The sequence below is a fragment of the Zalophus californianus genome, chromosome 12, assembly GCF_009762305.2.
Source record: "Zalophus californianus isolate mZalCal1 chromosome 12, mZalCal1.pri.v2, whole genome shotgun sequence".
In the NCBI taxonomy this organism is placed as follows: domain Eukaryota; kingdom Metazoa; phylum Chordata; class Mammalia; order Carnivora; family Otariidae; genus Zalophus; species Zalophus californianus.
The window spans coordinates 83,359,608-83,641,295 of record NC_045606.1 but is presented as its reverse complement, the minus strand read 5'-3'; the positions used below and the strand labels follow the sequence as shown (position 1 = coordinate 83,641,295).

The 281,688-nt window shown below is 41.0% G+C and overlaps 5 protein-coding genes across 21 annotated transcripts; 1 reads left to right on the top strand and 4 right to left on the bottom strand.

The window, feature by feature from the left end:
* Positions 1-4,486: 4,486 nt before the first annotated feature.
* STRIP2 (striatin interacting protein 2) lies at positions 4,487-52,314 on the bottom strand. 8 transcript variants are annotated; one of them, XM_027573686.2, is made up of 21 exons: positions 52,155-52,314; positions 45,580-45,649; positions 42,710-42,784; positions 41,559-41,693; positions 40,064-40,184; positions 39,003-39,071; positions 38,699-38,805; positions 37,834-37,961; positions 36,507-36,710; positions 34,990-35,225; positions 34,661-34,726; positions 33,807-33,870; positions 32,807-32,878; positions 29,796-29,870; positions 28,803-28,900; positions 28,229-28,355; positions 25,135-25,235; positions 21,809-21,875; positions 11,308-11,412; positions 10,269-10,473; positions 4,487-7,146 (listed from the first exon to the last, which is right to left on the bottom strand). In XM_027573686.2, the coding sequence occupies exons 1-21, from the start codon at positions 52,281-52,283 to the stop codon at positions 6,896-6,898; spliced, it is 2,505 nt and encodes an 834-aa protein (XP_027429487.1). In that variant the 5' UTR covers positions 52,284-52,314; the 3' UTR covers positions 4,487-6,895. The 8 variants fall into 8 exon arrangements, with proteins under 8 accessions (XP_027429487.1, XP_027429489.1, XP_027429490.1 ...); XM_027573688.2 differs by lacking the exon at positions 29,796-29,870; XM_027573689.2 differs by lacking the exon at positions 36,507-36,710.
* A 4,564-nt stretch (positions 52,315-56,878) lies between these two features.
* AHCYL2 (adenosylhomocysteinase like 2) lies at positions 56,879-221,144 on the bottom strand. 6 transcript variants are annotated; one of them, XM_027573226.2, is made up of 18 exons: positions 220,885-221,144; positions 220,321-220,671; positions 102,524-102,635; positions 93,868-94,011; positions 93,315-93,415; positions 85,247-85,349; positions 83,734-83,828; positions 81,004-81,110; positions 79,081-79,197; positions 75,712-75,775; positions 75,140-75,228; positions 72,351-72,421; positions 70,065-70,159; positions 63,696-63,794; positions 61,936-62,004; positions 61,751-61,829; positions 60,351-60,471; positions 56,879-59,936 (listed from the first exon to the last, which is right to left on the bottom strand). In XM_027573226.2, exons 2-18 carry the CDS (start codon positions 220,561-220,563, stop codon positions 59,930-59,932), a joined length of 1,716 nt encoding a protein of 571 aa, XP_027429027.2. In that variant the 5' UTR covers positions 220,564-220,671; positions 220,885-221,144; the 3' UTR covers positions 56,879-59,929. The 6 variants fall into 6 exon arrangements, with proteins under 6 accessions (XP_027429027.2, XP_027429029.1, XP_027429028.1 ...); XM_027573228.1 differs by lacking the exons at positions 220,321-220,671; positions 220,885-221,144 and adding exons at positions 111,241-111,322; positions 111,587-111,648 and having other exon boundaries at positions 102,524-102,632; XM_027573227.1 differs by lacking the exons at positions 220,321-220,671; positions 220,885-221,144 and adding exons at positions 111,241-111,322; positions 111,587-111,636.
* Positions 90,383-91,091, top strand: LOC113911043 (60S ribosomal protein L10a-like). Its single transcript, XM_035723243.1, has one exon. It carries the CDS (start codon positions 90,400-90,402, stop codon positions 91,051-91,053), a length of 654 nt encoding a protein of 217 aa, XP_035579136.1. The 5' UTR covers positions 90,383-90,399; the 3' UTR covers positions 91,054-91,091.
* A 7,452-nt stretch (positions 221,145-228,596) lies between the features above and the next one.
* Positions 228,597-249,237, bottom strand: SMO (smoothened, frizzled class receptor). Of its 2 annotated transcripts, XM_027574681.2 has the most exons (13): positions 248,348-248,459; positions 237,491-237,607; positions 236,602-236,807; positions 235,644-235,853; positions 235,243-235,415; positions 234,681-234,900; positions 234,469-234,592; positions 233,155-233,247; positions 232,599-232,707; positions 231,585-231,770; positions 230,988-231,136; positions 230,356-230,490; positions 228,597-230,110 (listed from the first exon to the last, which is right to left on the bottom strand). In XM_027574681.2, exons 3-13 carry the CDS (start codon positions 236,746-236,748, stop codon positions 229,677-229,679), a joined length of 1,980 nt encoding a protein of 659 aa, XP_027430482.1. In that variant the 5' UTR covers positions 236,749-236,807; positions 237,491-237,607; positions 248,348-248,459; the 3' UTR covers positions 228,597-229,676. The 2 variants fall into 2 exon arrangements, with proteins under 2 accessions (XP_027430482.1, XP_027430481.1); XM_027574680.2 differs by lacking the exon at positions 237,491-237,607 and having other exon boundaries at positions 248,348-249,237.
* A 13,652-nt stretch (positions 249,238-262,889) lies between these two features.
* Positions 262,890-281,460, bottom strand: TSPAN33 (tetraspanin 33). 4 transcript variants are annotated; one of them, XM_027574716.2, is made up of 8 exons: positions 281,109-281,460; positions 268,592-268,676; positions 267,801-267,925; positions 267,373-267,447; positions 266,237-266,332; positions 264,792-264,920; positions 264,228-264,389; positions 262,890-264,017 (listed from the first exon to the last, which is right to left on the bottom strand). In XM_027574716.2, exons 1-8 carry the CDS (start codon positions 281,208-281,210, stop codon positions 263,916-263,918), a joined length of 876 nt encoding a protein of 291 aa, XP_027430517.1. In that variant the 5' UTR covers positions 281,211-281,460; the 3' UTR covers positions 262,890-263,915. The 4 variants fall into 4 exon arrangements, with proteins under 4 accessions (XP_027430517.1, XP_027430516.1, XP_027430519.1 ...); XM_027574715.2 differs by having other exon boundaries at positions 267,801-267,928; positions 281,109-281,459; XM_027574718.2 differs by having other exon boundaries at positions 268,592-268,649; positions 281,109-281,459.
* Positions 281,461-281,688: the final 228 nt, after the last annotated feature.

Sequence of the window (281,688 nt, the reverse complement as noted above, 5' to 3'; positions counted from 1 at the left end):
ACAAAATTATCTAGAGCAAGGGTCGGCAAACTCAGTAACTATTTTAGGCTTTTCAGGCCTTACGTCATCTTTTGCAATGACTCTGCTGATGTAGAATGAAAGCATGTATAGACAGCATGTAAACAAGTGAGCATGGCTGTGTTCCAATAAAACTATCATGGAAACTGAATTTGAATTTTATAGAATTTTCATGTGTCATAAAATATTTTTCTTTCATGGATTTTTTCCCCCCAGCCATTTAAGAATGTAAAAACCATTCTTACTGAGCTCATGGGCTGTATGTATAAAACCTGCCAGTGGGCCAGATTTAGCCCCTGGGCTGTAGTTTGCTGACTCCTGGACTAGAGAATTAAAATGCTATTAATTATTCTTGCTGGGTATTCTTTGATAGGGAGAGGAATGAGGTGGGAAATAAGAGTAATCAGCAATTATTGAACACTCGTGTTTAGCAAGCATTATTCTAAGCACTATATGCACATCGACTCATTTAATCCTTACAATTCTAGAAGGTAGGTAAGTAGTATTATCCTTATTTTACAGATGGGGAATCTGAGGCAGAGAGAGAGGAAAGAACTTGTCATTCTTCACACAGCTAATGCAGAGTCTGCATAGCATATCTCACCAAGTTGGGTTGAGCACCCTCAGTCTGAGCCGTTATGCTGTATGGCCTTTCTGGGTAAAATATCTCACATCTACCGTGAAGACATATTTTCACAGGCATCCACATGGAGGATCTTTGTCCTGCCAGCTCCATTAAGCATTTGAACAAAAAGTTACAGAATGTTCAAACTAATGTTTCCATTTGGAGGCAAGGGGACAGATGGTATTGTCATATTTAGTAAGGAAGTCACTGTCACTGAAGGTGTTTGAGCAGAGATGGGATGACTTTTGTACTCTTGTAGTTCCTTAGAAAGACTTTGGTTATTTTCTATAAAATATGTAAAAGTAAAAATTTAAAGTCCTTGCTTTTTGAAATTTAAATCTGGCTAATTGGTAAAGGAGCAAACAGCCTAAAAACCTCCCCATAGCCCACTCAGGGACAACCTCATTACTTTTACAGGATCTGGGAGTCTGAATGTCCACAGCTTCTGTTAGGAAATTATATTTCAAATCGCTTTGGCCTATTGCTATGAGAACTGAGTAAATCTCCCTTGACCTCATCCCCACCACCACACACACATATACAGGCATGTGTGGGCGTACATACACCATTCTTCCCACCTATACCCTTTCTTCTTAACTGAAACATACTTTAAAGCAGTGTTAGAGAAGAATGATTTAATTATTAAATATATTATTCAAGAAAATATTAATATGGAAAGATAGGTCTCTGGGATAAATATGATAAAAGCAAGTATAGGACAGAATATGTTGTGCTCCCATGTATGAAAAAAATATTGGGGGCACCTGGGTGGCTCAGTCGTTAAGTGTCTGCCTTCGGCTCAGGTCATGATCCCAGGGTTCTGGAATCGAGCCCCACATTGGGCTTCCTGCTTGGCAGGAAGCCTGCTTCTCCCTCTCCCACTCCCCCTGCTTGTGTTCCCTCTCTTGCTGTCTCTCTCTCTGTCAAATAAATAAATAAAATCTTAAAAAAAACAAAAAAACCAAAAATGCCAATACCTAAATGTATTCTTCAATTTTACACCTGCTTCCTTATGTCCAATCCTTTACCTAAGCCTGAAACTTTCTTTACTTGAATCTTCTTTGACTACATCAATAGCTGCAAGCATCTTCCAAATAAAAGTAACTTCCTTCAGGCCTTGCCTTACACCTCTAATAATGATATAAAAGTAAATTAATCAATTTTGCTACTACATGTCTGATGATTGTTAGTGGGTGTAGTGGGTTGAATGGTGGCCTCCCAAAAGATATGTCCATGTCCTTATCCTCAAAAACTGTGAATACTACCTTAATAGCAAAAGAGTGAATATTACCTTATATGGCAAAGATGTAATGAAGCCTCTTGAGAAAAGAAGCTTACCCGGGATTATCCTGACGGGTCTTCAAATCAATCAGAGGTATCCTTAGAAGAGAGAAGCAGAGGGACTTTTGAGAGAGAAGAGGAAGCCATGTGACCACGGAGGCAGAAACTGGAGTGACATGAAGCCAGAAGCTGCCAGAAGCTAGAAGAGGCAAGGAAATGATTAGAGACTTTGGAGGGAGTGAGTCCTGCTGACACCTTGATTTCAGACTTCTGGCCCCTGTAACTGTGAGAGAATATATTTTTCTTGTTTTAAGCCACCCAGTTTCTGGTGACTTGTTACAGCAGCCCTGGGAAACGAATACGTGGGGAAGAAAGTACAATTAATAGCTAATGTCCGTTGTTTGGATTCCATAAATGTATTCATGTTTCTTCTGGCTCAAATAATACTGTAAGTTGATTGTATTGAGGTAGTTAATTCTTTTGTAGACATTTCAGTTATTACTACTGAATCTATGACATAGTGAGATTACTGTCAGTGAAAAGATTAGAGGCTAGATAAACACGTAGCTGATACTAATTAAAGGAATTCTTGGTTGGATGGAGATTGTCTTAGATGATCTGATCCCTTCAACGCAAGAATACATTTCCGTGAAAAATCTTCCAAATATTGAGGTTTAACATTTTAAGGCTAACATTAGAATAGCCAAACATTTAGAAAGTGCATTCACCCGGAAAAGGTGTTTGAAAGTATAAAGTACTCAGGACTTACCTTCTATAAACTTTCCATACCAGGACTTCTGAAGGAATACCAGAGGCCACTGAAAATTCATTAGTGGAAAAAAATGAGTAAAATAACTCATGTGCTTTCCCCAAAACCACCAATTAGGACTTACCCATGCCAACATTTCCAGAAGTATTTGCATGTTGCTGTACAAAATGCTCTGCCAATATAGACAGAGCTTTGATCTAGCCCTTTGCTCTACCCTATTTTAGAGATTACACAATTCCTTATATTGTTAAACTGCCACCATATAAATAGCTCACTGTTGAGTGGTGGGATTATACGGGAGGCAATTTTCTTCACTATCACTATATTCTTGTTTTTTTTTTTTTGGTTGAGAGAAAATGAGAAAGCAGGAGGCCAAGAGGCAGACAAAAGTTTTATTTAATGTATAGAGAATAAAATCATGCTGTAGACATTTTTACTCTAAAATATATTTTATGTATGTATGTATGTATTTGATATCTCTCGTGTTGAAAAGCATCATATAAAATATCAATTAAAATATGTATTAGTATTGAATACATGTAAGAATAGCAGTAGCTGCTCTAAAACTGACTGGTGTTTCACAAAAGTTGTTTATAAATTCCATAATATTTTGTAAGACATTTTTATTACAGAAAACATTTTATCATACCATTACAGAAAAGTCTGGCCTGGAATTATAGTATACGTAGAGCAGATGTTAATTGACCATGCCCAGTATTTCTGAGATAGTGGCAGGACTTTCTTTGCTTCCACAAATTACCCTAAACATACTTAGCACCTTCGCAGAGTGCCAAAGAGTTGCCAAGTTCACACTTGACCTAGCCTGGATATTAAGGTGATTACTTAGCTCGTCAATAATAGCACTGATGAGATCAAAGTCACAAGTCTGATGGTTGTATGAACCAGTGTCATTTTTGTTCCAGAACTACAGCTGCATATTTAGTCTCAGCTAGTTTTATTGCAAATATAGGTCATCTCAAGAAGGCCTAGAGGAAAGACTTCAAACTCATCACAACTACTTGTGGGAGAAAAAGAGACCATCAAAACACTCATTCGTTTCTAGAATTGTCTTTATAGAACCAAGATTATTATTAGATGAAGAGCTGGGGGTACTATGTACACAAAAGTCAAGAAAGTCACAACTGAAAATATCAGCATAAAGCACTGAAAAATGGGTGGTTTCAAATGCAAACTGGAGAGCTGTGGAAATTCTCAAGAATCTCTAAGAAAGCCCTACCACCAATCTCAAAATCTCACTGAGAAGCTGCTGTGACTCACTGTCTACCCATATGCCTGGTTGCAACTGCCTTCCGTAGGTAGAATGTACTTCTCTGGCCCAGTGTTAGGTTTGCCCCATGTGAATGGCTTTTTGCCAATGGAGTATGAGCAAAAAGTATGTAAGTATGACTTATGCCACATCCAAGCAGGAGCTTTAAGCACCCTCCAGGTGCTTGCATGGTATGGTTTGGTGCTTGCTTCTGCCCTTTACCATGAGATTTTGTCCCAGGCAGGAGCTATTCCATCAGCCTCATGCCAGAATAAGATGATGTGTGGAGCAGAGCTAAATCTAGCAAGTTAACCTGAGTGGAGCAGAGCTGCAGCTGATCCCCAGACCCAGAAAGAAGAAATAAAGGTTTGTTATAAGCCATTGAGATTTTGTGGTTGTGTTTATATTAGTCTACCCCCAGGGAATACTACACAAGATTTTATATATTCATCTTCTTTATATATTATTCCTTTCTATATCTGTCTTTAAGACTCTTTTATGTTGAATTAAAGACCAAATTTCTAACTCCAGTTCAATTTCTTTTTATTAAAGTGCTTTCAGTAGATAAACAGTGTTATCAACAACACAAACTTTACTGAAGTATTCACAAATAAAAATCCTCTATAAATCACTCAAATAATGTCCTTCTAAGTAGTAACAGTAATCACCATTGGAGGTTGGTTAATCTGAATTTATTCCTAACCACACACATGGGTTCTCAAATTGGAAGATTCAAATCAGTTACTTTAACATATGGGGCTGGCTGTCAATACCTGAATGCTATCCCAGCAAGTCAGCAAAAAAAGGTTGTGATTTGAAACTAATCACTTTTCTTGGTATCTCAGTTTCTCCATCTGCACTGAGAATTAATCTTCCCTTAAGAGAAGACTTGTAAAAAAGTATGAAATGTTAAAGCTTAGCATACTTCTATGCCTCAGAAAGCATTCATGTGCATATTTTTAAAAGGGCAACTTATTTGTTCTTGACACAAACTAAATACTATATGGCTTTAAGAGAAATAGATTGATGACTGCTCTTTCCTTGAAAATTGTCTTTTCAGTTAAACCACATTAAAATAGATTAATAGGGTTCATAGATGATAGGCTCAGTGAATTACTTTGATTGCAGCGAGGACAGCTGTCCTACTCAGGTAAAATTTACAAATTATTTTAAGAAGTGTCATCCATTACATACTTACATTCTTCATTACCTTTCCATAAAAACAGAAGTCCTGCTATCTTAAAGCTCAAAAAGGTAAAATCCAAGCTTTAGTTAGAGTTCTGGTCTAGTTCCTTTAGATATCGTTAATAACTGTACCATGACTTCCAAATGAGACTGTGGTTGACAGAGTAAGCCATTTTTTACTAGACCTTCTGGCACAATTAAAGTGGCCTGGTGCTATCATAAAAAAGATTCAGTAGTGTCTGTATCAGGGGGGAGGGCACTTAAAATAAAAAAGCTTGAAAATATAGATGACATAATTGTGGTGACAGAAGAGAAATAAAATGATCCTGATCGAATCAGAAGCTTTTCTAAAAACCTTGTTTCTGTTGAGAAGTATGTGATTTTTTTTAAAGATTTATGTATTTATTAGAGAGAGACAGAGTATGTATGGAGTAGGGGGAGGGACAGAGGAAGAGAGAGAGAGAATCTCAAGCAGACTCCCCAGTGAGTGCGGAGCCCAGCAGGATGTGGGGATGCAGATCCAGCTCATGACCCTGAGATCATGACCCAAGTCAAAATCAAGAGTCAGACACTTAACTGACTGAGCCATCCAGGCGCCCTGACAAATATGTGATTCTGCTGTAAAAGAAGTTTAAAGAGGTTGATATTATCAACCCCTGTATTTTCAAAGAAGTGTGCAATACTTTTAGGTAGGAACAGTATATTGCTAAATCTCCATACGACACTTTGAAAGTACTCGCAGTAAAAAGGGAAAAAAAAAAATCATTGATCAACATAGAAAAATGGTAAGCTGTGATGCTGTTGCTATTCAATTAAAAAATAAATCGATCATGAGCACAAATGGACATAGCCATCTCAATAAATAAAACCTCCTGTAGTTACTTGTCATTTAAAAAATGAATTGGATGAAAAGGATAATTTTTTACAGTGTACTCAGTCATTTGAAGACTGAAGTAGTTTCAGAAAAGCATGAAACATCCTTAGAGGAGGCCTATTTCAGACTGGCTGTGGCAGAGCACTGCATGCCCTATACACAATACACAGAGAAATAATTTTCAGATTGAACATAGATCTCTTTAGGAGTAGAGAAAAAAACTTTACACAATATACCTTACTATAACATGCAGTATTTAGGTAATAGTAAATCATTATCTTTTACAAAGAAGGTGCAGGTGCTCTAAAATCATCTTTGAGCTAATAATTTTAGAAAGAGGTGTCAAAATTTTTAATTTAAAATACAGACTTAATTTCAAAGATGGCTTTGCCAAACCTCTTTTAAGTCCTAGGAATCCAGGGTAAGCAAGAAGGAAATGTTCTCCCTATTTTATGACTTGTCTCTCCCATTACCTATGATGAATGTCATGGGTCAAATGCCATTATAAACTTATTCTCACTCTTGGGGTCAGCAAAGGCTAGCCTGGTTCTGGACAAGACTAAAGCAGGGAGCAGTCCCACTAAAGAGCCTGTCCAGGACTGATCCAGTAGATTTTCAAGGCCAACTGGGCACCCAACTGACCCCAGTGCAAGTTGACCAATTTGTTGTGACTCAGGATCCTAGCCTTGCACTATCACCAGGCCCAAAGCCTCCAGAATGGCCCTGCAATACACTGGATGTCCTTGGACTAGCCCAGCTTTCCCCTGGACCAGCACTTCCAGACCTGGAAACAAAGGCTGAATGGGCAGGGTAGGCAGAGCCCCATTTATTGGAGCCTAAGCCCATCTATCAGATGTTTTGTTGTTAAGAGCTCAGTCAGTGATTCTGGAGCAGCTCCTCCCAACAGATGGGCTGTGAAAACACCTCTCTCTCCAGCCAGAGCTCATATGAATAGTGGAAATCCTCAGGCAGATCCAACCTCTGCCCTAGCACACTCTGCAAGCAGTTATCTACAGGTGAAAATTCAGAGTCCTGGGGTTTGTCATACCGGCGGCTGTTAAAAGCCTCAATGTTGGTCCTCAAGGTGCATTCTTCTGCTTGGAAGTCCCATGGCCTGGCATCGATGTCTGTGTGGGGAAGAGAGGAAGAAGAACATGTATACAACTCAGGACTCTGCTCCTCTTACCACAGAGTATGGTCTATGGGATAAGAACAGTGAAACTGCTCAGAATTTCCTTTTTGTGGAGGGCAATGTACAAAGTAAGTGTATAATATGCTGTCACTTCAGTTTAAAAAATACACTTGTATATGCAGAGACTATCTTTGGAAAGGTAGTCTAGAAACTGCTAACAGTGATTACCACTGAGAAGGAAATAAGGCCCCTGAGGGAGGTGGACTTTTTTTTTTTTACTGTACTTCCTTTTCATTATTTCACTTTCTTACTAGTTATATGTATTATATTTTTCAAAATGGCAACTCAATTCCTTTTACTGAGCTTTCCTAGGGTATGGGAGTTACCCATTTGAATGGAATCACGAGCTCTCAAGGAATGGAAAGAGGCAAGAAGAGGTCCAACAAGGAGAATCAGAATGGACCAATTACTGAAGACTTTACTGATTCCCTGTGACCTCTCCCAGCATATGATAAATGTATGTGTCAGCGTATGTTAAAATTATGAGGTGAAAGCTTCCATGAAGGTAAAAACAGAAAACAGATAATCTGCTTTCTTCTATTTATCCTACTCAGACACTTATTTCAGGGCTAGAGATACAGCTTTCCCAGATTTCTTATGTCCCACACTCAATGGTTTATCTTTTTTTTTTTTTTTAACGATTTTATTTTGGGGGTGCCTGAGTGGCTCAGTTGGCTAAGCATCTGTCTTCAACTCAGGCCCTGGGATTGGATTCCCTGCTCAGTGGGGAGCCTGCTTCTCCCTCTCCCTCTGCCTGCTGCTCCCCCTGCTTGTGAGCTCTCTCTGTCAAATAAAAAAATCTTTAAAAAAATAAAGATTTTATTTTTTTAAGTAATCTCTACATCCAATATGGGGCTTGAATTCATGACCCCAGGATCAAGGGTCACATGCTCTACTGACTGAGCCAGCCAGATGCCCCTTAATGGTTTATCTTAAGGAAGTGTAGATTGGGTTTGTCTTCATGATGGCAGCGACAATAGTTACGCCATTTGCAGGATAAAACATTTATATGTTTTAAAAATCTATAAGAATTTAAATAGTTAATTGGCTTTATGTCTCATAGAAGTTGCATCCTGGCTTGCTACCTGCCAATCATATATTTCCTTTACTTTTGTGGTTTTTTTACTTCAGCATTCTCTAAAATTTAGGCAGGTTACAAACCTCAGCAAAAACAAGTCTTTAGTTATCTTTACCAAAAACTCTTAAATACAGTTATGCAAATAATGGTCAAATCCCACTACAGCAAATGTCAGTACAATGAAAAAGTTCTCCAAAATAAATTCTTCCAAACTTGGTTAATCTATCATATCTTGGTAGTCAACCAGATATTATAATGTCTCCTAATGTGAGACAATATGCAATTCCCAATGGTACCTCAAACGTACTATAGCTGAAAATGTTTAAACTGAATCCATCGAACCTCTGGATCTAACTTTCAGTTTACTAGTAACACTAGAGATAGAGAGATAAGGCAAATGATGCCATTTCTAAATCCAGAAAGTGGATATTCAGCAGGACAACTGGCCTAGTTTTTCAATTAGTCAGCATTATGGAAAAAAAGTGAAAACAAAACACTGCTAGGTTTTACAAATTAAAGGATAGAACAACTAGATGAAATTTGTGGCCCTGGGTTGGATTATGACTTGAAAAAAATAGCTTTAAAGAACATTTTGGGGGGTGCCTGGCTGGCTCAGTCAGAAGAGTGTGACTCTTGGTCATGGGGTCATGAGACTGAACCCCACATTGGGTGTAGAGATTACTTAAATAAATAAAACTTACAAAAAGAGAACATTTTGGGACAACTGGGGAATTCTGAATATGGACTTACTAGATAAAATGAAAACATACTGATATAGAAAGATGTAGACAATGTTAACTGAAAAAAGATGATGAAATAGTATGTATAATTTGCTATCATTTAAGTAAAATGTGTATATATGCAAAGAAAAAGGTCTGGAAAAATATACAATAAGATGTTAACAGTGGCAATCTTCAGGTGGTACAAATAAGGCATAAATATGGTGATATAGTAAAAAGTTTTCTGACTTGTATTTTCTAATTGCCTTTTTTTTTTAAGTTTATTTATTTAAGTAATCTCTACATTCAACTTGGGGCTCGAACTCACAACCCTGAGATCAAGAGTCATGTGCTCTTCCGACTGAGCCAGCAGGGAAAGCTGTTTTTTATTTTTCTTTTTCTAACTGCTTTTTAATAATAAAAGGTTATTTTAATTTTAGAAATCTCTTGGAGAAACCTGTCATTTAAAGGAATGTTTTCAAAAGGAGGTAATTATCTCTTAATTTACCTGTTTTATAAAATGTAAATCTTTTTAAGCAAATTCTACCCCCAATGTGGGGCTCGAACTCACAACCCTGAGATCACTAGTTGCATGTTTTACTGAGTGAGCCAGACGGCCAGGCGCCCCTATAAAATGGATTCTTAAAAAAGATTTATTTATTTATTTTAAAGAGAGCCTACACATGCATGTGCAAGTGGGGGGAGGGGCAGAGGAAGAGAATCTCAAGTAGATTCTCTGCTGAGAGTGGAGTCCCACATGGGGCTTGATCCCATGGCCATTAGATCATGACCTGAGCCAAAACCAAGAGTTGGACGCTAAACCAACTGAGCCACCCTAAAATGGATTTTTATAGTTAATATAGGACCAGGGCACATGCTAGAATTTGGGGCAGTAACCCTAAAGTTTGTTATATCAGCACCTGACTATAATTACATACATATTTTCTCATCTAAACTGTGTAACCATTTATACCAAAAGAGTAAAGATAAATGTTTATTTAGTTTTATTTTTTTAAAGATTTTATTTATTTGAGAGAGAGCATGTGAGAGAAAGCACAAGAGGTGGGGAGGGAGGGGCAAAGGGAGAGGGAGAAGCAGACTCCCCACTGACCATGGAACCCAACAGAGGGGTGGGAGGGGCTTGATCCCAGGGCCCTGAGATCAGGACCTGAGCTGAAGGCAGCCACCCAGGTGCCTCTTATTTAGTTTTGTTTAAACCCTGGGCAACTCCTGGAGGTCAAGAGCTCTGAAAATACTCACCATTCCCATAAGCCCAGTCATCATTCATGCGGTGGCGTACTTTCTGATAGATGGCTGACATGGTTTTCATGTTACTTTTCCTCCACTGGCGCCCCAGGTACTTGGTCTGTATTTTTAGCAGCTTCAGAACATAAAGTTGCAGCATGGCCTGTTTGACCTTGAGGGCTCGCTTTAAGATTGGAGCTGATTTGAATACCACCAGCATCTACCCATTTAAAGAGGGGTGAGAGTGAAGAAAGGCAGATAAGGATCTAACGTTTCTTGGAACTTCCAACTCACAAACAAATTAAGCCAAACCTGACTGGTCTCAATACCCTGGGAATCTATGGTTCAGGTTCTATTTATATTTAGATGTCACAATTATATGTCACAATTCAAAGTTTCTAATATTCAAAGTATGTGATATAAAGAGAAAAATAATTTTGTCAGACACACATCCCATTTCTACTGTTATCAGTTTCTTATGTATCTTCTGGATACATAATTCTATATTCACATATTTTTATTAACAAAAACCACAGCCAACTACATATCCTGTCACATTGTTCCATACCTTGCTTTTTATATAACAATATATCTTTAAAAATTATTCCGTATCAATATAGAACTGCCTCATTCTTTTTTTTCCAGCCTCATTCTTTTTAATGGTTGTATAATATTCTATTATAAGGATGTACCAAAATTATTTAACCAGTTGGTCCTGTATTAATAGGCTTTAGATTGTTTCCAATCGTTCATGATTTATGCTGCAATGAATAATCTTAGACTTGCATCATTTGGGATGTGTGCTTGTAATCCAAACAACAATGCTAACTTTCCAACCAGAGCGGCCCTGGGGGAGGGTCCATATTTAGCTCCTTGTAAAGAAATGGACTGGTGAATAATTATCTCATATAGATTAAGTACCCAGAATTAGGTGTTCACCTTATGTAGCATTCATTGTCTATCTATAGAGCTCACAAAGCAGGAAGTCCATAAATATTTAAGATTTAAAAAAGTCAGTCAGATGGACACCTCTATGATCTGAAGCCCCACTCACCATGGTTCTGGAATGCTTCCATTTGGTCAGTTTATTGAGCAGCCTCAGAAGGTTAATGCAGGAAAAGAGGTTCCTCCAACAGAACTGGTTGTTGTCTCCAGCTTCCTGTAATAAGGCAGGCCCACCATTACCACACCTATAAGACTTTCATTCCCACAGAAGCCTGCAAGTCACCACTGGTCAGTTTAGGTGAGGCCTTCCTTATGAAATGCTACCTCCTCACCATTCTGCTCTTCACACACTAAGGTCTCAAAACATGCAATATTCTTCATATGAAAACACACAGCTGTCAATCCTGGATGGCTGCACCTAGAGCAAGTACTGATTAGAAAGAGGATACATGAACATAGGAACTTCACTCAAGCAAGCCTTCTTGTGTAAGTTCCTGCTTTAGAATCAGAAAAGAGGTGATAGAATTTTACCCCCATATAGCTTATACTTATATAAGCTGTGTTTGTAACTGCTAGGAGTTATTCTGGTAGATCCTTTCCCTTCCCTTCACTTCCCTTCCCTTTCCTTCCTTCCTTTCTTAAGTAGGCTCTACACCCAACGTGGGGCTTGAACTCACAACCCTGAGATCCAGTCACATGCTTTGCTGATTGAGCCAGCCAGATGCCCCTGTTCGGGTAGATTTCAAACTATGTTGGATGGATCTGATATTCATTATGATTGAATTTTTTAATCATCCTCCACCCTCCTTTATCAAACCCGATTGCAGTAAATTGCCTAATTCTCCAGCGTGGAAGCAAAAATGGCAGATGGTAAATTCTAACCAGGTGTTTTTCTTGTATGTTTATTGATAGCTTGTGAGCACCCAACCAGAGATAACAGATGGATGTCAGTTTAGAAACAGGTATCTACTCACAGAAACATCTTTCAGGGACAAAAATAAGAGCCCTTCTGGATTTGGGGGCCTGTAAATATACTGAAGTCAGAAGCTATATAAATCAATGAGCATGCATGGTGGCCAAATTAACATCTTGGAAATTCCTCATGCCTACAATTTGATAGGAGGATGTAAGAGTAGGAGACAATGTGTAGAAGTGAGCTGTTGTCTGAAGAATGGAAAATTACCCCTTCCTTTCCCAAATCAAATTAATCCAAAGCAAGCAAGACAGACATACATCTAATGTGGAATGAACATCCAGGATTTTTGAGAGTATTAGGCTCTACTAAGAAATAAATAAGACTAAAGGTCAAAAGGTTTCAGGGAAACTTTTTAGAAATATTATTAGAAAAAAATGTTCTCCTTTCTATAGTAAATGTTCAATATTGTGTTTAGAACTAGTCCCCGGAGAACCATCTGTTTCCTTCTAAGAGAAATTTTCATGAGAGTTTCCACTCTAGTGCATCAGCCAGTCGGCTTGCCCAAAAGAGATAGGTTCTACAGATAGGTTCTACAGATGTTCCATCTTGTGTGGCTAACAGAAGAATGGACTTTTAAATGTTTATTTTTTTTTTAAAGAAGCAGGGGAAACAGAGAACATATGGGGGAGGCTATGTATATCTCCACTGTGAGCTTCCTTTACCCTGATTTTTAATATAATAACAGCAGAGAGAGCCTTGCATTCCTTAGCACCTCAAAAAATAACATGGGAGGGGTGTCAGCTAGCTCAGTCAGTAGAGCATGCGACTCTTGATCTCAGGGTCTGAGTTCAAGCCGCATGTTGGGTGTAGAGCTCACCTTAAAACAAAACAAAACAAAACAAAACAAAAAACAAAAAAAAACACAAAAAAATGGGAGTAGGGGTGTGGCTTGTAGAAGCAGCACTGGAGTAGACACTAGGAAACCTGGATTATGGCTTTGACCCTGGTTGTATGATGGTAGATAAGTCATTTCCCTGTTTCTTGTAAGGGGTTGAATTAGATCATCTTTAAGATCCTTTCACCTCTGATCATTTAATAGTACTGTGATTTATCTCAACTTTCTCCAGTTGATTCAAAAGTGAAGTTTTAAGTGAATGTTAGCTGATCGTGGCGGCTTTTTCCTCAAAGCTCAGTCTCAGGAGTCCTAGGAAAGACACCCTAGTTCCCTCCTGAAGATAGTCTCATGTGCCCAGGGCCTTGCTCTCTTTTTTTTTTCTGATAATGTTTCCCCACCAACTAAAACTAGCCCCACTTCCCACATCACCAGATGTTGCCTGAAGTGGGCACTGATAGAACACATGCTTGTCCATGGCTGTCTCAGGATAGCGGATCCCAGGCTTGTTGTCAGTTTGCAGCAACATGCTCTACATGGAGCCCTGCTCAAGCCTTCTGCCTTCTTCCAACCCAACACATAATCATTTTCCAGCAGACCTTTATCTCCATGGGGTGCCTTTTCAGATTTGCCAGATTTGAGGGGTTTTTTGTTTATTCGTTTATGTTCATTTAAGGCAAATTGCCTGCTTTCTCTTTTTTTGGGAGGGCAGGACTCAGCATATTGAGTAAAATGTAAACTTCTGTGGGGGGATATATCTTGTGAACAGCAGCATTTGGCCATATTCTCTTGTGTCTGATACTTTACACTATCCAAAGCAAGACCTTTACTCACTTTCTACCAGTGCAAGTTGAAAGAAGAAAACATTTGCCTATGTTCCACTTGCATACATAAACATCTGTTTACAAAAACAATCCCATTTACAACTACACCAAAAATAATAAAATACCTATGAATAAACTTAACCAAAGGGATGAAAACTGTACTCTGAAAACTATAAAACAATGATGAAAGAATTAAAGAGGACACAAAGAAAGGGAAAGGCATTCCACGCTCATGGATTGAAAGAATATTATTAAAATGTCTATATTACCCAAAGCAGTCTACAAATTTAATGCAATCTGTATCAAAAAACCAACAGCATTTTTCACAGAACTAGAGCAAACAATATTAAAATTTACATGAAACCACAAAAGACACTGAATAGTAAAGACATTTTGAAAAAGAAAGACGAAACTGGGGGTATAACAATTCCAGACTTCAAGTTCTATTACAAAACTGTAGTAAGCAAAACAATATGGTTCTGGCACAAAACAGACATATAGATCAATAGAACAGAAGAGAAAACCCAGAAATAAATCCACAATTATATGGTCAATTAATCTTTGACAAAGGAGGAAAGAATATACATTGGGAAAAAGACCGTCTCCTCAACAAATGGTGTTGGGAAAACTGGACAGCTACATGCAAAAGAATGAAACTGGACCACCTTCTTTCACCATACACAAAAATAAACTCAAAATGGATAAAACACCTACATGTGAGACCTGAAACCATAAAAATCCTAGAAGAGAGCACAGGCAGTAATTTCTCTGACATCGGGCCATAGCAACTTCTTTCTAGATATGTCTCCTGAGGCAAGGGAAATAAAAGTAAAAATAAATTATTGGGACTACATCAAAATAAAATCTGCACAACAAAGGAAACAATCAAAACTAAAAGGCAACCTAGGAATGGGGAAGATATTTGCAAATGACATATCCCACAAAGGGTTAGTATCTAAAATATATAAAGAACTGATACAACACCCAAAAAACAAATAATCCAATTAAAAAATGGGCAGAAGACATGAACAGACATTTCTCCAAAGAAGATATGCAGATGACCAACAGACACATGAAAAGATGTTCGATGTCACTAATCACCAGGGAAATGCAAATCAAAACTACAATGAGATATTACCTCACACAAGTCAGAATGGCTAAAATAAAAAACACAGGAAATGACAAAGATTGGTGAGTGCTTGGAAAAAAAGGAACTCTCTTGCACTGTTGGTGGGAATGCAAACTGGTTCTTCAAAAAGTTAAAAATAGAACTACCCTATGATCCAGTAATTGCACTACTTGGCATTTACCTCCCAGAAATACAAAAACCCTAATTCAAAGGAATACATGCACCCCTATGTTCATTGCAGCATTATTTACAATAGCCAAGCTATGGAAGCTGCCCAAGTGTGCACTGATAGATGAATGGATAAAGAAGATGTGGTATATAGATACAACGGAGTATTTTTCAGTCATGATAAAGAATAAAATCTTGCCTTTTGCAACAACATGGATGGAGTTAGAGAGTATAATGCTAAGTGAAATAAGTCAGTCAGAGAAAGAGAAATACCATATGATTTCACTCATGTGGAATTTAAGAAACAAAACAAATGAACAAAGAAAAGAAAAGACAAACCAAGAAACAGACTCTTAACTACAGAGAACAAACTGATGGTTACCAGAGGGGCAGTGGATGGGGAAATAGACGATGGGGATTAAAGAGTACACTTATGGGTGCCTGGGTGGCTCAGTTGCTTAAGCGACTGCCTTCAGCTCAGGTCATGATCCTGGAGTCCCAGGATTGAGTCCCACATCGGGCTCTCTGCTCAGCAGGGAGTCTGCTTCTCCCTCTGACCCTGCCTCCTCTCATGTGCACACTCTCTCTCATTCTTTCTCTCTCAAATAAATAAAATCTTTAAAAAAAAAAGTACACTTCTGATTAGCACTGAGTAATGTATAGAATTGCTGAATCAGTATATTGTATACCTGAAATGAATATAACACGGCATGTTAACTATACTGGAATTAAAATTAAAAACTTAAAAAAATTCTTTACATACACCTTGTGTTTAAATATTCAGTTCAGGGATCACATCCTACCCGTTTATAGCATCTCTAAGGCACCACGAGGGTTCTGTTCTCAAGATCCATCTTAGCCCAGCTGAGTGAGCCAAGCCAAATAAAAACGGAGGCTTATGCCAGTTATGTGGATAATAACTCAAATGACTGCTGGAAGAACAGAGTGTTTCTTCCTTTTGTACAGAGGAAATCAGATTGGTTAGAATCTGAGCACTAGAAGAGCCTTAGCTTTTAGACTTGGCTAAGTCTAGTCCAATTCTGTCATCCACAGAAGCAAAACCTGAGGCTCAGGGAAAGGAAGGGCTTGCTTCAGGTCACATAAGTGCCCCAACCAGGGCCTGAACCTCTATCTCCAGTAATTCACTGATTTATAATACTCTGTCTTTATTTACTGTTCATCTTCTATTGCACTCTTGGAATCCTAACACAGAAGATGATTCTGAGAGAAAATTCGGTTTGATCCCCCGCTTTCTCAGCTTCTTCAAGACCTAATGGTAAAGAAGCTCTTTCTTATATGTCCTATTACAATTGTTATTTCAAACAAGCAGAAGATAACAGTTTCCAGAAACAACAACAAAAATAGTGAGGGTTCCTGTATTAAAGGGGAGCATCTGACTGAGTTTGGTCAGCCCATGATCAGACTGAGCTTTTAAAGAAGTGCTTCTAGGGGTGCCTGGCTGACTCAGTTGGAAAAGCATGCGATTCTTGATCTCAGGGTCCTGATTCCAGCCCCACGCTGGGGGTAGAGATTATTTAAATAAATAAAAACTTAAAAAAAATAAAGAAGTGCTGCTAAGTGTTAAGTCTAATACAACTCAAACCTTCTTGGCTTATTAAAGTTCCTAGTGATGATTATTATTTTCAGATTGAAAACCAGCTCTTCACTGAAAATCAGAATTACTAATATTAGCTTGGTTGTTATATAATGAATCCATGGGAGTTTTGGAAAAGTTTATGCTCATCTGATGGCCCAACCTCTTCCTTTTATATGTGGAACTCCTATAGCCTACAGGAAACTTGCTCAAGATAACTTAGAGCTGTAGTTCTGTCTGCTTTTCCTATACTTTTTTTTTTTTTAAGATTTTATTTATTTATTTGACAGAGAGAGAGAGATAGCGAGAGCAGGAACACAAGCAGGGGGAGCGGGAGAGGGAGAAGCAGGCTTCCCACCGAGCAGGGAGCCTGATGCGGGGCTCGATCCCAGGACCCTAGGACCATGACCTGAGCCGAAGGCAGATGCTTAATGACTGAGCCACCCAGGCGCCCCTGCTTTTTCTATACTTACAAACTAGTCTATTTCTTTGCTTTAGGCTTCAGATTTTCATGCCATGTCAGCCCTGCATTTATTTGAACCTATTTGAAAAAATATTTGCTAGGTTTTAACACTTACTGATTGAAAACTCACAATAATAACCACTTCTTGGTAAATGATTCTTTTGATTCATTCCATTATTATGGTTGACACAACTGAAAATTAATTCATATTTTTAGCTTAAACTTTCTTTTCCCAAATCATTATAGAATAATTCCCTTATCATATGGATTTCTGACAATTAAGTTACTGCTAGATTAAGGACCCAGATATCATAAAAGAGAGCTATAATTCTTAAGTGGTGTGAGTAAAAAAGAAGGAAAGAGAAGAGAAAATCTCAAAATCATTTGGGGAGTTTTGACAAACTATTTGTGCCCTGGAGAGGGATCTGGGCATGTGAGTTTGAAAAATCATTCCAGAGGGGCGACTGGGTGGGGCAGTCGGTTGAGTGGCTCCAACTCTTCGTTTCGGTTCAGGTAGTGATCTCAGTCTTGTGAGATAGAGCCCCGCATCAGGCTCTGTGCAGCATGGAGACTGCTTGAGATTCTCTCCGTCCCTCTCTGCTCTTCTTTTTACTTGCATGTGCCAGCGTGTGCACATGCGCTCTCTCTCTCAAATAAATAAATCTTAAAAAAAAAAAAAAGAAAAGAATTCCAGAGATTCTCATCTCCTCTAGTACAACCATTACAGAAATGGTGACTTAACAGGAAAACTGATAAAATGTTAAAAAACATTTATCCATGGTCCTTCCTCTATATAGACATGTCATAGAACATGGATAAATACCTTATGTGTTCACATTATATCTAGAACAGAGAAACAATAATGCTAAAGGCAATATTGGTTTTAAATAGTGATGGTGAATGTCAGAAGACTTTATTTAATAAGGTCATAAAATCATTGGTTAAATAATGCCTGAAATGAATGCTAGAGACCTTAATACTTGAACATGATTATATTCCAATAAGAAAACAAAAACCAAAACAAGAATGACAAAAGTTTTCTGGGATATCCAAAAATATCTGGATTAGGAAGTTATAAAAACAAAATTTAATAAGGAGAGATGAAAGGATCAGGTACATAAATTTAAGCGATATGTGTTTTTATAAGTCTTTCTGAATATAAATCAAACCCAAATTTGAGGAATTTTGCAATGAACTGCCTTTTAAAAATTAACTTAATAATTTCACTTGCATATATCTAAAAGGAAATGCCAAATGTTTCTTTGCAAATGGCTAGGTCATGCAAATTCTGACTCATTGTTTTCGCTCTACCTAGCTATTAAGGCCTTGGACAACACTTCAGCACTCTACCCATTTCCTCATCAGTAAAGGATGGGATTTGGCAAGATACTAAGAATCTTCTAGCTCTGATGCTCAGTGATTCCATAAATACTACTTTTTCTCATTCCTCCATTCTTAATTTATAGGCCTACTTGAGCATCTACATTGTTCAAAATATGCCCTTCTTTGTATGTGAAGCTACTGTTGCTAAATCACATTCTGTAGTAAAAAACAAGCATTTTGAACTCTGGGTTGGCTTTGCAGCAGTGACAATAGATTTACACAGAATTTTCCACATTTTTTTTGGCCCGAATCTCTGTAAGATAGGAGAGGAAAGGAGGATGGAGTGTAATCTGTATGATTTCTCTTTAGGACCAATAAGCCCACAAAGCAAGCAGACCTACAACCTTACCCTCATTTCAACATACTCTAAAGTAGTGGTTTCTAAAAAATTTTTTTTATTGCACATATCTCTCAGTAAATAATTTTTATTGTACGCCTAAATATACACATTTACTTCTAAGTTAGAAATGCATTATTGTAATGACATTACGTATGTTCTAATATACACATAAATATAGAAAGTAAAAAGGATATTGATACATACAAAAGATCAAAATATTCCATCCCCCAAAGCATTATCTTGCACACCCTACTTTTTATACCACTGCCCTAAAAAACCATCAAAATACTGAGCATTCTACAATATTTGTTGAAACCATATCCACTGCCTTTTCTAGCAACCTCCTTCCAAAGACCCTATCCATCTTCCACACAACCATACATTCACTATCCTTCCCTCATATTTGGAATTTAATGTTTTCCTACTTTAGTGGATTGAATTTGAATACAGACATTTGGAGATACAGAAATTGTAAGCCTTCCTATACTAGGGAAACTTCTCAGTACATGGGTAAGGATGGCCTATTGTAGAGCTAAGTATTTTGACAAAATGGGAAGACTTTAGAATTTGGAGTTACACAGAGAATATTGAAATAAATGCCCAACATTAGTAGAGAGCAATCATTTTTAAAAATTAAGGAGAATATTATGTGTAGCTATTAAAAATCAAGTTTTCAAATATGTTCAAAGTCACATTGTGAACATTTAAATTTTATTATGTGAATTGAAACATACAAAGTCCTTATTTTCTTAAATAATGTATGTGTGTACATATATGAATTAATATGTACATATATATGGTGATTATAGGAAAATATTAACATGTCGTTACATGTAGGTAGTATAATTAAGGTATTTTTGTTTTCTTCCCCATATTTTCCTGTATTTATCCAATTTTCTGCAATAGTATATAGTGATTTTATAACCAGGAAAAAAAAACTTGAAATATTATTTAAAGAAAATCCTCCACATTTATAAAAGCCAGTATATTTTCTGTTTACAATTAATTTACTGAGCCTGGAAAAGAGACGCATTTTACTCATATAAACATTAGTCTTCTCTGAGTACAGAAGCCATCAGTTTAGATAAACAAACCATTATATTGAGGACCTATGTGGAGTAAACTTGCTAGTTACTTAAGCCCGTGATTAGGCTCTGGGGAAGTACTTACACCATAAATTTAAGCCAACAAAAAATCTGTAGTTACCAAATGAAACCACCAGGTGCCACTGTTGCTTTGCAGAAAGGAGAAGAACACCTAACACCAATTGGTTTCTTATTTAGCATAGATTAGTGCTTTCACCTGCTCAAGGATAACAATAAAATCTTCTCAGAGGCATAACAATTATTTCAATAATGTTATATTCATATCCCCAAAGGTAAATCAGAAGAGATTTGAAGGTATAGTTCCCATCAATTTCCTACATATGGGATTGAGAAAAGAGAACGTACTGTATCAAGAAATAGATTTCAACCATAAAAGCTAACTTTATGTTTTGAAATACCCAACTAATAGGAGCATTTTAATGCTGTTCACCACTGTTTTCTGTGAGAAAGTGCATTCTTCATTCTAACTCTGAATGGCAGGGATGTAAGTCTCCACCCTGGCTCTGCTACTTTCAACTGTAAGGTTTTGGCAGTTAACTCTCCATCTATAAAACAGTAATATCAAGCTTATACAGTTATTTTAAAGATTGAATAACATCATGTGCATAAACAGGGTTATTAGACAACTTATTACTTCTCTCTGCAGGGATAAGAAGTTCCCAGCTTCCTTGGCCACTACATCTAAGTGAGACAGGAAATCTCTGCCCTGATGCTAAAAAGGGTGCTAGACTTAATATCTTAGAACATGGGTCTTTTTCTAATTCAGGATCTATCATTTATGAGGAGTGGACCATGACAAGTCACTTCATCCATTGGGCCTTCTGGTTTCTCATCTTTGAAATAGGGGATTGAGCTAAATGGCTCTCAGGACCCCTCCAGCCAAGAATCCCATGGTTCTATAAAACCTGTACCACAGAAGGTATCATTCTATTTGTGCCTAATACACTTTCCTGATGCAACATTTCACAGGTATTAAAGTTGGGGGGCAAAGGGCTGTGGGACACATGGGTGCTACCATCCAATCATTTAGTATTTGAGCTCCTTTCATGTACCAAACATAGTGCTAGACTCTGGGGATATAAAACTGAGGATGATACCATCTCTTCCTTCAAATAGTTTTTAGTCAAATGGAGGAACAGATAGATATCCAAGTACAATGCAACAGGGTGAGGGTATGGACTTGAGTATATATCTAAGGAGGCAGACAGTTGATCTTCAGTATGCTGTTGATCAGTTAGTTTCATGGAATTCAAAGTAATTCTGAGGGACTTTTCTGATTTGCCTAAAGTTGTTTCCAGGATGAAGAAATTTCTGGGGCATTCTTCTGTGGCTGTTACCAACTTCTGGCTTAAAGAGACCTAGGCAAGATATCTTCTGAAGTACACACTCCTGGGTTTTATAATCTATATGAAAATGAAAAGTGAATACCCTATAGCATAGCAGAAAGGAGACAGATCGTTGTTTGGAATAGACCAGTAGAGCTTCTTCTGCCATTTAGCACAGATGTTCACATTCAATTTCAGTCCCATTATCTTTCTAAATTCCCTCTCCTCCTTAGTGTTTGTCACTGACCCTTTTCTCTTCTCTGCAAATTGCTATGCTCAGTTTTCCCAAATTTTTCTCAACTGGGTCAGCAGCTCTAAACACCCACTGCCTCTGTGCTCTTGCCAATATGCCTTTATTGATCTGAGACTCCCAAACCAGGGCATTACAAGGCTGGAGAAGAAACAGAAGAGCAAATACCAGCTGCTGCCATCTGGCAATTTCAAAAGCTACCAAATCCCCCTCTGCTTACCAGACTCTCTGTAGTAAGCTCCGGCAAATCCTGGATGGTACAGCAAGGGTAATCCAGGACCGAGATGCTGCAAAATGCAAAGAAAGGGGCAAGCTTTAGGGAAATGGAAATGGCAGTACCTGGAATGACAGGAATTATTTCTCTCCAGCAGGCCCCATCTATTTCCCAAATTGCTTAGTGACCTCAGCTGAAACAGGGTTGTGGTGCCAGGCAACCATGGCACCACATGGTTCCTCATGAGAGGAACCCACAGAGTTCCTTCAGGCCAGCCCCCATCTAGCAGATGCAAAAGAAAGCAGCAAGAGAGCCTCTGGTATAGCCACCTCTCTCCTTTCTTCTGTAAAGAGTCCGGACACAGGTGCACTTCTGTTTGTGTACTTAAGTGTATGCTTGTGTATACGTGTGAACTGTGTTCCCAGAGATGCTGCCCAAACTTAACCCACTTAGTAACAGTCTGTGGACGTGAGGATGAAATGCAGACCATTCCTATGTCCTTTACCAAATGTTTCTGAAAGCCAGGAGCTCTGGGAAATGATCACGGAAGCCATTCTTGAAGGAAGCTTAAGACGGAGGCAGCTTCCTGCAGCAGGGCCAATCTAGTAGCTCAAGAATAGTAATAGCATTGGGGCATCTGGGTGGCTCTGTCAGTTAAGCGTCCAGTCCAACTCGATCTCGCCTCAGGTCATGATTTCAGGGTCATGAGATCAAGCCCCATGTTGGGCTCTGTGGTGGGCATGGAACCTGCTTAAGATTCTCTCTCTCTCTCCCTCTGCCCACCCCTCCTTGCCCCCGCTTGCACTCATGCATGTTCTCTCTCTCTCATAAAAAAAAAAAAAAAAAAGGAATGGTAACAGCATCTGCCCCCAGAACTGACAGTGGGGGACTATAAGGGAGCTGGAGGCTCTGTGGTGAGCCCAGGGAAGCAGGCAAGAGTAGGTAGGGGAAATGAGGCACTGCATTATGACAGGGACATAGTTACTCAAAATTACAGTTCTTCCTTTCCTTTTCTTTTTCATTGGTACAAGGCAGAATTTAGCTCATCTCTAATGCTCCTTCTGATTCTGACATTCTATAACGTTTATAACCTATCTGAACTGGATCAAGGATGTTGGCAAAGCAAGGGCCATAAAGAGGAGTATGGGGTTTCTTGGACCTGTCTCTACATTTCTAAAGTCAAAACTCTATCCAAGCAAAAGGCAACAATATATTTACCTAGAAATGTTTACCTTTGTCCAAGAAACCCACAATGATAACCAAGGTAGGAGAAGAGAGGGCAGTGGATCTACCTATAACATTGCTCATCATCTTAATTCACTCTACTGGATTCTCCCAGGGCTGCCAGTTCTGTACTTACTGCTCCATTAGTATAAACATTCTTGGCTGGCTTATCCACTTATCTACCCACCTCCCACAAAGCCCCATGGCAAAGTAGATGCTGGCAACCAGGAAATGGGGGCAGAAAATCAAAGATAGATTTGTTCCATCCTCTGTGAACTGAATTCTAGCCTAAGGGGGCAAAAAATAAAGTTACAAGTTTCTGGAATATCTCTATATTGTAAGAGCCATGAGCAAAGTGTGCAATAAGGGGCTATGGGTGTTCCAAGTTCTCAGGGATTATGCCGCAGTAAAGCTTGCAGGTGGTGCAGAAGAGAACCATCTTATCCAGGCTAAACTTAGTTAATGATGTAGTCTGGCACTACCATTCTTCCAATTCCAAATAGAACCTAATGGACACCTATCAGATTATTTGCTCCTCCCCTTCCAGGCCCATGGTGGAGGTTGGGTATTTAGTTCGTGAACCCCGGCCATACTTGATTGATCCAGGGGTGGATCTCTAACTGGAAATGTGGAACAGGACTCTCATATGTTTATCTTAACTGATACTTATATAAAAGCTCTATGATATAGTCAGGAAATGTATTATTTTAATTTTAAGATAAAAATAGTGTGGCTCAAAAAAACCAGAGAGTCCTTACTTGAGATTACATAGCTAGCAAATGGCAGGTCTCATGACTTCAAGTTCCATGTGTGTATGTGCACTTCATTTTATTTTTTAAAGATTATTTAGGGGCACCTGGGTGGCTCAGTCAGTTATACGTCTGCCTTCAGTTCAGGTCATGATCCTAGGGTCCTGGGATCAAGCCCCTCATGGGGCTCCTTGCTCAGTTGGGAGCCTGCTTCTCCCTCTCCCTCTGCTCCTTCCCCTGCTTGTGCTCTCTCTCTCAAATAAATGAATAAAAGCTTTAAAAAAATTTATTTGAGAGAGAGAGAGCAAGTGGAGGGAGAGGGAAAGAAAGAATCTCCAGCAGACTCCCTGCTGAGTGAGGAGCCCAATGCAGGGCTCCATCCCAGGACGCTGAGCTCATGACCTGAGCTGAAATCAAGAGTCGGACACTCAACTGACTGAGCCACCCAGGTGCCTCTGTGTATTTTAAACTACATATAAGTAGGCTGCCTCTCCATGGTGAACTTTTAGGCAGTTTAAGACTGGTGAGGCACCAGTCTCCCGGCCTTCTCTAGTCACCCCAAGTAATCAGATCAGCCTCCTTCTACTTTAGGAACTCTGCCTCTGGTAAACTCTAGTTAACATGCTTCTAGTTCTTGTGGAAGTAGCAAACTAAAAAACAAGGATTTACTCTGTAACTCCCAAGTCCCCAGTTGGCTGGAGGAGTGAAAAGCAATTTGTATTCATAGTAATTGTGACCAGAAAACAATCTGCGTTTTGATCCTGCCTCTGCTGCTTACTTAAGTCGTCTCACTAGCATGTTGAGCAAGTAATTAACCTCCCTGAATTTGTTTACTAATTGGTGAAGTGAGAATAAAATTTGTTGTAATGCCTCTTACCATTACTGAGGAGATTAAATAAAATACCATATATTTGTTTTATTACAAACTGATCTAAATAAGGGTCTGTTAATTACCTTGAGTTACAAATTCTACATAACACTACAGTTTACAAAGTAGTATAATTGTTACAACTTATGATTTATACTAAGATCAGGGCTGGCCAGATAAGAAGGCTGTTTCACAAAAAAACATCTTCTGGATCCTTCTGCCATAGGGCTAAAATTTCATTGTTGCAGTTTTATTTATTTGAGTTGTGACATTTTTTAGTTTTCAAAACTATTAAAATACAAATACCTCTGTGAAGAGGCCAAACCACACACCCCATCAATTAACACTTCAAGGAAATTAAATTTAACAGTGACAGCTCTAAGATAGAAAGGACTAGGGACACAAGGAGAACTGAAAGGCTCAGAGATGATGTATATTTCCCAACCCATCCCAAAACAGACCTTTGAAATAAACCTGTCCAGAGTCCATACCTGTTTTTGGCAGTGATGTAGGACAAGATATTTTGATTGAAGAACTTCAGGATCAATGGAATGCAGTTGGCAAATACCAAATGTTGTGATACATATTCAAACTGAATTAAAAGATCAAAGCAGAAAGGGCTGCTTATTTGGGGGATAACAGAAAGTACACATGAAAAATAAGATTGGCAAGTACAACTCTAATATCCATTCCTAACAATATCCACTGTCCACTTGTGTTATCAGTCCTCCTGTCTGAGAAGTGGGGAGAAGCATCATCAGCCAGCTCATCCTGCATGAAGGGGGATAATCTGCAGTGTGTGTATGTTGTAAACACCTGACCAAAAGCACAAAACATAAACAAGGCAGAAAGAAAATCCCACTCCAGATAAATAGAAGGAATTGCTGCAATATTTGTTCCTAAGCTCAACAAGAAAGGAAGGCTCCCTGAGGGAGCGGTCTTCCATACCAAACCTCTGGTTCATAGTGTTTTAGCAGTGATTGATACAGCAGGAACAGGTGCAGCTTATTCCCAGCAACTGCTGGCATCGTTCAGTCCAGACAGATAAGGCACATAGCAACCAGCTGAACCACTGGGATGTGGACTCCAGCATGAGTCTGTCTGGTTCGCTGCATTATCCCTGTACTTACATTATCAGTATTTTATTTTATTTTTTTAAAGATTTTATTTATTTATTTAACGGGGGGGGGGACACAGCAGGGGGAGCGGGAGAGGGAGAAGCAGGCTTCCCGCCGGGGCAGGGAGCCCGATGCAGGGCTTGATTACAGGACCCTGGGATCATGACCTGAGCTGAAGGCAGACACTTAACCGACTGAGGCCCCCAGGCACCCCCATTATTAGTATTTTAATGAATGGATCAACAAGAGCCCTTCAGTCAACAGATATTGCACTGGGGTGCCTGGAGGGCTCAGTTGGTTAAGCGTCTGCCTTCGGCTCAGGTCATGATCCCAGGGTCCTGGGATGGAGGTCCTCATCGGGCTCCCTGCTCAGCAGGGAGCCTGCTTCTCCCTCTCCCTCTGCCTGCCTGTCTGCCTACTTGTGATCTCTCTCTCTCTGTCAAATAAATAAATAAAATCTTAAAAAAAAAGATACTACACTGAGAATAAGTCCAAGATTTCTTTGATGGGCTAAGTCCAAGATCTCTTTGATGGGATAAACACCAGAAATAGGGGTTCCATTTTGCTCTCTTGAATTTGGATGGGGTTTGTGTCTGGGAAGACCTAGTGGGCAGTGTCCTGGAGTGCAACACCTGGATTTTGCCTGTGACGCACTGAATATCAGACACAGTTTGCCTCCAGATCCAGAACCCAGACTGCTGGGATAGTACAGAAACTGGGTTGAAAAACCAGAAAATTGTGGTGTTTTAAATCCCTTAGCTTTTCCTGATCACAAGAAGTAGCCATGGCAGCAAGCCAAGCTGCCCTCTGCCCCTGGGTGTGTGGTTAGAGGTGGGGAGTCAGCTTGTGCTGCCCATTTCTCTCCTCTCAAATATTTTCTCCCTGGCAGCCAACCTGGGGTATTTTCCAAAGCTCCAGATGGAGCAGCCAATACATACCCACTATGAAGTTATGGAAAATGTTTTTCAATTTGAAATTTGTCTGTAGCCTTGTAGGGATTCACTGACACTGACACACACTGGCAAGGCCCATCAAGCCACCCACCTGTCTGGCTGTTGATCCACATACTGCCCACCAAGAGATGCAGACAGAAAAAACATATCCACGGTTCTCTGTTCTTTCTACTAGGAACACTATCTCCCACCCACCCGTACTCCTCCCAGCCCTGCTGTTGCTCAGCAAATACTGGCAGAAGAAGTGTGAGCACCCAGGACACCCATAATATACCCAAAGATGTCTCTGAATGTACTAGAGTGGAGAAATACCCTGATTATATAGTCAAACCTGTATGGACACAGACCCTGCAGGAGCCTCTGTACACTCTGAGAATCTGCTGTTCTAGCAGCAAGCTTGGTTCTGACTTCTTAGGAGGAAAATGGGGCAAAGACACTGGGCAATCATGAGGAGCCTCCTCTCCTCCCCATGTTCTCACCACAGAGACCATCCACTCCCTGCCCCCAGGTTCCCTGATATTTGGCAATGCCCACAGTACCAAGTCCAAACTCCTCAGCCTGGTGAACAATGCCTTCGTGGGAAAGCAGCTTCTTAACCTTTCTTACGCTCGGCTTCCTCATTTATAAAACAGGGATAAAATAAGACCTACCTCATAGGATTAAGAGAATTAAATGAGATCCCCCATGAACTTAAGAGAGTGCCGGGCACATTATAAGTGCTCAACAACTGTGTACTACCATATGTATTATGATCTGCTCCCTGTCCATCCTCTCCAGCTCCATGTATCACCAGGCCGCCCCATCTCCCCGTACCCCAGGGAGAACTCCAGCAACATTTAAACAGTCTCCAAAGGTACTTTGCTCTCTCTCCTCTGGACTTCCATAGATTAACATTTCTGCTTGAAATGCTTCCTATCTTCCTTCCCTGACAACTCCCATATCCTGACTCACATCTGTTTCTTTAGGACTCAGGTTAAAAGTCACCTCTTCTCCATTGCAGGTTGGATTACCAGCCAGTGCTTACCTGTATCATGCACTTACCATTCCATAATTAGCTATTTATATATCCATATCCTTTACAAGACTTCAAAGTCCTTAAGAGCCAAAACCATGCCTTATTTTAGGATTATATCTCAAATGTTAGAAAAGGGCTTCACATATAGAAAAGTTTTTCTACATAGTTTTTCCTCACTTTTTTTTGTGGAATGCTTAAATCCTGTCTTGCACTGCTTCAAAGCTGGCTGGGCACATTCCCAAGAAGCCAAGGATTCCTACCCACAATCCTTGGATAACATTCAAAGGACACAGACATCTGCACCTGTCTAGGACAGTTCCTCACATCCCACTCCATACCCCCACGCAAGCTTGTGCAACAGGTAGATGGATTCCCCGAGGAGGACAAAGAAAAGGCTGAAAGATGTTCAACTGGACTATAAAGGCCCCTAGGCTCCTCTTTGGGAGACAGGGCCTGGAGAACACCTGAGACCTGTGGAGAAGTGCTGCTAGCTGCTCACCTGGTAGATGTGGTTCAGTTTGAAGTGTTTGAGGAGGAGCAGGAGCAGGGCAGAGATACTCTTTACAATGATCTCCTTGTGCCTGTTCACATCAATGCCCAACTTCATGCTCTGGAGAACAGTGATGCTACAATGGGGAGAGGAGTGAGGGCAGAGAGTAGCCTTAGAGAGAGGCCTACACGGACCCAGGTATTTGGGTCAGAGACAACGTATACAAGAGAGCCAGAACTTGGGAGATCTGAACTTCTGTACTAGGGAAACCTCCAGGGTTCCCACTTAAGAGCCTGTGTGGAGAAAAGCTCCTTTGCTCTTTTTGTTTTTCTCTCTCCTTTGGCAAGCTCATCTCTTGGCAATGTCCACCCACATACCTATGCAACCAGTCACTGGCACTGATGATGCCCTGTAGACCATCAGTTTTGAGCTAAAAAGAACCCAACAGAGAGCATTGCAGTGGAAAGGGGAGAGGAGATCTCTTTGCTGACAATCCCTCTGTTATCAAGGTGGGGTGGGGACAAGAGAGATGCTATAGACAAAACAGCTAGCATTCAGCAGCCAACCCAGTTGAAGCACTCACGGCATCTCCTCAGGCAGGACATCTGCGAGGATATTGATAGAGTCTGTCTTGGCTTTGGAGGTGGGGGCTGCAGCCAGCAGAATCTTAAGTAGAGCAATCTAGGAAGTAGAAAATGAGGAGATCCATCTCTGCCCATCCCATTCAACAAGGCTATTTTTCCATACCTCAACAGCCCTATGAGAAGTGTTTTAGGGGCACCTGGGTGGCTCAGTCGTTAAGTGTCTGCCTTTGGCTCAGGTCATGATCCCAGGGTCCTGGGATCAAGCCCCGCATCGGGCTCCCTGCTCCACGGGAAGCCTGCTTCTCCCTCTCCCACTCCCCCTGCTGTGTTCCCTCTCTTGCTGTGTCTCTCTGTCAGATAAATAAATAAAATCTTAAAAAAAAAAAAAAGTGTTTTAATGCCTTCTTCTACATTCATTCCTCAATAACCAAATCTCCCCAGCCTCCAGAAGGGCAAACAGGTGCCTAGTCCTGAAGGCCTGCCTGTGAGGCTCTAAGGAGCCAGGGAGCTGTAGGCTGTGCTGCTTCAAGACTGTTTTTTCTAAAGAAGATTACGGAAGGAATAGAGAGGGGCAATGCCTAGAAATAAGGTGAGAGATATAAGCATGATGTCACCTTCTCTACCCCTTTCCTTCCTCTAACCCTGACCATCAGCATCCTCACCACTCAGACTGAGGCTATCTAAGACATGACAGACCATAGCCTCAGAGGGACTAGGGTACTTACTTAGAAGGAGGGCCCCCAATACATTCTGCATGTTCCCCACCTTATTCTCCAGCCCTCCCAAAGGACTTGGGAGTAGGGCCAAGTCTTCCTTCCTTTTGGAGAAGCCCCTGAGGAAAGCTCAGAATTCTAATGTGTTAGAGAATGCTTTCCCTCAGGGGTGAAGCCTCAGGGAACAAGCTCAAATAATGGACAGGTCAGCCTGAAATGGTTCTCAGCTGCCTGGTCCTGGAGCAGAAAAGGGCAGCTCTGGCCCAGCTATCTCCTTACCATGTACTGAGGGAGGCTGTAGAGCATGCCCTGGTAGAGGATTTCACACGGCGTCTCTGGGACCACCTCTTCCCCCTATGGCAGGAAATACACAGTTTGCCCAGGCCATTTTCCAGTTGACCAAAGGCTATGTTTTCTTGGTTGTGAAGGGTGGCATGAAAAGAGCACTAAGCTGGAGTCAGATCTAGGTTCCTATCCAGCTGTGTTAATGACTCATTATATCACCTTGGGTAAGTTTACTTTCTCTCTCTGGGTCTTAGTGTCCTCTTCTTTAGGATCACTGGGCCGGGCTAATGTCCTCTGAGGGCTCTTCCAGCCCTGACAATCTATGATTCTGGTTTTCCCATTATCTGGAATCAATACAGAATTCTTCTTTTCCCATCACATGTTGGATCAGGAGTCAGAACACCTACCTAGGAGTTGGCTCAAACCACTGCTTTTCTGGCCACGCATGGGCTTAAGTCAGGGTACACGTATGTATGGGACACTAGAACAGACACCCCACACAGAAGCACTTCCTGTGGTGTCAGTCTGAGGTCATCCAAGAGCTCTGGAATGCTTGGAAGTGAGAGGTAGTTAACTCAGTAGAGAAGGCTGATAAGGGAGTTGGGTAACCCATGGCCGGGAGAGGCAGGAAGGAGTATTAGTAGGGAAGCTTTTAAGTAGAAACTATTTTCTTTCCTTCTCCAGTAGTCACTACCACATCTCTTCCCCTTTTATGACCAGCCCCCTCATCCACAACTCTGTCCTTTGTTGACCCCATCTAAGCCTTTTATCAGAGTGGGGGTACCAGGGCCTCCAGTGCTCAAGGGGCTATTCAGGCCATCATCATCTTTGGCCAGTTCAGTTCTTCCTCCCACAAGGTACCTCTATTCAAGGGCAAGGGTGACTGCCTTGAGACCCTGAGGCAGGGAGGAATAACATGGCCCCTGCCATCCCACATAACTCAACTGCTGCTTAAATGGGCATTCAATAAACTCAGGCAATAGGTCTTTGGGAGAGCAGATTGCCTTCATGCTCTCCCAAAGATCTATTTCATACCTTCTCTTCTCCCCTGTCCTCAAACCAATCCCCTCGCCCCCTCAATAGTTGCTAACCCAGCCTTATACTTCATGGAGAAAACAGAGGCAATCAGAGAGTTCATCTTCTCAAAACCAAATCTACCAGGGTCTCTACCTTCCTTCTTGACATGAAGTATGAACCGCCTCTGCTCTATTAAAGGCCAACCCTCCACTTGTGCTGGAGATCTCTCACGCTTTTGCTTTGTCGAATGCATCAGTTCTGCAATTGTCTCTTCTCTCCCAGATCATCTCTTTTAGGATATAAACATATTCTAGTGTCTCCTAGCTATAAAACACTGTCCTCTGACCCCACATCCTCCTTCAGCCACCATCCCAACATTCAAGACTGTTATTTCTAAAGAAGATTATGGAAGGAATAGGGAGGGGCAATGCCTAGAAATAAGGTGAGAGATATAAGCATGATGTCACCTTCTCTACCCCTTTCCTTCCTCTAACGCTGACCATCAGCATCCTCACCACTCAGACTGAGGCTATCTAGGCCATGACAGACCATGGCCTCAGAGGGACTAGGGTACTTACTTAGAAGGAGGACCCCCGATAGAGGGGGCCTCTAGTGTCTCCTAGCTATAAAACAGTTTCCTCTGACCCCACATCCTCCTTCAGCCACCATCCCATTTCTATCCTCTCTACAATAAAACTATGTTGTCTGTGTTGACCATCTACCTCCTTTCTTTACATTCCTCTTTCAACACACTCCAACTAGGCTACTAGCCCCATCTCTTCACTTGAGGTTGCTCTTATCAAGGTCACCAGTTATTTTCATGTTGCCTGATCCAATGGGCACCTCAGGTCTTATCCATTTATCAGCAGTACTTGACACAGCTGATCACTCCCTTCTTGAAAAAATTTTTCTTAGCTTTAATAGTATCATAATCTCCCACATTCTCTCCCACCTCACTGAGTGTTTCTCTTACTCTTCTTTTCTGGCTCCTTTCCTGATTCATCCCACCCTCAACATAACTGGTGTGCCCCAAGGCTTTGTCCGGGGTCCCATCCTCTATCTCTGTTCCCTCCCTGGGTTATCTCAGCCAGTTCTATGGCTTTTAACACTGTCCACTAAGCCAACAGCTCCCAAATTTATTTCTCTAGGCCAGTCCTCTCTTAGAACTCTAGACATATATTCAATTGCATGGCTGCTCATGTGCATGGCTGCTTAATGGATATCTAAAACTGAGTATGACCAAAATAGAACTCTTGATGAAACAGAACTCCCCATGTTTCACCCTGCTTCTACTCTTTTCTGGTAAAGTCTTTACACAGCAGCCAGTGGCTTTTGAAAATATAAATCAGATCATGTCACTCCCCTGCTTAAAATCTCCAAGGGCTTACTTCTGTATTGTGAGACAACTTCACAATCCCTATCTTTGCTTACACGTCCTTTGTAAAGTGGCCCCAGGCCACCTCCCTGACTCCATCTCATACACCCCCAACCCTCACCCCTGTGTTCCAGCCACAGGCCTTCATTCACTACCCCTACTACTCCAAGCTTGCTCTCACCCTTGGTAAAGCTATTCCCTCTGCCTAGAATGCTCTTTCCCCCGATATTCCTATGGCCAGCTCCTTCTTGTACCTCACAGTTTAGCTTAACCCTCACCTTCTCAGAGGTCCACCTATCCTGGCTGCCTAATTGACCTTCTCAGAGGTCCACCTATCCTGGCTGCCTAATTGACAGTAGTCTCCTACATGATAGATGCCTCTATCATGTCATCCTATTTAAATTTTCTTCATTGTATCTCCCATTCTCAATAGTCTTCTTGTTTCCTTAATTACTTATTTTCTTTTTTCTCTAACTCTAATGTATCATGAAAGTAGGGACCTTGCCTTGCTTGGCACATCATAAGAGCCCAACAGCATGCACATATGCTCTGTGACAGCACTGCAGATAGATTTCCTCCTGCCTTTCTCCTGGGCAGGAGCCCCTTGACTCACCAAAGACATGGGGCACTTCTCCAGATCCTCTTCATTCTTGATCTGAACATCTGCAATGGAGATGTACTTGTGCTGGGGAAGAAAAGATATCAGTTAAGAGGCTGAGGTTACTAAAAAAAATTTTTTTTAATTAAAAAAAAAAGGGAGGGCACCTAGATGGCTCAGTCTGAAGAATATATGACTCTTGATCTTGGGGTTGTGAGTCTGAACCCCATGTTGGGTGTAGAGATTACTTAAAAAAAAGAAAAAGAAAAAGATACTGAGGGCCCCAACCACATATGTACCAGCCTCTTGCTTATCTTCCTTAATGATAACGAAATGTCCTGTATATGGGTTGTCACCCCAAACAGAACATGAACTCTTCGAAGGTAGGAGTCTTATTTACCCTTGTACCCTTAACATTGAGCCCGGTGCTTCATATACAGTGTTTCTGTTTATTCTATGTTCCCATATTTGTTGAAGAGCAGAAATAGTTAAGTATTTACCTTCAACCAAAGGGCAAGGGGCAGTGAAGAACAGGCCCGTGTCCCTGGACCACTATCCTGAGAGTTTTGCTGCGTGTGAGTATGCTTGTGTGCATGTGTATGGAGTGATGATGGGGTGAGGGAGAGTTCAGGGTCTGTGCAAGAGATGACTATTTTTACTCTTTGTGCTCGTATATACTTTGGATGCAGAGAAGACTGCTACTAATCCTGGGCTTTTGGAAGTTAGTGGCCTTATAGGGAGAAAGAAGTGAGAGGAAAGGAAGCGAGGAGGAGGAAGAGAGAAAGAAGGGTGGGAGGAGGAAAAAGGCATGAGAGGAAGAAAGGATAACTTTTTCATCTATCTGAATGTAGGAAAATGGTTAAATAAGGAGAGACCTAATTTCTTCCTCTTTGGCCAAAATGTCTGCTGGGGAAATACAGAATGTGTCTGGTAGAAGAGCCAATAACCAGGACTTTGGTCATCAAACTTGAATGATGGCTCCCATCCCTGAAGACTGAGAGCCCGCCCTGGTCACCTGCTTTAGAGTCTTCACACTCTCATGGATGGGCCTGGGTAATCCAACCAAGGTATCTGTGTCCCTGTGAAATGAGAGATATACCAGATCATAAGCATCAAAACTATAGAGAACTACTGATTAATCACTGGCCTCTATCTCTAAAACTAATATTATATTATATGTTAACTAACTGAATTTAAATTTAAAAAAACTATAGAGAACTACTGATATCCCCTGGAGTTACATGGACCATGCCACTTTCAACATGCGGTATTCTAGATTTTTCTCTGCAAGCTTCCATGTCCCCCATTATTGCTTCAGGACACAAAAAGAACAATGCCACACAGAAGTGTTCCTGAAAATTAGGATTTTTGTATAGTCTTTTGGGGATTTACTTTGTCAGGGTGTGGTAGGTTCCTTAAAAGGGCATGTAGCCCAACTACAGTGAAACATGGGAACAAGGCCTTCTCCATTTTGTAGAGGCCAGCCAGTGTGAGGGATTCATGAGGGAGGAGATATGGGGGAAGACTGGATCTGATCTGACCATGTTGCTTCTTCACAAAATTCTGGCCTATTAAAACAGGAAGGACCCCTAGGGACCACCTAATCCAACACTCTCCTGAAGAAATTGAAGCCCAAGAGGGAAATGACTTGTCACTCAAGGTCCTACACCTGGCTAAGAACATAAGAGTTCCTCTAGGAAACTGGAAGGAAAAAAATTCCATGGCACCAGCCCAGAGTCACTAGCAGATGGCCCATAGTGGCTCTAAGTTACACCATAACTACCAGGCAACATCTCTCATTCCAGCCACCCACTCCTCTGGCCCCCTAAGAACCACTGTATAGCCAGTTCTGACCATCTAGTCACTTACTGCCCCAGAGTGAATCCGATGAATTTGTTCCTGCTCATCTCCAAGAAGTGCTCAATGTCCTTCTGTCTGAGAGGACAGTGGAGAGACAATTCCCAGAAAAGGAAAAAAAAAAGGCAAACCTTGAGAGACAGAACCTTTCTGGACTCCTAACCCTTTGATTGGAGGATTAGAGCAGTGGGGGAAGATAACAGCTAACAGAGGAAACTTCAAACCCACGAGTTCCGACTTCTAGCCCAGCTTACTGAGACTTGAACATGTAGACCACTGCATCGTGGGCCTTCAGTGATTCTAATCCCAAAATTCAGGGGCCCCGGAGTTATCAAACCTACCTGACCTTTGGGGCCCAGGGTAGGCCCTTGGGAAAGGCCACCCGCTCAGCAGAAAGGGATGCCTGTGAGGGTGGAGGTGGCACCAGAGGGTCTTGCTCTAGCAGGTCTAATTCTCCATCCAAGGTTCGTTCTCCATCACCAGCAGACTCCTCTTCCTCCTCTGTGGCTGGTTCCTCAGTCTTAAAGAGATCTCTTTCATTGTAGATGTCCAGGCTGTCCTGCTTAGTGAGGAGTTGCTGGGTGGGGGTTGGGAGGGTGGAGAGAAGGTGTACAGAGATCTCACTCTGAGCATCCTTGTCTGAGGTCACCCTCTACCCATAAGCTACTAGACTTTAGGATACATGGAGTAACAACCCAGCTCTTATAAGAATATCCCCTACCCCACCTTAACCCTAGTATATCCACCAGGCCCAATCCCAGGACAAGCACCTCTCAGGCAACCAAGCCTATGGCTGGGGAACAAAGCATACATAATCCCAAAGTCAGTTACTTAGCTTTCAGAAAGCATGGATTTTTTTATTTTATTTTATTTATTTATTTATTTTTTGCCAGCACTTTCCTTCCTTATTATGCTCTGCTTAGGTGAACATTCAATTAGTTTGCCTTCTGTGAGCTTACACCAGCTGGCTGACTGAGGAAGGGGAGGACAGAGGCTTGCTGCTAGGCAGAAGGAAGCAAGTTTGGAATTTTAAATCTTGTCAAAAAAAAAAAAAGATTGGACAGAAATAGGCCAAAAAGTTAACAGTGACTGCCTATGGTTTATTAAGCTTGTAGGTGATTTTCTTTGTTCCTCCCTTCTTCACATTTTTATATTTGCTCCAAATTTTGTACAGTGAGTAAGCATTACTTTATAAAACAAAAAATAAAGGTTAAAAAAAATCACATTGCAGATTATGTAGACTAGATTACTGAACATGACTGTCTGGTCCTGTCACCTGTAATTGGTGAACTCAGGTATTTCAGGGAGGTGAGTTTATGGGTACATGGTCAAGTCTCAGGGCAACCTGTCATTCTGACCTTTCGAGGGATGCAGATTATACCTAGAATACTAATCAATCACCTCCTAAATGTAAACCTCTGGTTCCAGGGCCAGACAAGAGCATGGCTGGCTCAGAGTAAACCTTGCTATCAATAAAATGATAAAGTGCCTTACCCCATGCATGTGGATTTGCGGGGAGCCCTGTTCAGGTGATCTGGGTCCCTATTTCCAGGATTATGCCCTAACTGTTGGCCAGGATAACTCCAGGCATACCAGGTCTGGGCCAATGACCCTGTAGCAAGATATGGATCTATGATGTAATATGAACAGTGTTACATCATGATAGCCTGGGAGCCTTCTGGAGTTGGGAGACAGCAGCCAAAGTACAGACTCCAAGGTTTCAGGTTGGTCACAAGGCCAATCAGAGGTAGGATGAACCTCGTCATTTACTGCCTTTTCCTACCACATCCAGAGTAGCTCAGAATCTTAATTTTTGGCCTACTAGTATCAAAACACCACTGTCTGCTTTAGTTCGTACCCTTCGAGAACCACGGCGGCCTCGCAGCTTAGAGGGTGGTGGTGCCAGCTGAGACTCCCCCAGGTCGAGGGTGTAAGAGGGCGGGGAGGCAGCACGCATGCTCTTCACCACCTGGATACTGTCTTCAGCCAGTGGAGGCAGCCCCAATTCTGCCCGCTTCTGTACCTTGAGAACCTGTAGATGCTCAAATCCACCAAGGGTAAACTATGGTATAAACAGGAAAGGGGCAGAGGAGAGGAAAAGAGGGAAGTCAGAGGGAACAAGGTCAGGGAAATGTGAATGGAGAGGAAGAGCCACACTCTCCAGTCCCCTTGTACTCCCTTCTTAACTAAGAAGTAATAAAACAGGAAGGGACAAATGTAGTTACTATCCCCAGTCTTAGAAGCTCAGGGGTCAGGATAAAGCATTATTTACTGACTCAGGGCTGGAAACATCACCAGGAATTAGGAAAGGGACTTCTGGGGGCTTCCACTGGAGAAAAAAAAGGGAAACTGTGTCCCCTTTTTAAGGAGTACAACCAGATGCTATAAAGCCCGAGTCACTCAATTTCTTCTGCAGTCAAAGTTAGTTCCCCCCTATGAAACTCGCTCTGGAGGGTATGTTGTTCAGGAAGTCCTGTGGGGTGGGAGCCAGAGGTGAAGGATCAGATTTAATAATTAGTAACAAAGCTGTAACCATACACTTATAAGGACTTCATTTTTTTTAAAGATTCATTTATTTATTTTAGAGAGAGAATGTAAGCAGGGGGAGGGGCAGAAGGAGAGAGAGAGAGAAAGAGAGAGAGAAGCAGATACCCCACTGAGCGCAGAGTCCAACACAAGCCTCGATCCCATGACCCTGAGCTAATGACCTGAGCCAAAATTAAAGAGTCAGACACTTAACTGACTGAGCCACCCAGGTGCCCCAGGACTTCATTATTTTTTAAAGCAAATCCTCTGTTTATTTGGATGAAGGGCAGGTAGTAAATCCCATTTTATAGCTAGAAAAATTGAGGCAGAGACAGTTGCCTGAGGTTCCTCAGTATCAGCGGAGGGTAGATCTCCCAACTCTCAACCAGTATTCTTTCCATGAAATGTCAGCTCTATCATGGGAAGGTGCAATGACACCCTAACTCATAGAGTGACATCTCCCGTCAGTCCAATAGAAATAGGTAACCTGCTGTGACACAGAACATATGATTTCTCTCCATTGGCTAACAGCTGCCCTCCCTATTCTTCTGCCTAGCTCCAGTCTCCTGGAATCAGACTAGAAGAAAGTGAGGTGGCAGAGGGGCATTGCTGATCTGATGAGATGGGCGTGGGGAGGAGGGGGTGGATCAGCCACTTACCATGACCACCTTCCAGAGCAAAAGCAGGACCTTCTTTATGGGGAAGTGGGGAGCCAGGCCACTGCAGAACTTGGTAACCATGGAGAAAAGTAAAAGGGCAAAAGGTTCCTCATTATGCATGGAGAAGCCTGGGGAAGAGGAGAGAGAGAAGTGAGAAAGTAAGGATGAGAGTGCTAAAACCCTGCCCCTTTAACCCTGCTTCTGGATGCAGTGAGGTAGGCTCTTACCTCCTCCAAGAATTTGAGTACTGTTCCTTAGAAGGAGGCTTAGAGAATCCCCAGAGGGAAGGAACAGGAAGGAAGGCCATGGAGGTAAAATGGCTTAGCTCCCAAGCTTGAGGGTGGATACCAAACTAGAAGTAATAGTAATAAAGATGTTCCTTTTTGGCCAAAGGACTCAATGTATTTCATAGATCACAACTCACTTTCCCACATCAATCTAATATATTTTAAAAATTCCATAGGCCTTCATATCTTATCCCTGTGTGATGACAACATCAATATTTTCAAGGCGATTCAACTCAGCATTTCATGTGAGATTGATGATGAAATGGGAGATGGATGGCTATTTCCATTTTATAACCAAGGAAATCAAGGCACAGAAATGACACATGATTGGTACTAACTCATAGACACAAGGGAAGTTAAGCCAGGTCCTCACGCCTACCACGCAGTATCTTTGCCCTAAAAGAATGGATGCTAATTTGGAAAGAGGAAGGGAGGAAGAAAGGAAAAGGAGGGAGGGAGGGAGAAAGCAAGGAAGGAAGGAAAAGCTATTTGTCTCTTCTCTGAGGATGCGCAGAAGTTATGCTTCCCCTCCACCATCAGCATCTTATCCCTACCCTTCCTCAAATGCCACTTCTTACTCAATTCAGTGCGGAAGGTCTCCCGTGCTGTCCTCCACCGGCAGGAGTCTGTCTCTCGCTCCAGGCGGATATTTTCCACCAATAGGTACATGACACTCAGCAGCACCCTGGGGTTATAGAAGGGTTACAAGAGGTTCCCAAAGCAGCTCCCAGCCTATAGTCAGAGACCTTGGGGATGATCTCTGTGGGAGCCCGACCCAGTGGAATTAGCAACTACTAGTAGTCTGGTATATCTGAGACTTGGGCCAAGGGTAACCCACTGTTAACTCTCCCTTGTTCTAATCCCAGGGCCAGCTCAACTTACCTGAGTTCTGTGCTATCAGCAATGGAGATGGCTGGTTTCCGAAGAGCACTGCTACAGGCCTGGCTGTTGCTGCCATGGGGAGGAGGGAGAGAACAGGAACTCATAAGGCCTCTTTACACCCTGTGTCCCTACTTATCATATACATAAACGTGAGTACCTGCTATTCCCTGGCTATGTAGCTAAAAGAAATTGGTCTAAGGTAAAGGAACCCATTGAATTCCTTTGCCACCTCAGTAAACCTTTATCTGTGGGGAAGATGGGCAAGGGCAGGATCTCTGATAACCCCTCCACTTATAATCCACACTGTGCCTAGCACTGTGCTGAACACAAAATAGATGCTAAGCAACCCTTTTCTCTTATTTTTAAAGATTTTATTTATTTATTTGACACACAGAAAGAGACAGTGAGAGAGGGAACACAAGCAGGGGAAGCAGGAGAGGGAGAAGCAGGCTTCTCGTGGAGCAGGGAGCCCGATGTAGGGCTTGATTCCAGGACCCTGAGATCATGACCTGAGCCGAAGCAGACGCCTAACAACTGAGCCACCCAGGCACCCCTAAGGAACCCTTTCAATCTCCCCTCTTTAAACTCCTGGGTAACAGGCATGAGATAAAATGACGGATCACTATAGTGGTAGCAGCAGATAAGGCCACCTCTAGAGCTATGACCTATGAGGGAAAGAAATTGGGCATGGCAACAGAAGTTGGTCCTGTCCCTCTTGGATCATGTTCTCAGGTAGAACAGTCTCCTTCATGGATTCCAGAGTTAGGCTGAGTTGAGAAGGTGTTTAGATATAAAGGGAACCCACCTAGGATAGGACCCTGAAGCCCAGGACTGAAGCTGTTAAGTGGGGCAAAAGCTATTGATGAGCCCAACCTCAGGGAAGAGGACAGACTATCAGAGAGCGTGGCTGGATAGAGGGGAAGTGTCAGTAAGCTTTGGGCTGAGGTGTGAATAGACCCTGCTCCCACAGAGGTCTCTAGAGTGAGGGAATCAGCATAGGACATGAGGCACACTTCAAGGAAGGGGGTTGTCTAGGCCGGCTCTCCCCTAAGGTTTCTCACTCGATTTCCATGTGGAGTAGCTCCAAGAAGGCTGAGAAGGTCCCCATCTGATAGAGCAGGAAGCAGTTGTACCTGGACCAGTGTAGCACATCGACCTCCGAATCACATTCCCCAAAAGTGCCTAAAGAACCAGACAGTGTCATATGGGTTGAGGGGTATCCAGTTCTTTCCACCCTGCCCCATGATCTTAAGTCTATCTTCCAACACCTTGCCCAACAATTAGGCCGACAAAGTACGGCAAGGGCCCTCCAGAACTTCCTTGAATGAGGCAGGAAAGAGGAGAAACAGTCTCCAGAGTCAGGTCCAATGTGCTTATCACTGGCATGTCTTAAGTTTGAGTTCCCTGGGAAGCAGATCCAGAGAGAAGGATTCAAATGCAAGCAGTTTATTTGGGACATGATCCCAGGAACCATTAGTAGAGAAGTGGGGAAGTGAGATAGGGAAGAAAAGGTAGCTAAGGAGCTGAACCCAGGTTGGGGAAGCTCTGGGAAGCAGTATATGTTTTATACCCTCAGAATCATCCCACCCAAGAAGGGTGAGGCAATTGGGCTATTCATCCACTAACTCCTGTCACTCATTGATCAGTGCTACTGGACTAGGGGAGCACATTAATTCCCTAGCACTTCCTGGCTACCCTATATGGACTGCAGAGAAAGACCTCAGGTAAAAAGTTAAAGGTACTAGCTAGCAGTTGGAAGTTGGCCAGAGCACCAGGCCCGAGAGATATGGTTAGGCACTGCCTTGTTTGCTGTAGTCTTCCCTTTACCACTCTCATTCCTATCCATTTATTATTTTCTTTTATAGTTTTTTTGTATTTGTTTGTTTGTTTGTCGTTGTTGTTGTTGTTTTAGCTCCCAGCTAGTTGGTTCTGCCAATAGTCCTCTTATTATGATCTCAGGGCATATTTTTACTATTCCAGTTAGGTTATCTCATTTCTCTTTCCAACACCTGGCTAATAGGTCTCTTCTGGGAAGGTTTTCTCAATTAATCTCACTGAGTTCTGATCCCAGTTACACACCGCATCCACTCCTGCTGCTATGCTGGCTTGAACTCTCTAAATGCCAATGAGAAATAATGCAGAAGGTCCATGTGTGAATCTGTGGCACCACACTACCTCCCCTCAGTGGAGGTCAGTGCCATAGCTGAAGAAAGAAGACTCCATGCTCAGCTGGTGGTACATCAACTCTAGCCACACTGACTCTCTTACTAAAACTCCACATATGATTATAGCCCACATGAAGGAAAAAGGAACTTTATAAGAAATCTTGCCCTGCCTGGCAAGATAAAGGCCAATTCCAAGGGATCCAGGATAGTACCCACCACCATCTCCTTAACTTCCTTATAAGCATCAGGTTACTCCTAGCACTTGACAAGATCTCTCCTTGAGAGGCAGGGACCTTGCTTTCTTAGCATGGCTTGCCTCATCCTAGTCTTGATAACACCATTTCTCTCCCTAGTTTTCACCCATCTCAAGCTGGCAAAGGTGGCCACTCGCCTTGGGCCAGGTACAGAACAGCCCGGGCCACCTTCAGTCGCCGTTCCCTACTGACCACCTCCAGTCGGTCCAGGAGTCCCATCACATAGGCCTTTTGGGCATCTTCCTCCAACTCCAGCCACTCCTTGCCCTGCACTGAGGAAAAAAGGCCATACAGATCCAGTGTCAGCTTTTGCCTCCCCTTCCTGGAAAGGCTCCTGATAACATACCCACCTCTGATCCCCACCCCCAACAAATTCTTCTCTTCAAAAGCTCTCTTTATTTAGCTGAGAAAGAATAAGAGATTGGAGAAATAAAGGACCCCCAAAGTTCTGGCTGAATCCACTCTGCAGCTCATCTTCCTCCATATCCCCTTTATTCTCCACACAGAGCCTGTTCTGTCCTATCTCTATGCCTTTCCAAGGAGTTCCCTCTCTCCCTACATATTCAATTCCTATTCATCATTACAGGTCCAATACTAAATTACCTCTTTCCCACTAATGCTCCAGCCAGAAGCTCTGTCCCCCAAGATACTACCCTGCCTCCAGTACCCCCAAGATACCTTTTACTTCTCTTATGATACTTACCACTTTCCTTTTGGCCTCAGTAAGTTTTGTGATGTACACACCTCCCCTCTGCCACTGGACTATAATTTCTTTGAAGATTCTGCAAATTCACTTTCAGCCCTGCTCCCCGCATCTCGCACAAAACAGTTCTCACCACACATCTGTTGAGCTGCAAACTGAATTCACTGACCAAGTAAGGAGATGGAGGTCTGAGAGGATCAGTGTGGACACATGGAATTATTATTAGATGCAATTAGGAGTGAGGCAGAGTTGGAGGCAGGGATTGAATGTTAAAGTCAAGGACTACACTAGGAACAGAGTTCAATCAGGCCTCAGGGCACCAGCCCAGTTCCCATCCCTCTGCTCTCTGGGGCCTTTATATCAGTGAAAGGGACCGAGCTCAGGCTTCTCCTGCTTCCATTCCATGGCCTCTCCACTTGAGCTATAGGAAACTCTGTGTCCCATATGCAAGAAGGGATAGAGAAGTGGTTATGGAGAGGATGAAGAAGAATCATACTTTGTTTTGGGCTTTTTCTAGATCAGGCTGGGATATCATGGGGTGTGGGGGAGGAAAGCAGGTCTCTATGAATAAGAATCTGGGATCACCTTGAGTCTTGAAATCTTCTTCAAAGCACCTCCTGTTAGTGGTGAATTCCAGGTTTTCAGTGTAGCTATATAATTCTGTGTCAGGAAAGATAGGACAGAGTCACAAACATTCAGCAGACCCTTACAGAAGGGGCCTGGGGTGGAGAGGGTGGCATGAAAGAGCTAAAGCTTCCAACACATTCCTGTGTCCAATTCAATCCAGAGCCAGCTTCCTCCCTTTCGGAGCAGTTAAAAATAGCCACTTGTGTCCCTGGGTGATTAAACCATCAAACCTGTCCCCCTCCTGCCAGCTGGCTGCTACAGCAGAGAAGGCAGTCTTCAACACTGGTCAGGGCCAGGAGGAGGGATGAAGCAGAAAGGGCTTACTGTCATCAATCCTGTTTCTTAGGGCTGCAACCCCTTCTGCTTGTCAACCCAGACTGAAACTATCCTGTCTCTAGGGAAGAGAGGGGCAACACAATGCCTGAAATTTAGAGGCAAGATCCTTGTGCTATTCAAGGAACCAGAGTAAAGGCTGGAGAGTATGTGTTAGATGGCCCTTTGGGGTTGGAGCCTGTTCATTCTCTCCCTGCTGAGTTTCCTCAAAGGGTATAGAAGTTTAGGTTCCTGCCCATGGCCACCCAGGTAGACACAGCATCAAACAACATAGAAGCAGCTATTGTTGCCAAAGGGCTGCTTATGCCCAAGAAAATCTAACTTTGTTAACAATAGCCTCTGAATACAAAATGCAGAGAGTTTATGAGAAATAAAAATGCCTTTCCTACAGACACACACACTCCAGAACATTATACCAGGAAGTACCCTCATCTTACAGAGGATGAAGATTTGAAGTTGAGAAGTCAATAAGTGACAGAACAGATTTCCTGAAAACTCTGTACCAGACCCTTGCTGGAAATTTAACTAGGCCATAGATAATTCACAAAGAGAAATTCACTTATGTTCCAGCCAGCTGTATAATGGTTGAGAAACACCTTGTCTGGGAGCCAGGGCTTTTGAGTCCTGAGTTCCAGAATCCTGGATTCACCAGAAGCAAATCCCATCTCTGACTCTGATATTCTTCAGCGCTCAGTGGGTAGTGTGCATGTATGTTTTTTAAGAGCACAGCATGAACCCAGTCAGAGAAGGGAGCAAGGCTGTTAGGTACTAAAATATTTTCGTTTTTATTTTTAAATTTTAGATCATGAATTTTCATAGACAGATACAGAATACATAAGATAACCTGTGTATCTTCTACCCAGATTAAACAAACATTTACACTTGTTATATTTACTTCAGACGTCTAAAGTTTCCTTTTCCTCCCCAGTCTCATTCCCATCTCAAGACTTAACCATTTTAATGATATTGGTGTGTATCCTTTACATGCCTGTTTTTCTTTTACTGCATATGTATATACCTGTAAACAACATGACATTGTTGTGCTTGAAAGCTTTTATCCAAACAGGATATTATATATATTATTTTTCATAGAAACAATTCTTAGTATGTCTTTCAGTAGTTTTTTACATGACAGTGTACTGAACACATCCATTTACTTAACTGACACTGTTCTTAATCAAGTGTGCAACTAGACTTCCCAGAAATATCTTTTAGGTTTGTGTGTTTAAGCAGTATTTGGATGCATGTATAAATTATTTTGTCACTGCTTCTTTCACTCTCAACACTACGTTTTTAACATTTATTGATATTGAAACATATTGATATAGATCAATTATTCTAACGGCTATGTGGTAGCCTACTATACTGATATGCTACAGTTTATCCATTCCCCTAAGTGGTTTTAAATTTTTCACAATGGCCACAATAAACATGTTTATACATGTTTTCTTGTGCCCAAATGTTCTTTAAAGGATACATCTAGAGTCACTGTGTCATAATATGTGTGCATCTTCAACTTTGCTAGATATGACCAAATTGCTTTCCAATTTTATATTCTGCTCCCTCATGCCAAGCAGTGTATAAAAGTACTCATTTCTCTGCACCCTCACCAACTTCAGGCTTTTAAGTTTTGCCATCCGATGAATATGAAATAATACCTCATTATTTTAATTTGCTTTTCCTCATTTACTAATGTAGTTGAACATCTTTTCATATATTTATTGACCATATGGTTTTCTATTCTCTGAATTCCTATTCATATTCTTTGATTATTTGTCTATTGGGTTGTTCTTCTCTTTTCTCTTTCTACACACACACACACACACACGCACACACACACACATACATATATGAAATATATTATCTGGAATTCTAATCCTTTGTTGGTTATTAAACTCAGCTCTCTCTTTGTCACTCATCACAAATTTATTCCCTGTGCTTATTCACAAGAACTTCTTTAAAAGTTCTTGTCTCTTTTCTCTGAAAAAGCATGTCTCAAAGTGTCACTTCCATGTGACAGAATATTTAATTTTCACACCATCGCCACCCAAAGCCCGTTTATTAATAACTGGCATTCATAGCACATGTAACATGGAGGCTCTTAGTGTGAGGAGATCACACTTAGCCTAAGCTAAAACCCAGACAGAGATAGAGAGGGAGAGGGTGGCAGAAAGAAGGGGGCATGCATGCAGAGATATGAGTGAATATGGGAAAAGAAACAGGAGGAATAGGGAAAAGGTGGAAAGAAAACAGATTTGAGAGTGCACCAAAAGAGAATAAAGGATGAGCAGAAAAGAGTGATAGAATAAAAGTGAAGAATACTGTAGCCAAAGGAGAATTCACAGAAGGAAATGTAAAAGCAAACATATTTACTGCTGGAGGTTGGAGAGAAGAGGGAATGTGGAGAACAGACAAGCTGCCAGGGGAGATCACAGACCCCTGCCCTCTCCTCCTGGCTATCCTTCCACTCTCCACAGACCATCTCTACCTCATACCTGACAACTCTGCTGCGTGCCCATCTGCATCTCCATACTCAAATTCCAGAGTGGGACAGTCCACAGAGCCCTGTAATGGAGAAGTCTTTGCAGTAACTTGGGAAAAGGAATGAAAAAGGATATTATACTCTCATTTAATACTCATTATACTCTCTTCTTCTTCTCTTAGAGGCCAACGTTAGATCAGGGAGGCCGCTAGGAGAGTCCCATCTGGATCTTTAATCCAAGAGGTACCCTCCTCCAAGCCAAAATCCAAGGCTCAGTACAGGGCAGGGCTGAAGGTTCCTATATAAAATCAGAAAATCTGGGTAAAGCGCTAGGATTGTGAACAGATATGAAAGCTATGCAATCTGTGCCTGTATCTGACCTACATAAACATGGACCAGAAGAGCATGCAGCTGATTTCTAGAACAATGAGATGAACTAAAACAAAAGAGGTGAGCTGGATTCTAATTTCAGCTATGTCATTAACCCACTGTATGATTTTGGGCAAATCTCGTTTTTTGGATCATAGTTCATTTATTAAAAAAAAAAAAAGTACCTCAGGTCTAGTGTTGACAACTTTAGGATTGTCAAATAAGGTAGTATTTCTACTCCAGGTTTGTTTTTTTTTTTTTTTTTAAGATTTTATTTATTTGACAGAGAGAGTGACAACGAGAGAGGGAACACAAGCAGGGGGAGTGGGAGAGGGAGAAGCAGGCTTCCCACTGAGCAGGGAGCCCCATGCGGGGCTCGATCCCAGGACCCTGGGATCATGACCTGAGCCAGAGACAGACGCTTAATGACTGAGCCACCCAGGTGCCCCTACTCCAAGTTGTTTTAAAGCTAGATTTCCTATGATGTTGTATGTATAAATTTATAATACTATATAAAAATATTTTAATGTGATCCCACCCCCTAACCTCTTTAAGAATTTTAGAGTTATTTCCTACCAGCATACATTAGTATATATAAATTTTAAAATTTTTGCATCTCAGCTACCCCATATTGAGATCTTGAGCAAGTCACTTAATCTGTCTGTGCCTCAGTGTGGTATAAAAAATGTATTTGGTCTTTGACCCCATTCCAGGCACAGAGCTCCTAAAACCTCTGGAATTTCCTGATAGAAGTGTAATTCATAAGCCCCAGTCAACTTCTAAACTTGAGTTTATGCTAATGAGGTGACTCCTGGTGAGCCTTTAAGAGTTTCAGGGCTCGCCACACACCCAGAGAGGGAAGGAGGCTGATGATTGAGTTCAACCAGTGGCCAATGGTTTAATCAACCATGCCTAGGTAATGAAACTCCATAAAAGCCCTAAAACAATTAGGTTTGGGTACACCAAAGTGCTAGAAGAGTGAAACCTAGAGGGCGTGGAATCTCTGCACCATCTTACCCCCATATACCTTCTTCTTTGCCTTTCTTCATTTGGCTATTCTTGAGTTGTATCCTTTATAACAAAATTGTAATCATAAGCAGAACAGTTTTTTAAACTCTGTGAGTCACTGTAACAAATTATGGAATCTGGGGATGGCGGGGTTAGGGGTGGGGGTGGTCATGGAACCTCTGAATTTACAGTTGGCCAGGTAGAAGTGCATGTAGCCTGGGGGCCCCAGGTGTGGCTGGCATCTGAAATGGGGACTATCTTATGAGACTGAGCCCTTAACTTGTGGTATCTGTGCTAACTACGGATAGTGTCAGAACTGAATTGGTGCCAGGGAATTACTGGAAAACGAAGTGCTCAGTTTTCCTATCTGTAAAATGAAGATAATTCATAGGGTCATTATAAGGACTCAATGAGTTAATAGAGAAAAAGCATTTAGCACACTACCCAACACTTGGTAGTACTATGTAGATGGTTACACTACTTTGTTATTTTTTTTAGATTTTATTTACTTATTTGAGAGAGAGAGAGAGAGAGCACTGGAGCAGAGGGGAGGGGTAGAGGGAGAGGGAGAAGCAGACTCCTGGCTGAGCAGGGAGGCGGATGTGGGACTCATCCCAGGGTCCTGCGATCATGACCTGAGCTGAAGGCTATGCTTAACCGACTTAGCCACCCAGGCACCCAGTTATACTACTTGAATTTTACCTATTGTACTTAAAATTTTAATATTATATTATAAAGGCATTATTCTCATATTATCATGACTATCATTTTAAATAGCTAAGTGTACAGCTAAGTGGACAGATAACTGGTTTTCTTAACCAGTTCACTATTGTTGAACATTTAAGTTGTTTTTAAATTTTTTTTTTTACTCTATGTATGAAGCTGTGATACACTTATAATTTTTCCATATTTAGGAACTTTCCTAAGGATAGATTCTTTTTTTTTCAACTAAGGATAGATTCTTGAAAAGGAAATGAATTGCATCAAACCTTATGAATGAACACTTGTATGGTTCTTTGTATATGACAAGTTGTTTTCCAAAACCACTTTATCAATTTACACTGCCATCAATGCAAATCATATTTAAATCCACTATAGCAAAGCTTTCCAAATACTTCCAGGTTACAGAGACAAAAAAAAAAAAAAAAGGTGGAGGGTGGGAATGACATTAGGGTGTTCTGATAAGTAGAGACTTAAAAATCTTCTTAAAATATATATTTCAAAAAAGGATAGTTTAATACTCCCAAAATGAGGATACAATATTAGAATAAAAGAGTCATTAACAGCATGTTTTTCAAAGTTTTTGGATTGTAAATCAAAGAATAAATAAACTTTACATTATGTCCCAACACACACATACAAAACTGGACCAAAGTTTAACAAAATAGTATCACTATCACTATATGTGATGTAGATATTTTCTATTATTCTATTTCTTTAAAAAAATGTTGGTATCAACTCACAGATTACCCCCTATGTTTGAAAAACACTGTTTTAAATTGCATACGTCCTTCGGCAGGGTCAAGAGCCAGCATCCCGGTGACAAGATGTCACATGTTCCCTGCTACGATGTCACCAGAAGGACAGTCACCTCTGTGGTCTTCTACCTGAAAGGCTGGAATCTCACCTTATGTCAGACAGACCCTGAATGAAGGAGGCTCACTGAGAAATTCTCACAGCCCACAGCAGGCTCAAAATAACTGGGGCCTGAGAAGGACGCCCGAGGGACACAGCCTTGCATCAGTCAAACGACCAATGTTGCTTCCATAGTTTGGACAAAGGCACCGTGGAAACCTGAGGAGCTGACATCGGGGAAACTGAGCAAGGGGTACAAGAGCCCTCTGTACCATCTCTGCAACGTCTCTGTAAACCTAAAATCACTCTAAAGTAAAAAGTTTAGTAAAAAAAAAATAATAAATTGCATAATCCTTTATTTATTCATTAAGTAAGCTCTACACCCAACATGGGACTTGAACTAATGACCCAGAGATCAAGAGTTTGCATGCTCTACCAACTGAGCCAGCCAGGCACCCCAAATTGCATACATCCTTTAAATTTATTGTATTGAACTACATTTTATGAAAAACTCACTTTAATGCCCCAAATTTTCCTCATTTTGCCACAAACCAGTAAAACTTTGTCAAGGACTTTGGAAACCAATTAAACCAAGGGATCTGGCTAAAGAGGCCTGAGGTGAATCATTTGGTTAAGAATCTTCTTCTTATTAAGGGGCTCTTGGGTGGCTCAGTCAGTTAAACCACCAACTCTTGGTTTCGGCTCAGGTAGTGATCTCAGGGTCCTGGGATCCAGCCCCATGTGGAGCCCTGCGTCAGGCTCTCGGTTCAGTGGGATGTCTGCTTGTGGATTCTCTCTCTCCCTCTGCCTCTGCCCTTCTCCCTCTGCCACTCAGTTTGTGCTCGCCCGCGCATGCGCTCTGTCTCTCTCTCTCAAATAAATCTTTAAAAAAAAGAATCTTCTTATTAAGTAAATAATTATTCTCTAGCTTCCTATTTTCCTTGGGATGTTCATACACTAAGCCATTCAGAGAGGGTAGGTCAACCAGTGTCCCTTACAAACACAATGATGGATGAGGACACTCTCTTGAATGGCGCCAACAGTAATTCTCTTCCAGTAATCCTTTAGAAGCACAAGAGGTGGGGGGAAAGACAAAAACAAAACCATCTCCTTTGAGGACTGTCTTCCACAGGAAAGCAAACGGAGGGAAGGAAGGAAAGGCAGATAGTCATCTACGTCTGGCACCTGAGTGTTGTGGTGATAGGGAATGTACTGACAGGTAAAAAGCAGCTTTCCTGCTGCAGTGGAAGGTGGAGGAAAGCTAATCTTTCCAGCCAGCCTTTTGGCAGGCAATAAGCCCAGATGGAGAGAATCACTGCAGTTGTCCATTTTCAAGCATAAAAAGTGCAGCTGCAGACAACCAGGAGGTAAAACTGTGGGGCAGGTGGAAAGCTCTGAGTCTCTGGATACTGAATTCACTGGCAAAAGGAAAGTACTATCAGAGCCCTTTTCTTGAAGGAAGACTTGATAGGCAGGGAAAAGGCCTCCTACATCCTTTTTTTTTTTTAAGGTTTTATTTATTCATTAGAGAGAGAGACAGAGAGAGCACAAGCAAGGGGAGAGGCAGAGGGAGACGGAGAAGAGAGGGAGCAGAAGCCACAAACTGAGCTGGGAGCCCGACATGGGGCTCGATCCCAGGACCTGGAGATCACAACCTGAGCCGAAGGCAGCCGCTCAACCATCTGAGCCACCCAGGCACCCCTCCTTACTTGTTTTAATTCCCCCAAATTGGTTTCATTCTGAAACCAATTATTTTATTTACTTGCATATTATCTGTCTCTCTACCCTGACTAGAATGTTTGTTTGCTCCACAGAGCAAAGACCTTATCTTGTTCACCACTGTATTCCTTACACCTAAACAGTGCTGGGCTTGTAGGAAGCACTCAATAATTTTTGAATCAATGAATGACCCACCATCTCCCCCCCCAAAATACATTTAAGCAAGAACAATGTCTCTATGGGGGAATGAGGCACAGGGTGCCCTAAAACGCCAGATTCAGGGGTGCCTGGGTTGAGCATCCATCTCTTGGGTTCCTCTCCAGTGGTGATCTCTCTCATGTGTTATGGGATAGAGCCCTTCATGGGGCTCCATGCTCAGCAGGGAGTCTGCTTGGGGATTCTCTCTCTCTCTAAAATAAATAAATGAATCTTAAATAAGTAAAACAAAATAAAAGGCCAGATTCACAGTGAGGCAGGGAGGGAGATGATATGGACAGAACCCTGATCTAGCTAGCAAGACAGTAAGGCTGATCTCTGCCTCCGAAAGGTGGTGTGACTCTGGGCCAGTCTTTTCATCTCCTCCACTTCTCTTTTTTAGAAAATGTGATGGATTCCCCCTTGTCTGTATCAAAATGGAAAACATATATGAAATCCCTTTGGAAACTGTGATATACTATTCAAATGGTAAACCATTGCTGGGACAAGTTAGACCTGGCTTCTAGTACCAGCTCTGGCCCCGTGAGCTCATGACCAATTACATGCCCTGTGCCTGAACTAAATTAAACATTTGACATTCAGTTATCTCACTTGGCTTTATCACAACCTTATGAGGTAGGTAGTATTAACCTCATTTTACAGATGAAGAAATGAGCTCAGAGAGGTTTGGCAATTTGCCAAAAGTCACACAGTAAATGGTAGGGCCAGGATTCAAAACCAGGTCTGATTGACCCCAAAGGTTGGTGCTCCTGGCCACTATGCCAGATGTATGCTCCTGGGCAAGTTACTTCTGTCTCTTACTTCTGTAAAACAAGGGGCTAAAACAGATGATCTCTACAGATCCTTCCACATCTGACATTTTGTGGTCTATTCTGTGTGTGTGCGTGTGGTCTATTCTGATCCCCACTCACATCCAATTCTACTCTTGGCTAGTTGATGGAAACTGGCCGGATGAGGGGGCAGGGGACTAATAATTCACTCCTTTCATCCTCCTAGTTAGCATTTCTTTTCAGAAGAAGTGACCCAAACATTCATATTCCTATCTGTGGGTTTGTATCCTGGACAGTTCCATCCACTCCCTCCTGTACAGCCCCTGCCTGAAGCCTGTCTCATTAACTCTTACTGGGAGGGGTCCTGAGGTCGTGGAAGGCACTCCCTAAAGAGCCTGCCAACAACACTCGGGGGGAAGGGGAAGCGCAGAAGTCACCGGGCACATCTGGATCCGATCGCTAGCCCGGGGCTGGGCGGGGGGGGGCGGCTGCCCACACGCCCGCCTCTATCCACTGCGGCGGAGCTCGGCCCCCCCCATCCCTCAGGCCAGTCACTTAACCTCTCCGCGCCCGTTTCCCCCGTAAATCTAAAACACGAATCCCCACTTCAAGGAGCTGCAGAGATTAAGTGAGATACACATTGAAAAGTATCAGGTATGCTCGATATCACGCTACATCTTCGCGCCCCCAGAGGAGAGGCCAGAAGGCGAAGAAGCCCCCGACCCGCGGCACGAGACTGGCAAAGAGGGATCCGGGCTGCAGAGCCCAGAGTCCAGGCTGCGGCGGACCCCGCAGGCGCCCGCTCCAAGGGGCGACCCCAAGCGCATCGGGGACTCCGGAAGGGGAGGGGGACCAGGCCGAATCACCTCAGCTACCGCTTCCCGCCCGCTGGCGTCTCCCGGCCCCAACTGAAGCTCTCCGGGTTCCTCACCTCCGACTCCCGCCGCTGGCTTCTGAACGCTTCCCGGCCCTTGGGCGCCGCCTGCTTCCCTTTGACGCCGCCGTTGCCGTTGCTATTGGTGGACGAGCTCCCGGCCCCGGCCGCCGCGGGGTCCTCCATGCGGCCCTAGTCAGCTGCTCCCCTCAGCGGCTCCGCGATCTCTGCCCGGGGCGACCCGGCCACCGCGCGCCGGGAGCCAGGCCCCGCCCCCTCCACAGCTATTGGCTGCGGTCGCGCCCCGCAGCCCCGCCCCGCAGCGCAATTGGTTGTTCGACGGCTCGAAGCGGGACTTGGAGGAGGCGGGGGGGCAGGGCTCATTCACGGGATTTCCCCCCCCCCCCGTTTTTTTTTTTTTAGGTCCTGCGGCGTTGCTGGTAGTCAGTCTTAGGCTCCGGGGTAGGCTCCGGGCTCCACCTCCCGAATTCTGGGCCTTGAGTTCTGGCGGGTTATCTTTTTGCTTCTCACTCAGTACTCACCCCCTCCCAAATAGCGACCTTTTTGTGGAGCTCTAGGCTCCGCCTCCTGCTCCACTGCAGTCTCCCTTTCTCCATTACCACGGACCTCTATCCCACCTCTCGCATTAAGCCCCAAGTCCCGTGTCAGTCGCAGGGGAGGCGTGGCAACGCCGGGTAGCCAGGGACACCGCAGGAAACCAGGGACCCGCTCTCTGAGAGCTCCTCCCGTCCGGAGTGAGGGCTTGGCTAGGAGATAGTGGGTTGAGGGGTCGGGTGAGGCGTTTTCACTTCGCTGATATTGCTGGCGCCCTTCAGAGCTGCTCCTGGTCATCTGTCTTTTTCCTCTGAAGTGGGGCACCTTCCTCAGGTGTGAGCTAGGGAGAAATGTTGAATGGAGAGCAAGCCCCCACCTGCTCCCCAGTCCTTTCCTTCATTCCTCTAAGATCCTTCCTAAGGGCTTTCTACAAAGGAGGCTGTGTCGTCTGCCGCTCCGAATTTATATAAAAAGCGGTTTACAGTAAATATTTAAGCTGTCTGGGTTGGTAATTAGAAGTCCCAAACAAGCAGCCTGAGGGGAATGGGTGGAACAAAATGGGTGGGATTGGGGGAATCGTTGAGCTGCCACTTTGTTCCAGGCATTGCACTAGACACTTTCCAGATATCACATGGTATTTCAACTCTGACAGGTTGTTTTCACTAATCTTGTATTACTGTTGAGAAAACCAGGACTCAGAGATTACTCCTTGCAGTTCCCAAGGTATCATATTCTATCTTGTCTGTGTCTTTGCAGTTCTTTCTCTCTAGAAAAAACTTTCTGCTCTTCTAAGTGCTAACTTCTATTGTTCCGTGAAGATTCTATTTCGTTATTACCTCTTCTTCCAGAAAGCCTTCCTTTGACCCTTCTCAACCCACTCAGGCTGTGTTGGAGTCATACCAAGTCTGCTTGGATTCAAAATTCTTATAGTTTCTACTATAACCCCAAAGTAAGAGGCTCAAAGGAATTATTCCCCCTTCCTATATCTTAGGAACAACTCTCTTTTCTTAGTAATACTTTTTTTTTAATTTTATTTTTAAGTAATCTCTACACCTAACGTGGAGCTCGAACTTACAATTCTGAGATCAAGAGTTGCATGCGCCACCGACTAAGTGAACCAGGCACCCCAACTGTTTCTTTCTTAAGCATATCTCTCCCTCGTACTTTGCTCAGCTTAGTCAGTAGGTGACAGATCAAGGCAGAGTTGAAAAAGAGAACTCCTTGGAGCTTTCTCAGTTCCTTTCTCTTGTATTACCAAGGTCTCCTTACTGTATCCACCCATTTTCCCTTTCCTCTCCCATCCCCCGCAACCTGAATATAAGTTCCTTCAAATAAGGCCAAGTTTTGTTCATTTTGTAAACCTCATATATGTATGTTTAACACAGGGTTTCTGTAATACTGACTGAAAAGTTATTTGTTGTAAGGAGCTGTCCCATGCGCGTAGGAATCCCTGGCCTCTCCATACTAGATGGCAGTATTAGTAACCTTCCCCAAGTTGTGACAACCAAAAGTGTCTCCAGATATTGCAAAATGTTCCCTGAGGAGCAAAATCTTCTGCAGTTGAGACCTACTGGTTTAACAGAATTGAATTGATATGAATTTCCAAGGAAGTCCATGGGTCAAGACCTAAACTATTTGATTTTGGAATTTTTTTCAGGGTAATATTTGTTAAACTCTAAGATTCACACTCTGCTTTCAAATTCACAACGCATGCCTAGCTCATCACTGCTGCAGTGTGGTAAACCTGCCACAGCCCATTGGCATTTCTTAATAAAAGAATTAATTATTCTGTCTTTCTTTTCCCAATTCCTGTCCTTCTAACAATCAGAGTTCTAGGATTGACATGCCTAGAACTTCATATTTCTTTTGTGAGCCTAGTCAATCAGCAGGATTCTCAAACAGTGGTGGCAGATAGGAGTGGCCAGTTTTGAGGCTTTGTTCCTTTTCCAGTCTATTCCTTGGGCAAAGGAACAAAACCGCAAACAGGTTTCAAATGGGAATAGGACTGAGGACAGCTTTCAAGTCCCCTCTGGCCTCTATGCAAAGCCAACTGCTGAGCCTGGAGCTCCATCTGGCTTCACTTTCAGAGAAGGGGTTTGAAAAACTGGTGTTAGGGAGATTGCAAAGAATCAACACAAGAGACCTCAATTCATTATCTTTTCCAAAACCCAGTGGAATGGGAGACAGTAAAGACCAGACATTTGTCTGCTCCTTATAGGCCCAGACTTTCAGAGCTTGTCATAAGGAAGAAGACATCTGGAAAACAATTCCTGGAAGAGGTAACAAGAAACCACGGACTGAGAACTTTGAAACTATAGGCCATGGACTGGGCACACACTGAACTTTTTAAAGCGTATTTGTCAGCAAAGATGCGATAGCCATCAATACCATTGACCACAGAGGCATCCGCATATATAGCTGGGAGCTAATTAGGGGCTAGTCTACAAGTTTTTCCACCTTGCAGAGATGGCTCCAGTGCTGAGTTATTTTTAAATCAACACTACCACTTTTCCTTGTCCCAAAACTCAGGCATTTTGGGGCTGCTAGCAGAGGGTTGGAGGTATAAATAGGTATAGTTACAAGGACTGAACATATCCTCTTCCCCATATAAGCACTCAACTTTAATCCATGGAGGTCAGATAGCAGATTAAATAGATAGCACCTGTTACAGAGAGCCCTTAAAAATAAGACGCAGAAAAGTCTTACAATACTTAATTTTTGAGGACATTGGGCAGCCAGGATGATGTAGTAGAAAAAGGACAGAATATTTTCCTCTCCTATCAATGGCACAGGCAACAGAGACTGTGGGACCCTAGACTGAGATAAGGAATTGATGCTTATGTAGCACATGGTGTGTGCCAGGTTTTTAAGCAGCATTTTAAAAATTAAATCAGGTCTTTAAATCCTTACCCTAGGAGACAAGCATTAACCATTTCATAGGCAGGAAAACTAAGGTTCCAAGTGGTTGGTTTTATATATATATATATATATATATATATATCAAATTATACAACTTATAAATGGAAGAGCTGGTCAAATGAGCCTGACTCAAAGTCCAATCTCTTTCCATACAGACCACAAGCTAGAGAAATTGCACAACCCTTGGTAGTCAGGGCTTACCCTATGAGCTTGAAACTAAGACCCAGGCACCCAAGCGCCCATCTTTCACAGAAGAGGACTCAAGCCCTGCTCTAAGGGAGTGAACCTGCCAGCTGGCTCACAGGCTTCATCGCTAGCCACTGTGTTCTCCTTCTCCTCAACTGGAGTGGCACCAGCTTTGAGTCATTACCAACTGCCCAGACTATTTTAGCTCTTAGTTTAGATAAACACAAGTCAAAGTAGCAGAAGATTCTGAGAGGGAAGAAAACATCTTGCGTACAGGAAGAACTAGGTTAGGCTGTCAACTAAGAAAGGTGGCTATCAGAAAGCTACTCAAAAATGGCCACTCTACTGGCAGTTGAGAAAGAGGCAGTTGGATTTAATCTTCTAGTTACTGACTTAGGCAAAAGCTGACTTGGAGAGAAAACTCTGCCAGATTATTTCTTCCATTTGGTTGGATGTAGTCAGGTTCTGGGTGTCAGGGCACTTTAATCCCAAACCATGGATGCTGGCTTCCTGTGCTCTCCAGCTAAGGGCAGCACAGAGAGGATTTGGGGGACCTAGAACTAGACGTTTCTCTGCCTTAGGCCTATACTTCTCTACTCCCCAGGGTGATGCTTTCTTTTCTTTTTTTAAGAGATTTTATTTATTTATTTGAGAAAGTGTGTGTATATGTGGCAGGGTGGGGAGAGACAGAGAGAAAGAGAGCATGAGCAGGGGGGCAGAGAGGGTTAGAGGGAGAGGGAGAAGCGGACTCCCCGCTGAGCAGGGAGCCAGACGTGTGGCTTGATCCCAGGACCCCGGGATCATGACCTGAGACAAAGGCAGATGCTTAACCAACTGAGTCACCTAGTTGCCCCTCCAGGGTGATGGTTCTGAGAAAGCAGGTTCTTTACACACATAACCAGGGGGCAGGTTGGGGGTAAAATAGTGGAATGGCCCACCATGGAATAAGGGACCCAACGCTAAGGCCATTTAAACATGCTACTTTTGGTAGCCTATTGGTAAGATGCTTTTTACATCCTTGCCCTGCAGCAGGCTCTCCAGCCCTTTTCCCAGAAACATCTCTCATCTCTGAATTCGTAGTTCACAGAAGCAAGGAATATTCTCAAGACAAGAATCCATTTTAAGAATATTTTATTTACCTTTTGAGATTACATAGTCATTATTGCTGATCTAATACAATCACTTAGACATAAAGATTTCCAAGAGCCTCTCAGAAATGGCGATCCTTAGAGGTTTTATTTCCTTTCAGTAAGATGACAGTGAGAACTAGATGCTTATATATATAATATATATATTATATATATAGTTTAGTTTATCATCTACATATAATTTGCTGGTGTTGCCTATTTTCTTTCTATAATTTTCCTTTATTAAAAAAGCGTAATGCAACAATGCATTTTGATTTCTTTTTTTTTAAAACCATGACAAAGTTAATTTTGAAAAAAACCACAGGAGCAGCAATTTCAGATCTGTTCAGAGAAAAGCCAAGCAGCAAAAAAGCTTTGCAGGAGTATGTGGCCAAGGGGAACCGTGCTCATACGGGAGGGTAGGATGAGGAGGTAGGAGGGCAGACAGAAGGTAGACCAGATACCTTTTTTCTTTAATGAGAAAAAAAACCAACCCTGATTTTCCATTAAGAAGGCAAAAAAGACCTTGAAAACTAGCATGAATTCATCGTAGAGAAAATGGTAAGTATCCCTACCTGCCAGGGCCATATACAAACAGATAATTAGTCTTCTCTCCCATGCTTCCAGATACCTAAGATGCATCTCAGGTGAGAGCTTGAGGGAAGAAGATACATTTGTTCTGATTCCAAGGGTAGAGGGAAAGACCAAATTCCAACATTAAGGTAGAACCCAGATACTCAGGAGGCCTAGGCCTCCTACTTCTTAATGGTTGCTGACATGGGGTCCCCAGAGACAAAGGAAAAGAGGTCATCTGAAACTCAAGAGACAAATACCTCACCATGGGCAACAACATTGGCAACCTAACCTAGAGGCCTAAGCTGGCTCCTTTTTTATTTGGAATGGATCTCTTTACTATAGCAAGGCAGGGTATGCTCTGTCAGGATCAGTACATAGTAATACTGCTCCACAGAGAGCCAGGCTTTACTGAGAAACAGCAGGTTATGATTTTTGGCTTAAGAACATAACAGGCTAGAGTTCAGATATCTGCCTAATGGAATCTGCCCTTGATATGAGTTACAAAGATCTGTATCTTTGTACAAAAGAGATCCAATTAATTAATACAAAACTCAGAACTGAGTAGGCAAAAGGAAGAACTGAGTGGCCTAGTGGAATTTTCAGCATTTATGATCTTTCTCATGAAAGAATATAGCCATGTATGTGGCACTTTTCCAGTATGTGCTAAGACACACAGCCTCTGAGGAACCAGACGTTATGGGCTGAGGCTATATACTATTTAATGAGGCAAATAGCCATTTACCCCAAGCCCACCTCCCTACCACCAAAAGGAAGGTCACTTCCAGACTAGATCTGAAAGTGTATGTGAAGACCAGGAGAAGTTGAAGAAGGTGGAGGTAGGAGAGGAGAATCAGGGTGGTAAGGTTATAGTGATCCTGGGTGGTCTGGTGGTGTTTCCTTGAGTCACCTTGGTCGTGAGACTATGAGGCAGACCAGGGTAGGAAAAAAATGGGAAAAGAAACAAACAAACAAACAGACCTGAGAGTGTTAAAGAAGATTGTCAGGTGGGAAAGAGACTCACTTCATTCAGGATTTCTAGGGTCAGACTTTAACTCTTAGAACCAGTCTGGTCCCAGTGAAACCCTTAAGACCAACAGGTCAGTCTCCAAAAGGTATCCAACTCCTACGTGGGACATACAATTTCAGGCTGCTCACGTTACTAGTTTTTTGTAATGTTGGAGTTACTCAAGAAACCACCTCTGAAATATAGAATCCTAAGATGGAAGAGGTAAGAACATAAAAATATATTCCAGTAGAGAAGAAAAACCATACACTAAGTCATAGAGACACCAGATGTCAGTTTCATCAATGGCAATGGCCAAAGAAATGAATGTCTGCGGAGGTTCAAACTAGTCAAACTAGCTTTAATCATCTGGACACAGTTTACAGTGTCATCTCTGTATAGCTTAGCCAGTTAAGCTGCAAAGCCCTTCCCAGGAGACAAACAAATACATTCTGCTTCTTTAGAATGTCAGGCTGTGGGCCTGAATGGCCTGTACCACTTCCAAAGCCCTATACCCCCAAATCCATTGGAAAGTACATTTTTCCCTGCTCATTTTCAAAAGTAGTTTTAGGCAATAAGAGGAAATTTCAGGAAGCATAGTTTCACAACAAGCTCTCCTTTTCTGAGACAGTGCCAGTCTAGAGGGAAATTCCCGGGAAACTGTTCAGTTAAATGACAAGTAACACTATGGACCCCAGTGGGGCTGACTCTCACCTCCTGGGCAGGCTTGTTGGGTTACAAAGATGGCAAAAAAAAAAAAAAAATGTCTGACAAACACTACAGCTGCTGAGGAAATAATGGAGGCACATTCCTCTTGGAACCAGAAAGTGTTAAAACAGACGTGAATATTCAAGGAAGAAAGGGATCCTGGGTAAGGAAGGAGACTCCCAGTAAGCACAGGCATAGCTAAGTTCTTGGTGTAGCTTGCTGAAGCCATAACCCTCCTTCCTTCCTAGTCGTTTTATAGAGAAGGCAGTGATAGTGATGGTCAAGGCTGGGAACCCAGGCCATGTTAATTCAGTGGCTTCCAAAAGGCCTCACCTGGGGAAGGGCCAAAGCTGAGAAAGGCCACTGCTGAAAATTTATTCCAGAAAACCCCAGGGAACAAGGAGTCTGGAATTCCTGGACTAACTCCTGAACCTGGACAAGAGACAAATGACCACTGCTGAGGATTCCAAGGCAATGGGGAATGATGCAGAAGATGCACTGGGAAGGATTACCCCATATCCTTCCTTCCTCAGCCTGTCCTTTGTGGCTCTCACAGCCCTCGGGGCAGTAACCACACTCTGGGCCAAGGCAACAGGCACAGGATTCTAGATTTTAATAAATAAGTAACCTAACATAGAGGGTGAGCACGGCAGGCAGCTGATTGGAGAAGCAGCTTGCTGGGTTCTTTCCTGTATAGGAGTGGAGAAAAGACTTGGAGTTCTTTTCCTTAAACTTCTTCTGGCTTGAATTACAGGAACTTAATACCTAGAGGGAGAAACAAAGATGAGACTGTGATGTTATCAGTTTGTGAGGACGCTGGGACATGAAGAGCCCACCTAAAGGTATATAGCAGCAGGGAGGCAGGGACTTTTCTGGAGTGTAGGATGAGGGCAGATACTTGGCGGTGCTTTTTCACATCAGTGAAAAAGACCAGTATTTCTCCATAAAGAGGTAAAAATTGTATCAAGAAGATGAAATGGAAAAAGGCAAATTCAGAAGAGGGAACACTATGTAGTGTCTGGAGAAGGCCTCAAAGAGTCCTTTGGGGGTGGCAGTGAGGGGGAGTAGATTTATTTTTCTGAGTTCATGTAAATGTGAAAGATGCAAAGTCCAATTCCAGTGCAGAAAGCTCTTTTCTACCCAGGCTTCCCTGTTTTCGGGGGGGGGGGGGCAAGGCACCTGTAGTAATTAGGCTTGAAGGGCCCATTCTTGTTGAGTCCCAGATACTTGGCCTGTTCATCCGTCAGCTCTGTCAGGTGGGCATCAAAAGTGGGCAGGTGTAGGCTCGCTACATACTCATCTGGAACAGACCACAGAAGCCCTGGTATAAACCTTCACATGCCTTTTGTCTTGCTGTTCTCTCCAGGCTAGGCCTTAAAAAGTTGGAAGACACCTTCTAAATCCCAGAACTGAAAGAAAAATACTCAACTGGCTCACTGGCCCAGAATTCTGAGTAGCCGCTTGAATTTCAAGCCAAGTGTTTTTCAAAGCCAGGACACTTCTTTTTTGCTAGCTGTCTAGTCCTTGAAGCTTTCCTTCTCCCCAGAAAGGAAGGGAGATATGAAAGAAGCAATAGTCCTTAGCATCTAAAAGGATGGGGTAGCAGGGGACTAAAAAATGGGAAACTCGAACTTCACTCTGCCTTACACTCTATACTTTGGGTTACTCTGAAAAATGAACACCTGAGGATATTGGAAAGGAATGTCTAATAATGACACTACACTGTTTGCTTTGCTTTTAGTACCCTTAGTTCTTATGGGTTTCTGTTTACATTCTATTACCTGAATACATATTATTCAGAATTTCATGTAATTTTCTAAGTATTTGTTTGGTCTTCCTAACTTCATTATACATTCAGTCAAAACATAGACTGTTCTATTTCTTTTATATCCTTCCAAAGGATATATTAAAGGGAAAATATGTCAACTTCTAACCGTTGCTATGCATCTAGGGCTAAAGCAGAACAAAACTAGAAGCTGATTTATTCCCTGATCTTTGCCTCAGGAGTTTATAAACACACTGTATTAGTTCAGGTGCTTGAGGCAGGTTCTTTAAAAATTCAAGACAGTTTAATGTTTCTCTTATATGAAACACCCACAAAACTAGTCGTAACAGAAGCTATGCAGTCTTTCCTTTGGCCTGGACAATGAGGTCAGAGTGAGAAGATGTAGTATGAGAAGTCCTCTTGGTCTGAGGAAAGTCTGGAAGGGGCTATGTAACAGCCTAGAAATGAAATAAGTCAGATGTCACAAGGTGGAAGATGAGTCCTCCTTGTTAGGGGGAGATTTTTTTCTCCTTTGAGGTTCTTGCATATAAGATAATTTAAGACAGAAAATCCTTAAAATTCACAGGCAGGTAAACCAAGTCATAGCAATATGTAATGATTTCAATAGGGCAACTCATGTGGAAAATGTGATAAATCTGCTAGGGAGGGAACCTAGGAATCCTAGCTCCTACTTTGCAAGATACAGACATCATTTTTCCCCCCTATCCATAAGAAATTTAGTGCCCCAAAGTTCATTTAGCCTCTGACTCTGAACTACCTTGGTAAGGATGGGGATGGAAGAGCACATGCTTACCCATTTTCTTGGGCAACAGGTAGACATCCTGCTTATAACGACCCTCAGGAGCATTGTAAAGCTCTATCAAGGCAAGAGCCTGGAAAAGCAGAGAGATGGATGCTGATGTGCCATAATATCAAGTGAAACCCTGATGGTCTAATGACCCTCGCCAGCCCACTGCTTTCCCCCTCTGGTGGCCCTACCTGAGTAGTAGCGGTGATTGAGAGCACAAATGTAGGCACTGTGGAGCAGCTTAGGTTCAGCAGACGGCCCTAGAGAGCAAGGGTTAAGACACAGATGGGTTAGGACAAAGTCTCTAGCCTTTGAGGAGTGAGGGACGAGCACAACTACCATTTTCCAAATACCTCCCAACTACCAGTGCTGGATAAAAAGCAGGGGTTCAATAAATAGGAATGAATTGATTGACATTTAAGTGGAATTTAAAAATTCTGGAAAATTTGATGAAGGTAATAAATAAAAGATCTCTGGGATTATGTAAAAAGGGATAGAGATGGTCACATGATACTGAGGCTTATGCCAAGGAAGGGCATATTTCTCTTGAATTTTCTACTTTCTACAAGAGAATATCCTCCTGAAATATTGGCATTCCTTTGAAAGACTGTTGTAAACAAGGATGAGGTCAAATCCAAGGGCAACACCTCCAGGTTGTGAGGGGAGATACTTTTGGATTTAGGAAGCTGTGATGATTTCTGTGCTTCTTCCTTAGTTTGGTTCTCCTGAATTCAAGGGTAGCCTTGTATTTTTACTGGGTGACTCAGAGAATACAAGAGGTAGAGACTACTGGAGAATGCTATCCTTTCCTATTTTGTTTCCCAGGAAGCCTGACCACTTTTTTTGCTCAAACATAGTAGCCAAAACCAACTGAGGTGCTTGCTTTCGTCACCAAAATTACTAGATGGGACCTCCCAGGGCCACTGGAAACAAGTCACCAGATAGCTGGCTGATATGAAAGCAATTAATGAATATTTAACAACCTGCCCATCCCTTCCCTGGTATACACTCCTTTCTTGTGAAGAAATAATCCAGTCGCTTTACAGATGCCCTAAAGTATTTGAGAAGGTGGGATGAGGTGAAAAAAGAGAAAGAGCACAGTAAGGATACTCAAACACAAATTTAAGGGTCCCTAGGTGAAGATGGTATTATCATTTACATTTTCATATTCAGTTTCTTTAATTAAAAAAAAAAGGAAAGAAAACTGACAGAATATCAAAACTCGAGGAACGTATTATTAATCTCCTTGTTATTTTGGTATCTTTCTCCGAAGAAGAGAAACTATCAAGGTCAGAACAGGGGGCACATCAATATTGCTGTCAGGAATCTAAGACTAGGGAAGAGAAGCTTTCACAAAAGGAAAAGTGGCCAAACATTGACATGGAAGGCTAAGTGGAATGAAAATGAAGACTAAGTCTGAGCCAGAAGAAGCGAAGATGGGGAAATATTAATCACACAACCCATATATATCTGGGTACCTACTACATTTCTGGCTCAATTCAGAGGAATGGTCACTCAAAAACCTGGAATCTATCAGCAAAGACAGGACCTTCCCAGAGCTTGCCTAAGACAGTTTAATAACTGTCAGGAATATCTGCTTTGTGCTTACTGATTAAGCCATCCCACAAATGACATTATCTCTTGATAAGCATCAGTCAAAGTGGCACTGGTTCTATCTGTTAATTCTTCCACAGTAATAGTCATTATCTGACTCAACCTTTGGAGTGACATAGAGAGACAGGATAATTGGTGAAAAGTAAGGAACCAAAATAGTTTCTTAATTGCTGAATGAAAAGACCTTTTCACAATTAGATGTAAAATCCAGTGGTAAAGTAGTTCAGCTTGTGCTAAAGAGGAGGTGAAAATATAAGAGAACATGTGGAGGAGGGGACCTGGGTATTGCAGTCTCTCCTGTCAGGGGTGAATTTCTCTTATCATTCTCAGGTCTTACCTCTGCCAGCAATACTATCCTCTTGCCATCAGGCCATATTACATGGTCAACTTGCGATCTCACTCGCTCCCAGGTCAGTTCTGGTGTCCGCAGACTTGCCTGGAACACATACAGCAAGCACATCATCAGCCATGACTTGTCCCACTTCACGGATGGAAAGATGTTGAAGGGAGCCATTTCAAATAGCAAGTTGAAAGGAGCAACCAACATGCCAGATGGAGAATACCTGTCCCGGGTTGGTTAGGACTGTTCCATTTCGGGGAATTTAATCTTAGGCCCAGCCAGGGAGGGATCACTCAGGATGTCATTCCACAACATATAGTGTACGCCCACTCTCTGCTGAGCACAGTAAAAGGTGCTATGGGAAATACAAAAGAAACCACAGACATGGTTTCTGCCTTCAAAAAGCTCATACTTTAGCTGGGGACACAAAACAATGCATATGTGAGGGGGGAAAAGGCCTTTAAAATACTTATAAAGCAACATGCAAACAAGTGCAAATTAATACAGAGCAAACAGAATACATAAGTGCTGAAGAGAAACAGAAAAAAGGAGGATCAGAGCTAAGTGGGATTTGTTAGAGAAGGCTGGCTGTCCTAAATATAGCATGCTGGGGCCCAAGGTTCTGCCTTCATGTCCTCATGTCCCAGGTTCCACCTTCTCAATGACGGTGGTTCACCCTAAAGTTACAGAAGCTTTGTGACCTAAGTGCAAATGTGAGGTAGCCTTTAGAGAAATGCTTAATGGCAGAGTAAAGCTCCCAACAGCTCACCCTCCTTCCATTTCTGTATATATTCCGAGAACAAGAGAAGAAATGTTAAGTTTATTAACAGCAGCAATCAAGTAACAGTCACAGGGTTTAGACTTAAGATAACAACTTCCTTCTTCCAATAGGCCATGCCTAAAATAGAAAGGGAGTCCATATTCTGAAACCATCCATTGCCTCAGTTGGTAAAATTGAGAAGTTCTGCCAAACAGTAGTTTTCAGACAAATAGAGAAATACTTTAGTTATACAATAATCATTTGCTGAGTACATATCATATTCCAGGCAATGTAGTAAAGGACACTATTATAGATGAGACTGTGGACACCTCTACTAGACTGTGAGCTATTTACGGACAGGGACTGTATCATCTTTTCATTACCAATCTAGTGGGAAAGACAGACATAATTATATTTCAGTATATTTAGGACTATATTAACGATCTAGACCATTTTTTTAGACCATTTCTTTAATCGGTAGATGAGAAATAGAAAATGTCTTGAGATGTCAAGTTTCATAATTTCATTCAATCTTTATCTAAAGAGCAATTTGGTAGTAGCTAACAAATTTTTATATGTACTTAATCTCTGACCAATCAGTTTCACCTTTAGGACTCCATCCTATAGAAACACTTGCTCAAGTTCAGAAATATAAGTGCCCAAGAATGTTCAATCAAGTGTTATTTATAATAGCAAAAAATGTAATTTAATAAGGGAATGGCTAGGTAAATCCGGATAATCTCATACAATGGAATATTATGCAATTCTTATATAAAAAAAGTACATCTGTATGTGTTAACATGAAAACCATTCATTATTGTTGAGTGAAAAAATAAAGTTGCAGAACAATATACTAGAACCCCAATTCTGTAAATGTTTTACTTCCTTCTTTAAACATATTTACGTTGCTTGAATTTTTATACTAAGCATTACTTTAAAGTTAGAATTAAGATTTTTTTTTATAAATAAACACTGCTTAAAAAGAATTTAAACAAATAGACCACTTTGGGAAGTTAAGGATATACAAAGTAAATCCCTTAGCCTTTAGAAATAAGAACATGGAGGGCAATAACCATGTAGAGCCAAAAGATATTGCTTGGTGACACTGGTATTTTTTTATTGAGATGATAGAACTTTAAAGTAGTTCAGGTTCTTAGTGTCTCACACTCTTAATCTTCCAGAGGACAAGCAATCTTGGTGATTGGGAGTAAAAAGGTGACACCATGATAAAAGGAGTCTTCTGTCTTGGAAAGTCTTCCCTGGGAGAAAAAGATATGGTGGAATCAAAGAAGGGACACTTCTTAGGAACATCATAAAATGATCAATGCTTTGTTGAGGCAGTGTGCTGGAGCACTGGAGTGGCTGTGGTGCTAGCAAAAGACCTGAGGTCAGTTAAAACAGGGTTTGAAGAGGAACTGAGTTACATTATCTCTAGCACTGTCCAGGCAGCTCCCATACCCTAGTAAGTTTATCGGACAGTTACACTTCTTGAGAGAAGGATTTCCTATGACCAGCACGGTTTTGTAAGAATTTCTCTTAAAGGGGGCGCCTGGGTTGGCTCAGTCAGTTAAGCACCCGATGCTTGATTTTGGCTCAGGTAATGATCTCAGGGTCACGAGATCCAGCCCTGAATCCAGCTCCACACGGAGTCGGCTTGAGATTCTTTCTCCCTCTCCCTCTGCCCCTCCCCCTGCACATGTATTCTCTCTCTCTCAAATAAATAAATAAATCTTAAAAAAAATTCTCTTAAAAACATCCCAATGTCTTTTCTGTTGATTTATAATCACTAAGCAATCTACCAGGAAAAAGGTTCCTTATTGTGACTATGTTCCCAAACAAGGGGTACATCTCACTATAAATTATTAGCTTGCACAAATTGGTATTATATGATTTTGGATAGTGCATATCAATTTTTTTCAGGGAGAACAACTGTGGTTCTAGTCCTGTGAAGTGCAAGAGTCAATAGCAAGTCGCAGGTTCTAATTCTTTTGCTGGCAAAAACTTTTAAAGTATATATACATAATGGTTTAGCCACTTGAATTGTGAAGCTTACAATCACACTGGCCATCTATGTGATGCATATGGGTAGGCAGGTCTGTTTTCAAGAGAAAAGGAAACATGTGAAAGAAAGACATGGCCAAAAGGCAGCTAAGAGCACAATCCCTATCACAGGTTCCCTAAGTAGTCATAGCATTAATCTCTCTCAGAAAAAACTGCAGTTTTCTAAATGACCAACTCTTTTGACGAGCTATTCCTTTCTAGAAATGCAGCAGTCAACATCTCAAGGTTAGGTAAAACTATAAATTCCCACACACACACACAAAAAAAAAACCCCAAAACTAAAAACCCTTACACTTTTGGTTGCTAAAAATATCTGGAAAAACTTACTGAATCATTCACCTTCACTGTTTCACTGAGATAACTTATAGAGACTTTCTTCTTTTTCACTCTCTACATCCAAGCCATTTAGCAAATCCCAATTGTCCTACCTTCACAATACATCACTTCCACTGCTTACCCATGTCATCTGAGCTACCACCTTCTATCACTGGAAATACTGAGAGAGCCTCCTATTATGGTCCCTATCACTACTCAAGCTCCAGAAGTGATTTCTTTATTCCACAGCCAGAGTAATCTGTTAAAACAAATCAGATTTTGTCAGTTACCTGGTCTAAACTTTCCCATTGGAATGGCTTCCTTTTTTTTTTTTTTTTTTTAAGTAATCTCTATGCCCAATGTGGGGCTTGACCTCAGGACCGAGATCAAGAGTTGCGTGCTCTGGGGCGCCTGGGTGGCTCAGATGGTTAAGCATCTGCCTTCGGCTTGGGTCATGATCCCAGGGTCCTGGGATCGAGCCCCACATCCGGCTCCTGGCTCAGCGGGGAGCCTGCTTCTCCCTCTGCTCGTGCTCTCTATCTCTGTGTCTCGAATGAATAAATAAAATCTTTAAAAAAAAGAAAAAAAAAGAGTTGTGTGCTCTACTGACTGAGCCAGCCAGGCGCCCATGGAATGGCTTCCAACAGCTTCCCTTATAACCAGAATAAAATCTGAAGTCCTCATGGCCCTACATAGACCTACATAACCCACTACCCTCCTTAAGCTGCCTCTTATTCTCATCCCTGTGCCCATTCTGTTCCTGCCACAATGGCCTCTTTTCTGTTCCTCAAACATCAAGCACTTTTCTACCTCAGCGTCTTTTACACACCATTCTCTCTGAATAGAATGCTCGGATGGCTTATTCCTTCAACTCATTCAGGTTTTTGTTCAAATGTTATCTCCTCAAAGAGACCTTCCTTGATCATCACCTTAACTAAAATATCATTCTCAATGTCCCCACCTTGCTGTTTTTCTTCTATACTAGGCACTAACTGATGAAACTATTTGTTTATTGTCTGTGTCCTGCACTAGAATATAAGTGCCACAAGAGCAGGGATGTTCTTCACTATTTCTTCAGCCAATAAATACTCAGCACAGAACAGACCAATTATTCAATACAAATTAAATAGTGAATGAACATTCTGGTTTCAGTTATAAGTTGAGTTTGCTATTTCCTTAAATTTCATTTTCTATGTCCTGTGACACTATCATCAAAGGTTGAGTAACTTAACTTTTCTGAAGCCCTTCTGAGCCTCTCCCCTTCTGGATCATTTAGTTTAGTCATATACCTTCTGCAAAGAAGAGCACAAAGAGCGCCTTGGCTAGTGTCAGTGCAAGATACAGGGAACTACCTAGCAATACCTGCAAAACTAGGTCTAGTACCAACACAGCAGCCAGAGTGATCCTTTTCCTTTTAAAATAAAAGTCATCCTTTTAAAATAGAAGTCGGATTATTACAAATCTGGCAATGGCACCCTATTTCTCTCAGACTCTAATCAGGAGTTCTTACAATGGCCTATGAGACCCCATAAGATCTGACTCATTCCTTCTTTGACCTTATCTTCCACTCTTCCCTGACCCATGCTCATTCTGCTCCAACCACACTGGCCACATTGTTGATCCTCAAACAGACTAGGCACACTCCTGCCTTAGGGCATTTGCTGTGACTGTTCACAAAATGTTTTCACCTAAAAATCCACATGGCTACTCAAGCTCCTCTAAAATGTAAGCTCTATGAGGGCAGGAATCTTTGCCTGTTTTGTTCACTGACTCCAAGCACCTATAACAGCACTTGGCATATAGCAATCACACAATAAATATTTATGATTGAAGGTAGAGTCTCCTAGCCTTTATCCTGAGAGATTACTTATGTCTGGATTGCTTTAGAGGAGAGATTACCATCACAATTCAAAGCTTACCTAGAAATCATGAGGAGGTAATAGTACAATGATACAGGAAAACAAAACAAAACAAAAACTGGACTAGAAGTAAAAAAAAAAACAAAACCTTAATTTTGTGCTCCAATTTCATTTTTGAATCAATGTATATGACTGAACAATGGACTTAAGTTCTTAGTTTTCCAAATGAAAATCAGGAATAAGAATAATGCCTTGTGGGATAGTCAAGAGGATGAAATGAGATAAAGTAAAAATATAAAAATTACACGATTACATTTGGAATTGTTTTTATTTAAGAGCTGAAGGGTTTAGGAGAGAAAATTCCTTCCCCCTTCCCTTACTCAGAAGATTTCTCTTTAGATATCAGAGCATGACTACTTCCCTTAAGCTTTTCCCATTTGGGGGCTCTCTAAGCAGATTAATTCAGAAAAGGACAATCATGTGCTAGACAGTTTTAGAAATATTAATATCTTTGACTATTTAGTAAAAGGGCATTATGGCACATAAGTGAAACTTAACCAAAAACAAAACAAAACAAAACAAAACAAAACAAAACAAACCCATTCAGTATTTAAATTTCAATACTGAAAAAAGAAATTATTCATTAGAAGGAAAATAACCTGATAAGACAAAAGTAATGGAGCCATGCCACTCAGAAACCTCAAGGGTAGAAGTAGGCTTTGCTAAGTTGTTTTTCCAGCTATTTTTAATAACAGAAGAATAGAGCAGGGTTAAAAAGAGAAACCATTTAAAACAGATATTATCCAACAGGCTCTCAATATATCAACTGATCCTTACCTGGCAATGCTGAAGCTCAATCAGAGCAGCCCTCAGGGCAGATGAAAGCATGCTTTGCTTGAGCCATTTACCCAGAGAGAAATACAGCTGTGCCATAAAAATGCCATAAAAATTTAAAACCAGAGTGAAAGTCACACTGAGAGATACTTTGGTAAGTCTGAAAAGAAATAAATAACACTTCTATTAACTATTACTTGGGCGATATAGTAGGACCAAGTGTTATGTTGGATTGGATAATTTTAGGGTGAATATATAATCAAATCAGAGAACAAAAGCGATAGATAAAATGGCTTACAGTGTAAGTAGGTATCAAGCTTGAGTGGAAGAAAATCATCATTTGAAATGATTGAGATGAAGAAGCTTTATGGTATCCACAAGCACAGATCATAGGGCTAGTAAGTGAACAGACTGTGGACAGTTCTGTTAGGACACTCATGTTTAGGATGGCTGGTGACTCTTCTCTTTCCTCTTCCAGTTTATATTTCCTGGGAAGGAGAGGAAAAAAGCCCCCAATAATGAGTTACTTAATCTTACCACGTCAATCTCGGTGTTGGAATGTCCCATGTTACAGACGATGCAGCTATTCTTCATACGGTCCAAGTGCTCTCTGGTTACCACATTCTTGTTACCTTAAAAATAGAGGAGATATCCACATGAAAAGAAATGAAGTTGGACCCCTACTTCACACCATATGTGAAATTTAACTTGTCCTAAATGTAAGAGCTAAAACTATAAAACTCTTAAGAGAACATAGGAATAAATCTTTGTGTTCTTGGGTTAGGCAATGGTTTCTTAGATATAACACCTAAAGTACAACCAACCAAAGAAAAAATAAACTTGTGCTGCAAATGATATCATCAAGAAAGTGAAAAGACAACCCACGAATGGGACAAAATATTTGCAAATCATATAACTGATAAGGGACTTGTATGCAAAATTTATAAAGAACTCTAACAACTCAATAATAAAAAGGCAAATAACCCAATTTAAAAATGAGCAAAGGATCTGAATAGACATTTCTCAAAAGAAGAAGTACAAAAGATGTGTCAATATGTACATGAAAAGATGTTCAACATTATTAGTCATTAGGGAAATGCAAATCAAAACCACAATGAGGAGTGTACTGGCTCAGTCGGTGGAGTGTGTGACTCTTGATCTTGGGGTTGTGAGTTTGAGCCCCATATTGGGTGTAGAGATTATTTGGATAAAAATCTTTAAAAAACAAAACCACAGTGAAACACCATTTCACACCTACTAGGACAGCTATACAAAAAACAACAGACAATAACAAGTGTTGACGAGGATGTGGAAAAATTGTAACCCCCATGCATTCTTGGTGGGATTGTAAAATGGTACCGTCTATTTGGAAAAGCTTGGCATTTCCTCAAAATATTAAAAGTAGAGTTATCATCATATGATCCAGCAATAGGATCATTCCTAGGAATATATAGGTAGGTAAATATTCACGAGGATGGAAAACATGTTTGCAGAAAAACACTGTACACAATGTTCCTAGGAATATATAGGTAGGTAAATATTCATGAGGATGGAAAACATGTTTGCAGAAAAACACTGTACACAATGTTCATAGCAACATTATTCAAAATAGACAAAAAGTGAAAACAACCCAAGTGTCTACCAACCAATGAATTGATAAACAAAATGTGGTATTATTCTTAAAATGAAATATAATTCAGCAGTAAAAAGGAATGAAATATCAACACATACTACTGTATGGATGAACCTCGAAAACACTATGCTAAGTGAAAAAAGCCAGTCACAAAAGACCACATACTGTATGATTCCATTGATAAGAAATAGGCAAATCTACAGAAACAGAGAAATTAATGGTTGCACAGGGCTGGAGAAAGGTAGAGTGAAAGAATGAGGACTAACTGCTAATGGTATGGGATTCTTTTTTGGGGTGATGAAGTTTCTGGAATCAGACATTGTACAACTTCACTAAAAACCACTGAACTATATATTTTAGAAGGGTAAATTTTATGGTATATGAATTATATCTCAATAAAAAAATTAGATTGTGGTGATGGTTGTATGATCCTGTGAATTTGCTAGAAAATACTGAAAGGTACACTTAAAAATGAGTGAAATGTATGGTTTGTGAATCACATCTCAATAAAGCTATAAAAAAACGACATAAAGGGGTTGATGTGAAGCAAGAACAGTTTCTTATGGTCCTTCTTCTGTGCCCCCATCTCACCCTGAGACTACAAATATATTTTTACTCTTAAATATTCTGATTTTCCCCCTCTAAAATATAATTACAAATAAAAACCAGTGTTCTAGCAGTTTATGGTCTCACCATAAAGACAAAGTATCTCAGTCCAAGGAAACTAGCCATTTCTGCATATTCCCCTCTAAAACTCCAATCTACCTCTTTGGGAATTAAGACAACTGCCTTTCCCACTTTCTCTATGAATTTTGCTCTAGGCCTACTTTAATTACAGAGACTAGAGAGAAATATACTTTACTTTTGGAAGTAAAATAAAAAATCAAATGTACAAATATAAGATCTGGTTTCCCAAATAAAACTTATCTCTAGTCATCTCTTTGGTAGTTGAGATGGATGGAGATACAGAACAGTTAAAGAGAAACTTTCCTCTAGGGATGACCTAGATGGTATATACTTTTGGTCAGAGTTCTAAAGAGGTGGGAAGAACGTGAAAGATTGACTGGTTTTGTAGACCTCTGTATCTGGCTTTTTGAGTGTGGTTTTATTCAGAACATTTCCGGTCATTTTTCACTTTTTCCATGAAAGCATTCCCAAGTGCCACTCCACTGTACGTGTCAAAATCATACCTGTACAGGTAATAACAATATCCACTTGCCGGATGACCTCATTTAATTTCACCAGTCGAAATCCATCCATACTGTAAAAATAAAGCATGATCAATTAACCTGATAATAGGCAATTGGGAACCTTTTGCTACAGAACCTCAAAAGCTATTACCAAGTTCCTTCAGTACCGACACTGTCACTTCTTGATATAGCTAGATTATTCTTAGCAGTGAAAAATTGAAACCATCTCCTTAGTTCATACAGGACAGAAATAAAGGGTTTTTTTTTTTTGCATCACTGCAACTTAATTCTTCCTGAAAATAGAGAGCCAGGGGTTACCATGAGATTCCCAAACGGAGTTTCTAGAAAGTGCAATTTAGCCCCTGAATCTTACCCCATTGAAACTACTCTTCCCGAGATCATCAACAATCTTCTGGATACAAAAAAAAAAAAAAAAAAAACGAAAAACGAAAAACAAAAAACAGACTCTTACATAATTTAATTTCCTATATTAAACATTATTTACCTTCTTAAAACTATACTCCTTGGAGCCCATGACACTGTTCTCACCTGGTTTTCCTCCTACTTTTCTGATTGTTCCTTTTCAATCTTACTCAGTCTTTAAATGTTGGTACTCTGTAGAGTTCTGCCCTGACTCTCTTATTCTTTCAGAATTTATCCATATACCCTTCCCTTGGCTGCAAATGACTCTTCTTAGTGGCTGAACTGCACAAATATATCTTTAGCTTAGATCTCTCTGAAGCTTCAGAGCCTTGGATCAAATTATTATTGGATAGCTTCTCCTGGATGTCCCATAAGAATCTCAAATTTATTGGGTTTGAAAAAAACCTCATTGTCTTCTCTGTACTCCTAAAATCTATTTCCTCTTTTATATTTTCTATTTTGATCAATAGCATTACTGTTCACCCAACTGTATGAGCCAGATAAACTAGAATGTCCTAGCCTACTCCCTCTCCCTAATTGAAGTTGTCACCAAATCCAGTTTGTTTTCCTTAATTCTTTAAAATCTCTTGAATCGGTCCGCTCCTATCTGTATGTGCTGGTCTTGTGTATGTTCAGGTCTTATTACCTCTTGCCTGGATTCCTACAGTAGCCCCTGGCCCGATCTCATCATCTCTAGGTTTATGTCTCTCTAATTTACTTTGCAGAGTAATTTCCCTACATGCAATTTAGATCATGTCACTTCCTTGCTTAAAATACTTCAGTGAGATTGCCTGTTCTCAGGATAAGACCTAAATATTTATGCAGATATATGATTATATCCACATAATGATTCCTACCTTAGATATTACCATTCCCCCAAATTTATCCTCTCTGCCAGCTACATTAAAGTATTTGCATCTTCTTAAATGTGCCATGCTCTCTCCTTCCTCAGGGACTACCCTCCTTGTGACATGTTCCTTATACCTGGAAATTACTTCCAAACTAAGAAATGACTTACACAAGTTTCAGGACTCAGCTCTATTGACATCTCTTCCTGCCCTACATCTTTGCTCTTTAGTTAGATATTTCTCCTTTGGCTCCTACAGAAGCATGTACCGTTTACCCCCATCATAGCACTTATTCCACTCACAGTGGGACCTTGCCTCATTCATATATTCATCTTATTCATCCTAAGCACAGAGCACAGTACCTGTTACACAGTAAGTGATCAGTTCATGTCTATAAGTTAATTTGAATCAGTGTCTCAATCAGTATTAAAACATGTTAATGAACCCTGACTCAGAGAAAGCCAACAACTCTATTGGAGAAATTTGTGGTTTATGGCTGGATGTGTGAGGAGTAGAAAGCAGGAAAAAATGGGTATAGCAAAATCTTTATGCCTTACTCTATCCTGGGTACCTTCCTCTGGAGGGTTAATGGTAAAGAATGGGGTGGGTTATGGAGGCTACAGACACCGGAGCTCTGCAATAGTTTTCAGGAACAGTGGTATTTCCATACTGCTGAGGATGGCAAGAGGCAATATTAATAATATCTACCATTTAGTGAGCATTTATGTGACAACAGTTCTATACTTCATAGAATTATATATTTATTATATAATGTATAATCATATGTAATACATATGTAATTATTTTACCGAAGTTTTGCAACTCTTTGAGGTAGGCATCATTAGCCACATTTTATGGATGAGACAGGAACTATTTTTTAACCTTTCATTGCAAAATAATTTCAAACTTAAGAATTACAAAAATAGTACAAACTCCCCTATACCCTTCACTCAGAGACAGCAGATTTTATTTGGATTTGCCTGATGTTTCCTCCTGATAAGATTCAGGTTATACATTTAGGGGGAGAATATCACAGAAGTGTTCTTTTCAGTGCATCACATCAGAGAGGATCTGATGCCAACTTATTTCTTTTTTGATCATTGTTTTCAAAGGGAGAAGGGTTGGGGTGCCTCGATGGCTCAGCTGGTGGAGCATGCAACTCTTGATCTTGGGGTCGTGAGCTCAAGCCTCATGCTGGGTATAGAGCTTACTTTAAAAAAAAAGGAGGATTATATATGGAGAAGGTAAGGAGCTACTTGTTCTTTGGCTCAAGTCATCCCCTCTTATTATTTCCACAAGAATTAAAAATTTTAGCTTCTCTGATAGTCTCTGCTTTCTCGGAGCAGAGCTACTTGATCTTTGAAAGAGGGGAGCTTACAGTTAATAGCAGCATCTCTCAGGATCTGGGCCCCTCTAAGATAAAATTTGGCATTAACCAGGCCATTGTTTGGCAGCAGTTACAAGATCCCAATAGATGGTGGCATAGAGGAAAAAGCAAGTCTCCTTTTGCATGCTTACCAGGCTTGAAGAGCACAGATGGGGTCGATCTCAGTTACATACACAATAGAGCCCATGGCTTTTAGAGCAGCACAGCACCCCTTCCCCACCTTAAGAGGGGAAAAAGTACACATAATAAGGAAAGTCAGTGAGAAAACAACATCTCAAAGCTTCTGGTAAACTGTACCCCATTTTCCGCCCCCAAAAGGAATTTCACTGAATAGATTCATGCTTGGGGAAAAACAAGAAAAAAACAAATAAATGAATGCAGTTCATAAACAAACTCCTAGCCCCTGTTTAGCACATGCATGTACATAAGAACACCCACACTGACGATTTATAATCAAAACACAAGCTAAGAGAACATCACAAACAGTGCACTGGAATAAGTCAGAAAATCAACTTGAGAAAAAATGGCAAAAATGCAAAGGGAAAAAGAAAGATTGTACTTTAACCAGAGGGCCTCTAAAGTTACTTTTTTCCCATCTAGAGTGGTGGGTGAATGTATTCTCACATCCATTAAATAAAAGAATCTGGTATATTTCACCAAAATCACCTTTTATACACCCATTAAGTGAAAGGTTATGCTTTACCTCTCCATAGCCACAGACCACCACCTGCTTTCCACCAAACATCATGTCTGTTGTCCTTTTAAGTCTAGGGGAAGAAAAACCATTAAATCAGAAAAATCTTCTCCCGTTTCTCCTTTAAGATTAGATTGGGTCCCTTTGTTTTTATGTTTATTTGTTTGTTCCATTCTGAAAGAAAGCCTGGTTTCTATGCCATCTAATGACTAGAAAGAAAGGTTGAATATATGTACTTCCTAACTCTATGCTATCCGATCAATTCCAGCTATAGGAGAGGGTTTTTTTTCTTTTTTCCTCTTGTCTTGGGAGTGGTGCAGAAGGGAAGAAGCTGTAGACTGTAAAGTACTCTTAAACAAAAAGCAATATACATTTATTATATAATTTTTGGAAATAGAAGAAAATAAAACCATTTTTTATTAAAGATTTTATTTATTTATTTGAGAGAGAGAGAGAATGAGAGATAGAGAGCACAAGAGGGAAGAGGGTCAGAGGGAGAAGCAGACTCCCTGCTGAGCAGAGAGCCCGACGTGGGACTCGATCCCGGGACTCCAGGATCATGACCTGAGCCGAAGGCAGTCGCTCAACCAACTGAGCCACCCAGGCGCCCAATAAGAACATTTTTTATTTAGGAGACAAAGCTCTAGCTTAGTGGAAACATTATTCTAGCTTACTGAATGAGACAAAAAAATAGAAGATAACCCTGATAAATGAGCGCTACATTTAGCAGCGTGAAAAGGGCCAACAGGTCCCTCATTAATTCCACACAGAGGGTAATGGGCAGCTGGAGGGAGAAGAGCTCAGAAATGCACCAATACTGACTGTATGAGAGAGTGAGCTTTCTGGGGCTGATTCTTTCTCAGACATGCTCTACTTTTTTGTCTCTGATTCTCTATGAAGCTAAAATAAATGTCCTTATTGTTTTTTTTTCCAAAGGCTTTCATCATTTTACTTTATTTTATTTTTTTAATTTTTTATTGTTATGTTAATCACCATACATTACATCATTAGTTTTTGTGTCCTTATTGTTTTTAGAGTCTCTTGGAAGAACTTGTAGGAGTAGGTTCTGGTTTCTCTTTGGTTTCAGCCAGTGTCCCTTCTCTAGGAATCCCTTATAAGGCAGAAGAAAGTTTTCAACTAAAACTAGCCTATTCTGAGATAGACAGTTCCTACAAGTATTTGTGACTTTTTTTTTTTTTTACGATTTTATTTATTTATTTATTCAAGAGAGACAGAGTGTGTGTGAGAGAGATAGATCATGAGCAGGGGGCAGAGGGAGAGGGAGAAGCAGACTCCCCACTGAGCAGGAGCCCAATGTGAGGACTCGATTCCAAGACCCTGGGATCCTGACCTGAGCCGAAGGCAGATGCTTAACCGCCTGAGCCACCCAGGCACCCATGTGACTCTTTCTATTCACTTATCTGTTTACCTCTCCTGTTGAAAACAGTCTATAAAAGAGGAATCTTGTCTTTTTAATGATTTGACAACTCCTAAATGGGAACTAGTACAACTCCATGAGCCCCAGTGAAACTCAATAAGTATCAAATCTTATTCAGCCATTAAAAAGAATGGAATCTTGCCATTTTCAATGACATGGATGGAGCTGAAGAGCACAATGCTAAGTGAAATAAGCCAGTCGGGAAAAAACAAATACCATATGATCTCACTCATATGTGGAATTTAAGAAACAAAACAAATGAGCACAGGAAAAAAAGAGAGAGAGAGAGGGAGGGAGAGAGAGATGTCTAGAAACAGACTTTCTTTCTTTTCTAAAGAAACAGACTTGTAACTGCAAAGAACAAATTGATACGTTACCAGAGGGAAGGTGGGTGGGAGGATGGGTGAAATAAATGATAAGACTTAAGGAGTGCACTTGTGATGAACACCAAGTGATGTATGGAATTGCTGAATCACTATATTGTGCACCTGAAACTAATGTAACAGTGTATGTTAACATAAATAAATAAACAAACAAATAAATAAATTTTAAAAAATATATCAATTAAGTGCAGAGGCATTTCTTGTTGAGTGAAGAGAGTAAGTCTGGCTGGGCTACTATCATACTCAAAAGTCATGGTTTAGGAGAATGGTCCTGGAATGGTTATCACAGAAAAGAAAATCAATAGATTTTATTTATGAGCTTCCTTTGCTTTACTCTTGAGCTTTTCTGCCTCTCTTCCCCAAGGGATATCAGGTGCAAAGCTATTCATCAAAGCTATTCACGTAACCTATAACACTTTCATGTAGCCAAAACAAGACACAGTCTATAAACAGACTGATGGGTTGAGAATTCATTTAAATGTCCAATCTATCTGATAATACTATTGACTCTATAGAAATAATAATTACCAACAAATTGAATTTGCATTGAATATTTGCCCCTCTCCAAAAAGATTTTAAAGCAAAAAGCTTCCCCTAAGATCGAATTCAATCCAGAACTTAGTGTTCAGGGTTCTAGAAAGAAGGGCAAGGGAACTAATAATGTTGAACACCAGGTTCTTACCTTATCTCATTTAATCCTCCCACTAACTCTATGATGTAGGTCTTATTGTCACCATTTTAGAGATGAGGGAATAGGTGCAGAGAGGTTAAACAACTATTCCAAGACCTAAATGATAGAGCCAACAATCAAACCAAGCCAGGCCTTCTGGCTCTAACACCTGTGGTGCAAACTGCCTAGGGTCCAGACTGCTTAGTAATGTGGCCCACAGGCCCTTTTGTAGCTTTTCCATTAAACTAAACATGGTGGAAACCATTTGGCTTGGCAATATTCTAAACCAACCTAATGGTTTGACATAGGGAATTACTGAGTCTTCTGAACAAGGATGAAGGAATATCTGGACGCAAGTGTAGAAACAGAAACTGGGCATTAGAAGAACATAGCATTTGGTATATACCTAAGTAGATTTTGTCAGACTTGTAGTCATTACAGATTTAAAAAACTACAAATGCCTCTGGGATTGGCTCTTTGCTCACCACAACTTTCCAGATGGCCAGAGAATTATATGCTGGTTGGAATTTAAAATCTGGTAACATGACCTAGAATAGGAACACCAGGAAACCTTTTCCCAAATCATCAAAGATTCTTAGCTGTTTATGACTTACTTTAGTTACTGACTTGCAGGCCTGATAGGGTCACAAAGTAAAAACTTTGCCAGCAATAGATAGAGGCTAGTCTGATTTTTTTTTTTTTTAAGTAAAATAGATGTGCTTGTCATAGGGATAGCAACAGTAGATCTGGGTTATAAAATATTGAGTATGATGGTAGTGATAGATCAAGAGCTGCTACATGAATCATTTCCAGAAATAACCAAAGCCAAAAAACTCAGAACCTCAATTCAACAACTCAAGTTAATTCCAAAGATAATAAAACATTACCCATCTAGAATTGATTCACGGCAACAGTAGAGGTTGTCAAATTTCTGTTTGGTGACCGAGTCATTGACGTTCATGGCTGGAACACACAGCTTCCCAGCCTTGGATAGCTGGTACAGCCTGAGGATGAGGGAAATCAAGAAGAACACAAAACAATGAGATACTGCAATCTACTGTCAGTTTCATAACAAATTACAGAAATATGTTCATTGGGTAGACATGAGAGCATGAGACACACTAATTTCATCTCATTAAGTATATATAGAGAAATAAAGGCTACCTTTCTGAAGTCTGTATCCAGTTTAGAAATGAAAATCTTAGTTACAAGGCATGTGGGGAAAATCTTTGACCCACCTCTAAATTTTAAGGATTAAAATGTAAAATTTTATTTTTTTATTATTTTTTTAAAAAAGATTTTATTTATTTGACAGAGAGATAGAGAGAGCACAAGTAGGCAGAGCGGCAGGCAGAGGGAGAGGGAGAAGCAGGCTCCCCACTGAGCAGGGAGCCCGATGTGGGACTCGATCCCAGGACCCTGGGATCATGACCTGAGCCGAAGGCAGACGCTTAACCAACTGAGCCACCCAGGCGCCCTAAAATGTGAAGTTTTAAATTGTTTATTGATTTTATTCCCCTTTTAAATTATACAAAGAGTAACTTTAAGTACTATTTTAATCCCACTACTCTAATGCAACCATTTTAACTTTCAAATAGCCTCAATTTTATAATCTCAATACATATACATCCTATAAATATGTATATCTACATACAGGAGTTTCATTTTAAGTTGAATTAACTAAAAAATTAGAACCAGGTGTTTTATTCAAAATTCATCCCTTTCTAAGAGTCTGAAGGTATGGTATATTCAGAAAAGATCACAATATATTGAAGCAGTGATGGTAGCTTATTCAGAATTTACTTCCCTAATGAGGAATTCTTAATCTCAGGAAACAAACTGAGGGATGCTGGAGTGAGGGTGGGGTGGGAGGGATGGGGTAGCTGGGTGATAGACATTGGGGAGGGTATGTGCTATGGTGAGTGCTGTGAATTGTGCAAGACTGTTGAATCACAGATCTGTACCTCTGAAACAAATAATGCAATATATGTTAAGAAAAAAAAAGAGGAAGAAGATAGCTGGAGGGGAAGAATGAAGGGGGGTAAATCGGAGGGGGAGACGAACCATGAAGAGATGATGGACTCTGAAAAACAAACTGAGGGTTCTAGAGGGGAGGGGGGTGGGGGGATGGGTTAGCCTGGTGATGGGTATTAAAGAGGGCACGTTCTGCATGGAGCACTGGGTGTTATGCACAAACAATGAATCATGGAACACTACATCAACAACTAATGATGTAATGTATGGTGATTAACATAGCAATAAAAAATTTAAAGGAAAAAAAAAAGAATTTACTTCCCTAAAACTTCCATTTCATACTTTCAGTTCTTGATGAGTGAATAACAGTAAACAGAAATTATTTCAATTTTACCGAGGGAATTACTACTCATTTGAGAAACAGAACCCTAAATCCTTGTTCTCTAAGTAAAAATGTAAGCTCTATGAGGACCCAAGTTTTTGTCTGTTTTGTCCACTGCTAGATCCCTAGCACAGATCCTAGAAGTTCCTGGCTTACTGTAGAAGTTAAATAAATATCTATGGAATGAACGAATTCATCTAAAAAGGACAAGCAGTCATTTCATTACAACAACTAGAAAACACGAGGACCACACTTGTTCCCTTACCTGTCCCCCACTCCCAATTTTAGGTTTGTTATTTGCATTGTTTTTTTTTTAAAAAAAAAGTGTGCAGACTCAGATCTCATCACCTCATAGCATGTTCCCATTTTTAACATACTGTATCCTCTAGGTATGTGATTATCAGAATATATATCTAGGCTGCATAAAACCAAGTATGCCCATGTCAAATCTTACCTATGGACTCCAGTAACACTCTCCTCTACTATGCCCTTGATTTTCTTGAACATATTAGGATACTTCTTATAAATCCAGTGAGTAAGATCCCCTCCATCATCCAATATCTGCAATAATAAGCATCAATAATACCATTTATTTTACTGAAGGCTCAGGGCTTCCAGGTTGCTCTGGGTCTTTTAGCCCAATTTCTAACTGCCAATTTACAGATATTTCAAATTTCCCATAGTTATGCAAAGTTACTTAAAGCCAATATAATGGCCAGTCATTACACTGAAGTAAAAGACAATGAGGGGTGAAAAGCCAAATTGTAATTCTCGCAGCCAAATGACCTTCCCACATAACACATCTACTATATCAAAACACACAGCAACAAAATGAGGATTTTCTTCTGAACTAATAGCTTAAGTGGTTATCTAGACAACTAGTTCTCGAATGCACTGTAGATATTCAGAAAGGCTGACCTCGATATTAGCGTATTTCTACCAGTTATATTCAGGACTTCAAATATATTCAGTCAAGGCTTAGTTTAAATAAAGCAAGATAATTAGTCTCCCTCCCAGAACAATGGGTTATAAAACTGTATTTGTTAATCCTTCACTTCCCCCAAAGCATAGGCACTCTCCTACCCAAAATATCAGGCAGCACTGAAGGGTTTTGCCTAGCGAAACCTCACACTCTCGATAAACCACATTAAAAATAACTAGGGAACTGTGCAGCATGTAGGTGTGCAAGCATGCCTCTGAACAGCTCATCACTATTTCAGGTTGGGATTAAAGATAAACACAATACTGTGCCCACTGGAGCTTTCATCAGCGGAGGAAAGTTTCTGAATTATAAATAAGCTAAAGAAAGACGAGCTTAGAATGCTCTTGGGCACTAGGCTGTGGCATTTCAGCCCTTCACCTAGCTGTCAGGAATGCTTAGCAGGACTTTCCAAATTATTATACCTGGGAAGTCCCTACAGAACTGAGTTGCTCCCTACTGGCATGCACCCATTTTGCAGTCTCATAAAATATCAACTCTACTACAAGTGCCCAAAATGCCATCCTGTGACCCCTGGGTACACAAAATCCCCCACCTCATGTCTACCACCTAATCTCTTTTTTTTGCTTCTACTCGTGCTCTTGATCTCTTTTCTCTGACTCAACTGAAGTTTATTTGAGAGCAGGGATCCAAGGCAAGACTCTCATTAAAATACATTTGCTCCATTCTATAGGTTAATGCTCCATTTTCTCCCAGTAGAAACCCTTAGAACAGATGCCCTGAGAAATGAAGAGGCTTCTCAGAGTTTCTCTCTCCCTTTCTATATGTATGGAATCCCTCATAGAGTTCTGCCTTGCAGCCTCTGATCCCTAGCCACACAAAAAAATCCGAGATGAAAAAGCCTGAGCAATTGGAAACTCTGGTCTTAAGTCCGTATCCTTGTCTGCTTTTCTCTTTTAGCAGAGGTAACTCATACAGGCAGGTAGTTGCTATCCCTAATATTTATTTAATGAATGTGACCCATAATTCTCACCACCATGTTATTCCATTACAGAAATTCTTGCCACCAGGGAATCTACCTGAGGTTGGAAAGCAAATAAAAGTACTAGATTTTGCCAGGATCCCAGGAGGAATGAGCTCTCTTTTCTGGGCTGACAATGGTTTTTATCCTTGTCTTATTTTCTTCATCAGCTTTCCCAGCAGTTTGTGCTGGCCCCATAGTCTGTAAATGCTCTCTGGTTGCAATCCCATGTCCTCCCCATGTTCTCGACTCTAAAACGAATGTTTTATTCCCGGTAGAAACCCCCTGGCATATCTCCTTTAGGTCTGTCAGTCATACTTCTTCCAGTTACTGTTAAACTCTGGGAATGAGCTGACTCATCTCACAGCTGACTCCTCCCTCCCTTTCAGAGTATTAACCCAGCTTCCTCAAACCAGCACGAGGTACAATGTAACCTGCATCACAGAATCCAGAAAGAGGCTGTTTCTCTCTTTGTGTACCAAATGAGGCCTACTCTGCAATTTTTAGCAGCAAGCAATAGTTGGACTAGAGCTTCAAGGATTCTTTTTTCAGTTGATTCCTAATTTCTCGTCTCCTTCATATGCAAAATATTTGTGAAATAGGAGTGCTTCATACTTTGTGCAGCTTTTTGCTTCTCTGCAAATCTAATGTGCTATCCGCCTTCAAGAACTTGATCTTTTAAAAAATGAAACAAAAATAAAATGAAGCAAAATAAAAAACCCAAAACTTTTTGCCTGGGCATCTTCCTTAAAGTGGAGAATAAAGAGAAGAAATTTGAACTTGGAATCTCCTCAGGTTTACTATAAATTTAGCATGTGATTCTAGAGAAAAGCTAAGTACCACAGGAGCTGTGTGTGTATGTGTGTTTGTGTGTGCATTTTCATTACTGTTATTGGAGGGGGGAAGCGGGTAGGGGATGGTAACTCATTAACCTTGCTTTTGAACCAGCCATGTGTGAACCCTGAGCAGTATTTTAATCCTGCTGATGAATATAAATGTTTCTTAAGATCAGCACCAATTAATTTTAGTACTTTGAGGCTAAGTTCAATATTCTTAGGGTACCCTAAACATAAGCAACCAGTTCTGCTGGAAGCCCAGATACATCAGATAGAAAAGGAAGCATTTTCCTTCCTTCCTGTTGGGACACCGTCTCCCAGGCCCTAGCCCCCGACTCCGTCCCCGCCAGACTCCTCCAGAATTGTGCTAGCAGAAATCTAACCTACCATGTTTGGCTGCCAGCCCTCCACATTCACACATCTATCAATGCACCACCAAAAGTCATCTTCTGACTCTCCTTTCCAGGCAAAAACAGGGAATCCTGAGAAAAGGGAACAAAGAGAAACCATTAAAGCCTGAAAGAAGGGCTGCCCCTAAATTTTCACAAGATACTGGTTTTCCCCAATTCCAATTCTCTCTACTCCTTGGATTGGCTTTCTTCACTGATTAACACTGTCTTCAGCCCCTTCGTCCACTTCTTTGTCTTTGTTGGTCATTTTGCTCTTGATATATCAAAAAGGACAAACAAAAGGGACAAGAGTATGATGGGTGCTACAAATAGGACTAAAGGGAAAAAAAGAAGAAATCAGAAATGAGGACTTCTTGATCCAGTCAAACTGGAAGTCTCACCATTTCCCAACTACACTTTGATCTTTCTTGCATCTGTACTTTGGTCATCCCACCTTCTTCATCAGGAGAACTCTCACACTCTTCTCCATCGGTTAAAATGTTGTCATAGGCCAGTTAGGTTTTATGTTCCTAACGAAGCCTGATTAACTGCAAGTGATCTCTCATGGAATCTGAACTTTTATAAGCTGCTTGCTGGTGCATTATATGTAGATTCATGATCTGTTGTGGCATTTATCATATATGCCCTTGTATTATCATTATTTATATATGTCTTTTCTCCTCGATCACAATACAAGATTCTTAGGGCAAAGATATGGTCTCGTTTGTTCTTATATCTCTTAAAGTAGGCCATTAAACATTTGTTGGGAAAAAAAAGAATGTATATGTACAATTCACTGGGCTATATATTTAATATTTGTGCCCTTTTATATACATATTTTATACATTAATAAAAATTTTGTAATGAATATAAATGAAAAGCAAATGAAATACTACAGTGCTAGCAAAAGGAGAGACATACAGGCACCACAGAGCTTTCCCAGCATTTCTTAAGAGCTCTGAAGCAATAAGCATTTGGTACCCTGCTCTGTACTGTGCTGCCATAGAGGGAAGGCAAGAAACTGGCAAAGTCTAAATTTCTCTCTTTCTTTTGTCCTTCCTGTGTCAGTAGCCATTGTGATCAAATATTAATCTGCCAGGTCAAGTCCTTTTTACTGCTGAAGCAGAAACACCAAACATTAAATCAGGACAAACTGCTGAAAAACCAGCAGGACCACAAAACTATGCCTGAAGCACTTTCTTTTCTAATCCATATTACCTTGGACAACAAGCAGTGTTCACTGGTGCTCTAATATTAGCAAGTCAAGGCAAAGCATTAACTAATAAGGGAATATTACACATAAGAAGATATTTGCCACCTGTAAAACAGAGTTACCTACATCATATTTAACAAGAGAAGCACAGAGGAGAGCTAACACACAAGAATAGGGATCCGTTCCCCCAAGACAGCTCCTTTAATGTCAATCTTTCTTAAAGATTTATATTGAATCCCTGGGACGTTTTGGAGACTTACTTTAGCCAAAGACACAGAAGACAAACCAAAGACCTTACCACTTTCTGCTAGGGCAGCAGCCACTTCATTGAGAGTGGAATAGATGTTGCAGGCTGCCCATCGGCACTGTGCCCCCAGAGCACCCAGAGTTTCCATAAGCACCTGCATTAAAGAGAAAAGCAGGAGATGAACAAGGCTAGCCAAACAATTGGTCGAAGAAATTAAGTTTATATATTTGACAACAAGAAAGTATATCGGGGGACGCCTGGGTGGCTCAGTCGATTAAGCATCTGCCTTCAGCTCAGGTCATGATCCCAGGGTCCTGGGATCCAGTCCCGCATCAGGCTCCCCGCTCAGCGGGGAGTCTGCTTCTCCCTCTGCCTGCCGCTCCCTCTGCTTGTGTGCTCTCTCTCTCTCCCCCTGACAAATAAATAAATAAAATCTTTAAAAAAAAAAAAGAAAGTATATCAGGAATAACTGAGGTTAGTGACTTTCAAATGGTGCTCTACAGAAATTCTTCAGTATTTTGAGTAGCAGGCAATGGTAGGGGTAGGCATGGGGGAAGGCTCCAGCTGAGCTCTGTTTTTTCTACCTATTTTATATATTTGGGCTTCCTTATAAGAGTTAATTAAGCCAAGGATTTTAGACCCAAAACATTTTTTAAAAACCCCCAATTTACAGTTTTGCTTCTTTTGAAGATGTAGAAAGCTGCAAGAGAAGCTCCTACCCTAACAACAAAAGCCAGATAATCTACAAAGCCATAACTTTTCTTGAGCCCATCAAAGAGCTGAGGTTGTAAAGCAACCAAGTGAACTGAACTCCAAAGTGACAAATCCCTTTTAAGGAGCGAGGGAACACAGTTTCACCTCTGACAGAGCATGGGAGGAAGATGTGGGTGCCACACATGAGGATAAGAAAAAATGAGCTAGAATTTCAACGAACTAGTAAAGGCTGAGTATTGGAAAGTATGTCAGCTTGGAATTTCTGACAGCCCTAGGCACAAGGAGATTTCAGACTCACATGCAAGCTCTTTTCCAGGGGCTTCTACCCTGTGCTCACAAGAAAGACTGGGGGAAAGGACCTGATCAGCTGTGCTCCAAGACAGGCATGAAACCTGGGCATTTTGCCACACTCTTCTCTCATAGGAAGCAAAAGCCTCAAGCTGTAGGAAGAGGAGCAGAAATTATGCCTGCCACCAGGGACCAAGCAAAGATCCACTGCTTCTGGGGAAGAGTGGAAGCAAAAACTCCCTGCTCCTTGGACAGAAGCAGGAAACCCCCCTGGGCCCAGGACCCTGCACTGATAGAAAGTACCAGCACACATCAGAGATACTGCAGGTTCGGTTCCAGACCACGACAATAAAGTGAATATCGCAATAAAGCAAGTCAAATGAATGCTTTGGTTTCCTAGTACATATAAAAGTCATGTTTCCACTATACTGTAGTCTATTAAGTATGCCATAGCACAATGTCTAAAAAAACAATGTACATGCTTTAATTTAAAAAGTACTTTGTTGCTAAAAAATGCTGTCACCTGAGCTTTCAGCAGGTCATAATCACTGATCTACAGATCACCATAACAAATAATAATTGTGAGAATTACCAAAATGTGACAGAGATATGAAGCAAGCAAATGCTGTTAGAAAAATGGTGCTGATTGACTTGCTTGATGCTTGGTTACCACAAACCTTCCTTTTGTAAAAAAAAAAGAAAAAATGCAATTATCTGTAAAGTTCAATAAAACAAGGTATGACTGACAAAGATCTGTTACCTCTCCGGGAGAGGCAGGAAAATATCATCTGCACAAGACCTATCACAGACACAAGGCAAAGTTGACTGGTACAGCAAGAAGAGGCAAGAACAATGAAGAAGGCCTAGCCTCAGAGAGACCTACCTAAGACTGAGGCTGGACCAGGAGGGCCAAGAACCCCACTTGCCCTCACCATGAGCCTAGCTCTAGGAAACAAAGAGCAGCAGCTTAGTGCAGCAGGTGGGGCATGCATTTGAAAAGCGAAACGACACCCCCTTCCCCCCGACCCCCGTGGCAAGCATGTGTAGAAGCAACTGAAAGCTGAGAGTAAAGCCAGAACACTGAGGAGAGCCTTCTGGTAACCTCAAATCACAATGTAATAGCTGCCTGCTACTGGAGGGATTTGAAGCCTATGGTGCAGGGCAACAGAATTGAAATCCAGCTCAATTTATGACAATAATGGAAACTAACAAATTACCATTCATAATAAAATTTTAAGACACACAAAAAGGTGGAATAAACCACCCCCTCCCCACACTGTTGTCAAGAAATAAAGTATTCAAGAGAACAAGACTCTAAGACAAACTAGATGCTTGATTAGACAGGAACTTTAAATTAGTTACAATTAAAAGGTTTACATTAGGGGTCTAGTGAAAAGATGGACAACACCCATGAACAGATAGATAATTTTAGCAGAAAGATGGAAACAATAAAAATAAGTCAAATAGAAATGTCAGAAAAATTTTTCAAAAGTATTAGAGATTATGAATTCTTTCATCAGATTCATCATCAGACTGGGCATATCTGAGGATAGAATCAGTGAACTTGAAGATAGATCAATAAAAATTACCAAATTGAAATACAGAAAGAAAAAAGAGTGAGAATCAAAATCAGAACAGAGCATCCAAGATCTATGGGACATTATCAAATCTAACATACATGTAATTGGAGTCCTTGAAGGAGGAGGAGAGAAGAAGGCATAAGAAACATATGAAGAGTTAGCAGGCAATTATTTTCCAAAATAAGAAATTAAAGAGGACCCAGGAACAATGATAGTCCAATAGCAAAGAACACAGCAGTGTCCAGATCCATTAAAAGGAACCAGGCTCCTTGGAGAAAGGGCTGATTCCAGGGTTAGAGCAGAGAATGTACAAGATAAGCTTAGATAATCATATACCAGAACCAAGGAAGTGCTCAAAGAATGAAAAGGATATGTCAAAAGGAAGTCATAGAAGCAAGATGGAAGGGGGTCCCTCAGGACAAGTTTGGAATAATTTGAGCATCATGATAAATAGTGATAGTAATGGATTATAATCCATTAAATAAAATAGGAAACAATGATTCATAAAAATAAAAGTAAGTAAATAAATGAATAAATTTGAAAGCTTGATGAAGAATAGGATATTTACATAGTTTCATATTACTACCTCACGAAATACTTTTTAATTACAAAGCGGGAAAATAACTTCTACAGTGAAAAAGTCTAGCAGACACTACCTCAAGCAAAGGATCAAAATGAACATCATTTTGACAAATGATAAATCAAATCTAAATCAACATGCCAACTGATAGGATTCAATGAAAAAAATGCAGCATCATTTCTTACCAAAAACGCATGGCCTGAATTTAATAATGAGGAAGCATCAGGAAAAGCGGAATTGAGCACATTCTACAGAATTAATCTATAATTTTCAAAAGTGTCAAGATCATGAAAGTCAAAGAAAGACTGATGAACTGTTCCAGACTAAAGGAGACTAAAAGGGGATGACAATTAATGGGAGACATGAAGTCTGAGGATTAGATGGTAATATAAGTCAATGTTAATTTCCTGATTTTGAACAGCTGTACTGGTTGAATGAGTGAATGTTCTTGTTTGTAGAAAATATGCACTGAAGTTTTTGTGGGTGAAGGAGCATCAAGTTGGCAACTTACTCTCAAATGGCGAAGAAAAAAGTGATTGGTACTATACTTGCAACTTATCTATAAATCCGTGTTTATTTCAAATTTTAAAAATATTATTTTTTTAATTTTAATTGTTTTTTAAAGATTTTATTTACTTGAGAGAGAGAGAGAGAGAGTATACGGGAGAGGGGGAGAGAGAAGGAGGCTCCCCGCTGAGCAGGGAGCCCAACTGGGGCTCAATCCCAGGACCCTGGGATCATGACCTAAGCCGAAGGCAGACACTTAACAACTGAGCCACCCAGGTGCCCCTAAAAATCATTTTAAAAAATTTATTCCACCGATTTGATCCTTACTTTTTTTTTTTTCAGATTTTTATTTATTTGGCAGAGAGCAGGAGAGAGAGTGAGAAAAAGCACAAGCAGGGGGAGCAGCAGAGGAAGAGGGAGAAGCAGACTCCCTGCTGAGCAGGGAGCCCAACATGGGGCTCGATTCCAGGACCCTGGGGATCATGACTTGAGCCAAAGGCAGACACTTAACTGACTGAGCCACCCAGGTACCCCCAGAACTTTTTTTTTTTTTTTAAGATTTTATTTATTTATTTGACAGAGACACAGCGAGAGAGGGAACACAAGCAGGGGGAGTGGGAAAGGGAGAGGCAGACTTCCCGCAGAGCAGGGAGCCCGATGTGGGGCTCGATCCCAGGACCCTAGGATCATGACCCGAGCCGAAGGCAGACGCTTAACGACTGTGCCACTCAGGCGCCCAGTAGTTAACTCTTGGGTACTTGTACTTTTCATGTTGTAAAACTTCTATTTTCTAATATTTCTATGCTAAATAAAAATTCCAATTATGTTCTAATTAAAAAAAAAAAACAACTTGCAAACAACTCCACTAATTTAGGCTAACCCCCTAAAGTAATTTGTCCAAGGCCACATAGTAAGTTAATAGCAGAACTACTCAGATGTCTTAATATCCAGTCCGTACTACCTTTCAATACTTGATCCCATTTTTTCTCCTTTCATTTTATTTTTCACCTCAAAGAATTTCTGAATTCCTATAGCTAGGATTCTTGAATTTGTCAAACAAAAGAGGGATACTGAGACTTACCTACAGAGCAATATAAATTAACTAGAAGAGAAAGGTGATTGGGCCCAAGAATACAACAACTGTTCAAAGATTTCTAAGCCAAGACTGCTGGCTGTTAGGGCTCAAGCAGGAGTGAAGGCAGGCAGGTAGGAGTGGAAGGAGGACAGAGCTTAGAAGCTGGTTTAACCTGACTTTCAATCATCACTGTTTAGAGAGAGTAACAAAGGAATCTGGTTATTAGAAGGAACTATGGAAACACGCCTAAAAAATATAAATAGATCCAAGTCAATTAGAAACATGGATGGGAAACCATTAACTATGATAGCTGCTTCTGGAACATGGGATTATAGGAGACTGCCTTTTATGCTAATGATTGGGTAATGATTGAGTATTATAAAATGAATATGAACCACTTCTGTAATCAGAAAAAGAAAATCAAGATTAAAAACAAAGCAAGACTGCGGCGCGAAGAACCATGAGCAGCAAAGTCTCCCGCGACACCCTGTACGAGGCAGTGCGGGAAGTCCTGCACGGGAACCAGCGCAAGCGCCGGAAGTTTTTGGAGACGGTGGAGCTGCAGATCAGTCTGAAGAACTATGACCGTCAGAAGGACAAACGCTTCTCGGGCACCGTCAGGCTTAAGTCCACTCCCCGCCCCAAGTTCTCCGTATGTGTTTTGGGGGATCAGCAGCACTGTGATGAGGCCAAGGCAGTGGATATTCCCCACATGGACATTGAGGCACTGAAGAAACTCAACAAGAATAAGAAATTAGTTAAGAAGTTGGCCAAGAAGTATGATGCCTTTTTGGCCTCAGAATCTCTGATCAAGCAGATTCCACGAATCCTGGGCCCAGGCCTGAATAAGGCTGGCAAGTTCCCTTCCTTGCTGACCCACAATGAAAACATGGTGGCCAAAGTGGATGAAGTGAAGTCCACTATCAAATTCCAGATGAAGAAGGTGCTGTGTCTGGCAGTGGCTGTTGGCCATGTGAAGATGACAGATGACGAGCTTGTGTACAACATCCACTTAGCAGTCAATTTCCTGGTGTCTTTGCTCAAGAAGAATTGGCAGAACATCCGGGCTTTATACATCAAGAGCACCATGGGCAAGCCCCAGCGCCTGTACTAAGGCACAGTTCAATAAATCCTAGTGCTACCCTTAAAAAACAAAACAAAACAAAACAAAACAAAACAAAGCAAAATTCCTTTGTAATTATTTTTTTAAAGGAAAAAGAAAAAACGTGGGGGAGGAAACAACAAAATAATATTAAAATTGGTAAACTAATTTTGATTACTCCCTTCAAGAGAAAATGAAAGGGAACTTGAAAGGTGGTAATGTTTGGTGAGCCAGGGGGTAAAAAAGAAACTAGATACAATTTAGCAACATGAGACAGTACAGAAGCACTTACTATTTTAAGCCACCACACTTAAGTCGCATGTCCCTGACTGGGGAAGCCCAAAAAAGATTCCAAGAGAGTTTCTGCCTCGGTCCATTAGTCTGTAGCTCCAAAAAGAGACAGCTTTTCAATTTATTATATTAATTTTGGGCAGTCGAGGTATTTTTTTCCCTTAGAGAACACGTAATCCGGAAGTCTCATGGTAAAGATGGTAACAGTAGCTGTCTGGGTCTTAAGGGCTCTCTGCTGTACTTAGTCAGGAATGCGGCCATATAAATAAGTGTTATGTTTCAGGAGATAATCTTCTGAAAGTTGATCTAACCATACAGATGACCTGAGTCTTATAAATCACACAAAAGATTTCAGACCAATTCTCAATACATCAATTTCCTGTAGTGGTCTCATAATGGTTGTCAATTCAATATCTCTTACATCTTTGATGATGGCTCTAAGTCAGTGGTTCTCAACAGAGGACCTCTGGAAAACTGCGGGGGCATTTTTGGTTGTCACAGTAATTGGGAGGGGAATGCTCTTGGCATTTAGTGATCAGGACCAAAGGTTTTGACATTTTGAAAGTACGGGACAGTCTCTTACAACAAAAACCACGCCACATTTAATACAGTTTTCAAATGTTCAAATGTTCACATGTGTGAGAAACCTTTTAAAATGATCTAAGTTTAGAACCTTATTCTACTTTACATGTTAACAAAAAATATTTTTGTAGTTTTAATACAAAATAATAGTAACTTTTCCAGGAATGCAACGTGTGTAAATTAACAGAAAACACATACTCTTTGCTGTTTAGAAATTTAAAAAGTTGTTTATAGTTTATTGTAATATGATTCAGAAAATCATATAATTTGGCAATTCCACTCTGATGCTCTAGAACCAATAACACATTTCTATCTACATTTGTGGCATTCTCATTCAACTAATGTTATGAGGAAGTACAAATACCTGAGTATTTCACTATGCTTATGCCCAAGCATTTACATATTGAAACACACATTATTTCATTACAGATCGAGTCCCGCATCGGGCTCCCTGCTCAGCAGGGAGTCTGCTTCTCCCTCTGACCCTACCCCCCTCTCATGCTCTCTCTCTCTACCTCATTCTCTCTCTCAAATAAATAAATAAAAAATCTTTAAAAAAAAATATGTACCGAGGTATGTTACATTTGAATTTCATTCTAAGATAATATGGGGCATTGCAAAAATATTTTTTATAAAAAGGAGACACTGAATCTGATAGGGGTGAGAATCACTATTCTCAATCAATCATGGTAACACCAGTCCTCTCAGCAGGACTGGTGGGCCATGGGCATGTGACCCAGTTCAACGACACATGATGGAATATCCTGGAGGACTTCTGGAAAAGGTTTTCTTGCTCTTGGGGGAGAGGAAGAAATGATCCTTACTTTTCACATCAATTTGTGATGGCTCAAAGAGCTGTAATCATCTTGCTATGAACCTGAGGATGAAGTAAGCAAGTGACAAGGCAGCTCCAAGAAAATCACAGACAGATGAAATTAGAGCCCTGAGATCCCGCATCTGAAGTCCACCTTACCTATGGACTCCTAGCTGTGTAATATAATAAATCCCTTTATGTATGAGCCAGGTTGGATCAGGTTTTCTCTCACTTGCAGCTGAAAGCAGCCGAAGAGAGCTGCCTTATAGAAATGACACTGGAAGGGAAGATAAGGGGAAGGCTGTGCAGCACAGAGAAAGCATAAACTTAGGACTCAGATATATTGAAGTTCAAATCTGGATTCTATGACTTTACTAGCTATATAACCTTGGACAAACTACTTAAACACTTGGAGCCTCAGCTTCCTCATTTGTAAAATAGAAACAGGAATACCTGCTTTACCTGGCCATTAGGAGGATTAATGAACTAACACTTGCTCTTAACCTGCTGCTTGGCAGGTAGCAAACACTCAATAGCTGGTGGCTATTATTGACTGTTATTATGTGGAGAAGGAAAAAGGACTCACAGCAGTCTGAGCAGTGATGTGTGTGCAACCCACAATTTTGGCTCCAGCCAAAGGTTTTTCTCCTTGAGCTCTCTTCCTCAAAGCCATCAGTGCAGGCATTTCTGAAAAGGCACAATACATACACAGCACTATTAGAGAGGAGGGAATGAGAGAGAAAGAATAAACAGAAGAACTTATTCTCTTGAGAGAAGACTCTTCCCCTGATCAGGTTCTTTGTTAGATTGGGCTTCTCAAGGGATCAAGACATTGAACCTGATTTTTCATTCTAAGAGACTTTTAGAGGCAAATGTTCCAGAGTTCGGATGCCCTGTATCCCAGTCTTCCTTACCCACTCTCTTTCCCTTTTCCTGGTATAGGAGTTCCTTCTAGACCCACCAGAGTTCACTACTCCCTCCCTACAGTGTTTCCTAAGTTCAGATTTCTTTTGTATTAAGTATTCTGTAAAGCCACACTTAAATTTCACCAGCTACTAGACCCCAGGACATAAAAAGAGATTAACATGGACAAAAAGACAGAGGCAACTTGAGAAGGAAAAAGTGCTGGCTTTCTTTACCTTGTTCAGCAATTTCAATTTCTCTTCGTCCAAACTCCGCCTGTTTGATGTTCTTGACACAGAAGTCACTGCTCCCCTTAGAATTCTTTTGCTGCTTATCCCTGGGAGAGGTCTCATCATCAGAGCTGTCTGTATAGGAAGCCGCTGAAATGACACCATAAAAAACCCTCAGGGAAAAAAATGGCTTCCTCTAAAATACCAAACCATGGAGTGACCTGAGGCTTCTCTGGTCATCCACCACCACACAGACATACACTTAAATGGTAGGCACCTAAAATGTCATCGGGGAGCTGGCTCAATCACCTCCTGTGGAAAGTGCTAGCCATAGGTCAGAAAGAGGAAGTGGAGAAAGGTTGCCAAAGACAATACCCCTGGATAGCATTAACTTGGAATCTGGGGCTAACTATCTTCAGAACATGAGTGCTCCTTGAATAAGAAAAAAGAGAGAGGTTACACCATGGTAGCAATAGGTTAACGTTCTTCGTGCGAGGTCATGGTCATTAACCTATGGGTTTCTCGGATCCAAGCTACCCTTCTTTGTCTGCTGCTTAGATGCCTGTTGTAATTTGTGTTTTAGTACAATAACTGAACAGATAAGGCCTAGTGAACAAGAAGACCATGGGAAAGTAATTAAGAACCACACAAAAAGTGTTTGTCTGCTGTAACAGAGCTTTCTTTTTAAGACTGGCTCTGATGAGGCTGAACTACGCCTGCAGACCCAATTAGATATTGACAATGAAGTATTCAGTGTGCTCTCCCTTCTTGCTGGCCTCAGTGGGTCCGGCAATAGGCATTTTAGGTTCCCAAAGAAGTGGATAAATCCTTCTTTGGTATACTAAAATGTTCTGATGATTAATCCATTTAGCAATATATGCTAGAAGGTGGAAGGTCTCAGATTTTGATTGTGGCTAACAGGCAACTTCTTCTACTCACACGTTTAGCTGAGGTCTTTCCAGTCGTCATACAATTCTGTAGTTGCTAATCATTTGCTGGATGATTTAATTTCCCTCCATGATTTATGTTTAAGTTTCAGAGGATAGTTTCTTCCTAAGTAGTCCTCAAGGTTTGTTGTGGGTTTTTTTGTTTTGTTTTTGTATTTTTGAGGGGGAGGGGAGGTTGGGGGATATAAAGCTCTGTCTATAAGGCATTACATATCTCTCAATGGGATAAGAAGTACTTCCATCACTTTCAAGGGGAAAAGCTGCAAACATTCAGAACTCTTAAGGTCTATGGTGCTCTGATCTACTTACATCCAGAGAATTAAGGCATTTCTGGGATTTCTTAGCAAAGGATCTATATCTGGGAGGGCTGTAAAAGGCAAGTCTGACCTTGCCCAGTTAATCGGGCATGGCACTACGAAATGTTTGGGCAGCAGGGGCTCGAGTGTCTCTCTTGGAGCTGGAAAACTGCCCTAGAGCAAAGTCCTAACACGAGGCAACAAGAATGAACACAGGCACCAAGGGAGGTGAGGGAATTAGTAAATCCCCAAAAGGACTTTTGTTCTTGAAAGGAACTAATCTGTATAAAAAGTCTGTGGTTCTCCCTCCTAGGGTGAGCAAGAGTTCAAAGTACTTTGGCAACAGAGCCCAGAAACCGCTTCCCCGGGCAGTCATCTATTTCACTAATCAATACTCAGAAATAGCTTATGTGTTGGAGGCTTAGGGGAACCATGCTTCTACCAACTGAGGGAAGAAAGATAATGGCCATCCCTAATCTTGATCCTAATTTACAGCATAATTACTTTTGAAGAAAGTGTTTACATTCAGAATACCCCAAAATTTCAAATCCTTTCTTAGAGGCATGATGATTTCTATGTTCTCCAATGGCTATTTAAATAGAGTGGTTATGTGTTCTGGAGTCAGACAGACTTTGAAATCTCAGTCTCTGTTTCTGGGTATATAAAAGGTGGTCCAGAACCTGATTAATAGAATTATTAATTTGTTCATGAATCCAGTCATTCAGACATTCAGTTGTTCATTCAATAAATTTTTATTTTGTGTCTACTGTATACCAGGCAGAGTGTTAAGTGCTGGGTATACAGAACAAATATGGATTGTCTTTATCTTCATGGAGTTTTCAGTCTAATAGGTAAGTCAGACAGGAAATAACTAATTACAAAATTAATTGGGGTTTTTCTTTTCCTATGGTTGTGCTACAAAGCTGACTGTATAATAGGGAGACAAAACTTTCAGAGTCAAGTTGTTGAGAAGATTGAATAAGATAATGTAAGTATAGTGCTCAGTGCAATGCTTTGTATAAAGTAATTAAGCACTCAATAAATGACACCTGATATTATTGTTGGCTTTTGCAAATATTTTTAATTCGATACCAGATATAACATTTTTAAAGGTTCTTACTCAGCTTCAGGATTTTGAATGGGAAAGGAATGACATGCATACAATATTATTTAGCAGTTTCTTTTTTTCCTACCTCCGTCATCTACTAATCTAACCAAGCAGCAGGTGGCTGGTTGGCAATGATGAAAAAGGTTGAGACTGGAGTCCTAACTCTACCCAGAATAGCATTCCTCTCCTATGCCTCTCTAGCTTCTAAGGATGAGTCAGGGTAAAAAAACCACACAAACAACAACAACAACAAAAATAACCCCCAAAATTTCCTCTTAGGAGAAGTACTCCAATTTTTGGCTTGAGTTGTTTTCTTCTCTCTCAAGAAGAAATTATTATACCACCTCCCTACTCTAAAAAAACTCCCCAAATACAGTATTTTACTTTTTTCGTAGTAGTCAACTGGTTATAGTTAGTTCAATCAGTGTTTTTATTTGAGCCACAATGGATTTGTTTTCAGAGTCCTTTGTGCAGACCTGTTATCAGGTGAGAAACAAAAGTATCAGTTGTCTAGATTGTACTAACATGTGAATGTAAATGGCTGACAGACCCAGACCAATACAAGTGCTTTTTCTGCAAAGCACAGTGGAAAGATTATTCCTGAACTAGCATGACATTTGTTTTTTGAATCCACACTTATTTCTGTCACTATATTTAAAGTAGCACATTCATGGGGTGCCTGGGTGGCTCAGTCGTTAAGGGTCTGCCTTCGGCTCAGGTCATGATCCCAGAGTCCTGGGATGGAGCCCCGCATCGGGCTCCTTGCTCATCGGGAAGCCTGCTTCTCCTCCTCCCACTCCCCGTGTTTGTGTTCCCTCTCTCGCTGTGTCTCTCTCTGTCAAATAAATAAAATCTTAAAAAAAAAAAAAGCAGCACATTCATGAAAATATTTGAGATAGCATCAAAGGTTTTTTCCTAAGAAAATTTAGAGAAACCCAACACATATGTATATACATGCTTGCGTAGTTTTTTTTTTTTAGATTTTATTTATTTATATGACAGAGAGACACAGCGAGAGAGGGAACACAAGCAGGGGGAGTGGGAGAGGGAGAAGGAGAAGCAGGCTTTCCGCGGAGCAGGGAGCCCGATGCAGGGCTTGATGCAGGGCTTGATGCGGGGCTCGATCCCAGGACCCTGGGATCATGACCCGAGCCGAAGGCAGACGCCTAACGACTGAGCCACCCAGGCGCCCCATGCTTGCATAGTTTCTGAAATGTTTACAGTTGTCACACTCTGAAGCCCAGAGCTATAATTCAATTAAAAATGAACAACTGATAAGGCAATAACCAACTGAAGTAGAGCCTGAGCTCTAGCTTTACCTCTAATTGGTTGTGACCAATTTTCAATTTATCCAACTGTAAAATAGGGAGTATAACGGATCCTCTCTCTCCTTCCCCTAACTACCACCAGAAAAATCTCATGAATAAATGAGAGTACAAAAATCGTCCAATTTCTAGGCAGAAAAGTAACATAAAGCACAATATAACTTTACCATGGAGTGTTCTCTTGTTTCATGATAACCCAGAATCAAAATATAACTCTTGAATCACTAATCCATAATCTATCCCATAGAACATGCATACATATGTTCTATGGCTCAAGCTTAATTAAGCCTTACCTCCTAGCAGCTATAATAATATTGTGGGTTATTGCTAGGAGAAGAAGCAGTCAGACTCCCGGTTGAATTAGTCCTATTAGACTATTTTAAGTCAGATAATTCCTCTTAGGCCCAATCTATTCATTTGGCAATGGAAATAACAGTAGGGACCTGTGTGTCAATGTGCAGCAGATTTCATTGATGAATAATGCTCTAAAAATACGTGAAAAGCTATGTTAGCAATCAAAATACGAACAAACAAAACTTTATTTGGAAAAATCTGAAAATACTTTATAAGTTTTATAAGAACCAATTATGAACTAAGGGACTTCAGCCTTCCTTTCTTATCTTTAACCAATTAACTCACTGCAAGGCAGCTTTTTCAGAAATATATCACTGAGCATGATTTGACTTTGAAGAAGTCTCTTCATTTGTTTTTATGAGGTTCTGTGCTTAAGAAAAGAGTTTTTAGAAGTTTGTTTCTTATAAACAATTCAGGAACAATGAAGGAATTTTAAGAACTAATGTAGCCCTTTTCAACCTGGATTGCAAAGTCCTAATGTCTTGAAGCATCCATAGAATATATCAATTAACTTCTCTCCTATCCATCTGGAAGGGTACTAGTTATGAACCATCCTTCGGAGAACTGAGAAAACAGTATCTCCAATTCTTTTCTGTGTTCTGTGATTCTGACGAGGAACCCTGGTTGACAAAGGTTGGTAGAGGCTCCGAAATGAAAGGTGCTGAGCAAAACTTAGCACTAGTATCTTTAGGCAGGGAAAATAGGCCATAGACTACCCAAATCTCCAGGTAACTTCAGCAAAACAAACACTCTGGATAGGGAGGTATCTTTTTTTGAAATGTCATAAACATTCTTCTAGCTGTTCACATACATTATATCAGAGACCTCAACAAGATATAAAGTATAGGGCTCTGGACACCTTTCACCAATATTTACTTATCAAGCGCCTTTTATGGGTCAAGCATTTCTAAATGCTGGGAATATAACAGTACAAAACAAACAAATCTCTGTTCTCATGGATCTCTTATTCAAGTAAGGGGAGAAACAATAATAAATTAGTAAAATACATAGTATGTTGTATGATGATAAGTGCCATGGAGAAAAATAAAGGAGGAAACTTTGATAGGGAACGTTGGGTAGGGTATTCGTACTATTTTGAGAATAGCCCGGACTGGCCTCAATGAGAACGTCATCTTTGGTTAAGACCTGAAGGAGCAGGATACCCAGCCAGGGTATCTCAGAGCACTCCAGGCGAAGGAAATAGCAAATGCAAAGAACTTAAAGCAGGAGGGTGCCTGGCATGTTTTGAAACAGAACAGCAGTAAGAAGCCTAGTATGGATGGAGTGAAATGTCTAGCTGGAAGAGGAGGAAAGTTTGGGAACGTAACAGTGTGATTAGAAATGTAATGGGATGGTATAGGGCTGTGTAGGCCATTTTAAGAACTTTAGCCTTGGGCGCCTGGGTGGCTCAGTTGGTCGAGCGACGGCCTTCAGCTCGGGTCATGATCCTGGAGTCCCGGGATCGAGTCCCGCATCGGGCTCCCTGCTCAGCGGGGAGTCTGCTTCTCCCTCTGACCCTCTTCCCTCTCGTGCTCTCTAGCTCTCATTCTCTCTCTCTCAAATAAATAGATAAAAAAAAAAAAAGAACTTTAGCCTTTACTCCAAGTGAGATTGGGAAACATTGGAGGGTTTGGAGGGGAGAACTGATAAGCCCTGACTTATTTCAAGAGAATGAATCTGGCTGTAGTGCTGTGAATAAACTGAAGAGGGGCAAGCTTTCAACTCACGAGCTCAGTTTTTAAGACATGGGAGATGTCTATAAAACATCCAAGTGAAAGGACCAAGCAGGCAGTTGGATATATGGATCTAGTGTGTAGGGGAGAGATTTGAGGTGGAGGTAAAAGCTGAGACTCAAATGTCAACACACAGTATTTAAAACTATGAGGCTGCATGCACTCACGTGCGGAGAGTATAAACAGAGAGGAGAAACAAGGATCAGTCTTGGGGCTCTCCAATGCTATTTTCTGTAGTCACTTAAATGATAATGTATGCTGAAAATGGGTTCCAAGCTTTTATTGACATGCATCTGCATATCTTCCTGTATTTAGAAAGCTGCAAGTCAATTCTGTATTCCTGGCTTTTCATTTGATAGATATGGAGCATTTTCTGTATGACTCATGTTAACTTCTCATTGTGAACATTGTGAACTTCTCATTGCAGCTCTCTTATGAACATCACAGGCTGCAAGTTTTCCAAGATCACACAAACAAATCACACATGGATCAAAGCCTAGAAAGTAGGTCTCTCCTAACTCCCACTCCAGGGCTTGCCCATTGTTCATGTGAAAAAAACAAAAACAAAAACAAAACGAGGTAACAGTGTATATGAAACAGCTTCAAAAGAAGCAAACATCAGGGTGCCTGGGTGGCTCAGTCAGTTAAGCATCTGGCTCTTGATTTCAGCTCAGGTCATGATCTCGGGGTCGTAGGGATTGGGCCCTGTGCTCAGCAGGGAGTCTGCTTGAGATTCTCTCTCCTTCCTCTGCCCCCCTTCCCCCCCCCACTCTCTCTCTCTCTCTCTCTCTCTAAAATAAATAAATAAATTTTTAAAAAAAGAAGCAAACATCATCTTAGGTTTCATTTTAAAAGCACTGAGTTTATAGAAATAACACTTCCTATAGATTATTTCAGACCATAAATGGAATATTACAGCTATAGACATATTTTTAAAAGGACACCTAATCTGGAATTTATCCAAATGAGGATAACCAGGACAGTGGGATGCCATGAAAATGGTGATTTTTTAATTTCTATGTAAAATCATTAAATTCCAGGGATTATATGAGAGCTTATCACAGCTAAATAACCAGATAAAGCAAGAATCACCCTCTCATCTAGAATGCTCCCAAAGAAACCAGATGGCCATTTGTCAGGGATGCCAACAAGGTAATTCTAGCATCCAGTGGGAAGCCGAATAATTGATTTTAAGTTATTTTCTATTTCCAGAATGGTTTGACTCCATGCTCTTGAACTTAATATCCTTAAATGGATATAGACGGTTGACAATTTTTTACTATAAAAATGGCAACTTCATATAGCTCAACCTAAAAGGTCCAAGTTTTCTAGGGTGACATCAGTCAATACCACTCACCAATGAACTACAGTAAGCAAATATGTATTCACTTAGAAACAAGGGCATCAGTCATACTTTCTAGGTAAATAAATATTTTATAAGTACCCTCCTGGCAATATAAAGGTTCAGTAGGAAGGCAGGCATTGGTTTTCTCTGCAGGAACACAACTGGAAATGTAGATCTAGTGTGAAGGGAGAAGACTGAGCTGGCGTTAAAACTTAGTATAGTTACTGTTTAGTATCAATCTTTAAATAATACATACAAACTCACAGTCTAAAATGTTACACACCATTTTATAATTCACATTTTCACAATTATTATGGCTTCCAGAGTTATATTAATTGGTTCATGAATTCTCAACACTGGTTATTTCAGCAGAATAAGATAGGTACCCAATTTTTACACATATCTTTACCCAAAATCCATAGGGATTTACATCATTCTGTTATAGGGGTAAGGGAGAGTAAAAAGAGAAATGTAATAAGTGTAAATAATAATCCACCCAACCTAAAAGTTATAGCTTCCCAAACAAGCTTTCTACAGCTTTATATAACAAATACTACTTTCCTATTTGTGTGAAGAACAAACAAAATTTCAGGTCATGATGAAAAATTTCTGAAGAATATTACTATTTATAATGTGAAGAGATAACTAGGGCAAACATTCAGCTTCCTATTATATTCCAACATAAGAGCAAAATAAAATAGCTCCATATTAGATCAGATACATAGTAGGCATTGCTGCACAAATGGCCAATGCCTTTAAGGGGTCCTATGTGGTAATAGCTCATCTGGCATTAATGATAGCTTCAGAGCCCATGTATTTTTTTTTTTTAAGATTTTATTTATTTATTTGAGAGACAGAGAGAACGAGAGATAGAAAGCACGAGAGGGAAGAGGGTCAGAGGGAGAAGCAGACTCCCTGCCGAGCAGGAAGCCCGATGTGGGACTCGATCCTGGGACTCCAGGATCATGACCTGTGCCGAAGGCAGTCGCCCAACCAACTGAGCCACCCAGGCGCCCAGAGCCCATGTATTTGAATTAATGACACTACAAAGGAAGGAAGGAGTAACAAGCAATACAATGTCACAGCTTAGAAGAGAAAGCAAAGGGCTCACTGGAACTAGGACCCACATGAATGTTTCCATTTTTTCTTGACGCAATTAAGGTTTCCCTATTAATCTGCAAGTTCTGGAGGAATGGGAAACTCCTCTTTTATTTTCAAAGAATGGAAAACAACATAAGTCTTTATACACGCTGTTCAATGAACATCATCAATAAGCTACATACGCCCACCCTCTGAATAAATGAGAAATCAGATTTGTTAATCACCCTCTTCTGCCTTTATTGGAAGAATTAGGCTTCTTCCGGTATTCCAGTATTAGGTTCTACTCCGAATCCTCAAGGAATCCAAAGATTCCATCTAGAATTTTGGTCTAAATTTTGACTGAGAATCAAAGTGTCTTTTTCAAAACACAGGTTTGATGGTGCTTAAATAGGAGAGTCCACTGATCACACTTAATTAGCCTCCGCAGGTGGGTCCATAGCGCTCAGCACTCACCTGAGCTATAGCTGTCAGTAGATGACTGAGAAATGGAACGAGACAGAGAGCGACGTCCAATTTTGGTGGGACGTTTGTTGAATTCTTGCTTCTGGTCAGCAAATTGGATCTGCTAAGAAAAAGTACTCTAGTTATATAAAGGAAAACAACCTTCATTTTGTGACAGCAGCTGAAGGCTTACATTATAGGATCTTAACCTTCCTTTGCAGTTGATCTGATTGTACCTACCCATATTTGGAATGTTAAGACTTTTTGGAGAGAATGATTTTTCATTCTTTACACATTATATTTCTATCAAATTTAAATCTTTAATCAACTCTATGGCTATATAACTTTTACAATAGAATTGTGACAAAAAAAGGAGAATGGGATGTTCTGGTTAAAATGAATTTTTAGAAAGTTGAGTCATATTCCTTTCTATAGTTTTGCTGAAAATTAAAGCTGGAAAGAATCTTTGAGACTATTTATTCTAATATTCACATATCTAGATGAGAAAACTGCAAAGTACAGAAAGGTAAAGTGACTTGTCTTCAGATTTTAAAATTCTCAGGAAATGGGACAGTTATAATGAAAAAAAAATAGGCTTTCCACTCAGAACTTTCTGAAACTGCATTCAAATCCTATGCCATTCATTAGCTATGTGATGTTGGTTGAGTTGCTTTTGTGATCCTCACTTTCTCATAAATACAGCAAAGACAAAAGTATTTACCTCACAAGTTTTAGAGAGGGTTAAATGAAACAATACATGTAAACTGTGAAACATAGCGTAGATTCAATAAATCCACTCCCGACTCCCACTCCTACTACAGTTCACTGTTCCTATAGTAAACATTAATTTATTATTTTTAATGTTTGGTATCATAAAACACCTAAAAATCACAAGACTGATCACCTGTTAACTTGAACATAACAGATGTAGAAGGAGTAGATAGAGGACTATGTATAGACAGCAATACTATGGAGGTTGCATTTTGGACCAATATCTGATGATTTTCTTATAATTTTATCTCTTTCTCCTACTGTTGGAGGTTCCAGCATTTTACAAATCAAAGCTCATACAATTTATTCAACAAATGACATTTTTTCTTTCTCTCTAGCTGAATGTATAATTGCTTCGATTATTCCAGATCCCAGGTGGCATGGAAGCAGGAAGGATCAAAGACCTGACAACTACCTCTCATGATAAAAAGATGGTTTCTTGGTGGGCAAAACACACAGCCTACCAGAGTGAAAGCAGCAACTGACGGCAGTTAGAGGCAACTACTGAGTCATTTGAATATTGAGATGAGGAGACTAATGCCCAACTGCATTAGCTTAGCATGCCTTTTAGGGGAATTCATAGCATTTTCATAGCTATAACAACAAATGAAGCCTGTTGTTAGTACCTTAGGGTTTGCAAATTGTTTTCAGTAATAGGAAAATTCACTGGATCAGAAGCTCTTTGCAAAGTAAAAAATTGGCAAAATTGACTATTTTGCTAAAGTAGCAATTTATTTCAAAAAGATCCAGTGCTCTTTCTATGCACTCCCATGGGATATACATGAACTTCCATGTCCTTCTCCTAGCACAGCACTTATCACACTGAATAGAAGTATCTATCTGTATCCTTCATAAAGGCAGGACCTGTGCAACTTATTCACCCTTATATCCTCAGGCACAAATGCCTGACACACCGTAGGCAATGATATGCTGAAACAATGAATGTGAAGTAGCCTATTCTAGCTTCACTGTCTGTTCTTGGTTGAATATTAAGGAATATGGTAAGCATAAGCCAAATCTAAAGCTAAAAGAATTTTCAGGGCAAAAAAAGCTAAGCAGGGGAAGGTGGGTGAGAAGATGGGGCGGGGAATAGCAGTCAAGCTGAAAACTGTGGCTTTATTTCACCACCACTGTTCAAGACAATGATTTTTTTTTTTCCTAGAGGCCCATCTAGGAAAAGGAGCAGTAATTGACTTTCCAAAGACCAGGATGAGTCACTAACTTCAGCAGTGCCTCCTTTGAAAAAAAAGTAATAGATAAACCCTGCCTCAGATATGCAGCACCCCCACCTCCCACCCACACACCACTAGAGGGGGCCAGCCACTCCGCTTCTCTAGATGTGTAGGATCAGGAGTGGGTGGGTGCACATCACTTTACCCCAATCACACAAAACCGTGTAGCTATCTGGCTGCTCATCTTCTCAATCCAGTTTCCCTAAACTGAGCTCTCTTTTCTCTAGTTTTCTCCATTTACAGTAATTCCTCCCGCCAAGTCTTTTGGCACTAAAGAAGACTAGGCTATGCGGGCTTTCGCCACTCAGAAACATAGGGTTCTAAGTCTTGTTTACTCATTAGACACTGACCTCAAATTTAAGATAGAAGAATATTAGAGACTAACCACTTATACAGAATTAGTTATATACACTTTTCCCAAGAAATAAATGTTTATCTTTTACTGACCAGAGCACATGGCTTAAGTAGGTCCTCTCTGTACCCAATTCTCAATTCGCCTTAAATGCATTACATTCTTCACCCCATAATACAGTCATCTACCCACCCCAGGGGGGGTACTCTGGTACATTCTACCCCTGTCTTTTCCACCTTGTATGAAATCAGAGTCCTTTAAGGTAACCCTCCTTTACCATTTCAGAGAGAACTGCCTAATTCCAACAGGCAAGGGAGGGAAAGAGACCGTTAGGAGAGGGGCAGCTCACCTTATGCTGGAAGCAGGGACGAAAGCAGCAAAGGAGGGAAAAAAGCAGCGGGCCTATTACACTAACGGCTATCGCGGCAGCAAGCCTGGTTAAATAAGAGCTTAGCCTCACCTGGGCTTTAATCCCAGAGTTGCCACTGACAATGTATTTCTTCTTGCTGCCCAGCATAGTGACATTACCAGCCCTACAGCCACCTCTCCGGTCCAGGGACCCTTGTGGCTAGGCCTTTAAACTTTCCTCATCAGCAATTCTGTTGGCTCTGGTTCCAGCTAGCTTTTTTTGGGGGGGGGGGCTGCCCTTCCCTGGAATCCCTGAAGCAGCTCCAACAACCCCTCCAGCAGTAGAGCCCAATTTAATAAGGCATTTCTGTTAGTGGCTCATCAACCATTCCTAATTCTGGTAGCTGTTTTGCTTTTATTTTTTTTTTCCTAAACACCTAATTACACGGATCCTCTGACCTCTAAACCTTAACAAGTCCCTTGACAAGGCCCAACTTGCATGCGCATAACAATAGCTTATTTATATAACCCGTGCACTTTTTTGCCTGCTATAATTAACTTGCTAATTAGGTTCTTTTTTAACCTTACCTCCTCCTTTTCCATGTCAGATGATTTTAGTTAACCTAGTCTCATTAGAAAAAAATTAACTACAGAGTCACTAAAACAATGAGGGAATTTATTAAGAAGGTAAAAAAATGGTGCCAAATGCTGAGGCAGCCTGTGTTCTTGGGTTCATCAGGCTGAGGACACTGGTTTTAGCTTTGTCACCAAGGAAATCAACTTTCTCAGCCTGTTGCTTTAAACTGTGCATCTTTTACATAGGTTTTGACATATGGTTCCTAGTCCCATCTCAAGATTGTTGCTGATTAGGTGGTGAGTGACTGTTTTTTTCCAAAGTTTTTCAAAAACTGTGTGTTTCGTGGGAAGTGTGACTACAAAGGAGAACTTCCTATTTCCTCAGAGTCCCCAGAATCACAATGACCTTGTTACATATCAGATAAAGGGTCAAATGAAAGGTCAAAGAATCACATTATTTATTTGTTGATTTCTGGAAGGGACCCAGTGAATAGGAAAGCTACATTCGACCGTATGTTACAGAGACAGGGGTGGGAATGTGATTTGAATTCTTCCTTTAAAAAAGAGAGACTGCTTGTTGAGCACAAGAAAGAACATAAAATGGTGGATTTTTTTTTTTTAGGGTAATCTTTATTTTGAGAGAAAAGATCTCTGGAAGAATGGAATAAAGGGAGGAGGGCTGATATTTATTAAGTTCCTACTGTGTATGCATAGCCCTGCATATATGTTACTTCTATTAATCAGTACAAGAATCTTACAAAGCAGGCATCTTATCCCCATCTGACAAATTAGGGAAGGGCAGCCCTGACAGAACAAATTATTTGCTGGAGGTCTCACGGCAAGTCAGTGATGGGACTGCAACAGGAGCCTGTGTTTATGACAGAGCTAAAGTTCCTTCTACTACACCACACCTTATATTAATCAGAAGATGAAAAAGTCCCCTGGTCCTAATCCTAGGTACACTAGCCCCATCCCATTCCCCTTAATTTATCCTTAAACGTATTTGATTTAAAATTACACTTTAAAAAATAATAATAAATAAAATTACGCTTTAAATTTACTTTTTTATCAGATTGGATCTCAGAAATGATATCAGCCCAGATGATCTTGAGGCTCTGATCAAACAATTCTGAAATGGCTACTCATAGAATTTGAAATCTTACAGCTCTTACTTATTTATTTATTTATTTATTTATTTATTTGACAGAGAGAGAGAGAGAGCACAAGCAGGGGGAACAGCAGGCAGAGGGAGAGGGAGAAGGAGGCTCTCCCCTGAGCAAGGAGCCCCACGCTGGGCTCAATCCCAGGACCCTGGGATCATGACCTGAGCTGAAGGCAGACACTTAACCATCTGAGCCACCCAGGTGCCCCTCTAACAGCTCTTTAATTGGCAAATTTGCCCAATGTCACTACCAAAAATTAAAACAGAAATTAACTGAACTCAAATATGATTCACTATCACCCATGACAATCCTGATCTCTTACTCATAATTTCACAAAATAAGACAGATCAGTCTTTTTCTGCTTGCAGAGTGAATCACTAAACTTCTGCTCTTCCCAGTACACTCTCAGCTGGTTCTGGATTTTCCTTACTCAGGTGAAAGGGAACTTGATGGTCCAAGGCTTAACTGACTAGACCTGAGCCTGAGGGAGCTGCAGATCTATACCAAATCCAACTAGAAGACATTTAAGGACACTATTACTGACAGGAAAAGCCTTACTACTTAACTAGTTTATCTAACAAAGTAGTTCTCAAACTTTAGGTGCACACCAACATCATCCACAGGGCTTATTAAAAGGCACTCTTAAGCCCCATCCCCAGAGTTTCTGATTTAGTAAATCTGGGTGGGGCTGAAGATTTTGCGTTTTCAACAAGCTCCCAGGCGATTTAATGCTGCTGGTCTGGGCACTCCGCTTCAAACACTGCTCTAACACTTACTCCAAGCATGAATAAAGCAGCCCTAATGCTCTTGACTCTCTCCTGAGCCAACCATTTTATCCTGTGACTACAACCATGGAGGCATATTCATAGGCAGAAAAGGTTATTTGAAAGGTCAGAGAATAGAATGGGGTGATCATTTCTTTATACCCAACACAGGATATAAAGAGAACTGGATCTAAATCTGATTTTCACAATTGAAGGCTGTTAAGAACAGATGGTTAATACATTAAGAAAAACAGGTCTCTTGGGGAGGACAGAAGATCTATTTACCCTAAAGAGGATCAGGCCAAGAGAAAACAATTCCTTTTCAAGCACATAAAATTGTACTACAAAGGATGATCACCAGTGGTTTTCTCTCTCTCTCCATTTCTTAACATTTCAGCACTTAACACTGGTAATGCTCATTTGTAAAATGGGAACGATAATAGCTCCTTTGCCTATCTCAAATGTGCACTGAGAAAATTTAAAAAATGATGTACATAAGAGGGTTTTGGCCACTACATAATGATACGTAAGTATAAAATATTAACATTTCTATTCTTTTAGGTCAAAAGTTCTTCACCTAGAGTCCATGGATGTCCCGATCCACCCCCAACATAGAATGCAAAATTCTGTGTATGTGTATATTTTCCTGGCTAGAGGGCCCATAGTTTTCATCAGTTTCTCAAATGGGTCTCTCCTTTTAAATGTCAATCCAGACCCAGAGTTATAGTCAAGCTACCTCTACCACCATTTACCAGATACCTTAAAGATTTTTCTTTTACTTCCAAGTAGACATGGTTCAAGCATTCTTAGACACATTTCTCTCTTCCAAGCTAAATGAGTTGCCTGAACAGATTCTTCACCTATAAAAGAGATTATTTCTAGCCAAAAGAAAATTGGGTAACCAGCTGGCTGGGTACTCAGGAAAGTCGATCAGATTTCCTACGGAAAAGTACCAAGTACTACAGACAGCTTGGACGGGAGGAGGAAACATCAAAATGTAAAAACTTTAAAAAGAGGTTACTGCTGGTCTCCATGCACATAAGAGGAGGTATTTCACCTACCAGTAGAGACTAAAGATTTCTCAAGGGAAGTAAAAACATTAATAAGGAGAGACTTTAAAAGGATATGTTCCCCAATCTTTTAGCTATAAAATTCCTGAACAAGGCTAAAAAATCTTTCACATGAAAACAGCTAAGGAGCAGAGGCTCCAGAAGTTTTCCAGTGACTGATGGAATGTTAACTTGAAGGTCTACCTATCAATTCTCAAGAAAGGGAGTCTTCAAACTTTGTCCTGGCTTATTTCCCTGCTGGGAATCAGGGATGAGTACTGTCAGCTATGTGTGGTCTGAGTTCTATTCTCTAAGGAGTATGCAAGTCCCTTATTGCTGTTGATCATTAACCAAGAAAGACATGTTATAATGTACCTCCTCTGCTAAATTTTCCTCTTGAAAGGTTTGAGAGCCTTGTAATGTTTCCTTTGGAGACAAGGATGGTCTCAGTGGAAATTTAATTACATTAATATATAAAGTGGAACATGAGTCAGACATTTGGTTAAAACCTTCTTAAATTGAAATTTTGGCCCCCAACATAGGAGATGGCTCCAGGGTTTTTTTCTCTTGGGGTTTAAAAGGCACTCTAATATTTCATAGGTAAAGTCTATAGGTAGTATACACTAGAGGGTCCTTGATGGCTCACTTTGCTGGGTAAGTAGGTATCAGTGGAAGCCTAATGAAGCACTTCTAGGCCAGGTCAGAAAATAATGACTTATGTGGTACCTGAAAGAAAGCCTCAAGAGGTTAATCTTTGGCAAGGAAAAGATAGATGAAGAAACTGAGTTAATGAAGACAAGCTCCACCCTACTCTTTCTTGCTGTTGTTAAAAAAATTTTTGCTGATCAAAAGTATTTTCCTGGTTTTTGAGAGAGAAGGGCAAAGAAATCTCTAAGTGAGAATGCCATACTGAAAACAAAGCAGAGTTGTGCTTTACTAAAGAATGTTTTCTAAAAGTTGGGAAGTCCTAGAGCATATCCCTTAAGCAAGTCACTAACTCTTGTAGGACAGTTTTCTTGTTCCCATAAATAAAAAGAAGTAGTAAAAGTTCAGTAGGAGCTCCTCTGGAGAGCATGTGCTAAGCAGATAAAATAGTGAGGACTATTACGAGAGTAAGAGTTACCATAAAACTTTTATGGAATCTGAGTTGACACACTAGTGTTCTGTGGAATTCTTCTGTAATATTCCTTTATCAATGTACCAAAGTTTAGAAAGAAAAAAAAAAGAAATACCAAAGTTTACTATCTTAATGTGGTCCCTCCCCTAAGAAAACCAAAATTCTTGCTCCCCATTCTTATTTATTAGTGAGTGGCTGGAGATTCAAAAACATACTTACAATCCAACAAGAATTATTATGTGAATCCTTTCTAACAATTTTAAAACACTACAGTATTTGAAATAAGCCTGTGAATGGATAGGATTTCTTTACATCAAACATTTTAAAACAGCACAAATCAAACGTTTTAAAACTGAGCACAAGGTTCTGAAACAAGAACAACAGCAATAACCCCAACAGAAATAATAAACAATAGCTGTGACAGTGAGAGTTGAAATGTGGGCTCTTCAGTTGGGCCTCTGTCAGGCCTACTATATACTCAATCTCGGTATAGATGATTATTTAAGTCCGTAATTCCAGAAACACTGAAAAGAATTTGGAATATGCTGTATATAATAGTCTAACCAGTTTTCCATAGGGAAACATACATATATACATATATATATAAACATAAGGCTGGTATAGACTGTAAGAAATCAGGCTAAACCTAGAAGAGACCAGACAGTTAGGAACATGAGGATAGTTGCTGTTTTTAAATCAAAAGTTGAAACTGGATCTAAAATACTAGGTTTTATGTACTAGTTCTTATCAACAAACAAGTCCTTATATTTAAATTATATTAAAAATATCTATCAGGCAAATATGACATTTTGAAGAACAGTACCAAGAGAGCTATACTTCCTGCCCTTTAGAAATAATACATATAAAGAATATTTGGGGAAATGTTTTGACTGGAGGGAAAAAATGAGCAGGTAGGCAAAAAATATCTTACATCTTTTCAGAGACTTGAGAGACCACCATTTCCATAAGTTCTGTTTCCCTCCCCCACCACTATTCTTTTTCTTTACCCTCATGAGAAATAAACTAAGCATCAGCTTGCAAAGAGAGTGTGAAGCAATCACAGAATACAATCCATGAGGTAGACCAGCAGCAGTAGGGGAACTTCCAGCCCAGCACAGACAACCAGGCAATACGCTGACTCTGGCCAGGCAGCTCTCATACCTTCCTCAGCTTCACTTGCAATTAAGAAACAGGGGTGATCCAGGACACAGGAACTCAACAGAAATGAGAGGAATAACTGTTCTCCCAACCACAGATCTTGGTAGGGACTTGTCCCAGGTGATCCCTGTCATCTGTCAGAAATGGTTGCCTCATTACCAAGAAACAGAAGGAAAAGCAAAGTGACCAAAGAACTCACCATCCACTCAGGCACGTGAAAAGCTGAGGTGCCTTCATTACCGTCCCACTTCTCCATAGTGCAGGCTTGGGTAATATATATCCTGAAGCAAAAGGGAAAGCTGGTTTGGAAATGCCAGGGTTTTTTCAGTGCCCAAAAGCAGAACCAAACCCAGTGATTCAGAAATTTACAATATCTAGCAGAAGCTGCATCCCCTTTCACAGAGGCTTTCTATTCAAATTAAGGTCATTAGTCAACTGCCTGACAAGTCCCTTACTGGCCCGCTTCAAACCTTCTGCTTTTGATTCAAAATCAGAGCTGATGCAAGGTTCTGTACCCAGGCATGAACTTCCCACAGGACACTCACTGCTTAATGCTACCCAAACACGCAACCCCTGCCTCCCCAGTGGGGACTTTCTGCCACAACAGTCAGGCTTCCTCTCTTTCCCTGTGTGTAAGGCAGTTGTTAATTTTCTCCCGCCCCTCAGGACACGTCACTGGAGGTACTGATACCAAGATCAATAAGGATCGAGGTCAAGAAGGCACTCCCATTCTCAAGAGTTGCTTGATTTGGATCTGCACAGTAAACAGGCGTTTCCTTGAAATCAAGAGTTCTTTATGGCTTTCAAGTTTAAACAGCTACGCAGAACTTCCCCATCTGCTCACACTAGGGGTCTGGCACCAAACGCAGGCATATCTCAAGTTAAATTCTTATTGCAAGGGAGATTTGATTCTGATGGTGCCAGGGAAGATCTCTTGCAAAATCAGAAAGGAGAAGCTCTAAAGAAAGTTCTGGGACCACAACTCCCTCTGCTGGCTCCCTGTGCTATATACATGAAGGTCCAAGAGCCTTCAGCGGCAGAAACATAGGTGCCAATTGTAAATGAGGGGCATCCCTGAGGATAATCAGGAGCTATCACAGTGTAGGTTTAGAGGGAGCCAAGGTTTCCAATCAAGACTAGTGCTGCCTCCAAGTCCCTATCCAAAGCGGGTTTTTACTCACCAGTCTAGTTTTGGGAAGAGACAGGATGCCAACACAGTAGCCCTATACATTATCACCTTAAGGGACCTCAGAAGCTGTTCCCTCTTTAGGTTCCTATGCCAGCTCCCTCCTCTCTGCATACTTCAGAAGTTTGGAAATAAGACAAAACTAAAGGTGGAGGCTTGACCTATTTTACCAGCTCTGCCCATTCCTAGAGTGTATTATCCAGTAAGAGTACCATAGATTTCGGGCACAAAGTAAGACCAATGAGCTATGCCTGCTTTGGTCCCTTTCAAGGACCAGAGATTCTTTCAGTGTTAAGTCCCATCACAGAGGATAATTTTTCTAGAGCTGATAATTGTAATATTAAAATCAGGATTATTGGTTCATTGCCCCTTAGGGCCTTCACTGGTTAAGAGAATGATCCTTTGGATGTGGAATGGAGAGGAAGGTAATGTCTAGGGGAAGAGGTATTGTAAGATGCCAGAGAAGGCAGGGTTCAAATACCTGATCTGGATGTCTAGACTAGAAAGAAAGGCAGTTGAAAACAGAAGGGGCCTGTTGGACCCAGTGAATGCAGAAGGGTCAAAGGATGAGAGATCACAGGGCAGGTAGAGATCAGATGTAGTAAGAAGAGAAAACAGCAGGGGTGGCTGGGAGGCTCAGGTCATGATCTCAGGGTTGTGAGTCTGAGCCCTACTACGGGCGTGGAGCCTGCTTAAGATTCTCTCTCTCTCTCCCTCTCCTTCTGCTTCTCCCTCTAAAAAAAAAAAAAAGAAGAAGAAGAGCGAACAGCAGAGGTGGAAGTAAAGGAAGCTATGGTCACAGAGGGGCTATGGAGTGAAACAATGAGGGATGCCAAGATATAGAAGGCCGATGAAATGCAGGAGCAATATGCCCTCTGAGGTCAGGGTGTCGATTCTGATGAAGTCTTAGGTGTTAGCCACCTCCAGTTATTGTCCTCTGGTCTTCCTTTTTTTTTTTTTTTTAAAGATTTTATTTACTTATTTGAGAGAGAGAGAGAGGTTGAGGGAACAAGTGAAACTAGATCCCAGGACCCTGAGATCATGACCTGAGCTGAAGGCAGACACTTAACCGACTGAGCCACCCCGGCACCCCCTGGTCTTCCTTTCAATCCAAACTTAATATAATGAGAAGTTACATTTGCTGCCTAAATCTCCAATGGTATCTTTCATCTGTTTTAAATGCAACATATTCCAAATCAAAATGATTGCTCCATCCTTCCTTCCCACCCCAAGCCCTCAAAATAAGTTTCTTCTCACTTTTCTACCTCTATTCCCTCAGTCAACTAAATACAAACCTCAGTCATCTTTGATTCCCTCCTTTCCCCAGTCCCCAGAACAATATGTTGCCAGTTGTTTTTGAACCCTCTTCCAAGCCTGTCATCTGTCCTTCCCTATCCATTTTCACTGCCTCCTAAAAACCCTCTATAAATCCTTTCCAGGATGGTCTCCCACTCCATATCCCTGTACATACTCCATCCCTAGGAAAGCTGTATTGCCCACTATTTTCTGAGTGTGAAGACCACACAGCACAGCAGCTAAGACTCCTGGTTTGGGAATTAAAGAAACCTGGTAAGAACACTGACTCTGCCCTTTAGTTAACCTCCCTCTACCCTCCAGTTTTCCAATCCGTACAGTGCAATAATAATAATAGCCACCTCACAGGATTGATGCAAGGATTTAAAAAGTGTGTATACACCAAGGGCTTACTAAATGGTAGCTCTTACTTATGTCATTATTATGCTGTGTCCTTTCCCACCTCATGCCTTCGCTCATGCCATTTTCCCAAACTGAAATGCATTCATTCTGCCTTCACTTCCATCATCTTCATTTATGCAAATTCCTCAAGGTTCTGCTCAAATGATAGTACTGCCATGGAAAATGACCTAGAAAAAGCAATCTCCCTTTCCTCTAGTATTGGTCTTTGGTCACATCACTATTTTCACCCTTCCTCATATTAAAGCTACTGTGTACGTGTGTTGTCTCTCATTAAATTCCAGGCTTTTCAAGGGCTTAGTCAGTTTGATTTGCCCACAGTGTCTGGCACACAGTAAGGGCTTAAAGAATTATCAAATTTTGTACGCTGTATGTACACCTTACAGTACTCTTGGAGTAACTTGCATAATCAATGTGTTCAATATATTTATGTCCATTTTACTGAATTTGGAACATTATTTTATATATACAGGGGCTTAGTTACACTACTGCCCACAGCTAGGACTTACTTGTGGTGAGTCCTTAATAGGGTTTTAATCCTTAGTTATATTATCTCTGCAGGAATATATAATCTACTTTCCATTGCTTGATCTGCCTCATTTGTAATCCATTATGATCTGCATCATAATAAAGCTTTTACAAACAAATCAAGGCCAAAAGAGTGGAGTCCAACCCTGAAAATATTTCAGTGATCAGCAAACTACTAGATTATCAGTGCTCCTGTAGATGTTTCCTACATAATCAGTTACTAAATAAATGGAAGATGACTGCCCTCATGGTAATGTTAAAACATGGAAGAAAATGACTTTTAAAGAAGACAGGGGTGAGAATAAAAGAATAAGCACAAAATATATCACTTTTGCAGGCTAAACTGTCATTTTAGTTGTAACTTTTTGTTTGTTTTTAAAATTTCATTTATTTATTTTAGAGAGAGCTAGAGCACAAGAGGGGCGGGGGAGGGAGGGGTGGGAAGAGAAAGTCTCAAGTGGACTCGGAGCTGAGCTCAGAGGCAATGTTGGGTTCATCTCACGAGCCTGAGATCAGGACCTGAGCTGAAACCAAGAGTCCGACACTCAACTGACTGGGCCACTGAGGCACCTCTGTTTGTTTTTCTTAGCGTAGGGTTTAACTAAAGTAGACTTCCTTTGTAAACTGCAGCCTCACTACATCCTTCTGCAATGACTGTGAAACAAAAGCACAAGAGGAGCTGTTACCACCTTTGGGAACCGAAGGTCTAGTAACGGAGTGAGGGTGCATATGGTATGAGGCCTGGGGGTAAGTACTAGTTATAAAGTTGTTTATGATCTAATTTCATTTTACCATACAGAAGGGGCAGGAGTGAGACCACTGCACATGGTTATCTATAATAAGCACTCTTAACATTTAGGTTAAGAGAACTTTGCAACTTCAGAAAAAAAGAAGTTACACAAACTACGTTTGCGCCCATGGCCCTTCAAGTTTTACAAAACTGACCATGTGTGTGAATAGTTCAAAAGAATCTCATTTGCACTCCAAGAAGAACAACTTGAAGTTGTACGTGCCAGTTGTGCTCCTGCCAGTGGTGATCTGATAGCAGCTCTGTTAAAGAAGGTAAGCCAGGTGACTTGCCAGAGTGAGTGTATGCTTGGCTAGAGGAGAAAAAACAAGTCAGTATTTTCAGGGGGACAGAGTCAAAAAGAACCACGCCCCGGTGAAGAAGTAACTACAATGGCAGAACAGTTTTAAATAAGAGGTGATAAATCTGGAACCTAGAAAGTCATAAGGCACAGGGCAAAGAATACACAAATGTGACCCTGTCCTCTATTCCTGGTTTGTCTCTAATGGTTTTATTAGATGTTGGCAAATCACCTAATTACTCTCTTCTTCAGTTTCTTCATTATAAAACAAGGGGGAGGGGGGGAATAGTGGACTGTGGGAGGTTAGAACTGGTTCCTTCCAGTTCTGACATTCAGTATTTCTAAACTATCTGGTTTCTCTGAGGCTGTAAGAAAAAGGGATTACTCCTTACTCACCTAAGTTACAGCTTATTGTAGAGGCTAAGATTCTTAATCTCCTGAGTTCAAAGTTCTATCTGGTCAGTTATGAGGCTGGCTGGAATTAGTAGGCCTCAGAACTCCCCTGCCCCTGCAAACCGGAAGTGCTTATGCTACCAGAGCAAATAGGATTGTTGAATTCTCCCCCTACCCACAACCTAAATGTTAGGTATCCTCTTAGTACCTTAAGACTCATATCCCAGGGCGCCTGGGTGGCTCAGTCGTTAAGTGTCTGCCTTTGGCTCAGGTCATGATCCTAGGGTCCTGGGATCGAGTCCCACATCGGGCTCCCCGCTCAGCGGGAAGACTGCTTCTCCCTCTCCCACTCCCCCTGCTTGTGTTCCCTCTCTCACTGTGTCTCTCTCTGTCAAATAAATAAATAAAATCTTAAAAAAAAAAAAAAGACTCATATCCCACAGGTATTTTAGACTTCACATGGAGGCATCATCATTACTGGTAAAACTGCAGGCTTTGGAGCTAGATAGGCTTGGGTTTAAAGGCTAGCTCTGTCCACGTACTACCTTTGTGTATCTTTACATAAATATATAACTATATAAGCTATATAACTTTTTGAGTCCTTGCTTCCTCATCTGTAAAACAGGATAATAATGCCTTCCTCATATTGATGTTATCAAAATTAAATAATACATAGAAATATATAAAAAGTGCCAGGAAGTTATTTTGTCCAAAACCAGACATAGCAGAGTGGTATCAGACTGTCTGGTTTACCTGACTCACACTAACTATGTAACCTTAGGCAAATTACTTATCCTCCCCATGCCTCAGTTTTCTTATCTGTAAAATGAAGATATTAAAAGTATCTACCTTATAGGACTGCTGAGAGGATCAAATAAATAATATACATATAAATGTATACACATATTTATACTATTATATATATTATATTATATTATATTATACTATAAGTGATATATATATGTCACTTAGAACAGTGCCTGGAACTTTAAAATTCACTATTACTACAAATATATTTGTATATTTGAATAAATGTTTATTCCCAAACACACCCAAATCCATCTTCTACATGATGAGTTCATTCAATCAAACCACAGATATTTATTGGGGGCCTATTATGTGTCAGCCAGCATAGAAAGACAGTCCCTGCTCTCATGGTACTTACCGTCAGCCAATTAAATAAGTAATTACAATAAAAATATGAAAAATGACAAGGTAAGTATAGAGTGCTATGCGAGTATATGGTAAGAGTGCCAATCATGCATACTGGGAGAGAAGCTCTGTTTAAGCTGAAAGGTAAAGGATAAGTAGGGGATACCTGGTGTGTATTTGGCATGGAGGAGTATCGAGAAGAGTATTCCAATAGAAAGAAGAATATGTACTCCATAATATCTCTTGCACTCTGTCCTTTCTTCATACCAGCTGTCTAAAGCCTGACCATCATCACATCCATCTAGATCAGTGTTTCATAAGCTTGAATGTGCCTATACATTACTTGGAGATCTTATTAAAATACTTTTTTAGGTCCCAAGATTCTACATATTTTTTAAAAGATTTATTTATTTGAGAGAGAGCGAGGAGGGAGAGGCAGAGGGAGAGAGAGAATCCTGAAGCAAACTCCCCACTGAGTGCAGAGCCCGACGTGGGCTTGATCCCAGCACCCCAAGATCATGACCTGAGCCAAAACCAAGAGTCAGCCACTTAACCAAGTGAGCCACCCAGGTGCCCCCCAAGATTCTACATTTTTAACAGCTCTCACATGATGCAAATAATGCTGGGACTACACTTTGACAAGGGCCTAGATAATTCCATGCCTATATTGTAAATGAACTTATTTGTTAAATTAACTTATATGTGATTATCATCAGTCCAATCATTTAAAAAGCTGATCACATCAATTCCTTATTCATAATGCCTCCATAGCTCCCCACTGTCTTCAAAATAAAATCCAAACTCCTTAGCATGACACACAAGACCCTGCTGATTTAGCTTGTGCATACCTCCCAAGCCTCAGCTCTCAAAATTCCCCCAAACCCTCACTGAGAACACACAGACCCCTTTCAAAATTTAGCTTAGCTGTAACTTCTTACAGTACACATTTCCAGCTCCTGGTCTAGGTTAAGAATTGATTCTGTAAATTACTGAGTAATCCCCCAGACTGATCATTTGTATGTTTCCAACTAGAACTGCAAGCAATTTGAGGGCAGAGATTGTGTGTCTTATTCCTGTATTCCAAGTGCCTAGCATATAGTAAACAACCAATGAATATGTGCTGAATGAGAAAATGACTTAAAGAATAGCTAGATCAGAGTAAAGCTTCAACTGAATAAAATACAGGATAGGCACCTAAAGGGTGAAAAGAAAGAGGGGCGCCTGGGTGGCTCAGTCATTAAGCATCTGACTTCAGCTCAGGTCATGGTCCTGGGGTCCTGGGATCGAGCCTTGCATCGGGCTCCCTGCTCAGTGGGAAGCCTGCTTCTCCCTCTCCCTCTCCCCCTGCTTGTGTTCCCTCTCTCGCTGTGTCTCTCTCTGTCAAATAAATAAATCTTTTAAAAAACTTAAAAAAAAAGGTGAAAAGAAAAGGGACTCAGGTATGACTAAGAACTGACAAAACCATAAGTAGAAACATCACTGTAATAAAATTCTATACCTCCCTGCCACTGACTAATCCAATCACCATTTCTCAGATAAATAATTAAGCAATACAGAGACTACAGTACACTAAAGCAGGCACCACGCCACCTTTTCCACTCCCTGTTAAGTCCTCTAGATTCTGGGAGTGTAGTGTGGAATGTAAATCCTCAATTTCCCTGACACAGCGAATAGAGCTCCACTCAGGTCAAAGCTCAGTTTGCTGCAGTTAGCACTTCTAGGTAAACTGTCCTCAAAGAGAGGTCAAGGTGTTGGTGTATAGAAATGCAACTGATTTCCATGCATTCATTTTCTATCCAGCCACTTTACTGAATTCCTGTATGAGTTCTAGCAGTTTTGGGGTGGAGTCTCTTGAGTTTTCCACATAAAGTATCATATCATCTGCAAAGAGTGAGACTTTGACTTCTTCTTTGCCAATTTGGATGCCTTTTAGTTATTTGTGTTGTCTGATTGCTGAGGCTAGGACTTCTAGTACTATGTTGAATAGCAGTGGTGATAGTGGACATCCTGCCGTGTTCCTGACCTTGGGGGAAAAGCTCTCAGTTTTTCCCCGTTAAGAATGATAATTCGCTGTGAGTTTTTCATAGATGGCTTTTATGATATTGAGGTATGAACCCTCTATCCCTACACTGTGAAGAGTTTAAATCAAGAAAGGATGCTGTACTGTCAAATGTTTTTTCTGCATCTATTGAGAGTATCATATGGTTCTTGTTCTTTCTTTTATTAACGTATTGTATCACATAGATTGATTTGCGGATGTTGAATCAACCTTGCAGCCCAGGAATAAATCTCACTTGGTCATGGTGAATAATCCTTTTAATGTACTGTTGGATCCTATTGGCTAGTATTTTGGTGAGAATTTTTGCATCCATGTTCATCAGGGATATTGGTCTGTAATTCTCCTTTTTGATGGGGTCTTTGGTTTTGGGATCAAGGTAATGCTGGCCTCATAAAATGAGTTTGGAAGTTTTCCTTCCATTTCTATTTTTTTGAAGAGTTTCAGAATAGGTATTAATTCTTCTTTTATTTTTTTATTTTTTAAAGATTTTATTTATTTATTTGACAGAGAGACACAGTGAGAGAGGGAACACAAGCAGGGGGAGTGGAAGAGGGAGAAGCAGGGAGCCCGATGCAGGGCTCGATCCCAGGACTCTGGGATCATGACCTGAGCCGAAGGTAGACGCTTAATGACTGAGCCATCCAGGCGCCCTTAATTCTTCTTTAAATGTTTGGTAGAATTCCCCTGGGAAGCCATCTGGCCCTAGGCTCTCGTTTGTTGGGAGATTTTTGATTACTGCTTCAATTTCCTTACTGGTTATGGGTCTGTTCAGGTTTTCTATTTCTTCCTGGTTCAGTTTTGGTAGTTTATACATCTCTTAGAAAGCATCCATTTCTTCCAGATTGTCTAATTTGCTGGTATATAGTTGCTCATAATATGTTCTTTTTTTATGATTTTATTTATTTATTTATTTGAGAGACAGAATGAGAGAGAGAGAGCATGAGGGGGGGAGGGTCAGAGGGAGAAGCAGACTCCCCGCTGAGCAGGGAGCCCAATGTGGGACTCGATCCTGGCACTCCAGGATCATGACCTGAGCCGAAGGCAGTCGCTTAACCAAATGAGCCACCCAGGCGCCCTCATAATGTTCTTATAATTGTTTGTATTTCTTTGGTGTTGGTTGTGATCTCTCCTCTCATTCATGATTTTATTTATTTGGGTCCTTTCTCTTTTCTTTTTGATAGGTCTGGCCAGGAGTTTATCAGTTTTATTAATTCTTTCAAAGAACCAGCTCCTAGTTTCGTTGATCTGTTCTACAGTTTTTTGGTTTCTATTTCATTGATTTCTGCTCTGATCTTTATTATTTCTCTTCTCCTGCTGGGTTTAGGCTTTATTTGCTGTTCTTTCTCCAGTTCCTTTAGGTGTAGGGTTAGCTTGTGTATTTGAGAACTTTTTGGTTCTTAAGAAAGGCTTGTATTGCTATATACTTTCCTCTTAAGACCACCTTTGCTGCATCCCAAAGATTTTGACCAGTTGTGTTTTCATTTTCATTGTTTCCATGGATTTTTTTAATTCTTCCTTAATTTCCTGGTTGACCCTTTCATTCTTTAGTAGGATGCTCTTTGGCCTCCATGTATTTGAGTTCTTTCCCACTTTCCTCTTGTGATCGAGTTTAGTTTCAAAGCATTGTGGTCCAAAAATATGCAGGGAATGATCCCAATCTTTTGGTACTGGTTGAGACCTGATTTTTGACCCAGGATGTGATCTATTCTGGAGAATGTTCCATGAGCACTAGAGAAGAATGTGTATTCTGTTGCTCTGGGATGGAATGTTCTGAATATATCTGTGAAGTCCATCTGGTCCAGTGTGTCATTTAAAGCCTTTATTTCCTTGTTGATCTTTTGCTTAGATGATCTGTCCCCTTCAGTGAGGGGGGGGGTGTTAAAGTCCCCTACTATTATTGTATTATTGTCAATGTGTTTCTTTGATTTTGTTATTAATTGGCTTATATGATTGGCTGCTCCCATGTTAGGGGCATAGATATTTAAAATTGTTAGATCTTCTTGTTGGACAGACCCTTTAAGTATGATATAGTGTCCTTCCTCATCTCTATTATAGTCTTTGGTTTAAAATTTAATTTGTTTGATATAAGGATTGCCACCCCAACTTTCTTTTGATGTCCATTAGCATGGTAAATGGTTTTCCACCCCCTCACTTTCAATCTGGAGGTGTCTTTGGGTCTAAAATGAGTCTCCTGCAGACAGCATATCGATGGGTCTTGTTTTTTTATCCAATCTGATACCATGTCTTTGGATTGGGGCATTTAGCCCATTTACATTCTAGGCAACTACTGAAAGATATTAATTTAGTGCCATTATATTGCCTGTAAGGTGACTGTTATTATATATTGTCTCTGTTCCTTTCTGGTCTATGTTACTTTTAGGCTCTCTCTTGGCTTAGAGGACCCCTTTCAATATTTCTTGTAGGACTGGTTTGGTGTTTGCAAACTCAGTTTTTGTTTGTCCTGGAAGCTTTTTATCTCTCCTTCTATTTTCAATGACAGCCTAGCTGGATACAGTATTCTTGATTGCATATTTTTCTCATTTATTGCTCTGAATATATCATGCCAGTCCTTTCTGGCCTGCCAGGTCTCTGTGAATAGGTCTGCTGCCAATCTAATGTTTCTACCATTGCAGTTTACAGACCTCTTGAGCTGAGCTGCTTTCAGAATTTTCCCTTTGTCTCTGAGACTTGTAAGTTTTACTATTAGATGTCAGGGTGTTGGGGCGTGTGGGTGGCTCAGTTTTTAAGCATCTACCTTCAGCTCGGGTCATGATCCCAGGGTCCTGGGATCGAGCCCTGCATTAGGCTCCCTCCTCGGCAGGAAGCCTGCTTCTCCCTCTCCCAGTCCCCCTGCTTGTGTTCCTGCTCTCTCTCTCTCTCTCTCTGTCAAATAAATAAAATCTTAAAAAAAGATGTCAGGGTGTTAACCTATTTTTGATTTTGAGGGAGGTTCTCTGTGCCTCCTGGATTTTGATGGCTGTTTCCTTCCCCAAATTAGGGAAGTTCTCCACTATAATTTGTTCCAATATACCTTCTGCCCCCTCTCTCTTTCTTCTGGGATCCCAATTATTCTAATATTGTTTCATCTTATGATATCACTTATCTCTCGAATTCTCCCCTCGTGATCCAGGAGTTGTTTATCTCTTTTTTTAAAAATTTATTTTATTTATTTATTTGACAGAGAGCACACAAGCAGGCAGAGGGAGAAGGAGAAGCAGGTTCCCTGCTGAGCATGGAGCCTGACGCGGGGCTCAATCCCAGGACCCTGGGATCATGACCTGGGCTGAAGGCAGTTGCTTAACCAACTGAGCCACCCAGGCGCCCGTTTATCTCTTTTTCTCAGCTTCTTTATTCTCCATCATTTGGTCTTCTATAACACTAATTCTCTCTTCTGCCTCATTATACACCAACAAGACAGAAAGAGAAATTAAGGAATCGATCCCATTTACAATTGCACCCCAAACCATAAGATACCTAGGAATAAATCTAACCAAAAAGGCAAAGAATCTATACTCAGAAAACTATAGAATACTCATGAAAGAAACTGAGGAAGACACAAATAAATGGAAAAATGTTCCATGCTCATGGATTGGAAAAACAAATATTGTGAAAATGTCTGTGCTACCTAGAGCAATCTACATATTTAATGCAATCCCTATTGAAATACCATCAACTTTTTCCAAAGAATGGAAAAAATAATCCTAAAATTTGTATGGAACCAGAAAAGACTCTAAATAGCCAAAGAAATGTTGAAAAAGAAAAGCAAAGCTGGTGGCATCACAATTCCTGACTTCAAGCTCTATTACAAAGCTGTAATCACCAAGACAGTATGATACTGGCACAAAAACAGACACATAGATCAGTGGAACAGAATAGAGAGCCCAGAAATGGACCCTCAACTCTATGGTCAACTAATCTTCAACAAAGCAGGAAAGACTGTCCAGTGGAAAAAAGACAGTCTCTTCAACAAATGGTGTTGGGAAAATTGGACAGCCACATGCAGAAAAATGAAACTGGACCATTCTCTTACACCACACACAAAAATAGACTCAAAATGGATGAAAGACCTCAACGTGAGACAGGAATCCATCAAAATCCTTGAGGAGAACACAGGCAGCAACCTCTTCGATGTCAGCTGCAGCAACTTCTTCCTAGAAATATCGCCAAAGGCAAGGGAAGCAAGAGTAAAAATGAACTATTGGGACTTCATCAAGATAAAAAGCTTTTGCACAGCAAAGGAAACAGTCAACAAAACCAAAGACAACCGACCAAATGGGAGAAGATATTTGCAAATGACATATCAGATAAAGGGCTAGTATCCAAAATCTATTAAGAACTTAACAAACTGAACACCCAAAGAACAAATAATCCAGTCAAGAAATGGGCAGAAGACATGAACAGACATTTCTGCAAAGAAGACATCCAAATGGCCAACAGACATATGAAAAAGTGCTCAACATCACTTGGCATCAGGGAAATCCAAATCAAAACTTCAATGAGATGCGACCTCACACCAGTCAGAATGGCTAACATTAACAAGTCAAGAAACGACAGATGTTGGTGAGGATGTGGAGAAAGGGGAACCATCCTACACTGTTGGTGGGAATGCAAGCTGGTGCAGCCACTCTGGAAAACAGTACGGAGGTTCCTCAAAAAGTTGCAAATAGAGCTACCCTACGACCCAGCAATTGCACTACTGGGTATTTACCCCAAAGATACAAATGTAGGGATCCAAAGGGGCACGTGCACCCCGATGTTTATAGCAGCAATGTCCACAATAGCCAAACTATGGAAAGAGCCTAGATGTCCATCAACAGATGAATGGATAAAGATGTGATACACACACACAACACACACACACACACACACACACACACACACACACACACACACACACTGACATGGATGGAACTAGAGGGTATTATGCTAAGTGAAATAAGTCAATCAGAGAAAGACAAGTATATGATCTCACTGATATGAGGAGTTAGAGAAACAAGACAGAGGATCATAAGGGAAGAGAGGGAAAAATGAAACAAGATGAAACCAGAGAGGGAGACAAACCATAAAAGACTCTTAATCTCAGGAAACAAACTGAGGGTTGCTGGAGTGGAGGAGGGTAGGAGGGATGGGGTGCCTGCATGATGGACATTGGCAAGGGTCTGTGCTATGGTGAACGCTGTGAATTGTGTAAGACTGATGAATCACAGACCTGTACCCCGAAACAAATAATACCTTATGTTAATAAAAAAAAAATTAAAAAAAAGAGAGGTCAAGCTAAAACTTGAAAATATCTTAAACCTGAAAATAACCAGAATAAGAGCAGGAAGGAATTTATCACAGACTGGAGAGGGGTAGGGTACAAGAGGATGGGAAGGGTGTAGAGTAAAATACTGAAACATAATGCCATTAAATAAATGTAGAATGCAGACTTCTTACTATATTCTTTCAATTTTTAAATAATTTTTTATGGAAGTGTAATTAACCTACAAAAATATACACAAATCAAAAAGTTACAGTTCGATAAAATTTCAAAAGTCAATACATCTATGTAACCACTACCCAGATAAGGAAAGAGAATGTGACGAGCACCCAAGATCCCCTCTCAGGCATTACCCTCATTCCTCCTAATAGGTAATGCTTATGCTGATTCCTACCACCACTGATCAGTTTTGCCTATTTTTGAACCTGATATAAATATCATCAAATATCATCATTTTCTGCTCAATACGTTTCTACGAGTTATCCAAGTCAGTCACATTTAGCAGTATTTCATTTATTTTTATTACCAGAAGGTATCCCATCACATAAATTTCATAATATTTTGAATCCATTCTCCTGTTGAAGACTGTTTTTAGTTTGAGGCCCATAAAAAAAAAAATGATGTGGCTATGAACATTCTTGTATATGTTGTATGGTGCCCATATGAAGTTATTTCTGGTTGGGTATTTATCTGGGCATGTAACTGCTGGGTTATAGGGTATGCATATGTTCAAGCTAGGTAGGTCATGTCAAGCAATTTTCCAAAGTACTTATACTAATTTCTACCCCTGCCAGCAGGGTATCAGTGTTCTATTTGCTTCATATCCTTACCAGTGCTTACTTCTGTTGGTCTGTTTACAGTTTAGGCATTCTAGGTAATGGTGTCACATTGTGATTTTTATCTGTATCTCATAGCTGCCACTGTCATCACCACCAAGCAGTTTTTTTTTTTTTATGGCCTTTATTATATTGAGGTACAATTCCTCTATATCCATTTTACTGAGAGCTTTTATCATGAATGGATGTTTAATTTTGTCAAATGCTTTTTCTGCATCTATTGAGATGATCATATGGTTTTTATACTTCATTTTGTTAATATTTTGTGTCACAGTGACTGAGTTGTGAATGTTGTACCATCCTTGCATCTCTGGAATATATCCCATTTGATCATGATGTATGATCATTTTAATATATTATTGTATTTAATTTGCTAATATTTTGTTGAGGAAGTTTGAATCTATGTTTGTCACGAATTATCGGCCTATCACATTTTCTTTTGTATGTGTGGTAAAATATACATAAGACTTGCCATTTTAACCATCTTACAATTTTTTTTTAAGTAGGCTCCATGCCCAGTGTGGGGCTGGAACTCATAACCCTGAGATCAAGAATTGCATGCTCTACCAACTGAGCCAGCCAGGTGCCCCAACCACTTTAAAGTGTATAATTCAGTGACATTGAATACATTCACACTGTTGTGCAACCATAGCCACCATCTATTCCCCAGAACTTTTTCATTATCCCAAACTGAAACTCTATACCCATTAAACAGTAACTCCCCGTTTCCTCCTCCCCTAGTAACCACTCTTCTCCTTTCTATATCTTTGAATTTGACTACTCTAGGTATCTCATACAAGTAGAATCATACAATATTTGTCCTTTTGTGTTTGGCTTGTTTCACTTGGTATGATGTTTTTAAGGCCCATCCATATTGTAGCATGTGTCAGAATTTCACCCCTTTTTAGGGCCAAATAATAATATTCCATCATATGTATAGACTTTTTGTTTATCCATTTTCCATCCATTGGTGGACATTTGAGTTGTTTCCACCTTTTGCCTATTATAAATAGTGCTGCTATGAACATAGATGTGCAAATACTTGTTCAAGGACCTACTTTCAATTTCAATTTCAATTCTTTGGGGTATATACCCAGAAGTGGAATTTCTGGATCATACTGCAATTTCTTTTTATTTTTTTTTGAGGAACCAAAAACCATATTGTGCTTTCTATAGAAGCTGCCCCATTTTACATTCCATCAGCAAGGCGCAAGGGTTCCAACTTGAAGAAACTGGAAACTTTGTGTACTGTCAAGCACGTTTTTATCTCCTTATTGGCCATCTGGATATTCTTTTATGTGGAGTGACTTTTCAAATCTTTTGCCTATTTTTCTATTGGATTGTCAGTCTTTCCCTTATTGATTTGTATGAGCTCTTTATATATTCTAGTTATGAGTCTTTGGCAAACATTTCTGACTCTGTGGCTTGCTTTTCCTCTCTTGCTGTTGTCTTTTTTTTTTTAATTTTTTATTTTGAAATAATTTTAGACTTAGAACAATTAGCAAAAACAGTACAGAGTTCCCATATACACTTCGCCCAAGCTACCCTAATGTAACAGCTTGTAAAACCAGGGCAATTACAAAAAATTAAGAAATTAACATTGGTATAATACTATTAACTAAACCACAGACTTTATTTGGATTTCACAAGTTCTTCCATGAATGTCCTTTTTCAGTTGTAAGATCCAATCCAAGATCCCTCATTGCATTTGGTTGTCATGTCTCAGTCTCCTCCAGTCTATGAAAATTCCTCAGATCTTCCTTGTCTTACATGACCCTAACAACGGTAGTTGACTGAATCCTGGAATAAAGCTATGCACTGACTAGATTAAAACAAAACAAAACAAAACCCTGTATACTACCTACTCATCTCTTTTATTTTTTTAGTCCCCCCAGCTTTATTGAGATATAATTGATATAGAACATTGTATTAGTATAAAGTGTACAACATAATGATTTGACATGTATATATAGCAAAATGATTGTCACAGTAAGTTTAGTTAACATGATCACCTCATGTAGTTACAAAATCTTTTTTCTTGTGATGTTATCTATTCATCTTTTTTGATTAATTTTTTTAAGATTTTATTTATTTTTTAATACAGAGAGAGACAGCGAGAGAGGGAACACAAGCAGGGGGAGTGGGAGAGGGAGAAGCAGGTTTCCAGCGGAGCAGGGAGCCTGATGCGAGGCTCAATCCCAGGACCCTGAGATCATGACCTGAGCCAAAGGCAGACGCTTAATGACTGAGCCACCGGGGTACCCTTGATTTTTAGTAGAATGTAGATACCAACTTTATATATATGTAAAGATAATAATGTTAAAGATCAGTTAATTTGATTTCCTTATTTTATTTTTGTATTTTATTTTATTATTTTTTTATTTCCTTATTTTAGAGATAAAGAAGCAAAGAGCTAGAGAAATTGCTTACCCTAAGTCTTACAGTACTCCTTTTACCCACGGATTTTATTTGGCAGATAGTTTTCTTGTTTGTGACTTTTTTTAAAATTTGTTAAAATTAATTTAAATCCAATTAATTAACATACAGTATATTAGTTTCAGAGGTAGAGTTCAGTGATTCATCAGTCTTATATAGCACCCCAGTGCTCATTCATCACGTGCCCTCCTAATGTCCATTACCCAGTTACCTCATCCTCCCCTCTCTCCCCTCCAGCAACCTTCAGTTTGTTTCCTATGATTAAGAGTCTCTTATGGTTTATCTCCCTCTCTGATTTCATCTTGTTTTTCCCTCCATTCCCTATGCTCCCCTGGTTTGTTTCTTAAATTCCACATATGAATGAAATCATATGATAATTGTCTTTCTCTGATTGACTTATTTCACTTAGCATAATACCCTCTAGTTCCATCCAGATCCTTGCAAATGGCAAGATTTCATTTTTTTTTGATAGCTGAGTAATATTCCATCATATATATCTACCACATCTTTATTCATTCGTCGGTCAATGGACATCTGGACTCTTTCCATACTTTGGTTATTGTTTGTAACTTTTTTTTTAATTAAAGACTATTTATTTATTTATTTGAGAGAGAGAGCACGAGCAGGGCAGGGAGGAGCGGGGGGGGGGGATAAGCAGGCTCCCCACTGAGCAGGGACGCCCCCCCCTCCCCGATGCAGGGCTCCATCCTAGGACCCTGGCATCATGACCCAAGCTGAAGGCAGATGCGTAACCGGCTGAGCCACCTGGGCACCCCTGTTTGTGGCTTTTAATAAACTTTTCTAGTGCTTCAAATACCCTAAGTGTTCAGAGACTATCTCTTCTTAGTCAACAGGAACTAAGTATCTCTATTTCCGAGATCAAAAGAGCCTAAACTTTCATTTATAAAATAAATAAGTCACAGGGATGAAAAGTTCAGCATAGGGAATATAGTCAATAATATTGTAATAACTTTGTATGGTAGATGTAGATGGTATCTACACTTATCATGGTAAATACTGCATTATGTATAAAATTGTCCAATCACTATGTTGTATGCTCAAAACTAATATAACATTATATGTCAACTATACTTCAATTAAAAAGAATGAAAAAGAGAAACCAATAGGGCCTAAACAGTTCCTGAATTCCTGGCCTGTTTTGTAATTTTTTGGGAATGAGAATGTATCACTCTTATAAAAAGAGAAAAAAAATTTTTAATGTGTTACAGACAGAATAATGGCCTCTCCAAAAAGGTCCATGTTCTAATTTCCAGACCTGTAAATATACAGCATAGGTAAGGCTGCCGAGGGAATTAAGGTTGCTAGTTGGCTGACCTTGAGATGGAGAGATTATTCTGAATTACCCAAGTGGACCCAATATAATCAAAAGGTTCCTTACAACTAGAAGAGGGAGGCAGAAGAGTGAGAGCCAGAGACAGATTTGAAGATGCTACACTGCTATCTGTGAGGATGGGGGAAGGGGCCACAGGCCAAGGAATGCTGGGTGCTTCAGAAGCTGGAAAAGACAAGGAAATGGATTCTGCTATGGACAGCACTACTGACATGTTTTTAAAAACTGTTGAAGTATGATGGACATACAATATCCTATTAGTTTCAGGTGTGTATCATAATGATTTGATATTTTTATACATTACTAAATGATCCCATGATAAGTCTAGTTACCATCTGTCACCATGCAAAGTTATTACAATACTATTAACTATATTCCCTATGCTGTACATTATATCCCCATGCCTTATTTATTTTACAACTGGAAGTTTGTACCTCTTAATCCCTTTCTATTTCATCTGCCCAAATCCTTTCCCCCTCTGGTAACCAACAGTTCATTTTCTGTACCTAAGAGTCTGTTTCTGTTTTGTTTGTTCATTTGTTTTGTTTTTCAGATTTCACATGTAAGTGAAATCATACAGTATTTGTCTTTCTCTGTCTATTTCACTTAGCATAATACCCTAGGTCCATCCATGTTGTCACAAATAGCAGGATTTCATTCATTTTTGTAGCTAAGCAAAATTCCTAATATTGATTTTAGTCCACTGAGACCCATTTTGGACTTCTGATCTCTAGAACTGTAAGTTAATACAATGGTATTGTTTTAAGCCATAGAAAATTAAACAAGAAGCCTCTGAGATTTTAAGGAGCAGGGGAGATTAGGCGTTTGATTTTACATATCTCAATTATTTTCAGATAACTACTCATGCATGCTCAGGTTTGGTTGGCAATATTTTCATAAATTTTTAAATTCTGTACATTACAGGGACTAATATTCTTTAAACTGCTTAGGAATAAGATTGCATTTTTACCAAATTCTTACTTTGTATGATTAGAGCATTGTCAATGAGAGTGGTGGGAGACGTGACTGAAGAGGTAGGCAGGGGCTTATTATGTAGGGTTTGCAGGCCACAGGAAAGTTTTAATTTCATTGTAAGAATAATAGGAAGTGGGGTGCCTGGCTGGCTCAGTTGGTGGAGCATTCAGCTCTTGTTTGGGGTTGTGAGTCTGAGTCCTATGTTGGGTATAGAGATTTTTTAAAAATAAAATCTTAAAAAAAACAAAAGAGAAAAGGAAGATGCTAATAGGGATTTTTGTTTTCAAAAGATCACTGTGGCTGCTATAAGGAGAAGAAACTGAATGAACATGAACAGAAATGAGACTAGTTAGAAGGTCATTAAAATATACAAGAGATGATGGTAGCTTGGATTGCAATGATGGTAGTGAATGGATTTAAGACATATGTTGGTGGTTGACTCAATAGGACTTGATAACAGATTGAGGATGAGAAAGATATCAAGAATGACAATCAGGTTTCTGGCTCAAGCAACTAGTTAAATAGGGATGCTACTGATTAAAACGGGGAAGAATAGGGAGAAAATAGGTATGAGAAGAATACCAGGACTTAACTTTAGTCATGTTAGGTTTGAGATGTCTATGAAATAGGCAAATGGACTTGAAATAGCAATTGAATAGTCTGGAGATCAGAGGAAAGTCTGGGCTGGAAGCATAAAATTGGGAGTTATTGATTTCTTCCATTTCTAGAATTCAAATCCCATGTATACACAAATATACAAAACCATGGAAATGGATAAATTTGCCTAGAGAAGGGGAACTAGCAAATAAACAGGATCCACATCTGAGCCTTGATCCACCATATAGAGTAGAATAAGAAAAGCCAGCCGCTGAAATTTGAAAAGCAACCACTGAAAAAGTAAAGAGGAAAATCCAAAGAAAATGGTGTCACTGAAATTAAGTAAAGAGATTATTTCAAAAAGGAAAGAGTGATTAGCTATTTCAAATACTGCTGGGAACTTTGGTAAGATGATAGCTGAAAATAGTTTTTAGGATTAGGCAGCATGGAGGTTTCTGGTGACTTCAGGGAGTGGGGGGAGTGGGAGCGGTGGTGGGGGAGAGGGGGATGAAAGCGGGATTAGGGAAAACTGAAGAATGACCAGGAGGTTAAGTAGGAGAGGGAGTTTGAACAGACAAGTCTTTTGAAAAACTGGGCTGTGAAGCAGAGCAGAGAGATGTGGAAATAACGAAAGGATTATAAGTCAAAGGAAGTGATTGATTTGTGTGTGTGTGTGTGTGTGTGTGTGATGTGTGCTTTTGTTTAACAAGATGGTTATTAGAACTTGAGTGAACTCTGAAAGAAATGATCCAAAAGAGAGGGAGGATGAGAATGTGTGTTTGTGCGTATGTGTGTGTTTAAGAAGTGTAAAAAAGGAAAGAGAGAGCTAAATAAGGTTGTCAGATAAAAATCAGTATGCCAGTTATATTTGAATTTCAGATAAACAACAAATAATTTTTTAACATAAATGTGTCCCAAATATTGCATAGGACATGATTATACTAAAAATTATTTGTTGTTATCTGATTTTAAAATTTAATTATGTGTTTTGTGTTGTTGTTGTTGCCTAGTCTGACAACCTTAGGGATAAACCAAGAAGAAAAGTCTCTGAGGAGATGAGAATGGGATCCAGGGCACAAGTGGAGAAACTGTTCTTAGTCAGGATTAGGAATACTTTCTTTGTTATAGAAAGAAAAAAGAAGAAATAGTTGCAGCTTTATAGATCATGGTAATAAGATGAAGGAAACACATCTAAGAACCCCTTCTGACAATGAATTATGACATAGTAACATCAATTAAGGGGGTGAGGAAGAAGAGCTACAGGAGAATTGTGAAGCATTAAGAGATAATTGGTTTATAGTAATTTAAAAATAGACAACTAGCAGCCACAGAAAGTTTGTAAGTAGGGCAGTAATATCTCTGCAGAATAATATGATAAAAATATGCTTAGAGAAGATGCGTTCAAGAGAGAATGTGGCTGAAAGAAATGAGGACAACTTTAAGGTCAACCTTGAAGATGTTAAAGTCTGGATTTCCAGATTACAATTATATGAAAAAGAAAAAGAACAAATTTGAGAAATTATATAAAGGAAGAACTAACAGGATCTAGGCAAAGCCCTGGACACAGAATTGAAGGGAGGAAAGTTCTTATTTTACACACACACACATTCCCACCAACACAAAGTCATTGCCAACATGTTACATTCAAATTCCGTGTATCAACAACTTACATCATTAGTGCCTTGTGTCTGTGAAAATAACCACTATGATTATTTTTCCTACCTGGCACTTTTCTGCCAAAAAGTTCTAATTTTTTGCTTTATAAAATTTTTTGGTTTTTTTACCTTTCCTCATGAAAGTCAAATAAGGAATATTCTAATGAGTTCCAAAGCAAATCAATCAAACATAACCATGATTTGGAAGCAGATCTTTTTAGATCCAAGGGCAGGATATTATATATTTAAGAGATTCCTGATAAGAAGCAAAAATTGTCCTAGACTCTTTTGAACATTAAAGAAAACCTACTAAGTGCATTGCCCACTGCCATGCTACATATAACAAATAACCCACTGTCTAGCAGCCAAGTTTTGGAAGTTGTATTGATGAATGAGTTAATGTCTATAAGGTACTTGAAAGTTTGGAGAAGAGAATATATAAAATACAGTAGATTCTCACTATTTGTAGTACTTCTGTTTTAAAAAGTTGCTGCAAACACTGAACCAGCTAATACCGAAGCATTGCTCCTATGGGAAATACAGGGTTAGGCTCCTGTGAGCCTGTGGTCATAACAGTTTCATTAAATGATTAATAGATAACCTTTCTTTATGTGGGTTTTTGTTTAAAGAAATCTTATTTAATATATATTCTTGATTCATTAACACTGAACTCACAGCCAACAGCACTACTACTCATACCTGAATGAAACTTATCTAACACACATATTTTCCTCTATAAAGCACATCACAGCCTTTTTTGTGCTTAGGAACACTAGATAGCATTTTAGCACTACATTTGGTGGACATTTTAAACAATGAAATCCCAAGAAAGAGCACAGAAATGCAAAAAACACGGCACTAAACAGACCAGGAAAAGGATACTTAGATGAAAGTATGAGAGCTTAAACAAGCAGGCAAAATGCTGTTGTTTGACTTCAACTGGGAACATACATGTCAGGTGACTCTACACATGTTCATGAATGACCACTGAAAGAAGAGGCAGTATTGATTTGGGGCTACAAATAAATTTTAACGAGGAGACAAATTTGCAAATACAGAATCTGAGAATAATGGGGATCAACTGTGCTGTGGTATTCACTTGCTCCAAATGATTCCAAGGCAAATTTGCCCTGATTTTATAAATTATGAGCCAGTTTTTGCCTGCAGATGCTATAAGTATCTCCTGAGGTCCATAAATCACCTCGATTTTACTTCTTTTTTAACCTCAATTTTGCTTCTAACTGCAGTTCTCTATAAGATAAAGATGTCCTAGTCAAAATCTTCTGTCAAGTCTGGCAGTGGCCAAGAAAGTAGAAGAGAAATCAATCTTCTTCTTCTTTTTTTAAAAAAGATTTTATTTATTTGACAGAGAGAGAGAGAGAGAGAGAGACAGAATGCACAAGCAGGGGGAGTGAGGCAGGCTCCCCTGATGAGCAGGGAGCCTGATGTGGGGCTTAATCCCAGGACCCTTGGATCATGACCTGAGCCGAAGGCAGATGTTTAACCAACTGAGCCCCCCGGAACACCAGAATTTAATCTTCTTAAAGCAATGCTGACATTGTAGTGTTAACAGGGGTCTACATCTGGTTCCAAGAGAAGGTCTTACACAATGAGGACTTGCAAGGGGCCATATTCAGATATGTAAGACTCCTGCTACTAACTAAATAGTTATGCCTACATTTGGGCTGATCTGCTGCTAAAAACCACTCCAGCAGACAGGTCAATAAAACTAGTAGTTCTGCCATGTTCCCCTACTCAGGCTTTTCTTCCCATCTCCATACCAGCTGTTAAATGTTCTCTACTCTTCTCAAATGTCCAGCTATAACATCTATCCCTTACTCTCAGAGCACTATTTATAGTCCTATTTCACAGGGAAAACTAAAACCATTAGTTGGAAAAAAATGTTTTTTCAACTTCTTTTTTTTTAAAGATTTTATTTATGTGACAGAGAAAGACAGCGAGATTAGGAACACAAGCTGGGGGAGTGGGAGAGGAAGAAGCAGGCTTCCTGGTGAGCAGGGAGCCCAATGTGGGGCTCGATCCCAGGACCCTGGGATCATGACCTGAGCCGAAGGCAGACGCTTAACGACTGAGCCACTCAGGCGCCCCTTTTTTCAACTTCTTGATACCAAAGCCTACAATCTCACCCACATCTATCTTTTCTTACCTCCTTTCTATCTTAATGGAAAAGGATTCTCTCTTCCCATCTGTTATGGACTAAATTGTCTCCCCAAAATTCACATGTTGAAGCCATAATTCCCAGTGTAACTCTATGGAAATAGGGCCTTTAGGGAAGCAATTAAAGTTAAATGAACTCATTAAGAGTGGGGTCTGAATCTCATGGAATTATTATCCTTATAATAAGAGGAAAAGAGACCAGACAGCACTCTCTCTTTGCAGCACACAGAGGAAAGGCAATGTGAGGACACAGAGAGAAGGCAGCTGTCTATAAACCAGAGAGGCCTCACCACAAACCAACCCTGATAGCCCTTTGATCTTGGACTTCTAGGCCCCAGAACCATGAGAAAATAAATTTGTGTTGTTTAAGCCACCAAGTCTGTGGTATTTTGTTATGGCAGCCTGAGTAGACTGAGAAACCAACTAAATTCAGTCCTTCCAACCAGCGCTCTGGATCAAGTTCTCTCTCACCTTCTCAGGGGCTGTTCTCTATCAATTATCCTCCTTCACTCATATTTCTTCAACCTCTCACCCTCTATGATTTCTTCCCATCAGCACAGAGTATCTTCAGGTTTCTCCCATCCCCAAAATAAATAAATCATCTCACCTTCCACCTTTCAACTACTGCTCTCTCACTTACCTTCAAACTGCAAAACTCCTTGGCTTTCTAAGCTTACTATATCCCCAATTCTTTACTTTTCATTCACTCCTCAATGTACAGTCTGGCTCCTTCCAACCCACTGAAACTATTTGTGCCAAGGTCACCATGTCCTTGTTGCTAATCTAATGGAGATTTCTCAGCTTACTTTACCTCTTGACACTGATAATATCTTTTCCTTGAAAGACTCTCTTCCCTTGGCTTTCATGACATTATACCCATCTTTTCTTTGATCTCCAAGATATCTTACTGCTCAGTTTCCTCTGTAGCTTTCCTACCCCACTTTGGGTCCCTAAAATGTAGAAATTCTTAAAGATACTAACCTCTGTTTCCTCTTCACTAAAAGCATTCTCTTACCCATATCCATGGTTTCATTTACAATTCATATGCAGATAACTTCCAAAACTCTGTATCTAACATCTCTCTGACCTTCAGTTCAAAATGGACAATGACCTACCAGATGGCTTTACTCTATGATGTCCTCATAGGCACAACATATCTACACTTACTGACTTTTTCTAGTAAGGGAGACATACAAAAAATAAGTAAATAAATAGATGAAGTAGTTAAATTTATGGTAAATACTATAAAGGAAATGACCAAGAGGCTAAAGTCAAGTATAAAAGGAAGAAAGTACCTTTGATAGAATAGTCAAGGAAAGTATTTTTAAGAGGATAACACGCGAGGTAGGCCCAGAAGGATGAGAGAAAACTTGCTATCTGAAAGTAAGTAAACAGTAACTGCAAAGACTCCAATGTAAGAAAGACCTTGGCATGTTTAAGCAATGTAAAGACAATTTGCAGCTCATTACTTCTACTATACTCCTACTTTCTATCTTCAGTTATACTTGCTATAAATCTCCATAACTTCATTATCATCCAATAAATTGTTATTTTTAAGTCTCAAAGATTTCCTTGTGCCTATGTGGAAACAGAAATAATAAGAAAACATTACTGACTTCTTTCAAAATAATATTCAAAAAACTCTTTTCAACTTTTCTAAATTTAAAAATTTTATTTAAAGCTGTTATTTTATAATTTAATAATGTAAAATAAATGAAAATTTATTTATATTTTTTATATTTAAGAATGAATTGTTTGCTTTTAAAAAGGAGATTAGAAGACTCATTTTTTCAACCCACTATCTATACTATACCATCTATAGTATAGTATAATACACAATAATGTATCTTGTCTTATGCAACAGAATTTTTTCTTTTACTGTGCCCTCTAGAGGATACTGGGAAATTTAATTTTTTTTTAAATTTTAATTCCAGTATAGTTAACATACAGTGTTATGTTAGTTTCAGGTGTACAGTATAGTAATTCAACAATTCTATACATTACTCGGTGCACATTGTGGTAAGTATACACAACAGAATGTTTTCTAATAGTGTTATGGTGCCAGTTAAGTTACAGCATCATTTTGAGACTAATCATTTATAATTTAAAGGAAAAAGAATTATTAAATATTTTCAACAGACACAAGATGAGCGCTTTAAAATGTTACACAACATGAATACTGACTCAATACAAACATGAAATGACCCCAGAACACCACTTAAATGACAGTTATCCTGAACTTTTCCTGAAAACTGAATAGAACAGATAGATAAACCTTTAGGACTAGAGGTAGAGTCTTCTTAGGAGTTATAAATGTTGTTGAAATAATTAGTAAACAGTAAAAATCTCCTTTAATTCTGATTCAGATAGGTAACTGACAAGGAAAGAAAAAAATTCCTTGTAACCCTTCAATGTGTGAATTCCAACCTACAGAGGAACAATGCAGCCACTGTAATCTGAAAGCTCAGAGATCCCGTGGTTGAGACCTGATTCTGAGTTCTGCTTTTCTTTTCTTTTTTTCCCCCTTCCTTTACTATCAAGAAAACAATTGAGGGTGTGGGCATTCAGAAAGAGGTCATTGCTATGGGATTTATGCAAAAAGTAATCTTGGGAGAAAACTGACTCTTAATTCTGATAATCAACAAGTCTATTCAACTCCTTATCTACTTGTTTCACACCTCAATGTGGAATCCAAGGAACCTCGTCTCTTTATAGAAAAGTACACTTTGACACACCCCTCCAATGGTCCTTCAATTTAAGAAACTGAGTTCTACCTAAGTGCAACAGGGGCCATTTCCTTAAAACAATTCCCAAAATTATCAAGTATATTCTGATTGTGGGATAGCAGAAGAGATTAACTCTCAAAAGAAGAATGATTTGAAAGTCATCATTGTGCTACCAAGCATGTGACAAAAAGGTAGCATGTCAGTCACCAGGTCAACCTAGCTTTGGAAGCACTAGATTCTCTTCAGCAAAAGTTTTTATTGTCACTAATATTTAGGAAATCTCTGAAATGACTAGAATTTACAGATCATCTATCATGGCAACTAATAAATCCCTAGTGCTTACCATGAAGCTTGCTTTATACTTTTTTCTCACTGAGATAGTATAATAAAGAAGTGAACAGCACACATACCCAAGAGGAATGTCTAAGATTGGTAGTACTCTATTTATAAAACCCTGTGTATTGAATTAAAACATAAACAGATAAAGAATAACTGTCTAAAAAAAAAAGTAGTAACTGCCTAGCTAGATTAAAAACAGTCAGCCCAAGAGCTCACTCTTGTGGAGGGAGAGAGGAAAAGCAGAACAGCTAATGGTAGACAAACTAAATTTAGCAATTACCACTCTAAGGTAACCTGAAGGAAATGACCAAGAACACAATCAAGATTGTAAGTGGGTGGAGTTGAAGTTTAAAAAGTGTTACAGTGCAAGGAGTTCATTTTTCACCTCTCAGCTCGAATGTTACCCCTTCAAGGCCTTCCCTGATCATCCTATCTGGTCCTGCCCCACCACCCTGAACCCACTACCTTATTTTATTTTCTTCAATCACTTACCACTATCTGAAATTACTTATTTATTTCCTTTGTTTTCACCTTCTAGAATTTAAGCTTCAAGAAGGCAGGGACCTTCTTGGTATTATTCACCTAGCATAATGTCTGATACATACAGATAATATATATTTGTTGAAAGTATACAGCTTCTACCATGGAAGGCCTAATACTTCAGTAGCAAGAGAGATTACAATAACAACCAAAGAGTTGCAGGAACACAGCTCAACACGGGCGGAATAAGGCTTCACTGGGGAAATAATACTAGATTTGGGTCTTGAAGAAATAATAAATTATACCTAACTCTTTAAGTCTCCGAAAACTGTCATGGTGCTTCGCATCTCCACACCTCTAATAACGACAATAAGAAAAAAGGGACTACATTTATTGAATGCTTTCTATATTCCAAACCCTATGTAGTTTTGGCATGTATTAACTCATTTAATCCATACAGTAACTTATGAGGTAGGCACTTTATCACCACTTTACAACTGAGAAAACTGAAGTATGAATGGGCTAAATAACTGACTTAAGATTATTATATTATACTTGTTATGGTGATCTGCACACAGTGATCTTTGACGTTACCATTGTAATTGTTTTGGGGTGCCAAGAACTACACGCATATGAGATGGGAAACTGAATTGATAAATGTGTATGTTCAGACTGCTCTACTGACTGGCTGCTCCTCTGTCTCTCTCCCTCTTCTTGGGCCTTCCTGTTCCCTGAGACACAACAATATTGAAACTAGGCCAATTAACAGCCCTACAATGGCCTCTAAGTGTTCAAGTGAAAGGAAGAGTCGCGTGTCTTTCACTTTAAATAAAAAACTAGAAATGACTAAACTCAGTGAGGAAGGCAGGTCCAAAGCTGAGACAGGCTGAAAGCTAGTCCTCTTGTGCCAGTTAGCCAAGCTGTCATACAAAGGAAAAGTTCTTGGGGCGCCTGGGTGACTCAGCCATTGGGAGTCTGCCTTCAGCTTGGGTCGTGGTCCCGGGGTCCTGCCCCGCATTGGGCTCCCTGCTCAGCGGGAAGCCTGCTTCTCCCTCTCCCACTCCCCCTGCTTGTGTTCCTGCTCTTGCTATCTCTCTCTCTCTCTCAAATAAATAAAGGAAAAGTTCTTGAAGGAAATTAAAAGTGCTACTCCAGTGACACAAACGATAAAGTTTCTGAAAGAGACTTATTGCTGATACAGAGAAAGCTTTAGTGATGTGGATAGACGATCAAACTAGCTGCAACATTCCCTTAAACCAAAGCCTAATCCAGAGCAAGACCCTGACTCTTTAATCCTATGAAGGCTGAGAGAGGTGAGGAAGCTGCAGAAGAGAAGTTTGAAGCTAGCAGAGGTTGGTTCCTGAGGTTTAGGGAAAGAAGCTGTCTTGATAACATCTAAGTGTTGACATAGAAGTTACAGCAAGTTATTCAGAAGAGCTAGCTAAAATAATGAAGGTGGCTGCACTAAACAACAGATTTTCAATGTAGACAAAACAGCCTTTGTTTTGTACTGGGAAAAGATGCCATCAAGGACTTTCATAACTAGGGAGAAGTCAATACCTGGTTTCAAAGGTTCGAAGGACAGGCTGACTCTCTCATTAGGGAGTAATGCAGCTGGTGACTAAGTTGAAGCCAATGCTCATTTACTATTCTGAAAATCCTTAGGCCCTTAATAATGATGCTAAATCCACTCTGCCTGAGCTGTGTAAATGGAACAACAAAGCCTGGATGACAGCATATCTGTTTTTGTTTTTTGTTTTTTTTTTTTTTTTAAGATTTTATTTATTTATTTGACAGACACAGCGAGAGAAGGAACACAAACGGGGAGTGGGAGAGGGAGAAGCAGGCTTCCCGCCGAGCAGGGAACCCAATGCGGGGCTCGATCCCAGGATCCTGGGATCATGACCTGAGCTGAAGGTAGCCGCTTAACGACTGAGCCACGCAGGCGCCCCAGCACATCTGTTTATAACATGGCTTACTGAACATTTTAAACCCACTGTTGAGATCTACTGCTCATTTCAAAATATCACTGCTCATTGACAATGTACCTGGTCACCCAAGAGCTCTGATGGAGATGTACAATTAAGATTAAAGTCATTTTCATGTCTGCTAATACAATGCATGTTCTGCAGTCCATGGATTAAAGAGTAATTTTGACTTCCAAGTATTATTTTTTTAAAAGATTTTATTTATTTGAGAGAGAGAGAGCAGGGGGTGGGGGAGGAGCAGAGGTAGAGGGACAAGCAGACTCTGCGCTGGGTCCAACACAAGGCCCAATCCCACAACCCCGAGATCATGACCTAAGCTGAAATCAAGAGCTGGACACTTAAACCGACAAAGCCCCCCAGGTGCCCCCAAGTATTATTATTTAAGAAATACATTTCATAAGGCTAAAGCTGCCATAGATAATGATTTCTCTGATGGATCTGGACAAAGTAAATTTTAAAACCTTCTGAAAAGTATTCACCATTCTAGATTCCATGAAGAGCATTCAGATTCTTGGGAAGAGGTAAAAATACCAACATGAACAGGAGTTTGGAAGAAGTTGATTCCAATACTCATGGATGACTTAGAGGGGTTCAAGACTTCAGTGGAGGAAGTAACTGCAGATGTGATGGAAAGAGTAAGAGAACCAGAATTAGAAGTGGAGCTTAAAGACGTGACTGCATTGCTGCAATCTCTTATGATAAAATGGTTTCTTGAGATGGAACCTACTCCTGATACAGAGGCTGTGAAGATTGTTGAATTGACAACAAAGGATTTAGAATATTACATAAACCTAGTTAATAAAGCAATGGCAGGGTTTAACAGGATTAACTCCAATTCTGAAAGAAGTTCTACCATGGGTAAAATGCTATCAAACAGCATCACATGCTAGAGAAATCATTCGTGGAAGGGAGTCCGTCGATGCAGCAACTTCATTGTTGTGCCATTTTAAGAAATTGCCACAGCCACTCCGACCTTCAGTAACCACCACCCCATTCAGTGAGCAACCATCAACATCAAGGCAAGACCCTCCACCAGCAAGATTATCACTTGCTGAAAGCTCAGAGGATGGGTAGCATTTTTTAAAGCCAAGAATTATTTTAAAATTAAGGTATGTACATCTTTTTAGACATAGTGCTATTGTACACGTAATAAACCACAGTATAATGTAAGCATAACTTTTATATGCACTAGGAAACCAAAAAATTCATTTGACTCGCTGTATTGCAATATTCGCTTTATTGTGGTGGTCTGGAACCAAATCCACAATATCTCTGAAATATGCCTTTAGTACCTGTTTGAAAAGCTTTCAAGTATAAAATGGTACTTAGGTGTAAAAGCAAACAAGGTAGGAATACAACTAACAGGAGATTCAAATATTCCTTAGCTTAGTGAAATAATTTATTTATTTATTTTTTTAAGATTTTATTTACTTATTTGTTAGAGAGAGCGTGGGTGAGAGACAGAGTGAGCAAGAGTACAAGCAGGGGGAGCTGCAGGCAGAGGGAGAAGCAGGCTCCCCGCTGAGCAAGGAGCCTGATGCGGGACTCGATCCCAGGGCACTGGGATCATGACCTGAGCTGAAGGCAGCCGCTCAACAGACAGCCACCCAGGCGTCCCTGAAATAATTTTTTTAAAAAGATTATATTTATTTATTTGTCAGAGAGTGAGAGCACAAGCAGGGGTAACGGCAGGCAGAAGGAGAAGCAGACTCCCCGCTGAGCAGGGAGACTGATGGGGGACTTGATCCCAGGACTCTGGGATCATGACCTAAGCTGAAGGCAGACGCTTAACTGACTGAGCCACCCAGGTGTTCTGTGAAATAAATTTCTTTTAATTATTGGGTTTGGGTATTTTCCCTTATCATTTCTCCCCCTGGTAATATAAAAATCCAGAAATTTATATTTTTACATTCATTACGCTAGAATTATATCTTTCCAAGGATTGTAATTGTTCACTATCGCTGTAAAGAAAAACTTGATAGAGGTGATGAAGGTGAGGAAGGAAAGCAAAACCTTCCCATTAAGCAGCAGCAAACAATGGAAAATAAAGACCTACGAATCTTAACAGTACTAGCTCAATCATTTCAAGTTTAGATGAGTAGTCCTGAGTTATTTAACCTGTTTCCATATAGTTGTTTATTTTTTTTAGATTTTATTTATTTATTTGACAAAGAGAAAGAGCCCAATGTGGGTGGGACTAGATCCCAGGACCCCAGGACCATGACCTGAGCCAAAGGCAGACACTTAACCAACTGAACCACTCAGGTGCCCCTCCATATAGTTTCTTATTACAGGCTTTTTCTTTTCTTTTCCTTTTTTTATGGATTTAGAGCAGTTTTAAGTTCACAGCAAAATAGAGAATTCTCATATATCCCCTGCCCCCAACACACACAGCCTCCCCCACTATCAACATCCTGTACCAGAGTGGCACATGTCTTAAAATGGACATTTAAAAGCTGCATTGACACATCATTATCACCCAACATGCACAGTCTGCATTAGGGTTCATTCTTGGGCTTATGTAGTCTATGGATTTGACAAATGTATAATTTAATAACATGCATCCACCACTATTATACTAGCATACAGAATAGTTTCACTGCCCTAAAAATGCTCTGTGTGATGCCTATTCACCTCTGCTACTCTTCCATCCCTGGAAACTACTGATATTTTTACTGTCTCCATAGTTATACCCTTTATAGAATGTCATATATTTGGAATCAGAGTATGTGGCCTTTTCAGATTGGCTCCTTTCACTTAATAATATGCATTTAAGGTTTTTCCATGGCTTGATACCTCATTTCTTCTTAATGCTGAGTAATATTCCATTGACTAGATGTACCATAGTTTATTTACTCATTCATTTACTGAAGGACATCTCGGTTGATTCCAACTTTTGGCAATTAAGAGTAAAACTACTATAAACATCCATGTGTGGAAGTTTCAACTCATTTGGGTAAATACCAAGGAGTGCAGTTGCTGGATTGTGTGGAAAAAGTATGCTTAGGTTTGTAATAAACTTTGAAACTGTCTTTCAAAATGGCTATATCAATCGCTTCTCGGCCTTTTGGCTAAGATCAAGTGCAAAATGGCTATATCATTTTGCATTCCCACCAGCAAGGAATGAGAGTTCCCGTTGCTCCACATTCTCACCAGCATTTGGTGTTGTCAGTGTTTTGGATTTTGGCCATTCTAACAGGTGTGTAGTGGTATTTGGTTGTTTCAATTTGCATTTCCATGATGACATATAATGTGGAACATCTTTTTATATGCTTATTTGCCATTTATATATCTTCTTTGGAGAGGTGTCTGTTAAGGGTTTTGCCAGTTTTTCAATCACATTGTTCATTTTCTTATTGCTGAGTTTTAAGAGTTCGTTGTACATTTTGAATAATAGTCCTTTATCAGATAGGTCTTTTGCAAATATTTTCTCCCAGTCTGTGGCTTGTCTTCTCATTCTCTTGATAGTTATTTTTAATGGATGAGAAACTGAGATTGAGAAATTTACCTGCTCAAGGCACACAGTAGGAAGGGCAAGGCCAGGACTTAACCTCTTTTCTTACCCCTACTCCATGCTGTATTTACTAGGATTTATTTGGAAAAGCAGAATACTGAAGGGAACAAAACAAAACACCACCAGCCACCACAACCACTCTAATTCTCAGCAAAGGAAACCACACAGCCTTCCATTCTCTTATCTCACAAATTCCCTCTGATAATCTCTTACTGATTGCCATGTTCCAATTTTCATTTTCTGTTGATAACTCCTATAACTATTTATAGCCTAGACCGCTCAGATCTGCATAGTCAAATGCTATTAGACATCTCTAGTTATACATCCCATGGGTTCCTCAAACACAAGCCTGTCCAAAACTGAACTCCTCATATTATCCTTGAACCTGTTCCTGAATTCTCTATCTCAATAAATGGATCTCCATTTCAGAAACCTTGAAGTTATCCTAAGACCACACTTCTTCCTATCCTACCATTTTTTATTTTCATTTTTTTAAAGATATTTTTTAAAAATTTATTTGACAGAGAGAGACAGCGCGAGAGGGAACACAAGCAGGGGGAGCAGGAGAGGGAGAAGCAGGCTTCCCGCCGAGCAGGGAGCCCGATGTGGGGCTCGATCCCAGGACCCGGGGATCATGACCTAAGCCGAAGGCAGATGCTTAACTGAGCCACCCAGGCACCCCTTCCTATCCTACCATTTTTTAAAGATTTATTTATTTATTTATTTATTTATTTATTTATTTATTTATTTATTTGAGAGAGAGTTGGGGGGAAGGGCAGAGGGAAACAGAGGGAGAGAAGCAGACTCCCAGCTGAGTGTGGAGCCCAACATGGGGCTCGATCTCATGCCCCTGAGATCATGACTGGCGCTGAAATCAAGAGTCAGATCTTAACCAACTGAGCCACCCAGGCGCCCCCTATCCTGCCATTTCATTTGCAAAACTAGTCCCAACTCAAAAAATTCTGTGTTCTCTGTCCACTGACCTCTTCATTTTCTCACAATTCATCAACCTCTTTCCTAGTTTCCCTTCCCTCCTTTCCTAGCCTAGATTTCCTGGTCCACCTTAAAAATGACTTAAAAATAACTTCACCCCTTCTCTCTCTTCTTCATTTTGCCAGGCAAAACTTCAATCCTAATGGCGCCTATCATCTATCTGTTCCAGCTAAATTTTGCAAAAAAACCCAAAAAATAAACAAAAAAATGCTACCAAGCTGACTGGTTTCACTATAAATTCATGTTCCCAAAGCTTAGATGAGCATCAAAAGTGCCTCAATTACCTTATGAAGTTTCTTTAGTGGTACATATTCCCCCTGTCCCCTCCCTGGAAGAATATTTCATGTTTGTCCCCTCAAACTTCTTCTACCTTCACTTTCAAGTGACAGCCTTATCTTATAGAGAAAAAAAGAGAATAATTTTAAGAGAACAGGAAAATACCTGATACAAATTCTCACATTCCAACCACCAGGCCAACTTCATTTGCCTGAGCTTCTCCTTCCTCTGACTTTTCACTGAAGTAAGAGTATCACCTTGTGCTCTACAGTCCATTCTCTCTCAAGTTCTTAAGGATTCAACTCCACATGGTCTGGGCTTACTTCTCTCTCCAACCCATCTCCCACTGTTTACCCTCTTGCTCACAATACTCCACTAAAAACCAGTATTTTTCATTTTAGGGTCTTTGTACATGCTGTCTATGCCTTCTCTCTTTCATAATTTGCAATTTTTGGTTAACTCAGTTGTCTATTTCTCTATGTAGTTGACTCCCCACCACTACCACAATGGCCCTAGGCCACCACTGATCTGCTGTCACTGCAAATTTGCCTTTTATAGAATCTCATATAACATAGTTTTTGAAGTCTAGCTTCTTTCACTTAAGCACAATATTTTTGAGATTCGTCTATATTGTTCCACGTGTAGTTCATTCTTTTTTATTGCTAAGTAGTATTCCTTTACATGGATGTACCATAATTTATTTATCCATTTACTTGTTGGTGCATACTTGGTGCTTTTTCCAGCTTGGGGCCATCATGAATTAAACTGCCATGAACACCAGTATACAAGTCTTTGTGTGAACACAAGATTTCATTTTCTTGGATAAAGACATAGTGTAGGACTGGAAACTGCTGGGTCATTTGGTAAGTATACGGTAAATTTATAACAAACTGGAAAACTGTTACCCACTAATAATGTTTAAGCATTCCAATTAATCCATATCCACATCAATATTATATACTGTCAATCTTTTCATTTTAGCTGCTCTAGTGGGTGTGCAGTATCTCACTGTGGTTTTAATTTGCATTTCTCTAATGACTCATGATGTTGAGTAACTTATGTGCTTATTGGCATTCATATAGCATTTATTGAGGCATGTCTGTTCAAATCATTTGTCCATTTTAAAAACTGTCATTGAACACTACATCAAAAACTAATGATGTACTATATGCTAATTGAACATAATAAAAAAGTAATAAAATTAAAAATAAATAAATAATAAAAATTGGATTATTTTATGGAGTTGTAAGAGTTCTCCATATATTCTAGATACAAGTCCCAGTCCTTTATCTGATGTATGTATTGTGAATACCTTTTTCCCATTCTGTGGCTTGCCTTTTTATTTATTTATAACTATATCTTTTGGAAAAGAGTTTAATTTTGAAGAACTCTATCAAGATTATTTCCTTTTAGGATTTTTGTTTTGTTGTATACCAAGAAACTTTTGCCTACTCCAAGGTCATTAAGATTTTCTCCTATTGTCCGTGATCCATATTTAGCTAACTGTTATGTATGGAATAAGATAAAGGTAAAAATTTCACTTTTTCCCAAAATAAATACCTAATTGTTCCAGCACCATTTGTTAAAAAGAATGTCCTTTTCCCACTGAATTACTTTGGCTCCTTTGTCAAAACTCAACTCATTGTATACATGTAGGTCTATTCCTGGACTCTCTATTTTGTTCCAGTGACCTACCTATGCCCACCGTTTTCCTTTTAGGGTCAGTATCTCCTGTGGAGTGAGCAGAAGGTGATAATTGGGGTCCAAAAAATTTCAAAAAATTTTCCTTTCTCTAAACCCTCTTTCTCCTTTTCTTCTTTGAAGCATTTAGCACAAAATAGTCCTCAAAATCAAAACTGCTAGCACAGAAGGTACTATAATTGTCCATATATGCCAACCACAGCATGATCTCAGGATGAAGATTTTATTCATACTACAATGCAGGACAAGTAAGAAAAATATGAAAGTTTTATTTCTAAATTCACTGTAACGGCACCTGGGTGGCTCAGTCGGTTAAGTGTCTGCCTTTGGCTCTGTTCATGATCCCAAAGTCCTGCGATCGAGTCCCACAAAGGGCTCCCTGCTCAGCAGGGAGTCTGCTTCTCCCACTACTCCAACCCCCTGCTTGTGATCTCTCTCTCACACATGCTCTCTCTCTCTCAAATAAATAAAATCTTTAAAAAGGAGAAACCCCTATGTTTAAAAATAAATTCACTATACAGTCCACTAAAAACAAACAATATCTTAGTGCCCTCTAGTGGGGAGAAACTGTAGGGATATGCCAAACGAGAGAGAGATGGGCTAACAAAACTATTCAGAGGAATTCTGAATACCAACAAATGTGATTAATATTTTTATTTATTCTTCTCACTCTTTTTAAAACAAAAATGTTTTAATAAAAAGGAAAATGTTTTGCTATTTTATGCAATTTAAATCCAATGTGAATGCAGTGAAAGAGAAAATTGGTTAGAAAAATGAAACGTGTTTGAGGGGCGCCTGGGTAGTGCAGTGAAGCATCTGACTTCTTGGTTCAGATTGTGATCTCAGGGTCAAGAATTCAAGCCCCACCTCCAGCTCTGCACTCCGTGGGGAGTCTGCTTAAGATTCTCTCTCTCCCCGCTTCTTCTCTTTGCTCCTCCCCCTCTCTAAAATAAATAAAAAGAAAAAATATATGTTTGAAATTCATATTCCCATAATATATTTCCATATTCAAAGGAAATGGAGACCACAGGTCAGAGGAAAGGAGCAAGGATATTACATAATGAATTGAGCAAGGATATAAATGAAATGGTTTCAAGATAGGTAGTTTAAACACACTGTGAAGATGTATATGTTACTATCTTTATATTTATGTATTCATTTAATATTTATATAATATTAATATATAACAATATATAATTAAAAATTTATATAATGCAATACATAATATTTATTAAATATAAATAAATAATATTTATACACACAGAACAAATTTTTCTGGGATGGAGCACAAAAGGCTGTCAACAACAATTACCAGTGGGGACCAAGGGTGAGTAGGGAGAAAGGGAGGATTTATACATCTATATATTTTAAATATGTATAATAAATGCTCTTTTAAAATGTAGGTCGATTATTTTCAAACAGCGAATTGAAATTTTATATGCTTACACATGAACCCCCAAAGAGGTGGCAAATGAATATTTTGTTCAGAACAGTCTGTTCCAACAGTTGAATATAATTAACTCTTGTTATGTCCCACAGGGCACATAGCTACCTTAACCTCTAGCATTCTCAAACACTGCAGGAGAGAAACAATAAATTAAAAGTACTTTTCAGTATCAATTTTGCTCAACAATTTAATCCTTTAAATATTTCCATATCCCCACAAAGCCTCCACGATCTGAAGGAGGAAATTCAAAATGTCTGCTCTCTGAATAACCCATTATTGAGTAGGTTCTTGTGCCGATCTTAAATATAAAGTCATTTTTCTAAATGGTGTATCATAATTTTCCAGTAAATCTTAAAGACTTTCCTGCTGATGGGCACCTGGGTGGCTCAGTTGGTTAAGCGACTGCCTTCGGCTCAGGTCATGATCCTGGAGTCCTGGAATCGAGTCCTGCATCGGGCTCCCTGCTCAGCAGGGAGTCTGCTTCTCCCTCTGACCCTCCCCCTTCTCATGTGCTCTATCTCTCTCTCATTCTTTCTGTCAAATAAATAAATAAATAAATCTTTAAAAAAAAAAAAAAACAGACTTTCCTGCTGAGTCTCAAAAGTCTTTTGCTAATTCTACATACACCTCCACCTCTGAGGAATACTAGCCTCACTAAGCCAATGAGACTTCTACTTAGAAGAAATTATTCAAAGTTCCTTCATCTTTTTTTTAAAGATTTATTTATTTATTTATTTTAGAGAGAACATGAGCAGGGGGAGGGGCAGAGGGAGAGAGAGAATCCTGAAGCAGACTCCCTGCTGAGTGCGGAGCCCAATGGGGGCTTGATCCCAGGACTCTGAGATCATGACCTGAGCCAAAATCAAGAGCCAGCCGTTTAACCAACTGAGCCACCCAGGTGCCCCTCCTTCATCTTTTAATAAAAATTTCTTGGTATATTCACTACCTTTTCTCTTTCTTCTATTCTAAAGGAAGAGGTCTGTCTCCTCATCTTTTCCTTCAAACTACCTCCCAATCTTTATTTTGTATTTTTTTATTAAAAAAAAATTTTTTTAACACCACTGTTGTCATAGTTATAGGTTCAAAACTTGAGTCATTTTCACTCTTCCACTCCTTCCAAAATGTCTTTTGTTTCTTCTTGATCTTACCTTTTCATTAACACAAAGGGAGGAGTTTAAAAAGACTCCCAGTTTCTGCCACACTGCTACCAGTTGATAGGGTGAATGACTGAACTGCTAAGGGCCAGGAACACCTGTAAGGCCCTCACTGTACTTTTGCAAGTTCCTCAGTCTATCTGAAGCTTTACCTTTATATCCTTGGAGATAATCCATTCTTCTGAATTTCTGCTGTAATTATTGCCTGTACCATTCTCTGGTTTGCAGCCCAGTCTCCTTCACATTGACATTCTTCTCTTAAGCCCTTGCTTAATCTTCCCAACTATTGGTAAATTCTTAAGATTATAGATTTTATATTTCTTATTTCCACTATCTTACCCAAAATACATTTTATATGATGATCATGTGTGTGATTCCCACCCTAGAAATTCACAGAATTCTCTAAGAGCACTTTGAGGACAACAGTCACTTTTACTATCAATGACTTACTTATACTCAGTCCTCCATTTCCATCCTCAGGCCCCTCCCACCCCTTGTACTGCTATCACCGCCCACCTCCTTTCCTTCCCATGTATCTTCACTTTCCTTCTCCCTCTGGTAAGTAGTACTAAAGAATTATATGCTATGCTTTTAGTTAATTCCACCTATAAGGGTAACCTGTAAATGTGACTTGTATTTCCAGCAGTATGAAGTACTAAATACATTGAATTATCTTCCCACTGCAACTAAATATGGAGTATAAACACCTACTTAAATTTACTAACTGTAATAGTTATTTCACAGTAGTGGACAAGGTCTCCACTTTATACTATTTGAAGTCAATATTTTTCTTCTTGCCTTAGAATTTCAGAGACTTTTTTTTACATTCCAAACCACTCATTTCATAGGTGTAGAAACTTAGGCCCAGAGAAGTGAAATCACAGAACAAATCACAGACCAAATTAGTAATAGAAAACAGATCAAAACCCATGCTTCTTGATTCTCAATGCAGTGCTTTTTTATTCCAAACCAAAACTTCTTGGTATCTTCTCCTTCCTCCCCTCCACTTTTTAAAAAAGATTTTATTTTTAAGTAATCTCTATACCCAACATTTGGCTCAAGATCAAGAGTTGCATGCTGTACTGACTGAGCCAGCCAGGTGCCCCTTCTTTTTTTTTTTAAAGATTGTATTTATTTATTTGTCAGAGAGAGAGAGAGGGAGAGAAAGAGAGAGCACACACACAGGGGAAGAAGCATCAGGCAGGAGAAGCAGGCTCCCCACTGAGCAAGGAGCCCGGTGCAGAACTTGATCCCAGAACCCTGGGATCATGACCTGAGCTGAAGGCAGACGCTTAACCAACTGAGCCACCCAGGTGTCCCTTTTTCTTTCTTTATTCCACTGTTTTTCCTTGTGGCAGAAGGGCAGCCAAAATAATGTCAATTACCCTTTTATTCTTCTCCCCCAAAGAGCCCATACTTATTTATAATTTAAGGATTTAAAGAGCATTTCCCAGTCTTGCTTGCCTCTACTCCTGCTAAGCCTCTAGCAATGTAAGGTGCCACCCTCCTGAGGCAGTTGATAAATTGTGTATGGATTATCACCAACAGAATGCAAATTTACCTTGGTAACAGGGGAACAATGACAGTAGAATGGCATTATCTGAGTACTAAGACTTACAAAGCTTCCAACAAGGAAGACAACAGGAATCTCATCCTCACCTGGATTAAAAACTGCAATTGTTTGACAACTATAAAATGCAAACATCATCTGCAAGTCCAATGAATTCCTAACAAAGGTCTAACTAGTAGTTAGGGAGGCTGCTGGTGTATTTGATGGGGCCAGGAAGAAATAAGAAAAGACAATAAATAAACCAAAAGGCACCAGGGAAACTAATAAAGATGCTAACAAAGAAAGAAAAACAAAACAGGGAGATTGCATGAAGGTAGCATAACTATGACATTATGTAATCATCTTTCCCATAGCCCAGATGAGAACTACGGCTAGAGTCATAGTTTTTCATTTATATTCAACTGGTTTCTGCGTATTAACTTCCATAGCCTGCCCTCAAAGTGAGATTGTTAATAAAAGAAACCTAAAGTTACTAAAATTCCAGCTTAAAACAATTTGAAACCACTCAAATGTCCATCAACAGGGTTTTGATTACATAAACTGAGGTACATTAGAACAATGGAATATCATACATCTGTAAAAAGAGGTTAATATTATGTGACCCTTTTGTGTAAGAAAGATAGGAGAAAATATATGTATTATTTAAACTTGCATAACGAAGCAGTAAGAAATGAAGAACAGGCCATGAAAAAATGTTTTGGGCTATTTATGTGTAAATTCATTATCAACTTTATTACCTAGGAACAACTTAAGGTTGTTATAGTGGTACTTCTTATTTAACTTTTGCTCTTTCCTAGCTTAAGGATGAACTGGACCATCTGGATGAGAATGTTTAATTTAGGACTGGATGGCACAATAGGGTCTGAGGATCGAATATATGATGTTGATTGATTTCCAGTCTCCGTCAGATCAGAAATGACTTTTCTTCATGCTTGGACAAGGTAAGTGCCACCCTCACTCATACTCTTTCCACAATAATATATCACCCAATGCTTACCTCCACTAACCCTTAATCAGTATTTACAATTTAAATAAATACCTCACTATCTGATTCCAAGTACTTAACCAGTTTCTGTGCCATGTGTTTTAGGCTTTAGCTGTTATTGTCCCTCCAGTTATTTTTTTTATTTAAATTCCAGTTTGTTAACTAGTTTCAGGTATAGAATTTAGTGATTCATCACTTATATACAACACCCAGTGCTCATCACAACTAGGGCCCTCCTTAATCCCCATCCGGTTAAAACTGTAAATGCTTATAAGTTACTAACCAACTAGCTATATGTAGTCTTTGCATATAATGCCTCAAATGCATTTAATTAGACACCCTGGAACTACTTTTTTTATGCCAGTTCCCAAAGTATAATCCTTTATAACCAAAAATCATAAATCCTACACCATGCCTTACAACCTTTCATTTTCCTAGGTTTCCTAGTCCTGAAAGACAGCTTAGAATCTATTAATTTCACTCACAGATACTGACAGTTTCCAACATGCAAACAAGTGGAGAAAAGGTATTAGCTATATTTCTTAGCTGCTGGGAAAAATGATTAAGGACCAAATACAAAAAGGTAGAGGCAACATACTCAAATCTCATACTTAAAGAGACAGAATGAGATTCAAGACCAGGAATGTAAACACAATACTGTTCCCTCAATTTCTACCTTTTCTTCTAGTCCTCTCCAATTACCTTCACCACCCCTTCCCTTCCTCTAGGGAGGGAGGCTGCAGGCAGTGGCTGGTTTACTCACAGCTAGCTTTATTTGGTTTACATGGCACAAAAGAGAGCTATTTGTTTATGATTGGTTCAAATTCTTTTCACCTAGGTAAAAAGACCCTTAAACTAACAAAAAGAATCGGGAGAAAGAGGTGATGGAAGACTTGAGAGTGGAAAGAGATGGGCCTGGGTATTCCAAGTACTGTGCTTCTGGTTTCTGAATCCTGTTCCTAGTGGCCATGACCCTAGATCTAGGGAAGAAGGTGAATAATGGTTACTATGTTATTATTTAAAGATCTTTTGGGTGGCTGGGTGGCTAAGCATCTGCCTTCTGCTCAGGTCATGATCCGGGGACCCTGGGATGGAGCCCTGCTTCTCACTCTCCTTTGCCTGCCACTCCCCCCGTCAAATAAATAAATAAAATCTTAAAAAATCTTAAAAAAAAAAAGATCTTTCATCTGTTCACATCTTTGGATCTCAGAGTAACACTGTTCTTTCAACCTTCCAGTTTTTATAAACTAGTGCCAAAAAGAAATTACAGGCAACATCACCAGTGGATACACCCAAACTCAGAAATATATCTCTTTAGCAACAGAGGTAAAGAGGGAATGATTATTTTTTTAATCCACCCCACCCTCTGCTATGAAATGAGTATCTCTTTTAAAACTTTAATTATAAAAGCCATTCCTGTTCACTGTGAACAAACAAAAGAGGAGACAAAAATCAACCATAATCCCAACCCTCAACTATTATCATTGTTGACACTTTAGTATGTATCCTCCTGATAAAAATGTGAGATGTTATAACCTTTTTTTCATGTAACATATTACATATTTCATGTCTATAAAATCAAAATACTATAGCTGAGAGCATGGATTTTGAAGTCAGACAGATATAACTGTCTCAATGTTTTAAGCAAGTTATTTAATGTCTCTTAGTGCCTCAGTTTCCATATGTATAACTGAAATAGAAAGTTCTAACTCACAGGCTTATTCTAAGGATTACATAAAGATGATAGAACAAATCTAGCACATTGTAAATACTCAACAACATAAAATACATTGCATAAATTTTGTACTTCTACAACATTTTATTAAGTGGCTACTATTCCACTGGAAGAATATACCCTAGTTTATTAAAAATCCCTTATTGTCAAAATAAAGTTGTTTCTAAATTTATAATACTATACATAGCAATGCAACGAACACTAAATCTAAATCTGTACACGTTTGTGATTGTTTTTCCTAAAACAAAATTTGTAGAGTAGAATTCTAAGTCAAAAGGAATAACATGATCTCTCCCTCTATTGCCAAATTGCCCTCCAGAAAAGTTGTACCAATTTACACTCCCGTCTACATATATAAAAATGTACATTTCCTCACTCATTCATTCACACCAAAATTTAAAACTATTTTTAAAATATCATACATATCTTTTTATAATCAATGTTTCAAAATGATAAAGGATAAGGATTCCAATAAAAAATTCTGTAATTTTAGCACTGTTAGAAGTGAAAGTTTCCCTTGCTTCAGTTTTTTCCCTATTTGGAGGGAAATTGATTTTTATGTAGTCAAATGTATCACTCTTATGAATTCTGGATTTTATATCATATTTAGAAAATAATCGCTGATGGCTTCTTTCAGTACTTTTACAGTATCATGAACATGGATGTATTTCCATTTACTTGTGTTTTCTTCAGTTTCTTCCAATAACATCTTGAACACCATTGGTGGGAATGTAAATTGGTCCAGCTACTATGGGAAACAAGATGGAGGGTCCTCAAAAAATTAAAAATAGAAATACCATATGATCCGGCAATTCCACTTCTAGGTATATATCCAAAGGATATGAGAAAAAGGATATCAGAGAGATATAAGCACTCCCATGTTTATTGCAGCATTATTCACAATAACCAAGATATGGAAACAACCTAAGTGCCCATCAATGGATGAATGGGTAATGAAGATAATGAAGATGTCACACACATACACACACACACACACACACACACAGAGGAATATTTTTCAGTCATGAGAAAGAAAAAATATCCTGCCATTTGCAACAACATGGATGGACCTTGAGACATTATGCTAAGTGAGATAAGTGAGACAGAGAAAGACAAATGCTGTATGATATCACTTATATATGGTATCTTTAAGAAGGCAAATTCATAAAAACAGAGTAAATGGTGATTAGCAGGGGCTGGAGGTAGGATGGTGGGGTATTATGAGAAAGGTTGTTTAAAGGTACAAGCTTGCAACCAGTAGCTAACTAAGCCCTGGTGATCTAATGCATAGTACAGTAATTATAGACAACATTATCACATTATAAACATACCTTCTAAGAGACTGTATCTTAATTCCCACCACAAAAAAAGAAATAATAATTTTGTGACAGGACAGAGGTCCTAGCTAAGCTATAATGGCAATCATACTGCAATACAAAAATGTATTAAATCAACATGTTATATACCTTCAATTTACTAATGCCATATGTCAAATATATTTCAATATAAAACCAAACACATGTAAAGATGTTTGTACTGAAAAGGCTTATAGTCTATTTAAAACAAATATATAAATAAAAAGATACCATGGAGTTATATTCAGAAATAATAATACAAATGGGAGGGGAGAAGTAGAAGTATACTATCATAAGACTGACATACTGTATGTACCATATATATAAAGTACCATATGACATAAACATAGTCTCTGATAAATTAAAGATGTATACTATAAACCCTAAAACAACCACTAAAAAAAGAAAAGCATTATAGCTAATAAGCTAATTGGGAGATAAAACTGAATGATTAAAATATACTTAATACAAAAGAAACAGGAAAGGGGGAACAAAGGACAGATGAGAAAAACAGAAAACAAATTGCAACACGGCAGATTTACAACTATCCATATGAATAATCACATCAAATGTTGATGCTCTAAACACCCCAATTAAAAGGCAGAGATTGTCAGATTGGATAAAAGCAAGATCTACCTATGTGCTCCCTACAAGAAATACACTTACATAAATATAGAGATACAAAAGAAAAAGGAGTGGGAAAAATACCCTATGCTAATACTAATCAAAAGAAAGCTGAAATGACTAACTTTCGTATGTATCCTCAGGTAATTTCAAATCTGATGATGTGATGATGAGACACTAATTCACCAACTTCCATCTTATTTATGATACTTAGTTCATTTCTGAAGATGAAAGGCCTAAAGTCATTAAAAATTATATGCCCCATTTAAGAAAGTTTTCTGCATACTTAAGGAAAAATGTTAGATGCATTTCCCCCTATATATGTCATTTTTTATGACTTACCAACATTTAAACCTTGCCTATAACTAGATGCCTCTCAGCTTCACACCCTAGTGGTACATAATTCCCCAAATTAGCAAACTTAAGTAATAAAGGCATCCCTGCACAATCCCACCCACCCCATCCTCAGGCAATTATTCTTGGGGAAAAAAAATCCCAGAGTTGTAAATTCCTTCTGTGAGCCTGTGTATTTTAACCTACTTTCATGAAATACAGAAACCAGAAAACCCCTCCCTCAGTAAATTTAAGCAAATGATTATTTCAAAATACTTTCTATTTTGCTGCTTTTTAAAAAAAAAGTGTGCCTGTTTTTTAAAAATTAAAATAATTTTTATATTTTAAATATAATTATTATAATATATCACAATATGTATTACAATATAATATACTAATCTTAAAAAGTTGAGGGATGGGGCACCTGCGTGGCTCAGTCGTTAAGCATCTGCTTTCAGCTCAGGTCATGATTCCAGGGTCCTGGGATTGAGCCCCGCATTGGGCTCCCTGCTCAGTGGGGAGCCTGCTTCTCCCTTTGCCTGCTGCTTCCCCTACTTGTGCTCTCTCTGTCAAATAAATAAATAAAAATCTTAAAAAATAAAAAAAAAATTTTTTTAAATAAAAAAGTTGAGGGGTGCCTGAATGGCTCAGTTGGTTAAGCGTCAGACTTGTGGTTTCGGCTCAGAGTCGTGAGATCCAGCCCCATGTTGGGCTCAGTGCTCAGCGGGGCGTCTGCTTGAGATTCTCTCTCTCCCTCTGCCCCTCCCCCATTCTTTCTCTTCCCCCCTTCTCTCAATCTCTAAAATAAATAAATAAATCTGAAAAAAAGTTGAAACGGCTATATTAATATCAAGTAAAGTATATTTCAGAGCAAAGTACATTACCAGAAATAAAGGGTATCATTTCTTAATCATAAAAGGGTCAATTCATCAAGAGGACATAATCTTGAATGGTTCTGTATCTGATAACTAAGCTTTAAAATACTGATAGAACTGCCAAGAGAAACAGACAAATCCACAATTCTAGCCAAGATTTCCAAACCCCTCTTATTAACTGATAGAACAAAGAGAAGATCAGAAAGGATTATAGAAGACTTGAATAACACTACCAATCACTTTGACCTAACTAATATTTATCAAATACTCAATCCAACGAAAGCAAAAAATACATTCTTTTCAAGTGCACACAGAACATTTAACAAGATAAAACATATTTTGGGCCATAAAACAAGTCTAAATAAATTTAAAAGAACTCAAGTCCTACAAAGTACATTTTCTAACACAGTGAAATTAAACTAGAAAATAGCAACAGAAAGATGTCGGGAAAATCCCCTGAATGTTTAAAAATTAAATACAACACTTCTAAATAATCCATTAGTAGAAGAAAAAAATCAAAAAGGAAGTTAGAACACATTTTAAGCAGACTAAAAACACAACATATCAAAATTTGCAGGCTGCAGCTAAAGCAGCACTTAGAAATTTGTAACACTAAACACTTCTATTACAAAAAAGAAAGATCTCAAGTCAAAAACCTCAGGTTCTTGGAGCACCTGGGTGGCACGGTTGGTTGAGCAACTGACTCTTGGTTTTGGCTCAGATGGTGATCTCAGCGTCCTGAGCTCCGCACTCAGCATGGAGTCTGCTTGAGATTCTCTCTTCCTCTCCCCCTCCTGCTCATGCTCTCTCTCTCTCTAAAATAAATAAATCTCAAAACAAAACAAAAAAACCCCTCAGCTTCTTCCTTAAGAAACTAGAAAAAGAAGAGCTAATAAAACCCAAAGTAAACAAAAGAAAGGACTAATAAAGATCAGAGCAGAAATCAATAAAATAGAAACTAGGAAAGTGATTTCAGTGAAACCAAAAGCTGGTACTTTGAAAAGATGAATGAAATAGATAAACATTTAGTCAGACTAATAAGGAATAACAAAGATAGATCCAAATTAACAATATCAGGAATGAGAGAGATGAAATTTCAATTCTACAGACATTAATAAGAAAATATTAACAATTTGTTCTAATAAATTCAACAAATTCCTTGAAAGACACAAAGTTCACTCAAGAAGAAACAAATAAATCTGAATTACAGAAATTGAATTTGTGGTTAAAAACCTTGCCACACAAAAGACACCATGCTCAGATGGCTTAACTGGTAAATCCCACCAAATATTTAAGAAGAAATAATATAAATTCTACACAAACTCTACAAAGGCACAGCTAGAAAACTACAAATGTTTCTCCCTGACACAGATCCAAAAATTCTTAGCACATTTTTAGAAAATCAATTCCAACAATGTATAAAAAGAATAATGAATCACAACCAAGTGGGGTTTATCCCATAATGGACGCTTGGTGTAGCATACAAAAATCAATGCAATTTACCATATTAATAAACTGAAAAAGAAAAATCATATGATCATCTCAATGGGTGCAGAAAAAGCATTTACATACAACTCTCTCTCTCTCTCTCTCTCTCTCTCTCTATATATATATATATATATATACACACACACACTTTTATTTTTCTTGAGTGGATTTCTAGAAGGGTAATTCTGTCCCATATAGGATTACCCTAACAGGCAACTTTTGCTTAGGGACTCCACCTCTTCCTGGCTGAGATTTTCTCAATAGTACCATGGTCTGGACTGTTCCTACCCAATCTTTCCTTCCCTGTCTTCCTTCACAGGTGTTACACCTGCATCACATTCTGAAAGCTCTCCCTACTTACTCCTGTCTCCTTTCTGTTTGTAGTTCACAGGTGCTTTCCCCCAATAAAGCCTGTACTCTAAGCTTGTCTTGACATCTGCCTCTTGGGAGGATCCACACTGGCATAGGGAGCATAAGATAATTTAGTTAATTGTGGAAAGAATTAGCTACTTGTTTAAATGGGACTTGACTCTACATTCTTCATGCCCAGCAGTATGTTTAAGCTATATAATGGTTGACTTCTCTAGACAAGCAGTTGGAAGCCATGCAGCCAGACACGAGATACAAATTGTGTTTTCTTTTAGCTCAGTATACTGTGGGCTCTTTAGCTATTTCACTTGAACACTCAATTACTTTGCCTCAGGAAACAGAGCAGTCTCTAAGTGAATCACCATGTTTTTCCTTGTCCTGTTTTGAACTGAGAGATCTGGCCAACAATGAAGGCAAAAGCACCAATCTCTGGCATTTAAAATATCCTGAAGAACAAACATGTTATCAGGCCAATCTTCTTCATCCCTATCACAAAAGAAAATCTCAACTCAAGGATAGATGGTATGCCATTCATGATAGGCAACATTCATTAAATAAGATTTCACTTGTATTTCTTTCGAATTTTACAAATTTTACACCATTCTGTTCCAAAGGGATAGTCTTAAGAAATTTGCTAAAGTTTTTAAATTATTGAAACAAACTGAGAATGTACAGAGCCTATAATGATCAGTGGTTTTATATTAGAACCTCAAGAATCATGTTGCCTTGTTGTATATAGTGCTCTGTATACTGTGGTTGGCTAATAAATACTAAACCAATCCTCCATAACCTGCCTTCTAGGGCAAAAACTCCCTTTATTCATAAGACCAAAATATTCCTTAGAAATTTTTCAAAGGAGAGCTTCTTAAATCTTACATTTTGGCCTTACAGCTTTCTACTATAAAAGTGCTGAGGGATAAAGGTACACCATGACCCAATGACTACCTCAAGACATTCTTCTTAGAGAAGTATGAATTTGTCTGCCCTTAGTTTCACCTTCTTACAAAGTTCCCTAGTCCAGGCTAAATAATTCCTTTCTTGCTCTAATATTAACACCCTTCAGATATTTAGGAATGTCTCTCTCCTAAATCTTGTAGTTGCCAGAATTCAGTTAACCCTCTATGCTTAAAATCTTAACTGTTCTTCACAAATTTATCTATTTATTCTTTTCAGCACTCAGAGCTCACCATCCTCTGTTCCTATCATGCTGACACTGTGCTAAATGTAATACTCCCAGTGGGCTTTTGCCAACTCCCTATGCTGTGGCACAATTCTTCTTTGTTCACTGCCTAGAATAGCACTGGCTTTCCTTTGACTGCCAGATCGTATTTCAAGCCCAAACCAAGTTTGTTATCTGCCATTACTGTCAAGTCTCTCTTGCCCTTGAGTTGCAGTTTTTTACCCCCCTGTCAGATCTCTCGTATCTCTTCAGCCTCAGAAACAAGAGTGTAATTGTGTCCTAATGCTAATTTCCCAGATGAATGAATGTTGTTCATATTTTGGCCCGATATTAATACTGGAAATCGCTTATTGATAATTTTCATAACTAAGCTTTTTCTCCTCTGTTGGATTCCTATGATCTTTCTTTTTTTAAAATTTCACTCAAGGGGGCGCCTGGGTGGCTCAGTCGTTAAGCATCTGCCTTCGGCTCAGGTCATGATCCCAGGGTCCTGGGATCGAGCCCCGCATCAGGGCTCCCTGCTCCGCGGGAAGCCTGCTTCTCCCTCTCCTGCTGCCCCTGCTTGTGTTCCCTTTCTCACTGTGTATCTCTGTCAAATAAATAAATAAAATATAAAAAAATAAAAATAAAAATAAAATAATAAAATAAAATTTCACTCAAACTCATATCTTCCTTTTAGTAACTTTTAGGTAAAAAAAAATAGGTTGTATACTTTCCATAGTTCCTTCAGTTCAATAAACTTTGACTAAGCACCTACTACATGAAAGTATTGTGACAAACATGAATATACTGCTTTTGTTTCCAAGCATCTCACAATCTTGTTTGAAAGAAAAACATGTAAATATATATTTATAATATAGTGTAATAATGCAATAATGAAAAACCATACAATCTACAAAGGTCAGGAAAGGTGATAACTCTAAGAATGAACAGGAATCTATCAGATCCAGAAGGAAGAGGAAGAAATTCCAGTCAGAAATTCTGGAACAAGGGCAAAGAATGTTGAATAGTGTGGAATGCTTGAGAAACAAGTGGCATGATGTTGCTGGAACATAAAGGGCAGGTAAGGGAGAAGTGGCAGGAAATAAAAATAGGAAATTAGAAAAGAATCAAAGTACTATACCCTGAAGTACCTTGAATCCCAAATTAAGAAGTTTATTTTTTTTAAAGGTTTTATTTATTTATTTGACAGAGAGAGACAGTGAGAGAGGGAACACAAGCAGGGGGAGTGGGAGAGGAAGAAGCAGGCTTCCCGCGGAGCAGGGAGCCCAATGTGGGGCTCGATCCCAGGACCCTGGGATCATGACCTGAGCCGGAGGCAGATGCTTAATGACTGAGCCACCCAGGCTCCCCCTAAATTAAGAAGTTTAAACAAAGGTCAGGGAGGGAGGGAGGGAGGAAGGGACGGAGGGAGGAAGGAAGGAAGGAAGAAAGGAAGGAAGGAAGGAAGGAAATCAGTCAGGTGTCAGCTGCAATAGGCCAGGTGAGATGTAAGAGGTTTAAATTTGAAAATTTTCAGAAGGAAAAAAATCAAGATGGCTATTTTCAGCCTGTCACTTACTGAGCATCAACTATGTGGAAGATGCTGTATTTTGTGCTTTCCATATTTTACCTCGTTTAATGATTACCATAACCCTTTCAGGCAGATACTAGTATCTTAATCTAACAAATGAGAAACCTAAGTTTCAGAGAAAACAAATAAAGCTTAAAAATGCAACAAATAAACTACCAAAAAGAGTCAAATTTAGTAAAATGTTCTCAATACTGTCAGTGTGGTTTCCAGAACACTATTGCAGAGTATACTCTTAGTCACAAGCAGTCTCATTGTCTCTATTTCACTTATTCAGCAAATACAAATCAGTACCTAGAATGTGCTAGCACTATACATAATAACTACAGTCAATGAGGGGCACCTGGCTGGCTAAGTCAGAAGAGCATACAACTCTTGATCTCAGAGTAGTAAGTTCGAGCCCCACAGTGGGTGTTGAGATTACTAAAAAAAACAAACAAACAAACAAAAAAAAAAACTTAAAAATAATTACAGTCAATGAGTTTACAATCAAGTGGAAAAGAGGCACAACATAATCCCACAATAAAATCTGTAATTAGAAATAATAAAGAATCATAAAAGAAAAAGTACAGGGGGGCGCCTGGGTGGCTCAGTCGTTAAGCGTCTGCCTTCGGCTCAGGTCATGGTCCCAGGGTCCTGGGATCGAGCCCCGCATCAGGGTCCCTGCTCAGCAGGAAGCCTGCTTCTCCCTCTCCCACTCCCCCTACTTGTGTTCCCTCTCTCACTGTGTCTCTCTCTGTCAAATAAATAAATAAAATCTTAAAAAAAAAAAAAGAAAAAGTACAGGGTATTATGACAGTAGACAGTATAAGAGGAGAACTTAATTTAGTATTGAGGGAAGGGGATACAATGGAAGATCTCTTGAGAAACTGGCATTTGAAACCTGCAGGTAGGATGAATAGGTAGAATGGCCTAAATGTAAAGCTGTTCCAATCTACCTCTCTGTGCTGTCACCTGTTAGTTACCTCCAGGCATCTCACTGGCTGAAAATTCTCACAACTAGCTTGTGACTCCATCTTCAAAGTTCTTCAGCAAATATCTAATCAGATGCTTGACCTGAATTCCTTTTATACCTTCTCCAATGGCCATATCCTAGTAACCTTGCAGTACCTGTAACTGCTATACTTCTGGAATCTACAATTTAAATACCGTATTTCATCAAATCTAAGATATCATCTTAGAAAGACTAAGTTGGAAGACTCACCATTATTTCACATACCAATAAGAAAAAAATGTTACCAATTAAACTGACATCTCAACTTCAGAGATGTCAAAATGGAAAAAACCCAACAACTCCTAAAATCAATGAACTATGATATCCTAACTCTGATGACAACTGCTAATCTTTTTATAAGTCTCTCACTGTATTTTTTTCCATTATATTTACTTCATCTTCCCTTCTGTTATCTTTGACCTCAACTATACTTCTGGAAACTTGACCTCTTTATACTATCCTAATCTGTTAACTCTTGCCTGTTAGCAAAAAATGAGGTTAAAGTTTAGAGACATGAATTTAAAGAGGCAGCAATTCTATAACTTCATAGCACTCAGTCACATAGGCAGACAGAAAGAGAGAAGGCAGACTATAGGAGTAATCCAGGAATTTGGGAACTGGTAGAGGATAAGAGCCAAAAGTGTTGGAGGTATTTACAGGTGACTAACTGAAATGATCAGCCATTTTGAACAATTAGTATTTGTAACTCAATGCTTTAAAATACTTATCTCCCAAAATGTAACAGACTGAGAACCATTACATGACAACAGAACATCATTGAAACTGTCTGTAATGATCCACACCAGCCTGCCCATATCGTGCAACCCATACACCACATGCCTCTCACTACAGTAAAATTATTATAGTAATGGTTTATTTTTTGAAATAACTTCAGAATAATTCCATTAATCTGAATGTTCCTGGCTTTTAAACTCACACAAAGATTCTTCTCTTGTATATACAATTATGTGCTAAAACATCCTTTAGAAAAGTCATTCCAATGTTTTGGATTTAAATGATCTAAACTGTAGAAATACAACAAAACCAGAACAGATCAGATTCATATGTGTGGATAAAGAATCATGTTTTATATAAACAAAGTTGTGTACTTCTACACTATGTGGTTGGTGACAGTGGCGAACAGGTCCAACACTCTCCTGACAAGTCATAAAAGCATGAAATTACCTGTAAAAGTTGGGCAATTCTCTTCTACACTATCACCTCCATGGGATATGAGAACTAATCAGTGGATTTTTTAATGTTTCTGAATATAAAGCACAGGTCAGCAAACTATGGCCCGCAGACCAATTTGGCATATTGCCTATTTTGGTAGAGCTCACAAACTAAGAATGGTTTCTACATTTTATTTTTTTTTAAAGGTTTTATTTATTTATTTGAGAGAGAGAGAAAGAGAGAGGGAGGCAGGGGGGAGTAGCAGAGGGAGAGGGAGAAGCAGACTCCCTGCTGATAAGGGACTGCTCCCCCCCCCGCCCCCCCCAGCCCCCCAACCTGGGGCTCAATCCCAGGACCTGGGATCATGACCTCAGCCAAAGGCAGATGCTTAACCGACTGAGCCACCAGGTGCCCCGGTTTCTACATTTTAAAAAGGTTTTTTAGGGCGCCTGGGTGGCTCAGTCGGTTAAGCGACTGCCTTCGGCTCAGGTCACGATCCTGGAGTCCCAGGATCGAGTCCCGCATCGGGCTCCCTGCTCATCGGGGAGTCTGCTTCTCCCTCTGACCTTCTTCCCTCTCATGCTCTCTCTCTACCATTCTCTCTCTCTCTCAATAAATAAATAAAAATCTTTAAAAAAAAATAAAAATAAAAAAATAAAAATAAAAAAATAAAAATAAAATAAAAAGGTTTTTTAAGGGGTGCCTGGATGGCACAGTTGGTTTAATGTATGACTCTTGGCTTCGGCTTAGGTTGTGATCTCATGGTCATGAGATTGAGCCCCAGGACCAGCTCCGCTCCACACTCAGCATGGAGTCTGCTTGAGATTCTCTCTCCCTCTCCTTCTGCCCCTCCTGCTAGTGCTCCCTCTCTTTAAATAAATAAATAAATAAATAAATAAATAAATATTTAAAGCATCAGGTTCCCTGCTCAGCGGGGAGCCTGTTTCTCCCTCTCCCTCTGCCGCTCCCCCTGCTTGTGCTCTCTCTGTCAAACAAATAAATAAAATCTTAAAAAAAAAAAAGGTTTTTAAAAAAACTTAATATATCATGGCACATGGGAACACCTGGGTGGCTCAGTCGGTTAAGTGTCCGACTCTTGATTTGGCTCTTGATTTGGCTCAGGTCTTGATCTCAGGGTCGTGAGTTCAAGCCCCACATTGGGCTCCATGCTGGGCAGGGAGCCTACTTAAAAATATATATATACACATATTATATATATATTTATAATGGCACATAGAAATTATAGAAAATTCAAATTTCAGTTCCATAAATAATGTTTATTAGTAGAGAAAAAAAAAAAACCCAAACACTCATTTGTTTATGTATTGTCTATGGCTACTTTTTTTGCTACAACAGCAGAGCTAAGTAGTTACAACAAGACTGTGTGGCCTGCAAAGCTTTAAATACTTACTCTTTGACATTTTACCAAAAAAAGTCTGACCCCTGACCCCAAAAAAGTCTTATTGTGTAATTCAGTGATGACATTGACAATTATTTCCGAATGGGCACAAGAGTTTGAACCAATAGCAACTTGGAAAATGATGACCATAGTCAATTAGAATTAACAAAGCTTAAACAGTTTTACAAGTAAATTAGTCTTAATTAAATTGGCAAAGTGGCAGATATCAAACACACTATTGCAAATATACCACTTAGAATTCTGAGTTCATCTCTTTAATTTGGTCCTTCTCTTCACTTATCCCCCAAGCAACCTTTAGTAACAATTCTCCAAAACTCATCTAGGAGTTTTAGGAAAGTCTACCTAAAGGTAGAGCATTTAATCACTGCAACCCTACCTAGGAACCTTCCATAGCTATCATATTTCCATGTTTCAGGAAAAAACAAAAAACAAGTGTCTTCATGAAATGTCAGGTGAATTGTGGCCAGTAGGTGGAGACAGTTTCTAACCAAAACTAGAGTAGCAAAATTTGAGTTGCAATGGAAATTTAAACTATCTTCATGTCTTTACCTTGAAATATTTAGTTAACTTGGATAAGACAAAGTGATTTTCCCCCCTAGGTTCAACAGTAATAACCAGGCTACCTCCCATTTCCTAAATCAGGTTTCACTAAGGGATCAGAAAATAGAAAAGCTGGTTGTTGGATACTCCATTCCCTATAGAATATGAACCTACTTTATTGACTAAAATAAATCAAGACTTCTCTTGCCAATAGAACAGGAATATTTTCTGATCATTTAATCTCAATTAGGTTAGTATCTTTCCTCTCAAATTAAACCTCAGGCCTTCTTCTCTACTATTCCCTAGCTACTTGATTATATAAACTGGGAATAACTATTCAGCAGGTAATGGTTTTGCTGACAGCTCCAAATCACCTGATCAAATACTATTTACCTTCACTCACAAAAATATCCTTCTCAAAGATTTTTCTCATTTTATAAACAAGAAAAAGTATCTTTTATGTACTGCAAATGGTAGAAACAGAAGGGTGGTTGTAATTTCTGGGCCACTAGTCCAGAGCTACAAGACAATTTCTAGCAGCACGCAGGACAAAGAAGGCTATTTCTATTAGGCCTCAGGAAAAGGCATTGTAAACTTCCTATCTCAACTCCTGATGCTTCTGCCACCCAAGCACTCAGTGCCCAGCATTCACTAGCTTTCCAAAGGTTCCCACAGGGGTTTATCTTTGGGGTTGCTCTGTCCTACACTTTTTCAGCACCTCTAATTTCAGTAGTATATACAACTCTGCCAGGTTTTAAGATGAAACTTATTTTTTTTAAAGATTTTATTTATTCATTTGAGAGAGAGAGAGCGTGGGCAGGGAGGTGCAGAGGGAGAGGGAGAAAGAATCTGAAGCAGACTCTGCACTGAGCTCAGAGACCAACGTGGGGCTCAATCCCAGAACCCTGAGATCATGACCTGAGCCAAAACCAAGAGTCGGACACTTAACCGACTGAGCTACTCAGGCGCCCCAGATGAAACTCATTTTCAAAATAAAGCATACTGGGGCACCTGGGTGGCTCAGTTGGTTAAGCAACTGCCTTCGGCTCAGGTCATGATCCTGGAGTTCCGGGATCGAGTCCCGCATCGGGCTCCCTGTCAGCAGAGAGTCTGCTTCTCCCTCTGACCTTCCCCTCTCTCATGCTCTCTCTCTCTCATTCTCTCTCTCAAATAAATAAATAAAATCTTTAAAAAAATAAAAAAAATAAAGCATACTAAGTGCAAAGGACTCACAGGCAACTCCTGCCACTATCACTACCCAGAGGATATATTTAGTACAAAGAATTTCTAGATGAAATAAATGAACAGTGATGTCTTCTAGAAGCTCCCTCTATTTGAAACAGACACCTCTCTACAATCCTTTCCTGTCATATCCCCAACGACCTTACTTACAGTCACACATTGTGCTAGGCATACAATACATATACAGTTTGATAAGTTGGCTACCTACTTCAGCAAGGTTGCCATATCTTACACTAAATCTTAGAAAGAAAAACATAAACTAAAGCCTCTAAAAACTCACCAGGCAAGAGTAAAGACTCTAACTTAGCAAGTTTAATTTAATATGAAAATACACATTTGTCTTTATAAGGCTATTTTCAGAAACCATTTCTTTTAAGTATTGTTCTAAACCACCTAGTATCAGAAGGTCCTGAAATTTTTATTTTACCTTTCAGATCATGTAAAATGTAGGTATAAGCATCCCAATCTCTCCATTTTAATAAACCCCAGACATTTACTCTCTATCAATTGCATGTCTCCCTAGAAAGCCAAAATATTTAAACCTAGTGAAAGCCAACATGGAACCAAAAATAATTTTATCTTTCTTCCCTAGATGTTTCTGATCTTTTGAGAAAGTACTTAATTGGAAAGGAAGTCTATAGTTGATGGTTCCTATACAGCGGTTCCTCATTGGCTCCCTATATGTAGCCTCTCCTCTTCTCTTCCTATTATTTCCTTGACTTCTTACTTTCAACAAGTAACTGTTTTGAGTAATACTAAATGATTCCCCCAAAACAAGACTCTTGTAACCACACTTCCAGGTCTCCAATCAGATTCTTTAAATAACACATACTGGAAGAGGCAAGACTGAAGCAGAACAAAGAGACTGGCCTGAGGTACAAGGTACTAAGATTCCGGGGTCTTAAATCAACTATATATTTTTCCAAAATCAATTTAACAAATAAAGGCAACAGTAGGAATGTAGAAAGTCTTTTTCAGAAAAAAATGACTGATCCATTTTTGTCCTGACTTTGGCCTAATTACTTCAACCAGTGGCTCTAACTCCACATATATACAGACAAACCCCCAGCAGGGCCAGCAACTGTTGGGAAAAATGAGAGAGCAAGATATTCCTAGAGACAATCTGAGTTCTACCACGGCATGTGGTAACCCTCCAGGGATGCCTGTAATTACAGAAACTCATTCCTCTGGCCATTCACTGCCTTCATCTTAAAGACATAATTGGCATAATTCTATAGTTGTTTTTATTAAACATTCGTATGTTTATTATGTGTTTATTATGTGTTGAGAGTTGTGTTTTAATTTTCTTTCTCTATGTAACGGAAAAAACCCACAAGTCTGCCCACTAAGAAAGGTCTAAGGAAACACCAAATAATGCCTAGATGAGGACTCAATTCTACAGTCCATACAACTGGTCCCATACTGCCTCTTTTTCTGCTTTCAGAATCTAAGTTTCTCTTCAAGATGTTATAGAATTGCTGAAGAATATTCCCCTAGCTTAAACAAGTTGTAGTCTTCTGTTCTCAACCTAGGGATATAGACTAACTCATACGTAACATTTTTAAAGCTGCTGCTCTGCAATGTACATCCCTCATAAAAACTTAATCACAATAAATTTAGTTAAATTCTTTAAAACCGGATTGCTCTAGCTTCACAGAACAAGTCTGGCTGCTCAGCTTCAATTCCCTGGAGAGAAGAGAGAAGCTCTACTCTATTATGAAACCAGCTTGCCTAATCAAATTCCCTTTCAGAGAAAGAGGTCAAGGAGAATAACTGCTGTGCATTTTTCAATTCTTCCAAGAAATGACTGTGATTGACAGATGCTACTTCTTTGAGTTCCAATGGCCAAGATCAACTAATTGTTCCTTAGTTAAAAGAATGATACCAATCCACCAAGCTACAGGACTCTCTATAATCATAATACAGAATACTTTACATTTGTCAAGTTTCATGATTTTTGAAGCTTACACACACACACACACACATTCCTCTCTCTCCCTCCCTCTCTCTCAACACCTCATTGGGAAGGTAGAACAGATATCCTTATTTTACACACAGGGAAACTGCAAGAAAGGCAATATATCACTTGCCCAAGATGCACACGTTAGGTGGTAGATCTAAAAGTCTATGTTATCTCACAGTCTTATGATTTCCTACACATTATGTATCTTTGCAATCTCCTTGGTATGTCTACTAATCCCATTATCTGCCCCAATTCATTGAAATATTTACTAACAGAAGACAGCATGTTCAGATGATATAGTGGTATAGTGGACATAGATGTATAGTGTAGTAGAAAGAGATATTTGGAGACTAAGATGGGTTCAAATGACAGTTTTTCTACTTAAGGTGTGTACAACTTAGGGTAAATTGATAACTAGTCTCAATATCTTACCTGTTAATTGGTGTACCATCTACCTCACAGAATTCTAAGAATTAAATGAGTTAACACACTGTTAAGCCCCTGATACATAAAAGATACTCAAATGTTAACTCCCTCCACTAGAATAGTCCTAAACAGATTACCAGCCTCTTGAGAGTCTAACTCATCTGATTTCAGTGACTCCTAAAACTCAGGGATGAGGATTAGGGAAATTGGAGTGTTAACACTTTCCTGGCACTTCCCTCAGACATGTGGGGCTTTTTTGGCTGTCAGTCTAATGAGCAGATTTTAGAAATGCAGTCAAACCAATTATGAAAAAAATAGGAAAAGGCAAATGTATCCAAATAAATAACACTTATCATGGGCACACGAAGTAATTAATTATCCTATCAACTAAACATATATTGGAATGCCAGCTAGATTATACCAGTCAGAATAAAGAAGAGCTGAATTAATGTTACTTGTCCTACAGAATAACTGGTTAGATCCATACAAAGAGAAATATTATGAACATCAATCTAAACAATCCTTCTCCACACTACTACTGAATAAGCCAAATGGGATAAAGCACTTTTCATAACAAATAAATGAATAATCACATTGACTATGAAATAAGTTCCTAAAAGTGAATTTACAGTCTCTAAAATGAATTTCTTAGTTTAGAACAAATCATATCTGGGGCGCCTGGCTGGCTCAGACGGTGGAACATGTGACTCTTGATCTTGGGGTTGTGAGTTTGAGCGCCACATTGGGTGTGGAGACTACTTAACAATAAAAAATAAAAGAACAAATCATATCTGAGTACTTATTCTCAATACCACACATAAATTCATACTAGGCCACCTCTTTCCTGGGATTATACTACATTTCAATAGTTAAGGGACAATTGCTATAAATATTTGAATGACTTCAACATGTTAAGCCCTGACCTATAAGACTTTAATTTGTTGTTGCTGCTTTTATTGTTTTTCTGTTTGAAAAAATTTTTGTGTGTTAGATTCCCTCAGGTAAGTTTTATTCTGTGGTTATAATCAGTTCATGGCTTCTATTAGAACATTTTCAAAGCCATATCCAGATAGTGATATTAGTTGAAGGGACATACATATATTTGCATATAACTTTTATGTGCTGTAAGAATATTTTTTATCTCTTGGTCTCGGGGAATCCGCAGAATACTACTTATAATAAATGTAGCATTGTTATTTCTTGGTTTCCTTTTTTAAAAATTCCGTTTCCTCAACCATTAAAACTGAGCTTCCCAAAACTAAAGTTTCAAAGATAGGGAAAAAAAAAAGAATGCTACTAGATGTCTTTGCTATATCAATTTGAAGAAAAGTGGCTAAGCAATATGCTTTTAAGAGTGTTTCTCAATCTAGAAGCCAAGTTGTAACAGTGTCCCAAATACACTTTTTTTTTTAAGATTTTTATTTATTTATTTGACAGAGAGAGACATAGCGAGAGAGGGAACACAAGCACGGGGGAGTGGGAGAGGGAGAAGCAGGCTTCCTGCCGAGCAGGGAGCCTGATGCGGGGCTCGATCCCAGAACCCTGGGATCATGACCTGAGCTGAAGGCAGACACCTAACGACTGAGCCACCCAGGCATCCCCCAAATACACTTATTTCTAAAAACATTTAAGCACCTTTTTATGAAGAAACTAAATTAGATGCAAAGTTTTCCCTACTAATGTCACTTTCATTCTCATATTACATTCAGTCGTATTGAGTGGGAGAGAAAGAGTGACATATAGCAGTCAGCAGGAAATTTTGCACAACCAGTAAATTCTATTATATATGCTACAGCCTCAGCTGTGACAATTACAGATTATTATAGTGCTTATGGGATATTTTCTCTTTATCATGCATAAATTCATGATAATGAAGGAAGCGAGGAGAGTGAAGAAACTAGAACAAGTGCCTCTTCGGGGCTCATGTATGAGAATGCTATGAATGCTTAGTACCCACACAAAGCAAGTTATAATCACCTAATCACAGGGAAAGTGATGGCTAACAAATTACTACCACTGTTCCTAAAAATGTTTAAGATTTGAAAATTCTGTGAATTCTAATTTTTTCACAGAGGATAATAAGAACTTATTCTTTAACAGTTCATATTTATTTGCCTTAATATCACCTACAAAATGATGACCTAAGGAAAAAAATAGAATTCATGTTTCTGGGAATAAAGTTTCATCTTAAAAAAAAAAAAAACTGGGGCGCCTGGGTGGCTCAGTTGGTTGGGCGACTGCCTTCGGCTTGGGTCATGATCCTGGAGTCCCGGGATCGAGTCCCGCATCGGGCTCCCTGCACAGCAGGGAGTCTGCTTCTCCCTCTGACCCTCCTCCCTCTCGTGCTCTCTGTCTCTCATTCTCTCTCTCAAATAAATAAATAAAATCTTTAAAAAGAAAAACTGGCTTAGCCATAATTACTTATTGTTAAAAAATGACAGACTTTGTGACACTAAATGAGTAATTTTATTATATGACCATAAAATCCTTTTATGAACACCATTCCATCCTGCAAAAGAGTCTGTGGTAAAGTCACTAAAGGCAATTTAACAGCAAAGGCTCTGGACAAAGAATGCATAATTTGAATCATGGCTCTATCATTCACTAGTTGTGTGACCTTGGGCAAGTTACCTAATGTCTGTGTCTCAATTACTTCACCTATAAAAAGGGGAGGATGATAATAATCTTACCTACATAATAAGGTTGTGGTAAGAATAAATGATATGAATAGCATATTGTGAGTACTTAAAAGTTAGTTCTGCTTTACTTTCTTATAATTTGGGGAGGTTGTAAAACAAACGGATAAACTCGTGGGGAACATGTTTGTGATGATGTGAATGTTCTTTGCCATTTATATTAAGGGAAAAAAGAATGGGGAGGAGAGCGGATGCTTTTAAATGTTACTTATAGAAGAAACGCCTGGGTGGCTTGGTCAGTTGTTACTTATAGCTACAGAAGGAAAAACAAAGATTCTTATTTATTCCTTTGAACAAAAATACAATGAAAAAATTCACTGGAAACAATAGATTAAACCACTCCATATCTGCTAACAAGTAGCAATTAAATAACATTCACTTTTTAAAAACATCTTTTTCTTTCACAGTCGCCCAAAATATTTTTCACTGTTATATCATCTTTTTTCAGATCAAGCAGGGATGTCATACTTGAACACTGTTCCTCTGTCATGCCGCCAAAATGAACTCATATTTTTTAAATGCTGCTCAGAACATGCATTCATTTGACAAATATTTATTGAAAGCCATGCACTAGGTAGGCATCAGGGACACAAAGATGACTAAGACATGCCCTGATCTTCAATCTTAGTCTTTTAGAAGAAACAAACATGTAAAATCACCAGAAGAGGAATAATATGTGATAGCAGCAAAGGACTGAAATATATTAAAGAATATTAGGGATGCCTGGCTGTCTCATTCGGTAGAGCACGTAGGACTCTTGATCTCAGGACTGTGAATTCAAGCCCCATGTGTGGAATAGAGTTTACTTAAAAAAATTAATATATATTTTAATATATATCATTATATATTTATAAAAATATATAAGTAAATTTATAAAAATTATTTATAAATAAAACTTATTTATAAAATAGATAAACTTATATATAAAATATATTTTATATATATATATATATTTAAAATCTAGGAGTTCATAATGATACCAAAAACAAAACAAAAAAGACCCCAATCAGTCACCATTGGATAATGCTGTGAACCAATTCATTATTTTGAAAATTGATAAATAAAAGGGAAGAACTGAGCATTCATCCTGACTTTCCCAAATGAACTACAGGGTAATTAAATACTAGATAAGGGGAAGTTTTTTTTTTATAGAAGTATTACATGTAATAAATAAATAATGATAGGTCGGAATATCATCATTTTGCAGCTCTTAATGATTTAATGGACCTAAGTAAAAATCATCAATAGCTACTGACATCACAAATAAATGTAGCATTGTTACAAAAAGAAAGATATTAGACACTTCCTGATGAAAGTTATCACCATCTGAAGAAGTCTGAGCAAACTTCTAAATCTAAGTACCAATTTACAGGAAATGCAGAGGACAAAGGAACACATTAAAAGACATCATAGAGATACCATCAGCAAAAATCAGACTCAAGGAAACTTTGTCAAGACAAATGACCCAGTTTCTGTAACAAAAAATTAAAGAGAAAGAAAAAAAGACAGAAGAGTTTTAAGTGACAAAACAACCAACTGCACTGAACAAAATTTATTTGTATCCCAAACACACTGAAAAAAAAAATATATATATATATGAATGACACAATCAGAAATGCAAACCATGCGGTTTTGATGCTATTAAAGAATTATTGTTAATGTTTTTAGTGTGATAATGGAACCGTGGTTATTTATTAAAACCCTTATCTTTTAGAGATATAAAGAAAAATGTATATAGGTAAAACTATAAAATGTCTAGAACTTGCATCCAATAATTCAGGGGAGTGGGTAGGGGTATACATGAAACATTTGGCCATTATTAACAATTGCTGAAGGTAGGTAATGGGGTATATGTTTGACATTTTCTATTACAAAAACTTTAAAAAGAAACAGTAAAGTTCAAAATGATGAGAACGAGAGGGACTGTATATAAAGTACTTAGCCTGTACATCACAAGTACTAGTTGTAATTATTCAAAAGCTTAAGGATTGGATTAGATGAACTCTCAGGCACTTTCCAAATCTGAAAGTCTAAAATTTTATGACTAGATTATCTTTAAAGGTCATTTTTAATCTCTAAAAGTCTTTAGTTCTTCCCAGGGATCTGGCTCAATTTTCTTCTCCCACTGGTTAACAATTGCCTGAAAAAACACCAAACAACTACTTTTAAAAAGCACATGAACTGGGGGACACCTGGGTGGCTCAGTCGGTTGAGCGTCTACCTTTGGCTCGGGTCATGATCCCGGTGTGCTGGGATCGAGTCCCACATAGGGCTCCTTGCTCAGCGGGGAGCCTGCTTCTCCCTCTGCCTGCCACTACCCCTGCTCGTGCTCTCTCTCTCTGTGACAAATAAATAAAATCTTTAAAAAAAAAAAAAAAAGCACATGAACTGGGATTGACTCCCAGTTCAGTGCTTGGAGGTTTTGACTGTAACACCCACTTCAATTCTGGAGTCTGAATGTTATACTGCTTAATTAATAGGTTAAACAGTCAGTACTGATTAAACACATGGAAAATTTTGTTTTACTCAATGGAGAAAACTTTTTTTTAAAAGACTATATTTATTTGAGAGAGGAGAGAGAGCATGAGCGGGGTGGGGGGGAGGCAGGTGTGGCGAGCAGACTCCCCGCTGAGCAAGAAGCCTGGTGCAGGGCTCAAATCCCAGGACCATGAGATCATGACCTGAGCCAAAGGCAGCCGCTTAACGGACTGAGCCACCCAAGTGCCCCTCAATGGAGAAAACTCTTGTGTTTCTTTTTCCCACACACATAAATAGTTAGGGAACAGTGTTTCAAAAACCCCTGAATATAATGAGACACTTTCAGGGGGTGCTTGAGATCACAAGTATTTTTGTGATAATACTAAGACGATATTTGTGTTCTTTACTCTCATTATCTCATAAGTGTACAGTAGAGTTTTCCACAAGATACATGATGTGTGACAATGCACCAGACTGAATGCAAAAGCACATATGAAATTCAAGCTGTTTTTAATAAAGCCAGATATCAGAGAGATTTGCAAAAATACAAAACAATGACATTCTTCCCATGAAATGTTTTGTTTTGGAAAAAATATAGTTATTTTTCATATGGTTATTTATGTTGACATGTAATGGGCTTATTATTTTCAAATAAAATAAATATTTTTAAAATTTCTCACTTTCAAAGAAATAGTAACCTGTTTATTATTGTTATTATAAACAAAGTTCTCCACTTTAATTCCTAATACAGTAAATATTGATAGCTATAACCCACATACACAAAAACTCTTTGGGATCCTCAAATTGTTAAGAATGTAAAAGGGTCCTGAGACCAAGAAGTTTGAGAACTACTGCTCTAGAACACACACAACTCCATCTAATTATGTCTGTCACTACATCACCTCACATTACTACTCCATTTTACATTACGGAGACTCAATTCTTTCATTTTCACCCCACAAAGGGTATTTGCTCTAAAACTAGTTGGTTTAAGGGATGCCTGGGTGGCTCAGTCGGTTAAGCATCTGCCTTTGGCTGAGGTTATGATCCCAGAGTCCTGGGATCAAGTCCCACATGAGGCTCCTTGCCCAGTCTGCTTCTCCCTCTGCCTGCCAGTTCCCCTGCTTGTGTTCTCTCTCTCTCTGACAAATAAATAAATACAAATCTTTAAAAATAAAATCTTTAGGGGTACCTGAGTGTCTCAGTTGTTAAGCGTCTGCCTTTGGCTCAGGTCATGATCCTAGGGTCCTGGGATCGAGCCCTGCATCAGGCTCCTTGCTCTGCGGGAAGCCTGCTTCTCCCTCTCCCACTCCCCCTGCTTGTGTTCCCTCTCTCACCGTGTCTCTCTCTCTCTCTCTCTCTCTCTCTCTGTCAAATAAATAAATAAATAAAATCTTTAAAAAAAAATCTTTAAAACTAGTTGGTTTGATATGCCTACAATTTACTGGGGGGATGCCCTGGTTTGTTGTTGTTGTCTTCTTAAGATTTTATTTATTTATCCAAGAGAAACAGAGATCACGAGCAGGGGTGAGGGGTAGAGGGAGAAGCAGACTCCCCGCTGAACAGGGAGCCTGACTTGGGACTTGATCCCAGGACCCTGGGATCATGACCTGAGCCGAAAGCAGTCGCTTAACCGACTGAACCACCCAGGCGCCGTGATGTCCTGGTTTAAAGAGAGAAATTATTGCTCACAACTGTAGAAAGATATGAAGAATTTTAATCACATGGATTCTACAAAGTTAAGAACATTTCTCTTTGGAGGGAAGTTGGCACTAAGTCGAAGGACCTAAGTTCTTTTTTGTGTGATCTTTTTTCCTTTCCATTAAGACTTGCCAAGGCTGGAAGTTAAGAGTCCTCAATTCCTGTTCCCTGACACCACAGGAAGACTTTGGCAAAATACTCCTTCCTGGTCAGGGTAGGAAAGCTGGTCATCTCAGAACACACAGAGCTCATCACTTCCTCGCCTTATGGACTCTCCATCAGGAATCTCTATGTACTGATCTCTGCCCAATTCTCCAAAAAAAAACTTGGAAGTTTAAGTCAATTTAATAAATTTGGGTGCTCTTGAAAGAATGACTCATGGAGGCCACATATAGGAGAAAAAGAAAAGAACATAGCGGATGCTAGCTGTAAATACATACATACAATACACACATCAGGGAGGAAACAGATGGGAGAGAAAGAGAAGACTGCAGCTCTAAACAGTTGATGCTGGCTACAAATACATACTCACAAACATACATATACATGTAAACACCTAGAGTTGGCTATCCCATCCTCACGAACTCCTGAGCAGCCCTGGACCCTTCTGTATCATGTCTTCTAATCGTTTATACTCCAAGGCAAATTTTAACTAGATTTCACTTTTATAAAAATATTGTAGAAAAAATCTGAAATTTGTCCACCCTCCTAGAGCTATAAACTGATACAATAAAAACTGTACTATTCCAGTTGGCCAAAAATAAAGCTCCAGAAACTAATGATTTGAAGGTTTTTTTATTTCTCCATACACTTTACTGCTTTGAAAAAAAATTCTTTTAAAAAAATTTCATTCCCGGGGCACCTGGGTGGCTCAGTCGTTAAGCGTCTGCCTTCAGCTCAGGTCATGATCCCAGGGTCCTGGGATCAAGTCCCGCATCAGGCTCCCTGCTCAGCGGGAAGCCTGCTTCTCCCTCTCCCATTCCCCCTGCTTGTGTTCCCTCTCTCGCTGTGTCTCTGTCAAATAAATAAATAAAATCTTTTTAAAAGATAAATAAAAATAAATCTTAAAAAAAATTTCATTCCCATTTCTTTTCAATTAATCAACAATTACATACTGAACATAGAAAAGAGAAAGCAAGAGTGAAAGTAACAAGTCAGAATCCTCCAAGAGAATTCCTCATTTCCATCCCCAGAAAGGTGAAAATCACATTGACTCAAGATGGCCCCCAAACAGCTACTCCAAGCTTTTTCTGTCCCTCCGATTCCTCACTCTCATCAGATGACCTTACTTCTTCTCTGAGAAGACTGACAAACTCGCTCATCTTAACTTCAGAATCACTCTTTATTCAAAAATCAAGCCCAACCCCATATCTTTCTTTCCTTTATTACTTCCACACAGCAGAATTCACATCCTTACCACTTCCCTTAAACTATTCAACTAGAACACAGTCTTCCTACTTCAGGAAATCTTGGAAATCAATTATTTATAATAAAATAGTATTCAAATTAAATAATTCATTAACTAGGCTAGAGGACAGTGCTTCCTTTTCTTTTTTAAATGACTCCATTGTAGAAGGGTTTAAAGATATTAAAATGATTCTAATATTTGGATCTTCATTTTGTTTTTTAAAGCCTCAGATGTAATGTGTTTCTTTATTCTATTCCTGAGAAGGTTCTTCCCTGAGGTCACAAGATCAAATCAGACCACATTAGTAGACTGGTTTTAAAGTAAAAAATGACCACCTGATGCTATTTGGAAGCTAATATGAAACAAGATAGCAATACTGAGTTCAGGCCTCAGGCCGTGTAGTAAAAGAAGTATTGCTCTATTCATACAATAATAGAATATAATAAACCTCTTTGTTTTAAAGATAATCACTGGAGGTGCCTGGCCAGCTCATTTGCTCATTTGGAAGAGTTATGAAACGCTTGATCTCCCAGTCATGAGTTCGAGCCCCATGTCGGATGTAGAGATTACCAAAAAAAGTAAAAATAAATAAAAATAAAAAATAAATTTAAAAAAGATAATCACTGAACTCTACTAGAATCAAAGCAAAAGGAATGGGATGCCTGGGTGGCTCAGTAGGTTAAGCGTCTGCCTTCAGCTCAGGTCATGATCTCAGGGTCCTGGGATCGACCCCTGCTTCTCCCTCTCCCTTTGTCCCTCCCCCTGCTTGTGTGCTCTCTCTCTCTTTCATGCTCTCTCTCAAATAAATAAATAAATAAAAATCTAAAAAAAAAAGAAAAAGGAACTACCTATAATATAAAACTTTAGTCTCTCAAAATGTTTGAGGGGAAAAAGGTCAAGTTTAACTGAAGTCTGGAAAATTCTAATCACTACTTTACCTTTGACAAATATAGTTGTTTGGTTTATGTATTTATCCCAATACATTTTAAGTACATAAAAAGTATAGAAAATAGGGGAATTCCCAATCAGAAAAGGACAATTATCATATGATCTCATTGATATGTGGAATTTGAGAAACAAAACAGAGGATCATAGGGGAAGAGAGGAAAAAATAAAACAAGACAAAACCAGAGAAGGAGACAAACCATAAGAGACTCTTAATCATAGGAAACAAACAGAGTTGCTAGAGGGGAGAGGGGTGGAGGGATGGGGTAACTGGGTGATGGACATTAAGGAGGGCATGTGTTATAATGAGCACTGGGTATTATATAAGACTGATTGAAAAAAAAAGACTGATGAAGCACAGGCCTGTACCTCTGCAACCAATAATACATTATATGTTAATTAACTGAATTTAAATAAAAATGTTTAAAAATAAAAAATAAAGAAAATAGAAGACTTCCATTTCCAGCCAATAAGGAGTAACAGGTACAACATTCACCTACCTGCCTGAATCAAACAAACAAAAACAGACAAAATATATGAAACAATGGTTTTGAAGACACGGTTCAGGCAGTGAAAGAAAGGACAGTGATCCCTGAGAGACAGGAAACAAGTGAAATGAGTTCTACGAATGCCTGAGCTTACTACCTTGAGACCATTTCCAGGGCACCGCTCAGGATGAAGGAACCCCGTAGAGTCCAGCAGACTATCTTAGTTGAGGAGATGGAGCTGAGAGTCGGTGGGGAGACCAAGGCAGATACAGTTTGCAGGACAGAGTGCTGGAGAAGAGAAGGCTGCACAGAAAGCCTTCTGGAAATATGTGGTGGGTGCCCCTCAAGTATTCAGCAGAATACTGATCAGTGATTGCATGTAGGGGACCACTGTCACTCAAATAAAACAGGTATAATGCTTATTCTTGAATGGCATTCAGGAATACCAATCAGAATGGAAAAGCCCCCAATTTACAGAGCACTGGGCGGAGTATACAAAAGGGTGTGGGGAAAAATTACCTTGGATGGAAAACTGCTCTGGCCCAACCTAACAAATCCTAAATGGGAGACCAAGAAGGGTCAAAGTGTAATGATAACTTAGGTGTGATAGAAAACAAAGAAAAAGAAAAAGATCCAATACCCACAAGGTAAAATTCACAATGCTTAGAATCCAAACAAATTTAAAAGACACACAAAGAAACAGGAAAATATGACCCATAAAGAGGAGACTCAGCTGAAACTTATACAAAATTGACACAGATGTCAGAATTAGTAGACATGGGCATTAAAACAGTTATAATACCTGTATTCCATTTTCAAAAAAAAATGGAAACATAGGAGATATAAAAAAAATCTAAATCAAACTTCTAGAGATTAAATGTACAATGTCTTAGATGAAAAATACACTGCATAAGATTAACAGCAAACTAGACAAAACCAAATAAGAGATGAGTGAACTTGAAGACACAACAAAAGAAACTGTCCAAAATGAACCAGAGGAAAAAAGGGAAAAAAGATCATCACTGAGTTATGGGAACACTTTAAGCTGTCTAATATATTTGTAATTTGAGTTTCTTAAAGGAGAGGAGTAGGGACAGAAAAGTATTTTAAAAAACAATTGGAGGGGTGCCTGGGTGGCTCAGTTGGCTAAGCAACTGCCTCCGGCTCAGGTCATGATCCCAGGGTCCCAGGACTGAGTCCCGCATCAGATGCCCTGCTCCTCGGGGAGCGTGCTTCTCCCTCTGCTTGTGCTCTCTCTCTCTCTGTCAAATAAATAAACTCTTAAAAAAAAAAGTTTGAAAAAATTTTTCCAAATTTGATAAAAAAAACAATAAACCCATAGGTTCAAGATGTTCAATGAACCTCCAAGAAGAAGAACACAAGAAAAACTACATCAATAACATAATCAAGTTGTTCAAACCACTGATAAAAAGACAATATTAAAAGCAGCCAGAAAAAAAAGACACACTATATATAGAGGAACAAAGATAAGGATGACAGCAGATTTCTCATCAGAAACAATGCAAGTCAACAGTGAAGCAACAGTTTTAAGGGGATGCAAAAGCGAAAATGGTCAACCTACAATTCTATACTCAGGAAAAAATATGTTTCAAAAACAAAGGTGAAATAAAGACATTTTCAGATACAGGAAAGAACTCATTACCAGTAGGCCTGCACTAGAAGAAATGTTGAAATAAACCTTTTGAGAAAGATAACACCAGATGAAAATCTGAATCTGCACAAAGGAGTGAAGAGCACCAGAATGAATAACTACATGGGTATCTGTGTAAGATTTTTTTTCTTATTATGTAAATCTCTAAGATAGTTTACTGTTGATATAAAAATAATCACAAGATGGTGTGCGTTCATAATCAAAGGAGAAAAAATATGAAAAAAATAGCACAAAATCTGAGAGGGAAGAGAGGGGAATATTTCTTCTATTGTCTAAGAACTATTGTAAACTTTTTTTTCAGTTTATTATAAATTTTTTATACTATAGGTAAAGTGGTGTAACATTTAAAGGCAAACTATGATAAGCTGAAGATGTGTACTACAAATCCCAAAGCAACTATTAAATAAAACAAATATGCCAACAAAGAAATATGAGTGAATGGTAATTAACCCAAAATAAGACAGAAAGAAAGGAAAAATAAAACTAGAACAGATGGGGTAAATAGAAAACAAATAGCAAGACAGTAGGTTTAAACCTAACCATATCAATAATCACTTTAAATATAGTCAGTTGAAAGATAGAGATTGTCATTTGCATTAATAAAGCAAAACTCAACTATATGCTGTATAGTACTATACACTTACTAGAATGGATAAAAATAAAGACTGCCCATACAAGGTGTTGCCAAGGATGTGGAGGAACTCAAAATCTCCTATACTTCTGGTGGGAATGTAAAATAGCAAAACCATTTTGGAAAACAGTTTGGCAGTTTCTTAGAAGTTAAACATAATTATATGATCTAAATATTACACTCCTAGATATTTAACAAAGGAATGAAAGCATATGTCTACAAACACTTGTACACAAATGTTCACAGCGGCTAAGAGCCCCAAACTGGAAATAAACCAAATATCTATGAAAGCAGTTGAAAAGTCAAAGTGTGGTCTAGCCACACAATGTAATACTACTAAGAAGTAAAAGGAATGAACCTCTGACCACTCAACAGATGAATCTCAAAATAATGATGCTAAGTGAAAGAACTATAAACCCCACCCCCAAAAAATGATGCACTGCATGATTTCATAAAAAAATGCCAACTCACCTATTGTAACATAAAGCAGTTCAGTAATTGCCTAGGGATGAGGTTAGGTGGGAAGGGGCAGAAGACTTTAGAGGTGATAGATAGATTTTGTATCTTAACTGTGATGACAGTTTCACAGTTGTATACCTACGCCAAAACTTTTTAAATTGTACACCTTCGATACATTTTTACTTATTAATTTATGTAATGATTATAGGCCTATTCAGGTTTTTATTTCTTCTTGAGTCAGTTTTAGTAAGTTAGCTTTATTTCTGATTTCTATTATTTCTTCTTTGACCTATGAGTTACTAAGAAGTATGCCATGCCTCTAAATTTCCAAACATGTAGTGATTTTGATCATCTTTTAATTTCAATCTTTATTGAGTATGAGAACATCTTTTAGTTTAATTTCAATCTTTTAGTTTAATTTCAATCTTTATTGAGTATGAGAACATACTCATGCTTAAATACCCATTCATTGGTTTTGTTGAGACTTGCTTTATGAATTCAGTATTTGTACAATTTTCTAAAAACTGCTTAAAAAGGAAGTATATTCTCATCTATTATGTGCGGGACTCTGTAGAGGCCCACCAAATCAAGCTTGTTGGTCATCTGTTCAAATCTTCTCAAATTTTTTGTCTGTTTGACCTGCAATCACTGTGAAAAATGTGTTAAAATGTCCTACTTTGTAGATTTATCAATTTTCCTATAATTGTATATGTATTATTTTCTCCTATATTCTATCTACATATTTTGAGGCCATAGTATTGGAGGCACAGGATTTGGAATTATTATCCCTTCCTAGTTAATTATTCCTTTTATAATTTTTAGTGACTGATTTTTAAAATTCTAATGATTTTCGCCTTCAAGTTAATTTTGCCTACTAATGCCCAGCTATACCAGCTTTCTTTTAGAATACGTTTTTCCATACCTTACTTTCAATCTGATTCTTTATGTTTTATTAGGTATGCCTCTTATAAACTGCATAGAGCTGAATTCTTTTATATTCAATCTGATGATGTTACAGTCATCTATTACTACATGAAAAACTACCCCAAAACTTAGTGGTAAACAATAATCATTTTGTTTTTCTCACGATTTTGTGGGCCACAAATTCTATCAGGGCATAGCAGAGATAGCAGGTCTCTGATCTACAATGTCTGGGACCTCAGATGGGATGACTTGAATAGATGAAGATGGCTAGGATGTCTCAACAGGAGCTATTTGTCTGAGACCCCAGTTCTTCTCCAGGTGCTTTTTGCTAGGGCTGGACTGTCCAACTTCCTTCACTCACTCATACAGCTGACAGCTAGTTGATGCTATTTGTTAGTAGCTCACCGGGGCTATCAACCAGTGCCTACATGTGTCCTCTCCATCTGGCTTGGGCCTCTTACAGCATCTGGGTTCTGAGTGCGAGTATTCCAAAAGGCATAGGCAGAAGCTGCAAGGCTTCTTATAACCTAGCCTCAGAAGTCTTAGAAAGTGGCATTCAACTGGTCACTAAAGTCAGCCTAGATTCAAAGGGAGGAGAGCAATAGACTCCACCTCTGAATGGCAAGGAAGAAATTAACAATGGCCACTTTGGAGAAAAGCTACCACATAACCACCCTCTGGCCCCAACAAGTCCCTCCCACATGCAAAACACACTCACCCTCTTCTAAGACCTTCAAAAGTCTCATCTCATAATGGCATCAGCTTGATGTCCAGAATCTTGATTATCTAATTCAGGTCCAGGTGAGATTGAGGCTCCTCAGATGCAGTTCCTCAGGTACAGCTACTGGAGTATAGTTCCTCTTGATCTGAATAAAGAAACAAATTATCTGCTCCCACACACCCAACACACAAACGTACAACAGTGAGACTGACTCAGGATAACCACAATTACACTCTCATTCAAAATATGAGGAAGAAGGGGAAGGAACAAGAAACACATAGCAGTTACTGGTCCATACCAATTCCGAAATTTAATTAGACACAAGTCACCAGTTCCTTGATTACAGTCCAATCCTATTCCCTGAGAGTGATTCTCCAAAACTCTCGGCTCCACCTCCGAGTCATCCTTCCTTTCACATAAGAAATGATTAATGTTTGCAACGGAGTAGCCTTCTCAGCCTGCTTCCTGCTTGTAGATGATTAGAAGTCCAAAGGTTTATTTTCAGTTTTTACTGTCTCTGTTCCTTTTTAATCCAAGCTGAAGCTGCTTCTGTTAGTACAATTTCTTTAAACACCTTGTAGATCTCCTATGACTCTTACAGGCGTTCACTCCAGAAGACACAGCCATACCAACCTTCTCTATCTTAAGTTCTGTGTTCTGAGGCTACAGTAAGAAAACACCCTTAGGATCCTTAGAAGCCCTATTATTTAACAGAGAAGGTGTAAGAGGCATTCCTTTAAGATCTTTGGACATCTTTTTATCTAGCTAAAACATTCTATTCTATTCTTATATCTTTTTGAAGTCTTAGCAAAGGGATTTATATTTGCACCCTTGAGATCTTTACTCTGAGGCCATGTTTTATTGGTAGAATCTTGAATTTTACCTTTGCTCTGAAGCCATTTCATTAAGTCATTGGCCATCTAGAGCAACTGGAGATGAGAAAAAGTTTTAAAACATGACAGATCCTGGGTTAGAAACATTTCCCCTTTAAGTTCTGCTTAAAAACTGAATATAGTTTATTTTTTACCTCATTCACCTCTATATAGGCAGTTAGAAACAGCTAGGTAACACTTGCCAACATTCTGCCTAGGAATCTCTTTGGATAAATCCAATTCATTGGATACATTTTCTATCTTCCATGTTACCACATTTGACAATGCTAACAAACCTTGTACCATTTATATGACAATGATTCCCTGTTATCCAGCCTCCAATAATACTTTTCTCACTGTGTTTAAAGACCTAACAGTGTCCTCAAGGTCCCTTCAGCTTCTACTCACCACCAAGTTCCAAAGCCAACCTAAATTTTAGGTTATAGATGCACCTCACTTCCAGGTACCAAATTCTTTTCAATTATCTATTGCTATGAACAAAATACTCCAAAACTTAATGTCATAAAACTACAATCATCTTATTATGCTCATAACTCTGAGGGTCAAGAATTCAGACAGACTACAGGGGATAGTTTGTGTCTGCTCCATGACATCTAGGGCTTCAGGCAGAGTGGCTCTAATGGCTGAAGATGGCTAGACTGGGTCCATATGTCTGGGGCCTGGGTTTTTCTCCATATGATGTCTGCTGGGACTGGAACATCCAAGATGACTTTTTCACTCACATGGCTGGCAGTTGATGCTGGTTGCTGGCTGGGAGCTCAGCTGGGCCTCTCCATCTGGCTTGGGCTTCTCACAGCATGGCAGCTGGGTTCCCAGACTATATTCCATGGGAGAGCGTTCCAAAAAACAATGTTGAAAGATAGATGGAAGCTGCAAAAGCGTCTCATGACCTAGCCTTAAAAGTCCCCAAAATGTCACTTCTGGTATCTTCCATTGGTCAAACAAGTCACTAAAGCCAGCCCAGATTCAAGATGAGTGGAGGAATAAATCTGACCTTTAGGAGGGAGAATAGCATACATGTAAAGGAAATGAACTAATATCAGCCATCTTGGAAACACACTATAAAAGACAATCTCTTTTAAGTGGTAAGTGTAATTCACTCACTTTAGTATGATTACTGATGCATTTGAATTAATTTCTACCATCTTTTACTATGCCTTCTATTTATCCTTTCTTTTCTATATTACACTTTCCTTTCCTGCTTTCTATTAGATTAAGCAAGTACACAAATCATAAACTCAATGAATTATCACCAAGTGAAACAATCATGTAACTACCACACAGGTCAAGAAATCCAGCACTCTAGAAACCTCCTCCATCCTCCCTCCCAATCACTGTCCTTTCCCTCACTATCATGACTTTTAACACCATATGTGAGAGTTCATAGCTTTATGTAAATGAAATCATATAGTACATATTCTTTGTGTCCGGCCTCCTTCATTCAGCATTCTTTATTAGACCATAATCTTGTACATAGCAACAATTTATTCATTTCCATTACTTTATAGTATTCCATTGTATGAGTATGCCACAATTTATCCATTCTATCATTGATGTTGTCCACTGAGTTTTAAATTTTGATGACTGTATTTTTTAAAGTTCTATTTAAAAAAAAAATCTTTAGAGCACTTTTGGTTGTGGGAATCCTGTATGGCCTATATTGAAGATATTCCCATAGAGAAGTTTTGCATTTGCTTCAGCCTGATGCCATGTGACTGTCACTGATTCAGGACTACTTTACACATTAATTTCTCAGCTTTGGGTTTCCTAAAATGCAGAGAAAGAGGGACATTCTAAACCAAAATTACAGGAGAATAAGCCCATGGTAACAAATTCTCAGAAAAAAACTTTTTCATCTAGAACTCATACAGTGTGGACAAACTCATACAGTGTGTGACATCACATCACTAGACAGATGTTTTTCTAGATCATCTTTTCAAAGGTGTGACCACCTTTTGAGGAACCTAGCTTTATGGAGAGAGGCAGGAAAGTCTCCTGTTCCTGTATGGCTGTTAAAACTGAAGCCTCTTCATTACCCAGGGCCAGCCATAGTTTTAATTTATGTACTTACCACTTTAGTTTTTAATTCCCCCTTCATTTTTGCCCTTGAGGATTTTCCTTACTTTTTTTTATAAGCTCAGTTATGGAATTTAAAATAATGTTTGTTATATTTTATCTGGCAATTTACCGGAATCTCAAGTGCACTTTTCACCTTTTGTCAAATGTAAAGCATATGACAGGAAAAAAAATCCAAAAAAGCCATAGGCAGCAAAACTCAAAAAGAGGAAGAAAAAAAAAAGAAAAATCTTCTGCCTTTTATCACACATAGGAGATAGCACTCATAGATCCAAGGTTATTAGTACTAATTAGATTCTAACTGAAGGAATGTACATACTCTATCATCCTTTCTAAATCTCTTTGTGCTCTGGCGAGGACGAACACAATGGAGAGGACACCAATCAAGCAGGTATACCAAGGCAGTTCCAAACACAACTGATGTTACACTAGGAAGGCAAAACCTTTCAATCAGGGTGACCCAGATTATACAATGAGGAATGATCTAAAGGAACTGAGAAATGAAGTATTAAGATAAACCTAACAGTTTCGGGGCACCTGGTTAGCTCAGTTGGTAGAGCATGCAACTCTTGATCTCGGGATTGAGTTTGAGCCCCATGTTGGGTGTAGAGATTACTTAAATATAAAAAAGATTTTTAAAAAATGATAAACCTAACAATTTCCTAAAGGGCTTCATTTTCTTTTCAGTGAACTTTTGTCCTCTGTCCTACCAAGTACTATGTAACTACATAAATCTGCAGGAATAAAAAACTTTCCATCAGTAATGTAAGTATAAACACTATTCAGCTAAAAAGTAAATAGGGGAGAAAATGGAAATAAGAAACAGTAAATGAAATTCAGACATTGGGACAATATCAACAAAGCATATATTTTAATGTCCATAAAAAACCATGAAATACTACAAATTATTTATTTGATATATATTATGTACAAAGTATTGTATTAAATGATAGGACACAAATATGAAGTAAGAATCAAGCAAATTTATCAGGCAAGATAGAGCTATAAATACTATACACTTTCAAGTGAACTTTAGAAATATAAAACACAAAAATAATCAACTGAGGAAGGGAAACATTTTAAAAGTCAAGAGGTATATAAGTATTGTATGATCCCACTTATATGAAATGTCCAGAACAGGCAAATCTATAGAGACAGAAAATAGATTAGTGGTTGCCTAGAGGTGGTGAGGGTGGAGTGAAGTGGGAGGAGTAGGGGAATGATTACTACAGGTTTCTTTTTGGGATGCTGAAAATGTCCTAAAATAAGATTAGATTATGGTGATGGTCACACACTCTATAAACATAAAAGAAACACTGAATTGTACACCTTAAATGAGTGAGCTTTACAGTATGAAATTATATCTCAATAAAGCTATTTTTAAAAGTCAAGAGATCTATTTATTTCCAAAAAGTTGTAACATTCTACCAAAAGAGAAACTCAGCCCACCAAGCAATCTTCAAGATATTTTTGTTTGTTTGTTTCAACAAAGGCAAGATACTCTTGTCAAACTGAACTTCTTTAGGGTCTACAATAAAATGAGTTTAGGGTCTATGATAAAAATGAATGATAAAAACAAGATCCTAAAGATAGCACAGGGATTTAAGTCATCCCACAAATGCTAAAGTTAAATTAGAACTAAGAGGGGATGCCTGGGTGGCTCAGTTGGTTAAGCGTCTGCCCCAGGGTCCTGGGATCAAGTCCCGCGTTGGGCTCCTGCTTGGTGGGAAGCATGCTTCTCCCTCTGCCTCTGCCCCTCTCCCTGCTTGTGTGCTCTCTAATAGATAAATAAAATCTTAAATAAATAAATTAAATAAATAAGAACTAAGTAAAAGGGGAGTAGATCAAAATGGCAAGTTTGTCTAAAAATTCTTAAATTATTTCTCATTTTCATCTCTGTCTCTCTACATATCACCTCTCATCGATTTTTTCTTAAAACAGATAATTTGACATTTTCAATGCTCTTACTTTCATGTTACAGGGACTATGAAATAAACAGGAATTGGGACACCTGGGTGGCTCAGCCGGTTAAGTGTCTGCCTTTGGCTCAGGTCATGATACCAGGGTCCTGGGATCAAGTCCTGCATCGGGCTTCTTGCTCAGCAGGGAGCCTGCTTCTCCCTCTGCCTGCTGCTCCCCCTGCTTGTGCTCTCTCTCTCTCTCTGACAAATAAATAAAATCTTAAAAAAAAAAAAAAAAGAAACAGTTATTAGTACTACCATTCATCCAACCATACAAGATTAGAAACTCATCCTCCTCTCATCACACAGAGCATCCACCCCAACAAAAAATGTCACCAAATTCCATCAATTCTATCATCTTAATATCTCTCTTATTAGATTTCCTCCATTTCCCCTCATAGGAAAGGCCTTTATCCTCTCTTACTTAGATAACTACAACAGCCTGTTTTCTTTGCCTTCAATACTACCCTCACCCCTGGGGCACCTGGGTGGCTCAGTCGGTTAAGCATCTGCCTTCAGCTCAGGTCATGATACCAGGATTCTGGGATAGAGCCCATGTCTGGCTCCCTGCTCAGTGGGGAGTCTGCTTCTCCCTCTCTCTCTGCAGCTCCCCCTGCTTGTGCTCTCTCTCTCAAATAAATAAAATCTTAAAAAAAAAAATACTACCCTCACCCCCACCTCCAATATATTATCCACACTAATATCCAAATCTAATAAGGCTAAGGTAAACTCAATAAACTGGAGAGCATGCATGTACACACACACATCCTCTCTTTCTTACTTTAAATTGACATTTTCTACTAATGTTATTTTATAATCCATTTTTTGTTTTCACTTAAAACATAATGATCATTAAAAAAAAACCCATAATGACCAATTCCCCTTCTCATTAAGTATACTTGTACAACATAATTTCTGATGGCTGCATATTATTACATTCTATGGACATACCATATTTTATTATTTCTTCTTAACAAAATATACTCATGCTGTATTAGTAAACAAAAAAGTTTCTCTTCATTGTTTTCTCTTATCTTTCCTTTCAATAGTAAACAAAAAGATTCTCTTCATTGTTTTCTCTTATCTTTCCTTTAAAACCTATCTATATCTAAAATTATGCCACAGAGGCAGGGCATCTGGGTGGCTCAGATGGTTAAGCATCTGCCTTTGGCTCAGGTCATGATTCCAGGGTCCTGGGATCGAGCCCCACATTGGGCTCCTGGCTCAGCAGGGAGCCTGCTTCTCCCTCTCCCTCTGCCTCCTCCCAGCTCATGCTCTCTCTCTCTCTCTCTGTGTCTCAAATGAATAAATAAAATCTTAAAAAAATAAAATAAAATAAAATTATACCACAGGGGTACCTGGGCGATGCAGTCAGTTAACCGTCCGACTCTTGGTGTTTTAGCTAAGGTCATGATCTCACGGTCGTGGGATAGAGCTCTGTGTTGGGCTCCGTGCTCAGCATGGAGTCTGCTTAAGACTCTCCCCCTCTCCCTCTGGTCCTCCCCCACTGCATGTTCTCTCTCTCTAAAATAAATAAATCTTTTAAAAATTAAATTAAAACTATGTTATCTTTGTTAATATAAAATCATCTTTGTTTCATCTTTTATGGTATTTATTACATTCTAATTTGAGTAAGTTACTATATGATTTATTAATTCTACTCTATTAAAACCTTCTGAGTATATACATATATATATTTTTTTAAGATTTTATTTATTTGACAGAGAGACACAGCGAGAGAGGAACACAAGCAGGGGGAGTGGGAGAGGGAAAAGCAGGCTTCCTGCGGAACAGGGAGCCTGATGCGGGGCTCGATCCCAGGACACTGGGATCATGACCTGAGCCGAAGGCAGACGCTTAGCGACTGAGCCACCCAGGCACCCCCCTTCTGAGTATATTTATTTTATTTTATTCAAGCTTTGGATGCCTCCTCCACCACCACTCCTACCTCAGCATCTAGCTCAGTATCATTATTAAATAGGTACTCAATGATACGAGTTATTTATCCAGAAAAAGTTACCCTGATAAAAATATTATGTCCATTATGCTACCTAAACTTCTCTGAGATGACAGTTTAGCTCAGGGCTCTTCCCACGTATGATTCTTCAGCATTTCCTTTGATTCTGTGAGTTACTTTTATTATCCTTATAATATCCTCCTTCCCTACCCACTCTTTTTGCTTAAATCAACTTGCAACCAAAGAAAACCTAACTGATAAAGGCTGGAACACTTTGTAATTACTCAACAGACATTTGTTGAGCAAAATAGTGAATGAATGTACTGAAAGGCAGTTAAATGTATACTGAGAAGGAAGAAATGGATACAGACAAGAAACAGGAATATATTGAAACTGGAAGATACTAGCTACACTGACAATAGGTCGCTATATCAAAACAATTATCTTCATTTTGGACAACTTTTCCCGTATTAACTCTCATCACAAAAGCTGTTCTTGCCAAAGGCTTTGAAGTCATCCTTAACTCCTCTTTCTTTCAAACACTAGTTGAATTTATTAGCATATTCAATTTGCTCTACTTTCAAAATATATACAGAATCTAACCACTTCTCCCATCTTCACTGCTATTATCTGATCCAAACTATCATCATCTCTTATCTGGTCATTGCAGTAACCTCCTAACTAATCTTCTTACTACCATCCCTGACCCTCTTCAGTGTATTCTCAACCTTGCAGCCTGAATGATCTTGTTAAAACTTAGATCAGATCATGTCACTCTGCTTGAAACTTTCCAATCATTTCCTATCTCATTTAGAACAATAGCCAAAGCCTAAAATCCTTAATATAACCAATTAAGACCATGTATGGTATGTCTCCCTACCTTCTGGCCTCATCCATACAACTCTCCATCACTAATGTACTCCAGCTACACTGGCTTCCTTGCTATTCCTTAAAATGACTTGGTGTAACGGCCCTCAGAACCTCTGCACTTGCTGTACTCTCTGCCAGAACACTGTTGCCTCACTCTTATATAAAGCAACTCCATTAAGGTCATGCCATTCAATTATGTCATTTATTCCTCTCCTAGCTACTGCCATCTATTAAATTCATCTCTCGGGGCACCTGGATGGCTGTCGCTAAGCGTCTGCCTTCGACTCAGGTCATGATTCCAGAGTCCTGGGATCGAGCCCGCATTGGGCTCCCTGCCCTCTCCCACTCCCCTGCTTGTGTTCCCTCTCTGGCTGTGTCTCTCTCTGTCAAATAAATAAAATCTTTATAAATAAATAAATAAGTCTCTCTCAGATTCTAGTCATCCTAAATTTCACCATTAACCTGGGCTTAGCAGAGCAAAGGTAAATGGAAATTGTTGGGTGGGGCTCCTGGGAAGGCCCCTCCCCTTTTTTTGGCCATTTGCCCTTTCTCCTTGATAGCTATAATACAGGAATAATGCCTTGAGCTCCAGCAGTCATCGTGAACCATGAAAGGATGGAAGCAACATACTAAGAATGATGGAGCAAAATGACAATCTTTGCAGAGTAACCATGCCAACCTTGTAATACTTATTACCTCTGTATTTCTTTATAACTACAATACATTCTGAGGGTTACAAGTGAGTAGAATTAATAAATCATCCATATAACTTACTCAGAATCTAATACATACCATAAATACTATAAAAGATGTAAAACAATAATTTTACATGAACAAAGATAGTGTATTATATGCATATAAACCACTGTTATTGATGGTTACTGTCAAATGCAGCTGAATCTAATTCCAAGTAGTTTTTCCAGTGCACATTGCCCTGGGTTCCGTTAATAAGGAAGCAATAAAAACTGGATGTTGAGTAGACAACTAGAAGTTGTGCAACACTGAGTGAATTCAACAGTGCATGTGGGTGGCCCACGAAGATCTGGCCTTTAAGTCCCTTCATTTCATCTCTAATGATGTTCTCCTTCATTCTATCTCAGCTAACTACTACCAAGGTCGCACCCCAGATCTTATCATCACCGGAAACCATTCCATCTCCAAGAGCTTATTTGGGTAATTTGCTCTCTGACCTCTCCTTTTAGCTTGCTTGTTCAGTTACTCCTACTCTGATCTCACATTGACTTTAGCTCACTGATCCTTTTACTTTCAATCTCTTGGCCATCTTTTATTCCTTTTCCTTCTTATCCACGATTTCCTACCCTTACATCCCATGAATCACCATTGTAATAACTCTTTACATCTTCTGAGCCCCATAACAGTATATCCAATTTGCCTACTAGCCATCCCTATTTAGATGTTCCACAGACATCTCAAACTTAACATGTCTAAAATTAAAGTATCTTCTCCCACCGCATTTTACCTCCTATGTTGGTGAATGACACCAGCATCCACCCAAATGTCCTAACTGGCCATAACTGTCTTCCCTCTCTTTCACTCCTCCCTACAATAACCAGAACCTGATTCTACCTCTGGGGTGACTCTAAAAAAGTTCAACTTCATCTCTCCAATCCCACCGTTAGGGCCCAAGATTGTGTTTCCATATCTGAAAAGGTCACTAACCATTCTTTTCTGCATATGGTACTAATTGCTTCTACTCTAATGCATTCTCCCCATTCTCCATACTGCATCCAAAGTAATCTAAAATAAAATTCCAACCATGACACTCTCCTATTAGCTCACAAATACCAAGGTAAGTTTTAGGAACCTGGGCAGCCCCAGGGAGTGCAGAGACTAAAGCTGCCAGGACATTTTCAGGTCTCCCATTTCTTTGCACACTACTAGCTTCATTCCCTCAGGTTACTTTAAATCACTGGGAACATGGCTATCAGCAGCTCCAGGGTAATCCCCGAAAGTAAAGAAACAGAATTTGATGCATGTAAATAGATGCCATTTTTATTCAAAATATTCATTTCCCCTCCCTGGTAGAGGATCAGACATTCCTGCTCAGTTGATGTCAGGTTTAGCCATACGACTTGCTATAGCCAAAGAAATAAGAGGAAATTACACATTTTACTTCTGAACAGAAGGTTTCAGAGTAATGTCTCATTTCCCTCTACCACAAGGTTAATATCCCAGACAAGAGCTGCATCTCTTGCCCGAGTCCTGGAAATGGGCCATGATAAATACACAGCATTAGCAAAAAAAAAACCCTGGTTATTATAAACCACTAAAATTGAGGGATTGTTTGTTACCACAACATAACCTAGCCTAAACTGACTTATGTATCAAAAAAAGGACTCTGACTACCCTGTTTTGATCACATCTCTTGCTTAACTCTTCAGTGACACTCATGTGTCACTATCATACTATGAAGGCTCTTTCTGATACAGTCCTGCTTGTCTCTCCAGGCTTATTTCCTGGGACTCCCTTTATATTCCATACCACAACCATACTAGATTATTTTAAAAAGATTTCTCAATCATGTTGGCCCTTCTGTTCATTTATTTACATGTTTTTCATAAAAGAAATGTTATTCCTCCAGTTCTATCCCAATCCACCCAAAATGTCTATACTTCCTTTAAGGATCCACTTAAACAGAGCTTCCCCGTGAAGGTTCATGTAAACCTGTCCCCTTAAACACAACTGGTTGCTCCACCACAGGATTTTAAACATCCTCTATTAGCCATTATCTTGCTATTTATATAAATAGGTATGTCTCCAACTACATTGTGGCTTCCTTAAGAGAAAAGACTATGTCTTACTCATCTTTGGAGTCCAAGAATCTATTGCAGTGCTTGGCATATAACAGAGGATCAATATAAGCTTATACAGTGCTAATAGTCTTTTTCCAGCAAAGTTGGATACAAAAAGATAAGACAGGGCCTTGCATCATGTTAAAAGATAATATAAAAAAAATCTAACCTATTCCACTCTTATTTTGCTTCTATATTTCTTTATCAAGAATACTCTTCCAGATTGGAAAGAGCAGAACACATATGGTTAAGAGAAAACTGAAGCCTGAGACAGAAGAAAAGATAATAAAAGAGCATCCAGTAGCTTTTTAATACATTCAAATCTCTAGATCAGATAAATTATAGCCTAAAACGTTGAGATCTCCATGATATATCATGGAAAACAGAAGCTAAAAGACTAGAAAATAGGGCGCCTGAGTGGCTCAGTTGGTTAAGCGACTGCTTTTGGCTCAGGTCATAATCCTGGAGTCCCGGGATTGAGTCCCGCGACGGGCTCCCTGCTCAGCGGGAAGTCTGCTTCTCCCTCTGACCCTCTTCCTCTCGTGCTCTCTATCTCTCATTCTCTCTCTCTCAAATAAATAAATAAAATCTTAAAAAAATTTTTTAAAAGAAGACTGGGAAAATAGGAAAATTTTATTTCAATTTTCCTCAATTTCAAAGGAAAAAAAAGAGAGACATACTAAATTTCTTGGAACTACAGATTAAGATTTTAACAAGGATTCCCAGAAAAATTCTATGTCAGCCTATGGCAGGGTAGGGAAGGGGTATAGAGAGCGCCAGAAGCCAGAATGGGTTCAATAAGAAAAAAGTCATGCTGACCTAATTTTACTTTTGGCAAAATTAGTAGACTGAGAGATCAGACAAAATAACAGAGTAGGTCAAATACATCTTACTGAAATCAAGCTAAGATTTCTTATATTAGTCAGGTAATAGATTTAAAATTGGTTAAACAGCCATCCTCAGATTATTAATCAATGACTTAACATCAATCCGGATGGTAGGCTCTAATGTTATCACAAGGCTCTGTATTTGGCCTTACTTTGGTAGATGTTTATCAACACTCTGAAGATTTAAAAGGTAGCTTATACATTTTGCTAGTGATATAAATCTGGGATGATTAGATAGGCCATGAATGATATAATCAAAAAAATAAATATCTGAACAGGTAGAACAATGGACTGAAATACAAAATGAAATTTATCAAGAATGAATGTAAATGCAGTTATCTAAAGAAAAGTATTCTACTGGTAAGACATCAATTTTAACATCAGTTGATGATTAGTTGAGAATTTAGTTGTGTTAAATAACAAAAATTCAAACTGAGTAAATTTAAAAATCAAATTGGCTTAACGATTCATGAATTGAACAGCATCCCATTCTAGCAAACAGAAAGAAGCTCCAAAGAGCTACAGAAAAGGAAAGGTTGGGGCACCTGGTGGCTCAGTTGGTTAAGTGTCCTGACTTAGGCTCAGGTCATGGTCCCAGGGTCCTGGGATGGGCCCCCCACCCCCGCATTGGGCTTTCCCACTCAGTGGGGAGCCTGCTTCTCTCCCTCTCCCACTGCTTGTGTACTCTCTCTGTCAAATAAAAAGAAAGAAAGGAAAGAAAGAAAGGAAAGAAAGAAAGGAAAGAAAGAAAGGAAGGAAGGAAGGAAGGAAGGAAGGAAGGAAGGAAGGAAGGAAGGAAGGAAGGAAGGAAGGAAGGAAGGAAGGAAGGAAGGAAGGAAGGAAGGAAGGAAGGAAGGAAGGAGGAAGGAAGGAAGGAAAGAAAGAAAGAAAGAAAGAAAGAAAGAAAGAAAGAAAGAAAGAAAGAAAGAAAGAAAGAAAGAAGAAGAAAGAAAGAGAAAAAGAAAAAGAAAAAGAAAAAGAAAAGAAAAAGAAAAAAAAAAAAAGAAAAGAAAAAAGAAAAGGAAAGGAAAGGAAAAGGAAACGAAAGGTAAGAAAGGTAAGGTTTGGGGGGCACCTGAGTGGCTCAGTCAAAGCATCTGACTCTTGGTTTCAGCTTGGGTCATGATCTCAGGGTCATGGGATCCACACTCAGCACAGGCAGAATCTGTCCCTCTCCTCTCTGCTCCTTCAACCTGGCCCCCTCACATACACACACTCTCTCTCAAATAAATAAATAAACAAACAAACAAATAAATAAATAAATAAAATCTTTAAAAAAGAAAAGAAAAATAAAGTTTTTAAAGTCAGAGAGGGATGGGAAAAGGGTCATTAATGAAAAAAAATAATTATTTCTGGCAAGGTCACCTCCTTTGGGAGAAAATCAGGTCTATTAGGCAGATAACCACACTGGGACTAACCAGGAAATTTCCAGACTGACCAGTTAAAGATTACATTCCTGAGGAAGGTCAAAACTGCAATTAGGTTAAGTATTAAATCTCGGTTTGGTGACATCGGGTTAGTACAAGGGACTCCATTTTTGACCTGTTATTTCTTTTAACAACTGAGTGTAAGTTCAAAATGAGCCTTCATTATGAAGTGTCATAATTAGCTTAAGAGGTCTAAACAAACTCAGTTTACCAAATAACAGTACAGTTGATGTGGGAAACAAAAGCAAAAGAAAAAATTATTAAATTTCCTTACTATCTACAGCCCATTGACAAGTCCTGGAAACAGGCAGAGTGACATTCCTCTAGGAGGGACTCAACTGCCTCCATGTTAATACTTTGCTAAAGGCAAAAGATAATCCTAACCCAACCTCCACCCCCAGGATCCTGTAAGACTACTTTAACATATAAAAATTCCTTAGAAATTTCCTTTATCTCTAAACCCCGCAAGATACGTATTGGCAAACAGCCCCCCAAGCATAAGGCCCACCAATATACATCTGAAGAGTCTCATAACTAAGGTTTTATTAGACAGTAATAAATGACCTTTTCCCAACAAGAGCTAGCCTCCTCAAGGTCCTGGAAACCTTGCTTCCAAATTCCTTAGAGACTTAGGCTACCCTGAACCCCTTCCCAACTTGAAAGTATATAATGGGCCACTCCTCATGACCCTGGTGCAGCTCTTCTGCCCACCAGTCCTGTTCCCAGGCTTAATAAAAACCACCTTTTTGCACCAGGGATGTCTCAAGAATTTTTTCTTGGCTGTCAGCTTGAACCCTAAATGTTCTTTCCTACATCACAGTAACCTGAACAAAAAAAAACCTGCTACAGGTCAAGCAACAGCCAAAAACCATAATTTGGTATGTGAACTCTTACAGGTTAACCCTGGCCATATAATAAATCCAGAAAAGGATAGCCAGGAAGGTGTTAACAGGGCTGGCAAACTAAATCATATGAAGAACAACTAAGAGAATCAGGAACAATTTCCACAAATAAGATCTGAGGCAGGAAAAGGAACATCAGAGCTGTTTCCAAGTATTTGAATGACTGTTAGATTAAAGGGCAGGTATTATGCTTTTACATATTTTGAACTTATTCTCCATGCACACAGTTCTAAGCTTTTCATATAATAAATGCTCAAATATTTGAAGTTCAGGATCAACTCACCTGTTGATGGCTAAGCCAACAAAGACAGTTGTTATAAAGGAGTACCTGAGATGATCTGAATGACAACTCAACAAAAGGGTATGGTTGGAGGAAGGAGGCTTAAAAATCAAAGTAACAGTATTTTAAAAGCCTTTACTGAAGGAAGCTAAAGAAGATATGTAAGGCTTATTATCCTATAATTTAGAATTTGTCTTACATCAGATGACATTCTTGACCACACCACTAGTTATATTTTGGCCCCTTTTGTAAATATTTCCCACAATCGAAAGAGTCCTTGTTTTCAATCTTACTTTACAAAGTGAAAACTGAGGCTGATGGAAGTATTTGCTTAGCACCAACAGTATAACAGTGGTTAAACTTGAATAAGAACCCCAAGCTTTTCACTCATAAACTCTGTTAAAACCACTGAACTCATTTAGGAGGCAGTAAACAAGTACAGTACTTAATTTAGCAACTCAACCCAGTTTGGTAATAACTTTGGTTTCACTTTTGTTACTCCCTTCGTCATCCAATCTCTAAATCCACAGAGTAAGTCCGCATTAAAACTCCAAAACACGTAAAAAATTTTATTTCTTAAAGCCTAAAGGCAAAAACAAAAAATTAAGATTTGAAACAAAGGATTTGTCTCTCTCATGCTACTTAAGTTCTAGCCTTAGCACTATCAGTTCTATCATAAGCCAAATCTTGGCCATCAGGGTCTATTAGATGCACACCACACTGTTTCTCCGGAAACCTAAGTGGCTTCCTTTGTGCATCAGAGATTTGGTGCAGAGTTGCAGCAATGTTAGTGCCAGAAGGCAATGAGAAAAAGGTAGTGTTAGTAAAGGAAAAAGAGGTCTTCATGTATATGAAGAGAATAAGCACATTGTTTGGAGATTCATTTTTGTTTTATATATGTATTAAAACATGGTATTAGCTTCTCAGAAAATTGAAAAAGGCCAGAGTGGCACAGGACTCGATGATATCTGAGGAGCAGCTATACCAGAATTTTAAAATAGCAAAATGCTAGTCAGCTCTAGTTGAAAAACTATAAAGGAATGTCCTAACAAGTGCCCACGCTCACAACTTCCTTCCCGAGGAGGTTCATTTACATTATAATGGTTGCCAAGGTTACTTTAATTCCATCACCGCTCTTTTTTCTAGTTGCTAATCTGGAGCACGGGACTGGGTGGTACACATTAACAACCAAAACTTCAACTAAAGCTAACTCAAAACTCAAGCTACTCAAAAGTTCATGACCTACAAAAGGAAGAGTAGTTCTAGCAACAGAAATTGCAGAAAGGTAGGGGCCATTTGTTTCCTATATTATATTCTACCCACGATCTCACTGCTACCTCCGAGAACTTGCTAGGAGTCACTATTTTTATTTGCCCTAAGCAGAGATTCTTAGGAAAAGCTAGATAAATAACAAATACTATACAGGGTAATGGATCAAACCAGTGAGTGCTTATTCTAAGTATTTTTTCCCTTCCTTTAATAAAAAAAGGCCATTATCTAAGAGGACACTGAAGAGTGTTTCATACGACTCATCACCAAGTATCAGTATCATCTTCTAAGAATGACAACATATAGTGCTGGCTATACAAGTAGTATCTAAATGAGACATAAACAATTAGGCAAGTATATTCTATATGAAAGTACCAACCAAACAGAACACATAGTAACAGAAGAAGTGAAGAGGAAATAAAGGCCAAAAAAAAAAGAGGAAGATTTCAGAAACATGAACCCCAAATATTCACTTTAAGTATAGTTAGATTAACAATAAAATATGTTCCAATGATAATTTGTTATCAGAAATATTACTCCCAAAGGTAGTAACAGTGGGAGACACAGGGTACTGGTCTGCAGATAGCCTCCTAGTCAACCAATAGATGCTTCAAACATCACCTCACTGAAGAAATGAAGTTTTACATTTACATATTTTTATTCTAGTTATTCTCTTTTATCCCACTCCCATTAGCACTCAATTTAGGCAATCACTGTAATATACTTAATGTGCTTACATATTTTCTTGCAAACTGTGCGATATGTTTTACTTACATACATTTTTTAATTTATATAAATGCTATTGTATTACATATCCCAGTCTGTTCCTTTCTTTTTTTTTTTTAAGATTTTATTTATTTATTTGACAGAGAGAGACACAGTGAGAGAGGGAACACAAGCAGGGGGAGTGGGAGAGGGAGAAGCAGGCTTCCCGTGGAGCAGGGAGCCGGAAACGGGGCTCAATCCCAGGACCCTGGGATCATGACCTGAGCCGAAGGCAGACGCTTAACGACTGAGCCACCCAGGCACCCCCCAGTCTGTTCCTTTCTGTTTTTATTCAGTACCTTGTTTTTAAGATACATCATGTTGCCATGTGCACATCTAGTCCACTGCTTCAAACTGACAGACAGTTCTTAGTGGGATAAGTGTGTCATAATTTACCCATCATTAGGGAAAGAGTAGGACAACAAGTTTGTTTTCTGTAAACAAATAACACCATAATGAACAACCAGTTATATACTGTGTGAGCATTTCTTTCAGATATACGCCTAGGGAAAGAGCTTCTGGATCATGGGGTATACATAATGTATAATCTGAGTACTTCCTTCCAAAATGGTTAGACCAATCTATACTTCCACAAACACAGAACTAGCATAACTAGCAGCTACTATGGACCAGGCACTGGACTAGGCACTCTAGATCTTTTTTCTTCTATACCACCTCATCTTCCTTAGCTAGTCTTTGCCCCCTTTTGCTTTTCAGATCAGCTATCATCACATCAGAAATATGAAGGCAAGGACTTCCTCCCTTACTTTTTCCCTATCAAGTTCCCTACTCTACTCCTATGCCATGAGCTGCCAATGTCTCCACTAACCATGAAGTTTATGAAAACAAAATCAAACTTCAAATGTTATTTTTAGGGCACCTGGGTGGCTCAGTTGGTTAAGCGACTGCCTTCGGCTCAGGTCATGATCCCGGAGTCCTGGGATCGAGTCCCACATCAGGCTCCCCCTTTTCTGTGGGGAGCCTGCTTCTCCCTCTTCCTCTGCCTGCCACTCCCCCTGCTTGTGCTCACTCTGTCTCTCTCTCTGTCAAATAAATAAATAAAATCTTTTAAAAAAATGTTATTTTTAAAAGGTCTGATTCTCAAAAAGTCATTAATTGAGGTTTATCTGTTACAGAGAACACTAAGAAATTCCTTTCTGAAATTCCTTTCATACATTTCAGAGCCATTCCTATTTTTCTGCTTTGGGGAAGTCTTGGAGGAATAGCTCCATCTCTTTGGAACCCTTTTCTTCATACATAAAAAATAAGGGGAGCTAGATTACAATCGGTGTTTTCAATCTATACTCTGGAACCCAAGGGTTCCAACTCTGATGGCTCAAGAGGATCATCTCAGGACAAAAGGGGGCTACCTATATGCCTCTTCTTTTTTTTTTTAAAGGTTTATTTATTTATTTTAGAGAGAAAGAGCAAGCACAAGCGGAAGGGACAGAGAGAGAGGGACAGAATCTCAAGCAGACTCCGCGCTGAGCATTGAGCCCAATGTGGGGCTCGATCTCGTGACCCTGAAATCACGACCTAAGCTGAAACCAAGAGTCGGGACGCTTAACCGACTGAGCCACCCAGGTGCCCCTACCTATGCCTCTTCTGTTAGAACAGCACAATAAAAATTTTTTAATTATAAATTTTGAGAATCAGTTCTATTTAAGAAAAAGTTTATTCACACTACTAGTTGAGAGTGTTTACTGGTATAACCTCTATTGCATTTGGCAATATTTATAAAATAAAAAAATATACCTACCTTTTGAACCAGAAATTCTATTTGTAAGAATCTATTCTACAGACATTAACACATATATACAAAAATATTCATTATGCCATTGTTCATAAGGGCAAAATATTGAAAATAACCATAAATAGCAAACTGGTTGCATAAATTATGGTACATCCATTCAACGGACTATAGACTTTAAAAACAAAGCAGCTGTAGGATATATTAAGTAGGAAAAAAGCAAGATGCAGAATGTTGTTATGTAGTATACTACCTTTTCTATATTTTTAAAGGATATACACACTTGTACATAGCTGAAGGGTAACAAGAAGCCAGCTTTCACCTGGCAAGGTGGACGTGTCTATTAGATAATGGTATTAAATTTAGTATTAGCATTGCCTACTCCTGTAGAATGAACATCCTTCTAACTGGATCTCACCTTTTTTTTTTTTAATGGATCAACTCCCTTGAGTTCATCAAGCCAGGTCTATCAAATGAATTGCCTTATCCCCAGGAACTGTTAGAAAAAATAATATATTCATGTAAATAACAGATGACAGTATCTATGCAGCTCAAAATTTAATTTTTACTTACTTTTGAACGACACTATTCAATAGATAGCCACTAGCCACATGTAGCTGGTGGACACTTGAAATGTGTCCAAATTAAAATGTGCTGCCAAAACAACACACTAGATTTTGAAGATTAAGTCTAATAAAGGGCAAGGGGCACCTGGGTGGCTCAGTTGGTTAAGTGTCTGACTCTTGAATTTGGCTCAGGTCATGATCTCAGGGTGGGGAGACTGAGCCCTGCATAGGGTTCTGTGCTCAGCAGGAAGTCTGCTTGGGATTCTCTCTTTCCCTCTCACCCTCTGCCCCTCCCCACTTTCTAAAATAAATAATTTTTTTTAATTTTAAAAATAAAAATTAAAAAGGACAAAATATCTGAATTTTTATACTGATCACATATTGAAATAACATTTGGATTTGTTTGGCTAAATACAATATATTGGGTGCCTGGGTGGATCAGTTGTTAAGCATCTGCCTTCAGCTCAGGTCATGATCCCAGGGTCCTGGGATTGAGCCCCTCATCGGGCTCCCTGCTCTGGGGGAAGCCTGCTTCTCCCTCTCCCACTCCCCTTGCTTGTGTTCCCTCTCTTGCTGTGTCTCTCTCTCTCTGTCAAATAAATAAATAAATAAATAAAATACAATATATCATTAAAATTAATTTTACTTGTTGCTTTTTACTTTTTAAAATGTAACTACTATGGGGCGCCTGGCTGGCTCAGTTGGTAGAGGATAAGACTCTTGATCCTCGGGGTCATGAGTTCAAGCCCCACATTGTGCATAGAGCTTACTTAAAAATACACAAATAAATTAATTAACTTTTAAAAATGTGACTACTAGAGGAGCCCCCAGCTGGCTCAGTCAGTAAAGCATATGACTCCTGATCTTGGGGTCATGAGCTCGAGCCCCATGTTGGGTGTGGAGCCTACTTAAAAATTAATTAATTAATTAAAATGTGACTTAGAAAATTTAATTCTACACTTTCTGATTAATTCTGACACCCTGCTATATTTTTGATTAATTCACTTGCTCATACTCCACAAAAAACTACTTCAAATATTCACCATTTTACTCAAACTTCTGAAGCCTTTTTCTCTTCCCCTTCTTAGCTGATGACCTAGCTCAGAGAAAATAAAGGGTAGCTATAATATTGTCTTCAAGTCTCTTTACCAAAATTAGATCTTTGAAATAAAGCCTGTAGATTACACTGTTTTGGCTTAATGAACACTGATGGTTTTACAGCAGTATGGTACAACAAAGAGATACAGATAGAAAATTAAAAGACTTCAGCTCTAGTTTCAACAAAACTGCTATTCTTTGAAAAATATTAACAATGTACCAATCATGTACAAAATAATTAAACGTAAGTATCTAGTTTTTTAAATCATAGTTTAAAAAAACAGTAATAGTTTCCCTGAAACTAATGTTATACTAAAAAGTCAGTTAGTATATTTCAAACTCTATTTCAGTATTAAATAAAATGATGGATTTCACTGAATTAAAAGATATAAAAAGCTATACAAAGGTAAAATTATATTAAAGGATAATAATGTAGTTTTGCCAACATTTTTTCTTCTTCCTGTCTATTAATGGTGCTTTGGCCCAAGCTTAATCTTGTTAGACCCCCTACAATCGTTCTACGTATAGCTACCATTATGATTAGGACCTTCATAACAATTTCCAAAGCTATTTCTTGACGCTCTCCTTCAATTTCCACTTAGACACCAGTTCTATCTGTAAAACATCTTCATTTAGATGTTATATTAACACTTCAAACACAAGGTAAAAAAGCTAAACTTGAGTTCTTATCCTGTAATACTTTAACCAAGTGTTCATATTGTGATTCAGTCAAATAAGCATTTGGTTGAAGTATTTATAGAACAAGTTCAGTTATTTACCTTGTGTTTGATTTGACTAAATCATAATACTTTAGCAAAAAAGATACAACTATAAACTAGGTTTGTTACTTGTTTTTGTAATTTTTTACCCCTTTGAAAATTCACGAAACATAAAGATCTAAATAAGTATATTTTGAAATATCTGCATTCTTATCTCTGCTAAAGAATATATTTCTGGGGTGCCTGGGTGGGGGGCTCAGTAGGTTAAGCATCAGACTCTTGGTTTTGGCTCAGGTCATGATCTCAGGGTCAGCCTCTGCACTCAGTGCGTAGTCTGAGTCTCCTTCGCCCTCTGCCTCTCCCCTCGCTTGCAAGCACATGCATCCACTCTCTCTAAAATAAATAAATAAAATCTAAAAATATATATATATTTCTGTATTACAACCTTATAATTTGGGAATTATTTATATTTACAGATATAGAGACTAAGATGCTCTCTTGGCAAAATGCAGCATTTGGATTTTGCATTTACAGCTCTCTGCTCTGGAGCCTTGGACAAACACTAAGTGGAGTGCTTAATGGCATTTAACAAACATTAATTGAATTTCATTTTATTTGGCCTTTCCATTTGTAAACTATAATTGCTTACCACAGTGCTATTGTAAGCACTAATTCATATTTATAAGTGCTCTAAAGAGAGTATTCTTTGATACTGTGCTACATTTTGGCAAGGCCCCAATCTTCCTAGGGTGCCCTTCCTTTTTTTCCCCAAGATTGGGACATAGGCTTCACGAGTCTGACTGCAAACCCCAAAATACCCATCATCCTTGCTCCCTTTAAGCCAACAGCCCGCTTGATGAATATCCCAGTCTTTAAGTACGGATACTTATCTACCATGATCTCTGCTACATATTTAAGGAACAACTCTGAAGAAAAAAAGAGTAAATAAAAGTATAAAATCTACAAAGTAGGTTTTCAGCCAAAGGAGCCTTAACTGGTTTAACCTGATGTTCCTCAATAAAACCAGTATTGCTTTAGAATTGCCAAGTATCATCATATCATTATATACTACTTACTGTTCTTGTTGCTATTGTCTAGCCAGTCTGAAAACTCTTGGGCTCTTTCCAAAGGCTTAATTACCAGTAACATCTGACAGAGAATCTAACCAAGAATGTTACATACAAGAGCTGAAAATACTAAAGTTTTCATGTGTGTGACTGCATCAGGAGTTACATTCATTCAAGGGACAGGTACTTGAGCTGATAAGGGGAGAGAAGTATGTTACAAATCAATGGTTCATGATGGGGCTCAGCTCTATTACCACAAACATTTAGCACCTATTATGTGCTAGCATTACATTGTGAAAATCCACCAAAAGCAAGCCAAATACCTAATGAACAAAAAGTTGGTCCACTAACCAACAAAGGAGATTTAAAGACATTACCTAAGGGAAGGAGTAAGAGAAAAAAATAAAATCAATGACTTCTGGAATACCCAAAAGATCCTTTATAAAGACCATAAAATTGATAAGCCACTATAATAACTCAGAAGGCAGTGTAAAAGGAAAAGAATCTAGAATTAGCTATGTAGATTAATGGGTGTATTCATACTGGAAATAATTACTTTTGGATATCATCATCATCAAGCTATATGATTTATCATCATTGATGGGGTTCAGAACATGCTGTCCCAAAATATGGCACCTTGGCATAATGAATATTAATGCCCTGTTAGTTTCCCCAGTTTACTACCCTTAGCTCAGACCCTTTTGTTCTATCACATTTTGCCACAACTTTCCACTCTTCATCAAACTAGCCTAAAAACATTCAGGTTTGGGGCTCCTGGGTGTGCAGTTGGTTAAGCATCCGACTCTTGGTTTTGGCTCAGGTCCTGATATCCGTGTTGTGAGAGTAAGCCCTGTGTCAGGCTCCACGCTCAGCATGGAATCTGCTGAGATTCTCTCTCCCTCTCCCTCTGGCCCTCCTGCTCGTGCTCTATCTCTCTCAAATAAATCTTAATAAAAAAAATTCAGGTTAAACGATTTCTTCGGGTTTTCATTTTCTTATGAAGGCTCTCATCTCATGTAAAACTTTTATTAAATAACTCTGTGTGCTTTTCTCTTGTTAATCTGTCTTTGTCAGTCGAATGTATAGGGCCCCAGCCAGAAAGCTAAGGAGGGGGTAGTAGAAAAAATATTTTTTTCTTCCCCTATAGTTTTAGTGACCATGAAGGAACAGCTGAGACATCTCACAATCCTTGAAGACTATAGCTAAAAATCCTGGGGCAACTGACAAAGGCCAGCAAAAAGTAAGAATTCTTACAAAAGTCAGTCTCCTGGATTTTTGTCTCTTGTCTGGTCAAGAAAGGAAGGTGAACTTCTCCTTATGCCTTCTTTTCCAAATTCAGATTAGCAGGAGAAAAACATTTGTAAGAATTAGTTCTTTGGGGGCGCCTGGGTGGCTCAGTCAGTTAAGCGTCTGCCTTCACCTCAGGTCATGATCCCAGGGTCCTGGGATCGAGCCCCGCGTCGGGCTCCCTGCTCCACGGGAAGCCACCTTCTCCCTCTCCCACTCCCCCTGCTTGTGTTCCCTCTCTCACTGTCTCTCTCTCTGTCAAATAAATAAAATCTTTAAAAAAAAAAAAAAAGAATTAGTTCTTTGGACTGTGACTGTCATAAATATGGTTTTGGATACCATTGGTTATTGATCCTTAACCTCCCAGAAAAAGTCACTGTTTTCCTGTCTCTTTGTCTTTCGTTTCCTTTGTCTTAAGGAGTTCTTTATACCACCAGTAAAGACAACAAAAAGTCTTAACTTGCTTAGGCTATCTTTGGGAGTAACTCTGGCTCTTAAAGGGGTCTGCATCTTTTGCATCATCTTTGGGGATGCCCCTTGCATCCATAGGTAAGCCATAAAAAGGTCTGCTGATTTGGAGTCACACTGAAATAGGTATGCCTTTGAAGAGTTTGACTTTTATATCTAAAAGGATTTTTCAGGGGCGCCTGGCTGGCTCAGTCGGTAGAACATGCGACCCAGAGTCATAAGTTCAATCCTATTAAAAATTAAAAAATTAAAAAAAGAAAAAAGAAAAGGATTTTTAGAGGGCACCCATCCTAAACAAATGTCCTATTGGTACCTACAAGTAGATCAGATTGGGGAAAAAAAAGGAAAGAAAAAGGGTAAATACAGTAGAATGCCTTGGCTGGTCTGAGGAGAAGAAACAAACATACATGCACAAAAAAAACCTCCCTTAAGATTAGGAGGTTGAGGGCGCCTGAGTGGCTCAGTCGTTAAGCGTCTGCCTTCAGCTCAGCTCATGATCCCGGGGTTCTGGGATTGAGCCCGCATCAGGCTTCCTGCTCAGTGGGAAGCCTGCTTCTCCCTCTCTCACTCCCCCTGCTTGTGTTCCCTCTCTCGCTGTCTCTCTCTGTCAAATAAATAAAAATTAAAAAAAAAAAAAGATTAGGAGGTTGAGGGGCACCTGGGTGGCTCAGTCAGTTAAGCAGGTTAAGCATATGACTCGGTTTTGGCTCAGGTCACGATCTCAGGGTCATGAGATAGAGCCCTACCTCGGGCTCCTGTGCTCAAATGTATTAACAGTCACTGAATTGTAATTTACAATAGGTATATTTTATCCTATGTAAATTTTACCCCAGTAAAGCTGTTAAAAATTTAAAAATATATTCAGAGGAACTTACACAAGCAAATACTGAGTTATTATAGAGTTCTAGAAATTAAAAAAACAAAGTGTGGTATTGGTAAAGAAATCAACAAAGAGAGCAATAAAACAATACAGAACCCAGAAACAGAATGGATGATACAGAGGATGTGACAAAAAGTGGTATTACGTATCAGGACAGGGAAAAGTTTCTAAAATAACAATCAAAACGGACAAACCACATGGAGAAAAAAATAGATCAATTTTACATTACATATTTTAACTTCTGTATAAAAGTCATTATAAGTAAATAAAGACAAGCCATAGACCAAAGGATATTTGCAACACAAATATCTGATAAAGGATTAGAACAAACATAAAGAACTCTTAAAAAATCAATAAGAAAACCAATGAGATCCCAATAGAAAAATGGGAAAAGACATGAATATAGACATTTTATTTTTTTTAAGATTTTATTTATTTATTTGAGAGACAGCAAGAGAGAGCACAAGTCGGGGTGGGGGGTGGGCTAGGGGAGGGAGAAGCAGGTTCCCTGGAGCCTGGCCCACAGGGACACGGGGCTCTATCCCAGGACCCCAGGATCATGACATGAGCCAAAGGCAGACACTTAACCGACTGAGCCACCCAGGCACCCCCTTAGACATTTTACAAATAAGGAAATCCAAAAGGACTGCAAACATATTAAAAGATGCTCAGTCTCACTAATATCCAAAGAAATGCAAATTAAAACAGAGATACCATTTCACAACTACCAGATTGACAAAATTTAATATCTGATAATACCACACATTATTAAGGATTCAGAAAACAAGTGTTAATAAAACCACTTTAGAAAGCAATTTGGGAGTATCTGGTAAAGTTGGTATACCTCAAGCAATTTTGTTTATGGGATATACACTAGAGAAACTATCATATACGTGATAAGGAAGCATGATTTAAAGATGTTCACTCCAGTTCAAAAAAAAAGAGGAAACATTACTAGGGAATGGGTAAACTGTGGTAGAGTCACACCATGAAGCACTACACAGTAGGTTAACACAACTCAACTAGAAAATCTACATGTATCAGACTAGTTAAAACTCAAAATAAAGTTGAGTGAAAAAAGTAGGTTGCAGAATAGTATCTGCTCTATGGTACCATTTACGTTAAGTTTACAAACATACGAACAATGCTATATATTGTTTATCAATATACAATTGATATTGATAATATATTGCAAAGGTGTTAAAACATGAAGGGGAATAATAAACTGCAAAGTTTGGACAGCAGTTACCTCTGTGATGGAGGGAGAGAAAAGAAGAAAGGGAATAAACAGAGAAGGGGTACAAAAGGCTCTTCAATTTTGTCTACAATGTTTTATATCTTTAAAAGTTATCTACAGAAAATTTTGCAAAATGCCAACATTTGTTAAATTGGGCAGCGTGTACAATTTTCTCCGTACTCTTCCATATGCTTAAAAAAAATTTTAATAGGCTTTTGGTCAAATGAAAACATATACATGTACCAGACAGCAAGAGAAAAATATTTAACTTTTTGTAACCTACATTTGTAAAACTCTTCTAGCAATGTCTCTCTGGTGCCTAATTCCCTTAGTGTGATAGAAACTTTCAACTATTTAGGCACAAACATGCTATATGTGTCAGAGTCTCCTTTTCCCTAACAAGATACTTCTCACAAAATGCTGCCCAAGGAACTAAAAAATCTGGCTTTGTTGATACCAGTGATCTCTTTATCAACCGACAATCAATGTGCCATCCTCAGCCAAAATCAGCATAGTTTAAAAATCTTTTAACCTACAACTAAATTACTCCCCTGAGTCATCCTTAAGTTTCATCACAGGTCTTATGCAAACCTATACTACGAATGACCCAAGAAGTAAAAAGACCAAAATTACACCTCTTTCTAGTTTTAACATAATTTTCCCTCTCTGCCCTACATTCTTTAGTCCCACACACACCCACAGAGGACTCAGTAGTGAGTCCTCCACATAGGTGCAGTATTTCTGGATCTTCCAATCCTGGGCAGATTTATGTGACTCAGATAGCATCAAGGAGTGTGTTCATTAGTACCAAGGGGAACTGAACATGGAACTCTGCTTAACCAGCAATCTAGAATGCAAGCTCCTGAGAGAAAATAAGAGAAGAATAACTTGTCCATCCAAGCATGATGAGTACATCAAACTGAAAATGGTGCCCAGGAACAAGCAGTTCCAGAAACAGGAATTCAAATAAAACTGGCTTTGTAACATTCACTGTTCTGCAGACCCAATGGCAGTCCGTCTGTTTTTGCTTTATTTTCTGGCTCAGTTAAAAGTACCTTAGAGGGCGCCTGGGTGGCTCAGATGGTTAAGCGTCTGCCTTCGGCCCGGGTCATGATCCCAGGGTCCTGGGATCGAGTACCGCATCGGGCTCCCTGCTCCTTGGGAGCCTGCTTCTCCCTCTGCTTCTCTCTCTCTCTCTCTCCCTCTCTCTCTCTCTGTGTCTCTCATGAATAAATAAATAAAATATTAAAAAAAAAGAATTTAAAAGTACCCTAGAGAGTATACTTGTCCCTTCTCAAAAATATGGAAAAAACTATTCAAGTCTTATGAAAATTTGAGTTGTCAGCATTACTTGTTGGGTGTCAGTGTGTGTGTGTATCTCTGTTACACACAGGGTGGGCTCCAGGGTTTATGTGGTCTGTGTGGGATATCTCCGTGGGTACCTGTAGGGAACTCTCTATGGAGATGAGACACATGAGGTCTCTCTGTGGGTGTGGGTATGGGTTTATGTCTGCAAAGGGTTTAGGTAGAGGGGTTTTGAAGGGTTCTGTTTTATGAAGGATCTGTGTATGTCTGTCTGTCTTTGTGTATCTGTGCGTGTCTGTGGTTCTATTGTCTCTATCAAGTATTTTATTACAAGTATTTTAATAAACTTTAGTATACATTTCTACCCTTCCAAAAAACCCTGAAATGATTTTCTTGCCTCTCTACAGTGAGGTTTCATAAGAGAAGCACGAATAAGACCAACTGCTAAGCCAGTATTACTCAACAATGAATAAAAAAAACTAGGGTTCTAGTGGGTATACATTAGTACAGAACCAGAGTTGCCCGAGATTGTGCATTCCTAACAAGCTCCCAGGAGATGCCAATGCTTCTGGTCACAGACCTGTTTGAGTAGCAAGGATCTAAAGGATTCCAAACTTAATACACTGCTCCTAACCAGACTTCAAATGCAGATTTTCCACAGTACCCTCTGACTGACATGTATATCAGATCAGCTTGAGTGTTCTACATCTGATCATAAGTTAGAACTTACCATTTTGTTTTGTATACAAGTCTCCTGTGAGTATGGTTTGAATGAGCCAGCCCTAAGAGGTAAATGACCTCTAAGTGTACTAAAAATGTGAATTTCAGAACTTGTAAAGTTGGAACATGGAAATTTCATAAAGGTTCTGCTACACTGTGAAACCTCTTGAGTAGGCAACCAACTACTTTTCCTAAGGTGATGCATCTCAATTTCAGTATTGACCTCTCCAAACTGTAACAATTACTGCTTCTAGTATTGCTCATATCAAACCAGATCGTATTTATTTATTTTCATATCTGCATTCCCTACCCTCTTTTTGAGAACAAGAATGATTATGTCGCTGATTTAATAGTCCTATCACTTAGCAGTGTTTAGCACACAGGACATACAAGGTTTTTGCACAAAAGAAGTTCACAATACATTAGGGAGATTATTAGAGAAGTATCCAGAAATAGTAAAGTTGCTTCCCTATTTCTATAATATAGTCCAGCAAAGGCCCTTAGAAGGAGACAGTATTAGACCCATCATCTTTTCTCCCTTATAGAAACAACAGATATGAATGTAGTAAAAATTCCTATTCCATTTCTGTCTCCCAAAGCAGAGTCACCCAAGACTAGACTCAGTCAAGCTTTATCCAATAATTTTATAGAAGAAGACACCTTATTTACTTGCTAGGAAAAGAAGTCTTTCTTCAACCTAGAGGAGGTAATATCAACTTTGAAATGTAGAAACAAAAAAAGAAAGAAAAAAAAATGAAATGTAGATGGACACAATTATGGAATCAGGGCAAAATTTTTTCTTCCTACAGTCTCATTATATGTACTCAATTCCTGGCAATGCCTTATAAAAAATAAGGTGTCATTTTGAAAAAGGACCACACATTTTTCCAACATAGTATAACTGCAGAAGGTAAGTTCCTCTATAGACCACTGCAGAATAGGATGTATATTTGAGATATCACTGAGGCTCCAATTTCTATCAAAACATAAATTTAGATCCACTAAACAATAATAAACATTTATAATTATGTTTATTTATAAACAATAAGTAAAATTTGCTACAATAGCAAGTGCTTCGATGAATAACTCACTATAAGCACTCAGTACTGCCAGGATGGCAATTTTTAGTGTCATTCTTGACTTAAATAGTCTTCAATCTAAAGTTACATCTATATGTCCAGCTAAAAGTAAAGAAATAAAAACAGTGGAGGACAAGTTAAAGAAAAAGAAATAGAAAACAAACCTGAAAAAGTAAAATATTACATTTTATTTTGGAACAAATAGAGCTATCTTATATCACAAACAGTCCCTATCTTACATTATGAACAAAGCTGAATTCCAGTCCATGCCAGATGGACTGGGGACCAAGATATAATAAACACAGCCAAAGAAACAGTTGAAGAAAACATAAAATAATTTGTTTATAAACTGGGGTAGAAAAGGCCATTCTAAGACACAAAATGTTTAAGTCATGAAGGAAAACACTGCCCAATCTGACTACATAAAAACTTTCAAAATCATAAAGTCACAAGTCAGTGTCAGTAAGAAATAAAATAGAAAAAAATATCCAGAATAGTAAAGAATTCCTACAAGCTGACATGAAAAACACAAGTCAGTAGGAGGGCAGAGATCTTCATCTATTTTGCTCACTGCTGTACCCCTAGCATTTGGCACATAGTAGTCACTCAATAAATATTGTTAAGTAGGAAAAACGCTAATAAAAACAACAGTAAACAATTTTCCTCATAAAAGACATAAAAATATCCAGTGGTTGGTAAAGGTGGGTGAAAGGGTTGTCTTGTTTATAGTTAGTTAATGTGTAAAATGGTACTACATTTTTGAAGGCATTAAGTTTAAAATGTGGATTATCTTTCAACTCCAGAATTCTGCTTTTAGGTATCTACCCTAGAAAAACACTTATACATGCGTGCGTGCACACACACACACATACACACACACAAATGCATACAGGTAGTTACTATAGCACTGTCTATAAAGGAAAAAAATTAAGTTAAATATGTATCAGCAGAAGAATGATTTAATAAACAACAATAGTATGAACTTTGGAAATCAGTTGTGTCAAAAAGACTAAGATAGATCTACATATATTGATATGGAAAGAGCTCCAAGTGAAAAAAAAAACAACCTGCAAATATATAGTATGCTTTTATTTATGTAAAAGTTATTATAAAGCTACAAATTCTTCTATGTGCAAATATGAATGTAAAGTCAAAAAAAAAAAGTCAAGAAAGATAAATTGATAGCAGAAGTCGCCTGTGGAGAAGGCAATGAGACTGGCTGAGGACCAAGGAAGAACTTCTGCTTTATTAAACTGAATTATTTTATAAGAAAATGTTCAGGCATTACTTATGCAATGAAAAACAATTTTTTAAGGGAAAGAAAAAATAATGTAAACACCATTTAACTGATATGAAGAAAACAAGAACATATTTGGGGGATTAGACAAAAAGACAAAAATACCATTTTGGACATGTGAATTCTTAAGTCCAACTGCAAGTAGGCAGTTGGGCACATACAAGATTGGCATTTGGAAGAGGGGTCTTAGCTAAAGAAATAATCTGGGGAGTTGCTGGGATGTAGATGACACTTAAAGGTATAGGAGTGGTGTGGGTGACTTAGGGAGAAAACACAATGGAAAGAGCAGACAGCTCAGGATCAAGGAGAAAGAGCCAACAAAGGAGACTAAGAAGAAGTGGTCAAAGAAACAAGAGGAAAACTAATAAAGAGCCGTGTCATGGAAGCAAGAGAGGAGAGTGGGTAAGAAGTGGATGTCAAATGTTACCAAGGTCTTGATGAGGGCTGAAAAAACAGACTACCATGTTTCCCAATCTGATGGGACATTAGCAACTTTAGCAAGAGGATTTTGTCCTGGTCAGAGCATTAAGGTGGGAGTGGGTTAAAGAGTTTGTGGAAAGGGCGCCTGGGTGGCTCAGTTGGTTAAGCGACTGCTTTTCGCTCAGGTCATGATCCTGGAGTCTCAGGATCGAGTCCCGCATCAGGCTCCCTGCTCAGCAGGGAGTCTGCTTCTCCCTCTGACCCTTCCCCCTCTCATGTGCTCTCTCTCTCTCTCTCTCATTCTCTCTCTCTCAAATAAATAAATAAAATTTAAAAAAAAAGAGTTTGTGGAAAGAAAAAATGTACATACTGTGTGCTGAAAGCTCCTTTAATGAGCTTAGCTGTGAAAGGGAGTAGAAAGGATAGAAGCAGAGAGGAGATATGGGGTTTAGAAGATAGGGTTTTCAAAATGGGAGAGATTAAATCAAGTTGGAATACTGTAGGAATGGCTTTAGTAGAAAGAGGAAATAATCAAAGGAAGAAGTTCTTTAGGACAGGAGAATGTGATTAGAGCACCTGTAGAGAGGTCTCTACAGAATGAAGGATGCTTCCTCTATCTAACAGGTGGGAAAGAGAAAAAGCTGAGCCCCAGATGCGGGTAGGTTTGTCGATTTGGGAGGTATAGAAATGAAGGAATTCCCTTCTGGTGGCTTCTGTTTTTATACTAAAGTATAAGGCATATCACTGGTTTAAAAAGAACACATGAGATTAGAAAGAGAGACAGTATGAAACAGTCATTTGCAGTGGGTAGGAAAGTGAACTTACTAGAGAAATGTTTAATATTGTTAGGCAATGCTGATTATGCACATGAGGTTGACAATTATGAATTCAGTGACATCATTCTGCCTGGTTTTCTGGTTTTCTCTAGCAACTCTCAGCTCCATGGTTCAGCTCTCAGGCTGGAGAACCTGCTTCAGGGCCACAAAGCTAAAAAACAGCACCCAAAATCATACACAGAATGGGGTTGGCAAAGACCTGATTGCTAATGTTAAGCAGGAGATGCTGCAGCTTGGGTTACACCATTATAGTTCTGAATATCAGATGCCACACTAACAACTCCCCCACTGCTGCCCCTGTAACTTATCTTGCTGCTAGAGGCTGATGCTACTTGGGGATTTATTGATAATGGAAGGGGAAGTTGCAGAGGACATGGTGAAAAGATCCGGGGGAACTGGATCAGCAGAGAGGATGAGGAGAGTGGTAAGGAAATGAGTATTAGAAGATAATGGATAACTGGACGTCAGATAGTAAATGAGGCAAACAGAGATGTGAGGCATAGTGGTTTAGGCCTTCTCTCTAAGGAGTGTAGATTCTGAAATCTAAAAGGTTGCAGAGTGGTCTTCACAGCAGCCTAGGTGCAGGAGCTTAAGCAGATTTCACATGGGAATTTGGTCAGAGAAGGAGGTGGTTGGCAGTGTGACAAAGCCTCCCACTGTTGCTGTGGGCAGTGTTTCATCTCACTAACCCCAAAGGCATCACAGATGGGCAAAGCCTTGAGCAAGTTATTCTCTTTGAGTCTATATTTTCTCATCTGTAAAATAAAGTGAATAATATTCATCTGATAAAGTTGTTATGAGGATTAAATGAGATGAGATAGCTGTCTGGCAGAGAGTAGGTATTCAGTAAATGGCAGCCATAAGTGAAGAGTCATAACTGAAGCCAAGAGAATTTTCCAAGACAAGGTAGTGAACAGTACCAAAGCTGTTAGAGTGATCAGAAGGGTTCACATGGAGCACTGCAGGAAATAAGTTTATAGGGAAGATGAAGTCAGTTTTAGCCTCAGGTTACTTAACTCTCAATGACAGCTTTGCAGTATTCAGAAAGGCTCTAAGGAAAAGGCTGATTTATAGTCAACCAGCTCTAGAACCTCTATACCTTCCTAAATACAGGTTCTGAGCTTAGAAAAACCAGGTGCCCCAAACCAATATATTTCTACTGATAGAACCTTAAAGAAAAGAATAGGAAATCACTAGCTATTAATGCTGTCCAAGTGTCCAGTGTCCAAGAAGGAAAATGGCTAACTGAATTGTTGCAGGATATAGTTGGGGAAGAGGGGGCTAAAAATCATACATATCATGTCTTAAGTTATTTAATCAAAATAGCTTTAAACTCAGAACTGTAACAGGAAATTTCAATCTACTTTTTCCTCTGCTCTGCTCTAACTCTCGGGCCACAGGTCATTCAGACTATAAAAAGGTCCTACAAATTCCATAGAAACCTGATCAAGCTTACTTAACCTTTTACTAGGTAAATGGAATTTCAGCTCCTCTAATTGTGCATACCACTTGAACACGATGGCAGGGTGATGGATCGGGGCAACTGTCAGGATTGTTCTCCCATATGCCTCAGTTATACTTCTCTTAATTATTTAAACAAAGACTACCATGAGAGAAACTGTATATTCTTTATAAACTCAACTCGACAAGGAGCCTAAATAAAATTTTCAATAAATCTTTTCTTTTCCCCTTTCATTGCAGGATAGAGAAACACTTTCTGTAATAAAGAAACTCACTCTCCCTTCTTCACAAATTATCCATTTCTTCAATTAACTGGACAAGACATCAAATACACAACTGCAACTTCAGCTCTGACCAACCTCCCAAAACACCTCTATTTTCAATCTTTCCCAGGCCCAAGGAGAACAGAATTCACAAATTATGCTAATACAAAATACGGGCTACTTTCTCAGAAAACATAAATGTTCAAATATATGGTAAGACCATTACACAAGCTCAACAAATAAAAAGAAATTGCCTGTTAGTGAAATAACAAAAACATCCACAAAAAAATATACAAATTAACTAAGATTTAAAAAGTTCAATCTGAGCTTTGGAACAGAGAAATGAAACTTCAACTGAAAAGCAAGAGAGTCTAGGCTTTGGAGTCAAACAGATTAGAGTTCTGTTAGTTCCATCACATTACTAAATGTGTAACCTTAAGACAAATTCCTTAATTCTTCAATTCTGTTTCCTCAATAAAACAAAGTGAATACTACCTATCTCCAAGAGTTCTTACAAGGATTAAGTAAAATAGTGTATGCAAGGCTCTAATACAGTGCATACACTATTTTACTACATTACTGAATACACAGCAGTGTGCTTCTCCTTCTAATTTAAAAGGCTTAATTAGAGACTCATTCATAAAGAAAGGACTTAAAGAACGGAAAAAATTGTTAGCTGGACAGAAAGGAAGAGCATATTCTTAGGTCCTTCAGATTTATTTATAACTTTAAAAATAAGGATACATTTTGGGCGCCTGGGTGGCTCAGTCGTTAGGCGTCTGCCTTCGGCTCAGGTCATGATCCTAGGGTCCTGGGATCGAGTCCCACATCAGGCTCCCTGCTCAGCAGGAGACCTGCTTCTCCCTCTCCCACTCCCCCTGCTTGTGTTCCTGCTCTCGCTGTCTCTCTCTCTGTCAAATAAATAAATAAAATCTTTTAAAAAAAAAAAAAATAAGGATACATTTTTTTTAAAGTAAGGACAAATTTATCAGATTGTCAGTAAATTATTAATGTGAAAATGCATCATTGATTTTGGAACACTTTTTTATATATAAGATACTCTTCTTCCTTATAATTTTACAAATTTTTGAGGTTCTACATTTGTGCTTTTTTTTTTCCTGTCTTATTTCTAGAATCCTGACTCAGACCCTCCTCACTTTGGTTTTGGAGCGACCTAAACCTTTGGCCAGATAGGCGTACCTTAGAGTTCACTAAGTATTCTGAAAGATTTCTGGGCAAAGACCAGAATCCAGCATCTAAAAATTTAGAAAGAATCAGTGTGGTATAATAAAAAGGACGTGGGCTTTGGAAATAGGTAAAGGTTTAAAACAGATTTGAGTCCTACCTCTGCAACCTGCTAGATATATAACCTTGGGCAAGGCACTTTATCTCTCAGGACCTCATTTCTTTATCTGTAAAATGGAGATAATGCCACCTATATCTCAATATGTTGTTGTCAAGATTAGAAAAATGCGTATAATAATTCCTGGAATAGAAAAGGCCAATGAATGGTAAATCATATTCAGATCAATCTGCCAACAGTCTTACTGAACATTTTGTAAGGCTGTATTTTCCTAACTGGCAAAAGGAGTCATACTGTTCCCACATTCCCATGCCTATAACCAAAAGGTTCCATTTCAGTAATCTATAATTAACCAAATCAAGAGCTTAAAGAATTCAGGGCAAGAAAGAACTAACATGGCTCAACTCATTCTCTGCTGACAGAAACAAATCCAGTGTAAAGTGGATACGTTTGCCAAAAAAAAAAAAAAGACTGCTTGAACATGGTCATTACCAATACTGATGTAAGCAAAAACGAGCTGCAGTTCTTGGGCTTGCAGCCTTACTGTCAGAAAGTTTTAACTTTCCTGAAATATATCCTCTCCTGCCTTGTTTTCCCTGCTGTGCTATGACATTCTTATTATCCTATTTTTAAGAACACAGGAAAGAAACCCTCTCAACTATTACTACTGCATTCATTTGGAATTTATCTGCCTATTTCACAAATCACTTCTTACAGAGATTTTTGGTTGGGGTCACGTGATATGAGTTTATGAAGAAAGACATTAATACAAAATTATGATAGCACCACAAGTTACACGATGGAGGTAGGAGCCAAAGATAAGATGTGACTAAGTAACCTGCACACCATATATTCATTCTTATTAACTACTGCACTTGGGAATTCTGGCTCTTATAAAAAGTTTATTTCCCTTGTGTGGCTAAGCAGAATAACAGACCTAAGAAAACTGATGACAAATACATGAATAGTGTAAGGGAAACCATCAACAAAAATGTGACTTAAGATAAATAAGCTTGATTGTGACAGTTACAAAATAAAAGCAGTAGTCACCAATTACACATACAAAGGCAGCTATTTCAAGCCCTAGTACTCCCAGTCCCTCCCTACAGTGAAAGCAGAAGGGTGTCGAGGTCATAATGATTATTTAAATACACAACCTAAGAATCAAGAAAGACTCAACAAATCAAAATGTCACACTGCAGTCCCTTAGTGAGGTGACTTTCAACTTGGGGAAAGAAGGGCGGTCTCCTGCACTTATTTTAATTTAGTCAATTCAGTATCAAGAAAGTTAAAGATTTTGTCCCCAAAATGGAGCTCAGCAATGCCTTTAGTTGTGTCATACAGCTGTATCCTTGCCCCGGAGCTTCAACTGCTTAACTTCCAGCAAAAGTTGTTTTCTGGTTGCAATTAACATTGTAAGGCAAGCTCAGCCCTGTCTTCCATAGCCTTGAGGCTGCTGAGTAAATCTAGAATCACGGAACCTACATTTTGATGCTGGAAAAACAGGAAGAAAGTGGTTCTGCACAAGGAAAATGGGCAAGAAGCACATCTAGATTTAAGAAAAACAAACTGATATGGTAGCCCGGGATTTTTTAACTTCTTTATATAGAATCTACTGAATGGGGCGCCCCTTTCAGGGGAGGTCACAGGGACATGCACTTAAACCATGATGGGAGGACGAATAAAATAAAATCATCCTTAACAACAATAGCTATCACTTCTTAAGCCCCTAGTGTATGTGCCAAGTTCAACGCTAAAGCCCTTTATAAATATTTCCAATCCTCAATCATATTAATATCCTCATTTTATACAAGCGGAAACTAAGATTCAGAGAATTCAGACAGTTATTTTGTAACTGTCACACTAATTAGTGAGGATACTAGTACTGAAACCCAGATTTGCCTGACTGTAAATTCCATGCCCTAAAAGTAATTTGTTAAACACTATTACCCTCGAGAGATCTAATCAAATTACAGATTTTACACGGAAAGATCCCTAATCACAGAAAAAAGATTTGACCAAAGTTATAAAGTAACTCAGCCAGTCAGAAATGTTTCAGATTTCAGGACACCTACATAGACACTACCAGCCCTAGGACCTGTGCTGCCTCCTGTAATTCCTTCCAGAGGAGTTTCATACTGCAAATGAGACAGACACTGTCCTAAAGCATAATTAAACAAATTCCCTCAGTCTTGCATCTGACATCATCTCTCACGTATACCTAGGGAATTAGAATGAAACAGTTATCTGCTGTATACCTTAATCATGAGACTATTACAACAAAACTTAGGCTGGATCCAGAGTTCCAATTCAGCCAGGCGTTACACAGTGAAACCACTGCAGACTTCTCATCACTTGACTGCTGTTCTGACAAAGCAATTAAAAATCATTCACAACAATTAAAAAATAAGTAAGTCACTGTGTTCATATAATGCCTTAGAAATTAGAGCCATAAATCCCTTTTTTATGATCCATACCTCTGTCTTTTCCAACATTTTCCCCTTTATTCCTGGGCTGATTTAGCTTTATGAGAGAAGAGACACACCACGGATGGCCAGTGTAAGGGTAATACTGGAGTATCACACATCTAGGCTCACTTCTTGGTGTTTCTGAGACTACTGGCTCTTCAAAACTATGTCTGAAAGAAGCTGACGAACGAGACAGGCAGCCTCGCAATGACTGCCTTTCTCCGAAGTGGAAGCATTCTTCCTAACACTTCAAGATCATAATAAAGGAACCAATGAAACAATCATTCTCTTCACACATAGTCGAAAAACCTGGTGGCCAACTAAGCAGTGGGGACGAATATCTGAAAAGAGTGAAGAGACTCTCTCCATTACCCTTCTACATTCAGAGAAGATGCAAGGATACTGCAGTATCTGGAATGAAGGGCACAGCCTCAGTACTGCTCTACGGAAGCGGCTGGCCACAGAAAGGCAGAAAGTCATCATCTGTACAGAAACCAGACGACTGAGGATTTCAATGCGAGGTTAACTACTGCTTACTCGTTCTCCAAATAGAAAAGATGTTTCCACCCTTATTGCTGGGTGAACTCTCAAAAGCCCTAAGGTGTTTCTATACCATCGGGGTCTCCTCCCTGAATAGTCTGGAATATAACACAGGGGAGTGTGCTGGATGCGGGGGCGAAGGGTAGTATTAGGTGCCTCTCCTCCCCTGCCTATTCCAAGTAGTAGCGGAGAGCGCTACCTCCATGTTATTCACAGCGAAGTACGGCCGTGCCACCTGGAGTCTTCGCTCCCCAGCACTGGGCGCAGGTGGGGGCATCTCTAGAGAGTGGATTTGAGGGCGAAAGAGCTCTCCCGGCTAGTACGATCGGAAGAGAGGGCGTGGAGGGTGGTGCTGCCTTGCCGCGAGGATCTGCGGTTCCCCTCCCTCCTCCCTCTCTCCGCGAGAGGCAGCCCGGCCCCAATACCTTCTTGACCGTGCGCGGCGCCTCGGTGACGGTGCCGTCGGGGCTAACCAGGGCCTCGCCGCCGTCGCGGTGCCGCTGGTGCTGGTGATGAGGGTCGCTCCGCTTCATGGCCGACGCCTGAGGCACTTTCCCGGCGGCAGGGCTGAGAGCGGCGGCGGGCCCCGAGCCCGGGCCAGGGGCCGGGGGCCGCTCCGCGGGGGGAGCTGGAGCCTCGGGGTCCCCGCCGCCTGCTGGGGGGGTCATGGCGCTCACAGCCGCGGCGCTCAGTCCCAGTTGCGGCTCCGCCTCGGAGGGGCTCAGGTCCTTCAGCTCCACCTCAGGCACCTTCGCGGCAGCCGCTGCTGACACGACCTGCACCGACATCACCGCCTCCACTGCAACAGCCGGCTCAGACTCCAGCTCCGGCTCCAGCTCGGCCCCGCCTCCCGCCTCCCTTCCCCTGCCCTCCCCCATTCCCCCACTCCTCCCCTCCATCGCCTCCGTTCCCACCCCCTTCCTCCGCCCGCCCGCCGGCCAGCCCAGGCCTCCCCCGCCCCACCCCGCCCGGCCCCGCCCCGCCCCGACCTGGATCGGCTAGCGCGCGAGGCGCCACGGAACCTGTAGTGCGCTTGCTCCGGGCAGCACGCGGCCAGAAGACCGTGGGACCTCAGCCCCCGACCTACACTGCGAGGCGGCGGGGGCGGGGCCCGCGATGTCTCCTGGGAGTCGTAGTCCCAGTCGCCCTGTCTCTGGCGAGTGGGATTCTGTTAAGGGAGATGGAGCTCTAGCACTCGCGACTAACGGAAAGGAAAGGAGTGAGATTAGGTGACAAGACGTAAAGGATGAGGAAGAAAGTCTCTTCAGGAGTTCCGGCTTCCGGGAAAGGAAAGCCAGGAACCCTAGGGTGGGAAAGGTGGGGGAGGAATGACTCCCTACCCTGACAGCATGAATTTCCTCTGTCTGTGAACGTCTGTGATCACGTGACCAGGCATTTAAAGGAAAAGCGGAGGCGTCACGTGGGGACAGGGCCAGCCTAAGGTTTGAAGTGGCTTGGTTTTTCCGTTTCGGTGAAGTTGGGACCCCAACACACTTTTCCGAATTTTAATGGCTTTGTTTGTACAACGAATAAAAATAGGACCATACCTGCTGTGGCAAATCCTGGCACGTTTTGAGTTTGGAAGTTTAAAATCACTCTAAAAAAGAAGGTAGCTATCACTAGGTCGAAATTTCAAAACTAAGGAAAAACACATAGCCTTAAGTAAGGTCAAATCTTCTGACCTATTAATCCAGATAAATACATAAGCAGAGAGGCATATTAACTAAAACATGAACAGTGATTTCCTTAAGTGATGAGATTTGAGATGACTTTGTAATTTGTAGTTTTATGGGGTTTTTTCCGAGATTTTAGATTGTTTATTGATGCCGAAGTAGGTTTGCCAGATAAAATTTTTGTTTTATTTTAAAAGATGTAAGCACAAAAACCTATAGCGGTTTTATTTTTAGTAACAAAAAGATTTTGAAATTAATGTCCAGAAATAGGGGAATGGTTACAGCCTTTAAAATTAAGTTTGCCAGGGGCACCTGGGTGGCTCAGTAGTTAAGCGTCTGCCTTCCGCTCAGGTCATGATCCCAGAGTCCTGGGATTGAGCCCCGCGCCGGGCTCCCTGCTCGGCGAGAGCCTGCTTCTCCCTCTCCCGTTCCCCCTGCTTGTGTTCCCTCTCTCACTGTCTCTCTCTCTCTGTCAAATAAATAAAATTAAGTTTGCCAAAAACTTTTTTTAATGATGAAGAGAAATAAATGTTTATGATAAGATAATATGCTAAAAAGCAGGATACAAAATTTCACAATCCGTAAGATTTTGCTGTGTAACATTTGAAAAAAAAATACATTAGAGGCACCTGGATGACTCAGTCCGTTAAGTATCTGCCTTCAGCTTAGGTCAAAATCCTGGGGTCGCACTCCCTGCTCAGCGGGGAGTCTGCCTCTCCCTCTCCCGCTGCCCCTACCCCACCTCTTGTGCTTGTGCTCTCTCACTCTCTCAAATAAATAAAGTCTTTAAAAAAAGATAAAGAAAAAATACATTACAATGCAATTGACTGAGTGACAGATTATGGGTTAGGTTATTTCTTCTCTATTCTCATGGAAACTGAGGCAAGGGGGAATCTTACAGTTTATGGTTGTTCAGAGAGGAAGCAGTAGCCCTGATAATCCCAGGAGACCTCTGGACATCTAGTCTTTAGAGTAAATTTTCCCTGGCAAAGAGAGAAAGAAATCATTTGTCTTATCTCCTACTTCCCTGTGCTACAGCTGTCTTGGGAATTCTGTTCATTTGTGTAGTTGTTTTACCCTGAATGGAGTCTTTTGTATCCTGGTCTTCAAATGTATGCCTAACACTATGTGTTGGAAGGCATGTGAGCATTGCCGTTTCACAAAGCCCACAAGTCCACCAGACCCGAGGTCTTCTTAAGGTTTCTTTTCACACTGTGGCTTTCAGAATTTCCTTCCTGTTATAAAGAACCAGCCCAGAGCTTCATCCTCCAGCTGTCGGAGCAGAGATTAGCAGCTCTATAACTGATTTCTTTCTTCCTCTTAATACACAAGGGACCTATGGTAGAGCCACCTGGCATGTGTTGGAGCTCATAGACAGCAGCTGCCTACCTGGACTGCCACTAGAATTGATTACTGAAGAGAGGAATTAATTCCTCAGTGGGATGTGGTTACAAAACCTCAGGAGTTGGAATGCTGGAAAGAAACTGATATTCATCCTTTATTTATCCAGGCACCCTCTGCTGGTTAGGACCAAACATCAGGGTACACGCCTCAACCATTCTCAACTCCATCCTACACACCTGCTGCTTCTGCCATCTTTGTTACTGAGGGACACCAGGCACAGGTGAAGATGGAAATACCATGCTGGAAACAGGATGATTAAGCACAAGTTTATGAAATATGTATTTGTTAGTTTGTTTTTCAAAGTTCAAAAGATAGAAGAGTATTTCGTGAAAAGTAAAGCATCTTCAGTTCCTCTCCCTGCATGCAACCAGTTAAGTTTCATCCGCATCCTTCTGGAAATATTCTGTGTATTTATGTATGTATTCTCCTTCTTACAAATAGTCGCCAGGAGCCTTGCTGCTTTCACTCAACAATGGAGATAGTAAACCCAGAGAATTACATATAATTGGAAGGGTCCTCTAATCCTCACACTGTAAAAATAATGAGATTAATAATTGAAGTTAAAATGATTTACTTAGAGTCACTTCAAATTTAGCAGCAGATTCAGGACCAGACGTCAAAGTTCTTCATACTGCAAGATTACCTGACCGATAAGAAGTATGGGATTGGGCAGTCACTGAGTACATGTGGTCCATGACTTCCCACTGGGTATGGAGGGCCTTGTGTTTCTATATGCCACTCTCCTTCCTCTGGGTTAGGATCTTAAAACTTCACCCAAATGTCCAGCCAATGCTTCACCAAAAATTCTTCTGTGTTTGCAAGCTGCATGTTCAGATAGATAGCCATCTGTAGATACCAGGTAGCCTTTGTACTCCATTCCCAACTTAGATTTCACCATACTGCCTTTCCTGTTGTTGTTGTTCTAAGATTTCATTTATTTGGGAGGGAGAGCACAAGCAGGAGGAGTGGAAGAGGGAGAAGCAGGCTCCCAGGGAGCCCGATGTGGGACTGGATCCCAAGACCCCAGGATCATGGCCTGAGCCGAAGGCAGTCACTTAACCAACTGAGCCACCCAGGCACCCCTGCCTTTCCTGTTAATCCATTCAGGAAAGGTTTGGGATTGAGGGACAAACATCACAACTATAAGCAAATGCCGTAGGCCACTCACTGCCAACTGAGCTGTCGTCCGGCCCTTGTGAATGGAGTAGCCACGCAGGCAGTTTATGAAATATTTAGATAACAGTTCTTCCCTACTTATTCAGCTGCCACACCCTGGCAAGCAGGAATGTATGTCCCGTGTGGGAAATTGGAAGAACTTCTGAGGTATCTGACCAACCCAAGAGAAAAAACTTGAAGATAATCATTATTGAGAGTTCTCCCAAGGAAATGGGCCAGCCAGATCACCCTTGGTGAAGACCCCACCCATGTTCACTGTTTCCGAAGAACAATTTAATGTCACACTCTTAAGTATGAGCAGATAGACAGTCCTCAGATATATGAAGAAAACCTTTAATACAAAAGACAGAGATCAACATAAGCAAGGAGAAAAAAATAAAAAAACTTAGAGGAAACAGAGACTATGCATCAAGAAGAAATCAAGACCAAAACAAACAAAAAAATCATTAATATCCTCAGAGACTTAAGATATTATATTTGTGAAAGAACATGCTATTTTAAGAAGTGAACAGTCAGAAAACAAACATGAGACTTTTAAAATAAAAGCATGTAGCAGACATTTCTAAAAACTCAATAAATAAAAAGAGAAAGAAATTAAAACCAGGAAAGATGCATTTTCTCTTTACTCAGATTGTTGAAGAATGGTGGCTTGTTTCATGGTTTTTAAATTTGTGTCTAATGCATGTTTTAACATGAAAGATGGAATGCATTGTCTAGCTACAGTTTTGGGGAAAAGTTGGTCTTTTAGGAATTGTTTTTCAGATCTTCAATAAGTTTTTTCTTTCAATTAAAAAAAGAAGAAGAGGCTCCTGGCTGGCTCAGTCAGAAGAGCGTGTGACTCTTGATCTTGGGGTCATGAGTTCAAGCCTCACTTTGAGTGTACAGATTACTCAAAAACAAACAAGCAAATAAAATGAATTAGAGGACCAGTCCAATAAGTCCAACATCTGAATAATAGGAGTGCTAAAATGAGGTAACAGAGAAAATGGAGTGTGTGTGTGGAGGGGGATGTGAATCAAAGAAATACTTTTTTAAATTTCCCAAAACTGAAAGATGAGAATTTCCACAATGAAAGGGGTCATTAGGTACCCAGCCCAACAGATGAAAATAAACCCACATTAATATACATCATTGTAAAATTTCAAAATTCTGGGGACAAAGAGACGATCTTTAAATGTCTGGAGTGGGTCAAGGAATAAAAATTTTACAAAAGCTCAAGAGTCAGAAAGATATTGAACTTGTTAAAATTAGTTCTGGAAGCCAGAAGATAATTCCTTCGAATACCCTGTTTGCCTTCCCTAGAGAATGATCGGACAATCAGCCAGGTGTGAGAAGGGCAGTCATCTGACTGCTCAGAGTTAGATAGGAGATCAGGGACTAGTCCTCCTGTTTTCATTTCTGTCTTCTGAAGTACCCACTACCTCTAATTCAGAGCCTTCTGGGGATGCTGCAATGTAAGTTTTCTCTATTGCTGGCTAAAACTTTGCTCTTTCAAATCTGCTAAATAATCATTCATCATTTACTCTCCAGCTTTGGAAGCTGTTACTATTGACTCCTTTCCCTGCTCCTCTGTTTTCCCGGGAGGCAAAGATTGAAAGACAGCTAAATCCTGATCCCTTGTATTGAAAAGTCAAATGATAACACCTAAAATGAACATTCAAGAGGTAGTATCATATTGTTCAGACATGTGGAAGTAAATATAAAAATCGTCTAAAATAAACTGGTTGACTCCCAAGAACAGGAAATGATGGGGTATCTGGTAGGAGTCAGGTCCCAAAACATCTGTGTTAATCAACAAGACCTATAGAATGATTTGACTTTTCATACTCTATCCTGTGCAACTTAGATGAAAAGAAAAAGTTTAAAGGCAGGCAGAAGCAATACATAAACAGTTTATGGATACATAACTGCATATGCATATATGAAAGTATAATAATGGGCTGGAAGGCAACCCACCAAACTCAAAGAGTTGTTTTTCTGCCAAAGAGGGAAATTGGGAGGAAAAAAGAACCAGGGATATTGGTCACAGGGGACTTTTGCTAAATCTGTTACACTTTATTTCTTTAAAAAAAAAAAAAAGCTGAAAGCAAATATGGCAAAAAGATTAAAAAAAAGAGTTAATTCTGAGTAGTGGGAATTGGGTGTTTATTAGGTTGTTCTTTATGCTTTTCTATAGCTTTTCAATTTCTTAGGTTAAAGAAAAAAAAATGAAACTCCCACAGGCAGAGGAAGGGATGGGGCGGTGGCCAGACTGCTTAAAAGAAGTTGGGACCAACAGAGGCAGGCCTCCCAACCTAGGAAGATGGATGACGAGGCTGAGAGTGGCAAGGGATCCAAAGGAGCAGATGAGGGAGGAGCTGCCCCAGCCCTGAATGCTCAGAGACCTCTGTTTTCTCAGGGCAAAAGCCAGGCCACAGGGAGCCCCCCAAACCAAGCTCCTTTTGGACCCCGAGGTAGCCCTTCCAGGGATCTAGCTCAGGAGCTTTGGTAGAAAAGTGACCACTGTGACTCAGTCATGAGAGCTGGTGCTCCTGTAAAAAAACAAAACAAAACACTGCAAGATCTCTTGGTTGCGGGAATGTCACGGTCCTGGACCTCTCTCTGCCGCCTAACGTAAGCATTCACAAAAAGTGGGCTCACAGTGCCCTCTCGTGGTTATAGACTCTCTGTCAGCCTCCACGACCAGAGGTAGAAAGGCAACGTTTCTGAGCTTTTAAAGCCCACAGTCTAGGGCACCTGGGTGGCTCAGTCATTAAGCACCTGCCTTCGGCTCAGGTCATGATCCCGGGGTCCTGGGATCAAGCCCGGCATTGGCATCGGGCTCCCTGCTCCGCGGGAAGCCTGTTTCTCCCTCTCCCACTCCCCCTGCTTGTGTTCCCTCTCTCGATGTGTCTCTGTCAAATAAATAAAGAAATAAAACCTTTAAAAAAAAATAAAGCCCACAGTCAACTCCCCCTGCGGTCCCATTCCTCATCCTTTATGTAAGTGTTTCCCATTAAAGAAAGAAGGGATGGAGGGAATGTCCCCAAAGGTGAAAAGAAAGAAAATTGTTAACATTTTCCCTTATTTCAGAAAAGATCATTAGACCACACTGATACATTTTACTGTTTTGAATACTCTTGTTGATAAAGGTTAAAAATAGCTATATCCCTGCTGAGAGAGGCACAAATGGCACTGAGGGGTGCAGGGAGGCCAGAGGGAACCCAGCCCAGGAAACCTGGAGGGGAGGAAAAATCCAGAGTCAGAGCTGAGACTGGAGAGTCTGGACTTGGTAGTTAGGAAGACCCTGGGCCCGGGGTCTGTCACGTACGAGCTGTGAGGTTGTGCGTAAGTCCTTTTGCTTTGCTGAACTTATTTCTTCAAAAAACTAGCTCCTCTGATCCCTCTGAATTAAACCAGAAGCAGTCAAACACAGTGGCCAAGAGCCCACTCTGAAGCCAGATACCCTGGGAGAACCCCAGCATGACCACTTACTGTGTGGCCCGGGTGAACTATCAAACCTCTCTGTGCCTCACAGATCTGTGGTGAGATTCAGTGAATTAATGTATGTGAAGTGCTTAGAAAAGAGCCTAGCAAGCTAGCTGTGATTATAATCATTTGTGTGTAATGTACTTAGAATATGATCAGCTCAGTATGTTAGTTCCAGGGAACCTGGAATCTAGTTCTGGGCAAAATGCTTATGTCCGCATCACATAAACAAACCCGGTCAGTACTCCACAATACCTTCCCAGTCTGTGGCTATCACCCCCTTTCCTCCACAGATCCTTTCCACATGATCCTGAGTCCTTGCAACCCACTTCCCAATCTTCTACTGACATCTTTTTGGAGGAAGTGGGGCTAACAGGCTTTCCTTGGGGAAGTCTGAATTCCTTTGACTGCCCAGCTATGGATCAGAAAGCATTGTCCTCCTGACACCCCTTTTAGAAGGAAGAGGCCCCCAGAGGTGGGGCCCAGGATTGCCACCGGAGCCATGCTCACCTACACTAGACGGGGGGCCCCTTGCTTCCGATCGTCCCTGCAGAGGCAAGCGGCATGTTCTTGCTCAGTCACCTTATGGGCAGCGCACAGTGAGGCAGCTATGGCCACAGAAGAGTTTCTGTCCCTATGGAGCTGACTGGCCAGGAAGGCCAGCCAGCACATTAAGCTGACATCAGCCTGACATCTGTCGGTCGTGACCTCAATAGTACCAAGCGGCTGGCCTTTCAGAATAGCCTGAGGAGGAAGTGGGAAACAAACACGGTGAGGACCAGGTAAACAGGTCAAGACCAGGGCCTATGGATTTTATTTTACTTTACTTTATTAAGATCTCTATGGCCAACGTGGGCCTCAGACTCTCGACCCCGAGATGAAGAGTCACATGCTCTCCTGACTGAGCCAGTCAGGCACCCCTCCCAAGGCCAGGGCCCGTGAAAAAGAAGCACATCAAGAGTTTATACAAAAACCTTTTATTTACTGCTTGTATTCCTTCTCCGCATCCCTTCCCCAATCTGGAACCCAGCCAGCTCCTAAGGCTTCCTGCTTTCTGGTTCTTGAAATTGGGGCCTCGGGGACAGAGTTAGGGGTTATGAGAGGTGGGAATCTCCTCACTCCCCAGTTGTGGCAGTTGAAGGGTAGCTTTCCTGCCCGGCTGAAGCTCCAGCAGCCTCCCAGGGTAGCCCCTCAAGTCAGAGGGTCCATCCCCCACTGGATGGATGGGAGAAAGAGAGAACACATGTCTCTCAGGGGCCCAGAGGCTCCCTGTCACTCACTGTTTCTACACCACGCCAAGCTCCATAGCTGAACCCATCTCTCACCTGGAGATGGAGCCCAGCATCAAAGGGGAGGGGGAGTTCCTACTGCAGCAGTTCTGGGGCCTAATCAACAAACGGGACACAGGAGGAGGTTGGCCTGGTTGAACTGAAATGGGAAAGGGGGAAGGAGGCTGCAGGAGCGCACAGGATGGGTTACTGGTCTGGGGTCGGGCCAACTGGATGCCTGTGAAGAGAGGTTATAGCCCCTATGAGAATGGGCACTTCCAGCTCCACAACCATCTGGAAGAAGGAAAAGGGAGCCCTGTCCCCACTTAGACAAAGGGCTAGTGACCCAATAAACACATTTGGTCTGAGAGAGCCAGAAAAGGGCAGCCAGCCCTCATCTGCCAGGCCCGGGCTTTGACTGCCTCATTGGCAACCACAGCCCACTCTGGGTACTGTCAGCCCCGCCTCTACCGTTACTGTCCCCCCTCAAGCTCTGCCTATCCCATGACCCTGCTGCAGATGGATACTGCCAGCCAGATTCCAGCTGGTGGGGCAGAAACAAGGACCCCGAGCTCCAGGGCCCTTCCCTGGATGAGGCCTACCCGTGGAGATGTCAGGGCCCTTTCCCACAGTCCCGCTGCCATGAGCCAGACATAAAGAGCCCTCCCAGGAGGGCACTGCACCCTCAGGTTCTCCGGAAGACAAGATCCCAGGGAAGCACTCTCAGGGAGGATGAGGAACCTCAGAATGGTCTTTGCTCCTCTTTCCTAGCCCAGGTCCCGCTTTCCAGGCTCAGAAGTCTGAATCTGCGTCCATTAGCTCTGCCTCCATCAGGTTGGTGCGGGAGTGAATGGGCCCCAGCCCCTGCCGGCAGCCCTGAGCCCAGGCCGTGGGAACTGGGGCACTGGGCAGAAATGGATCCTGCAGGGGACCGGGCTCTGGGCAGAAAGGGTTGGAGACCAGGGTCCAGGCTCTCTGTCGGCAGGATTCCCCAGCTCCCCAGGCACCTGCGGCCACCAAGCACTTCTGCCGGGGCAGCTGAGGCAGGCGAGGAACAGCGCTGGCTGCAGGGGCTGGGGCAGGGTGGTGAAGCTCAGGGGGTGGCACCAGGGGGCACACCTCCTTCTTCCTCTTCCTCCGCTTCTTCTTCCGGCCCAGGCGCTTCTCCAGCTCTGGGGAGATCTCTGCCTCAACCAGCCACAGGTTGGCTTTTTCCTCCGGGGGCACTGACGGCAGGAGAGAGAACGTAAGCTTGGGAGGCTGGCTCTGTCCACATCACCTGGTCTCTCCTTGGACCCCTATTTTTGAGCTCTATGACCCACAACTCTAGGTCTCTAGTGCCTCAGCCCCACACTCTAGACCCTCCAGGGCCTTTCCTTCCTCCTCCCCTCTGGCAGCTGCTGGTGCTCCAGTCCCAAGAACCCCCATCCCCATGCTCCCCACCTTCCTACAGAGGCCTGACCCCTCATACCTGGGGTTGCCACAGGGGTGACAGACACATCCTGGGGCAGTATGGCTCCTCTCCGAGCCACCATCTTTGTGACATGCTGGGCCCAGGCAGAGGACACGTCGGCGGAGGGCTCATTGAGGTCAAAGGCCAAACCCGCTGTGAGGATGGAAGGCAAGGCTAAGGAATCATGACTACCTTGGATGATGGCTCCTCCCTAACCCAGCACATTTACCTTCTCCCAGCAGCTCCCTCTCTATCCACTGAGCCCAGAAAGCCCACCCAGGTAATCATAGCGATCTACCCAGTCCCAGTCTGAAGAGTGGGGCCTCACTAGAGGCCAGAAGTCCAGTTCCTAGAACCCTCACTTACTCTAGCCCGGGGAGAGCAACTGGAGAAGACAGAAGAAGGGAGAGGGAGATGAGTCCTTTGGAAACCAAGGTACCAGCAAGCCGACCCAGGGGCAGAAACAGAGGGCAGAGTAGCCAGGGATGGGAGGGGGACTGGAGAGACTGGAGTGTGTGAGGGGAGGCTGGGGTGCTTTATTCCTCCCAGCCTTCTGGACAGTCCAGGTGTCCACAGCAGCCTAGGGGGGTGGGGTCCAGGGACTGTGGGTGTTGAGTGGCTCCCGTGGAGGAAAGGGGCCCGAAGCTCACCCACAGGCCCATCGTGGGAGACAGTGTGCATGCTGAAGGAGAGTTCCTGGCCTGGGTTCTGCAGCAGCTCACGCCGCTTGGAGAAGGCCTTGGCAATCATTTTGCTCTTCTTGATGCGTTTGGGCTCATCATCACTCTGCCCAGTCAACCTGAGAGCAGAAGAGGTGGGGGAGGGGAAGTGGAGGAGCAGCTACTTCCCACCAAATCTTTGGAAAGACCAGTGAAGCCATTCCCTCCAGGGAAGCAGCCTCCAGAGGGCCCCAAGTCCCTCGAGGACTCTGAGGAATAGAGACCTCTGCAAAGAAGTGGGCCTAGAATTCAGGGCTCCTGTATGCCCAATACTCAAATCATTCAGATCATTCCACTCTTAGAGGTTGGCTCCGCACTTGACACATCCTCCCGAGGACAGGAGGTGTCACCAGGGGGCAGTGGTGAGCCACATAGAAGGCGGTCTTAGGCAGCTCAGCGCAGACCCTTAGAAAACTAGCCTGCCCAAGACTGCTGGGAGACGATGGGAGCCCACAACACCTATTGGTAGGGACACCAAGCCTGAGAGAGTAAGGCCACAAGGTCAGAATCAGCTGGCTGCTGACCCACCTGCACCAGGTGCGCCTCCAGATGAGCAGCGTGGCCTTGGTCCAGACCCAGGTGCTCATGGCAATGCCCGTTCCAAACATAGCAAACAGGTTGATCTTCTCCACCAGGAGGCTAGGGCGATTCTTGATTTCACAGTCGGGGATGGGCTTCTTGGTGGGCAGCCCGATGGTCACATTGGCTTGGCACCTATGGCGGGGGTGAGGGTGGGGTAGCAGACAGGTGAGGCTTTCTGGGTCTCTTGAGTGGTACTCAGACAATCAATCCAAAGACTCCAAAAAGAGCTAAGCCCCACACAATGATTCACAACCCTGGGTGCTCGTTAGAGTCACTTGGGACATTAGAGTTACTTTTAATAACTACTAGTGTCTGGGTCACACCCCAGACAATTAAATCAAATCTCTGGGGGAGGACCCGGCATCAGTGTGGTTTAAAGACTGGAAGCTGGAGCCTTTAAGGAAGAGCTGGAGACAGTCAGGACATGGACTGGTGTCCATTTTAATGAGCCCTGTAACTGCTGTTCCTGCCATCAGCAAGTGTTTCAGCGAGTGAGCTGCCTTACTCCCAGATTCATCCTCATGGTGACACAAAAAGGCACAGACAAAGCTAGCAAGTATTAACAGGTTGTTAACCTATCCTAGAGACTAACTACTTCTGCGCAGGGCTCTCTAATAAGCTCTGGGAGAGTACATGAGAATTAGAGCGGCCAACACAGGGTCGTCAGAGAAGCCCATACACGAGAGGGCTTTAACGTTACAAACACACCAGCCAGAGGGCGGCTCGTGCAGAGAGGAGGGCAGAGTTGAGCCGGGGTGGGAGAGCTGTCTGCTGGGTTTGCAAATTACAGGGCAAATGACATCTCGGGCGCCCGGAGCAAGATGGGCAGTTTCACCTGCCATCGGAGGCAGGGGCCTGGCAGACCCTTGCTGAGGGGCAAGAATTTATACTTAGGGCACATCTCAGTCCTGGCTCCAGCTCCTAGGGCGGCTGCCCCCCAGCCCCCAGCCCCGCACTCACAGCACATAGTCCCGGAAGCTGCGCTCCCACTCAGCCTGGTTGAAGAAGTCGTAGAAATGGCAGCTGAAGGTGATGAGCACGAAGCCAAAGGCCAGGAAGCCAAAAATGCCTGGGGAAGGCCAGGGTGGGACAGAGCATTACGAATCCCAGGGGTGGGAGCAGCAGCGGGGACAAGGTATTTGCCCCACTCAGGCCTAAAAGATAGCTGAGTCTGGGGTGAATCCATGCCAGTCTCAGTTTGCTGTATTCTCCAAAATAAGGCCCGAAGGGCACTTGAGCCAACTGTGGATTAGTGGGCGTGAGGAAGCAGTCTTGGCATAAACTTGCATTCTTCTGTCCAAAAAGGTCCCCTTCTTTTGAGCTGCTACCGCCATCAACAGGTAATACGCGGGCGTGCGCACACACACACACGTGCGTGCGCCCCAAAGCCTTGTCTGGCCCCCCCGGCTGCTAACTTGCACCACTGACACTGCATCCTCCCAGACCTTATCCTGCAGGTCCCACAGCCCCAGGAGGGTACCGTGTTGGACTGGCCAAAAGCCTGGGGTCCACTCACCCAGGCGCAGCATGGTCTCATTGATCTTGCTGGCAGCCTTCTCGCTCAGCAGCCCCGGATGGTTGCTCTTGATGGAAAACAGAGTCATGACTCCTGAACAGAAGAGAGACTGCAGACATTAGTGGGGCGAGGCCACTCTCCCACGAGGGATGGGTGTGGCAGGGAGTCCCCAGTCTGATTACTCCGATGATTTGAAGCTCGGGGAACTGGAGACACTGGAGAAAGGGAGCACCGTTTGTGGCAGATGTGCTGTACGCTGGCAAGCCCAGGGCAGAGCCCAGAACAGACAAACACGAAGAGAGAGAAGGTGCCTTGGTCCTGGCTCCAGCCGCCCCTAAGGAAGGCAGCCAGGTCAAAGCTGTGCAGATGGAAAAGGCACAGAAGAGACGCAAGAACAGTGCTATCCAACAGAAATATAACGTCAGCCACATACATAATCTCAAATCTTCTGGCAGCTACATTAAAAAAGTAAAAAGATGCAAGTGAAGCTAATTTCCATACATTTCATAAACAATATGTCATTGTTTATTTAATTGACATTTCAGCATGGAATCCATATAACAAACTATTAATGAGATAGTCTGCTTTCTTTGTGCTAAGCATGTGCAATACAGCGCAGATTTTATACTTAGGGCACATCTCAGTCTGGACGAGTTTCAACACATGTGGCTGGTGGCTACCGTACAGGACAGCACAGATACAAAACATAAATCAGAGGCCCAGAGACTGCCAACAAGAGGTGGGCTGAACAGAAGGCTGACAGCACTGGGGGAGGAAGCTGAAGTTTACAAAGAGAATGCAACAAGAATGAGCTAAGAAGAGACGGAGGCTTACTGTGGAGGAGGCGGCTTCAGATGGGAAATGAGGGAACAGCAAATCTGTGCATGTTTTGGAAACTGTTGTGGGTAGGAAGCGGAGGAGGAGCCAGGCTCCAAGAGATGGAGAGCAGACAGAAATTCAGGGTGCACACACACGACCGGAGGCCCCGTGCTGATCCACGGGGACAGGGCAGGCTATACACCACGTGAGCGCTGCTGGCCCAGGGCTGGACGGAGGCTGGACCCCAGCTGAGGATCTGTTCAACAGGCTGTGAGCCCTGGCCCAAGGCCCCGGAGAAAGAGGCTGCATTTCTCTGGCCAGCATCAAGGGTGCTACCCCACACCAAGTGCCGTGATACTCTGTCTGCCTCGAGGGGGCACCTGGCACTCAGCACCGAGGCCCTGGGAGAGCCGGCAGCTCCCCACTCCTACTTCCACAGAGCAGGTGCTCCCTGCATTTCATTGCCCGGCTGGTGCTGGCCCAGCGCTCACTCACCTCGGATGAGGAAGTAACCTCCCACAATGAGCACCAGGCCAATCGGGGCCAGGACGAAGCCCGCCCGGTACCGGTAGTTCTTGTAGCCCACAAAACAGATGCCGCTCACGGAGTCCCCATCCACCTGCGGCAGGAAGGGGTGGGTGGGAGGGACAGAGTGGGTCACCAGCCCCCTTACGCTTAGGTCCCCAGCCCCCTACCAGTCATCATACCTGGGCCACGGCAAGGATTGCCACGGTGAGGACAAAGGGGAGTGACCACGTGAGCAGGTGGAAGTAGGAGGTCTTGCCAGAGAGAGGCTGGTAGGTGGTGCCCAGGGCTTTGAAGGAGGTGTGCCAGGCATAGGTGAGGACCACAAACCAGACGACACCGGCCATCAGGGCGTAGTACACGATGACAAAGATGATGACACAGGACAGGGTCTCATTGGAGCTGTGCGGACACGTGAGGGGTCACTTGGGGAGGTCATTCTGTACTCCCTTCATCAGCTCTCTCCACCCTGTCCCCAGACCCTTGGCTTCTAAGGTCTGGAGGTTCGCTAGGAGTCAGGGCTTGGAGAGAGGACCCAGGTGAGATTCGAAGAGGGTGTGGAAGATGCCCCTTGGAGCAGATGCAAGCAATCGCAGCCCTCACGCGGGAATCTTTGGGCACCACAAGCAGAGCTGAATCCTCCACTGAAATCTCACTTTCAAGCCCACCCTGTCCCTTCTGTGGGAAACACACATTTCAGCCTTCTGCCCCTCACCCTCACCTCTGGGTCCCCAAGACACCTACGTGGGCTCCCCAAGCCTCATGGTGCCATCTGCACGGCAGACGATCTCCCGGCGGGCTCCGTCCATGAACTGGGCCAGCCAGCCAATGCTCCCCACAAAGAAACACGCATTAACGTAGAAGAGAATGACAGCAGGGTAGCGATTCGAGTTCCGCCAGTCAGCCACAAATGTGGCCTGGAAGGGAGAAGCGAGGGCCGTTCTATGAGGTCAGGGTGATGCTGCCGCCACAGGTGCCCTTGTCTGAGCCCCGGGGCCCCTCGTAGCCAGACCCTTCCCCCGGGGACCCGACCAGGTCATCCCCTCCCCACTTCCCTCTGCCCCCATAGCCAGCCGACTGACAATCCACTTCCTTCCCACGTCTCCCCGGGCCCCCCTCCACCCGCAGGCCGGCCCTCCGCTGACCAGGGTGAAGAGCGTGCAGAGGCCCGTGACTGCCCCGAAGGCCGCGATGTAGCTGTGCATGTCCTGGTGCTCGGCCTCAGTGAACAGCGGGTTCTGGCACTGGATCCCACAGCCCTCCACGTCCTCATACCAGCTCTTGGGGTTGTCGGTCCGAACCAAGGGAGCCTCACACTGGCCCGAACTGTTGAACTTGATGTTCTGCACCTCATTCTGGCACAAGGGAAGGGGAGAAGGCAGTGCAAAAGGGAGCAGGACGCCCAGGGTCGAATACAAGGCCTGGGGGTAGCGTGGCGGAGTGCCGAAGACAGAAAGCACAGGCTGGGGACAGCCTTCCGGCTTTTGAATCCCAGCCCGGCCGCTCAGTGACAAATGATATCAATAGCCTGGGGCACATTCTTTGACCTCTCTGTTCCCTCAGTTTCCCCAGCTATGAGATAGCAGTTGCTACTTCATGGTGTGGTGTAAGGGTTAAATGAATCCATAGATGTAAAGTGCTCATAGGGTATTTGGCAGGTAGTGAAGAGTAACGACTAGGATTATTACCAATATCATTGCTGTTAATTATTATTATTACTTATGAGCTCTCCTTTACCACCAGAATGAGATCACCCCCCTGTCTTGGTATCTCTAGCTGTTTTACGTGCCTTGATTCCCTAAATACACGATAAACTTCTTGGAGAAGGAGTTCCTGTCGTCCAAGGTGCCCGAAACCCCCCAATACCTAGTACAGTAGGTGCTCAAAAAATATTTGTTGAACACAGTTATCTTTTATAAATAAACAGATAATCCCTAATAGACAGGCCCAGCCAGTGAGTGTCGGTTTGGGTGTGTGGCTCATTGACCCCCATGGCAGCAGATTTTGGGGTCTTGCACAAGAGAAGGCTGTGGGGCTCCCCTTGCCCCTGCCTCCTGTGGGGGCCCTGCCCTAGGCTTGGGGCTTGCCCCTCAAAGCACTCACCGGGCAGCCCTCGGGGAAGTGGTCAGGGGTGCAGCGCAGGAAGTCGGGCCAGCCGCGCTCCCTCTCCACGATGGCACAGGGCCCTCGGGTAGCCTGGCAGAGGGTGCGGCTGGGCAGCTCCACCCGGTCATTCTCGCATTTGGGCATGTACACAGCGCACAGCAGGGGCTGGATCACTGCCCAGCAGCGGGGGGCGTTCCGGAGGCCTGCAGGGAGGCAACAGTGTGGATGCATGGCGGTGAAACCCCTCCTCACGCTGACCCACAGTCACAGCTGTTCCCAGGCCTAAGGCAAGTCTCTCTGCCGTGGTGCTAGAGCTCTCAGGCACAGTGTTTCTCAACAGGGCATTTGGGCAGGATGATTCTTTGTGCTGCGGGACTGTCCACGAGAGTGCAGCACATTTAGCCTCCCTAGACTCTTCCCACTAATTGCCAGCAGAACCCCTAAGTCATTATGACAACCAAAAAATGCCCCCCGCTCCTCCCGCCTTTACTCCAGGCTTGGTGACTGGAAGGCCTGAAGGGGGGCTTCTGGGAGGCTGGTAATGTTCCATTTCTTGATCTGGTAGTGCTTGCGTGTGTGTGTGTTCACCTTATGAAGAGCGAGCCTGTGATCCATGCACTTTTCTGTATGTATATTGTAATTGAATTTAAGTTTTTAAAAGGCAGCCTCCATTTCCAAATGCCCTGCTAGGGGGTATTAGTGCCTCTGGCTGAGAACCCCAAGTTGACTTGCCTTTTATCTTTTCAAGGGCATTCTTAAAACCTCCTACAGGTCTCTTTCCCTTTCCAGGGGAAAGGGAGGTGGTGGGACCCACCCCACGCGGAGCCCGTGCACCAGAACCAGATGTTGCCCCTCACCCAGACCCCAGGATCCTTGTTCCTCTTACCAAGCTGAGGTGAAACAGAGAACAGGTGGGAGCTTAAGAAGAGGTAGTCAGGGGAGTCAGGTACTCCAGAGCCAGAGGAGGAAACAGGAAATCAGATGGAGAGAAACAGAGGAGGCTCTGTCCAGTGCAGAGGGAGGAAACATGTTGTCAGCAAGGCAGAAACAGGTAGAGATCTCCCAGCACCCCTGGCCCAACCCAGGCCTCTACCCTGCTCCCCAGTGGCTGGGTGCACTCAGCATTCTGCTCCCCTTTGCCCCTCCCGAGTCATCTCTGCTTGGGGAACACCTGTTGCCCACACAAGAAGTTGTGTTAGGAGAAGCTTCTAAGGACTCGAGACCAAATTGGGTGACTGCCACACTGCCAGGCTGTGGGTGGTGAGGGCAGGTACCTGCTCTTTTTGGGAGGGAGGCAATACAGCAGAGGGACACGGGGCATGGAAACTGCATTTAGCCTCCCTGGGTCCAAGCCTTGGCTCTACCGTTTCCCAGCTGTGTGATCTTGGGCAAATTTATCTCTAGCCTCAGGTTCCTCATCTGTGAAATGGGGATAATAGATTTACGTCGTGGAAATGTTGTGAAGAGTTAGATAACGCACTGAATCTGTTTAGCATGGTACCTGTCAGATAGTAGGCACTCAGGAAATATTAGCTGTTATTACTCATCTGAGATCTCTGATCACTCACAGCTCCCACTACCACAGAGCCTCTTCCTGGGGCACAGAGCAAGTTCCTTTCAAGAAGCAATGTCCTGGGACACCTGGGTGGTTCAGTCGGTTAGGCATCTGCCTTCGGTTCAGGTCATGATCACAGAGTCCTGGGATCGAGCCCTGCATCAGGCTCCCTGCTCAGCAGGGAGCCTGCTTCTCCCTTTCCCTCTGCCTGCTGCTTCCCCTACTTGTGCTCTCCCTGTCTCTCTCTCTCTCTCTCCCTGGCAAATAAAATAAATAAAATCTTAAAAAAAAAAGAAAAGAAAAGAAGCAGCAGCAATGTCCTCGGTTAACTGTTCCCAGACCTGATTCAAATCAGAATCACCTGGGGACCCTTATCATTCTAGATGGAGAAACCCACTCTGAGAAATTCTGACCAAGTGGGTATGGATGGAGAACAGAGCAGTGGTTATCAGGAGTTGGGTAGGAGGAGAATTTGCCTACAAAAGGGCAGCACGAGGGACTATTTGGGTCTGATGGGATTGTCATTATCTTGAGTGTAGCGGCTGTTTACATACGTGTTTGTCTAAAGTCATAGAACTGTACAACAAAGAAAAAGTGAATGTTCCTGGATGTTTACTGAACAATATATTTAAAATGGGGGGATCTCACTGGAGTAAAATGTATTCTAGAGGAGCAGCAAGCAGTTGATTAATAAAAATATTGTGTTATTTTTCAGCATTTTGTGATATTTGCAGTAATCAACTTCTAAAAATGTGGAATTTTGTTGCTTTTTCCCCCTCATTTTAAATACTGTTTTGTACCTGAAAAATAAACTCCCCAAGGAAAAGAGATTATTAAAGAAATCTTAAAAGACAATTGAAGAACTGTCTAGGGAAAAATAATTTGGATCCTTACCCCATTTCTTACATAAAAATAAATTCCAGATGAATCAGAATGACTACATGAGTTTCAAAAATTAAAGTACCAGAGGAAAAGATGGGAAATGGTTTTTAAAATCTTGAAATAGAGAAGGCTTTTTGAAGTATGACACAAAACTCAGAAGCTATAAAAGATTTTAAAAGACTTCAGAAAAATAAAATCAGTAGAGTAAAAAACAAAATCATAAGAAAAGCAACACACTGAGAAAATATATTTCGGATACATATCACAGGTAAGGAGCTAATTTCCTTATGTGCATGAAGCTCTTCCACATCAGTAAGAAATTCATAATCCTATAGAAAAATGGGCAAAAGACAAAGCTCAAACTCAAATGGCCTTTAAACACATAAAGAGACATTCAATCTCATTCTTTTTTTTAAGATTTTATTTACATATTTGAGAGAGAGCACAAGCGGTGGAGAGGGAGAATCAGGCTGCCCATCAATCAGGGTGCCTGATGTGGGGCTTGATCCCAGGATCCCGGGATCATGACCTGAGTGGAAGGCAGCTGTTTAACCAACTGAGCCACCCAGGAGCCCCCCATTCTTTTTTTTTTTCTTAAGATTTTATTCATTTATTTTAGAGAGAGAGAGTGCAAGCAGGAGGAGGGGCAAGGTGGGCTCCCTCCCACCACCCTGAGATCATGACCTGAGCTGAAACCAAGAGTCAGACCCACAGTCCAAAGCTCAACTGACTCAGCCACCCAGGTGCCCCTCAATCTCACTCTTAATAAACTAAATGTGAAATAAAACTACAATGAGATAGAATTTTTTAACTTTTAGAGTGATAAAGATCAAAACATTTGAAAATGTCGTATTGACAAGAATGTGGGTGAAACTGACACTTATATTTTTAGTAAGAACAGAAATTAGTAAACACTTGTGGAGACTATTTGGCATTATCAGAATTTTATAGTAGCAATCCCACTTAACATGTTTACAAAATACATGAGATTATTCATTGCAGCATCGTTTGTAACAGCAAAAGAGTAGAAACTTCATGAATGCATAGCCATCAATAGGAGACCAGCTACATAAAATACCATATATCAATGTAATAGGACACTATGCAAGGTTGAACTCTTTGCACTGAAATTGAACTATCTCCAATGCATCTAGTTAAATGGATGCAGTTGAATGAGAACAGTCTGAAGAGCAGGTTACTACTGGGTGCAGGAGGAAAAAGACTAAGGACACATCTACATTTACATATATGTTAGATATCTCTAAAAGGACACATAAAAATCAGCACTATGGTTGCCTCTAGGAAGGGGAAATCAGTAGCTGGAAGCAGAAGTGGAGGGATTTTACTTTTGTTCCTTTTGAATTGTGAACCATGTGTGCATACTACCAACATTTTAGAAGTAATTAAGCCTAAAAAAATAAATATGCAAATTACTGAGATGGGGGAATCTCCTTAGAGAAGGGAACAAAATTGTAGACAGGAAGAAAGGGGACATCAACTTTATCTGTATTGTTTTACTTCTTTCATTTTATTAAAATATGAAACAAAAAGAAAAAATAAAGACACAGGTGTTCTATTAGTCTCTATATTCACAGACTTCTTAAATATCTGCCACGATTTAAACTTTTTTTGAAAGATTTTTTTAAATTTGAGAGAGAGCATGCATGGGGGGAGGGGCAGAGGGAGAGGGAGAAGCAGGCTCCCCACTGAGCAAGGAGCCCGATGCAGGGCTTGATCCCAGGACCCTGAGATCATGACCTGAGCCAAAGGTGATGCCTAACTGACTGAGCCACCCAGCCACAACTGAAATTTTAAACATTTTAAAATGACTTTTTGTGTGGTTCTGATGATCAGTCAAGTTGAAAAACATTGTTCTGAGGTTGGATTAACATTAGGAAATTCAACCAATGCCATTTACCCCATTAACAGATTAAAGAAGAAAAAAAATCATATGATCGTATCAGTAGATGTAGAAGTAGTTGATAGAGTCCAACATGCATCCATGATAAACAGAAGAATAGGCAAATTAGGAATAAAACAACACTTTCTTAATCTGATAAAATGTAACTACAGGAAACCTATACCAAACATCATACGTGATGGTGGAGTATAGAAAAACTTTAGAATACAGAAACTAAGTCAGAGATAAGGGATGCTGCTACTTTTACCCCTTGTATTTAACAATGTACTGGATGTCATAAGTACTGCATTAAGGCAATACAGATGAAAGAATACACACCTTGAAAAGGGAGACACAAAACTCATTATTCACAAATGAGATGGCTATGTGTGTAGAATAAATTTAACTAGTTTACTGGATTCAAAATCAATTGTATTTCTAAATGCCAGCAACAAACAGATAATGAAATGTTAAAGGGACTATTTATAATTGTATTTTAAAAATCAAGTACCTAGGACTAAATCTAACAAATGACCTTGAAACGCTGCACAAAAATTTAAAAATTGAGAAAATGAAAGATCTAAATAGACAGAAATATATAATGAAATGATTGGAAGACTCAATATTGTAAAGATGTCTTTTTTTTTCAAATTAGTCTGTATACTCAATGTAATCCCCATCAAAACCACGACCAACTATTTTTATATCAAAACACAAAAGGGTCAAGAGTGTCCCAGACTCTATTAGATACTCCTGTACCATAAATACTATAAGTACTGTAAGAACAGTGATGGGGTGCCTGGGTGGCGCAGTTGGTTAGGCATCCAACTCTTGGTTTTGGCTTAGGTTGTGATCTCATGGTGGTGAGATTGAGCCCCGCGTCGGGCTCTGCACTCAGCACAGAGTCTGCTTGAGACTCCCTCTGTCCCTCCCACTCATGCTCTCTCTTTCTCTCTAAAATAAATAAATAAATCTTATTAAAAAAAAAAAGAGCAGTGGAGGTTCTTGGCTTGGAACTCACAAAGGATTCTTACAGAGAATTTAGGGGCCCATGAACTTAGATGAGAAAAAAATTACATCTAACAGAAATTTAGTCTTTCCTTTAATTATGGATGTAAGCCACATACTACAGTAATGTTATCAGTACTTGTGTTTTTGTCACAAATGCAAATCAGATATTTTTGTTTCAGATACCTCAAAATATTGTTACTGTTTGTCTCTACCTTGACATTATGGTGGTTATTAAACACATAGTACATCTTAGTGTATTAATAAATAAGCACATATATGTTAGATCACAAAATTGTTTTAATATATTTGATATTTATATTTCAATATAATTCATTTCCTTTGTAATCCTATATGCTCCTTTTTAATCCTATGTGTTTTACCTTATAAATTTAAAAATAGTATACTGAGAAGGGGCCCATAGGTTTTACCAAACTGCCAAAGAGGTTCATAGCCCAAAGAAGGTGAAGAACCATGCTATAAAGATATGCTAATTTAAAAAAAAAAGATATGATTATTAAGATGGTACATATTGGCAAGGGATAGACAAAAGAGAGCCATGGAACAGAGTAAAGATCCCAGAAACAAATAGATATTTGGACACTTGATTTATGACAGAGCGGGGGAGAAAGGGTATTCTTTTTAACAAATGATGTTGAGACATATATGAAACTAGTGAATTACATGTCTAAATTGAAAGGAAAATCTAAAAAGTTTTGAGAAGATAACATAAGAGAATAAGTTTATGACTTTGTGTTATGACAGGACTTTTTAAAGATTTATTTATTTATTTTAGAGAGACAGAGTGTGTGTGTGCATGAGCAGGGGTGGGGAGGGGCGGGGGGGGGGAAGCAGACTCCCCGGTGAGCAGGGAGCCCCATGCAGGGCAACTTCAGGATCCTGAGATCATGACCTGAGCCAAAACCATGAGTAGGATGCTTCAGCGACTGAGCCACCCAGGCACCCCATGAAAGGACTTTTTAAAATAAGACAATAAGCACAAATCATAAATGTTTTATAAATGACTACCTTAAAGCTCAGAATTTCTGTTTAACAGAAGACACAGAGAGAATGAAAAGGCAAGCCACAGAAAATACTTTCAATGCATACAACCAATAAAGGACTCATACCCAGCATAAATAAAGAACTCTTACAAATCTTATGAAAATGACAGCCCTATAGAAAAATGGGCCAAAAATGTGAATAGACATTTCATACTAGAAGAAATCCAAATGGTCAGTAATCATTTGAAATGGTGCTTAACCTCACTAGTTATCAAGGAAACGTAAATTAAAACCACAAATACATACCACAATATATCCACCAGATTGGCAAAAATGTAAAAGGCTGACACCACCAAGGTCAGGAATCATGTGGAGCAATGGCGACTCTTCTACAGGATTAGTGGGGAACCTAATTTGGCACAACCACTCTGGAGAACTGTTTTGTATCACCCACTAAAGCTGAAGGTTATGCATGCCCTATTGTCTGGTAATCCCATTCCTCTAAGTAGGTACGAAGGAAACTTGACCCAGGTGCACCAGGATATACATAGAATACTCACAGAAATGGTATTCACAGTGGCCAAAAATTGGACACAACTTAAATGTTTAACAACAATAAGATGGATTAATAAATTGTGATATGTGTTCTACAATGGAATACCGCTCAGCGATGAAAAAAAAAGAGCTGCAATGACATGGATGATTCTTACAAAAGAATGTATAACAAAAGAGGCCATACATAAAAGACATAAAAGAAAACACGTATCATGATCTGTATAAAGCTCAAAAACATTAAAAAGGGGGGCGCCTGGGTGGCTCAGTTGTTGGGCTTCTGCCTTTGGCTCAGGTCGTGGTCCCAGGGTCCTGGGATCGAGCCCTACATCGAGCCCCGCATCGGGCTTCGCATCGGGCTCCCTGCTCGGCAGGGAGCCTGCTTCTCCCTCTCCCACTCCCCCTGCTTGTGTTCCCTCTCTCTCTGTGTCAAATAAATAAAAAATTAAAAAAAAAAACTTTCAAAACTGAAATATTCTGTTTAGGGATTCCAAAACTAGATGATAAAACTATAGAGGAAAAAGGAATTGATAATCAAAAACATTAGGGTAGTGGTTACTTCTAGAAGAGAAAGGAAGGAGATGTGATTGAAAAAGACAAATGGGAGCTTCTGGCAGCCCGCCATAATCTAGTTCTTGACTCAGGTGTCACTTTGTAATTATTTGTTATTTAGTACCTCTGTGTTTTATGCACTTTCTGTATACATGCAACATTTCACAATTAAAAAGTTAAAAATCTCATCGCGCCTGGCTGGCTCAGTCGGAGGAGTGTGCAACTCTTGATCTCGGGGTTGTGGGTTCGAGCCCCACGTTGGTGTAGAGATTACTTAAAAATAAAAACTTTAAAAATTAATAAGTAAAAATGAATTAAAAAGTGAAAAATCTAAAGCAAAAATTAAAACTCGGGCTTATAGACGCTTTTCTGTATTTTCATACTTTCCAAATATATAGATCTTAATTGATTCTCCTCGTCAGCCAGGTTTGGGAATAGCTCTAGGGAAATTCTTTCTGATCTGTCCCTGCAAACAACCCACCATCACCAACACCATCCCTCCTCTCATCAGCTCAACCAGATGTCTGAGAGGCAAAGAGAAATTCCTTCCAGCTTCTCTGGCTCTCTTCTGCTGGCTGTCCCCGGCTGGGTAGCAAGGCCACACATCACTGTGCACACACTGGTCAAAGAGGCTACGTGCTGGCTGACAGGGACTTATTTCCCTCACCAGCCGCAGGTCTCTGCTTTCTTGCCCCATTTACCCAACCAGATTTGGCCCAAGGTGGACCATGGCCTGGATATTATGTTTGTCTGGTCAGCTTGGAATGCTTATGAAGAGACATTTCAAGCTATAATGGGGAAAGATGCGGAGTGCCTGAACATGCCCAAGTCCAGAGGGTCGAAGGATATAGGAGGGACCTGAGTTCTCTGCAGATCTAGAAAGTAGTCCAGCCTGAGCTATAAACTTCCTTGCTCAATGGTGTACTTCCAAAGGCTCTAGGCTGAGGAAGCACACAGTGGTTGCTCTCTTCAGCAACTCCTATTCCAAATCTGCCAGTAATCTCCACAGAGATGTCTACTGAGCATCTCTAATTCACATGGCCCAACTGAAGCCATGCTTTCTTCCTAAACATACTCCTCCTCCAGCATTCCCAGTTTAGTGAAAGGGAACGATACCACCTTGCCCTCAAGCCTGAAACCTAGGTCCTCCTGCTGGCTCATGCCTTCCATCCAACTCATCGGCAAGTCCCGTTGGTTCTACTCGGAAATTCTGGGATCTGTCCACTTCCTTCAGCTGTACCCATCGTCTCTGGATGATGGACCTCCACCTCCATCATGACCACCATCATATCTCACCTGGACTACTTCAACCATGCCCTAGACAAGCATGGTTGTTGTTACAACATTGTTACACAATACTCAAAGAGCTCTTTCTAAAATGCAAATATGATTACACCTCTCCCTTGCTCAAAAGCTTTCAGTGGCTCCTTATTATCTCCTGGATAATATCCAAACTTCTTAATACGGGGTATGAATTCCTCTGCTTTCTAACTCTCTAGGTCTTATCTCTTATAACTCTACCCCTCACGTGCTTTGATCCGGCTCTGCTAAAATTCTTACACTCTTTTAAACGTCCCGAGCCCTCTCACCTCCTCACCTTTGCATGCTGTCTCTTCTTCCTGTTCATTCCCATCCAACCTTCCCTTGGCTCAGGTAATTCCTACTTATTTCTCAGGTCATAGGCTAAAGGTCAGTTCCTCTGGGGGTCTTCCCTTGCTCCCCACAGCCCTTTGTGTTCCTTCAGCAGCCTACCCTGTCACAATACCTCTCACAGGAACTGCTAAAGCTGTTTGTCTTTTTCCCTTTGATGGCAGGGATCATGTCTGTACTCCTCATCTTTATATGCCCCAGAACCTGATCCAGGCTGACACGTAGCAAGCACCCAATGCCTAATTTAACGAATGAGTGGATAGCTGTGTCCTTAGAACTCTGAGGCTTTAAAAAAAGTGAAGAACCAGGCTCTACCACCAAAAGTTTACAGATGAAGACAACCTAGATCATCTTCATCCTTCACCCACAAAAACACCTCCAAAAGCCAGGTGACAGCGACCATTTAGTCATGGTCAAATCAAGACCACTCACTCAAGACAGGACAAATCACTCACCAGAGGCTCCCAGACAAAGGCCTGTCTGTGATTCTTATAGTTGGCTCTGATTTATTCTACCCACCACTGGCCCAGCTTGTACCACCATCTGCTTTCTGACCCCACTGCCCAGAACATCTAGCAGAAAGACCCAAAGCAGAAAGAACAAGCAGTAAACACATGGGAATGTGACTGAGCTGAGGGATGATGGCAGCAGAGAAAACTTCAGCGTGAACTAAAGACCTGGGCTCCGGGCTGGCACCTCTGCAGGACCCGGCCTCACCAGAGGCCCAACTGGTAAGGATCAAAACTGCACAGCCAGCAGATGGTTCTAACTCCTAAACTTTCCTGCCAAAACCACTTCTGCCTGCTCAGCAGCTTCTCTCAGGAGTATGGACTGGAAAGAGGTCCATACCCTTCCTCCTTGATTTGATGGTAACTACAGGAGGGCAGCATCACACATGTATTTAACTTAGGGAGAATTCAACCATGGGGCCCTGCAAAATAAATAAGGAGAGAGAGGTGGGGGTGGGGGAGGCATCAATACCCTCTCAGTGTGAGTGTCTCAGAACTGGGGGAGCTCCTAGTGCTGAGAGATCTGATTTTCCAACAACTGGCTCCTAAATGAAAACCTTCCTTCAGGTAGTGCTCAAAGAAACCTGCTTCTCCCTTTCTTTCATGTTCCTTTTTTATTCTTTCAGTCTTCTGCTCTTTTGCATTTACGTAACTTTAAAGACTAAAATTATATTCTCTAGGTATGCCCCTTCTTATATACTATACATTCCTATATGTTACACATTTATACAAACATATTATCATAAAAAGAGTGTATAGGCAAAATCACATAGACCTTATGTTATGGTAATTTATGGATTTTTCAAAGCAACTGTTGATTACACATGGTTTCTGCCTACATGCTGACTTTAGAACCTGATACCCACTAAGGATGTAGCTCCATCATGGGTACCATCTCCCAAGTTCCTCCTCTGGCATCTGCCAGAGAATACCAGGCCAGGAATGACATGGCTTTGTCCAACATCCAGCAATGACTCTGAGAACTCTAGTGGCCAAGTTGACAATGACAGGCAGCCTACATAATGCTCCCTCCTTCAGGATCATCACCAGCCCCCAGGGCAGAACGAAGATGTAGGGCACCCAAGGCCTGTCGAAAGAAGGAGGTTGCCAAGTTGGCTCCTGACTTCTGGTTTTCTGTTTCAAGGACAGTTTTGGAATCACATGGACTAGAAGCAAGGGATGACAAGACCAGTTCTTTTCCCCAGGCCTCTTTAGGCCCCCAACCCAGAAGAGTGACAAGTGGGGAGAGAATCCACTCCACACTGCTTAGGAAGGATTTGTGTGGGTTCACTCTGCAGTTTTTCAGGTAGGCCATAATCCTACCCTGAGGTGAGTGCTCTGGGACTTCAGACCACTATGAAAGTTTCCACAGGCTCTCAACATCCCAGACTTAAGTGTCCTTCCGCAGCCCTGACCAGCCTGAGGATCCAAACTTCCAAAAAATACACAAATAATTCTTAGAATAGTCTCATGCCTTCATAACCTCAGAATAAGTTCAGAGTCCCCATTTTTCAGATGAGGAAACAGTGAAATCTCCAGTAAAAGCAAGACAAGATCACCGTTCTCTGGACTTCCTGTCTCCCAAAACAAGATTTCTGGAAATTTCTGGTTAACTTTTAATTACTCAACACCAAGGGGTTTCGATTCCGTCACAAATTTCACTCAGTTCTTTCCCCCCACCCTGTCCCTCAATGCCTAAATCTTCTACCCCATCTTTTTCCTTTTTTCCTCTTCAACTCTGGACTTCCCGGTTGGTTTCTTTTCCAAGATCTAAACACCTCCTTGAATCCCCAAGGACCCCGCTTCCAGAGCAGCACTTAGGTGGAGCAGCTCCCTTTCTTAAAAAACGTCCTTTCCCGTGGCTCTGAGTCCCTTCCTCATGGGCCCCTCAATTCCCCCGCATCCTTAGCGCACCCACCCTGCTCCGGCCTTTTGTGACCGGCTCCCTCCACTGCCTCGCCCTCCCTCCTCCTCACCGAGGATACAGCCGGCACCCAAAGTTCCAGACTGTGTTCCTCCAACTCTCCCGGGTGCAGCTCCCGCCCTCGCCAAAGCTCAGGCCCGAGCCTGTTCTGTCCAAGAGTCCCGCATCCCACCACCGCAGCCCCGGCTCCGGCTCCCGCGCGCTTACCGGACCAGAGCACGAGCTTGCCGTGCGCTTCTTCCTGGGAGTCCGAGTCCCCGGCCAGCAGCGTGGAGGTGGCCCCGTACGGCAGCGCCGAGCCCAGGCACACGTTGTAGCGCAGCGGCTCGCAGGGGGCTGCGCGGCCGCAGTGGCTCAGCAGCGGCGGAGGGCCGGTCACCGCCGCGCTCCTCCTCGCGCTCCCGCCGGCGCTCCGCGGCCCAGGCCCAGTCGCGTTCCCGCTCAAGGCCGCCCCCCGGCCCGGGCCCCCCAGCAGCAGCAGCAGCAGCAGCCCCAGGAGCAGGATCTCTGGCCCCCGTGCGAGGCGGGCAGCGGCCATGGCCAAACCCGCCAACTCAGCAGAAGCCCCGGCGCCCCCGCCCGCTCCCCGGAGCCCCCCGGCCACACACGCAACCCCTGGGGCCGCGGATGTGGCTCAGGCGACCTGTGCGCCCCGCAAGTCCCGTGCCGGGCCCCCTCGGACGCTCGGCGCTCGGCGGGGCCTCGGAGCCCAACTTCGCAAACTTTGGACCCCGGGGCCCATGTTGGGCGGCTGAGGCCCCCGCCGGGATGCACAACTCTCTACTCTTTCTCCGGCCAATCCAAATTGTCTTCAGCCCCGGGAGCCCCCTGGGCCCCCAATCTCCAGCCCCATTCCCTCTTCCACCATTAAAACTGCCTCCCGGCCCTGCGATGGAGGCCAGGCGCGGGCCGGCGGTGGGGTACTAGCTCCCTGGCTTCCCCTCTGCGCCAGCCCGCGGCCCAGCCGCCACCTTCGCCCGAGCGCGCCGCAGCCCCCCGACTTCTCCCACCGACTCCCCGGCTCCTTTGTTGCTCCAGCTCGCTCGGCTCTCTGGAATGCACGGGCCCTGCCGAGCCAAGCCCGGCCCCACCTCCGCCACGGCTTGGGGAGGGACTGGCTGAGGGAGGAAAGAGGAGGGGAGGGGATGCGAGAGGAGGAGCGCGAGCTTCACTGTCCCGGGCGCCCTGAGGGGCCCGGGCCAGGGGGCTCTAGTGACCCCGTTCGCCGCCCTGGAGCAAGAGATGGGAGGAAATCGTGGCCCGGAGCTGCAACCAGACTCAGCGGGCACCTTGATCGGCCCGAGGATCGTTCGACTTGGTCGTCTGCAGGGAATGGACTCTTCTGGTTTACGATGGGAGAGACCGGGGATGCCTGAAGTCAGCAGAAGCCTCTTCTACATCCTTACCCCGTCCCCCAACGCGCCAGTTTTTTCTGTTTTTGATTAGATCTTTCGACTTGTCCCGGGACCCCATGGAAGAGAAACCAGGGTTGGGTGGACTTGCTTGTCTCAGTCCTTCCAGCTCAGGACCGGTGTGAGAGAAGAGCTCAGAGTCACTCGGGCTGCTGTTAACCTGTGAGAGCAGGTGTTTGGAAACCCAACGTGCCCACATCAGCCTGTATTGCTACAGATGTGTGAAGTGCGAACCGTGGTTTCCGACGACTGACCCTGGCATGTCTTTGGTTACGTTCAAAGGAAGCCATTCCTTTCTTTATGGCCCTTGCCGCTCATATGCTGGCTGAGGAAGTTTCTGCTGCTTTCCTTCCCTATTCTACTCATTTGGCCTTTCCTCACTCCTTTACTTGTGGGGCTTTGCGTCACCGCACTTGATTTCACCCTGCAACAGTTTACACCTACAGCAAGGGGTCCCTCCAGGAGAGTGGACTTACATTGAGCAACTTTTCCATGTCACAACATGCTAGGATGGTTTTTCCTTTCTCACCCCTACCCTTACCCCTTAAGCACAGCTGAAGTAGACGAGTTGTGTTAGGTTTGGCCATTTAAGAACAAATCAGCTATTGCACTTCAGCTACCATCCTCAATTAGTGGGTAAGCCCCAGAGACAGAGACACAGAGAGAGGATTTAATTCAATCTAGTTTTTCTGAAATCCTAGGATGTCCATAGCACCATAATAAGCATGATATCCTTGCAGAACTTGAGAACTTGCATTTTACTGTGGAGACAGCCTTGCCCTCAGGAGACAGTAATATATCATGATAAAGCAGCTAAGTCTTCTCCACCAGGGCAGGGACCTTATTCTAGTCTCTGTAGTCACAAAGCATCTAGTGCAGTCAGACATGCATATTAATCACTCAATAAATAAGCTGCTAAAATGAGGTGTACAGTGAGTGTGCAATAGGAATTTCTAGCAGGGAGAGACTGGTGTGGGTGGAAATGGAAGAAGTGGGATTTGAACCCAGCCCTGAAGTGTGAGAAGGAGGAGTTAGAAAAGTAGAGAGGAGTAGAGCTGCCATTACAAGTGCAGGAAACTAGGACTTTTTACTCCAGAGCGTGACTGGCCTGGCAATCAGGACCCAGTAGAGGAGAAGGAGGGAAAATGATCGGTAAGAAACCTCAAATGGCATAGAGAGGAATTAAGGTTTAATTCTATTGGCAACAAGGAAATAGTGCAGATTTTTGATCTGAGGATTGATATGCCTAAGAACGTTAATGAGGCAATGTGAGGATGCTCTGAAGGGCAAGAGGCTGGAGGCAAGGGACCATTTGAGGGAAGTCGCTGGTGATTTATGGAAGAAGTAGGAATAGACCGTGTCATTAGAGCATAAGAGTCCCACTGGAAAAATAATTTAAAGCATTATGACCTACTTGATTAATTTTTTTCTGTGATATAAATGAAATGCTGTTATAACACGTCCAAAGTCTGAACCACAGAGAAAGTTACCTGGATACCATGCTGACATTTTGCTTTGTGAACTTTCTTCACTTATTTTCTATCAGGTTGTTACTGAGGCAGCTTTGAAGCCCTGTGGGATTTTCTCAGTATCCTACATATTAGGAGGAACCTACATATGTGCTTGGGCAACTCCTTACTTCTCCACCTAAAAATGTTAGTAATTCATTAGGTATGAAGGCTCTATCATTCCTTGTCTGGGATTTCTTGGCAGGTATGAGGAAGAATACCTCACTGCAATAGAGCACCTTTACACTGGAGAGATAGAAGAGGGTAAATTGAGAAGATCCCAAGGTGTTATCTTCTGGCCAGAATGTTCTTCCCTTCGGGAGGAGGGAGAAGATATTCGAATTTCTCAACTCTGTATGTGTGTTTGTGTGTATGTATGTATAATAGAAGTATACATAGAAGCATACTTCTGTTTACCAGGCTTCAGCATTCCTTTCTGGATATCTTGCTGGCCTAGGCAAGGGGCAGCAGGAAAGCAGACTGAGGAACTTCTCATAGCACTGTCCACAGCTAGTGGGTCAGGTTCCCATCAGTGGCAGGTGCAACAGTAGTCATGGCTCTACATTCAAATTGCCTGTGCTGTTCTGCAGAATCAGCAGGAGATGGAGATTCAGAAATCCTGTGAGACAGCAGGTTTGGGAGAGGAGGAAAAGTACTCAGTGGGGACTGGGGAAGAGAACCTAGCGGTTCCTGAATGGCATTCAGGGTCTTGGACAAAGCTCATCCATCCCCTCCTGCAGGCATATCAGGACTGCCATGGTTGTTAGAGACTCTTCAGTGTTACTTGACACACTCCTGGTCTCTAACCTGGTGGCAGGCTGCAGAGTGCACCTCTCCTGAGCCTCAGGCACCCCCACCCAGTTCCTCAAGAGTATTAACCCCAACTACGTGCCATGACACAGTCCTTTGGTCAGGGCCATGAGGAACTCTCCCGTGTTGACAATGCATTACAGTACTTGATTTGCTAAAAGTAGCTTCTTGATTTCTGAGTCATTCTCACCAACCACTTTGGCATTTTGAGGTCACACATTCAATGTTGGCTCTTTGTTATTTGTCTCTGGGCCCTCCACTCAAAAAGAATGGACATGAATGTAACTATGGAATATCATGGGTGTCCTTGAGAACTTGGTTGCCTCCCTATGGTTCAGTTGTCACACTGGCCAGAATTTAGAGCATAATTGTTGCAGTGCTCCATTTTCTTCTTTTTCTAGTGTTTCTTAATTTGCAACTAAGAGCATCAAGTCAGAAAGAAAGGACAATATGGGAAAGGGACCAGGTAAGCTACCTCCTTTGAGAGGTAGCACAATAGATTTGGAGTTAGAGACCTGAGTTGGACCTTACTAACCAAAGACCTTTGAACAACTTATTCTAAGTCCCTATTTCTTTCTTTACAAAAAATGAGATATTGTTGATTGTGTTCCTATACATGAGCAGTGAACAACGTGAAAAGGAAATTATGATGGCAATTCCATTTATAGAGCATCTAAAAGAATTAAATACATAGGAATAAATCTAATCGAGGAGGTAAAAGACTTGTGCACTAAAAACTACACAACATTGCTTGAAGAAATTAAAGAAGACCTAAATAAATGGAAAGACATTCTGTGTTCATGGATGGGAAGACTACCCAAAGCGATCTATAGATTCAATGCACTCCTTATCAAAATTCCAATAGCCTTTTTCACAGAAATGGAAAAACTGATCTTTAAGTACATACAGAATTGCAAGGGCCTCTGAATAGCCAAAACAATCTTGAAAAGGATTAATAAAATTGGAAGACTTACACTTCCCGACTTTGAAACTTACTACTCAGCTGCAGTAATTAAAACAGTATAGTACTGACATAAAGACAGCCAACAGAATAGAATAGGGAGCCTAAAAACCAACCCTCACTTATATGGCCAATTGATTTTCTACAAGGGTGCCAAAACTATTCAATCGGGAAAGGACAGTTTTTTCAACAAACAGTGATGAGAAAACTGGATATTTATATGCAAAAGAATGAAGTTGTACACACTGTATAAAAATTAACTCAAAATGGATCAAAGACTATATTTAAGAGCTAAAACTATAAACCTCTCAGAAAAAGACATTGGAGAAAATTTGCATGACACTGGATTTGGCACCAATTTCATGGGTATAACACCAAAAGCAGAGGCAATAAAAGAAAACATAGATAAATTGGACTTCATTGAAATGAAGAACTTTTGTGAATTAAGGGATACTATCAGAAAAGCAAAGACAAACAAACAAACAACAACCTATAGAATGGGAGAAAATATTTGCAAATCATATATCTAATAAGGGATTCATATCCAGGATACATAAACACTCCTAAATCTCAACAACAACAACAACAGCAACAACAAAACCTAATTTAAAAAGGGACAAAGACTCGAATAGACATTTCTCCAAGGAAGATCTACAGATGGCCAATAAGCACATGAAAAGATGCTCAACATCATTAGTCATTAGAGCAATGCAAAACCACAATGAGATATTACTTTGCAGTTACTATACTAGGATGGCTAATAAAACACACATACACACACAGAGGATAACAAGTGTTGACAAGAACAGGGAGAAATGGGAACACTTGTGCATTGCTGGTGGGAACAGAAAATGGTGCAACTGCTATGGAAAAGTTTCATGGTTTTCTCAAAGGCTAAACATAGAATAGCCATATGAGCCAGCAATTCCACTTCTAGGTATATGTCCAAAAGAACTGACAGCAGGAAGTCAAACAGACACTTATACACAGATATTTACAACAACACTAGTCACAATAGCCAAAAGGTAGAAACAACCCAAGTGTCCATTAACAGATGAATGGACAAACAAATGTGGTCTATGCATGCAATGGAATATTATTCCACTATAAAAATGAATAAAATTTTGATATGTGGTATAACATGGATGAACCTTGAAAACTATGTGCTAAGTGAAATAAGCCAAACACAAAAGGACAAAGAATGAATGACTCCACTTACATGAACCACTTAGGATAGGCAAATTCATAGAGACACGAAGTAGAATATGGTTTACTAGCTTTACTACAGAATTTTTGGTAGGGATGATGAAAACATTTTGGATCTAGATAGTGGTGATGATAATACAACATTGTAAATATATTTAATGCCACTGAAGTATAAACTTACAATGGTTAAAATGATAACTATTATGTTTATATATATATTTTACAGCAAGTAAAAAAGAAAAGAGAAAAAAAGCATATTACTATTTAGCTATAGGGAAACTAATGAGTATTAATGTAAAGCAGCATGACAAATCTTGGTCCTTATGTGCTTAATAAATATTGGTTTCATTTCCCTTCTTTCATCTCCAACATCCTTCCTATGGTACCATTTCAGTAGTTTCTGGAAGTCCAACCAGTAGCCAACATTGCAGATACATGGCTGATCTGGGACTGCGCACTGGAATAGCGGGTTTTAGGTCTTTTCTGGACAGTGACAATTTTTGTTTTTATGCTAAAGAATGAAGTTTTCCAGGGACACCTGGGTGGCTCAGTCAGTTAAGCGTCTGCCTTCAGCTCAGGTCATGATCCCAGGGTCCTGGGATCAAGTCCTGTATCAGGTGCCTTGCTCAGCCAGGAGCCTGCTTCTCCCTCTGCCTGCCGCTCCGCCTGCTTGTTCTCTTTCTCTGTCCCTGACAAATAAATAAATAAAATCTTTAAAAAAAGAATGAAGTTTTCCTCTTCTCAGTAGATGGCACCACTGTTTAGCCAGCTGCACTGGCCAAGAACCCTAGAGTCATCCTCAACTCTTCCCTTTCTTTAACATCTCATACCCAGTCCTCTCAGCTACACCTTCGAAATATGTCTAGACTCCAACAATTCCTCATCACCTCCACAGCTGCCAACCTGGTCTGTGTTACCAGCATCTGTCATCTAGGCCACTCCAATAGCTTCCTAATATAGCTTCCTGTTTCCCCTTACCTTCCCACAGCCTATTTTCCAGTGCCAGAACAATCCTTCTAAAATATCAATTGGGCTATATCATCTGTGTTCAAAACTCTCTGATGGCACCTCATCACATTTAGAGTAAAATTCTATAGTCTCATCATGACTTCACCAAGGCCCTGTCAACCCCTGACAACCTGGATCTCATTTGCTACTACTCTTTTTCTAGCTCAGTCCACCGCAAACATGCTGTTCTCCTTGTTGTTCTTTATGTACACCAAGCAAGCTCCTGTCTCAGGACCTTTGCACTATGAGCATAAGCTCACTCCATGTTCTTGTTTCACTCAGGTGTCTGTTCAACTATCCCCCCTGAAGAAGACATGCCTTATAAATCACTCCAAAGAAAATAAAATATGTAAGTTTAAATCTGACAAAAATAAGTATAGGATCTGTATGATGAAAATTATAAAATGCTTATGAAAGAAATAAAAGACAACTTAAATCCTTGGAGAGACACACCGTTCATGGATGGGAAGCTTCAATATAATAAAGATGTCATTTCCCCCTAAACTGATGCCCTAAACCTCTAGGTTCAACGTAATTTTAATCAAAATCTCGGCAAGTTTCTGCATTAGACATAGACAAGCTTATTCTAAAATTTATGTGGAAAGTGAAAGGCTCTAGATTAGCCAAAACAATTTTTGGAAAACAAGAATGAAGTGGGAGAAACCATTTCTCAGTATTCGGGCTTACTATAGGGCTACAGTAATCACGACAGGGTGACATTAGTGGAAAGATAGACACATTCACCAATGGAACAGATAGCGATCTCAGAAACAAGCCCACAAATATGCCCAATTAAATATGTCAAAGAAGCAAAAAAAAAAAAAAAATCAATGGAGGAGGGATAATCTTTACAATAAATGGTACCAGAGCAATTAGACATCCGTAAGAAAGAATATGAAACTCAATGTACACTTCATACCTTATACAAAAATTAACTTAAAAGGAATCATAGACTTAAATATAAATGTAAAACTATAAAACTTCTAGGGAAGAACACAGAGAAAATTTTCAGGACCTGTGAGTAGGCAAAGAATTCTTAGACTTAACACCAAAAGAATGACCAATAGGAGAAAAAAATTGATAAATTGGACTTCATCAGAATTTAAAACTTTGTGCTGAAAATGACACTGTTAAGAGAATGAGAAGACAAATTACAGACCGGGAGAAAATATTTGCAAATCACATATCTGACAAAGGTCTAATGTCTGGAATATATTTTATTTATTTATTATTTATTTTAAAAAATATTTTATTAATTTATCTGACAGAGAGAGAGAGTGCGTGCATGAGCAGGGGGAGCAGCCAGCAGAAGGTGAGGGTGAAGCAGGCTCCCCGTTGAGTAGAGAGCCCAACATGGGGCTTGATCCCAGGACCCCGGGATCATGACTTGAGCCAAAGGCAGACGCTTTACTGACTGAGCCACCCGGGCGCTCCTGGAATATATTTTTAAAAACTCTCAAAACTCAGCATTAAAAAAACCAACAATCCAATTAGAAAATGAGCAAGACATGCACTGACACTTCACCAAAGAGAATATATTGGTGGCAAATAAATACATGAAAAGATATTCAACATTAGTCATTAGAGGAATGCAAATTAAACCACAATGAGATATCACAACATACGTATCAAAATGGCTAAAATGAAAAACTGTGATTAACACCAAATGTTGGCAAGGCTGTGGAGAAAATGGATCACTCATACGTTGCTGGGGAATATAAAATGATACTGCTCCTCTGGAAAACAGTTTGTCAGTCTCTGGAAAAACCATACATACACTTACCATACAACCCCGCAATCACACTCCTGGGCATTTAGCCAAGAGAAACAAAGACTTATTTTTATGCAGGAACTTGTACACAAATGTTCATAGCAGTTTTATTCATAATAGCTCAAAATTGGAAACTAACCAAGCATCTTATAATGGGTGAATGATTAAACAAACTGTGGTACATCCATACCATGGAACACTACTCAGAAATAAAAAGGAAAGAACTATTGATCCGTGTCACTTGGATGAATCTCAGGGGAATGACACTGAGTGGAAAAACCCAATCTCAAAAGGATACCTACTGCATGATTCCATTTATGTCACATGAAATAACATAATGATAGAGATGGAAAACAGATTAGTGATCGCCAGGGATTAGTGATGGTGGGGAGGGATGTGTGTGGCCCCAAAGAGGTAACTGATGTGTCTTGTGATGATGGCACAGTTAAGTATTTCTTTGTAATAGCTTTATTGAGTATAATTCGTATATGTAGGTCAGTACCTTGATCGTAGTGATGATTATGCAAGACTATACACATGTTAAAATTACCTAGAATTATGCACACATACTCAAATGAGCGCATGTGTAACTGGTGAAATCTGAACAAGCCCTATGGGTTTGCACTAATGTCGCTTTCTTGGTTTTGATACTGTACTATAATTTCATAAAATGCTAACATTCGGGGAGATGAGGGAAAAGTGCATGGGACTTCTCTCTCTGTTTCTTTGCAACCTCCTGTGAGTCTATAATTGTTTCCAAAAATAATGTTCTTTTTAAATTTGAGGCATTTTAAAACTGCCTCATCCAAAACAGCACCTCTTCCTTCACTGTCTACCCTCATATCCTGCTTTATTTTTCTTCATAGCCTATATCTCTCCCTGACATTATAGTATATGTAATATATAACATATTTTGTACAAATCTATATCCTTCAGTAGAGTTGGGAAGGCAGGAACTTGTGTTCTCCACTGTATGCCCAGTCCCACAATGGCACCTGGCCCATTTGTCTTTGTTGACTACATGAGTTTACCTGCCTTCCTGTGGATGTACATTTCCTTTATTGTGTCTATAAGTAAATTGGCCTTTACAGCCCTCTGCCAGAAACAACACCTTTATCAAGGTATTCACCCCAGACTCTCTGTTCAGAGAAATTTCAATTGTCTTTTTCTCAGTAATAACATTTTAATACGTGCAGTTCTCTAGTGGGGAATAAGCAATTTGATGCCATTCTGTTTACTCCTTCCTGGCTCCAATCAGGTCTTTTGGTAATGTCCTCATTCAGTGTCTTTCTGGGATAGTTAAACCTTCAGCTATGAGAAGGCAGCTAAATAAAGGTCCTTGAATCTGACAGAGTTGACCCTGTGTTCCTCAAAAAGAGCATTAGGAGGCCAAAGCTTCAGAATGAGTGGTTCAAATAAAATGAAACAATTTTACAAGAAAAACAGTACAAAGAAAGACCATTAAACTCTCAGCCATCTATCTTATTACAAATGGTCATGACACATTTTGTTATGCATCTGTGGAAGGCAGAATAATGGGTCCTAAAAAATGTTCACATTCGAATCCCTGAACCTGTGAATATGACACCTTGCATGGCAAAAGGGACTCTGCAGATGGATGTGATTAAAGTTAAGGACCTTGAGGTGGGGAGATTAGCTTGTGTTATGCAGGTGGGTCCAATCCAATCACTTGAGTCCTTAAAAGGAAGAAAACTTTTCTGGCTGTAGAGAACCAGACAAATGGTGTTGCTGACTTTAAAGATGGAAGAAGGGGCTTCAAGAAGCTGGGGAAGTCAAGGAAAGAGATTCTTCCCTGGCACCTCCAGAAAGGAATGCAGCCCTCCCAACACTCTGAGTTTTAGCCCAGTGAGACCCATACCAGGTTTCTGATTTACAGAACTGTATGATAATAAATTTGTGTTGTTTTAAGCACTAAGTTTGTGATAGGTTGTTACAGCAGCAAGGAAAACTAATAGGGTATCTTATTCTGATTATAGCTTTTCTATTAGCTTTGCTTGTAAGCAACAGAAACCAAGTTGAGTTTCCTTAAGCAAACAAACCAAGCTTTTCGGGAAGCCTACGGTGTCTCAGGGAACCCAAGGCGGGACAGCAGTGAAGCTGCAGAAAGGTTGTAGGACCGTAGTGAAAGCTGCCACCCGGAGCATTCTTCCTCTGCCCCTTTTTTTTTCTCTGCCTCCCCACCCCCCATCTGTTTCATTCTTCTTTTTCTGTAAATAGACTTTCTCTGCTACTTAGTTCATAAAGTGTAAGAAGGCTGAGCCTCAGTTTCCATTTGCTTCTCTTTCTTCACCAGACCAGTCAGCTCAGGCTGTGACTAGAATCTCATTCTCAATTCCAAATCCCAGGGAAGGAATTCTGGCATGGTTTGGGCTAGGTGCCTGTTACAGGTTGAATAGTGTTTCTCGTTCCTCCCCTCTAAAAGGGGAGCCCTAACCCCCTGAGTACCCTACCCCCCACAGTACCTGAGAATGTGACTTCACTTAGAAATAGGGTCATTGCAGATGTAATTAGTTAAGATGCGGTCATACTGGAATAGGATGGGCCCTTATTCCAACACGATTGGTGTCTTTATAAGAAGAGAAAATTGGAACACAGACACAGACGGAAGACTGCCACGTGAAGATGGAGGCCGAGGTTGCAATTAAGCTGCTACAAACCAAGGAATGCCAATGAAGGTTAAGGCTCTGGAAGCTTAACCAGAAACTGGAAGAGGCAAGAAAAGATCCTCCCCTAGAGATGCCAGGGGCAGCATGGCCCTACCAACACCTTGATTTTAAGTTCTGGCCTCCAGAACTGTGAGACAATAAGTTTCTGTTGTTTTAAGCCACCCAGTTTGTGGATCTTTGTTACAGTAGCCCTAGGAAAGTAATACAGTGCCGAAGACTGATCCCGGTTAGCTCTGTCTGGGAGACCATGTCTTACAGTACAAATATGGCTCCTTAAGATTCACCCCTATGGCTTGAGGGGTAGGGGACCTATTTCCAAAGAAGGAAGAACCACTGTGGACTGGGCAGGTGCACTGAAAAGCTGTCCACTCTAGCTCCCTACAGCTGGGATCAATATGATATTCCGATTTTTATTTTTTTCTTTCTTTTGTTTTAAAATAATTATTTTACCCTCTGGAATGCAATCTAGTGTATGTGACAGATGAATCTCAGTTGCTTCTTTCTCATACCGTAATCTACTTGTCCTAACATTATTAGTGATCACCCCTTCCTCTCATCACTGTATTTATTAGTCAGTGAGTACAGATGGTTGAAAATGCTTCTGGAGTTTCTATGCTATTCCATTCATCTGACTGATTTACCAGGTTCCTGGCATGTTAGTGAGAAGACTCTAGAAACTTAACTTCCAATGTAAATTATAGAGCATGGTTACACCCCACTTTATCCCCTTCTCTAAGTGTTTTATCTATGGCAATTTGGAATATCTAATTACTCTTATTTTTTGTGGGGAGAGAGTATGGTTTACAAAATGTTCCTGACCTCCTTATAGTAATGGCCCAGGGGAGCTCTTCTGGTAGAAGGTTTTTGTGTCCCCTTTTTGAAACTGGTCCCTGACCCTGTTTACATATCTGCTCTTTGGGATGAGAACGTGTCAGAAAATAGCATATTAAAGGACCCTCATATTAAACTTGCAATAAATGTGTGCCTGGAATACAGTAAGCACTCAATAAATGTTAGGTAATTTTTAGAACCAAGGCCAGACAACGCCCACCTCAAGCTCTTCCTAAGGTTCCCTCACCTTAAGCGATGCATGACAGTGGGAAGGGGGTATCATAGGCTGAATAATGACCACCCCAAAATGTCCATGTCCTCATTCCTGGAACCTGTGTGTTTATTACCTTACACGGTAAAAGGAACCTTATAGATGTGGTTAAATTAAGACTCTTAAAATTGGAAGATTATTCTGGATTACCTGGGTAGGCTCAATATAATCAGAGGGACATAGGAGAGTCAGAGTCTGAGAAAAAGAAGATGTGACCATAGAAGCAGAGGTTGATGTATTTTGAAGATGAAAACAGGGGCCAGGCAAACAAACAGTCTCTAGAAGTTGTTAAATGGATCCCCTAGAGCCCTCAGAAGGAACTCAGCTCTGACGACACCTTGATTTTAGACCAGTGAGACCCATTTCAGATTTCTGACTTTCGAAACTGTAAGATGACAAATTCGTGTGTTTTAAATTTCAGGTTTGTTACAGCAGCAATAGAAAACAAATTCAGAGGGGATCAGAATTTCATTGAACATTCTGCAAAATCTGCACTCTTGGACTCAAAGTCCCTATTTACATAGTAGTGTTTGAGGCCCAGAGAACTAGCAGTACCTTTCTTGCCACCTCACCCCAGCCAGATTTTCACCTTCCTTCAGGCCTTTCTCCACACTTCTGTCGATCTGGCCTGATTTCCACTGCCCCAAGAATTTTCTTCCATTCACCCACCTCTGAGGCCTAGATTTGACAGCTATTCTAAGATACTGGCGTTAACCCCACCACATGTTTGAGACTAGGGTTATTAGAAACTGAAATCCAGGGACCAAATCACAATGAAACATGAAATACCAGTAAGAAACCATTTTAAAAATTCGGGCATTTTCTCTCCCAGCATCAGGCCAAAGAGAAAAAAAGCTTGAGAAACTGAGAACCAGAGACACTGAAGAATGAATCTAGTAAGAACGATGAACTGCAATATAAGCTTCTGAACTTCTGCTAGCGACCCTTTAAGGCCTGGGACTTGAGCAGAAATTCCTGACCCTTTTGTCTAAGCCCAGAAGGCTAGATACCCTAAGACCTAAGTAAAAGTGTAGTTTGGAGTTAAGCAGTCTGGATTTGAACCCTGGTTCTGCGGACCACCATTCCTGTTCTTTTATTCCAAGAGGCCCCAAACAAGCCCCTTGCCAGGTGAGCTCCTCAAAGCCGGGGAACCGGGAAAGTGCGTCACCCCAAGTCCTAACCCAAACGACGGTCCGCGTCAGCATGAGAAGGAAAAGTATAAAATGCTTTATAAAATGTGTCTTCGACACAGAGAAAGCGCGCTTTTTTTACTCTTCTCTCAGAGTAAAAGGCCCTTATTTTTAATTTTTTTATTTGTGATGATTTAATTTTTTTCTTTCCGTTGTGTTACTAGCTGGAGCTAAACATTGGCTGGGGCCCCAGGCGGCTGCTGGAAAGGCGCCCTCCCAGGAGCAGAAGGCTCGTTTAGAAGAAACTGGGGGCGGGGAGAGAACTCGCGACGCGGTCTCTCCAGCGCGGTAGGGATTTTTTTCGAGTCTTTCTCCGGCCAGGCCAAAGCTCCCAGTGTGAGACCCGCGACAGCAGAGGGCAGCGAGGAGACTTCGGGGCACACTAAGAGCATAACTGCGTCGCGCAGCCCCGTACCCGCCCCCTGGCAACCCAGCTCCCAGCTCCTCCCGGGCGGGGGGCGGAGGCGCCGGCTCCGGCCGCCGCGGGGGCGGGGACCACCCACAGCGCCGCGCGGCCCCGCCCCAGCCCCGCCCCCGACGCGCCCGCCGGGCCTCCCGGCTAGCCGCCCTCGCACGCTTCTCTGGGCGTGAGGCAGCCCCGCGCCCCGCTGGCAATTTTTTCTGAGTACTCCTTGAAGTACGGCCGGCAGCGGTACAAGCTCCTTCAGATGAAGACGGAGGAGGGGGCTGGAGGGTCCAGACTGGGGGTGAAGAGATGGCCTTCTTCCTCCTCGTTCCCCTCCCCGCCCCAGCGGAGAGCGCTAGACTCTGATTTCCAGCTGTGTTCTTACCTACCCCCGCCCTAAAAGTTTTGGGTGGCCAATTTTAATTCAGTTTAGTTTGGGGAAAAAATTAACATCAGGTTTTAGGATAACATTACGCCGTTCCCAGGTCGGAACTGGGAATCTTTCGACCTAATTTAGACCAGGGGGGCGGGGTTGTGGGAGGGGAGGAGTGCATCTGGTTGAGGGAGGTTCGGCGAGGGATGGGGCCCCGGAGGTATTGTGGTGTTTAGGGGAGTCTCCAGTCCCCACCTGGAGAGAGGGCCCACCCGCTGCGCCCTTCTACCCCTCCCGTTCTAGTTGCCAGAATGGAAAATTCGTGGAGTCCAATTTAGCGCAGGTCAACAAACTTTTATTGCCACTTCTGGCTCCCCTGCCCCAGCAAAATCCCTGCTTCTTACACTGTAGAAATACTGAGCTCTGGTGCAGGGTAATGGGGGCGGGGGTGGGGGTGTTAACCTTGCCTCCTCTGCACACTGCCAAGGTTAAAGAAACCCCACTTGCTGGAGAGGGAGGGCCAGAGGGGAGGAATTCAAGGGCACAAATGGCTCAGTCCCACCTCTGCTGGCTGCAGGGTATAAAGACCACGGTTCCAGACCTTTTAAAAAAGGGTGGAGTGGGGGAGAGGGATGAATTTGGCTGCTGTTGTACCCCTTGCCCTTGCTGCCATGTTTCCATGGAAATGAGGGAGGGGCAGGATGTAGCTCACTGACTACCTGGGGGATGGCAGGGCAGCATTTAGTAAACCTATCGCCTTCCACTCCTACCCAACACATACAGCTGTCCCCAGTCGACCCCAAGCTCACTGCCTGTTCCACTCCCTTCCTTTCTGGAGCTGGTATCATACCAACTGGACTCCAGGTAGGGCTGTTAGTGTCCACTCTCCAGCCAGGTCTTGCCGGCAACAGATGGAATCAGTATGTCCAGCAGGCTAAGTAAGTATCAGCCCTGGTAGAACCATTGGTTTACTGCCTCAGTGAAAAGCAACACCTAGTACCCCCAAGACTCTGTGCAACTGATGTTCCCCAAACATCTCTGCCCAGACAAAATTAAAAAAACAACAACAAACCATAAACCCAAATGTGTAAGGTTAAAAATAATGCAAAATAACTCTAACAATGCCGAAGGCTAGGATGGAGGAGAGGAGCAGGAGCATCCTTCCTAGACTTGAGCCACCTGTGCCCCCTGCCTTCTGCCCAGCTGGAGTTGGCTTCTCCCCACTGGGCTGTTGCTGGGGAACTGGAATCCAAATCTCCATTTGGTGCTGAGAGCTATACTCATTGCTATTGGTCGATGAAGCTTGCCTGTCGCCATAGGGAGGAGGTGCAGGATGGATTCTCAGTACCATGGGTCAGCTCGGTGCTGCTGGTTGTAGAACTGTAGCTTGATCTGATCTTTGATCTGATTCACAAGGATCTGGGACAGCAGGATTCCTACCAGCTGGGAGAGGCGAGATGGATTGGGGCCTCAGCAATGAGTGATGTCTTTGTTTTCCCTGACTCAATCTTCCCAGTATGGTTAGCACCATCCCATCCCCAGCTTCATAGCAATGTCAGTGCCTGACACCCTAGCTGGTCCCCAGGTGCCCTCCCCAAAACAAAGGAGCCTTTGCAGAATTTTAAGACCCGCAAGTTTTACAGGGTAAGTTACCTGGGGAATGGCCAGGCCCAGTGCTACGCCACCAAGAAGGAAGAGGTTGCTGTGTATCCAGTTGACCAATTTGTCAATACAGCCATTGGTATAGATGACTTTACTAGCCTCCAGGTATTCAAGGGCCTGCATACCTTGGCCACACATGGTGTTTATCACTGCCTGGGGAAAGAGTTGAAAAGCCAAATGGAACTCCCGTTCCCAAACTTTTTATTTCAGGCCCTAGCTTATGGTCTTCCCACCCTTCCTAAATTCCTAAATTGTTAGGGAATATATGTGGAGGATCCTAACTTGGAAGTTTCTAAATGCAAGCTTCCTTCCCTCTGGGAGATCTGAGTTCAGTTTTCCTTGCTTTAGAGACCTGCACCTTCTGAATCCCCACGTGGACCGCAGGAGTGAAAAGTTAACAGAGCCATTGGAGTGGGGTAAAGAGAAATATCTGATAATTGTCCTACAAAATTGATTGGTTAAGCTAGGGAATGGGGATTCCCTACAGTGGCTACCCTAGTCGAGAAGTAACTGAAATTGCTGCCCAGAAGGAAATGAGGTGGGATGTAGACTCACCTGGTTTGGGGTAGGCAAGCAACAGGAGTAAGGCACAGAGCAGCGCTCACGGCTGGGGTTGTCTTCTGAACAGTTGAAGTACATGTTCTGGGACCAGTCCCTATAGGAAATCCCTCCACAGCAGCTGAACTGCAACAAAGCCCACCACAGAGGTTAAGAATCACCCACTCCTCACACTGAAGTGACCAGGGGAATTCTCAGAGCAGCCAAAAGTCCGTGGCCAGCTTCCATTTGTAAATTCAGGTTGTTTTTAAACACAACCTTAAACCTTGAGCTCACGTTTCTCAGTGGCCTTTACCTTTATATACCTTGTTATAACGACCATAGTTGTATATATATTTTGTTTTTCACATTCAACTATGAGCTCCTTGAGAGCAGTTTCTGCATAGTATAGAGGCTGCAAAAGGAGGTGTTCAAAAACATTGGCTGAAATAAAGGATCAGTGTTGAAAATATTTGTTTTAATACAGAGAAAACAGAAGAGAATCTTCAATATTATGGGCCCATAATTACTCCATGAAAGCAAGTAAGATCCAAGTAAGTTGCACCAAGGGAAGGGGAACTCAGTACTGGTCTCAAAAGCACTTTTATTTAAAATTCAACTTTTGATTCATAGCAGCATTATTCACAATAGCTAAACGGTGGAAGTGACCCAAGTGTGCATCAAAAGATGAATGAATTAACAAAATGTGGTGGATACGTACAATGGAATGTTATTCAGCCTTAAAAAAAGAAGGAAACTTTGACATATCCTACAACATGGATGAAATTTGAAGACATGCTAAGTGAGATAAGCCAGTCACAAAAGGACAAATACTGTACAATTCCACTTATATGAGGTCCCTCTAGTGGTCAATTCATAGAAAATAGATTATAGTTGTCAGGAGTTGGGGTAGGGGGAAATGGGGAGTTAGTATTTAATGGGTAGAGCTTCATTTGGGGAAGATGAAGAAGTTCTGGAGATGGATGTGGTGATGGATGTAAACAATGTGAGTATACTTGGTGCCACAGATTTGTATACTTAAAAAGGCTAAAATGGTAAATTTTATGTTATGTACATTTTACCACAATTTTAAAAACTTAACTTTTTTATAGGTAATATTTAAAAATCTGCCACTTCCTTATCCCCCTATAAGTAACCACTTAGAATAGTTTCTACATATGCTTGTAGATTCCTTTCACAAATATGAATACATATTCTTTCCTCCCTCTTTTTTAACACAAATGGTAGATTACTATATACACTACTGTTCTGTTCTCTTAGAAGTACTTTTAAAGCACTCTGCTATGTATGGTTTTTTGCCAAACCTCCTTCCAGAATCCATTACCTGGAAGGTAATGAAGAAGTCCATAGGCCTGGAGGGTGAGGTGTCTCTTGGGATGGCATTAACTTTTGCCTACAGCCTCTGAGACCACAGCTGACCTCCCACCACTCCTAGCCCATACCTTCTTCTGGCCAAAATCAATGAGGTTCTGTAGATCCAAGTCATCTCGGTAGTGCACAATGGCATTATTGATGATCTCACTCACTTTCCCTCGTGCCTGCCAGAGACATGAGTAGGGAATCAGAATACAGGACTAATCCCTAACCGCTCCTCCATTCAGGAATAACAGTAGACAGTGGTCATCCTTCTTCATGTAAGTCAGCCTTGAAATCAGAACCAGGTCCTAGGTTGATGGCCAGTTCCGAAGTCCATCCATCCCTGGGCCCTCAGGTACCAGTAGGCAAGAGAAGCACAGGACCTGCTGTTGCCTCTTCTCAGAGCCACATTTTCGAGATAACCCAAGATTTATTTACCTCTGAACACTATTACCACAAAATACTTGTTGATGCAAAGCCGAGAATCTAATATTTTAGTAGAAAAGGGCTTACAAAGCTGAGACACTGACCTCTAGTGGACAGAAGAGAACTACATCTCTTTAGACTCCAAACAGATCATTTTAGGATTTTACTAAGCCAGAAGGACTCGGACATTCTGAATGAACTCAGTGGCTCCCCATTTCATAGTTTCCAGCATGCTTTCTTCCTTCTTGCTCTGCTACTTCCCTCAAAGTTTCTTGTCTATAGTCCAACACTACCCCCTGGCAATCATTTGCTCTTTGAGAAAGGAATTCTGGTTCTTAACTAAAAGGACTGTCACTAAATAGCAGATCACTTCCAGCTACGGTGAGCACTGCTCAAAATCTCGTTTACTTTCCCCCTTCTTTCCTTCTGTTTATCCCAATAAGCAATGTTTAGAAGAAATAAAAGATTCTTCATATCGTCTATGGTCTACTTGATCATTGTGTTTTAACCAATAATTTGCCATTAAAGTTTACAGATTATTTTAACTTTGTGTTCATAGAATTTGTTTTCCTGTTGGCTTCTCAGACCGTCAGAAGAAAGCACCTTACAATATGGAAATCCTCTTTAAATATGGTGACTTTAAAGGCCATTTGTTCATCCCCAAGGAGAATCTTTCAAAGGCTGATGCTTCTCAGGGGAAGGAGCACTGTGGTTAATTAATCAGGCTAAACATAGGCAGGAACCTTCCCTTCTTCCCTCTGGTCCACACCTGAGGAGGCTCCCTGGCTCCCGTTACCTTGTCTGAGAAGACGAAGCCCAGGACCCCTGCAGCCAGCTGTAGCAGGAACACGATGGTGAGGCAGAGTGAGAACTGTGGGGAGCAGGCAGGAAAAGGAGACAGTTGATTACCAAGCTGGGCTCTAGCCCCTCCCAGGGCCATAGGGAGTACTGGGTACTGGGGGGCTATGGGGCACTTCTCCCAGATGCCCCATGCATGATAAAGGCCTCTGCCTCCACCATGCTGTCTTGAGGGTGGCCACCCTGTGCTGGGTCATCTGGGCTGAGCTCTATAGCGGGGAGCAGAAAGCACAAGCTTGGCGGGGGGAGGATGGGAGGTGCAGAGGAAACTGAAAGGTTGTAGGAATGGCATCAGGAGCCTGGGAGGCATATGGAGGAGGCCAAGGTCTTTCTGGTGGGGACCCTGACCACTCACCGACCACTCACCGTCTGTAGGAGGCAGATGTTCTCACGAAGCGATCCAATACAGCCGCAGAAGGTGAGCAGGAACATAAGAACACCCACCACAATCAGCAGGATGGCAGGGTCCACTGCCAGGCAGGCCAAGGCTGCTTCTGGGGGAGGGGCTGTCTCTCAGTCTGAGCCTGGTGCTGACTGCGAGTGATACCCAGGGATGAGGTGGGGGGTGCCCCCCAAAACTGTTCTCTGCCTGGGGAATCTCTAGTATGGTTGGAAGACGGTTATGGGGAGGCAGTACTCCCCTCCCGTGGGAGAACAAAAAGGGCCCAGAAGGGTTTGTGACATTTAATTTGAGGAGCTAACAAAGTGAGAGCCTTTATTCCCAAGCTTAAGAGAGGAGGAACCACTTTCGCTCCAGAAAAGAATTAGAATGGCATTAGGCTCCCAGTTTTGCAGATTCTGTTTCCTGGAGACTTTGTGCAGTAGAACAGGAATGGAGGTTGAGTTACTTCAGGACAGAGTGAGGGAGGGGCTGAGGCCTCGGATTACTCTCTGCTCCCAGAGGCGTACCTCCTTTCCTAGACACTTCCTAAGCCTAAAATGCAGGCAGATCCTGGGAGATTCGTGGGAGCCTAGGGAAATCCTGGTGAACTGGCATGGCCTGCCTGCTGCCTTGGAGTAGGGTGTTAAGATTGGGCTGGAAGGCAGCTGTCCTCTTTAGCCCCATAGCTTACGTGGGAAAGCGTATTAGAGAGCCAGGGCTGAAGGAGGCAGAGGAGGAAGAGTCATGGGGAGACGGAGGGGGGCCTATAGCTCACCTGCATGCTTCATCAGCCGAGCGTAGACTCCCACACCCACCATCACCATGGAAATCACCTGTGGACACAGGGAATGAGGCAGACCCTGAGATTTTGGAAACCAGAGAGCCCACTGTAAGTTACCTTCAGGAAGAACAGGAGGAAGATGACTTTCCTAGGAGCCAGAGATGAGCATTTCTGTCCCCACAACAGATACAGTTGATAGCATCTGTCTGCTTTGCCTCCAAGAAAAGCTTTTAAAAGATGATCTCATTTGATCCCCACAACAGAGTTACCTTGCAGGGCAGCTATTTTCCCCGTTTTACAGATGAGGAAATTAACGCAATTCAAGGTTACTAACAGTGGTTAAGAATGTGGACTTTGGAGTCAGTCAAACCTGGGCCTCTGATAAACAAATCTCTGAGCCTCAGTTTTTGTACCTGAAGATGGGAATTTAAAACAACTACACCTAATAAAACTACTGTGAAATTAGATAATGCATGGAAAGCATTTAACACAATGCCTGACAATAAATATTATCTATCATTACTAATAGTTAACTTGCCCAGGGTCACGAGTTTTGAATTTGAATTCAACTACATCAAAGGGAAGAGTTTTTAAAAAATATTTTATTTATTTGAGAGAGAGAGAGTGCATGCAAGAGAGAGCATGATGGGGGCGAGGGTGGGGCAGAGAGAGAGGGAGAAGCAGACGCCCCGCTGAGCAGGGAGCCTGATGGGGGTCTCGATCGTGGGACCCTGGGATCATGACCTGAGCCAAAGGCAGACGCCAACTGACTGAGCCACCCAGGCACCCCCAAAGGGCAGGTGTTAAAGCTGAAGCAGGCCTGAGTAGAGGCACACTCCCAGGTCTCTAACTCTCTTGGGCGTCAAAATGGTGTCAAAAACAAAAATGCAAGTGCATCCCAATGTGAAAGAATGCATGCATGAATGCATGTGTGTAAGTAAAATACCAAACTGCCTTGGCAAAGGAGCCTTTATCTCTATAAACCTGGATTCCAGTGTGGAACAAAAGAGTTAAGCGCTTCAAACTTCCGGGCTCCTCTTTGAGAGAAGAAACCCGTCAGAGACTACCAGCAATCCCCAAAGGGGCCTTTTCTGCCCCACCCCCACCCCCACGCCAGGCCTCCGGGGGTGCAGGGCAGCCCAGCGTTCACATCCCTTGGCCACTCTTTCTTTGTGCCCAGTCCCCAGGCTGGTGCTAAGCTGCAGCTGGCTGTCACCATGACAATAGCTGGGGCCAAGTTCTGGCTGGAGGGAATTCTCAGCAGCAGGGACTTGACCAACTCAGTGGGGAAGGAGATGGCTGGCTAGACTCCACTGTCCTACAAGACAGAGACCAGCTGGAAAGAGCCGTCTTGGGGGCTTTGGTGGGAGAAGGGAATAGGGCCCCTAGAGAGGGAATAGGGTCAGAGTAGTCCCTCAGCAGAAAGACATTTTTCCTTAGTGGCCTCTGCCTTCTGGTGCATTTAGCAGTAAATGGAGACCCTTATCTAAAACCGTATCTTTCAGGACTCTGGCTATATACCCAGCCTTGCCCCTCAATCATTTAACACTGCCTCAGACTCAGGGCCAGATATGTTATCTGCTGGCCCTTATGCTCTTTGTCCAGGAGAGAGGGAGCTGCTTGCAGAGCTGGGAGTGGGGCTGGAGGTGCCAGCTGGCTTATTGTCCCCCAGCACAAGCAGGCTGAGGGAGCAAGGGGGAGTGGGTGGGGAGGTGAGGAAACCACACGACAGAGTTCCCAGTCACCCCCGAGGCCTGTAGGCACAGCTCTTTGCCAGAGTGACTGAGCATCTTGGCCTGCCCTTTAAAACTCCCCACAGCCAATTAACGGTTCTGAATATCCTTTTACTGAATCACTGAAGGATATGTATCTGCTCTTTATTTCTGTTGTTCCCAGGCTCTTCACTGTTTTGCAACATGTTAAATTTTCACTAGGATGTATAACTTTCCACAGAGATGGTCTCTGATTAAGTCCTAACACAGCTAAAACAAGAAAAAGTAAAGAGGTGCCACGTCTCGCGGTAACTTAATTCCACGTGTGGGCCTGTAATTACAACAGTTGCTCTGTCTTTATTTGCGGTAGGTAGAATAGTGTCCCCCAAAGATGTCCCGTCCTAACTCCTGGAACCTGTGAATATGTCACCTTCCATGGCCACAGGGGTTTTGCAAATGTGATTACGGATCTTGAGACGGGGAGATTATGCTGGCAGGCCTTAGAAGCAGGAGGCCAGAAGGTCCGAGTCAGAGAGGGAGATCAGTATGACAGCGGAAGAACAGGTTGGAGAGGTGTGGTGCCAGGAGCCAAGGACGATGGGCAGCCTCTAAAAGCTGAGAAAGGCAGGAAATAGATTCTCCTCTGGAGCCTCCAGAAGGGACCATCCCTGCCGATACCTTGATTTTACCCAGTGAGACCCATTTTGGAATTCTGACCCCCAGAACAACAGAAAATTAATTTGTGTTGTAGTGGCTACGAAGTTTGTGGTAAGTTGTTACAGCCACAATAGGAAACTAACACGCTGTCCAAATTCTGTTCATCAGCTGCTATGCACAAGGTACTCTGAGGACCGCAGAGATGAGTAAGATATGGTCCCTGCCCTTAAGGAGATCTGTATGTTATATGGGAGAGGGACAAGAAAAACCAGAGCCTATCCTTTCCAAACTTGGTGTCATTAGGATGGGCGGGAGGGCAGGGAGAAAAGAACTTAAAACTGTTGATGTCTTGGCTGCACCCCACACCACGTATTTCAGAATCTCTGACACTGGAACCCAGGCAACAGTACTTCTGAATGCGTTCCAGGTGATTCCAATGTGCAGCCAAGTTTGAGAACCACAAGCCTAAAGCACATTCAGCCAGGGATCTAGAGCAGCAGGTGCCGATTACATTAAAATTGAGATGAAGACTTTAATATTATCATTAACATTTAATACGATCACTAATGACACTGCTTACCTGGAGTTCACTAGCTAACTCTAAAATTCGACATTTCTATCACTGATCTGCCTCTGTATCCCGGAGTCACAGCTTGCCCTTTCACACCCCTATTCCTGCCCACATCTCCCACCCTGAATTCTTCAAAGCTACTGCTGTCCCGAGGTTAATGCCATTGCTGTTAATAGCACAGCGTTTTAGAGCTGAATAGAACCTTTGAAATGAGCTCAGCCACTCACCTCTTTTTATAGATGAGGCCCAGAGAGCACAGTGATACTTGACCAAGTGCACATGGGTACAGAGGAAACATCTGGACTAAACCCAGTTTCCAATCTCAGTCTGGAACTCTTTCCACCATATCAGGCTTTGCCACAAAATCCTTATAACACCCCGCAATATCGCCAATGACCTCCTTTCATGATGAGGATGGAAATAAAGACACTTCTTAGAATGGCTTTTCATATTCTGGCGAGGATGAAGCCTCACTGGAAATTTTTAAAAGCTAGACACAGTTTTTAAAATAGCTGAGTCTAGCAAAAGGCATGTTCCTGAAGAGTTGTCAATCAAATTATATAAAATAACTTGCATGCACCAATACCTTTATCCTTATAGAAGGTGAGTAGTCACCTTATAATGAAAATAGCCATCCCCTGGGCTCCTTGGGAAAATGGTTCAATCTACAACTGGAGCAGGAGATATACAAGATAAGCCTGGGGTATCCATGGTGCCAGAAAATAAGGAAATGCTCAAAAACAAACACCCTCCCCCCACCCACTGCTGTGGGTATGCCAAAGTGACATCAAAATAAGGAAGTATGAAATTATTACCCCAAACATAAAATATCCATGAGTCCATATGGATAAAAAGGACTTAAATTTTTTTTTTAAAGAGGACTTAAATAAATAAACGAGGGAGGAAAGACAAATCTCCCAAATCAAGAGTCGGACGCTTAACCTACTGAGCCACCGGATGCCCCCAAAATCGAGGAAATTCTAATTCTGTCACAGCCAACAAAAACCTAAGGAGACAGGACAACTAAATGAGATTTGGTATCCTGGATGGCATCCTGGAACACAGAAAGGGTGTTAACATGAAAACTGAGATCTGAATAAAGTACGGACCTCAGTGATAATGATAATAACATTAATTGTCACGAATGTATACTCAGGTCACGAATGTATCATACTCATGTCAGATGTTGAGAGAAACTGGATGTGGGGTATATGGGGATTCTCTGTACTATCTTCTCAGTCTTTCTGTAAAACTAAAACTGTTCTAAAAAATGAAATCTATTTAAAAGCAGCCATTCCCAATTTGTTAGGTGTTAGTTGGTTAGTAAATCCACAGTTTTTAATATCAGATTTTCCTAAACTGGGGATTCACTTGCATGCAATTTCACAAACTTTAATCGGGGGTGGGGGAGGGCTGTCCTTACACCAAAGTGTAGGGCAATGGATCTTATAACAGTTCAGGTGTCAGAGCACCAGGAAGCCACAATGCTCTGTTAGTATAACCTATACAATTTTGACATACTAAATTCTTTTCTTAAACTTTAATATGCTATCACTGCTATCTAATTTACAGTCCATATTTACTTTCCCCAATTCTCCCAAGCATGTCTTTTATAACTGTTTTTTAAAGATTTTTTAAAAAATTTATTTATCAGAGAGGGGCATCGAGAGAGGGAGGGAGCACAGGCAGGGGTTGCCACAGGCACAGGGATAAGCAGGCTCCCTGCTGAGTCACCCAGGCATCCCTATAACGGTTTTTTTTTCTTTTTTTCTGATCCAGGATCCCATCAAGGATCATGCATTTAGTGATCTTTAGTGATCAAGTCTCCTTTGGCCTGGAAGAGTTTTGCAGCTTTTTTCTTTTCTTTGGTTTTGGTCTTTCAAGACACTGACTTGTAAAAAATTGTGGTAAGGGGCGCCTGAGTGGCTCAGTCAGTTGAGCATCTGCCTTCAGCTTAGGTCGTGATGCCAGGGTCCTGGGATGGAGCCCCGCGTTGGCCTCCCTGCTCCGCGGGAAGCCTGCTTCTCCCTCTGCCTGCCGCTCCCCCTGCTTGTGTTCTCTTTCTCGCTATCTCTCTTTCCATCTCTGTCAAATAAATAAATAAATAAAACCTTTTTAAAAATAAAAATAAATTAAAAATTGCTGCAAAATACATATATCAAAAAATTAAGGGGGTGGGGGGATGGGTTAGCCTGGTGATGGGTATTAAAGAGGGCACATTCTGCCTGGAGCAGTGGGTGTTATGCACAAACAAAAAAATTAAATTATATCTTTGTTTCTCTTAAAAAAATAAAAATATAAAAACAAATCAACCATTTTACAGTTCAGCAGCCTTAAGTACATTCGCATTGCTGTGCAAGGATCACTGCTCTCATGTTCCAGGGCTTCTTCATCACCCCAAATAGAAATCTTTAACCCATTAAGCAGTCACCCCCCCATTCCCCCCACACCTCCAAACCCTGGCAACCACAAGTCGGTTTTCTATCTCTCTGGCTTTGCCTATTCTGTACATTGCCTATAAGTATGGCTCTTTGTGTCTGGTTTCTTTCACTGAGCATAATGTTTTCAAGGTTCATCCATGCTGTGGTGTATATCAGTACTCCATTACTTTTTATGGCCTAATAATATTCTGTTGTATGGATATAACACAATTTGTTTAGCCATTCACCCATGGATGGACATTTGAGTTGTTCCCACATTTGGGCTACTGTAAATAGTGCTGCTGTGAATGCTGGTGTACAAGTTTTTTTTAATACCTATTTTTAATTCTCTTGGGTATATACCCAGGAGTAGAAATGCCAGGTCATATGGTAATTCTATGTTTAATTTTTTGAGGAGTTACTGGACTTTTTTTCCATAGTGGCTGCACCATTTTGCATTCCCACCAGCAATGTACCAGGGTTCCAGTTTCTCCACAATCTTGTCAATACTTGTTCTGACAATTTTTTGACACTGACATTTTTATTTATTTTATTTATTTATTTATTTATTTTAAAGATTTTACTTATTTATTTGACAGAGAGAAAGGGAACACAAGCAGGGGGAACGGGAGAAGCAGGCTCCCCACTAACAGGAAGCTGGATGCGGGGTTCGATCTCAGGACCCTGGGATCACGACCTGAACCAAAGGCAGACGCTTAACGACTGAGCCACCCAGGCACCCCCCCTTTTTTCTAGTAAGCTCTATGTCCAATGTAGGGCTGGAGCTCATGACCCCAAGATCAAGAGTTGCATGCTCTACCAACTGAGCCAGCCAGGCACCCCAACCCTCATTTTTTATAAGTCCAGGCCAGTTGTTTTGCAGAATATCCATCAGTTTGAATTTATCTGATTGTTTCCTGACAATTAGATTCAGGCGACACATTTTTGACAGAAATATTACACAGATAATGTTGTGTCCTTCTGAATGTGTCATGTGAGGAAGCATGACATATTAATTTCTATCATAGAAATAAGGAACAATTTACTAAGCAATGACGAGGCTGTTAAGCATATGTCTCTACATCTCATAAAACAATAATACAGGCGCTACTCTAAAGAGTTGCCTAGTTTTCCATAATGTTTGGTTGCTCCTTGTCTTCTTCCCTTTGCCTTCTCCTGGCACTTGCTGGCAGATAAGCAGCCACAGATACTAACGTTCATTGGAGAAAATAGAAAATGGAGAAAATTCTCTCCATTATTTGACTTCGTGTCTTGCAAATTGCAGAAAGACAGCCATGATTTGGTGTTATGAGAAAAACCCTATTCTAGCCCCTGGAACACTCATGGTTTCAGGGCCATTATAATGCACTAACGGAGGAAAGGTTATAGGGCCCCAAGATGAAAGTCTAAAGAAAAGTTCTCCTGGCTCTAGTGCCCAAATGCCAATTACAGGCAAATGGGCTCTTGGAGTCCACTTGGATTGTACCTTAAGACCAAGGTAGTGTGACAAGCCCTGACAAGTGGACCCAGGGAAGGCTCTCGGAGAACAACAGTGGGGTCTCTGTTCCCATGATAGATACGAAATGTCTCTGTGAACTATAAAATCTATAAAGACATCATTAAATATCACCTCTCTCTGGCTAACAGTAGAAATATGAGCAAAGGGGGTTTGAAGCTGAAGGAAGTCAGACTCAAGGTTAGCTAGCCCTCACCTAGACTCAATCCTCAGCTACTTGCCACTTGTCAGAAGGAGCACTCATCCTAGCTCTCCAAGCCCATCCTTAACAGGTGACCTCTAGGAGCTCCTTCTAGCAACAGTAATAGCTACCCTTTGTTGAGTGCTAAGGGTCAGGCACTGGGCTAGACACTTTATACCGACTCTTTCATTGAATTCTGACCACAGTCCCAAGAGGGTGTTAGTATCTCCATTTTACAGAACTGATGTTGGGAGAATTCAAGTAACTTTCCCCAGCTCCCTCAGAGAGTGAGCAGCTAAATGGGACAGAGGAACCTAAGTCTTTATGTCTCTGGAGCCTTGTGACCTGGCCCATGCTTTCACCTGGGGTATCACGTGAGGTGGGAAGAAGCTGCCTGCAGTCCTCTTGGGGGAGTAGCTGATAATCTCCAAACTGGGTGGGGCTAAGGTGGGGGGGATAGGAGAGCACAGGGAGGTGACGGTGCCAGCAGGGCCCAGAGGGAAGCCCCTGGAACAGCACCCTGAAAGGGGAGGACGTGGCATCACGATGCAGGGCCCACCAGCCCCTGAGAGAAAGCCCTGGCCTTGTCTGTCTCCACATTCTAAAGTCCAGTCTACACGAAATGGCTGCATCTATCTCTAAGTCCTCTCCTCTTCTTTGGAATCTCTTCCCCTCTTCTTTCGAAGGTGGTGGTGGGGGACAGACAGCTGCGAATAGAGTCATTCCCTGTGTGGGAGTCAAGACCTTGCCCCTACCCAGAGGGACATGGGGAGGAAGGGGTCTGTACCTCTGGTTTCTCAGTCCTCTCTACCCTTATTTCTGGATAAGCCTGCTCGACCTAAAGCAGGGCCCCTTCTCTCACTGCCCAAGCTCTGCATGCCCTGGTCCTCATGTGGCCATCCCAGTACCATGGTTCCTGGATTTCTGAGGTGACAACTATCTATGTCAAACTGGCTCTTGGCTTTCTCTCCCTGGATTGGATGGAATTGTCCTGCTGGAGTGGGGGAATCCACAGAACTCTTTCCTTTCCAATGTCTGGAGCCAACCATTTAGCTTCTCTTTAGGCCATGGCTGGTCTTGGTTTCCCAAGGTTATACATGAGAGACGGAAGTCCACAAGGGCTCACAGTAGTATAAACACTCAAACTATGGCCCTGGAGTTCCCAGCCTGACACAGAGTCTGCTATCAAGACCCCAAGAGGTGTTACATGTTTTCTTTTATTCTTTTAAAGGCTTCTTGAAGTTATGATTTTCTATGGGGTTTAAGGCAAACAGAGCTGTTGAGATAAGAAAGTATGTGAGTGACTTGACAGCATAGGATATGCTTCTTGTCTTCATTTTTAGTGTTTGTTTGTTTGTTTTTTAATTAAAAGAATGTGACTATGTCACTTATTACAGCCTACCTAGTCTGCAAGGAAAGGAGGAGAGCTGGTGGGGGGGGAGGGGGGAGGCTGGGCTCTGTCTCCTAACGTATTTAGGTGTGAGTGTGTGTGTATGCACACACTGGGGGTTGTGTTAGGTGGTGGAAAGGGCCCCTGCCACTCAGGAGAGGTTTTTGCCAGGCTTGATGCCTGGTCATTTCCTCATGGCTTCTGAGCCAGGTTACAACAGATGGTGCTGCAGGTGGTATGGGGCATTCTCACTGCCCTGGGGACTCCAATACAGTGCTCCTGGAGGGGAGAGTGAATTTCTTAAAGAAGATACCTCACTAGAAGCCTGGAGCAGTCTAGAAAGACCCGGATGGGGGTCCACGTGTACTGCAGTGGAAGTGAAAAAATCTGGGTGCTATAGGTAGTAATTATGCATGGTCCTGAGGGAGATGTTGGAGGGGATGGCTGACCCAGTTTGGCAGGGGTGGGGGGGGTGCTAGGCCACAGGACCCAGTGCAGAAGAGAACACAGTTGGATCCCTCTCCCCCACCAAGAATGCTCAGGGACTTCCGGTTGTGCTGCATCTTGACAGACTAGTGTCCATAAGAGAGGGAGGAGGGGCATCATGCCTTCACCTGGTAGGGGCTGCTCCATCATTTGCCATTCAATAAGCATTCAATAAGTACCCAACCTGCCAAACTCAGCTGGGCACTGAGAAGCAAGAGGTGAATAAGGCAGTGTACCCTCGGGGGCCTGAAGTCTAGAAGAGGAGACATAAATAAACACATAATTGCAGCAGAGGTAAGGGATGTGACAATCAAGGTCTATATAAGGTGTCATGGGATCCCCGAGGCATGGCCACCAAGGAAGCCTGGGCTGAGTCACAGGGACTGGAGTTCTGAGTTCAGCCTGACTCAAAACCACCCCAACTGCTGCCCTGGGTGGAAAAAGGACCAGCAAGGAAGGAGATGACTGCCATGGGCAGCACTGATAATGTTCCTGCCAGTGTATGCCCAAGGCTGATAAAGCAATGTACCATGGCATTGGTCTTCCCTCTGCACAGAGCTGTCCAACACAGGGAGGGGAGGAAAGTCAGCTACTTCTTAACTGAAAAATTATAATACAACTTTTGGGATCTTGGAGCAACTCCTCTGGGTCATGGGATCCCAACAATCAGGGATCCAGCAGCATGATTCTGGAGAGAAAACCAGAACTCCTAGGCAAAAGGAGAAGTGAGATTTGAGACGTGAACAGGAGGAACAGGTCCTGCTCCCAAAGAGGCCAGCAGCCTTCTGAGTCAGACTAAATGACCCAAGGGTCAGAGCTGTTAGAGTAGCAGCAAAGATCAGCCAGTGCCACACCACCACTGAGTGTGACCCCAGGCAATACTGGCTACCTTCCCAGTGTGTCCCAGCACAAACACAGCCCATACACGGCTCCCCCAGCAGCTGGCCAGAACATGCACTCTTCCTGGAAAAGCAGAGGGCCAACATAGGTGCCTCCTGGGCAGATGAGGGGAATTTGATTAGGATGGTGAGAGACTACAAAAAAGAAAGCACAGGAACCAGTCCCTGAAGGGTGGTAGGAAGAAAGAGGACCCTTGAACTGGGGAAGCAGCCCTTCATCTCCAACTGCATTTGTGTAGAATGTAGCTCTATGACTCTGGGCCTGGGGGAGATATGACACTCAGTAACACCCAAAAGGTACTGGCCTCTGGGAAGGTCAATGTCCCAGGGACACCAGGACACAGAGAGATGCATCCTTAGATCCAGCTCCAGGTCCTGAAGAAAGAAAACAGTCCCCAAAGTGATGCATTCATCTTTAAATAGTTCACAGAGGCAGAAAATTTTTCTTGTTTAGAGGAGAAAGATTAAGGACAGAGAGACAGATATATTGGCTTAGGGTCACACAGTAAGTTGATGCCAGAAAGGAACTGGGCCTCTTGTCCCTCATTGTGCTATTTCTAGAGCCTCTGACTCTTTATAAATCTAAAGTAGGGCCAAGAAGGGGCTCTTCTTTAATTTGGGGTGGTGCCAGCTTGGTTAGCCAGGTCCTCTGACCCTGAATGAATCATTTTTTACCAAGGCAAATAGGTCTATGGAGCCAAACTCTCTCCCTGGCTGCAACCTCCCAAAGTCATTTGTCTGGTAAAAGTGGGGGATGGAACAGGGTGGGGAAGTCCAAGAAAATGACCATGAACTCAAGTGTAACAGATGCACCCAGCTGTTGCCGCTGGGGAACACAGATAAGGGTGAACTTCCAAAGGCTCCAAAGAAGAAGCAGGGTCTTTGCTGATAGAGAAACTCAGAATGAGGATCTGACGTCCCTGGGATGCTAATGCTGGCTCTGAGGATGGTATGTCATCCCCCAGGATGGCATGTTACTGGCCTGGCACATTCAGGGAGCATGTAGGAGGATTCACTGGGACTTGCCCTTAGGCAGGGAGTTTCCCTTAGACCATCCCCTAGCCCCAGCAGAGTGGTGGTGAGTTTTTCTCTGTTCTTTCCTAACCTCCAGCTGAGGCCGACCCTAGACCATGGGAAGTTGAGTCACCTAGTAATACTAACTCCCCAGTTACAGTAGCAGTCATCTGGGCCACGGACTTCCCCTAGAGGCACTGTAGTTCAACAGAAAAACCACTAGATCAAGCTTACTAACCAGCTGTTAGACCTTGGATAAAACAATTAACATCTCTGTGCTTTAGTTTTCTCATATATAAAATGTGGGTGCTGGACAGAATGTCTTCTAGATTTTTTTTTTCCAGTTCTAAAACTGAGAATTTGTTAGGAACTCAAACTTCATTTTTCCCAGTACAATGGCTGAGCTCTTATCACCACCCTCTGGGATTTCTCTCATTTGTCCCAACAGGCTAGCACTTATGTACTTTGTGTCTGTTCTTCAAACCATGGCCCGTGTAAACCTTTCCAGCAACTGGCTTAGATGCCTGGTCGGCTCCCTCTCCTAGGAAACACATTTTAGACTCAAGCTTTCTCTCTCCTGCAAGTCTGAACTTTAGGTCTCAGGCTGAAATGGGCAGGGATAACGGGCACCTACAGCAGCTGCTCTGAGCGTGGCTGGAGCTGGAAGAGAATGGGGGATGGGAGAAGGACCTCTTTATGTTCTCAAACCCAGAGGAGCTCAGGGACTCTACAGAAGTGAAACGGAATTGAACTAGCATTTCATGATCTGGTCCAGGTGAATTCCCAGCTCCAGCAGTGTTTCTGCCATCCCTGATCATACTGGGTTCGATTTTATGGAGGAGGGAACTAGGGCCTACAGAGATGAATGTACTGCACAGGTTAGTCAACAACTGCAGGTTGGAGACAACAATCCAGGTGGGCCCAGACCAATATTTTTTCCAATTTTCCACACTAATCATAAGATTCTGAAAGGACTGCTGGCCTTTCAGCCCAACACAGGGTCCAATTTAAAGAAGCTGAAGACTGTCAGGCTCCAGGGGATGGAGTCTGGTCCTGAGAAAGGTGGGGCAAAGTTTGGGACAGTGCTGGAAAAAGCATCCACATTTGGAGGCCATTCCTGCCCCTTCTCAGCCTTTGGGAGGAGGGGGGCACCAGAGGCCTCCAAAAGGAAAAGACAACGCCCTTTAATGCATCCTCTCTGAGGTGAGGGGAGGGGAAGCTCTGTGTTTTTCCCCTTTCCTCTTTTTTTCTTTGCTGTTGGGCCTCCCAGCCCCCAGGCCTGAAAGTCCCCCAATCATGAATGTACCAGTGGATCTGCTTTGGGCCAACAGGAAAACCCGCTTCTCCCGCGCAAACCCATTTTTTTGGCCTGTCACAGATGCTCATCCGATGACCAGAGGATACCCGTTAAGTCTTTACTGAATCTCTTGCATTACCCTCCCCCTCCCTCCCCCAACATCCCCTCCGGACGCGGTGCCAGTATGGTGTCCCTCCCCAGGATAAATTACCCCAAAGTGTCATCACCCAGAAAACTAAGCAGTGCCGTTCACGACGCTCGCCTTGAACCTGGCATCCCGGGACGCCCCCTCCTCAGCCGTGGGCAGCCCACTGCACCCTCGAGGGGTGCCCTGCAGCCCAGGTGCCCCCAAGACCCCCACGACTCACCCAGAAGAGCATGTTGAAGAAGAAGAGCAGGTATTTCACCAGCGGGCTGACGAAGGTGAACTCCTCCCCATAGCCGGCCGGCGCCCCGGGTCTCCTGGCCATGGTCCCGCCGCCGTCCCCCCGGGGGCCTATCTCTCCGCGGCGGCCGGCCCACCTGCGCGCCCTGCGCCGGGGTACATGAGCCGCGCCACCGCGGGAGTCCGGGAGGAGGGGGAGTTGCGCCGCGGTGGGAAGTGCCCGAGCCGTGCGCCCGGGAGGAGCGCGGGCAGGGCAACGACGCCGCCACCGGAGCCCCCGGGAGTCGCGGGAGCGGCGGCGGGCAGCGTGAGCGGCGGAGAGTCCGCGGCGGCGGGAGCACCAGCCTGGCCCGCCCAGCTCCCAGGAAACCGGGCCCGCCCCTGGCCGCCCATTGGCGCGGCAGCCGAAGCCTGACTTCTCATTGGCCGGTCGCTGATGTCACTAAGTGTCCAGCCATCCCTCTCCTCCGAAAGGCGGGGAAGACACCTGTTCAGTGAGGGACAACTTGTTAAAGGGTCAGTGGTTCTGCCGCCTCTCCCGAGAAGGGAAGCATCCAGGCAGC

Bases quoted from the DNA above. Each gene is read 5' to 3' on its own strand.
- STRIP2 (XM_027573686.2), bottom strand. From the start codon at position 52,283: ATGGAGGACCCCGCGGCGGCCGGGGCCGGGAGCTCGTCCACCAATAGC. The intron at 28,901-29,795 runs GTAAGGAGATAG...TCTACTTCCTAG, and splicing joins ACAGCCTCCCTCAGTACATG to ATTGCTCTACTTAAGATTCT. The intron at 28,356-28,802 runs GTGAGTGCTTCA...TCCCCATTGTAG, and splicing joins GTCCTGCCTGAGGAGATGCC to CATCACTGTTCTCCAGAGCA.
- LOC113911043 (XM_035723243.1), top strand. From the start codon at position 90,400: ATGAGCAGCAAAGTCTCCCGCGACACCCTGTACGAGGCAGTGCGGGAA.
- AHCYL2 (XM_027573224.2), bottom strand. From the start codon at position 220,683: ATGTCGGTGCAGGTCGTGTCAGCAGCGGCTGCCGCGAAGGTGCCTGAG. The intron at 79,198-81,003 runs GTAAGATTTGAC...CCTCATCCTCAG, and splicing joins AGTGTTACTGGAGTCCATAG to GCTGTACCAGCTATCCAAGG. The intron at 72,422-75,139 runs GTAAGCATGCAA...TTATTTTTACAG, and splicing joins ATCTGTGCTCTTCAAGCCTG to TATGGATGGATTTCGACTGG.
- SMO (XM_027574680.2), bottom strand. From the start codon at position 248,678: ATGGCCGCTGCCCGCCTCGCACGGGGGCCAGAGATCCTGCTCCTGGGG. The intron at 235,854-236,601 runs GTGAGTGCTTTG...CCCTTGTGCCAG, and splicing joins ACTTCCCCGAGGGCTGCCCG to AATGAGGTGCAGAACATCAA. The intron at 235,416-235,643 runs GTCAGCGGAGGG...TCTCCCTTCCAG, and splicing joins TCTGCACGCTCTTCACCCTG to GCCACATTTGTGGCTGACTG.
- TSPAN33 (XM_027574715.2), bottom strand. From the start codon at position 281,210: ATGGCCAGGAGACCCGGGGCGCCGGCCGGCTATGGGGAGGAGTTCACC. The intron at 267,929-268,591 runs GTGAGCTATAGG...CCCCTCCCCCAG, and splicing joins TCGGCTGATGAAGCATGCAG to AAGCAGCCTTGGCCTGCCTG. The intron at 264,921-266,236 runs GTATGGGCTAGG...GCTTTGTTGCAG, and splicing joins TTGATTTTGGCCAGAAGAAG to TTCAGCTGCTGTGGAGGGAT.